Source organism: Balaenoptera physalus (assembly GCF_965194825.1).
Source record: "Balaenoptera physalus genome assembly, chromosome: 11".
In the NCBI taxonomy this organism is placed as follows: domain Eukaryota; kingdom Metazoa; phylum Chordata; class Mammalia; order Artiodactyla; family Balaenopteridae; genus Balaenoptera; species Balaenoptera physalus.
This window is the reverse complement of record NC_138896.1, coordinates 2,262,056-2,545,729: the sequence shown is the minus strand read 5'-3', so window position 1 is coordinate 2,545,729 and position 283,674 is coordinate 2,262,056. Positions and strand designations below refer to the sequence as shown.

At 52.3% G+C, this 283,674-nt stretch overlaps 3 protein-coding genes and 1 long non-coding RNA gene across 16 annotated transcripts; 2 read left to right on the top strand and 2 right to left on the bottom strand.

Moving 5' to 3' along the window:
• The first annotated feature begins 72,167 nt into the window (after positions 1-72,167).
• Positions 72,168-225,428, top strand: SLC22A23 (solute carrier family 22 member 23). 11 transcript variants are annotated; one of them, XM_082413174.1, is made up of 12 exons: positions 72,168-72,802; positions 106,818-106,921; positions 112,013-112,167; positions 181,196-181,364; positions 198,487-198,614; positions 203,590-203,692; positions 206,007-206,239; positions 207,784-207,816; positions 207,939-207,962; positions 208,957-209,080; positions 210,401-210,442; positions 221,527-225,428. In XM_082413174.1, exons 1-12 carry the CDS (start codon positions 72,170-72,172, stop codon positions 221,882-221,884), a joined length of 2,106 nt encoding a protein of 701 aa, XP_082269300.1. In that variant the 5' UTR covers positions 72,168-72,169; the 3' UTR covers positions 221,885-225,428. The 11 variants fall into 11 exon arrangements, with proteins under 11 accessions (XP_082269300.1, XP_082269305.1, XP_082269303.1 ...); XM_082413179.1 differs by lacking the exon at positions 210,401-210,442 and adding an exon at positions 220,634-220,686 and having other exon boundaries at positions 221,527-221,719; XM_082413177.1 differs by lacking the exon at positions 210,401-210,442.
• Positions 170,829-173,076, bottom strand: LOC309638604. The gene is made up of 2 exons (XR_014251215.1): positions 171,902-173,076; positions 170,829-171,301 (listed from the first exon to the last, which is right to left on the bottom strand). It is a non-coding gene; the product is annotated as an uncharacterized lncRNA (long non-coding RNA).
• On the bottom strand, positions 213,409-231,393 carry PSMG4 (proteasome assembly chaperone 4). 3 transcript variants are annotated; one of them, XM_082413232.1, is made up of 4 exons: positions 231,101-231,393; positions 230,237-230,336; positions 229,517-229,592; positions 213,409-213,664 (listed from the first exon to the last, which is right to left on the bottom strand). In XM_082413232.1, exons 1-4 carry the CDS (start codon positions 231,272-231,274, stop codon positions 213,598-213,600), a joined length of 417 nt encoding a protein of 138 aa, XP_082269358.1. In that variant the 5' UTR covers positions 231,275-231,393; the 3' UTR covers positions 213,409-213,597. The 3 variants fall into 3 exon arrangements, with proteins under 3 accessions (XP_082269358.1, XP_082269359.1, XP_082269360.1); XM_082413233.1 differs by lacking the exon at positions 213,409-213,664 and adding an exon at positions 226,465-226,664 and having other exon boundaries at positions 231,101-231,385; XM_082413234.1 differs by lacking the exons at positions 213,409-213,664; positions 230,237-230,336 and adding an exon at positions 226,465-226,664 and having other exon boundaries at positions 231,101-231,367.
• Positions 231,394-258,593: 27,200 nt separating this feature from the next.
• On the top strand, positions 258,594-261,663 carry LOC309638352 (tubulin beta-2B chain). Its single transcript, XM_082414187.1, has 4 exons — positions 258,594-258,782; positions 259,520-259,628; positions 259,886-259,996; positions 260,338-261,663. The coding sequence occupies exons 1-4, from the start codon at positions 258,726-258,728 to the stop codon at positions 261,396-261,398; spliced, it is 1,338 nt and encodes a 445-aa protein (XP_082270313.1). The 5' UTR covers positions 258,594-258,725; the 3' UTR covers positions 261,399-261,663.
• The last annotated feature ends 22,011 nt before the right edge of the window (positions 261,664-283,674 follow it).

Genomic DNA, 283,674 nt, shown 5'->3' with positions numbered 1-283,674 from the left:
CCGTACTGCAGGCCACGGGAGGGAGCGCATCACCCGCGAGCCAGCCCCAGGTCACGCTAGAATATTGATAGGTGTCCCGCGGTGTCTGCCCAAAGCCACCACCCTTCTCCTCCGGCTGCAGCTACATCGCCCTGCCTGTGTCTGTGACACCTTGAGCAAGAATGCCCTCTGCAGTGGGGCTCCCACACTTCAGAAGGACAAGAGGCACCTGGTGAGATGTTTAAAGGCATCTTCCCTGGCCCCCCAGACACTGACTCAGAGGCAACAGAGACCAAGGATCGGAATTCTCAAGCTGCCTGGGACGTTCTGGTTTATTTGATTCTCAGACCACAGATTGAGAGAACGTTTCCGTGGTTGCTACAAAGGTTCTCCGCGTGAGAGAGGTGACATTGTGTTCCTTGATTCCGTTCTTTAATCGCTAAGCTACACCCTCTCTTTAAACTCCACTAATGACATGATGTGAGGATACATCTGAGTTTCAAAAGCCCATGTTCCAATAAAACTGCCCGTCACGGCTCTGGAAAATTAACTACTGGCTTCCGTCACCCCCTTTGTTCATCCTAGAAATTTCAGAGCTCTGCAAGATACACGATTATTTTATTTAAGACGACAGATAATTCTTGTTGCCAAAATGTTTTGAAAATCGCAAATTGCTATATGAGCTCTCAGTGGTGTTATTGTACTAGATTTCCCAACAATAAAAATAGGGCTTTTCATTTCATCACTTACAGTAAGTACAGCTAATATTAAGTATAATAAAAAGGGACTTTATTTTCTCAGAAAGAAAAATGTTACTTAAGACCTGCTCAGGGAGGATATTGAAAAATAAAAGAACAATGGTTTTCAACATGTGTTCAACATGTGTATTAATTGCATTTTTTAGCCTTTGACACATCGCTAATTGAAAGTTCATTTTATTTCCCGTGACTTATCTTCAGCAGTTTTTATCAATTATTTCTAATCAGCGTGACAAAACTGATTATTCATTTGTTTTGAATTATTCACTTTATTTGAATGAAATGACATTATAATCACCTCGCTGCCTCATGTCAAATGCGTTATAAGAACACCACGTGCTTCAGAGGTACACCTCACTTGCACACAAGTCTTAATATCTGTGTGGACGTGTATACACACATACACAAACACGGAACAAGAGACTGCTATTTAGTGGAATGAATTTCACGCTGGATTTATTTCTTGTGCCTATGATCTTCTCAAGAGGTCATCTTGGGCAAATCACTAAAGCAATCTGAACCTCGGCTTTCATCAGAAATAAAATAAGGAGTGTGTATTTTCAAAGGTGAGAGGGCTCTAGGTAAAAACGGAGATCTTCCCAAGCGCTGCTTTGGGGTCCCTTTACCAGGGTACGTCTGGAGGAGAGAGTCAGTTCCCCAACCCCACCCAAGACTTCCCTGCGGTTTTGAGGGTGCAAGACACCGACAGTGAGGCTGTGAGGATCTGCAAGGGCTCGTGAAGGATTAAGAGAACAGGCTCAGGGAACCAGCAGCCAAACCCCAGCAAGAGGCCTTGCTGATGCCCACATGCGCCGGCCAAGTCCAGGGCGCCCGGCGGATCTGGGAGCTGCAGGAGCACATGTGAGATTCCATACCTGAGGGCAGGTGAGGAATAGTCAGTGCGTCCGATCATGGGACCACAAACGTTTTACACTTCCCTTGACTCTGCTCGGAGAAGAAGTAGAGTGTTCATATCTTTAAGTCTTAGAAGACAAAACGGAATTACAAGGCATTGAATGACTTACATAGAGGTATATGTATGTTGTAGTATAGATGATGATCCCAGAATTTGTGTTCTAAATTACATTTTAAACACATCCCTGTATGCAAGATAAAGCCAGTGCGTAGCTACTGCTACACACCTATTAGAATGGCTGGAAGTGAAAAGATTGATGAGGCCAGAGGTGGAAGAGGGTGTGAGGAAGTGGAACTCTCGTACGCAGCTGGTGGAATGCAAAATGGTGCCAAAACATTGGAAACCAGCTTGTCAGTTACTTTACTAATCCCACCTTACGACCAGCTGTCTACTCCCGGCACTTCCCCCAAAAGAATGAAGGACTTGTGCACAAACATTCAGAGAAGCTTTATTTGGAAGAGGCCCAAACTGTAAACAACCCTGGTACCCATCAACAACTGGACAGGTAAACACACCATGGCGCACATTCAACGTTGCTCAGTGATAAAATGTGTGCTGCTGTCCACAGCAAAGCGGAGAAATCCACAGTAATCATGCCGGGTGACAGAAGCCAGACCAAAAAAGAAGACATGCTGTGTGGTTCTAGTTACATAAAATTCTAGAAATGAGGAAACTTCGGGGTGTGATAGACATGTTCATTTCCTTGATTGTGGTGACAGTTTCACAGGTACATTCATGGGTCAAAACATCAAATTGCACAGGTGAAATATGTGTAGTTTATTGTATGTGAACCCTACCTCATTACAACTTCTAGGCAAGAATAAAAAGCCCTGGACAACAATGAACTCTCCTGTAATTTTGTCAGTATGATTTAGGAATGTTTGATCTCATGAAATACTTGTAAGATTTCCAGAGATTCCTGGGACCATTTTAACTCTTTCTTCCTGGGTTCACCATTGGATTAATTCTTGAGGCTTCTTACCTGACTCGTCACCTTAAAATATCAATGATGTGTGAGAGGGTCATGAGTGAAAATCCAGGCACATATTTAAATGCCCAGAGGAGCAGGGCCAACCTACCTCTTTGAAGGGACCAGGACAAATTCAGGGCCAGAGGGCAGTACAGAAAAAACTGGAACTAATAGAATTTAATTCTCTGTCGAGCAAGCTATTGAGACAAGCTTGGGATGTGAAATCATAATTCACAGGAACCTGTCCTGCGTCACCTTCAGGGCCGCATGGACCATCAGGCACTCAGGAGAAAGGCAAGAGGAAGTGCTGGTCACAGGAATCCAGGAGGGTCTGTGCAAGTTCACAGCACACGGCCAGGTTCAAGAGGCTGGTACGGGGAGCCCAGAGAACCCAGCCAACGCCTCCAGGCACCCTGATCCCAGTCAAATCAGCGGACACACAGGGCAAGTATTCAGTAAAATGTAAGAGCATTAATGAGCGATCCAAAATGATGAGGAGGTCAAACCACTTTTGCTGTAAATCATAACCACCAAGCATAGTCTCAGCTGGGGGCTTGTGTTCTTATACAATATTCTTTTTTTTTGGTGTCAGCATCAGAGACAACATTGAAACAGGTAGGGCAGAACCTGATCTTGTAGATCTTGTAGAACTTGTGTCTTCTGGAAAGATTGCCCAAGTGGGAGGTAGGAGACTGACATTAACTAGATGCACCATCTTAAAATGAGTCATGTATTCTTTCCAGGCCTTCGTTTCCTCGTCTTTTAAAAGGGAGTAACGAAACAAACAGTGTCTATCTCAGAAGATTTTATAGGTTAAAGGAGGATAAAAATAGAATGAAAACTAGTCTGAAAAAGTTTAAGGACCACATAAATGTAAGATATAGGTAGTCAAAATCTTTACATCCGATAATAAAGAACACTTCTTTACACAGAGCAATTTGCTGAGTTGAACTAATATCTATATGTCAATTGGAAACATGAAATTAGTAGACATCAGTGGTTTTATTCTGGCAGGTACCTTTCAAACTCCTTCATCCAATTAAGGAAGAATGAAATAGCTTAACATATACTCACTAACTTGAAATTTCCCTACTATTGTTTTGGGAGTTTATTTCTAAACAAAGTTCTGATTTCTTTTCAAGTAAGGGTATTTCTTTCACTTGCCACATCAAGAGAGTGAAAAATGCCTGCAGAACAAGTGCACCTTGTGATAAAGGGTTTGAGCAACGGGGACACTGAATCACGTGGTTTCAATCTGCGATGTCCATGACTCATCACAAGCCCTCCTCATGGTGTCAGAGCCCCTCTGGCTTTGGACTTATGGGCAAAGCAAGGGACTGGGCCTCTAGTCCTGGTTCTGCCACCACCCACTTGTGTGATCCTACGAAAACGACTCCCATTCTCTGATGCCTCACTGGTAGCAGGAGGTGTAAACAGGAGACCAGTCCTCATGTTTGTGAGCCTGTGATGTGACTGGGAAGAATCATGTTAGAGTTTCTCCCCTTTAGCACATTTGCTTTGAGTCTGAAGACATTATGCGGCTGCAGGATGTACAACCACCAGTGGATGGAAAGTGCAGACTCAGATTTCTGTTGAACACAAATCACTGTGCTTGGAAAATTAAGTCTGTTTGAGCATAGACTGGGGTAGGAGACGTCTGCTCCAGGTGGCTTTGCAAGCGGCCTCCTTGAGGGGTGCCCTAACCCCTAGGCTCCAAACACGCATCAGTGGCAGGCAAAGCAAAATCAGAAAAGTTGCCATGAGACAGCATTTCTCAAAATCAAGAACACCTTTCCCTGGACCAGAACCCAAACAGAGCCAGTCGTGCCGGGCTCTGATCCTCAGGCAGGTGACACAGACAGAAATGCTTCATCTGGGGAGCGGGGCCAAGCCGACCTGTGTGCTATGGGGAAGGGCAGCCTGGTCTGAGGGCTTCCCATGCTCACGGCCAACAAGCCACTGCACCCGGTCCACGGCCACGGAGCTGCCGCTTGGTGCCCGCACCTGGTCCAGGCCACTCGGTGGTTCCGTGACCGCATCCACCTCCAGTGTCACGTGCAGTGGGAGCTGGGGGAAGGGGATGCGGGGCGGAGGGGGAGCATGCCTCACAAAGCTGCTCACCCTCGTAAGAGGAGCGAGCACAGAGAGGAAGCAGGCAGACCAGACCTTCCCGCCACCCTCCCCAAGGATAAAGGCAGAGATAACTGCCTCCCGGTCTTCTAACTGGCCTTGCCTCCACCCTTGCCCAACTCAGCCTATTTTAAACAGATAGTCAGAGGGATGCTGGTAAAATGGGTGCATTTCTCTGCTAGAGTTTTCCATGGCTCCCGTTTCTTTCGGCAGAAAATCACAGCCTCTCCCGTGGACCGCACGCGCCTCCGGGGCCTGGCCCTACTCATCGCTGCTCCCGCCTCATCTCCTCCCCGACTCAGAGCGAGGCCAGACTCTCACCCCCTGCAACCTCCCCCCCACTACGTGCTGCGCTCACCTTCATACTCTGCATTAAAGGTGTGCTTCCAGGACGGGCACGTGAGCATTCCTGGGAGCTCTGAGGCCCCGCCCAGACCTACTGAACCTGAGTCTGCATTGAACAAGGCCCCCGGGGATCTGCAGGCACGCTGTGGTTTGAGAAGCAGGATTCCAGCAGACAACATAATTTACTTCTTTGTGATAGTTGTTGTTTACGGCCCTAACACCCTGTACTAGAATGTTGGTTCCACAGGTTAGAGATTTGGGTCTGTTTTATTCACGAAAACTCTCAGAGGCAAAAACAGGGCCTGGCACAAACGTGGGGTGAGTGAGGGTTTTCCTATAAATATTTGGAAACGCATTTCTTTCCACATTACCTGTAGGAGCCAGAGATCAGATTAGTAGTTTTAGATTTAAGTCTGGTGGAGAACAGTGTAAAGTTAAGAATTTATTTTTTTTTTATTTTTTTACTTCTGGGCATTCAAAAATATCAGCTCACCGAAGAATATGTTCAAAGAATAAAGCACGAGGAGGGGTTGGGAGGGAAAAAATGTGAAACCGTCTAAGACCGTAGAAATGTATGGAAGAAAAAGAAGCGGAGAAACACGGACAGCCTGTAGCGTCTGTCCTCAACATGTCTCCGTGTCTGCAGCTGCTGTCCCCTTGGTGGGGCAGCGGGAGGAACCCCTCGCCCTCACCTGTCTGCGCAGTGAGCCCAGCGGAGCCAGAGTCTCTGGGGCCCCCTTGTTCCGCATCCTGGGAATCCACCCTGCCGTCATCCTGTGAGACTCTCACGCTCATTTCTAGGAAAACAAGCGCCAGGCAGACACCACTTCTTTCCCTTTCCTGGTCTGTGGTCCTGATTCCTTCCTCGATCGACCCTAAATTTCAACTGCATGTGACAAAAGCTCATCTGTGTTAAACCCTGGACGTTTCCCCAAGGTGTTGTGGGTGCACGTACGTGTGCGCGTGTGCGTGCGTGTGTGTGCGCGTGTGCGTGCGTGTGTGCACATGCGTGCGTGCACACGTGTGCGTATGTGTGCTGACCCCACAGCAGGCACTGAGTCCTGGCCTCCCAGTGCCATGGCCGGGCACATCCCGCGCGCGCACACACACACAGACACACACACGTGACGGCCTGTGGTGTCCCTTTCCTGTGAACACACTCCAGCCTCAAGCGGGGCCAGGGATGGTGGCCTGACACCCGCGTGTCTTCCTCTTGGCCCCAGCCGCGGCCTTACTGTCCCTCCTTAGACTTTGGGTCCTCACTGGAAACTGCGTCAATGGGTGGGTTTAGCAGACAGAAGCCCCAGAGTTCCGGCCCTCCACTTGGGGGTGAGACCCAAACCGAGGAAGGCAGACGTACGGGGACCTACTAGGTGCTCACGCTGTGGGCCAGGCTGCCCAGAGGGCTCTGCTGCGCGACCCTAGCTTTGCGGGCTGTTCAGTGACGTTATTTGGAGAAAAGTTTTCAGATCTAACGAATTTGGGAAGCACCGAGTTAAATCAAGTTGTATGTGTTTGTTTTACGTAGTGCTTCTCAGAGTCTTATGCAAATGTGCCTAGGAATTTCCAAAGAAGACAATATAATGTCAGGCAGCTCCCGTACTTATTTGGCCATGCACCTCCTTTTTATAAAGAATTATATTTTGTGCAAATCCAAACTACGATAAGAGATGCCTGTCACACCAGTCAGAATGGCCATCATTAAAAAGCCTACATATAATAAATTCTGGAGAGGGTGTGGAGAAAAGGGAACCCTCCTGCACTGTTGGTGGGAATGTAAATTGGTGCAGTCACTATGGAGAACAGTATGGAGGTTCCTTAAAAAACTAAAAATAGAGAGCTACCATATATGATCCTGCAATCCACTCATGGGCATATATCCAGAGAAAACTCTAATTCAAAAAAATACATGCACCCCTATGTTCATAGCAGCACTATTTGCAATAGCCAAGACATGGAAGCAACCTAGGTGTCCACCGACAGATGAATTGATAAAGAAGATGTGGTACATATACACAATGGAGTATTACCCAGCCATAAAAAAGAATGAAATATTGCCATTTGCAGCAACATGGATGGACCTAGAGATGATCATACTAAGTGAAGTAAGTCAGAAGGAGACAAATGCCATATGATATCACTTATATGTGGCATCTAAAATATGACACAGATGAACTTATTTACAAAACAGAAGCAGTCTCACAGACATAGAAAAGAAACCTGTGTTTACCAAAGGAGAAAGAGGGAAGAGGTAAATCAGGAATTTAGGATTAGCAGATACAAACTACTAAATATAAAGTAGATAAACAACAAGGACCTACTGCATAGCAAAGGGAACTATATTCAGTATCCTGTAATAAACCATAATGGAAAAGAATATGAAAAAGAATATGTACATATGTATAATTGATTCATTTTGTTGTACACCAAAAACTAACACAACATTATAAATCAGCTATACTTCAATTAAAAAAAAAAAAAAGAATTGTATTTTGGAAAATACCTCACAAGTGCAAGATGCAAAATCACTGGCCACTTGGCCCAGCCCATCATTTCACAGAAGCGGACCTGGAGCCTGAGAGAGGTGAAGTCACCTGCTCCAGGGTCCCACAGCTGACACTACCTCAGCTGAAGTAAAAGGCAAATTATTTTTCAGGTATTTAGTTGACCGTTAATTCACCTTAACCAGTGATTTTCATAGAGAGACACAGACTTGAGGGCAAAAACAAGAACGTGAGAAAAGGGGCTTTCAGGTAACGAGCTTTCTAACAGCCAAATATATGCTATTATTCTAATCCCAGTGAAGAAATACATTAGAGAAAAAATCTTCACATATATTGTACTATCAAGTTTGAGGGTTATGCTTCTTATCAAGATAAATAAAATTGAGGAAACAGAAAAAAATAATAAACACAATTATTAATTGTAAATTTTCTCTAAGAGTTATGATTCAGTCTAAAGCATAATTATAATCTTTACCAACCTCCTAAGAGTTGATAAAATTTAGAGTAAATTGTATAATAATTTGGTTTATTATCCTGATATTTTTTAAAGTGAGATATAATATTTTGACCATCATACATGTGCTGACAGGACAGTTTTTAATCCCACCACTTTTACACTTAATGGTAAAAAATTAAAATGTTGAATCATCTCCTGGCTACTGTATAGCACAAAGAACTCTACTCAATAGTATGTAACAACCTAAATGGGAAAAGAATTTGCAAAAGAATAGATACATGTATATGTAGAAGTGAATCACTTTGCTGTACACCCGAAACTAACACAATTTTGTTAATCAACTGTACTCCAATATAAAATAAAAAGTTAAAAAAAAATTAAAAAATCATCTCCTGGCCATACTATCAGAAATTCAGAATTAGTGGAAATTGTACTCTATGTACACCTACTGTGGGAAGAGGGAGGCAACAATTTTTTTGTGCGGGGTCCCTACTATATAAACAATATGAGTCACTCAAAGCCAGCCTGCTGGCATCATTTGGCTGCCCGATTTCATGTGATGCCATGAAAGAAGTTGGGTACCAGCCGGTGAGAGATTGCCAGGAAGCCCTCCAGGATGACCCTGCTGTGCAAGACCCAGAGCTCTGGGCATCTGGTCAACTCTAGGCTGAGGACGAAGGGTAGTGGGCTGGAGAGACTGTCCCAAAGGGAGAAATGAGGTCTGGGACCCACACGGTCTCAGACCAGGCTCAGGGTACCCTGCCATCCCCAGCCTCCACAGGCGGGAGCCAGCTTGCCTGGATCAAAGGGTGGTACTGACTTTATACATCAAGGATGTAAAGGAAATGAATATATAAAAATTCAACATACTCACAACTTTCCAGGACTATCTCTCTGGGCAGTAATTAAACTTGGAATTGAAAATCAAAAGAGAAAGGACTTCCATTCCTGTCAAACCTTTGTTTTGAATCTCTTTGATGTGAACCACTTGCATTTCCTGTCTCATTCACCACTGTGATGTTTCCTAAGAACTCTCTGTGCTGCATTGCTGAAGACATGTTTCTAACGGAAGGTAAGGCACCAACTGGCCTTTTTCCGTCACCGCAGGAATTTTTTAAAGCATATCTTTCAAGTTAGGCACAGCAGCGAGCCAAGCTCTGAGGATTCATTTTTCCACCCCTGGTGACATTAAGGACCATGGTAATTGGAACTTGATGGAACAGCACCTGGTGTCTATGCTCGAGGGTAGGCGGGTACCCAGGCCACAGGCCTGTAAAGTCACCCTTCTCTTTCGTGCGACCACACCGGCGTCTGTGGGCCCTGCAGCGAGTTCTGAGTAATGCAGGACGTGGAAAGGGCTGCGCCCTCCGGCCACACAGCGAAGAGGGGGCATGATGAAACTCGGTGCCTGGCCCTAAAATTCCACCCCGCTGCCCTCACAGTGCCAAGCAGCTGTCCCCAAGGCTGATTTCCTGTGGGCAGAGCACCATCTGGCAGCCCGCCTGACCCGGCAGGCAGCAGGCTCAGCGCATCTGTGTGTGTTTCGATACCAAATGTACAGAGCGATCCTGCCCATAAAAACAAACATTGGCTGTTGGGTCACCCGTCTTCAGAACAGGATCAGACCCCAGGACCCCAGGCGCTGCCACACTAAGGTTCCAGGCCAGTGGGGTGGCCGGGGCGTCTTCTGTCAGGTGTGTTTGCTGCTTTTTCCTATTTCCTTGTGGTCCATCCTTTGTGTCTGTCTGCCTGGATCCCAGGGGCATTTCTGTTGGCCGTCCCTTCCCCCGTCCTGGTCCCTGGCCTTGCCGACTGTGAGGGTTTGCTGGGAAGGCTGCTCTGGCGGTAAAACCAGCAAGCCCGGCAGCAGCCTCGCCCGTGTCCCTCTCTGCCTTTGTGGAGACCAGCGTCACCCAAGTCACCCCGAGACAGCTCATCCACATCAGTCCCAGGGAGGCCGCAGGTCACCTTGAAAGGATGTGTTTCTAAATCCCATTCAATATGAGCAGCTGACTCATGTCAGCAAAGCCTACCAAGAAAATAGGAGAACTTCTAGATGTTTCCCTGAGTAAGAAGCCTCATCCCCATGCTGCTTCGAGAGAGCTAGTCCCTGTGAGTAGGAAGGAAAATCCCTGGAGAGAAAATCTGCTTCCCTCCCCACCTTACAGACCATAACCTGGTACCTCTTTCAAGCCTGCGCTCACCTCTCTCCCCTAGTGAGGCCTAGCCTGACCTCCCCTCCACTGCCCCCAGCACATGCACACTGGACCCCCCGCCCCAGCCCCTCCCCGCTCTGCTTCGTCCTTTCAGCATTGATCTCCTTAAAAATGTCCCTATTTACCAAGCCCATCGTTTGCTAAGTTGAGGGGGCGGAGTTTGCTTTGTCCCCTGATGTATCACCACAACCCACAACCCCATCTGCCCCTAAGAAGATGCTGGTGGATATTGGTGCCATGGCTCTCAGACGGAGAAAAAGTGAAATTAGATTGTGATGGGGTTTTTAACTAGTTAAGATGTCCTACGTCCAGATTTTTTTTAATAAAATACCCAAACAGAAGCACGGGATCATATCCTATTTTATCCTATTTTAATGAACAATTTACTTATTCAGACTCCATATCATGCAGACTCTATTCTGGATACAAGGAAATAGAGAGGAAATGGTGTGTGTGTGTGTGTGTGTGTGTGTGTGTGTAGGGGATGGAGATGAAACCAGAGGGCAGATCCAGAAGATGGGTCCCTTCATATCAACCATGAGCTAAGGCTGCTCTGCTGGAGCTAATCCTAATCCTTCAGAGCCGAGCTCTCGTCCCCTGCTACTGATGATGTGAAAACCTCCCATGGGGTCTGGAATTGCCCCAGAGCTGGAATCACCATGTATCACGCATTATTTGGTCCATAAAAATGAATCTCTGGGGGCAGGACATTTCACAAAACTTATTGAAGGTGACAGCTGCCTTGGGCAAGGGTCCTGGGGCCACTTCCTCAGGCGTGACATGGCCACTGGGGTTAAGGTTTTGTACATCAAAGCCCGTCATCAAGAGAGACACCCTCAGCCTTCCCTAAATGACAGTTAGTCTCCTAAAAGAGGAAACCAACACCAGCTTCCATTTGCTTAAAACAACCATAGCAGAACCAGAAAGTTATTTAGAGCTCAAATGCGTTCACCCCTTTCCTCCTGGTTTAGCTGTTCCACGTGAAGGGTGAGGAGGAACCTATGATACAGTGAGACGAGTCCAGATTTTAGAAGCAGGGGTCTGTCCTATAACTCTACCACCACACCAGCAGTTACCTGGAGCGAGTCACTTAATGTCTCTGGTTCTCTCATCTCTGAAATGAGGCTGCCTGGAGCTAAGCCAGGAGTTCTGCTTCTCCTACAGCGAGTCCCTCAACCTCAGTCTCCTCATCTGTAAAATGGGCACAGTGCCTTCTTCACACAGCACGATGCTGGCCTGGAGAAGGCACACAGTTGTCTGTTTCCCTTTCGCACTTCCCGTCCCTGCTTTTCCCAGTGTGACGGTGCTCCTGACGCTGGTGTCCATTCCCTCCCTCCCCTTCCTGCCTGTCGGAAGCCTCCTAATGGAAACTCTGCAGGGGGTAGAAAAATACTGAGGAAAGCTACATCCAAGGCTCCCCCCACCCTGCATTCCCAGAGGCTGGGATTCAGGAGAAAAGTCCCTGGGGACCTATTCATAGAGACCCCCCCCCCACCCCGCAGTGAGCTCCTTCCGCAGCCCCCGGCTGCATCATCGAAGTCCCATGACAGCCTCATACTCCAGACAGATGCTTTTCCCCCCTCCTGTGGGTTCAGGGAGGCTGCACAAGCCTTCAGTTACCGGGGCCGGATTCTGACCCAGGCGTGCTTGACTCCAAAGCCCACGTTCTTTCTTTGGCTCCCCAGCTACACAGCAAAGGTGGCTCTGCCTTTAAGCCAGGCTGCCAAATAAAAGAGCCCCCTCTGCCACTGAGCCGGCTGCTGGAAGGTGCCCTCTGACCCTGTGCGGGTCCCGTGGGGATGGCCAGCCTCCCCCCCCACCCCCCGGCGGCCTCACTGTCTCCCAAACACCCGGCAGGGGCAGCAGCGTCACTTGGGAACCGGTTGGAAATGCAGATTCTCAGCCCCATCCCAGACCTGCCGAATCAGAACCTCTGGGGTAGGCCCCAATCTGTCTTCACAACCCCTCAGGGGGCTCTGAGGGGCTCAGGTCTGAGAACCACGGGTGCATGACACCAGGCCCTGTGTAACTTAGCGCCAGGCTGTCGGAACAGGGACTTGAGCTCAGAAGCCTGTCATTCTGAAACACCTCGGACCACCCACCTTGGTGGGGAGCCCTGACCATCGGCCTACAGTATGCACGGGGTTAGGGGGGCACAGGGGCCTGAGGACAAGCTTCTGTTCCCAGCAAGAAAAGACGTTTCCTCCCCCAGAATCAGTGCCCAGCCAGAGGGACCAGCCAAGCAAGTCCCGGTCCCTGGGGGAGGGTCAAACATGGGGAGCTCGTGGGCAAACACCAAATGCAGAGGACCAGAGAGGGTCAAGGTGAGAGCCACGGGCCATGAGAGCAGAGTGGAGGTGTCTAGAGGGGCCACGAGCACAGCTGGAGAGAGACCCCGGCCACCTGCTGCTTAGGAGGTAGATGCAGGGTACACGGGGTGTCCGGAGCTGAGGTGGACCCCAGCTAGGCAGGCAGGACGCTTGCCAAGCTGGCTCAAGGCAAGAATGAGTGGCCAGGTGTCTCCTTGATTATTCTCCTGTCCAGCCCTTCCCTGGTCCAAGGTCAGCACACAGGTGGGGATGGGTAGCGCTGGGCGGGTGTGGAGGTGGAGGTGAGAGATGAGTCCCTTTGCCAGAATTCCTCAAACCGGGATGATAATCAGAAATGTCACTTTCAGTGGGCATAGCTGCTGGGATAATGAAACGCATGATATTTGCCGTGAGATGTAACGTTCAGATCAAACAATAAAACACACACGAGCATTTTTATTTCTCAACATAACGCAGTGAAAGAAACCGTATTTTCAGCCGATGCTCATCATAAACCAGAGGTCAACCAACCCCTTTCTATGCTTTTCTGGAATCACGTGATTCAGTCCACATCTCAGGCCAAGACAGGGGAGGGAGTGGTGACAGCCCTGGGATTAGGAGAGGAGGACGGTGCCAAAACCAATTGGAAAGCTTTTATCTGGGACTACCAATTCTTTGTCATTTCCCCCTTACAAAATGTGTCACCATGCAACGTGAGATTAGAGCAAAATTACAGATTACAATGAGAACATGGTCCAGGCAAGGAGTTTCTCACTGGCAATACTCTTCTTTTTCATATTATGAAAAATAAAAATTTTTCATTTTATGAAAAAAAAGCCCTATATTAATAAATTAAATTATTTTAATATTTGGTACCTCATTGCTATGTTAAATATCATTTATTAAAACGCTTTTAACTCAGGAAATGTTAAAATGAAACGTGAGCCCCCGTGCAAATCAAATTTAGATCATTAATTCTGACGTTAGTGGAGAAGCATTGCCAGGGAGACGGCGCTGTGGAATGTTTTTATCACAATAAGCGCAGCATCTGCGGGTGGAGGCAAGGAGGCCAAGAGAAGAGGCAGAAGACGGTCGGTAGAGGGGACACAAGGGGGCAGCCTCCGGGCACAGGGAAAGCGGGAGGGCTGACTGGAGTGAGGGAGCCGGTGGTGGAAGGTCTGAAGCCCCTTAGCGTCCCGAGTGACTCAAGGATGGTCCTGGGTGCCTAGAATGTTCCTGTGGGGGGTGGCGGGGGACACTGCAGGGGACGAGGCTGGACGAGCAGAGAGCTGGAGGCCGAGCTGGTCTCCTCCTTCCTCCAAAGTGCTGCCCCGCAAACCACTCTCCACCCTCAGCCAGACCATCCTTCATCCCTACGTCCCTCCTCATGTCACGTCGAGGGTGACATCCTTCACAAGGCTGAACGGCCACTGACCTGGTCCAGACCTCCCTCCAGCCCCGTCTCCACCCACCCACTCCTCGGCTGCAGCCTCCCCGACTTCTCGAAGGACCACAGACCGTCCGCAGGCCTCCTGCCCCCGGAGCACCTGGCCTGCGGCCTCCCTCCTCCCCTGCCCCTGTGCACTCTTCGTCCTCCGCAGCGGTCCGCTCAGACGCCCCTCCTCAAGAAAGCAGCTCCTCAGCGCGGGTCACACGCCCCCTGCCCTGTGCCCCGCTCCTCACGATTAGGCGTGAAGTCCGTGTCTGTGGACCAAGGGCAGGAACCCGCCCCCGCCTTGCGCCCCCTCACCCCCCAGGGTCCCAGCAGGTGCTCCGTCTGTGGTGAAGGAAGCGGGGGAGGAACAGCGGAAGCCCCTTTGGTCCAGTCCCGGGCTCTCCATCCTTCCACCTGCAAACCGGCCCATTACCACAGCCTCTCCTTCTGAGGCAGGTGCCGCCTCCATGACGAGCTCTGCTTCTGGGGTCAGAAACCTGAGATTCAGACCTTCTGTCCCCATCTGCTACCAGGTGGCCTTGGGCTGGTAAATGAGTTCCTTCCAAACTCATCTCGCCATCTGTAAAATGGGCTCGCAACCCCTCCTCACTCACCCAGCTGTGGGGATTCCGTGAAGTGCACTCAACCACGTGGACAGAAAATACTGACATTTACTGAGAATTTGCTATTTGCCAGGAACTATTGTGAATTTTCTGCATGTATCGTCCCATTTAATTCCCACGGCAGCCTAACTTCCCCGGTGGGGAAACTGAGGCTCACAGTCACGGCAGCACGCGGGGGACAAGCACGACCCCAGGGCCACTCTGCCCTCGGAGTCCTGAGCCCACGCGCTGTTTACAGAGTCAGGGAACTTCTTAGAATAACCACAAAATATGAAGATCAGCAACACCCAGAGCAGTTTCCCGCTTCACTTCTCACGTCAAGGCGCCAGCTCCCTGGACACAAGAATGACTGTGGACACAGCTCCCGGGGCCCCGAGAACAAGCGCTCCCCCTAAGAGGTGAGGACACGGCCATGACCTCCTCACGCTCTAACCAGCCTCGGGGAACTGGTGTGCTCCTCAGAAAAGGCCAAGGAGGAACTCGGCCAGGCCAGCAGGAATGCCTTCCAAGGGAGGCTGTCCTAGTGCTTTTCTGGGACCTGCCTCTTCCCAGCAAGAGGGCCCAGACTTCATCCCACCATATCCCTGCTGAGTGTCCGTGTGGGTGGCTGGGAGTGAGAGGCTCTGGAGGGACAAAGTAATTGGAGTACAGAAATCTATTCTTCAGCAATACTTGCTGGAGAATGAAAGAAAGAACAGTCAGTCGGTTGAGAGCTGATCAGGGGACCATTTTTAACACGATGGAAGCAATGAGATCGGATGCCTGTCCCGCTGCTGCATTTGGACGAGGCTCACAAGCACGTGAGTCTTTTCCATTTTCCTTTGTCTTTCTTTCTCCAAAGTTTCTTTTCAATACATCTAGACCGACCTAAATGTCACCTGTAAGCCAAATTCTAGTGACAATTTTTCTTATTGGCTTTATAGTTTATTATGATATTTCAACCCAACATCATCAAGTGTATCAAGAGGAGAGCAGGCTTTTATTAAATAAGAATCTGTGTTGCCTATGGACACTTAGGTTACTTCCATGTCTTGACTACTGTAAACAGTGCTGCAATGAACATTGGGGTGCATGTATCTTTTCAAATTAGAGCTTCCATCCTTTCCAGAGTATGCCCAGGAGTGGGATTGCTGGGTCATATGGTAACTCTATTTTTAGTTTTTAAAGGAACCTCCATACTGTTCTCCACAGTGGCTGCACCAGTTTACATTCCCACCCACAGTGTATCGACAGATGAGTGGATAAAGAAGATGTGGTACATATACACAATGGAATATTACTCAGCCATAAAAAAGAATGAAATAATGCCATTTGCAGCAACATGGATGGACCTAGAGATGATCATACTAAGTAAGTCAGACAAAGACAAATATCATATGATATCGCTTATATGTGGAATCTAAAAGAAATGATACAAATGAACTTATTTACAAAACAGAAATAGAGTCACAGATGTAGAAAACAAACTTATGGTTACCAGGGGGGAAGGGAGGGAGGGATAAACTGGGAGATTGGGACTGACTTATACACACTACTACATATAAAATAGGTAACTAATAAGGAGCTGCTATGTAGCACAGGGAACTCTACTCAGTATTCTGTAATGACCTATATGGGAAAAGAATCTAAAAAAGGGTGGATATAGGTATGCGTATTACTGATTCACTTTGCTATACAGCAGAAACTAGCACAACATTGTAAATCAACTATACTCCAAAAAAATTTTTTTTAAATATGATACAAATGAACTTATTCACAAAACAGAAACAGACTCACAGACATAGAAAAAAAATTTATGGCTACCGAAGGGGAAAGGGGGGAATAAATTGGGAGTTTGGGATTAAAATATACACACTATTACTATTATATACAAAATAGGTAAACAACAAGGACCGACTGTATAGCACAGGGAACTATACTCAGTATTTTGTACTAACCTATAATGGAAGAGAATGTAAAAAGAATATATATATTTATATACATATCTATAACTGAATCACTTTGCTGTACATCTGAAACTAACACAACATTGTAAATCAACTATATTTCAATAAAATTTTTTTAAAAGGAATTTGTATTGCTCAGACTTGTCTTTTAAGCCTATTCTGGGAGGTAAATCATGAATCAAGTAGAAGAAAGGCCAGTGTATTGTCATCTCTTCTAAAACATTAAATACTGAGACCTCATTTACCAAAAGTTATCCTTGCATATATAACTCCCAGTCATTTCTCATATAAAGTTTTATTAAATTCTATAATTCAGTGCCATTTTCTCTTGAAGGAAGATTTATATTTTTGTAGACTGTGATGGATAAGGTAGTAGTTAAGAGACCCCGACATCGCACGGTGCATTTATGACCTCGGGCAAATTACTTTACTCCCTTAGTCTTGGGTCTCCATCACCATGAAATAAGGAAGAAAAATAATGAGTCCACCTCACAGCACAGTGTAGGGCATATTAGAAGCACACAATAAATGGTAGCTGTCATTAGTTTTACTTCAGCTTTATTTTTCTGTAAATTGGAAAACAGTGCGAAAAATGATGGGGAAGTTTTTATACCAAAATTTTTTTATACCTAAAAATACTTTTTTCTTCTGGTCTTGGGAATTAAGAACTCATGGAGAACAAATAAGTTAGGAGGGGAGACAACTTCTTCCTTCAAGTCTATAAATAAACAAATCCTTAGTTAACGGCTGTTGAATTTAGATTTTTCATTCTTCCCAAGGAGTCCAACTTCAGTTTTCTGAGAATACAAAAGGCAAGGACTCACTATAAATCCATGTGGAATGACATGAGATGTAAGTGTGAGGGTTATTCTCTGATGATGCCTTATCTTTCTGATGGTTTTTGAACAGAATCAGTGTCTATTATGGTTGTTAGGGGGGAAATAATCAGCTAGAGCCCATCTAGATCTTCCCCCAGACATTTAATTGTGTTCTATTTAGGCTCAAGCCTCACCTCATTAATATAAATGAAAACCATTGAAAAAATCAGAAAAATATTCTGCAGGATTTATTATGCTCATTAGGAAATGTTTCTGATCATGCCTCATCCTCAGGAGTATTTTAATTCCAGCTTCTGTTGAGCGTCCAGCATCTGTCATCCACAGACCTCTCTGGGTACCTCCTACCTGAACAGACCTGTGCCACATACTGGGCATGAAAGGACGAGTATGAATCAGCCCCTCAGAGCAGGGTCATGGCAGTCAGGCTCCGAGGTGACCCTCCATGAAGCTGCCTCCTGGCATTCACATCCTTGTGTGTTCCTTCCCACACTCTGGCAGGGTTGGTCTGTGTGACCAAAAGTACAGAAGTGACGGTGAGTCCCCCAGAGTCCAGGGTATTAAAGTCATTGGCTCTGCCTTGCTCTCGTGGACCCCTCACTCACGGAAGGGGCTGCACGTTGTGCTGTGGAGACCCCCCACTCCGTCAGGAACGGGGAGGATCTGAGGCCGCGGCATCTCCCGACACAGCCCAGGGACTGAGCTTGGAAGCAGCTTCTCCAGCCTCAGTCATGCCTTCAGATGAGACAGTCTTGCTGACGGCTTGACTGCAACCTCGTGAGAGACCCTGGGCCAGACTCTCTTTGGAAAGAGAGAGAACTTTAAGTACTGATAACTTTCCTTCCCCAGAGCAGATCCCATGGGTTTCTTTTTGCAAATACATTTTAAGGCGTCCTTTTCTGGCCCTGCCTCCACGGCATATAGAATTAGACCGTGATTATAAACCCAAGAAACAAAAACTGTTTAAAAATGAGTGCTTAAAAACAAAACAAAACAACATCTGTCCCTCTGCCTGTCCCCCGTGGGGAAGGAGGGTGGATACAGGGTCACAATAGCACAGTTATGAAAATTTTGCTTTTTTACTGAAGGAAAGTTTGACCATGGAAAACAAATTACAAATTTCATCCCAAATCATTAAAACTATTAACTCTGAGCAATTAAAAACATTTTTTTAATTAAAAAGAAAAACACCTGCCCAAGGAGGACCACGTTGAGTTGCCTTCTCAAGAACTCCAATCCGAGGCCTAATCCTGATGCTCTCCGAGGTCCCTCTAAACAGCAGAGAACAGTAGGTTCTCATGAGCTGCCCGCAGCTCGGGTTGAGAAGGATGCCGAGACCACTTGTGGTTCATGGTCTCTGCGGTGGCAGAATAGCTCCTCCACCGAGAGGCAGAGGCTGCCGTCAGGACACCTGCTTGGGCTGCTCTGGCAGCATCACCCCTGCCCCATGTGACCTACAGCTTCTAACCTGCCATGGGAAACGGAATGACCATGTTTTCAACTAAAATGAGGGCGGGCAGGCTCTGGGTGAGGCCCTCCCATGGGTGAAATTCTTCGGTGCTTCCACGTCTGTACTCTCTGGCCCCCAGAAATCCAGACGGGGTTCCCACTTGTGCCGGAGCAGCCTTGACAGTGACCTTCACCCAGGCGGGGCCGTTTGTACACACAGCAGCCGGTCCCTGAGACCTCAGACAGTCTTCTCTGCACTGGTGACCAATCCTTCCCCCCACCTGCCTGCCCACCTGCTGTTCAATACATGGGAAGGTGATGCCAGGACCTCAGCCACGGAAGTCTACGACATCCTGGCATTAGCAGTGAGATCTGGTAAGATCTAGGCCTGCCTCGGCATCACATTGTACTAAGTTATTTAATAAAAAGGCAGGGCTTACCTGGTGGTGCAGTGGTTGAGAATCTGCCTGCTAATGCAGGGAACACGGGTTCGGGCCCTGGTCTGGGAGGATCCCACATGCCGCGGAGCAACTGGGCCCGTGAGCCACAACTACTGAGCCTGCGCTTCTGGAGCCTGTGCTCCGCAATGGGAGAGGCCGCGACAGTGAGAGGCCCGCGCACCGCGATGAAGAGTGGCCCCCGCTCGCCGCAACTGGAGAGAGCCCTCGCACAGAAACAAAGACCCAACACAGCCAAAAATAAATATAAATAAATAAATAAATTTATAAAAGATAAATAAATAAATAAAAAGGCAAAATTTCACATTCATTCATTTGACAAATATCTGGTGACCACCTACTGTGTACAAATGCTTGAAGAGTAAGGGACAAAATGAACCTGGAGCCCTTCCCAGAAAAACGACAAGATCAGCGTGAACTCCGACATTAGAACTGAAAAAATAAACAACGAGATAAAAGCAGATGAGACTCTGTTCCTTACACAGCCACGCTCCGCCTGTCCTGGTCTTCGGTCGCTAACACAGACGTTGTGTCTTTGTGTCCTGGGGGCCTTAGTCTCCTCCAAACCCACCTGCAGGAACGAGGGGAGAGGCACCGGCCCCCGCTGTCAGGAGCCGGGAGTGCTCACTTGCTTCTTTTTAGACTTCAGGGTTTGTTTTATGAAACACACACGTACATACACACACTCACCACTTCTCTGAATAACAGCTAAATCTATAGCCTGCGCCATTTGGGAAAAACAAGAAAATGCCAGGTTCGCTGGAGTTTGCAGATTACAGAGCAGGGCTAAAATAGCTGCTTTCACCACTAGAGCAAAAATCGATGGGCCACCTGTGCTGTTCCCACAATGGAAGCCTTTAGCTTTCCAACAGCATGTGAAGCCCAGCGCCTGCAAGCTTAAAGTGTGTTGCCAGCAGCTGCAAGCTACCTTCAAGGCTGGGAAATATCTCTAAATACGGTTACCTGTGCTCTGCTGAGCAGGGAACGGTCACAGACAGAGGGACTGTGGAATTCAACATCAACATGTTTTTAATGATGAGGATAAAGCAGACCACATTACAGGGAACAGGAGACGCCTGCAAATTTCAGTACTGTGGAAATTAGATACCACAAAAATATAGGATTAATAGCTAGAGCATAATGAGAGGAGATGGGCTTTCTCAAAACATAGCAAGAGGAGATGGGCTTTGAAATTTGCATGTCACCTTCCCTCCCCCGATTAATATTGATGGAGGAGTTTGTGAGGGAGAACCACGGGTCTAGATGGTACCAGTTGCAAGGGAGGTGCAGATTCTAGAGCTGTGTGGACAGCGTGGGAATCCTGACGCCGCTACTTACTAACTGGGTGACATTTAAAAATGACATACGTTCTCCATGACTCACGGTCCCCTGTAAAATGGGCATACTCGTCGTGTTATACTATTAGAGCGTTGGGAGAAGTAAATAATGCAGCTTCCGGCAAGCACAGTACTGTTTTGTCTCCTATGGTAGAATCAGAATCCTCCCCATTCTCCCAGGTCCTTCCCCTCACCTGGAAAGACCCTGCAGAAGATTGTGTTTCCAAAGACAGCTACACCATGTCTCCCCTTCCAAATGCTCTTTTGCACTGCGACCACATTACTAATTATTCCAGACAACCAAATCGCTCTTTCTAAACATTGTTTTGCAAAGCTACTATCATTCCAACTTGGGATGCCAGGAATACACTCACCCTGATGCAGCCTCGGCAATAAATCCAGGACTCCCGCTGCCCGCCCGGGAACCCAGAGTGGGGGGAGGTTAGGGGTAGAGGGGTGACCAGGTGTCCTAGGAGTTGCAAGAGGGGAGGGGATTTGCATGGCTTGGGCAGCTGTTCCCAGGTGGCAGGAATTTGTTCCGAGTGCCTCTAGAGGATTTGTGGAAGTCGATATGAAGTAAGTATTGTAACCAAATGTAGGGTAGAAAAACCATAGCAGGAAAAATTAAGATGTGTATACTTTCGAGATGGTGTCTGACAATGCATCAGGACTGTGTACCTAGTCACGTGGCTTATCTCTACCAGTAGCCTCAGTGTATCCCAATAAGTGATGGCTGCAGGTCCGTGCCGAGGAAGGCGAAATCATCTTACTCCGTATTAGTAATGCCATCCTTGCCGTGGGTGTTCCCTAGACAAGCCCGTGCCTTGACTAGATCACCCACCCTGCCCCGGCACGACTCCACCTTGAGTGTCCCAGCCTCCACCTGAGACGCAGGGAACTGCTGAGCTGGCCCTGCTTGGAATGATTGTTCCTGTTGCGTAATTGGAAATACATTTACATACAAGTTAGCTTCTGAAGGCCATGTGTTACCTGGGGGAATCTGCACCACGATTGTCAGTGGCCATTTCGAACTGAACTCGAGAGCCATTGACTGGAAGAGCTTTGTGATGAAATTCCAGCAACCAGGCGAAGCTGGGAGGGGCGCTGGCAGCAGCATCCCGGACGTGGCCGGGGAGGGGACGGTGTCGTCACTCAGCTCATGTAGGGAGTAGTGAGCTGGCTGCCATTACTTTCCAATGGCTCTGTTTGGACCGGCCAGCAACTTAATTTAAATGGCCGTTGTGCCTTTAAATTTAAATATCTTACTTGTGATGAATTATTAAGCAGGAATTCTTTCCAGTTACTGGTTTTCCTGGTCCTCCTCCCCCTGCTCTTCCTCCTTCTCCTCCTTTTCCTCTTCTTCTTCTTTCAGTACTTTATTTTCACATTCGTGTGCGTAGTTCCACATCTGGCTATGGATCTCTGCTGAATGAAGGAACGAGTCATCTCGGTGGGATGCAAGGGGTTTGAATAATCTACCTTCGTTTAACAGATAAGAAAATTGAAACCGATTTCATGATCTCATGATTTCAGTCATTAAAAGGTATTTAAATATACAGAAAGGTACATTTAGTCTGTTAAAAATTTTGGGGAGACTTCTGAGAATGATAATGATATTGCCTGTGATTTCAAAAAAAGAAAAGAAAAGAACCTCCCCAAAGGAATCTTAAGAGTTATAACTACACTGGAACTGAGGAAATCTTCTGTGTCATTTCTCCCAACTTGAAGAACTATCAGCAGGATTGAACACAGTTTGGGTTGAATTAAATGCCATCCTTATTCACTGAAAGACAACGATGTAATACGTTGAATGAATCTGCTGGGGGATGGGCTGGGGAGGGGGCCGGGAGCCACTGGGACCCCTCAATGTCTCTCAAGCAAAGCAGCTGGTTGCCCTCCTCGATTCCAGAACATTCTCCGGCTAGCACCTTCCCTGGGTGGGAGCAGAAGTACAGATGAGCATGCTCTACTTTGGGATCGGGAATTACACACTAACCCATCCTAGATGCTGAGGGTGCCCTAACAGCCCCGACTGCAACTTATAAATACGATCACACAAAGGCAATTCACTAGACTCTGGAGGAAGATGAGGAATAGCACAAATGGCTCCCAATTAAAAAGATGCAGGAAACAGAAGAGAATCTTTTATAGATTCTGATTCGTGTTCACAGTGACGTCCAAGAGGATAAAACCACCACCAAAGGCTCCCGTGGGAAAGAACCCCCTAGAGACATGGAAAATAGTCGTAGAAAGAAAACAATAATTAAAGAAGTACAATATTTAATCCAGGAACCAAGCCGCAGAAAGAACACTGTTGAAAATACAATTCTGGAGTTGATCGAGGAACTGAAGAAGGTGCCCCCCAGGATAAAGAGGCAAAGGGGTAGAAACTGTGAGGGGAGACAGGAAAAGAGCTCCGAGGATACGTCTCACAGAGTCGGCAGCCATCTCTTTGAAAGCAGCTGCAGAAACAAAAAATATACGCAACGAGCAAAGCCAGTATTCAGAAATACTGAACGATCGACAGTAAAAACTTTTATTTCCTTTGAGATGGCCCTACCCAACCCCAAACTTTATGTTCCATGCTCACGGGCCAGTGAAGACAATCCGAATTACCCACAGGGCTTTCTCCCGAACACCTGGGCATTCCACCCTAAAGAAACGTGTTGCGACAGCTCTGCTCCAAAACAGTTAGCTCTGTGTGCCAGGCCCAGTCACTCCTTCCATGTGACACGGAGAGGAAATCAGCGTCGCCCAAAACCCAAGCCATAGACCAACCGCGCCCTGAGCAAGCAGCCTGTAGGAAGAAGTCCGCATCCCCCGAGAACAAGCACTGGTCTCACCACGGGTCAGCCTTTATCCAGATTCACAAAAATTCACTATACTGAGCAAGACCCTTGACATCAGTCCGAAGCAGCTGCACTTGGGTTACTTTCCCCAAGTAGATGAGTAGATGCTTTTCTTACATGACAAAAGTGTTCACCGAAACGTACTTTCAAATAAAGAGCGGTGCACCCTCCCAAATCCTTTTCTTCTCCTTCCTAAAACATTGAAACTGCGGCAACTGCCAGTCTTCACCTTTACATGTAATGTTCACAATTAATGAGTTTGAAACTATTTTTGGATCTGTCTCTTTTTCAAATTTCTTTGGAAGTATAGTTGATTTACAATGTTGTGAGTTTTAAAGTATTTTTAAAGGAAAGAATGGGAGAGGGAGAAATATGAAGAAAATTCCAGATTACTTAACAAAAACCAGGCGATAAGAGAGGGAAAAAGGAAGTAAATGCATGTTCAAAATCTTGACTATGTGAAGGCTGGTGGTTATGAATTAGCGACCCCAGGTGGTGTCACTTGGACCCACCCTCCCCTTGTAGATTTTCACTCCCCGACTCTGCTGAGCCCTATCACCCCTCCTTGTCCCCTACCTCTCCATGTGAAGCGCCATCCCCTCTGTCCACCTCTGTACAAAGTTGTGTTCATGCTGGACCCTTCTCCCTATGGCAATACTTATTCCTGATTAAAGGCCGTCCTTCCCACTTGAACTCGAGCCCGACTCTGTGTATCTTTGACAATCACTGTGGCATCTCAGTTCAGCCTCCCCTGAACTGCCAGCCTCCCCGCTCTTGCCTGAGTACGTAATCATCAGCACCCTTCCATCACGGTCACCACCCCATCTCTCCACCCGGAATTCTCCAGGGCCCCTTTGACCCTAAATCCAAGTTTAGCTCCTGGCCAACTCTTGTCACCTCCCCGGCCTCAAACCCACATATTCCTCATCTAAGAAATAGCTGATCATCCATGTAGACTCCCTAGCGTCCACTATTTCAGCTCCTAAGTAACTCAAGTGCAGGTGCCTATCCCCACCTGCTCTGCAACACTGCTCTGGTTGAGCTGCCATCCTCTCCGCCTGCCCCACGTCCTCCCTGGTGCTTTCTCTGCAGCGTTAGTGGACAGAGTCTTCTTTACATGCAAATCTGATGATGTCACTTCTCCCTGTAGCCCTGGGGACAAAGTTCAGCCTCGGTTCCCTGGCTCCCGAGACCCTGTGTGGTTCACCCCCCACTCCTCTCCCTCTCACCCCTCACTCCTGGCCCCAGAATCTGATGCTTCAGGAATCAATGCTTCTTTTCTGTTGCTCAGATTCACACCGTTTCCTCTTCACTGGGATGGTCCCTTTCCTCCTCTGCAGCTCTCCTCCCTGGACAGCCTGGCCAATGTGTGCTCTTCCTTCCAGCCACAGCTCTGAGGCCACTTCCTCCAGGAAGTCTTCCCTGATCTCTCAAGTCTGGGTGGAGAGTCCTCTGCTCTTGTCACCCCTTAGATGACCCCACTCAGGGCTTTTCATACCGGGTGTCCTGGCCTGTTCATTTCCCTGTATCCTCCACTAGACATGCCTGTAAACTACATGAAGAGAGGATTTGACTTTGATTCACTATGATACATCCATGAAAACCTCAGTAATAGGCACTCAACAAAAATCTGCCAAATGAATCTGCCCACTGGGAGGACTCAATCAAGTAATTCAAAAAGAGAGTGTGTCTGAAAGAACCTGCCCCCACTTAAGACCCTGCAGGCCAAATCCGGCCCACGGCTTGTGTTTGTAAATAAAGTTTTATTGGCACATGGCCATACGCATAGGTTTACTATTGTCTGTGGCTGCTTTCCTGCTACAACGGCAGAGTTGAGCTGTTGTGACAGAGGCCATCTGGCCCATGAAGACTAAAATATTTACTATCTAGCCCTTCATGGAAAAAACTTGCCTCTCCCTGGTCTAGATCTCAGCATAAATAAGCCTGATTCCAAAATGAGAAAAAATGTTTATTAGCCAGGGCTCTGCGTGGGGATCGAAGCACAATCCAGTTAATTCACCACCCTAGCAAGGGCTTCCTTTATCTGTATTATCCAGATAATCTTATCAACCACCCCCTTCCTAAGATCCTTGGCAATAGATCTCTCCCCTATGAAGAGTTAATTAACTCTTTCAGGCTCTGCAATGGCATCGAGAAGCCCCTTGTCTGGGGTCTAATTGCTCTCTGGGGGCCATAAAAGGTTTAATTCACCCTTAAAAAGTAGAAAATTTTGAACTATTTCATTGTCAGCAGGTTCTGAATCACCAGGCCAGCTGTGTGGACTCACAGATTCAAAGCTAGTTCCTTAACTAGTAGCCCCTGGAGGCCTCTGGAACCTGTGGTGAACTCACAGCTGAGGGCGGGTTAAGAGCAGTTAACCTCATACCTGGGGCCCCAGGACCAGGTGGCCCAGGTGCGTCCTGTTTCTAGATTGACACTCACCCCTGCCATAGAACCACAAGGAGGGCGCATGTTCCCAGCCAGAGCCCTGGGTAGGTGTCCAAGTTTCCCTCCCGAGAAGTCCTGCCCTCGGGAAGTTTTGCTTTGTAATGTGAGCAAGTCCTCTTCAGCTGGGCAGTGACCTCTGAGTCCAGAAGGATTGCTTAGCAAATAGCCTCTGAAGTGAGGTCAGTAAATGTCACAGGCAAAGAGGAGCAAACGACGGTCCCCCATCGAGGCTTTGAGGAGCACGCATCCCGTTGATGCAAAGATAAAGGAGACCCCATGTGACCCCTGTGAGAAAAAGGACACACACCGAGGTGCAATTTCACTGTTACTGACACTCGGGAAGACAGGGTTTCCCAAGCCTGAGGGACGAGCATCACCCCTCACAGCAGAGCAGGTTACGTCCGGGTTCTGGGTAGGGAGGGAGAATTAACGTCCAAGTGCCAGCTCATTCCTGTAAGGATGCTTTTTGTTTGTTTGTTTTACTATTTGTCTGTTTCGTATTTCCCAAGACTATTCTTATTTTTTTGCAGTTGGTGTTTTTTCCCATGGATGGGTTCAGATAATCAAAATAGTGACTAAGGTACTATTTCTGGCAATAACAAAATGTTAGGTGGCAGGAAAGCATATGTGGTCCCTTTAGCAAGTAGACAGCGTCCTGTCAGTCAAATGGAAAGAAATGCTCGGTTAGGGCCCCCGCTGTGCGAAATGCGTTATAGGTGTCACCTCCTGGGGTCCTGTGAGCTGCCTGATGGTGACACACATACCCATAATACAGATGAGAAAACCAAGGCCCGGGTAAGTGAGGTGCACAAGGTAACTTCCTTAGGCTGGGCTCCCTCCCAAGCAGAGCCTGAGACAGACCTGGGTGCAAGTAGGTGACTTGGGCATCGGAGCCCAGGAATTCGGGCAGGGGACTGGGTAGGGAAGGAGGAAGTGAACGGAAGCTCATGTTGTGAACTGTTGAAATGCAGGCAGGATGCCTCCCAGAACCGAGCGGGGGAAGTGTGGCCTCTCCAGGGCAGAGAGCAAGCAGGCCTGCAGGACACACCCAAGGCAAAACTTAGATGGTCCTGAGCTGTGATCCAGGGGCTAAGGGTGGGATTTGAGACCACAGGTGCCTGTTCTCGTAGCAAGCCAGGAAGAACCCACGTCCGGCGACTCTGTCTGGAGATCACACCCCACACCATCTTCCCACGCCGCAGGCCCTGGTCAGCGGAGTATCACCTGGGCTGTCAGGAGGACAGGGGCCTTGCCTGGCGTGGGCTGGCTGGCCGCCTACCTCCTTGGTACCTCACTTCCCTGTGTCGTGAGGAAAGAGGCACACGGCCCTGCTGGCCTGCTGAAGGCATCCCGCCTGGATGAAGCCAGACACACAGCAGCCCGGAGCCACGTGGGGTCCTGCGGGCTGAGCCCTGCAAGGCCCTGGAGAGCACGATTCCCGTGCGGCCTGAGTGCCTGTGCCCCCGCTGGCGTGCAGAGGGCACCGGGTAATTGCGCACAGCGGCCTGCACCCAGCACTTCCAGTGTCACCTGCTGTCAGGTGCTCTCCAATGGGCCCGTTAGCCAGCTGACCACACACTTGCACCTTTGAGATCCTCAGCGCGTCCTTGCATCTCGTTGGCCCCGCTCCCCTTAGAGGCCGGTGCCCCCGTTCACCTCCCATGTGCTGAGGAGACCTGGTCACTTCTGAATGAAGGCCAAGTGACCACCTAACGCAGAGAGGGACCCTCCGCTGAGGACCGTGAGGGTTTCCAGGCCCGGCAGGGATGAGTCAGCTTCTCATGGGGAGGAGCCGCTGCCCCCTCCTCACAGCCAGCATTGGAAATGGGCTCCATTGTCGCAAAGCAGGGAGGGGGCGGGGAGGAGTCAGGGGACAGAGCCCTGCTCTCCAGCGGCTGCACTTTCCTGCAACCCTGGTCTGAGACCACAGACCATCTGCCTTCTTCTCTCAGAAACACGATCAAGATGGTCCAGGACCCGTCCAGGGTTTCATAGGAACCTGAAAATTGCACCCGGAATGCCAAGTTTTGTACTTTGAGTAAAAGACGTTCCTAAGAGATTTTTCTGAAAGAGAAAATTAAAAGCTCCTGCTAAAAACACTTCTGTGCTTTTTCTTTTTTCCTGAAAAATTGCAACTGAGCAATCTATGTGAGCTCGCTGGTAGGGAACAAATGTGCACTTCATGGAAGCCTAGAATTTGTGGGACTCGACTCTGCAGTCCATCCAAACCTTCTCCTGGACACTCATGCCTCACAGATTAGCTGATCATCCTAAAAATATTCAGAGAAACTGTGGATATTCATTTTCATGTAAAAGGATATTCACTCGCCATTCCTCGAAGGCCTGGCACTGCCCTGATGCAAAGGTGAAGAGACCGAAACCCTACCCTTAGGGGCTCACACCTGAGGGGCAGGGGGACAGGGGGCAAACAGTATATAATAGTTACAACACAGTGGGGCAAGTACTATAACTGAAGAGAGTTTTGTTTTAAGTGAAGCACAGAGGAAGGGCCGTGCTAATCTCACCTGGGAAAATCAGGAAAAGAATGAGTTACAGAGGGGACATTTCAGTTGGGTCTTGAAGGATGAGTATGAGTTTTCCAACAGGTGGGGTGGAAGGGGGCATGCCAAGCAGAGCAGGAAGTAGAGGCAAAAGTTTAGAGGTTTAAAGCATTGTGGTATATTTGGAGGGCTTAAATAGTTTTCTGTGACTGGAGTATGGGGTACAGGAGGCAAGGGATGAGAAATCAGGCTGCTGCATGAGCTGAGGCTGGAAAAGTCAGCTGGGACCCCACTGCGATGATAGCTTTGGGATGCTTCTCCCAGGGACACTGCCGACTGTGTTAATTATTATATGGAGACCAGGATTAAACTAAAGGAAGTGCTTAGATTAATCAAAAATGCAGCCTCTACCTCACCTCCCTAACAATAAAAGGAGGCAGAGATTTAAAAAGCAAGGGACTCTTCGCCCCAAATATCTTCTCTACCAACCTGACCCAAGACCGGAAATGTCACCATCTGAGGCCAACCCTTTGGGTCAGAAAGCTTTTTGGTCTTTGATATCCTTAATAAAAATGCAAGTATCCTGGAGGAGAAAGTACCTGAATCTTTGTGGTTTATTCTGTGTTTCCCTGATCACTGGTCTGGGAGCATCTTGTTCTGTTATTGGCCATTCATGGTTCCACTTCTGTGAAATGCCTCTTCAGCGCACTTCCCAATTTTTCTGTTGGGTTGTTTCTCATTGATCTCTGGTCATTCTTTGTGTCCTCTGGTTGCTAATCCTTATCAGTTACACGAGTGGCCAATATCTTCCCCCGGACCGGTGGCTCATCTTTCATGAACACCTGTATCTCTCCATTAACACCTCACCTGGGATCATGGACTTTTGTGCCTGACCGATGCTCAAGAGCTAGCTTAGGGCTCAAGACAAGAGCCCCTGGCCTGGAGGGAAAGGCAGGCCTGGCAGAGAGAGGATAAAGCCCGGGAGCCTGATGCAGCCCTGCTCGCCACTTCGGGGCCTGGCATCTGCTCGCTCTCTGCCAGGCTCGGCCCCTGCGCCCGGAGGCTCAAGCCTCGGGAGCCTTTTCTGATCTCTGAATGCACCGCCCTCTCACTGCCCCAGGGTTTCCCATGCTGTTCCCTTGCCAGAGCCCCTGTCCGACTCCGCCCCCAGCCCACTCTGCCGGAAGGTCCCGCTGGTCCATCACTCCTCCCCCCGAGTCTCACCCCAACCCGGTTAGGGTCCCTCCCGTGGGCCCCTGGAGGAAACTGACTCACCCCTGCAGAGACTCTCACTTTTATTCCCTGCACGTTGATCTCCCCACATGGATTCTTCACTTCCGTGGGCAACGCCTTCTACCTCTTCTGCATCCCACACCATCTAGCACAGGACTCCGCAGGTGATAACTAGTTAATACATTTCTTTAAAGAACAGAATGACTCGATAAAGGTAATTTGGAATGTAATGATACTTTTTCATTAGGCTTCTCTGATCACTGGTTTAAATCAACATTGCATTGTAAGTCTAGCATTTTTTATAAAGACCCAAGATAGTTTCAGTGGAAGTTGGAACTTTCATCATCCCTGTTTGACCCTGGAGGTGGCCTTCCGTCAGGGATGACCTGGGTGGTGCAGTGACAGAAGCAGCCCAGACCGAGTCGCCATTGGAGGAGAGCTACCCTGGACCCACACTGGACTTGGATGTGATTGCAAGACGAACCACTGTGGTGTTAAGCCTTTACGGCAGCCAGGGCTCACTTAATTTCCCTGGCCAAAGAAAATCTCGTTTTGGAATTGCCTTTGAAATTTACTTGGAATATTGTCACTGCTATCAAATCATCATCCTTTGAATATGAATGAATTCATTGATACAAGTCAGTTCAGCAAGTGTGTACTGAGCACCTCATGTGTTTGGGAGAGAATGACGGGGCCAGAAAGACACCTCTGCAGCAGCTACACCTGGAAGGCCAGTGGAGGGCGTGGCCAGAAAGACATGGAGGAGAGGGCTGGAGTTTTAAGCCCTAAAGCTGTTTCCTTGGAAAACACCGTATGGAAATGAGAGCCATTCAAATCACAATGTCGAATAGCCTTATTCCCTGCTCGAGGGGTCCTGCTCCCCTGGCTTTGGGTGGGCGCCCACCCGACAGGCCGTGCAGCCTGCAAGGGAACTTGATGGCTTGAGACCCTTCCCATCCCAGGAGGGACATCTGCAGGTTGAGTTGTTCAGACGTGCCATTGTTGGGTGGCCACTGACCACTGTTGTGCCTCTGTTTCCCCACGGATGACCCAAAGAAGAGGATAGACCGCCTTCTGCTGTATCATCGGGCCACGTGAGGATAAGGAGGGAATGTCAGACGAGGGCTCTGGGCTCGGAAGGCTTGTTGTGATGAATAAATCATGGCAGGTATCGACGCGTGACTGATGAGGGCTGCGCTCTCAGCCCTCCCCAGACTGCTTTTTCAAAAACTTCCTCCCCCAAAGGTCGTATTTAGTAAGAGCGAAAAGATAAAATTCATGGAGAAATGGGGGAATACGAAGACTGCTTCGTTGGGGTAAATAAAACAGTTTACACAAATAGAATAACCCAACGATGAGTGACCTGAGATCCTCAGATCCTGGCAGCACGGCCGGCCCTGACAACTAGAGTCACTTGAGGAGGCCAAGCGGACTGGCCCAGCTCTCTGTCTCACAAAGTACCCTGCATGGTGGTGAGATCTATAACTCTGCTATAACAGACCTCATAATTCCATTCTGGACACACGCACAAATGCTATTACCCTACCCTCTCCTTGGAGGCGGGTAGGCTGAGCTTTTCTGGGATCCAGTTTCATTGTTCCATCTAATATATAAGAAAGGATCCGACTGACTCTGAGATACCTTCCAGCTCAAGCCTTCTAAAATTCCAGTCATAAAACTCATAACTTTCACATATTATCTCCTTTCCACCTCACAACTAGCCCTGGTGCTAGTTCTTTACATTCCCATCTTACAGATGAGGAAACTATGGCACACAGAGGTTAAGTAAGCTAAGAGAAGGCCACACAGCATGTGAATAGCAGAGCCAAAAATTCAAACCTGTGTCTTTCTGACCCCGGGATCTAAATTCTTAGCTGTTATGCTGAATACTGGCTGTCATGGTTCATCTGATGCGTCAACTTGACTGGGTTACAAGTCGCCCAGGTACCTGGTTAAATGTTATTCTGGGTATTTCTGTGAGGGTGTTTCCAGAAGAGGTTGGCATTTGAATCCATAAACTGAGTAAAGCAGATTGTCCTCCTCGGTGTGGGTGGGCCACATCCAATCCACTGAAGGCCTGAAGAGAAAAAATGGGGGGAAGGGGGCATTCTCTCTCTCTCTCTCTGCCTGACTGTTGAGCTGGGACATGGATCTTCTCCTGTCCTGGGCCTCAGAATGGGACTCACACCATTGATTTCTCTGGTTCTTGGGCCTTTGAGTTTATGGGACTTCTCGGCCTCCATCATCAGATGAGCTAATTTCTCATAATAAACCTCTCTGTAGGTGATAGAAAGAAGGAAGGAAGGAGGGAGGGAGGGAAGGAAGGAAGGGAGGGAGGGAGGGAGGAAGGAAAGAGAGAGAGAGAAAGAAAAAGAGACAAGGAAAGAAAGAAAGGAAGGAAGGAAGGAGGAAAAAGGTATAGAGAAAAATAGACAAATAGATATAGGTATAGATATGGATAAAGATATAGATATAGAGATATAGATATATAAACATAGATCCTATTGGTTCTGTTTCTCTGGAGAGCCCTAATATACTGCCTCTCAAACAAAAATCATCCCTGGTGGTCCTTTTCCTCTTCGCCAAGTCCCTAGGATAAGGATGATGGGATTAGAAGTGTGAGTAACAATACCTTCATCCATCTACCCAGTCAGCATTAGTTGCTGTTATTATTATATTAGCTGCTATTATGTCAAACATCAGTTCAACGTAAGTTCACTATTAAAAATGAGATGGCTTTACAGAATTTCCCGTCCCAATTTTCAATAAAAATAAGAAAAAAAAAATTTAAGCTGGCAAAAAAAAAAAAAAAAAGAGAGAGAATTTCCCAACAGCACCAAGGAGGAAAAGAGTATAACCCAAAAAAGTACATTTAAAAAACTGGAAGCCAAGGAAGGGCGGCTTCCGGAGTGGAGCACAGGGCATTGACCCAGCGGGGCCATCTTCACAGCCCCCGTCCTGGAAGCCACACTGGAGGGTCCACCAAGCTGAGAGGAGGGCTGTCTCTCTCCCCTGAGCGGGTGGAATCAGTTGTGAGAGAGAAACGGGTAAAATAGGGAGGAGGGTGAACGAGGGCTGCAGTCAGGCTGCAGGAGAGCACGCTGCCCGAGGGAAATGCCCCCAATTCCGGGGTGTTTCCCCACGGGAACAGGGTACACTCTGCTGTGAGGTAGAGCAGGTGCTGGTTCATGAAGGAAAGTCCAGATAGTCCAACAAATATACCCGATCATGTCAATCCAAGCCCTTCCCTCCACCCATGCAATTCTCCAAGGCAACAGGAAGAGAAACAGACTTCAAACTGCTTGTAGAGAAAAACAACCTAGTCTCAGAGAAGGAAGGAGTCATGTCAAGTCACTGCTTTAATTCGGGGCAAACAGAATGTCTGGAGGGAACTCCTCAAGCAGGTGTCAGATGAAAAGGACCCGCTGAGCAGCTATGCCAGCATCCGGCACAGAGGGAGGGAGGGAAGGGGGAGAGGGAGGGGGAGGATGGAAGGGGAGAGGGAGGACAGGGAGGGGGGAGGAAGGGAGGAGGGGAGGGAGGGGGAAGGAATTCACCAAGAGCCCAAAGATGAGGAGATAACTGCGGAGAGAAAAGGGAGAGCGCGCAGCTAAAGGCACAGGTGGTGAACAGTGAATCTGTTTAAAGATAAAGCGTATGTCACACACCATAAGAACTATCGTCACCAAACAGACTGTGATTAATGTAAACCTGGACAATGTAAAAATGACTGTATTAGTCTCCCGGGGCTGCCATAGCAAAGTACCACGAACTGGGTACAACAGAAATTTCTTGTGTCACAGTCCTGGGTGCTAGAAGTCCAAGATCAAGGTGATGGCAGGGTTTGCTCCTTCTGGGGGCTCCGAGGGGGATCTGTCCCAGGCCCCTCTCCCCGCTTCTGGTGGCTTCCCGCAGCCCCTGGCGTTCCAAGGCTTGTAAACGTCCCGCTGCGACCTCAGCCTCTGTCCCCACGCAGCTTTCTTTCCTCTGTGTGTCTGTGTCAAAATGTCCCTCTCGTTGTAAGGACACCAATCACTGGATTGGGGCCCACTACTTACAATCCAATATGACCTCATTTTAACGTGATTACATCTGCAAATACCCTATTTCCAAGGGAAGTCACATTCACAGGTACCGGGGTTAGGACTCAGACATGTCTTTTGGGGGAACTCAGTTCAACCAACAATAATAATATAACAATAAAATGAAGAGGAAGAAGAGAGAAAATGGAAGCAGCATTTGGAAGGAGACGATCGATACTTCCTAAAGTCGAGACATACAGTATAGACCACTATAGATGTGTGAGCGTGTGCGCTCAGTTTTCTGTAATCTCTTATACTAAGAGGAATAATCTCTTTTGTGGTAAAGAAACATTTAAGTCTCAACAATTTTAATTTATTTTTGTCCTTTTATAAAATAAATAAATTTTAAATATAATGATTCGTATTCTTTTAAAGACCCCAGTGACTGCGTAAGAGGTTGTTCCATTAAGCAATTCTAATACTAAGTTCCTCCCTGACAACCATCAAAACCATCAGAAAGTGTATCAATAAGTCAGAGCCCTAGTTATATTTGAAGCCCTGGCAGCTAGCAGCATGCCCGGTACATAGCTGCTGCTTAATGTTTGCTAAATTGGATTATTTTTTTGCTAATTATGCAGCCGTGTTGTACCAGATAACATACAACAAAGCCAGTGCCCATATGCCCTCTGGAATCTTGCACCCTTGGAGGTACATGGTGTCCAGTTTCCAAGGACTACATTGTTTCATTTCTCTTTTGCACCTAAGAGTCTGACTCTGGGAGGTTAATTCCAGACAGAGCTGAGGGGGAGAGGGCACATCTGTCCACAGTTGGGCTGAACCCTGTGCAGAAAAGGAAAATGAATCCCTTCTTCTTCTCTGGAGTGTATTTCATGTCCCCTGATTTAAAGTCATATTCTCTGGCAACATAGTGATTTCATCCTTGGACCAGAGAATCTGCTTGTAAAAAGCCAGGGGTGATACCCGCCAGCTCCTGGGGCTCAGCCGCTTCCATGCAAATGCATCCTTGCTCTGTTGAGTGCAGCCTGGCTCAGAAGTAAGCAGATGCTGCTGCTGACAGAGGCCGCCAGGCGCGCTGGACATCCACAGACTGTGACCCGCCGTGATGTCCACTGTCCTCCCTCCCCTGCCACGCCAGCTCACCTCCAACCTACTTGGAAGGCACCACAGGGGACTCATGTTTAGCACGGAGCTGGCCTTAGCTATTACTAACAGGCCCTTGGGAAGGAACGCCGGGGTTGCATGCCTCATGTCTTTTGATCTGCAACCATCGGGTGTGAATGGCTCTCTCCCTCCCTCCCTACCCCAGTGCAGTCGATATTCTGCTCAATTACAGATCCGGGGCCTGACAGGCTGTGTCTGCCGTCCCTGTGCTGACTCATCCACCAAGCCCATCAGGACCCAAGTGCTCCCTTCTGCCTGAAAAGCCACTCGCTGGGACGTCCAGCTCTGGCCCATCTTTGCTCCGATCCCCGCAATGTCATGTCTGTCATCCCCCAGAGAGGTGTTAACGCAGCAGGCACGGAGGTTGCAGAACTCTGGTGGAAGGTGGGCAGGAAGCAGCTGTGTCCCTCGTGAGTATCAGGATCATTTGCTCAGGAGAGGGAAGCACAGACCCTGGTGATCAAGGTCGAGGGCTGGAGCCAATACACGCTCTACAAATAGCTTGATCCCGGGGTGGGATTTTGTGTCCAGGTTTGGTTTGATTTCCTAATTTTCTAACCTAACTAAGAAGAACTGCGGGGCGGGTGGAGAAAAATACATACTCATTTAAACTCTTCCCTAGTTGTCAAGTGACAGGCTTCGAGCTGGCTGGACCTCGGAGATCACTGTGCCCAGCGCTCTCTCCACGGAGGAGAAGACAGAGGGATGCCCAGATGGGCCATGGCTTCCCCAAGGAAGGTCCCACGGGGCGACAGCATCCTGCCCCAGTCCAGGGCTATTTTTTGCCTCCTTGGAGAGTGGTCCTTGCGCATAACCATCCGAATTCGTGATGCTGTCAAGCGCTTTACTTTGCAATGTCTAAGGTGTGAACCGTCAGCTGATAGTGAGGCCAGCGGAGCCCTGTTTGGGAAGGGAAGGCTCACTTCCTTCCACACGTTGGCTGTGGGTGGTCACACTGCAGCCAGGGCGCCTCGGGTAGGGCCGGGGACGGCGCAGGAGCGTCATCGTGGAGGACTCCCTGGGGATTACGGGAGCGGAGGCTCTCATCTCACTCCCGGTTATGGTTCGGGGGCAGAGGACAGACAAACCGGCCCCAGTGTAGATTTTGAACGAAGGAAAGGAGCAATTTGGCATCCTGCACCTTGAGGTCACAGAGCACCATGATCTCTTCTGAAAAGTTCTCTGTCTGGTCTGTGGAACTCTCTGCAGAAAGGCGGTGCTTGGCTCCTATTAGTTCTGTTCCCTCGGTTTGCAGTGAAGTTGGGGGGAAGGGGGCGATGGGGAGTAAGGGGAGATACAGGGTAGTCTGTGGGGAGGTAATGGGAGGGAGGTGATGGGGACAGAGGGGGATGGGGAGGGAGGGGAATGGGGAGGGAGGAGGAGGGGGAGGGAGGGGAGGGAGGGGAGGGAGGGGAGATGATGGGGAGTGGGGAACTTCCCTCAGCAGGCCTGGCTGTTGCGCTGTGACCCTGAAGAAACAACAGGTTTAATCAAGCTGAAGTTTGGGGTTTCAGGGGACACTGGCTCACAAACTAAGGGGAGAAGGTGGGTGTCAGGGGCTCACAAAGCCAAACTGCTCCTTCAGGGTGAGTCAGCCCAGGTTCTCTCAAAGGAGAATGCAGATAGGCTCTTTGGTGGATCCGTGGGCAGGAAGTAATAACGTGAGGGAGGAAATGGAAGACCTCCCAGGTACTGCCTTTAAGGTGTGCAATCGCAGGACCATGGACCTCAGAGCTGAGAGCCACCTGCCTTAGAGGCCATCCGCCCACCCGAGCACCCCGGGTAAGACTCTGCTCCACGCTCCCCCTTTCAACAGTTCCGAGAGAGCTGCTCTCCTTGCGGCTGGACCCCCGTTTCATCTGGGGGAGCTCTGATTGTTAGGGCATCATCGTCATACGGAGCGGGACGGGCTGCCCCACGTCTTCTAGCCTTTACTCTCATCCTTGCATGCGGTTCTCAGAAGTCAGATTATTACTCTCTTGTGACACAGTTTGGAGACTCGTGTGTGTGTGTGTGTGTGTGTGTGTGTGTGCGCGCGTGCACGTGCGCACACGGGGAGGGGGAACTCCCACATCGTTTAGACGTATAATCTTGGCAACCCCGGAGAAGTAGCAAGCAAGCCAGTGATTTATTCAGTTAGAGGCTATCAATGACTAATTCTAAATTGTTTTATAGTCTATTTGAACTTACAAATCCTGAATTTCACACCAGGGAAACAAGCTCTTCCAACGTTTCAATGCTAACATTGGAAATATTAAAATCAACCTCAGAAGAGCGATTCACACCTGTGTGGATTGTCCTCTGCTCAGACACGAGCTCGGCTACATCATAGTGTGTTTGCTGAACTCTTTAGTTGAACGTCATTTATCCTGTTAATTCGCTCTTGATACAGAAGTCCCACCAGGCCTTCCCTGGTGGCGCAGTGGTTAGGAATCCGCCTGCCAATGCAGGGGACACGGGTTCGAGCCCCGGTCCGGGAAGATCTCACATGCCGCGGAGCAACTAGGCCCGTGAGCCACAAATACTGAGCCTGCGCGTCTGGAGCCTGTGCTCCGCAACAAGAGAGGCCGCGATAGTGAGAGGCCCGCGCACCGCGATGAAGAGTGGCCCCCGCTTGCTGCAACTAGAGAAAGCCCTCGCACAGTAAACGAAGACCCAACACAGCCAAAAATTAATTAATTAATTAATTAATTAAATTTAAAAAAAAAAGAAGTCCCACCAGAGCTCAGACTTAAGATGCAGGGAGGACGGCGCTGACGTGGGAGGGCCCGGCTCCCGTGTCAACCTTGTAAAGAACATTCTGGTGCTTCTCAGACCTACAGAGCCCAGGCCATTGCCAGGACGGCGCCAGAGGCCCAGCTGTGACTCGTCCCACATGGTCGCGGAGCACCACCGTCACGTCCGGCTCCGCCGTCTGACGCTCAGGACGCGAGGACGGGGACCAGCACCTCCGGCAGCCACGCCCCTCTCCGTCCTGGCGGCCACGCCCCTCTCCGTCCTGGCGGCCACGCCCCTCTCCGTCCTGGCGGCCACGCCCCTCTCCGTCCTGGCGGCCTCTGCCCTTCCTGGCTGCTCTTCAGAGGGCGCAGCAGAAAGCTCTCCTCTGCCTCACCGGGAAGCAGGGTCAGCTGGAGGCTCCTGTGGGCCCCGAGAGAGCTGACATTTCAGTGAAATTGAATGTGATTCCCCGTCTATTCCGAGGCAGAGCCGAGTGCCGCTTCCAGCCCCCCCCCCCCCGCCCCTCCAGGCGAAGCTCGAACTCGACACCAGCTCTTCCGGAACTGCTGAAAGGAGGCTGGTAGAGCAGAGTCTTACCCAGGATGCTCAGCTGGGCACGGACCTCTGCAAGGTGACTCCCAGAAGGCGTTGTCTGTGATTCTAAAACACGTGGAAACCGCCGAGTGGCCGGATCCGAGGACCTGGCTAAGTAAACCGATGACTTTCCCAACCCGGTGGAATCGCCTGTCCCTGTGAGAAGGAATGAGGAAGCTCCCTGAGAGCTAAAATCATAATATTTCCCGGACACATCGCTGAGTAATGACAGAATAAGTGCAAAGTATGGTATAATTTGGTGTGCCGACTTTGGGGTAAGAAAGTAGGAAACAAGAACACGCATTTCTAAGTTCCTGTTTTTGCAAAGAGAAAGGAACCCAAAGGCACCAGGAAGCAGGGTTGAGGAGCGTGGTGCCAGGCGGGTAGGAGGGAGACATCTCAACGCCGGCCCTCCCTTCTGCTTCCCTTTATGACTGCGGTGCTTGTTCCAAAGGATGGAGAATAAAAGATACGAGGATGAAGGGGAGGCGGAGAAATGGACCATGGTGCTGAGCCCGAGGGCACAGGGAGCCCTCCTCCGTACGGGTGTCCGGGTCACAGCCTCGGTGGCCAGGGGCAAAGAGCCCGGGGTTCGCCATAAAGCAGACCTCAGACTGAACCTTGGTGTTTCTGCCTTCCCGCTGGACAATGACGTGACCTCTCTGAGCCTCAGGGGGCATGCCAGGGGAACGGGGGTCTTCTCAGCACTGATGTCACCGTGTTATGAGGATGGATTAGGTCACTGCCATCCTTAGAAAGTGCTGGCTCATAGGAAAGACAAGACATTGCTGTTCGCATAGCTTTCAGGCAGGTACGTTGAAAGGTAAGAATTTAATGGCCCACGTCAACTCTTTGTACCGAAAATTCTCCCTGGAAAATGAAATTACTGTCTTTGAAATAAATGCCGAGACTTCTGTTTTGAGATGCGGGCTCTTTGCTCAGCTGTGGCTCCATCATTTAACAAGCACGTCCAGGAAGCGGGAGGGGGGCACACGCCATGCTGGTCTCCCCCCCCCCCCTGCCCCGGGGTCCCCTCCTCACTCACCCTCTCCTCGTCTCTCGTGTCCCTTCCCCCCCATCGGCCTCCCTTCCCCTTGGCCTCGGCAGTCACAAACGACCCGAAAGCTAAAACCAGGGGTGACCTCAGGAGACCATCCGTTGAATCCACTCAGGTCGCAGACGCACAAACCAAGGTCCAGCAAGTCGGGGTCTGCCCCCGGCCACCGCCGCCGGGGTTGCAGACCAGAACCGGAACCAGCTTCCCATAACGGGCCCTCTGCGCTCGGCTCCCGGACGCCAGCTGACCCCAGAGACCCCAGGCCCTATATGGGAGGGAAGCGTCATCTCTTCACTCCTCATCCGCGTTCAGAAAGCAACCGGGTCAGGAATCACGTCGTCACTTGGGGTTTAAGCGAGATCAGTGCCCCACGCCTGCGACTCAGTGGCCGCCTGACTGTCAGCGGCGGAGACGGAGCCCATCACAGAGAGGCCCCGGGGTCCTGCCCGCACGTGGGAGGGTGTGCGTGGCGGGGGCCCCGCGGGACTCCCCGGCGTGTGGCCCAGCCAACCGAAGTCTTCCTCCACGTACCGTCTCCCCTCCGGAGAGGCCTGGCAGCCGCGGACCAAGAACCGAGCTCTAGAGCGGATGGAGCGAAGCCCAGGCAGGGCGGCCACCCCTCCACCCGGGGGGGACGGAGACCCCCTGCCAGCTGCTGTGCGGGGGCGAGGGGTCCACAAACAGACAGAACTGTGGCAGCACACGGAGCTCAGGTGCGCAGGAGGGGCCGCACTGTCCTCTTCCTCAGTCTCGTCTCTCCCTCGAGTCTCCGCTCTGCTTGGAGGCCGAAACCTCCGCTCCCAGGACCTCATTCCACAGGAAACACAGTCCGCGCTGGGGGGCCCGCGGCCTCCTCCGCAAGCGGGCCTCTCGGGCGCTGGCGGGCTGGGGGTCTGCCTGAGGCCACACTGCCCGCTCCCAAGTGCACCGCCTCTCCCTGCGGGCCCTGGGCGTCGGGCTCAACCCCAGCGGCCCCTCCCTCTCAATCCGAGGGCCCTGCGCCCCCTCCCCGGCTCGGCCACACACTCTGTTTCCCTTCCCCAGCGCTGAGGCCCCTGGGGCTTCAGTAACTCTCTCGGGCTTCTTTCCTCTTGGGGCTCATGAAGAGATGGCACTCCCCATCCCCTGGACGCTGGGGGACCCTGGGGCATGTCGATGAAATGTGAGCAGACCTGCCGTCCGTCACTTCCAGGTGGAGACTTAGAAGAGCCCGGGAGCCGGTCACCCCCTCGCTGTACCTCGGTTGTCAGAAATGCTTCACGCGGCGGCCTTTCCATCCCTCCGGGTCTTGGGGTGACGACCAGGTGAAGCAGACACACCCCCTCTCAGGAGGGACGTGCAGCCTGAGCAAGAAATGAAACTTCATCACTTTAAGCCATTGGGATGCGGGGAGTTACCATCACACACCTAGCCGTCCTGACTAACACAGGGGGAATGGAGGTTCAGGGCCAGGAGGTAAGGGGGGTGCTTGGGGGTCCCGTGCAGCCAGCACGCTTGGCTGTCACCTGCCCTCTGCTGCTGCCACAGTCCACACCGCAATGGGCTGGGGTCTTCTCTACAAGGCTTGCTGTGACCCCAGATTTCTCCTGGGAGTGGGGCACGAGGCCCTCCTACTCTCAAATTCCCAAACTTTTTGGAGGCGTCTATTGTCATTTCCCACCAGAGGTCTGGCCCACAGAGTGGAAAGTCGAGCATAGTGCTGCCTCTAGCGAGCCCGCCCTCCCCGGGCCCTGCCCTGGACGCTGGTCTAGTTCCGAGGCCAGGGCGCTGCTGGCCATCCGCCCCTCCGAGGCACTGTTCGCGGCCTTCGCTTCACGCCTGGATGCTTCAGCGCCTAAACTTTTCAGTTCTGCGGCACACGCTCTTGCAGACCAAAAGCTCTTTTCTCAACAAGACCATCGCCTCTGAGTTTCCTTTTTCTTTTTAAAAATTATCAAAGTGATACATCTACACAATTAAAATCAAACAGAACCACAAGTCTCGTGATGAAACACGGCACCTCTAACGTTTCTATTCCACTGTTTACGGCAGTAATTCTAACTGTTATCATTAGACCATTACTTTCTGATTTATTGATCTTAGACATTATCCACTGACTTCCTGTCATGAAAAATGCGGGGTTTGTCCCCGCCATCACCTGGCCTGCAGTGCCTCCCATCATGGGACAGATCACCTTATGAAAACCAGGAACACGTGATTTAATTCATTCCTTACACATCTTTTTAACTCTTGCCCCTGGATCTAATAATAGTTGTCATTTTGGGGTTAATCATTTTTGTTTGCTTTGTTAATTCCGCCTCCAACAGCATCATGAAAGTCCTCTGAATACTGTTGTTTGCCCACGTGGCCAAACACAGCAGACATCTAACTGACCAGCTCCAGTTTTCCTAGGATCCGTTCCTCCTAAACCCTCCCTCCCGGTCCTCCACCGCAATCCACACGAGATCGCGCTCGGCCTCTGCGGCCCTGCCAGCCTCAGCCTGGACGCTCTCTGCGTCTGTCTGGTTTTAGATGCTTTGTTCTCTGGAGCCCATGCCTTCCTCATTCTCTGTTTTGGTAGCACAACCTCTAATAACTCACAAGAAAGGGTGTGTGAGATGTCAATATTTTTAGACCATGAATATCTGATAAATGCCTTTATTCTACCCTCCCTTTGGATGGATGCTTGGGTACGTTGAGAATCATGTCTCCCTGGTCCTCTGGCTTCCATTACAGCTTTTGAGAAACCCTCCTAAAATTTGCATACTCTTGTCTTTGTATGTGACCTTTTTTTTTTTCCCCTCTCTGGAAGATTTTAGGGTCTTCTCTTCCTCCCGGTGTTTTAATATCTCAGCAAGGTGCCTTAATAAGGGTGTCTTTCCATTCATTGTGTGGCTTTTTGGACCTTTCAGTTTAGAAATGTGTGTATTTCATGGTTGAGCTGTACACTTACAATTTGTGTACTTTGTTACATCTTAATAAAAATTTTAAGAACAGGAAAAGAAGAGTCCCTTTTGGAGCTCAGAAGCTGAGACGGGAACTCTTCAGCATCTGTGTTCCCTCCCTGTGTCAATTCGTGCCTCTGGAGGCGAGGACCCAGGCCGTGAGGAATTACGTTCACCAAGGGGCATGTGTGTGGGAGAAACGGCCCCGTGTCCCAGAACTTGGTCTCGCCTCTCTGTCCTGGCTCATAGAGGCCTTACGGTTGCCCGCGAGGTAGGTGTGATTATCCCCATTTCACTGATGAGAACATTTAAGTAACTTCCCTGAGACCCCACGAACTCAGACTTGAACCTGATGTGGAGTCTTGCTGACCCCACCGCTCACCTTCTTAATCGTGATGCTCGAGGATCTCCCTGGGGAATTATCCAAGGGCAGGGAGGAAAGAAGGGAGAACAGACCACCAGCTGCTGCCAGGAAACGCCTGTGCACCTCCATCAAGCCTGGACTCCGGATCGTCTGCTTTTTATTTTCTCTCTTTCTCTCCCTTAGGGAGAGGGTGAGTGTCCCAGGTAGACTCAAATAAAAACCCAAGCTCCCTGAGGCCAGAGAACAGGATTTCCAGACGCTTTGTTTCCTCCGTAGAATCCAGCAAAGATGAGTGATGTGTAGAATGTATTCTGTGATACATTCTTAGGGGACTAAACAGTCTAATCATTCTCCTTCCCATGTGATTCTAAGGTTAGGGTTCATGGACTCTGAGCACATCCCCATAAACTCGGAGGCAGAGAATGCCCTGTTGGCCCCTTTCCTGTTTAAAAGTAGGTTTCTTTTTTTTTTTAATTGCAGTACAGTTGATTTACAACGTTGTGCCTATCTCTGCTGTACAGCAAAGTGACTCAGTTATACACATACGTACATTCTTTTTTTATATATTCTTTTCCATTATGGTTTATCACAGGATATCGAATATAGTTCCCTGTGCTCTATAGCAGGTCCTTGTAGTTCATCCATTGTAAATGTTAGTTTGCATCTACCAACCCCAAACTCCGAGTCCCTCCCTCTCCCTCCCCTGCTTCCCCTTGGCAACCACAGATCTGTTCTCTATGTCTGTGAGTCTGTTTCAAAAACAGATTTCTTTTGAGGGTGACCTGGGCTTCCTTCATAGAAACATGAAGTGTAAGAAACAAACAACTGGGTCCCTGTGGGTTTTCCCCATCAGACTGGGAATCTTTCTAGCTGATCCCAGCTAATCTGCCCATTTCTTCTCCAGTTCAGTGTTGCAAAGGTAAATGAAGCACTTTGGTTTCTCTGGTGACACAAAGTCTCAATGAAGAGGACCACTCACTGCTGGAATAGAAATCTGCAGAGAAAGGAGGTAAATATTTCCCTGATAAATGAAATCTTCAACTGGATTTTCTTTCTGCAGTTATATTTGCTAGCTTTGCAACATAGTGATTAAGACATTAAACCAATAAACTCTGGGTAACTATTCTCATTTGCTTGCATATGTTTTTTAGAAGCGCACACACAGAATTAGTCTGAACCAAAGGTGTAATTTATTTGTCTGCCATCTGAGTCACCAAGTTCCCTCAGGGTATCTTTGAACTTGTTCTTTCTAAATCTCTTTGGAAACACAACAATGTAAAGCAATTATACTCCAATAAAGATGTTTAAAAAAAAATCTCTGTGGAGTATTTTTTTTTCAAAACATGTGATTTATTCAGACATAGAAAACAAACTTATGGTTACCAAAGCTGAAAGGGAGGGGGGGATAAATTAGGAGTTTGGGATTAACAGATACAAACTACTATATATAAAATAGATAAACAGCAAGGACCTACTGTATAGCACAGGGAACTATATTCAATATCCTGTAATAAACCATAATGGAAAAGAATCTGAAAAAATACATATATATGCACATATATATGTATAACTGAATCACTTTTGCTGTATACCTAAACACTGTAAATTAAATGTACTTTAATAAAATAAATGATTAAAAGACAAAATACCCATGTGGTTTTCTAGAAACAGGCTGCCCAACCCAGAACCCAACCTGTTCCATATTCTCTATTTCAGAATTTGCTCACGTGACTTAAGAAACGTTCAGACCATGTGCTCTGTGCCTTTACGGCTCCGAGTCGGTGTGCAGAGGTGACTTGTTAGCATGGCTGCTTTATCACAGAAATCCGAAACGGCCACCCTCCCTAGAAGTGCCTGTCAATACTGGACGGTTGAAGCCAGGAGACTGGATAGACTGTTTCCACACACCTTTCAAAGCTCTTGAATTCTATGGCTTTTACAGCAATGGGCAATATTTTACCTACAGTTCAAAAGAAGTTTTCTTCTTCAACGTTTATGCAGCTTTCAGCCTCGAGCCGAAAGAGCATCAGAGACGGACACAATTATTAGAACCCAGGTACGAGACCACAGTTTTCTTCCACACCAACAACGCTTCTAGAATATTCGTGAAGCTCTATGTTGTGTGGCCAAGAAGACAGCAGAGCTGAAGCTGCAGGTGGGCTAGCACTGAGCACATGACGGGGGGTGAGTTACCCCACCTGGGCCTCAGCTTCTGCAGGTGTGAGACGGGGAAACACCTGTTTGGCCCTCAGGAAGCTGTGTTTGGTTTCGAGTGATGGCATGCCTGGTGGAAGCCTTTGTAGGGTGTGAGGCTGTCCGGACACAGAACGCTGTCACGAGACCTTTTATTACTGCTCTTGCCTGGTCTGCACAGAGAGGTCTGCGAAGGGACCCATCGTGGTGCAGGAAGAGAATGTCAGCGCACCTGGAATGCTTTACTCCCAAGCTTTACATTTCATTTCTTCTTTGGGCGCATTTGTGGAGCGGGGCGCTGTGCGTCTGAGAGGACCCTCTCTGGCTCTGTTCCAACCTCCTGGCTTGACTTCCTTACCTGCCGAGGCTGGAAAGCTCCAAATCCACACCTCCCGGGCCCCTGTGCTGCCAGTAGCAATGTCTGTGCATCAGCCGCGTTTCAAGCCGCTGTCAACTGGACGCTGTCACGTCTGTCCTACACACGTGTCCCAGACAGGCACCCGGTGACGGGCCTGAGTCACCCGGCCCGGGCCTCCTGCCTTCCTTGTCACCCTTGCCCCGCCCCCCCCTACCCCAGAGTGCACACCCCAGCCCTCCTCTGTGGGCTCTCACAGTCCGGCCACTGGGAAAGTCACCAGAGGGAGGGCTCCACCCACCAGCGCTGGGGAAGGTTCCCTCGGGCAGCCAGGCCGTCGGTGGAGGGGCAACGGCCCTGGGTCCAGGGAGAGAAGGCCCTTCATCTTGCAAAGGGCATCACTCTGGTCCAATCAGGAGGGAGAACCACGCAGCAATTTGAAACAGGCGAACTTTCATAAAAAGAACTATTAACTGTACCAGGGGAAGGGAGTAATGAGGGATTGGCTAGGAAGAAGTAAAGGGAGCTCCAGAAAGTACAGGAAAAGCAGATGCAAAGAGCAGCGATGACCCCCAGGGCTGACAGGGGGCCAGGAAGCAGCTCATACCCCACCCCAGGCTGAGACCTGCTCCGCGCTGGCCAGGTCCCGGCCGTGGCTCGGCCAGTGGCCGAGAAGGGGCTGGGGTGCTTCACCGGTGGAACTTGCTGGTAGTCTGTCCTCGAAGGTGCCCCAGAAGGCTGATCATGGGGGCTGTCTCACTGGAGTTACTCCATGTGAAACCTCCAGGAGCGGTGCTGGGGACTTGGCTGACCTTCGGTGCTGCTGGCTGCAGGACCAGCCCAAGCTCCCGGTCACAGAGCAGCTCCAAGGAGGGAGGCTTTGGTGCAACAATTCGGTCTCGGTAACAGTCCACCCCTTTGGCCCTTTGGCTTCCGTATTCCCTCTCACACACACTTGAACTTGTGTAGAACTCTGTTTCCACCTAGTGAGACACGGCTGTCCTTCATGCGAGTGAGGAAGCCCTCACTCCCCCCAGCAAACGAGGAGGTACACGGCCCCGGGAGCCATTGTACCCACGGCCAGACAAGCTCATTACTACTCAAGTCACAATCCCGCTGACCATTCTGTCACCTGAAGCCTAAACAGTAAAGTTAATCTGTATATGAAATAATAATAAGGGAAAGAGGGGAAGAAAATGGTTGTGTAAAGGCACACACATCCAAGCAAGGAGAAAGTAGGCAAGGCTCTCAGTCCTCCTGTAACTGGCCAGGGTGGGGATTGAGCCAAGAGACCCAGTGGGAGCTTCCTGACCCCATGACCTCTTGTCTGCGGTGGGGCCGAAAGCTCCTTCGCCCGGCCGTCCTGCGGTGTTTTTCTAGAAGTCATCTCTCGGACTCTGTAGCTTGTTCTTCCAGACCTTTGTGAGCATCTAATTTCTCGTATTAAATCCCTTCTGTTGAACTTTCTCTCATCTGCAACTAAACCCTGTGCATCACGTTTTGTAATTAACATATTTGTACAATAGTGTAAATATAAATATATTTGAGGCACCTGCTTAGTTTCTTTCAACTGATGGATATATATGATTTAAGAGTTGTTCGAGACTTGTGCTAGAGAGCGTGCAATGGTTCCTGGTTGGCATAACAAGTTTTGTGGAACTCCTGGAGCATGGTAATGGTCATCACAAAATGACCCAAGCTCAAATTTGCTGTAGGCTGATGAAGCGTGTATCACAGCCCTCTGCCACGGCCGTGAGTGATGGGTCAGATCCATAGGTGTGACCAGGTGTTTGAAGAAGTTGCCCTCATAGGGAAAAATACCTTGAAGTGGCTTTTTTTCTTTCAATTCACCCCCGGATCAAATCTCTCTTTCCCATGCCGAGATTATACATCTCAGACATGTCTTAACCTTTTTGATTTCAGTGAATGGTCTTCTGGTACAAAAAGTCTGGTGGGATCTAAATCAAGTCTTTTGTGTCAATGTCAGTCTTTTGCAGGAGGAAGGAAGGAAGGAGGAAAGGAAAGGGAAAAGGAAAAGAGAGAGAGAGAGAAAAAGAAAAGAGACACAAGGCACCTGGCACTTGAGCAGGCCAGCTTCCTAGAGTTTCACCACCTCACCACCCAGAGCCCTTTTTTCTCTCCCACAAACATGGCCTCCATCCAGGAAGCCTTTCCCAGCAGAGATCTATTGCTTTCAGGCTAGCTTTGTGTGGAAAACAAATAACTTAAGGGCACCATAATAGCTTATTGATTATCAATGGTCCACTCTGTGGTAGGTACTTAGACAAGAGGAAAAATGAAAAATAAAAATAAGCCCCAAGTTTACTTCTGCAGAAAGAAATGGACCAAATACCAATACGGCAACTCCCCAGCCCCGACCTTTTCTTGCGCTCATTAAAATTCAAAAGCAGTGACCCAAGTGTGTCCTGGAGGGGACATCCCAACCTCCCCTGACCTCTCTAGCCTCCTCTCGACCTCCAGCAAGAGGCCTCCAGGGGAAGAAGGGAAAGGAAGGCAGTGGTTCCAAGCTTGAGCATCAGAACTCACTGGAGGGCTTGCAGGGTCCACCCCAGAAGATCTGGACCAGCATCAATGCCCCGCGTCTGGAACCAGCTCCCAGGTGATGCTGAGTTGCTGGTCCAGGGACCACTCTTTGAGAACCAGTGGTTTTGAGGCAGTAAAGCAGAGCGGTGAAGAACACAGACTGAAAGTCAGACTGCCTCGGTCCAAATTCTCGCTCCACCCTCACTGTGGGACCCGGGACAATTACTTACTGAGCCTTGGTTTCCCCACCTCTAGAACAGGCATCATGGCAGTATGTGCTTCACAAGGTCATCAGGAGAACTGAGTTAATAGAGACAAAGCACTTAGCACGGCACCTGACCCGGGCACAAGTAGGAGCTCATACAGACTTTTAATTTAGACGATCACTGTTTGTCCTATGACCCCAGTCTGGCCCCGAGGGTCCTGTGTGTGAGCCCTCATCCTCCTCAGCCCCGCCAGTGTCTGGGCCCCAGTTTCCTCTCCCATAAAATGGGGGGGTGGGTTAGTTGACTTTCAAGGTTCCTTTTCATAGAAAGACAAAGCAACTTCTGAAGCTTACAGGAAGCCCTCTGAATGTTCCCACACTCTGACCACGCCGGCCATACCTTCTTGTTTAATTTTCATACGTAACAAGCACGTGAGCCCCGCTCAGCTTAGTGTGACAGAGCTGATTGTGTGTGAACTTGCCCTTGTGTGTTTCTTCTCTTTCTCGGGGTGTCACCGGCCTCCCTGCTCGGTCACGGCCGAGGGGAAGGGAGGGAGCTGAGCCGGGGGCTGCACCCCTGCTCGTGTGTTCCTTGGGGCCGGCCTGCAAGGTGGTGGCCTTGTCCCATTTTCCAGATGAGGAAACCAAGCTCAGGAAGGCGATGAAACCTGCCCAAGGCGACCCAGCTGGCGGGAGACGACGCTGGGACCTGAGCCCCACTCAGGGGCGGGTGTGAGGCGCTGGGGCTGGAGAGGTGGGAGTGCAGACACACACAGACCAATAAACCAGAGCCCCAGGGGGTCCAAGGAATCAGAGTGGGCCTCTCGGCGCAGCTGCCCAACCGGGTCCCAGGTCTACCTGACACGGCCCCAGCATCACCCGTTCTGGGTGGGGTAACGGCACCCTCATCTCTGCCCCAAAGCTGCACGGGAGGGCAGGGCAGGGGTGACCAGCTGCCCCTCCCTGCTCTTCCCTCCGCCCAGCTACTCCCCCACTCGAGGCTGGGAAGCTCTTCCGCCTCTCCCACCCGCCCCTCTGCCCGCAGGTGAGATTCCTCACCTCTGAAGGCCTGGCCATCACCTCTGCGGGGCCCCTGAGACCTGCACCCACCCCGCAGTGACCACCATCCCAGCGCCCACAGGTTTCTACCTTGGCCCCCGGGACTTAAAGCACCGTTTCCCTCCACTACCTGAGCCCCTATTGTGGGCTGAAGTGTGTCCCCCTGCCCCCAGATTCACATGTTGAAGCCCTAACCCCAGGAGGTAATTAAGGTTAGATGAGGTCATATGGGTGGGCCCTAGTCTACCACGATAGGTGTCTTTATAAGAAGAAGAGATGAAGACACAGACCCAGGGAGACGGCATCTACCAGCCAAAGAGAGAGCCCTCAGGAGAAACCACTCTGTGACACCTTGATCTTGCACTTCCAGCCTCCAGACTGTGAGGGAATGAACTGTCATTTAAGCCCCCAGCCAGTGGTCTTCATTACAGCAGCCCTAGCAGACAAGGTACCTCGGCTTCCCAGCCCTGCAACCCCACCCCCCAACAAAGGCAATGAACACTTTGGCCTCTTGAGGATTGGTTGCTGGTCATCCCAGAACTCCTCACACCCGGGGAGGCCCCAGTTCTTAGGAGGCCTTGGTGGACAGGCGTGCCCTGAATCAATGGATGAGTGTCAGATACGAGCTGCCTGATACCTCGTCCTAAAGCCCCTCTGCCTGCCCCTCACCCGATACACGAGATGCCCTGCCCAGAGCTGTGCCTAAAAAACAACAGGCAAAGGGACTGGCTGGAAACCCACAGGTGTGTCTTGCGCTGAAAGACGCTTTACCGAGCTGACCCTGCCACCAGTGGCTGGCCTGGCTGTACTGTTCTATTGGATACCAATCCCTGATGTCACGGTAAAATGAAACGAAGCAAGGCCACTTCGTAATTTCACCTAAGCACAGACAAAAACAAGGTCACTGTGACACCCACAGAAACCCTTTGTCGGCTAAACCGAGTAACTGCTACTTTGCCAATTACAGTGTTATCTTCAGTCTCCCCTCCTTAGGAAGGCTGGTTGAGATGCCTGGACAAAGAAACGCTCCCACTCTTGCGACAGCATCTAACCTCCAGTCTAGACCAGTGGCAGCCTCCTAGACGCCCCCAATCACCACCTCCTGCAGCGGGTCCCTTCCAGCCCCCTCCCCAAGATACCCGCCGTTCCCGTGGTGACGTTCCCCCTCGGGGCAGCTGGTCACGACCCCGCCTGTCCGAGCACAGATGTGCCCAGGGGTCTCGGCCTGCAGCTCCTGGACAGTGCCGTCCCCTGGCTGTAGTTCGATGGGATAGAATATGCTAACTGCCAGATCTGGGGGAAGGGGTGTTGAGAGGAAGGTACGGTGCGGAGCTAAAGACTGAGAAGAGGTTTGGCAGTTTCCAGAGGGGAGAGGAGTCTGCAGACTCTGGTCGGCTGCCGCTCTGCGGGCATCACTAGCCTCTCCTCCACCTCCCAAGAAAAGCTTCGGGAACGTCCATGTTGTTTGTCGAGCTCTTCAAGTTGGGTTTGGGTTCAGGGCCGAGCGGGGCTGGTCTCTCAGTAACTGGCTGGAGAGACTGGGCTGTGAGGGACCCTCAGGAGAGGCAGGGCGACCCCAAGGGGAATTGCTGACCATCTTCCGTGGTTCCTTGAGTCCCGGGAACGCAAGGCAGCGGTTCTCAACCCTCCCAGCACCTTAGAATCACCCAGGGAGCTCAAGAAAGGTCCTCACGGCGCCACCTCTGGGCCCAGGTGAGCTGGCCTAGGCTGGGCTTCCCAGGTGTTTCCACCCTCACCTTCAGGAATCCTTTCCGCGGGTCCTGGAGCCACATTTCAACAGATGCGCTTGTTTAAAAAGCGGCCTTAATTGTGAGGATTTCAACCACCAGTTTCAACGGTGGGAAAATATTTGTGGACAGACGTGTGTCTTTTGTTCTCTAAATAACAACAGAATGAGGTCATTTTGGGGCTTTGTAAGATCTTACCAGAAAGTACGGGGGTGGAGCCGTGGGCCGCGGTGTCTGTTCCCTTATTTAGGACAGAGAAATGCATCGAGTTGTGTTCCAGGTGAGACCCGGCTCCCACCCCGTGCACGACCTGTAGCACCCTCAGGGGGCAGCAGAGAGGCATTCTGGCGTCGCTGGCGCTTTAGCAGAGCAAGGGGGCCCGGAGGGGGGCCTTCCACCCCCGGTCCTTTGGGCGCAAGACCCGCTAGGACATTCCCAAGGCCCGGTGCTTGAAAATCCTCAGCTACATCCACTCGAGCACCAGCCTCTGACGGCCTCCCGTGCTGGCAGTGAGGGCAAGAAGCCTGGGATCTGGTAAATGGGAGAATGGCATTGCCACGATTCTGTGAAGAGTGTTTTTTTAATCAGATAGGATTTGAAAAAACAAAGCAAAGATGAAACGTGCCCCCATTAAACAGTTTTACTTTCGTCTCTGTCGAGGTGTGACAGGTGAGCACAGGGCCCGAGCGCCTTGCTGCTGGGAACGCGCGTCACACGCCGCGTTGGACCTGCTTGCCGGCTGCGATCCCCTCCCTCCACCGTGAGCCCTTCGTGTCCATCAGAGCGTCTCAGGGTCTAGCACCAGGCCTGGCACACGGCAGCATCTCGGCTGTGAGACGAGGTATAAGCCCCCGGGAGGGCCGGGGGTCTGGTCTGTAGGGTTCGCTCTCTCCCAGCACCTGGCACAGAGGAGCTAAGCCACAGGTGACGGAGGAACACCAGGGCATTGAGGACGCCAAAGTCAGGTTCTCACCACCGAGAGGCGCGCCCGTGATTTTTCATTTACCCAGATTGATGCAGCTTTAGCAGGAGGGGGGATGGGGAGGAACGGGGAATGTGGGAGGATGGCAGTGGGGAGAGAATGAGGGAGGATGGGAAGGGCAAGTGGTGGTGGCCATGGGAGACTGGGCAGCTTCGACCTGGACCTTCACTCTCCCTTGGAGACAGACCGGCCCCGGCAGCCCCTGCACCACTGAGGTCTGAGAGTCGCAATCCGAGCTGCCCTCCTGCGGAGGCTGCTTCTCCAGGGATGACTGACGCGTCCTCTTGGCAGCTTCTATGTCTCACGCATTTCGGCTCCTTCCCACGCAGTCCCCTGATGCTCCCAGCCTTGCCCTCAGGTGACCTGAGAGCCGCCTTCTCCCTAACCAGGAGCCCCAGCTCATTGTTGCCACTGGCAGACACCCCGGGCCAGGACTGCACATCCTAAATAGCTTTAAAATAGCGGAGCTGATATTCTGGAAACTGATTAATAACCTGCTGTTTGCTCAGCTCAGCTGCCTAAGTTGAAATCTACTCCTCTCAATCGACTGGTGCCTGTGGAACACCTGCTGGGAGTTTGGGGCAAAAGAAGCACAAAGTGGTCCACGTTGGGAAGCAGCTTCCTCCCTACCTGGGGAGGCTCCAGGGACGCTGAGGACGGCAGCTAGGGCTTCAAGGTGTGACGTGGATGCTGAAGGTGACAGCAGTGGAGGGGTGGGGGGATGACTGGGGGCAGGCATCAGGTGGGGGAAGGTAGGTGGAGCACAGAAAGGGGGGCACAGGGGCGGGGGTGACTGTGGGAGCAGAAGATGGAGGGCAAAGGGTCTGGACAGGGGCGTGTGCTGGGACTACTGGTGGACAGGGTAACCAGCTGCCAGTGGACGTGGAGAGGCAGGTGATTCAGAGAAATCAACCTGCTCAGCAGGCAGAATAGAGTCCAGACCAGAGGCTGCAGGAACACTGAGCAGAGGGGAGCAGGGCAGGCACGAGGCGGTGCAGGCTGGGCGGGGCAGCAGGACGGGGACGGGAGAGAAGGACAACTCGCAGGGAAGACAACAGGACGTGGTAACAGGCTGCATGCAGAGGGTGAAGAAATGAGAGCCTTTCAGGCCCCAGGAGGCGAGCGATGTAAACGGGTCAGGGCACATTTTAGTGGTATGAGAATTCGCTGGACAGTTTTCTTCTTTCTTTGTTTTAAAAACATTTTTATTAGTTTTAAAAACTGTGAAACATACGTAACACAAAATTTACCATTTTAACCATTTATGTGTCCAGGGCAGCACATCACATTCACAAGCACATTCGCAGTGATGTATAACCGTCACGGCCATCCATCTCCCACAATGCTGCTCTGTCCCCATTAAACACTGACTCCCCATTCCCGCCCTCTCAGCCCCTGGCGCCCCGCATTCCGCGTTCTGTCTTTGTGAATCTGACGACTGCTGGAACCTCATATAAGTGGAATCATCCAGTATTTGCCCTTCTGTATCTGGCTTATTTCACTGGACATGATGTCCGCAAGGTCCGTCCATACTGTGGCCTGGGTCAGGATGTCCTTCCTTCTTTCGGCTGGATCATATGCCATTGTGTGGATGGACCACATTGTTTATCCGTCATCCATCCATGGACACCTGGGTTGCTTCCACCTCTGGGCTATCGTGAAGGAGGCTGGTATGAACACGGGTATGCAAATATCTGTTCCAGCCCCTGCTTTTAATTTCTCTCTCTCCTCTCAAATTTTACTCTAAGCGAACCAAGCCACCCCTTCACTCGGCTTAGAAATCTCCTCAGCTAAACATCCAAGTTCATCACTCGCAAGTTCCACCTTCCACTCAACCCTAGAACACAGGCCAGCCAAGCTCCTTGTCACTGTTTAACCAGTTACCAATACCACACTCCTCGTTTCCACGTGAGCCTCCTAAGAATGGCCTTTAACATCCGCGTTTCTACCAATATTCTGAACAAATGAAGTGTGTTCCCCGGTTCCATCCAGGCAGCGTGTCCCACAGCCCTCGCTGTGGGTGGCTGTGACTTCCTGGAATGAGCGCCTGACTCAGTCCGGCCACCACTGCTCCCATCCTGGCCCTGCCTGCTCGGGAAGCCGTTTAACCACGATGGGTCTCAGTGCTGCCGTGGTGGGGCGTGGGGATGGCGGGACGTAACCTTTTCCCAGGCTTGTTGCAAGGGTGAAACCAGCCACGAGTGTGGAGGCATTTCAGTGCCTGCACACCTAAGGGGTTCCTAGTCACGCTTCCGGGGCCTACGTGGCCGGACAGTCAAACCACCAAAGCCCACGTCTGTGCTCAGCCATACTGGCCTCTTGCCTGATACTAAGTGAGGGAGGAGTGGCATTCTTTTTCGGGGCGGGGGGATCTTTTTTAGAACAGAGACCAAGGATGGCAAATACTGGGTTCCAAAGGAGTCTCGGCTGTGTCCAGTCTCCGCCTGAGAGGGTGATGGTGTCCACCAAGGGCATCGGGGGGAAGAGGCCAGACTTAGCCCAGACCCCCCGGGGCTCCGCTGGCCAGTCACCGGGCTCTTGTTTTTCAATTTTCTAGACTCTCAGAGACCCCACCACCACCCTCCAGTGTGGGGATTTGTCGTCCAAAGGTACAGAATCATGATGGCACAAGGTGGTAACTACCGCTTAATGATTAAACCAAAGCCGACCGACGTGTCCGTCCTCAGTATCCGCAGAAACGAGCAGAGGGCCTCACGTCAAGCGAGTGTTTGATGAGTGAATTCCCGCTAACAGGCGCGAAGCACCGCCAGCCTTCACACCACCAGCATCCGTGCCCTGAGTTACAAAGCAAAGAGCACAGGAGACCGCCACACCTCAGCCAAGACAAAGGCCAAGACCGTTAAACCCATAACCAGTTACAAGCAGACTTCCCTGTGTTCCTCACTGCTCTCTGCTCTAACGGCCCTTCTTCACCCGTGCTGAGCACTCCCCACGTAGCACGGTAATGACATAGTTCTGCTTTGTCCCTCTCCCTAGACAGGGAAGCCCTTGTGGCCCAGGAGCCCTTATTAGTCTGCGTTGCCAAAGCCTGGCGCACCCTCTCCAGACCTTAGAGGAACAAGGAGGGTGTTGTCAAACTTCCAGAGCGGGAGATGCCAGCGACATCTTCCTCTTCTCATTCCTTCCCCCCGAGTCTCATCACCTAAGGGTACCAAAGCTGCCCTGCTTGATTTATTTTGGTCTTTGTGTCTGCAAATGCATACATCAGCTGGCTTTTGAAAAAGAGGTGGCTATTCCAGAGGCTGGAATTAGATGTTGCTTTAGATGTTTGCAGAGCGAATTGTGGGATTAGAAAAATGCCTTTATCCGGAACAGGAATTGTGATGCTTCCTATTTTTTAATGTAAAACATGAAGTAAACATAATTCACAGTCATTTTTAATGTCCTGGTGCCTTTCAGAGCCCCATTTAAGATAAATGATTTTCAAATGCCTGATGAGTCTGGTTTGAAAGCCTCTGTGGAATTGATGTACTATAATGTACTCAGATCATTTTAAATCCAGGCCCTGCTTTGATATTTGCCTCTCGTTGCCATCATGGATGGAAAACGTAGACACCAGGACCAGAAGAGGGTTCTGCTGAGGAGGGGTGTGGGTGGGATGAGGGAGAAGCGGGAAGGGAGAGCGTATCTTTACAAAGCCACGAGGCACATACGTCAACATTTGTAAAATCACGGTGGTACAGGCTTATATAATTCCCTGTACTTTTCTGAATGTTTGAAACATTTCAGAGAGAGAGAGAGAGAGACTCTTCCAGGGGTCTGGAGCAAGGCCACCCTGAGCCCCTCTCTGAGCCCCAGACAGCCGGAGCTACTCACAGTGGGGTCGGCCAGCAGCTTCGCAGAAGCGCAGATTCTCAGGTCCCGCCCAGCCCCAAAGATTCAGAGTCTGCATTTTAACCAGCCCCAGATGATTCCTAGACACGTGAAAGTGCTCCTGCTGCCTCTTCTCTCCTGCCCTGCCCATCACCTCCCAAATTCCTAAAGCTCGGAAGTAGTTCAAGGATATTTTAAGATTTCCTTGAACCCCTGCCTAGGTCAGGAGTTCTGTGATGCCCTACACCTGCTTTTCTCAAAACATCTGGCACTATCACCAGCTGCTACCCGGACCGTGAACTCCCCAGCGGTCCCTTCAGCCTTTGGGCAGTTGTCCTGTCACAGCATATGGCACGTGGCGTTCGGTTCAACGAGTGCTTTATGAATGAACAAGAATACACGGTTTTAGATATACCCGTCAGGCCATCAACCAAACTGCAAACGGTTCATCCAGGGAAGGGAAGTGCCTGGTTCTAGAGCACATTAATGCATGGAATTAATTTCTTACCATCTTTTTTGGTGCTAAATCTAAAATAAATTAACTCACTTTAAAATTATCCACATTTTTTTAAAAGTGCACGGTTAAAATTTTGTAGCAAAGTGCGATTTGTTTCATGGCACATCTCAGTAAACTGACATTCAAAAGACCTCCACTTTGCGAACTCAATCTTTCGAGATGTCTTGGCCCCATTTGAAAGCCTGAGGAAAGATGGGAACTTCTCCCCAGATAAATGCACACAACTGGCATATAATTCCGGGTCCACCGACCCCAAGTAAAGAGCTCTTGCTCTAAGTCGACAAGGCCAGGTCCGCCGCCCTCACCTGGCGCCGTCCTGGAGTTTCCCACTGTCATTGGAACAAGACGTGTCCGTAGACATCCCCCCACGTGACACTCTGGGAAGACACCTCGTTTCTCTGGCTGGGAAAATAACACGGGCAACACACTGCAAATCATGACCACCTTAAAAGCTCTTCCCATCGCTGGCTGATAAAGGGATGCTTTGAAGGGTTTTACGTTTGGTTTAATCCCACAGTTTCCCCCTGTAGGTCTAGGAAACAGGAAGTTGCCATGGGAATCAACATTTACTGGACAGAGGCCACCACGGGGACCAGACAGTATTTTATCAAGTGGCTTTTTTTCTTTAGAGACATCAAAAGGGGCTTGGAAGCCGTCAGCAAGGCAGTGGAAATATTTGATTCTATTCACAAGCACCATCTAACCAGCACGTGGTTTATGCGTAATAAACAAGTAACACCCAAAGGAATAGAGAGATGGGAGGAGCCATCGCTGAGACTCTGATGATGTAAGGAGCCCAGATCCTAAGGTCTCACCACTCCAAGCTGTGCTCATTTGCAGCAAAGAAAAGTCCAATGCCTCCCCGCTTAGCAAGAAACCGCCAGTTCCTTCAGAAAGTCATTTCCTCTGACATTCAGTCATTGCACCTGTACTTTAGTAGAATAAGAATAACATTGAACAATTGAATGATAATTCAGTAATAATTGCCTAGTATTGAATAAGAATAATAACATCGCATGGAGAAACCTGAACGAACTTTTTGGCCAACCCAACAATATCATGGGTACTTGCACCGCATTTAACTTTGCAAAGCTCTTTCACTTTGTGTCGGTCCAGCAATTTAATTATGTTGCCAGAAAGAAAGAGGAACTTCTTCTTCCCCTCAGGCCCACAGCCCCTGACATGTCCACACAGCCCCCGACAAGCGCCCACAGAAACCAAGACCCGCGCGGCGTGAGCTGGTGTTGAGCCTCAGAGCCTGTTTATTGCCTTATCAGCGTCTCCGATGTTTGTGACAGAAGTCAGCTCTCCCAGGGCTCTGAGTGCTGAGGTCAGAGGTTGATTGAAAAAGACTCAGAAGCTTTGAAAAGGTTTAGAAATCTCAAGCAGGGCAGAGTTCATAAGAGAGGCTGGCCTTTCCAGAAGAATTGCCTTTCTTTGGGGGCTTTGTATAATTAAGCTCAGGAGATAAAGTGAAATGTTGGGTGAGTAGCATTTTTATTTTGGATTTTAATTTAAGTATTGCACTGATGTTTTTAAAAGAAGCCAACTTCCTCAAAATAACAGGGGGAAAGGTTGTGGCAGTTACTTAATGGCTGGTTAACCAAACTCATTGGCATTACCAGGAGAGCCGAGGGGATCCTGGTTGGGACAGCTGATTTGCCTGGTTTTATTCATCCCTTCATTCCCCATTTACTGAGCCCCTACTAGGTTCAACCGATGAAGGCTACACCGTCGAATCTTCAGAGAGCTTCAAGTTTCAGGGAGCAACTCAGAGAGAACTTATTTTAATACATTCAAGCTATCTGTTTCCAGAGAAATGAGGTTGGAGGGAGATCAGGGAAAGTGCCCTATTGATTGTGCGTCAATCGTTTTACAATTGACCCCGGTCGTCCTACATAAACTCAGTTTCTAAGGAGCAGCGCCCAGGATGTGTTCACTGGGAATCAGACCTGAGCCCTAGTCCCGGGTTGGCCTCCGATGGAATCTTCGGTTTGGTCAAAGGAGTTGATTTCCCTGGGCTTCAGTTTCCTCTCCCAGAAATAGAGAGCCTTAGAGTCAGAAGGCTGGAGGGTCCGCTTAGCTTCCTCGTGTGTTATCATCCAAAACTATATCCCTCGCCCGGGATGGGGAGAAGGTATTGATTTTTTTGTTTTCTTGGAAGAAAACCAGCCACGATGCACGGGCAAACACATTAACCAGCTCGCCCCTGAAAGAGCTGCTTCTTCCTTCTTCCCTCTTCCGTTTGCTGGGGGCAGGGGCATGGGCGGCTATTTGCAAAGCTTCTGAGAGGCCTTAATTGGTGAGCTCACACTTGGGTTTAATGCAAAAGAGCCTCTCTTGGCAACAGAGAGCTTCAAACGGTGAGGCCCAGCGCCAGTGTAGATGCTGCTGGGGTCAGCATTGAGCCCAGAACCCACGGGGCTTGGGTGGTGAGAAGTGGGCTGGAAACACCTGAGTCACCCTCCCGCCTGGCCTGAACGGCGACCAGCAGGTGAACCTGAAGCTACTGAAGATCCCTAGCAGACTCTCTCGATGAAGGTGCTTTGTGCGGAAACTTGCCAGGCAGGATCGGCAGGACCTCACACCCTGAGATCTCATTAGATGGGGACATGGACGGTGCCCAGCACATGTGTTCTCCTTTGAAAGGGAAAAAACTGAAAATCGGAGAAGAGAGACCCCAGAGGAATCCTTTCATCTGCCCAGTTGGAAAGCTGGGCTGAGTGAGAGCAACTAAGAAACTGCCTTTTTGTGGAGGACACAAAACCGCCTTTTTGTGCTCGAGGGATGATTTAAATTCTTCTCCACTTCCTCCCGGGGTTTGGACATGGTGTCACCCTCATTAAATGAAAACGTGAGGGATAAACGCTCAGTAAAGATCAAAAGGGAGTGTGGTGCTTTCGAGTGAGGACGGAGCAGACGGGAAGGCCTTCAGTGGCACGGCCAAGCCTGTCACCGTCACCATCACCGTCGCTGGGGAAAGGCCTCCCCTCCCTGACAGCCTCCTGGGCCTCAGAAGAAATTCACGACCCTCAGAGCCACGTAGGACCACACAGGAAACTCCCTCCTTACTTCATGGTCAAAGTCATTTCAAGCTCCACAGGATGCTTCTCAGGTTAATCACTCTACTTGGTTTCAATGGACTTTCAGCCACTTAAAATCAAGAGTGTAAAAAATTTTTTCACAGTTGAGAAAATTCAAAGAATGTGCTGCTCCAAATGCAATTTCAGGAAATGAGGCGGAAAGTTTCGAACAATAGCAGCACCTTCCTCACAGGTCCATTGTTCTCTGGGAAGAGGAACGACTCGTGTGCTCATGTTCTGATCATTTAAAAACATGTTTCTAAATGGGACCTAATTAAACTCAAAAGCTTTTGCACAGCAAAGGAAACCATAAACAAAACGAAAAGACAACCCACAGAATGGGAGAAAATACGATGTGACCTACAAGGGATTAATCTCCAAAATTTACAAACAGCTTATGTGGCTCGATACCAAAATAACAAAAAACCCAATCAAAAAATGGGCAGAAAACCTAAACAGACATTTCTCAAAAGAAGACATACAGATGGCCAAGAGGCACATGAAAAGATGCTCAACATCACTAATTATTAGAGGCATGTAAATCAAAACTACAGTGAGATATCACCTCACACCAATCAGAATGGCCATTATCAAAAAGTCCACAAACAATAAATGCTGGAGAGGGTGTGGAGAAAAGGGAACCCTCCTACACTGTTGGTGGGAATGTAAATTGGTGCAGCCACTATGGAAAACAGATGGAAGTTCTTTAAAAAACTACAAATAGAGCTACCATATGACCCAGCAATCCTACTCCTGGGCATATATCCGGAGAAAAACTTGCTTCGAAAGGATACGGGCACCCCAGTGTTCATTGCAGCACTATTTACAATAGCCAAGTCATGGAAGCAACCTAAATGTCTACCGACAGAGGAATGGATAAAGAAGATGTGGCATACACACACACACACACACACACACACACACACACACACACACACACAATGGAATATTACTCAGCCATAAAAAAGAATGAAATAATGCCATTTGCAGCAACATGGGTGGACCTGGAGATTATCATACTAAATGAAGTGAGTCAGACAGAGAATAACAAATATCATATGATATCGCTTATATGTGGAATCAAAAAAAATGATACAAATGAACTTATTTACAAAACAGAAATAGACTCACAGACTTAGAGAATTAATTTATGGTTACTGGGGGGAAGGGTGTGGGGGGAGGGATAGACTGGGAGATTGGGATTGACATGTACACACTGCTATATTTAAAATAGATAACCAATAAGGACCTACTGTATAGCACAGGGAACTCTGCTCAGTACTCTGTAATAACCTAAATAGGAAAAGAATTTGAAAAAGAATAGATACATATATATGTTTAACCGAATCACTTTGCTGTACACCTGAAACTAACACATTATTAATCAACTATACTACAATATAAAATGAAAAATTTTTTAAATAAAATAAAAATATCTGTTTCTATATGTAAAAGTCTCATCTGATGCAAGGCATTAAGGTCATTTTTTAAAATGAACTAGGTGGGGAAAAAGGTAAAAACATAAAATAGAATTGTAGGCAATGGAGTTTAGATTCTCATTTTTTGGATCTTTTCTGCAGAAAGAGTCCTCCAGCATCTTGAGGGCAATACCCGGTTCCCTTGACCACTCAGCCCAGCTCAGGCTCCAGCCCAAGAGGGCAAATCCCTCCAGAACCTCCAGGGAAGGGTGAGGGATTGAAGGAGTTCACCTGTGCTTCTGTTTAGTTCCGTGTCCAACAGCGGGATTTTCTGAGCATCTCACACACAGAAGACAGAGGGGAAGACACAAAATTTTGTACTCCAGAGCCTTTTCAGTGGGAGAATGTTTCTGAACCCAAAACAAGGGGGAATCAGGCACGTTTCTGAGAAGCTTTCACCCTCTAGGGCTCTATTTTGTTCACTGACTAAGGGTTGATGCTGAAATGACTAGATAAATGATTCCTGAGAAATTAAGGGCTCAGAGACATCCCCCAGGGAGGGCGGTGGGTGACAGTGCTGGCCTGAGGAGCTATACTTACTACAGGGCATTTTCCTGTAGGGGAGCAATTTGGGGTTTCCCAAGGTCACCAGTACTGGGGCAGAGAGGAAGCCGGCTCCAGGAACAAAGGCAGGGGTCAAGGAGGCCCCTGGCATGACTTTCTGTTGAGAGGACAGGAGCGGAGCAGGGCAGGTGCTGAGCGCAGCGGGCTGGCATCCTGAGTCTGGCAGGAGAACAGTCTGAGCTTTGGAGTCCTGGTTTGCGTACCACGTGACCTCGAGCAAGTTACTCAACACCCTTGAAGCCTGCTGCGCTCACCTCCACAGTGGCCTTCACAGGGGTGCAGGTGCTTCAAGTGAGGCAGCACACGGGGAAGGGTGGCAGTGACTGGGGTGGCTCTTGAGTTTGTTAGGAGCATCTCTGGTTCTGTCAAAGATGCAGAGCGACAGGGCAGGCAGGGTGCAGCGGGGCCAGGATCAGGCTTTAGCTCCACCAGGGGATAAAATCGGGACCAGGGAAGCCTGGCCGGGGCTGCTCCTGGGCGGGGTGGGGAGGTGGACGCGACCCTAGACGACGGGGTGTGGCGGTCCTCCACACTTGGTGATGTGGATTTAGCCCCATCGACAAGATAGAGGATCGGGTGGCCTGCCCCTGGGCAAAGAGGCCACCGGAGATTTGGGACTTTACCCAGAGGTCAGGCCCAGAGTCATCCGCTACCAGGAAGTCTGACCACAGGCAGCAAACTCCAGCTCTGTGTCTCTCAGGCTCGGCTGCAGAATTATTTAGCAGAGCAAATGGAATGAACTGTCCTGGGGATTCCAACCTCTTTTCTCTGTTTGATTGATGTTGGATCCGACCCCAGTTTGTGGGGATGCACAATCAGATAACTTCCTTCTGGACCTCTCGAGGGGCTGGGGTCAAGATGACCACTTCTGACAGCACCTAAATAATCATGGATATTGTACAATTGTTCACTCGTCCAAGTTCCCCGCTCATATGATCTCATGTGTCCCTCGCAACAGCCCCATGTGACAGGTGATTGGTAGGTAAGGCAGGTGTTATGATTATTCCCACTTTACTGATGAGGAAAGTAAGGCTCACACAGGTGATGAGACCAGTTCAAGGTCACACAGCCGGAAGGTGTGAGGTCCAGAGAAAACGTCAGGAGGTCTGACTTCAGATGCTCTGCTTTCTCCATGACGGGATCCTGCCAAGCGTTTGGGGGGGCTTGAAACTTTTATGCTCCTTGACTTAGGCTTTGACGCCTGGAAGCAGACCCTGGAATGAGGACGCAGGCAAGGGGGCGGGGGCCTCACTGCCCCCCACTCACCTGTCCCAGGTTAAGGGGAACTGAATTCCCAGGGCTTCCTGCTGACTTGGTCCATGGGTTCCAGGCGCCCAAGAGCAACGCTTTGAGGAAAAGTCTCCACTGGGGTTATGGGGATATATGTATATGTATAGCTGATTCACTTTGTTATAAAGCAGAAACTAACACACCATTGTAAAGCAATTATAGTCCAATAAAGATGTTAAAAAAAAAGAAAAATCTCCACTGGGGGCTGATGGGATGAACATCCCTTAAAGCCGGCCTCCTTTCCCCAACCCCAAGCCCTCCCAACAAAACTAGTTACAAGGGTCCTGTGGGGTCTGGGCAAAGCATCCCTCTAGCCAGGAGGCCTTGGAAGGTCCTGCATCCCAATCACGTGATGCCGGCCACGTGAGTAGCACTCCCCCACATGCTTTAGGGGAAAGTGGAGTTTAGTACCTGGGCGTCACTGGTGCTCTGTGGGTGGTAGTTCCCTCTAATTTATTTGATGAGTTATCCCGAAAAGTGGAGGATTCTCTCCTGACAACTTGTAACTAATGTCTCATCCATTTTCTTTCTCAGATTAAGGAGCCTGAGTGACATCAATATATTTAAAAATCTAGAGTTTGCACAACGTTTCTAACAAGCACAGAAATGGCCATCATTGTTTCTGCTTCTGGTAACTGCGCCTGGGAATCCTGCTACTCCCCGCTCAGGCCTGCGGTTCAGACCAGGCTAAGGCCACCTCCACGCATGTGACCAAGCCTGGCCAGAGCATCACAGCCTGGGTGCCATGGTGATGGGCTCAGAAAGAGCACGGGACCCGCCAGCAACAGTCAGAGCTGACAAGACCGGCTGGGATGTTGTTGGGATGTTTTAGAGAAGAGCTGCCTCTTTCTGTGGGAGCTGCCAGGGTGAGTGCGCAGGGGACACGCCACGTGGAGCCTGAGAATGAAGGTGACAGAGAAGAAAGCAACCTGGAGGTGGAGACAGAGCAGGATTCAGCCATGTCTAAAGCCATGTCACCCTTGGTCTTTTTGGTTACATAAGCTAGTAAAGTCTCTTTTTTTGCATAAGTCAGTTTGCCTTGGGTGTATAGTTTTCATATGAAAAAAATACTAATGCACTCGCAGTATTGGTCATTTCCTGCCGATGTCTTGCTATGTAAGCAAGTATGAGACCCTGATATGCTGCCTAAAATGAGTCCACTTCCAGATACCAACATGTAAAGTATTCACTTCAGCTCAGACGTACCAACCAGCATATTCAGTGCCATCTCCCCATTGTCACTTGTGTCCTCAAAGAATACGAGCATTATTCTAATCTAAGGACGTAAGCTGTTCCATGCCAGCTCGGATGATGCTCTATCCAGCCTGGGTTCTTTGTTCAAATAGTGGCTATAAGGACACTGTGAGTTAATGACCCAAAAGGTATCATTTTCAAAAGTAAGATATGACTTATCGTATAACCCACCAATGCTGCTCCTAGATACTTACCCAAGAGAAATGAAAACATGTGTCTACACAAAGAACTGTATCTGAGGGTTCAGAGCAGCTTTATTCCACGTGGCCCCAACTGGACACAACCCAAACGCCCATGAACAGAGCAATGGATAACAAGTCCTGGGGTATTCATACAATGGAACACCACTCAGCAGTAAATACAAAGGAATAAAGTACCGATACGGGCGACATGGGTGAGTCTCCTAAGTGTTATGCTGAGTGAAAAGAAGCCAGACACAGGACAGCCTGTGCCTGGTTCGAAGCTGAGAATAGGAAAGACTCACCTGCAGTGAGAGAAGCGGGCCAGTCACTGTCTAGGGAGGTGAGGGGGCCGGGGATTGTCTGCAAAGAGGCTCAGCAGAACTTTTCTGGGTGACGTCTGTATCTTGATGGGGGTGAGGGCTTCGCAGGTGTATACATCCCTGGACTGTACATTTAAAATGTGTGTATGTAAAGTATACCTCAATAAAGCCATTTTCTAAAGTGAGGTATTTCCCTAGGATTTTCTTAATGTCCTTTCAAAACTCCTAATGTTGATATTTAAAAGTCTTTTTTTTTTTTAATAAAATTTTATTTATTTATTTTTGGCTGCGTTGGGTCTTCATTGCTGCGTGCGGGCTTTCTCTAGTTGCAGCGAGCGGGCGCTACTCTTCCTTGTGGTGCGCGGGCTTCTCATTGCGGTGGCTTCTCTTGTTGTGGAGTGCAGGCTCTAGGCACGCGGGCTCAGTAGTTGTGGCTCGTGGGCTTAGTTGCTCCGCGGTATGTGGGATCTTCCCCGACCAGGGCTCAAACCCGTGACCCCTGCATTGGCAGATGGATTCTTAACCACTGCGCCACCAGGGAAGCCCCTAAAATAGTCTTTTGGAAAGTGCAGTTTTTTCCTCCCCACGCCCTTCCCTACTGTGTCTTTCTCGCCTGTGAGTCTCCTCTGCTGCTCACGGAAAACACTTCACCTCCGGTCACCACATGTGGGAGGTTTTCTCCCACATCAAGCAAGTCTCTGCGACACCAGCTGGGGGTCCTACACTTTAATTCAATTCAGACACTACTGACCCAGAGTTATCTTCGGATCCCACCAGTTAGGGCTCCGTCCCACAAGACGGCACCCCTCCCCACACTGCAGATGCCAGCTATCAGCCCAGGCCGCCCGTCACCTGTGCTTCTGACCCACCAGCTACAGCAGGGGCCCCCAACCCCGGGCCACGGGCTGGTTGTTAGGAACCGGGCCGCACAGCAGGAGGTGAGTGGAGGGGGAGCAAGCGAAGCTTCATCTGCCTCTCCCCGTCGCTCCCCATTGCTCTCATTACCGCCTGAACCATCTCCCCATCGCGGCCCCAGTCCGTGGAAAAACTGTCTTCCACGAAACCAGTCCCTGGTGCCATAAAGGGTGGGGACCGCTGAGCTACAGAGCGGAGTTGCAATGACCTCCTTCTTGAGTTTGATTAACTTGCTAGAGGGGCTCACAGATGTGAAATGCTTACTTACCTTTACCAGTTTATTTAAGGATATAGTAAAGGATACTGATGAACAGCCAGATGAAGAGATGCACAGGGCGAGGTCTGGGAGGGTCCGAGGGCAGGAGCCTCTGTCCCCCTGGAGTTGGGGTGCGTCACCCTCCCCGTGTGGCTCTGCTCACCCACCTGGGAGCTCTCTGAGCCCCACACTAGCGGGATTTTACCCACAGAGTCTTCTGCACGTGGGCATGATGGGTCATTAACTCCACTTCCGGCCCCTTTTCCCTCTAGAGAAACGCGGAGGGCGGCTGGGCATTCCAAGCTTCTCGTTCTGGCTCGGTCTTTCTGGGGACCAGCCGCTTCCAGGAGCCCACCCAGTCACCTCATCAGAACAAGAAATGCTCCCAGGGTTCTCGTCACTTAGGAAATTACAAGGGTTTTAGGAGTCCTGTGCCGGGAACCAGGGGCAGAGACCCATAGATATATTTCTTATTATTTCACAAAGAGTATCATCAAATTTTATTCTATAAATGCCATAATTAAATCATAAGATGGAAATGCCATGAGGTCCCTACACCTTCACAAACGTGTAATTCTCCCTGTACCTCGGTGCCTTCCTTCCTGCTGTTCCTTCGGCTGTTCCCTCTTCTCTTTCTGGCAAAATCCCATCTATCACCCCACTCTTCATCCATTCCAAAAATATTTACTGAGTGCCAGGCGCTGTGACAGGCATGGGGGCTCCTGAGGCATATACATCAGGGCTCTGTCCTTTAGGGACAAACACTAGAAAATGCAGTTTTACTTGAATGCCCTTAGATTTATATTCCCAGCATTTTCTGGTTGATGGAAACACTCTTGTCAAAGACCATTAACCTGGAGGCTACGGCCGCTCTATTCTGTTCGCTAAAAGCGGCTGCTTATTCCACACCCATGAATTTTGCAGCCTCCCTGAAGGCTCTATGTTAACTTTAAAGAAACGGAATCTTTGAGGTTAACAAGACAGCAGGAAAAAATACTGAAAAATTAAAGGAAAACTTGGATATAAGTGCATTTCTGGGTCAATGATCAAAACTTGATAAAAGATGGAAATGTAAACTAGAATGAAAACAGGAGAATTTGAGCAGTTAGTCGTCATGACCCTCAGACTGGGCTCAAGGCTCATTCTCTACGCCGCCGGCCTTGCAGACAGACCAGAGACTGGACCACAGCAGGCACGTTTAGCGCTGTTGGTGTCTTTTTAACATTTTGGAGTCATTTAAAAAATCACTTACTGAAACAAGCTTTTTATTAAAATTTCTTTTTCTTTTTTTTTTTTTTTTTGTTCTGCTCCCCCATCGACTTTGAGTTCCGAACCATGAAATCTTTACTTGATTAAAAATATCATCACAAATTGTAAATCAACTATATGTCAGTAAAATTTTTAAAAATGTATTATCGCAAAGATAGAACCTATTCAGAGGGAAATTACTGATTTAGAGCTTAAAATGAAATCGTGTTTGGAAAGAGTATTAAATCATCATTTTTAAAACACTAAAATTTTTATTTTAGAATATTTTTAGGCTTATAGAAAAAGATTACAAGGATAGTACAGAGAGGGTCCATATACCCTAGGCCTAATGTCCCCGTTATTAACATCTTACATTAGTCTGGTATATTGGTCACAACGAATGAGCCAATACTGAGACATTTTTATTCATTAAAGTCTATAGTTCACTCGGATTTTCTTAGTGTTGACAGAATGTCCTTTTTCTCTTCCAGGATCCCATCCCACATGATCTTCACGTCTCCTTGGGCTCCTCTGGGCTGCGACGGTTTCTCACACTTGCCTTGTTTTTGATGAGCTGGGCAGTTTTCAGTTCTGGTCAGGTATTTTGTAGAACCTCTCAGCTGGGATTCGCCTGGTGTTTTCCTCCTGCTTAGAGTGGGGTTATGGGTTTGGGGGAGGAAGACCCCAGAGGTAAAGGCCCTTCTCATCACACCAGGTCAAGGCTACACGCTCTCAAGATGACTTGTCCCTGCCGATGTTGTCCTCTTTGGACGGAAACACTGTGGGCAGCCCACACTTCATGAGTGTTGAGTCAATGCTCCACCTTCTCGAGGGTCATGTGCGTACACACAGTATCTACAGTTCTTCCACGGGGGAGATTTATCTCTTCTTCCCCATTTCTTTCGTTCTTTATTCAATCATTTGTTTATGTCAGCATGGATCTGGGGATAGTTCTTTTATACTTTGGGTTATTAACCAACACGACTTTATTTATTTTGTTGCTCAAATCAGGAGCTTATCCCTTTGACACAGCCCCATGGTTGTTGTGTTAATTTCTCCTGTACAGCGAAGTGACTCTTACACACACACACACGCACACACACATTCTTTTTCATATTCTTTTCCATTATGGTTATCACAGGATATTGAATATAGTTCCCTGTGCTCTACAGTAGGACCTTGTTGTTTATTCATCCTATGTATACTAGTTTGCCTCTGCTACTCCCAAACTCCCATTCCTTCCCTCCCCATCCCCTCCCCCTTGGCAACCACAAGTCTGTTTTTGCTTCATAGATATGTTGATTTGTATCATATTTCAGATTTTACATATAAGTGATATCACAATGAACATTCTTAACCACGATAAGGCAAACGTGACATCTGTGATTTTTAGCAAACAAAAGCCAGCCTCCAATTCTAGATCAATTTGTTATACTAATTGTTTTTAAACTCAATAAAAGCATTCAAAATTAAATTTTAACCAAGCTTTTAATTTGGCCCTATCAATCACATTTACAATTGAATAGCTTTTTGCATAAAAGTCTTATCTTCACTTTGTTAATTCTTTTCACTTGGTCTTTCGATCAGGAAGAATGAATTGGCTTGTACTCCACGAGTAAGTAGGTTTTCTCAAGATATTACCTGTAGTTCTTTTTTTTGGGGGGGGGTAGATTTTGTGACATTTTTATTACTTCTTCGACAAAACAAAAATAGCTTTTGCATTTTCATTTATGATAGGTTTTGTAAATGTCAAATTCCTTGTTAGTCAAAGTTAACATTCCAAAAGTCAAAGAATGATGTAAATAATGTTCAAGTGTACACGAGTTTGAAGTAATTTCATATCACTTTCTCCCATCCTCCAAAAATCAAGATAACCTACTTTTCAAATAGCTATTTGAAAGAAATCAAACTGCAGTAAAAAAAAGAAAAAGGACATGATATTTTTAAATATATCTATCCATATTTCAAGTATAAAGAAAAAACATGAGCGTACAGGTAAAAAAAACCAATGTGAAATCCATTTGCTTTGATTGCTTTGTACATTTTAAGTTAATTAACCCTGACACCAATTCCTTGAAACTAACTCTTACAGAATTATGGAGGATTTAAAATTAGATTTCTGTCAACTTTAGAAGTAAGCTACATATTTTTTTTCCTCCTGCTATCTCCAAGGAAATAAAATTGTTCAAGTGCATCGGTGATTTGGTTGTATCTTTTATTTCTTCTTGTTACTTTCTCAATTTTAAGAAAATTACAAACAGACAGATTATTTAACATGCTTTCAAAGGGAGAGAAATGGAGATCAGTGAGTTCGGGATACTAACATAAATTTAGGGTCACAGTCTCAGACGTTCTCCGGGGCCAGACAAATGACGTGTACTCACATCCCTGTGTGCCCAGCAGAAACAAGGCGAGCTGGAGAACTCCTGTCCTTCCATTGCCTTCCAAGAAAACACGGCATGACAAGGGCCAGGACTTCTGCGATGTACTTAAAAAATGTTCAATCTCCCGATTTTCAAATGTTGGCAGTTATTTTTCTGGAAGCATCGTGTGTAGTCTGTGAGCTGCTTTTGGCCTACAAACCGTCCATCTGCAGACTGATAACTGCCCACAAGAACTTCACATTGGGAGCTAATCCACCAACCACAATAACTTCCACTAAGACATAGAATTGTCAAGATCATGTGAATTCTCCTGCTGGCTGATCTGAGCACTATATTTGAGAGACTAAACAAACATGAAAAGGTTGCTTGGTGACTTAAGAAGCAAAGTAAACAGAGATGGAGGATCCCAACAGATAATGTCACTCGGTGATAGTAACTGGATATACTCATTTATTCAGCAAATACATATTGCCTTGCGTGTGCCAGGCCCCAGAAATACAGCTGAGTACAGGAACAGTCTAGAGGTAGGAGGCAGTAGATAAATAAGTAAACAAGAAAACTAGCACTTGGTGAAAACTACAGTGCAGGAAAGTAGACTAGGGTAATGTGATAGCAGGTGCCTGAGTGGCTGCCGTATAGGAGCCAGTGAACCTGGCGGCCATCAGAGTTTCCAGTTCTTTCTCTTTGCTCTTTTGGTTCTAGGTCCCTCCGTGAGGTCACTTTTTGTGGTATATCTTAATAAATTAAAGGCCAGTTTAACTGCTACCTTTTAATCTTCCTGACTAGATTTGGGGGGCATATTGATCCAAGAGGGATTTAGGGAAACCCCTAATCTAATCGGCAATTTAATTACAATGCCTGGGTCAGTGCTGCAGCTGTCTAATTCCAAACATCTTATGTGGCTTCCTTTTAGCTTGAGTTTTAAAGGGTACCATTTCGAGTGTGTCCCCGAATCTTAGGAATGTACCATTTGAGGATTTTTATCACCTTTTTGAGACAAGAACTAATAACAGCTTGGCAATGAAACTCCCCCCCAGGGCTAGGGCTTCTCCCACCTAAAAATGCATATTGACAAATGTCTTTTAAAACTCTTTCCTATGATTTTTTCGCTGTTTTTTTGCTTGCTTTGTTGAGGTTTTGTTGTTGTTGTTGTTTACCCTGCCTTTTGAAACGGAGAAATCCTGGAGTGTAAAGTCAGAAGATCTGGTTCCAAGCCAGAAGTTTGGCTCTGCTGTGGGCAACGCCCTAACCCTACAGCTTCATCTTGAAGACCCACCTCTTGGGGGTCCCATGAGGACTGAGTGAGCGCTGTGTATTAGAAAGCCAACCCTGCAAAGTTCAATCTTTACCGAAATACTGAACGCTAACAAGTGCTTACTGTTAAAATACGTGCAGGTTTTGAGACCCATCTCTCGGAGGTTTGGTGTTTCCTGCGCCCCTGCCCCTGCGTATCTAATCTCCCCTTCTCAGCCACACCCGAGTCCACGACCTCCCCCGCCCCCAAGGCCCGGGGCGCTGGAAGGCTTTTAAAGAATTCTCTCTTTGGTGTGCAAGTATTTTAAATTGTAAGTACGTGTTGCCCGTAACAAAAAAGAACTGCAGGTTAAAAATGTAAGCAAATAATGGAAATGCAAGAGTACGTTCAGTATATGCAGCTTAGAGTGTATTCTTTTGGAAAGCAAAAGCATTTCTCCCACTTCCCCCCTCCCCCCCACCCCGCCCCAAACAAGGCTGGAAATGGATTGCTCTATCTGAGACACCCATTAATAAACTTCTCAGAACGTCAAGGGTCCTATCACTGGGCACGCCTGGTGAAGGGGCCCGCCGGCCCGGGCGCAGGAGGAAACCTGCGAACGCGGCCGGTTGCCGCAGGTCGGTGTTGTTTACACGGCGCTGCCCAGCGCGGTCTGCGCGGGAGTGCGGGCGAGGAGGCGAGTCCGGCCGCCGCGTGTGCGCCTGTGCGCCCCGCCGGAGACCGGAATGCATCTTGGGGAGGGGGTGGGGAACACCAGCACCGTTCACGGTCATGTACATATAACTCGGTGTTGGCAATATATCCTTCCGGCCTCGTGCTTACATAGCATTCCTCTGGGAGTGGGGCGAGAAATGGCGATTTGGAAGTGGGTGCTGCGGTCGGTCGCGGGTGACCCGACGCTGCGGGTCACCCACGACCTGAAATTGGCAAATGCGCCCCCTCGACTCGAAAATCAACCGTGTCGGCGCCTCGAAACAGCGCAAGAGGGTTGCTCCCGAACGCTGGCGACCCTTGGCCTCGGGACCTGGCGTGGGGTGCGGGCAGCTGGTGGCGGGCACTTGGGAAGAGAACAGAGGTCACCGAGAGCCGGCGCCGCGGTAGCCGAGCCTGAGGACCACCCGGTCACCCGCTCAGCGCGCGCCGCCCACTCCGGGCCCCCAGTCTCACAAGCCCGCGGTCGTGGCGCCTCCTCCTCTCCCTGCCGGGGGCGGAGCGGGGCCTGGCGGGGATCCTCGCGCCCCGCGGCCGGGCATCCCGTGTCCCCGCCCCTCCCCGGCTGCTGCTGCTGCGGCGGCGGCGGCGGCGGCGGCGGCGGCGCGGCGGGCCGGAGGGGGCGCTCGCGCGCAGGAGCCGGCGCAGCAGGTGCCGCGTTACCTCCACCGCGCGGGGGGGAGAGGGGGCGGGCCGGGGCGCGGGAGGCGGAGGGAGGCCGGGGAGCCGAGCCGGGGAGTGCGGCCGGCGCGGCAGGCTGGCATCGAGCTCGCGGCTTCCGGGAGGCGCCGGGGTCGGATAAATACATCCCGGGCGCGCGGGGAGCGCGGAGCCGCCCGCGCCACGCTCCGCAGGGCTCCCGCTGGCACAGGCACAGGCACAGGCACAGGCGCGGCGCCGCTCCTCCTCCTCCTCCTCCTCGCGCGCCGGGCGCGGAGCCGCGGAGAGCGGCGGGCTCGGCCGCCGGCGCCCGGGCCTCTGAGCCGATGAGCGGCGGCGGCTGAGGGCCGCGGCCTCTGCCCGCCCTCCGCCCGGCGCCCGCCGGGGCCGCAGCCGGGGCGCGGGTGGCCGGCCATGGGGGCGCAGTGACGCGCGCGGCGGCCGAGCGTTCCTGCGAGCGGCGGGCCCTCCTCGGCGGCGGCTGCGGCGCCGGGCCCGCGCGCTCTGCCCGGGGCCCCGCGGGAGCCTCCGCCGCGCTCTATGCGCCTCTGCGGGCGCCGCGGACCCGGGCCATGGCAATAGACCGGCGGCGCGAGGCGGCGGGCGGCGTCCCTGGGCGGCTGCCGCCCGCGGCCGAGGAGAACGGCGCCCTGCCGCCCGGGGACGCGGCGGCCTCGGCGCCCCTCGGGGGGCGCGCGGGCCCGGGCGGCGGCGGCGACATCCAGCCGCTGCCCGCCTCGCACGCCGCCGGCGGCCCGCACCCGAGCCTCCTGTTGCTAGACTATGACGGGTCGGTGCTGCCCTTCCTCGGGGGCCTGGGCGGCGGCTACCAGAAGACCCTTGTGCTGCTCACCTGGATCCCGGCGCTCTTCATCGGCTTCAGCCAGTTCTCGGACTCCTTCCTCTTGGACCAGCCCAACTTCTGGTGCCGCGGGGACAGCAAGGGCGCCGAGCCGGCGGGGGTCACGGCCACGGGCCGGTGGGGCGGCGGCGACCTGGCCAACTGGACCAGCCCCCCGACCACCCCCTTCTCCACCGCCGCCTGGGGGACGGCGGGCCCCCTAGGCAACGGCAGCAGCGCGGAAGGGGGCGACGCGCCGCCCCTGCCGTCCCCTCCGGACAAGGGGGACAACGCCTCCAACTGTGATTGCCACGCGTGGAACTACGGCATCCGCACAGGCCTGGTCCAAAACGTGGTCAGCAAGGTAAGAGCCGCGACCGCCCCGGCCCCGCGTCCCTCTCCCGAGCGCTGTGCCCTCCGCGGTCCTCGCGCCCTTCCCCGCGCCCTCGTGCAGGCCCGGGTCCCCGCAGTGGTGCGAGCCCGCGTGTCCTCGCACCTCACGTGGGCTTGCTCTCCTTCCATCCCCCAAACAGATGTGTTTGCCCGGGTGTGAAGCTGGGCTCCGGCAGCCCTCTGCGGTGGCCCTGCCTACCTACGCCAAGGGGCACCTTAGCCTTCCGAGTTGGCACCCAAACTCCTGTCCCAAAGCACACACGAAAGGGGCGCCTCTCTCTCTGCAAAGGCTGGAGCTTCCCTCCCCCACCCTCGAGCTGTCACTTCATTCAGGCAGGGGTGGCCCGCAGAGGGCAAGGCCTGATGTGTCACCAGCTGGCCCTGGAGGATGCCCCTCTCAAGGTCTGCCCGCTGGAGCCTGGCCCCGGGCTCTGCCCTTTGCCGGGCCAGCTGTCCCCAAGTCTCCCACAAAGAAATAGCCTCTGCCAGAATAGTCCCTATTCCCAGGTGTTCTTCCGGGCACACCTCAGCCATCCAGTGCTGGCTTTGGAAACAGACTAAAGCTGACTAAAGAGCTCAAATTGTAGCCAGAGAAGCAAACAGCTTTTGAAGATTCCCTTTCGGTTTCCCCAAGCTCAGTCCTCCCCAGAGGTCGGCATATTTCACGTTGGACTTCGCCACCCCAGTGTTCCCTCAGGTGTCTTCTCGGGACTGTAGCAAACACCATTGGAGTATAGGAAGGATGCTAAGAATTTGTGGTGTTTCGGGACCACCCCTGCTGTCACACAGCAGCCCTTTTGTCCAGGCGTTGAGGTCAGATCCTGGCCAGCTTTACCTGGACATCTGACTTGCTCCAGCCCAGGGGGGCCCTCTAGCAGAGGTGCTGCATCCTGGGAAATGGAGTAGGAGTGTTTGCGAGAGATATGTGGCCATCATAAAGGTGGAGAAGGGGCAGTGCTAGAAAATCAATGCCTAAGACATCTACAGTTTTCTGGATTTCTTAACATACAAGAGAGATTGTATACCAGTGTGTCAAACAACTTGTGTTATTGTGCCCCTTCTGTGTTTTAAATAACTAATTTGCCTTTCAAAGTAAATGTAGACCTTTCTCCCACTTCTGGGCAGTTCTGGGCAGAGTTTGAAATGCTTTGTTTAAATGCCAGACTGAAATTTGACAGTTTATGATAATCTATGTGCATGTATCTCCCCCCAGCCCCAAACGTGTGTTAGTAAACAGCTGTGCCTCATGGATATGTAAGATGAAACTCTTACATCATCATGACCCTTGTCTTCAGCTTGTACCAGCCTGGCGAGAAATGAGCTGGCCTCCGGGAACTCTCTGGATTAGCTGTTAATGGGGAGATGCTTCTAGCTTGGTTCACCTTGATCCCGTCAGTCAGCCTGTCCTCTGCCAAGGCGTTTCTGTGACTGTTTCCCATCGATGGAGGTCAATGTCTGGCTGTTGTTTACCACACGGAAAACTTAAGAACAGTGACTATCTTAATACTGTTTGTATGTCTGTGAAAGTCAGGATTTGCAACGTGTCAAATACTTTGAGCCTCTTTCTAAAGTACAGGAGGAACGATGTAGATCGAAGCAGATGTGTGTAGAGGGTACTCTGTTCTGGGGTCACAGGGGAGGCCAACGTGGAAGTTAGGAGTGGGTCAGAGCATCATTCTCCCAGTGGTGGGGACCCTGCCGTGGATGGTGGGAGGAGAGAGCTAGAACAGTTCTTGAAAGCAGGCTATGGAGGCGCGTTGGAGAGCTGGACAGGTGTTCCAAGTAAGCACTCGAGGGGGTCAAAAATGGCACGAGGGTGTGCAGCATGGTTTGGGGTGCGTCAGTTATGTACAGCTGACAAGGCAGTCCGGGAGGTGAACACTTGGGGGCAATAGGTAGAGACGCATTTTCCTGTAAGATAAAGACTAAAAAGGACATATTGATTTTCACGCACAAATAAGATCTAAATAAAGGACTGTTCTGTTCCATAACCAATGCTTTCAAAAGCTTTTTAAGCACATGTTGGCAGGTACTGAGGCCAGCTTTCTCCTCTGATGGCGGTGCCCGCTGGATCCTGTATCAGATGTACAGACGTGGAATGCACATTGTGATGGGTGCTGATTCCAGAGGTCAGGTGCCTGTCAGCTTGGCTTGCAAGTGGAAGCAGAAGTGGCAGGCTTCTCCTTCTGTCCGTGGATGAAAGTTCAGGGTCTGAGAAGTTGCCTTTTGTACCTTCTTCCCCCACTGAGCGCCGCGATCTTCCCACTCACAAAGAAGCCCCGTGCAATATCTTTATCATCAGACTTCCTCCAGCAGGTGTGTGCCTCCCTGCGATAGAGGGCCTGTTCTCTTCCTGGATACAGAAGAACCACCAGGCACATATTACATTATATTAAATATATGTTCTAGATATATATCATTAATATCTATATCATATATTGTATAGTCTAGTATACAGGCTATAATAGCACTTACACACATGAAACTGCCAAGGCAGATAGAGTCCCAGGTCGTTATAGTTAAAAGGGGTCTTGGAACTGACAGAGTCTCTCCCCTCCTGGGTGGCATCCCTGGCGTGGCTGTGCCTTGCACGGAACCCCATTAGCTGGTTAGTCTTCCTTGCAGAGAGTCGTGCTTTTTGGTGGACATAACTCGGGTCATCTCATGCCTGTTTGTGCAGCTCTCTCCTCCGAATGATTCTTTTTCCTTCATATAATACATGCTCAGATATCTGAGGATACCCAAGTACTGGTTTCTTCCGTGGCTAAGAAATCGCCAGCTCCTTCAGTCCTTCCATATGGGACAGAATTCGCCATTCTGATGGTTCCACGTGGCATATGTATCTCTTAAGCATGGCACCCAGAACACAATAGGCATGGCCTGTGTGTTCTGATCAGAAGAGAAGACATTGGACACTTCACTAATGAAGCTTACAGTCGATCATTAAGGCTTTCCGTAGACATGTCATCTGTCTACCTCGGGGCCTCGATGGGATCCCATTATGTCAGGGCTTTCTCAGCCTGTGCTCGTGTGACGTGGGGCACCATGTAGGTTTCATCTTGCTAGTTTTGGGTTATTAGATCTCTCCTGTTTGATCTTTTTTATTTCTATTTTTTGCCTTGGTCCCTGGTATTTGTTAATCAGAATTTGCAATGCCTTCGAAATAGTAATAATGATGATGACGCCACCTTTCTTTTGTGCTGCCCTATAAAGTTTTCAAAACATTTTCACCTGTTATTTCCTTTGATTAAGAATGTTGAGCCGTCCAAGGCAGTCTTAACACTGAGTGTTGTCTTGATTTGAAGTCCGTTCACCAGCCTTGAGTGGACCAGAAAGTTGGTCCTCAACTTCCAAATGCCGTTCATTGCTCTGCGTTTTATCCCCAGCCGCATAGAAAGATCGTCAGTGCTTAACATAACTCTGCTGACTTTAAAATATTCCTCCCAGTAATATGCATGGTTTATCCTGCATTGTTCAGAGTGAACCCTTGTTGGTTTCTAATGCTCTCCACTTCCTTGAATAACCCTTAGAATTTTGCCTACCATCAATGTTAGCAACACTCTCTTTCTGTACGTGAAATTTAAGATGTTTGTTTATCTCCAGTCTTCTAATATTTTTTCTGTTCTCCAAGAATTCTCACAGATTGCTGGCCTTTATCCTGTAAGTAACCTGAGAGTTGTTTAAATACCCCAGGAAGTAATTTGAATTCTTTTTCTGGGGCTCAAGATTAGAAGTTATTTACAGTGACTCAGTACAATTTAATTAGGGTGAAAAATAATTACAATGTCATCGCAATAGGAATATCTTTAGAAAGAACTCACCCGGTAGGTCATCCTAGTGTGGTTTTATTTGGTGTGTCTACTATATACAACACAACAGTGAACATCTTTGTGCAGTGACTGTGTTTAGAAACTGACTGAAATAGACAATGCATCACATGGGACCAAAAGCAAACAGTAAAAGTAACATTTCTCGCCATCTCTGCCTCCAGTTTCCCTCTTTGGAAGCAGCCATGGTTACCAGTTCCTTATGTATCCTTCCAGAAATATTCCAAGTATATTTTCATTTATATATTTTTCTCTCACAAGCTGTTCATATACACTGTTTCAGGCCTTTTGTTCACCTGTGTTGGGGATGGGTGCGTATCAGTACAGGGAGCCCCTCACTCTTTTCTGTGTAATAATTTAACAAGTCACCCTCCAAGCGGGCATTTCGGTTGTTTCCAGTCTTTGTTATTACATGATATACAATGAAACTCCCGCACACATGAAACTTTTAGAAGTGGAGGGTCAAACTGGGCTGCATTTTAATTCTGACAGATGTCAAAGTGCTCTCCATAGAGATCTTATTGCCCTTACGTCCATCCATAATGTGTGAGGCCCCACTCCCACACCCTCCCTGACCCAGGGGGTTGTCATATTTTTAAATGTCTCCTGGTTTGACATGTGAGAAATTGTATTTGGTCGTTGTTGTCATTTGCATTCTCTTGTTAGGAGGGAGGTTAAATATCTCTGAAATTTTTTGAGCCACTTGTGTTTCTTTTTCTTTGAACTATCTCTTCACATCCTTTGCCTTCTTGTGTGTATATTTGGGGGGGGCATTATTTTCTTACTGATTTATAGGAGTACTTTATGCATAAAGTAAATTAAGCATTTTGGATGTTTTGTAAATGTTTTCCCCTGGTTTGTTGTTTGTCTTTTGATTTTGTTTATGGTATTTTTGTCACGCAGAGACTTTTGGTTTGGATAGGGTCAAGTGAATCTTTTATGGTTTCTGGGTTTTGTGGTAGATTTAGGGCTTCTATAATCCTGGAATATTAGGGAAAAAACACATTTTCTTTGAATATTTTTAGGATCTCAGTACCTTTTTGATTTGGTGTTGTAGGTGTCAGATTTGCTTCTATTGAGGTATTAGGATGAATTGCTAGGAAGGGAAATAAATGTTAGGTCAGTGGGCATAACAGCATTTCTCACAGGCTTTGACTTGCTCATGACGAGCTCCTAAGCATAGAATCTGGTGTGGTCCTCACTGATGGAGACACCGGAAGTTGCACAGTTGCTAAGCAGCTCTTCCATCTTTTGGGGGACAGTGTTCGTCCCCAGGTCTCACTTTCGCTTCATCTTCTTGCTCTGGACCAGCTGCAAAACCTCTTGTCTTTAGCATTGTTTTGCAAGTCTCAGTTCATTCTGGCCTTCAGTCCCAGGCAGGATCGAGTCAAAAGTTGATGTCACTTAAAAACACGTTGGGCACCAAATGTCAGTCCTGGTGCGGGAGCCGGCTGGGCCGCACATTCAGGATGCAGGGCTGGCGGCTGGGAGCCGGCCAAGGTGAGAGCATTTACACCATGGAAATCTGCAAACACCGCACACCTGGGTCTGTTTTTCTTCCGAGAAACAGTTGTTAGGCAATCATCACGCCACTGAGTGTGACCCTGGGCCACTCCTCTGTTTTTTCCTAACCTCTCCTCCCCTCCCTCCTCCCTTTCTCAGAGGTGAGCGCGGATTCTGGGCCAGGCTTTGTGCTTCGTGCTGGGAATGCAGCGCTAGGCGGAGACAGCACAGCACCCACCGAGCTGATGGACTAACAAGCCAGGCGCACCTTAACTAATCTTCCTCACTTTTTAATTACAAACTGAGTTAAGTGAGTGGAAAGAATGGGAAATGAGCGAGAACAGAGAGCCTGGCCCAGACGGACTGGCCTCAGTGATGAGACTGAGGCCTGAGCAGGAGAGAGGCAGAGGAGAGGGTGGGGGGGGGGTGTCTTTCCCTCCGAGAGGGAGTGGCATCTGCAGGGCCTTGTGGCCTGCGGGAGCCTGGGGTTGAAGCGTGCAGGGTGGCTGGGAGCACGGGGATGGGGTGACTCATAGCCATGAGACGATGAACTCAGCCAGCCGAGGGATGGGTAGGGAACGGGGGCGCCCAGGAAGAGCCTGTGGGGTGAGGACGGGGCTGGCGCTGACCCTGCTTGGGGCCCCACGGACGGGCAGGGGGGAAGCCGGGCCTGCTTCTGCCGGAAGGAGGCCGCTGGCCCGAGGTGGGGGGGGCCTGAGGAGGAGCCGTGGAGAAGCCCACTAGCCGGCAGGTTCGGACCAGGCCTTGGGCAAGTGGGTCTGACCCTGTTCCCGGGCTGTTGATTGGAGAAGCACCGGCCCTGGAGGGTTCTAGCATCTTCTCTTGCCCTCTGGCTCAAACGGGGAGAGTGCTAATTAAATTTCTATGGGGCCAGAGGACCCTGAAATGGGAAGCCATCGGCTAGAACTGACTTCATTCAACCAGCTTCACCTGTGCCCAGCACCCAGTGTAGGTAAAAGTGTGCCCTGGGCACAGCGAGCTGCGGTGTTATCTTCGAGTCCAAAGTTCAGTTCAGGGAGGAGAACGAGGCTGGGGGTCACTGACGTGTCCAGAGCCGTAGCCATAGGGTTAGAATTGCTCACCTGCTCACCCTGCAGGGTGTTCTTGCCTCCGCCCCAGGGGCCCCGCCCGGGGGAGGGGGGATGGGGGGGACCTGCCCTTTCTCTTCATCTTTACTGGCCGATCAGAGATGGTCCTGCTCCTGCCTGAGGATGGGCGTGGCCGTGTGCTGTTACCTGCGGCTTCCGTGGTGGGCTGTGCAGACCTCTCGGGCAGTTTCCCTAATCTTTGCGCCTTCTGCCTTCTGAGCCCACTTCCTGGCACCCTTTTCTCCTTCCTTCTACTTGCTGGTCCCTGTTCATCGTTCAGGTCCGCACGCAGTGCCCCCAGCACTGGCTGTGTGTCTGTCCCTCTCCCCACTGGCTGTGTGTCTGTCCCTCTCCCCACTGGCTGTGTGTCTGTCCCTCTCCCCACTGGCTGTGTGTCTGTCCCTCTCCCCACTGGCTGTGTGTCTGTCCCTCTCCCCACTGGCTGTGTGTCTGTCCCTCTCCCCACTGGCTGTGTGTCTGTCCCTCTCCCCACTGGCTGTGTGTCTGTCCCTCTCCCCACTGGCTGTGTGTCTGTCCCTCTCCCCAGCGGAGGCGTGCCCTTTACCCACCAAGTCCTCACCAGAAGCGTCTGAGCTCACCTGCGTTGATGTCATGAGAAGAGCGGAGCTCTTTAGCTCGGCAGGTGTGGGTTATGACCCGTTCACCTGCAGGCACCTCGCGGGTAAAGTGGGCTCAGGGCTCCCCTCCCCTCCCCTCCAGGGCGGCTGTGGGGCGGAATGGGAGCGCGCACCCCCCTCCAGGAGACACCTGGAAATCTCAGCTTCCTTTCTTCCTCTTCTGTGGGGTAAGGACTGGCTGAACGAGTCAGGTCAGAAATGCTTAGATGGGGAGGACCTGATAGGCCACACCTGGAAGGGTGGTTAATTCCATGGCCGTTCCGAGGTGTCTCTCGCCTTCGCCCAGAAACTGATGACCTGGGAATCCAGGTGTGCCCTTCAGATGGGACGCTGCAATGCAGGCGGCCTGAGGGGTCCCGCCAGGGTTGGCCTCCAGGGGTTTGTCTGAAAGACCCTTGAAGGGGTTGTCTGGTTTTCAGAGTTCTCCTGTGAAAACAGAGCAGGTCTCTGGCCACAGGGCTCAGGGATCTGGAAAGGAAAGGGGCTTCCTGGCCGGCGGGGCCCAGGATGAGGTGGGGTACTCTGTCAGTTGCTCCTCCACCTCCACCGAGGTCGTGGGCCAGACATCTGCGTTCGTGCCCTTCGATGGAGGACCGTCTACCGAGTTAGAAGTCTGGGTTAGCTGTGCTGGGGGGAAGCGGATCGGAGAGAAAGTGGAATTGTAAAGGGGGGCAGAGGGTAACCCGAGCCTTGACCGCAGGCATCAGGGAGCTGCCTTCAGGGCAGGTACAAACGGGGGAAGGGCCAGGCTCTGTAGAGAGGCCTCTGCCCACCTGGAGTGTTGTCCCTGCTGGGTCTGTAGGAGGCATTGACCCTGACCTCCGTGGTCCACAGACTTGGCTCTGTGGTCTCTGCTTCTCTCAACGTTTACCCAGCGCTGGCCATTATATACGGACTGACCACCCCTGAGACAAGTGGCCTAGAGATTCACAAGCCTGCATTTCTGGGAAAGGGGGCAGGGTTATGGGCTGATTTAAGTGGATTTCCCCTACAACAAGTCGTTGTGAAATAGAACACCGCCAGCGGGCTTTCAGGTCATCACTTGCACTGTATGACATGCTGTCAAACCCTCTCTTCTCAGGACTCGTTTGGTTGCAAGTAATGAAAACAAATTCCAAATTACATTAATTAACAAAAATAGAAAAGAAATTGACTGGAAAGATGCAGGGATGGCTCAGGAAACCTAGGCTGAGACCAGAAAGCGGGACAGGGGTTCTTTCAGAGCCCTTTTGGAAGCTGCATCAGTTTCTCCTGAGATCAGCTTCCCTACCCGCCTCCAGACTGGCTTTTGCTCACCTGGTCCCTGGTCAGGCAGAGGCCAGCACCCCTCTGTCCAACACCAGATTCCTGGGCGCAATTCCAATGTCCAGCTGGGGCAGGGCAGGCAGGTTTCAGAGCACAGGGTGCAGTTACCCAGGGCGGGGGGACCCCTGCAGACCATGGGGTGGGGGGCAGCAGTAGCTGTTTTTCATTGGGGGGTGTAAGAGACTAGAGATGGATCTTTTTGGCAGTTGATGGAGGATAAATGAATACTGATGATTTAACCCTTAAATGCTTTAGACAAAGTACTCTTTTTCTTCTCAAAGACTCAGGGTGGAGCTTACCCGGCTCCTTAAGCTTAGTGTGGAATTGGCAGGAACACCCCTCCTGAGGCTTCTTTTCTGGAAATAGGTATAGATACCCTCAGCTATTAGCTCCAGATCAGAGGGGGCTTGGAGCGAGCCCTTGGGCAGACGCTGAAACACGCAGCAAAGCGTTGCCCCACCCCCTGCCCCACTCAGGGCGGGTCTCCTGGTCTCTCCAAACCTTTCTTCTAGTCAGGACCAGCCACGAAACTTGTGGGGCCCCAGTGCAAGATGAAAAAGCAGGGCCCCTTGTTCGTAAACGATCCCCAAGATCGAGACGGCAGCCGCAGAGCGTTAAGCCCCATGCGGCCCTTCTGAGCTGGGCTCTGCTCCTGGGGACCGCCCCCCACCGCCTGTCACCGTTCACAGAGCCGGTGTCACCACCGCAAAGCTCAGCAAGTGTTCCCCGCGCCTTTCTGCGTCTTCTTCCCAATTTCACGTCCTTCTGCTTCTCCACTCCTTTGCTGTGTCTTTTTCTCGGTTCCTTGCAGTGAAAGTATAACTCACTTTTGCAGGGCCTGTTTTGCAGAGGCACAGCCCTAACCGGTTTAGTTCTGGGTGTATAGTTAGATTAGGGCCTGCAGTGGCACCAAGGAGCCAGGAGGCTTCTTACATTGGAAACCCTGCTCTAGAAATGAGACAGTTTTCTTATCTGAGCAGTGAACCCATAGCTGAGTCACAGGAGCCTGTGGGAAGGAATGTCAAGTCATAAGAATGCTGGTTAAGTGTTTATCAGCCTTTTTTTTTTTTTTTTAAGTGGGGAAGAGGGTCAGTCTTTGTATAACTTAATCCTGCTAGCGTGATAGTCACACTTTATTTCTTAGCATAATTTAAAGAATAAGTGTAGGGCTTCCCTGGTGGCACAGTGGTTGGGAATCCGCCTGCCAATGCAGGGGACACGGGTTCGAGCCCTGGTCTGGGAAGATCCCACGTGCCACAGAGCAACTAAGCCCGTGCGCCACAACTACTGAGCCTGTGCTCTAGAGCCCGCGAGCCACAACTACTGAGCCTGTGTGCCACAACTACTGAGCCTGTGCTCTAGAGCCTGTGAGCCACAGGCAGAGCATTAAGCCACATGCCGCCCTTCTGAGCTGGGCCTTGCTCTTGGGGACCACCCCCCACTGCCTGTCACTACTCCTTCAGTAGTTGTGAGCCCACGTGCCACAACTACTGAAGCCCAGGCACCTAGAGCCCGTGCTCCGCAACAAGAGAAGCCACCGCAATGAGAAGCCCACGCACCGCAACGAAGAGTAGCCCCCGCTCGCCGCAACTAGAGAAAGCCCGCGTGCAGCAATGAAGACCCAATGCAGCCAAAACTAAAAATTAAAAAAAATAAAGACTAAGCGCAAAGGAGACAGTGTGCTGTAAACCAGCCACACGCCTCCCAGGGGTCATATTAAGTTGTGGATGCTTAGGCACTCAGCCCCATAATTTGCACTACAGACTGTTTCCTCCCGGATTAGATTAAAAGCTGCTTTTCCTGTGTGTTTAAAAGATGCTTTACGAATTGGGCACCCTTGATTGCTTCATCCTGAGGAACTCCATCCCAAATGGATATAGATGAGCATTTGCAGCAAACACAAAGTTTTTGTCCAACTTAAAAAAATGTTTGTGTAACTGTGGTAAAGTATACATAACATGAAACTGACCATTTTAAGCATTTGTAAGTGCACAGCTCAGCAGGATTAAGTACATTCTCAGCGTTGTGCAACCATCACCTCCATCCTTTCGAGAACTTTTCCACCTTCCCAAACTGAACCTCTGTCCCCATTAAACACTAACTCCCCTTCTCCCCCACCCCGGCCCCCAGCCCGCACCATCTAGTTTCCGTCTCTGTGAGTTTGGCTACTTTCAACCCCTCCTGTAAGTGAAACCACTTTTTGTCCTTTTGTGACCGGCTTAGTTCACTGAGCCTCCTGCGGTTCGTCACGCTGTAGCCCGTGTCCGGATTTCCTTCCTTTTTACGACTGAACAGTAATATTCCATTGTGTTTATACCACTTTTGTTTGTCCGTCATCCGTCAGTGGACACTTGGGTGGCTCCCTCCTTGAGGTTCTTGTGACAGTGCTGCTTTGAGGACAGTGACACACGGCCCCTCCCCATCGGGCAGCCCCGCACCGCCTGTGTTGAGCCTGCCCTGCTTCCGCTCTCAGGACATCTGCTCCGTGGCAGGCCTTGCTCCGGCCCGGGTAGTGACCCAGGTGGACGGAAGCTCGTCTGTGCCCAGGGAAGGAGCTCCTGGTACAGCCGAGACCAGTGTCAGATGGAGGGCTCCGGGCGTGCTGTGGGGCGGGAGCTGAGGCATGGGGCACAGCGGTGAACACACCTGGGGAGGCCTGTGCTCACCGTGCGGGGGGCCGGGGAGCAGTGCCGCCCAGCTATCCACGCCGCGTCCTCGGGGTCCCCCAGCCCTCCCATCCATCCTCCGCCCTCGAAAACCATGGCCGTGGCCCTTCCCAGGGCTTCTGACCAAGGGCCTGTCCCTCTCGACGTGTCTGCCCTCAGGAGGTGCCAGCTCTGCCTGGTCCCCGCCTCACCCGGGCCTCGGGGTCTCGGTGCCACAGCCGAGTCAGGCTGGTGATACCAGATCCGCAGACGGCTTCAGGGACGTCAGGCGACCTGTCTGTGGCCTTAGCGGTGACCATTCAGTCCTCAGCTGTATCAGGACAGGTGCGCTGCCTGGACTTCCCATCTGTCTCCTAGCGGCTCTCCTCCTGGTCTCCTGCGAGAATCCTTTTCATCACTCACCCGTTAAGGTCGTTCCCCGGTGTCTTAGCTCCTTATGGGCCGAGAAACAAGCCCCACAGACGGGGCGGCTAAAGCAACACACATTTATCCCCACAGTCTGGGGGCTGGACGTCCAAGATCAAGGCGGCAGCGGGGCTGGTTCCTCCGAGGCCCCTTTCCTGGGCTTGTAGACACCACCTCTTCCCTGTGTCCTCACACGGTCGTCTCTCTGCGTCTGTGTCCTCATCCGCTCCTTACAAGGACAGCCCAGCTCAATCAGGCTCCACCTCAGTGACCTCATTTTGAGTGAATTACCCCTGGAAGGGCCCATCTCCAAATAGTCACATCTGAGGTGCTGGGGGTCAGAACTTCAACACAGGGGAGTCTCTTGGGGGGTGAGGGGACACAGTTCAGCCCGTTAACAGCTGAGTTCCAGCACACAGCCTGAGGAGGGCGGCCCCAGAGCTCTGCCTGTTCCTGGATATCTCCCCAAGGCCCCAGGCCTGCATGTTCCATCACCAGCAAGACTGGCCATGTCCTCTGGTCTCTGATCTCCTGCACCCGCCTTGCCTCAAACCCCAGCGCTTTTGTCCTAAGTCATAGCTGACTGGCTCTTTCGACCCCCCTGCTCAGTCTTCGCTGCGCTCCCTGGCCTTTAGGGCGGAGTTGGGCCTGGTTGGCGGGTTTTCGCGCCCGCCGCCTGCCTCTCCGGCCACTGTCCCCACCGCCCAGCACCGGGACCCTGCGCTCTGGCCCCGACCCTTCCTCAGGCAGCCTCAGCCTTTGCACACGGTGTTCTCCATCCCGGAGTCTGCCTCCTCGTCACCCCGCCCCTTCTCCAGGCCTTTCCCTGTGCCTGGGTACCAGGCCCTGGTAGGTGCTCGCCGCGGCAAAGGTGGCCGGGGGCTGTGGCCCTGCCAGTGTGGGGTGTTAGCCGATTTAATTCTAGGACGGCAAGAATAGAAAGAGGACAGAATCACAGGCCAACTCAGGCCTGAAGTCCAGGTTCAGGGAGCTGCTGAGGACCATGAAGGGTGGTGTGATGTATCTCAAGCAGCAGCTCTTCAAACTGGAATTCATCCTGGGCTCTGGAGCACATTATGTCTTTAAGCCAGTGTTTTTCAGAACTTTTAGTCACAGAGTCTTTCCTTCTAATGAAAGCTGCGTATCGACAGAATTGGTCTTTCTGGATCTAGGACTGGGGGCGGGGGTGGTGTCTGGAAAACCTAGACTCGCTTGGGGAACTTGGGGAAATACCTGTAGGACCCAGGCACCAGCTGTTTAAAAAAGTTCTAGGATATACCCACGTGGTGCGGTTCTTCCCCAGCGGACACGTGGCCGTGTCTGGAAACATTGTGGTTGTCACGCGGAGGAAGGGGTGCTGCTGACGTCTGGTGAGCAGGGACCAGGGATGCTGCCGTACGTGGTACGACATGGGACCGCCACCCCCCGCGGCAAAGGGTGATCCAGCCCCAAACATCCGGAGCGCCAGGTCTGAGACGTCCTGGTCTAAGCTAGTGTAGACGTTCGTTGTGTTTCCTGACCCCACCCAACAGATGGCCAGGGCTCAGCCCGTCTGAGACCGAGGCTCCCCTGTAAGCCGGGCAGGGGCTGCAGAGTTGCCAGGAATGACCACTCAGCTGGGCGCTCTGCCCCGTGGAAGAAGGGTCTGCGGAGCGCATGAGTGCCGTCAGCCGAGCCTCAGCCCGCCCGCGGCCAGGCTTCCCGGGCAGGCACATCATGAAGCACCAATCCGTGCGGTCTACCTGCGAATGGATGTTGCTGATGACCCCGTCACTTGTTAAATAGGCCCTTTGAACCTCTGCTTAGAATAATGGTTCATTACTTGAAAGGGAAACATTTATTTGCAAGTAAAAGGTATTTATTTTCTAAATGGCTCTAATTCGGACTGGCCTTTTCCATAATTCCCATTAAGGTGGTTTGATAGTGTTTTCAGGGGCAGGCAAAGAGAGCTGCCCTGTGGGACACAGACGCCGAGCGCTCGGGGCCGGAACGGAGCGCGAGTGCTGTTTACGGTATCAGAGTAACTGATCAGGGCGACCCCCCTCGGTGCAGATGGTGAACCTGCAGTGGTCCTAGTGTGACATCCCCCATGACACGTGTGCCTCCGAAAGTCAGCCTGTTGGGGGGCGGTCACTGCAACTGCTGGCCTGGGGCTTGTCCACTCACCGGAGCCGACCCCAGGCCCCATCTGCCTGTCTTCCCCAACCAGCGAGATCTTTCCCTTCTTAGATGCTCACAGCGCCGTCTGTCTGTCTGTCCCACTCGCTGTCCTCCTTCTCAGGGGTCTGTGCTCGGCGTCCTTGGTGTCCCTAGGAAAGAACCATCCAAGGCTGCGAGCGGGGAGACCTCGCCGAGTGTCCTGGGGCTGCGGAGTGTCTTAGCTGGCTCTCAGAAGTAACGTTCAGATGGGAAATAAAGATGCCTCAACCAGCGGTCACCCAGTGAGAGGCAGAGAAAAGTGAGAAGGTGACGCATCTTGTTGGGGCCTGTGCACAGCTTGGAAGCTTCTGGAGCTGTCGCATGGTGGGCCAGTTGTCAAATCTTCTAGGTTCCAGGGTAGGGTTTTGTATTATTTCATTATAAAAGAAGATTTATTTTTAATCTTTTTTTCTGGGAAGTCCCAGAAGAAGCTGCTTTTCAAAAATGGATATCATCAAGGTTATGAGAGTATTTTGAGGTTTTTTTTGGTTTTTGTGTGTCTGCTGATAACAGGTTTGAATTGAATTGTGGTTTAAGTATAAGCAGTGGTTTCTCTCCTTAGTTTCTCACCTGCCATCTTGTTTTTCCCCATTTGTAACTCTAGTCCTCTTTTGACTAGAGTTTTGACTAGGGTCTCAGACAAGTGATTAAAGGGAGGGTGGCGAAAAAAGAAAAACTAGAGCCTTGGTTGTGGGTCTCGCTCCAGCAGCAGTTTGGGGGAAACTGAAATGACCTGAGCAGGCAGAGGGTGACCAGAATTTAAAGGCTCAGTTTATGATACCAAGAGTAGGTTTTTCAGTCTCCAAAAGGCAATTTCTCCTGTCGAGGGGGAGGCCGCGATCCACAGTCTGATGGAATCTGTGCGTAGAGCAGAGGTGGTGGCCTAATCTCATCTGGTTCCCGTTCACGTGGGGAGGAGACCACAGGAGCAAAGTCCAGAGGGTATGTCGTTCACATGTTTGCTGGGCAGCTCTGTTTGCAGAGTGCCGTGTTGAGAGCCTCTGAGTCGCGCCCTGAGGATCGGGTGGTCCCGGGAGACCGAGGAGAAGGAGAGCAACGTGGGCAGGGGGGGAGCCTGAGCAGGGGGTGGCAGTGGGGAGGGGTGGAGTGTGTGTGTCGGGGGTCAGTCCTGGGTGGCAGGAAGTGGGAAGGAGCTCTTGTTTAAACCAGGAGGAGATAAGGCGCAGAGCTGTGAAGGTTTGAAACCTTGGGCATCAGTAGGCATGCTGTCCACTGCAAACAGCAGAAAACCTCAGATCACACTGAGTTCTGAAATATGCAGGAAAACTTAAGACATTTCCAGAAGTCAGGGATGGGCCAGGCCCCAGTCCACAGTCTTTTCTGCATCTCTTCCTGGCCTTCGTCAGTGCTGGTTCATCCTAACACTGTGCAGTGAGAGGCTAATACTACTTGGGCTGCCATGACAGAGCACCACAGACTGGGGCTGAAACAGCAGGATTTGTTCCATCACAGTCTGGGGGCTGGAGGGCCAAGATCAAGGTGTTGGCAGGGTGGTTTCTCCTGAGGCCTCTCTCGGCTTGTAGATGCCGCCTCCTGCCTGTGTCCTCACAGGGTCATCTCTCGGTGTGTCTGTGTCCTGATCTCCTCTTCTTCTAAAGACACCGGTCGTATTGGGTTGTGTCCCACCCTAACGACCCGTTTTAACTTAATCACCTCTTGAAAGCCTTGTGTCCAAATTCAGCCACATCTGAGGTGCTGGAGGTCAGGGCTTCAACAGATGGCTTTTGAGGGGACACGATCCAGCCCGTGGCCAAGGGCCGAGGTCCTCGTGTTGGCAAGGTGACGCCCCCTGACGGTGGCTGTCTGAGGCCCCAGCCCCCTCCTGGCCTGGGAAAGAGGGAATGACAGCGTCTCCTTGCAGCCTGGAGCGTGGGTCCTCCTCTCTTACCTGCACCCCCTCAGGTCGCATACCTGCCCTGGACCAACAGCACTCACCAGGGGTGCCCTGTGCGCGCCGGGGACGCCCCTTCCCCGAGTCACGTGGGGCGGGCACCTGCACAAAACTGGGTTCAAGAGGAGTGGGATCGGGGAGAAGAGGGGCTGTGTGCAGAGGACCCCAGACCGTCTCTGGCAGGTGAGCAGAGGGTGGAAGGTTTCTGAGCCAGGTCGTGGCAACATGTCCCGGCCGTGGGCTGGCCACTCACTTCTCCCTCCTGTTATCAGCGTCTGATAGGTGAGGGACCCCAGGCTTAGAGGCCAAGGGGCTTGGCCAGGGACGTGGCGTTCCTAATCCACGAAGCCGGCATCCCAGACACGTCAGTCCCGCTCCGCCACCTGTGCTCCCTCCACAACACCAGCACCCCCCACCCCCCGCCCCCTGTTTCCAGAAGACAGACCGTGTGCCGGCGGAGAGGAGGGCCGGGGCCACCAGCGTCTGTGCTGTGGGTGATGGCGCCCGGCCACACGGGGTGGGCAAGGGGCAGACCAGGCTCACTCGCGTATCAGGTGACGGGAGGGGGCCGGCCCGGAGCCTCAGAAGGTCCGACGGAAAGTCCGGGGCGTCAGCAGGCTTGGCTCCCCCCGGGGGCTCTGAGGGAGGGTCCGTCCAGGCCTCTGGAGCGACCTCGGTCCCTGGCGTCCCGGGCGGGGATGCACCAGTCCAGTCCTCCATCTCCACCTGGTCTCCCCGTGTGTCTTCGCGTCATCGTTCCTCTACCTGTGTCTCTGCGTGCACGTTTCCGCGTTTTCCAAGGGCACCGGCCGGGCTGGATGAGGGCCCACGCTGATGACGTCATTTAGCTTCATCTTCTCTGTGAGGACCCTCCCTCCCACACTCACGTCCTGAGCCGCCGGGGTGAGGAGTCACTTCGCCAGCTCTTGCTGGGGGACGCAGCTCAGCCCACGATGGAGTCCTTGCAGGAAGACAGAGCTTCTTATCGCTGCAACACGGGTGGTTCTGTCCTTCACGTCAGTTTTGCAAGAAGAGTGCTTTCCGGCCCATTGGGTCTGTTGTCGAGTGATGGATCTGCAAGCAGGTGGCTGCAGTGGCTGGCATCCAGGTGGTGACAGAGGGGGCAGGTAACAGGTGGCCGCAGATGGTGGCGGGAGTGCCTGTGGGCGCTGTTCACGGTGAGGGAGAAGGGGGAGGGGCCCTGGAATAAACAGCACCTGTGCGAGTCGCTCACTCCGCCCTGAGCGCTTGGCCTGGAGATCGTCTCCTTGAGCAGAAGGTAAAGCACAAACAAACGCCTTCGCTCCGGGAGGGTCAGCCAGCCCTCTGGGCTCCGTCACAGCCCCTGCATCTCCTTCCCCTTCGCCGCCCGTCACCAGAGAGCCGCCGGAGGGGGGAGGAGACGGAAGCCCCGTCAGCTCTGGGTGCTGCTTCCTCATCTTTGGGGACCCGTTTAAAACAGTTTCCCAGATATTTTAAAATGGAGATACAATTAACATACAGTAAAATGGGCAGATTTTAAGTGTATAGTTCAGTGGGTTTGGACCCATTTATCTGCCCCTTAACCACCACCTAAATTAAGCGGCAGCGCGTACCCCCGCCACGGAGAACTTGACCCTGCGCGCCTCACATCGCCTCCCCCCAAGCGGCCTGCGTGCTACTTTCCCCCGGCACAGCCGGTGCCGCCTGGTGCAGAACGTGGCAGACACGGACCCGTGCAGGACGGGGCCTGGGCGTCTGCCGCTCGCACCCGGCGTCACCTGTGAGGTTTGTCCACGTTCCCGCCTGCGTCAGTAGTCGCTCCTCCTCGTGCGGCTGGTCCGCCCTCCATCGCTCGTGTGCCCCGCGTTCGGGTTCTCCCCTCACCTGTCGGTGGACTTCGGGGCGTTTCCTGTTTGGGGCCGTTACGCGTAGATTGCCATGACAGTGAAATTCAGTACTTCGTAAGCCCATCCTACTCCTCGTTACCTTTCAGTTCTAAGACGTCCAAGTGGACAGAATCGGAGCAGCTAGTGGGAGGCCTTGACTTACTTGTAATCTGGGTAGGTTTCCCTCTTTCCCTTTTCTTCCTGGGGGTCGGAAGCAGGAGCGACGGGGTGCCTGTGGGGGAGGAGCTGTGGCCTCCGAGACGAAGGAATCCAGATGCAGTTTCCAGGGCCGGAGAGTGATGAGGAGGCCGGAGGAGTGGGGCCGGGGGCGGGGACGCACGTGGGCGGGATTGCACGTGGGCGGGAGGAGCCACACCTGGACCGCGGCGGCCAGGACCCCAGGGCGGGTACCAGGAGTGCTGTGGTTTTTCACCCCGTCCCCGGGGGGCTTGGAGCAGCAGGGCCTCCCGCCGCATGTGGGAACCGAGCTGGGAGCCCCGCACCCCTCCTGGCTCAGGAAGACCTGGGTAAGCCTGGTGAGGGCCGACGGCTCCGGGGTTAAAGAAGCTTGGGAGCAAGAGGCCAAACAACACAGCCGGTGTGTCCGCCATCTCCCGGCCACGGCTGAACACAGAGCGGCGGCCCCGTGTGTAGGGACACTCGTAGGGAAGGGCAAGGGGAGTTCTCTTCCGATGGACCTGCCCGGCAGGATCCTGCTTCAGGGGAAGGAGGGGGCTAGGGGAGTGTAGGGCAGTGTTTCCCAGCAGGGCTGGGAATCATCCCTCCCAATCTACCCCCTCCGCCTACAGACCTTAAAGGAAGCAACGAAGTGCAGGCAGACGGTTCCCACCATTTTTGAACCTCGAAAAACGTGGCGTTTTCCCCAGGGTTTTCACGCTTGTCCGTGCCTGCGCGTCGCCCAAGGTGATCTGCACTCGTGTTGAAGCAGGTGAAGGCACCACTGATGCACTTGTGTTGAGGCAGCAGTTTAGGGACTGGAGGCCCCGCCGTGTTCAGCAGAGAGACTGCGTTTATCCCGATGGCTGTGGAAATTACTGAGCCGAAGGGGAAAGCGAGAGGCGGCTTTCCTGGGCTTGGGTAGGTGGTGTTCTGAACGGCACTTGTGCACAGTAGCCAGGAAGCTCGGTTCCTTTAGGTTTTGTAAACGCAGCCCCATGATTTGAAAAAAAAACAAAAGACCTTGTGAAAAACGATTTTACACTTGGCTTTTTCACAGTCTCGACTTGACCACAAGCACCGCGTGGTTGTGAGAACCGGGGCTGGTCCAGCAGTGACACGGTCCCGTGCTCGGGGGCTGTGCTGAGTGCAGCAGGGCGGGGGGAAGGCCCTAGGCTCGGGCAGGAGACCTGGGTCTCCGTCCTGGGCTCTTCACCACGTTTCCACTCAGACCTCCAGCTCCGGGAGTTACTTGGCCTCCTGGACCCCAATTTCCGAGGTGGAGATGCCGCTCATTGCGTAGGCTTTGCAGGAATGAAAGGAAACGACCCACGTGCAGCCTCCATCTCCACAGGGTGTGAGCTCTGAGACCCGTGCTTCCTCCAAGCCCTTTTCTCGAGGAGCCCCCATTGGGGCTGGGGGGGCAGCTGCTCTGACGCATCGTACGAAGCGCTGCAGTTTCCCAGCCGTTAACTCAACACGTTTAAAACAAGACGTCTGGAAGGTCTCAGAACAAAATTACGATCAGCCCTGGCAAATGAGCCTTCATGGCACGTGGCAGCCACCTGAGCCGCGGCCGCGCGTGGGGACCCTGCCTTCTCACCTTAAGAAAACATCTGGGCAGCTGGTCTCGGCTAAGAGGTAAAGCAGCTCACACCAAGGTACATGTGATGATAGAGCTCATCCTTCTCCTCGGGGCTCATCCGTATCCTGCAGCCTGTTCATCAGTGGCGGATGTGTGGCCTGCACCCTCGTGCCCACCCATCGGTGCGTCTGTAGACAGGCTGGAGCCTGCTTGGTCTGCGCCCCACCCCCTGGTCACTCTCTCCCTTTCTGTCCTCCCCCGTCCCCTGAACAGCGGGCTCGGGGATTTGGTCCCCTTCCTGTGAAAGGCTGCCAGGCTGGATCAGGGTGTTTCTAACAAGAGCAGCATCAAGCAAGAGCCAACATGAGGTTTGATTTCAGTTGACATTTGAAGTCCATTTAAAGGTTGGTTTTGATGCGTTTCCCCTCTGTAACGTGGGGTTCAGGGCCTCCGGGTCTGCCCCTGCCCCGCCTTCTCCCCTCACCTCCTGACCCCCTGCCCGGCCAAGAGGGAGAGTCGTAACTAAACAGAGCCCCAGGCCCTCTGATGTGCTCGCACAGCGCCTTAAGTTCAGCTGTATTTCATTTCTTACTCACGGCCTGTTTTCCACCCTTAGACCCTCGACAGCAAGGACAGCACTTTGCACTGTTATTTCCTGGGGTCTGGCACACAATAGTGACCAGTAAACAGCCATTAAATATGGAAGCTGTGCCGCCCTCTGAATACGCAGACGAGTCCCCGATGGGCCTGGACCGGGGTGCTGGCCGCGGGCGGGGACGCAAAGGGAGGAACCTGATTGCGTGAGGACAGAGCCTAAGCGCCGGGAGCCTGGCTTGAGCATCGTGGGAAGTGAAGCCCAGGGGAGGGAGCAGGCGAGTGTGAGGGCGGGAGGACTGTCGCGCTTCCTTTGCTCACGTCTCCCTGCAGGGAATGGTCTGGGCCTTGGAGAAGGCTGTCCTGAGACTCTAATGCGTAGGACTGAGGATCTGCAAGCAGGAAGCGGCTGTCCCGGTGCTTCCTGCTCTGCGAGGGGGCGTCCTCCGTGTGCAAGCCAGACAGAACCCTGACTAGGCGCACCTTGGGTTTGTCATTGTTAGAACAGGAACGCAATTTTATCTCCCTTTTTTTTTTTTGTTGGTGAGATATGTATAAAATAAAACTTAGCATTTTAACCATTTTTAAGTATATAGTTCACTAGCATTAGGTACCTTCACAGTATGGTGCAACCATCACCACCATCCATTTCCAGAACTTTTTCATCGTCCCAAACTGAAACTCTGTCCCCATTAAACACTAACTGCCCCTCCCCCTTCCCTCTGCCCCAGCATCCACACTTCTACTTTCTGTCTCTGTGAATCTGACGGCTCCAGTGATCTCATATAAGTGGAATCAGACAGTACTTTGTCCTTTTGTGACTGGCTCATTTCTTTGAGTGTAATGTCCTCAAGCTCATCCATGGTGTAGCCTGTGTCAGGATTTCCTTCCTTTTTAGGGCTGAATAGTATTCCATTCTGTGTATACACCACATTTTGTGTATCCATTCATGTGTCTATGGACCCTTGGGTTGCTTCAACACTTTGGCTATTGTGAATAACGCTGCTTTGCACATGGACGTACAAATATCTGTTTGTGTCCCTGCTTTCACTTCTGTTGGGTACGTAGACTACGTCTTAAAGGGTCCGTAAGCACCACTGGACTTGGGCTGACTGAGCGTCCTCCTGCAAGAGAGGCGGCAGCGTCCAGTGCTGGTACATGTCCTTTCGAGGAGGGTGAATGGTACACAGTGAGTGCTTTTTGCTGTCATTGACCTACATATCGTTTCCTAAGAGTAGTGAATGTTTGTCCATCTGTTACCAATTAGCCTTTATAATCTCTTGCAAAGACAGAGAAACATAGTTATCGTTTTTATTTTCTCTGATCAAAGGTAGAAAACAAATTCCTCTGCTCACTTCGAATATCCTTTGACACATATGAGTAGCAGCCCTCCTCCCCTCGTGTAGATGCAGGCGTAACCAAAGTGTCTTACCCCAGGCTCAAAATCCCAGAATTGTCATATGATAATTGGCGTTGTGATCGTCTGTTAGGTCGTAGGGCAAACAAAATATGCATGGCAACATCTCTTATTCTGCAGTTCTAAAACATGCCCTTCTAAGTGTGTGTGTGGGGTGTCCAAGGCCGCCTGAGTTTGGGAAGCGCAGCCGCAGAGCCCCCTGTGCAGGACCCATGGCGCGCAGTAATGGTGAAGGCTCTGAGAAGTCCTGCAGGGGAGGCTCCATCTTCCCTCTGACTGTTACTGCAGATGAACACCTGTTGGTGCCCTTTCAAGCACCTTCAGAAAACGCCTCAGCTGCTGACTTAGAAGTGAATGCGTCTTAAAGATGCAGCCCCACAGGGGAGCACAGCCCAGTTGAAGGTTTCGTTTATGGACCGTTCCCTCCTCTTCTGCTTCCCTTGTGCCTTAGAGAGAGGGGAAGGAGTGGAGAGTGCCCAGTGGGTGGCCTTGATGGCCCTGCGACAAGCTTTGTAAAATCCGCTCTTGAATCAGTGGTTGATGGAGGGTTTTCACTTGGCAGTCTGTGAAGGGCACCTTTCCAGAGCATGCCTTAGGCTGGGATGGAATTCAGCTGCCCTGGCTTAATCAGCAAGGCCACGCCCACCAAGCCCTGAACACGATGCAGTTAATACTGTTGCAAGAGCCTGGTTTCCAAAGGTTCACGGAAGGGGCTGCCGCACAAGTGTCTGCGTGCTGTACTTCCAAATGCATCCATAGCAGAAGACACCGTCCCAGGTCCGTCCCCAGTATGAAAGCCCATGTGGTTCTGATCGGGCTGGCGGGTGAGGAGGGTGAGAACATCCACACAGCCGTGGGGGGCCTGTGAGGGAGGCCACCTGAGGCCCAGTCTGGCCACTCGCAGCCGCTTCGGCCCAAGGGGTCTCTGCCCCCTCCTTCCCCTTCCAGCTGAGTCTGTCATCCACTTCCCTCTCCCACCCGGCCGAGCCCGATGTGGGTCCCTGGGGCCTGGGGTCTGTCCTCAGGAGAACTGGCTCACGGCAGTGCGTGGTACCCCTCGAGGAGCTGATTCTGGCTTGGGCTTAAGGATGCTTTGAGTTTTATTCGAGGAAAATCTTGGAGAACTGTCTGTCCTCTGTTAACTTGTCCCTCGGGATGTCGGAGGACCCTGGAGTGGGTGGCAGGGGTCCTTCCTCGGGCCTGTATCTGCACATCCGTGTCCCGCTGAGCCCCGGGCAGCCGGAAACAAACTGCACTGTCACCTTTGGCTGTCACATTGCCAATTCTGCTCAATGTTCTGGGGAGATTAATAGTTGGCTCAAGGGAAAAAAACGTAAACACCCTTTTGGGTGTAATAGTGTCTCTAGCTGTTGAGAACCAACCTCCTTTTTCTCCTTTGGGTCAGAGAAACAGTATATTTAATGACTGTTTGTAGGACATCTGGGACTTGGGGCTGATGTTGTCCCGTCTGCAGCTGATGAGATCGAAGCGAAGGGCGTCGCATCCGAGCTCTGGGGAAGGACGTGAACGGCGTGTAGACCCCGTGTGGAAGGGTGCCGGCTCCCCGTCCAGTCCCTCCCCACTGTGGACACAGCTGTGCCCTGGGGGCATCTTCTGTGCTTGCCTCTCCCACTTTCTGTTCTGGTGCCAGCTCTGCAGACAAGATGTACAGCTAGAAAATACCCCTTCATTTGGATCAGTTAGGGTCAGCCTCGGTGAATAACGCAGACTCTCAATATCAAAACCCTTTTTGAAAGTAGTTTTATTAGCTCTCCTTCAAGTGTTACCAGCAGACATAAGCCCCGAAGGAGCTGCTTAAATGACAGACAGAATTAATGAGTAATAATCACCAGGCACATGCTTTATATTAATTTTGACTCATAAAAAACCTATATTGCAAGTTTTATGACTCCTGTATCATAGACGTTGCAACTGAGGCCCCAAGGGGTGAGGTAACTCACCCGGGTCACGTGACTAGAATCGAAACTCGGGTCCATCAGCTGGAAATCTGTGCTCTCACCTCGGTGCCCGGCTGCTCTCGGCTGCTCCTGGCCCAGCCCCCGTGGTGGTCTCTGAATTCCAGGCCTCCTGCAGGCTCTTGTTTATCTGATGATGCGCTTCTGCGGAGACCCTGGTAAACTACAGCCCGGCCCAAGAACAACGGAGGAAAAGGCCAAATTGGTAAAAATTCCCCAACTAGTGTTCTACTAGACCTTTCGTGAGTTCAGCAGCTAAGGGTTCTGTGTACCTTGTTTTAGCAGGTTGGTGTCAGCTGTCTGTGGAAAAGGTGACCATTTAGATTCCCATTTGTACTGGCTTTTTAAAAAATTTATTTATTTATTTAATTAATTAATTAATTAATTAATTTATTTATGGCTGTGTTGGGTCTTCGTTTCTGTGCGAGGGCTTTCTGTAGTTGCGGCGAGCGGGGGCCACTCTTCATCGCGGTGCGCGGGCCTCTCACTGTCGCGGCCTCTCTTGTTGCGGAGCACAGGCTCCAGACGCGCAGGCTCAGTAATTGTGGCTCACGGGCCTAGTTGCTCCGTGGCATGTGGGATTTTCCCAGACCAGGGCTCGAACCCGTGTCCCCTGCATTGGCAGGCAGATTCTCAACCACTGCACCACCAGGGAAGCCCCTGTACTGGCTTTTAATTTGAGTCAGACACAGCAAACAACATCCTTGTTTGAAGAAGCCGTTTCGCCTAATATTATTCACGCCCTTTCAAGATGGTGAGACCGATGTTGAAACAGGGAGAAAACTGGTTTAGCTTCTCAAAAACTGCTCTGATTTATTATTTAAAAAAAAAAAAAAGTGTTGGACAAGAAGCCCAAGAGTTGGTCTCAATTAGAATGTTGAGATAATTTTTTAAAATCCTTTATGTTGTAAGGGCTTTGGACCAGAGTGAACGTGGTGCCGACAGATGACCATGAGGTTGGGAGCTGGACCACACACCTCTGTCCTGCTCGGCAGTGATGGACTTGGGCGGTTTGCATCAGGGCCACCTGTGAGGAAGTGAGATCTTCCACAGCAGCCTGGACTGGGGTCCAGCAGCCCCAGGCTTTTTTTTTTTTGCCGCGCCGCACGGCATGCAAGATCCTAGGTCCCAGACCAGGGATCGAACCCGTGCCCTCTGCAGTGGAAGCAAGGAGTGCTCTGGACCGCCAGGGAAGTCCCCAAGATTTTTTTATTTTGAGCAAGTTACATCATTTCTCTGGGCTTCAGGCTTTTCATTTCTAAAATTAGGAGGTTGACCTTGACTTTTCCCAGTATTTTGATACTAAAATTCTATGAAAAATAAGATACTAGGATATTATTTTTAATAGATGCCTTTGAGTACATACCTGCTATTCACAGGGACTTTACCAGCTATTTTTGTTTAGTCATTGTAACAATGAAGTAACAGCAAAGGTTGTCCTGCTTCCACAGTAATGCTTTGCTTCCTTGTACCTGAGGTCTTCTGAATACCGGGCAAGACAAATGCTGCAACCGATAACAATTTAATATAAACCACAGAATTGTTTATATTTGCATGAACAAGGGCTGTTTCTTTGAGTTTATTGGGGTGGGGGAAGAACATGAGTTTTAATCAGACATGGATTGATAATCTTCTACTGAAAAACCATTTGACTTTGGACTAGTTGATTCCCCTCTGCCTCAATTTCCTCATCTGTAAAATGGACTCACTGGTCATAAGCTCGTGTTGTAGGGCTGTTTCGATGCCTGAATAAGATGCTTAGTCAAAGCAGCCAGCAGAGCCCCAAGACCATGGCAGGTGCTTAACAAATGTTGAGACGATATTTAATTTATATAACAGATTTATTCTATTAAGAGAGAATTATTCATTGTTTTAAATAAATTTCTCATACCCTGTATTCTGTGGGCTTTTATAATAAAACTAGAATTCTCTTTCCCTTGCGGAAAATTACTAATGGTGAAAAGTATGGCAGAAACACTTAAAACTATATTGCCTGTATAAATGTTGTATAATACGTAATTCTGTATTAATTATTTAAATCCTGTTTGAAGAAATAATCACGGAGAGAAAGAGGGTTGACAAGATGCACGGCACAGTGAACACAGGCAGACACAGAGCATGTCCACTTCCAGAGTGGCAGCTCCACGTGCTGTCCTGCCCCGTCCCAGACATCAGCTTAGAGACTGAGGACGTGGTCCCTTTCTTCAGGGACTCACGGTCGAGTGCCGGGGTCGGCAGACTTGCCCTGTGAAGGGCTGAATAGTAGACGTTTTCTGCTTTGCAGGCCGTGTGTTCTGTGTTGTCACCCCTGTGCTCGGCACACGCACTTGTGCACCAGCAGAGACGGGCCCCCATCAAACTCGACGTGCAGAACAGGGGGCAGGGTCACATGGGCCTGCGGGGTGTAGTTTGCCAACCCCTGAGCTGGTGAAAGAAAGATTTGTAGGCAGCAGGCAATTATGATATGTTCTGATAAGTAGTCAGGGTGTTTATCCTGAGTACAGGTTGTCATAGGGGTACAGAACAGGGGCACTAGGAAGAGGAGAGCTTCTCAATTGACTTGATTAAATATGTGGAAATGTATTCTTTGTATCTTTATAATTTTCTACCCCTTGTAATTAATTGTTTGCTTACAAAGCTACTATATGCCCATTGAAAGGAATAATGCCAGGAGTACAGAAAGGCTGCCATTCTCCAACCCGCAGGTGATCTACAATGTTAAATAATTTTGGTTGAAATGAGTTTTATCCATTGAGCCAGGAAAATTGGGGTGTGCATGGATATTGTAGGAAGGCAAAGGGCCCTGCGGCTTTTGGGGAGCTGGGGGTTCCCTGGCGTGGCTGGACCCTGGCAGGGCAGGGAGGTGAGAAATGGCTTGGCCCAGAGGCACTTCACGGGGCTGAGAGAAGTCAGGGTCACAGCTGCCAGGCAGTGGGGAGGGACGAGGCATTTGTTTCCGCAGGTAAAAGATAATTTTCCTTCTGCCTCTGAGTTCTTCCCGATTGATCACCTGGTCATCACATTCTTCTCATTCCAAGGATTCCCTGACCCTGCTGTCCAAAGGTCTCCACACTTTGCTCCTTTCCAGAATTAGTGCGGCTCTTTTAAATGTTCGAGTCCAGTTTTGTTCCTGCGCAATACTAAAAGATCTCTTCTAGTAACACATGCAGCAACTGTGTAATTTCTCGCTAAGAATCTTTCAGTTACTTAATATCAATTACATGGGAGAAGCCGGTGTGTTGAATTCACTTAAGGCGTGAATAGTTCCCTGGGGTTGAATGTTTAGGGTGGTGGAGTTTTTTGTTTTTTTTTCTTTCTTTCTGGTTTTGCAATAGTCCTCTTTAGTGTATAGGGTTTACTATCAATTTCCCTTCTTAGAGGTAGTAAAATAGGCATTGCAGGATTTGGAAAGACTCTCCAAGGTTTTGGTTGATAGAAGGTCGTTGCTTATTTACCATCTCTGCTGCCTGTGGAATATAGATTCAGCACCCCCCAGTGCCATAGTGGGCATGTGGCACATTCATAAGGACGTTTACTAACGTAAACCTCTGCTCAGAACTGTACAGTGTTCCTTGTTTCCTTTAAGAAAAAGTAAAGGAAAATTGAGTGCCTCGTGTTACCTCACAGAGATGGTCCTACATCCGCTACTCAGGGCCTGTTTAGGTGGTTAATTTTCTGTTTCCTTTTTAAGTTAGCTTTTAAAATTTTTATTTATTTATTTTTAAGATTGAAGTGTAGTTGATTTACAATGTTGTGTTAGTTTCAGGTGTACAGCATAGTGATTCAGTTATACATATGTATATATCATTATATTCTTTCATTCTTCTCCATTATAGTTTTTTACAAGATATTGAATATAGTTCCCTGTGCTATAAGTAAGAGGTTTTATACTTCCAGCCCTTTAAAAATGGTCAAATTCAGTAAGAACTGGGAAAGCCCCCGAAGGCGACAGTTTGAAGCAGTTGTCATGTCTCTCTTCCTCCACACCAAGGTGGTACTACAGCCAAAGGGCAGCAGGTGTAAGAGTCGTCACTGCAAGAAAAACAGAACAAGACCGATCACTGAGTAAGGGTTAGGGTGAGTCTAAAATTACTACACGAGTCCAGAACGGGGCTACGTGAGGTTGAAGAAGTTCACCAGCTTTGACACTGTGGTTTTGGACCGGTTTCCTTTGCACGAGGAGAGAGCGGGTTTGCTGGTCTCTTCCATGGAGCACCAACAGGCTTGCAGTAGATTTTTGGTTCAACTGTTTCCCTCAGCGTGCCGTGTTTGGGTTTTTGGCACCAAGTTGGTTGGGGAAAAAGAAAGTGGAGGAGCCATTTGAGCAGCAGTTAATGAAAAACAGGGAAACAAAACTAAAAAGAAACCCAGAAACCTCCCAGAGTATCTGGCAGGGTCGTTCATTATGTCATTTAAGGAAGCTCGAGAGAGTGCCAGCCCTAATTGGCAGTTATGTTGGCTGCTGTGAATCTCCTAAAATTGGAGGATGAACTTAGAGGCAAAAAGCAGAGAATAATTTGGGGTTTTCAAAATATGCAGTATTTCTTGAATTTTGATAACGTCTTTAGCAAAAAAAATCCAAATACTACTAGATTAAAAAAAACAAAAACAGGGCTTCCCTGGTGGTACAGTGGTTAAGAATCCGCCTGCCAATGCAGGGGACACGCGTTCGAGCCCTGGTCCGGGAAGATCCCACATGCCGCGGAGTAACTAAGCCCGTGCGCCACAACTACTGAGCCTGCGCTCCAGAGCCTGCGAGCCACAACTCCTGAAGCACAGGCGCCTAGATCCTGTGCTCCGCAACAAGAGAAGCCACCGCAATGAGAAGCCCCCGCACCGCAATGAAGAGTATCCCCCGCTCGCCGCAACCAGAGAAAGCCCGTGCGCAGCTACGAAGACCCAACGCAGCCAAAAATAAATCAATTAAATAAATCCATTAAAAAAAAAAAAAGAACCGCTGAATAACACAGACCCGCATAGGCTGCCTCAGTGTTGAGCAGCTGATTGTAGCTAATGTGCTTCATGGGTCCAGCTTATGTGGCCAGCCTTCCAGGGTGTGTGTGTGTGTGTGTGTGTGTGTCGGGGGGGTATTCTTGCCACTTCTGTTGTCTCCAGTTAAGAACACAGAGCAGGGCAAATCCTCGGTGTATCAAACAGTGGTTCATGAGGGTCTGCTGAAATACCACTTTAGGGGGAAAAAAAGGTTGCAGAAGAATGCTGACCCTGCATTTCTGTAAATTCCTCCACCTCAGTCAGGAATTTTGTTTTATTTAAGCTTTTGAAGTTTTAAGCAGTGTTATCCCCTTTGCAGTCTGAGCAGAAACTTTTCCGTTTATCTCTACTGACTCCTCAGGGTTAGAACAGATGTGCATTGTGACTGGTAAAACCCTCATGGCTTCTAATGGAACAGACTCAGATGGGGATCTCCGGCACAAAAGATGAAACTTGGGGGAAATTTTTCACTTAGTTTGCTAAAAAATGTTTTTGGCTTTAGTCAATGAATATTAACATCATCAGTACTCGTCAGGCTCCAAAGATGTAGTTTGTTTTTAGTCATTTTCCCAACAGGCTTCCGCTAGGCCTGAGTGTTTAGATTGTGTTAAAATGCATATTCCTGAAAAGGTGAAAAGGTTTGTTTTTTTTTTAATGATTTGGTCTCACCCTAACTACGATCACTTCCACCTACCACTGTGGGTGGGAGTCTACATTACTTTTACCTCTACTTTTTTTCTTTCATTATAAGGCTTACAGATTAACTGTAGAAAGTTTGGAAAAGTCAAGAAAAGTATAAAATCGAAAATAAAACTCAACTCTCCAGAGATAGTCACTTTAAATATTTTGGAATATCTTCTTCTAATTTCCCCTGTGTACACAAATATCTCCTCTATTCATGGTTTTTTATTCTGAGCCTTTCTCATACCGTTATATCATGAGCATTTTTCTCAATCATTTGCTTTCAAAAACAAACATTTTCATGCTGTATAGTCTTGCTGGATGTCAGGCAGGTTAATTTGCCTGGTGCTTTACCCATTTCTAGTAGGAGTATCAGTCTATATTGTTATGGAAATACTTACTAAGGATAGTAACCCTTTGGCTGTTGTAGGAGAGGAGAAAACCTTTTTCCTCTCCCCTCCTAGGTTCTGTGGCTGGGGCCCTGGGAACTAGACTGAAGGCAGCTGAACAGGAGGGAACCAGGGTTCATTGCCAAGTGCAGCCGGGCACACAGGAGCGCTTGGTGACCAGTAACTCAAAGGGGTGGTCGGAACTTGGGCTCACGTCTTAACAGAAGGACAGTCCGTTTGTACAGAAGTGAGGAGACAGAGGAAAAGGGGTTGAGGCTTTTAGGGGTGGCAAACTTGGGAAGGAAATATATGGGGGGAACTAACGGAAGATGAGGGTTGTTTCAGTGAGGTGGTTTTTAATTTTTATCTTATATTGGAGTACAGTTGATTTACAATGTTGTGTTAGTTTCAGGTGTACAGCAAAGTGATTCAGTTATACATATTTTTCAAATTCTTTTCCCATTTAGGTTATTACAGAATATTGAGTAGAGTTCCCTGTGCTTTATAGTAGGTCCTTGTTGATGATCTATTTTATATATAGTAGTGTGTACATGTTAATCCCAAACTCCTAATTTGTCAGTGAGGCTGTTTGCAGACGCATCTTGGTGCCGACTTTGTCTTCACGGCCATAGGACTCCCCCGGGAGAGGGGGTTTATGGCCTTCTTCATTTCTCAGAAGTCTCTGCTTTTAGGCAGACAGGCACGCCCTGAGAAGGCTTCTTTCTGAATCTGCTGATTCTCATTTGCTCCAGCTCAAAATCATCCTCAGGCCAAAGTGGCATTTTTGGGGGGTGACACATTCTGATCCCCCTTCCAATATATTTTACAAATTTATCTCTTTATAATTTTGTTTATGGTATTTTTGATGCATGGAGGTTTCAAATAATAAGTAAAATGAATAATAATTAAGGAGTAACAGATAAACTGTTATAAAATCCATCATCTTTTCCTTAGGTAGTTTTATTTCTCTTAGTTTTTATCCTTAGGGAGTCTCTCTCCACTTCAAAATTGGATAAGTAATCTGTTTTCTTCCAGTTTTTTTATGTTCTTGTTTTGCATTTTACTTTATCATAGTATTCATTATTGCTGAAAATAAGATTATCTTCCTCATCTCCCATTTATCTTCCATCTCCTTTAGAAACTTCATTAGTTTCCTTGATGAATATTTCTCCCCTCTGGCAAGTCAAGCAATTAGATTATTCCTTTGAAAATAGTATAAATTTTATTTCTTTTAGCTTATCTTTAAAATATATGGGTAGGAAAACAGTCTACCAATTTTCTGTAACCACGGCCTTTTTTAAAAAGACAGAACGTGTGCAGCTGAGATTGAGACCACATTCTAGGGTCAGTTCCCTCACCGTGCATCATCACAGTGGACCATCCCCGGTCCTGGAACAACGGCAAGGGAGGCAGGCGTCAGACTATGAAATGGGGCCATGACTTCTCCGCTTTTGCCATCTTGTTAAACCTGCTGACGAAGTGCTTGACTAGAGGGCTGTTCTCACTGTTGTGAAGGGAATGGGTTTGAGGGGTTAATGCATGGAGACCCCTGTGTTAGTTCAGTGGGGAGGCCCCCTCTCCTCTTGCCCTGCACACTCCTTCCCAGGGAGATCTGGTCATAAAATCAGCGCTCGCCCGATTGCAGGAGCGGCTGAGGGCTGAGCCCCCTGAAGGGTGCCTGGAGCAGCTCCCGAGAACTGGCCGCTCCCGGGACTGGGTCACAGTTAGGAGGCAGGGGACGCAGGAGGTCACTATCCAACCCAGGCTCTGGGATCACACCTGGGCCACCTGCAGACCAAGCCCTGCCTGATGTGACCACCAAATGGATGTCCCACCTATTCCCGGCTTAAGGCTCTTCCTAATTCAAGTCACCCTGGAAATTAGATCGAGGCTGTGCGCTGCAAGTTAAGTGCAGACGACGCGCAGAACCTCAGCCACATGTGAGAGCTTAGCAGTAAGGGAGCCCGGAAGTGGTGTTTTCCAGCCCACATTGGAGGAACCCACGCCAAAAGGGTGATGAGTGGACCCCTACGCGTCCCCATAAATCAGGCTGTCCGTGGCAGAGGTGGAGTGGGGGATGGGTGCCGGGTACGCTAGGAAGGTACCCTCTGGCGTCGGTGGTTGATGGGTGTGAGAAGAGGGAGGTGACAGGTGATGATGTCAGAGACAGAACCTGTGCCGCTGAGTCCTGGCTGTGCACAGGTTAGGTTTCTTAACGTCCCTTCGCCTTTGCTTAGTGAAATGACCGATTGCCGTGTCTTATCGATAGTGGGACAGATTTCGAAAGCGAGGTGATCTCAAAGCTTCCTCATACTTCTGAAATTCTTCTGGAGGTTGTACGACATCTGAGCATATTTTATTTTCATCAGAAATGGGGCGATCGGACAAGGGCTGCTGTCCCCGTGGATTCCCAGCCCTACCTCACCTTGTTTATGGAGTGGACCTCGGGGGGCCTCCAGGCTTTAGGGGCGTCCAGCAGGCCCCGAGCAGGGGGAACTTTATCTTGGGGAGCCTGCTGGGGTCTGGAGTGGGTTTCTTGTTGACTCAGAGATGCTGTCTGCTCCGGCGCCTGATTGAAGGGTTAAGGCGCCAGGTAGCTGCCTTGTCCTGGGTCCTCCCCCCACCCCGCCCCCCAGGCTGGGACCGCGGGGCCAGCAGGCGCTGCTCACCAGGCTGCCTTTCCCTCCTGGCCGTGGGAGCGGTTCTGTCTCCCTCAGCTGTTGCAGTTTTCCACTGCCGCCTTGTTAATTGATAGAGGTTGCCCTGAACATCTGACTAGGTAGCAGCTGAATTGGGTCATGGCTGCCCAAGGCCAGGGCGAGTTATCGTTCAGGGGCCTGAACTCACAGCAGTGTGGGCAAGCCGCTCCCCCCCAGATGCCTTTATGAAAATCTCTTCTGTCTCCCGGCCATCTCGTATAAGCAGAATGTGCTCCTTGGCCTCACTTAACCAACCTCAAATAAGCTCATCAGTGAGAAGTCTGGGTGGAGACAGGAGTGACTGATTCTTGGGCCACAGAGCCAGCCGCTGGTCCCCCTTCCTCCCCTCTCCCTTCCCCCTCCCCCTGGCAGCAACCTGGGACCGGGCGTGTCCTTCTCCTGCCGGGAACGTGCCAGGCTGAGGTGCAGGAAGGTGTGATGTGATTGGGATTGTAACGATTATAGGTGTTGTAAAGCACCTCCTCGCCCGGAGGAGCCAGATAGGCTGGTAGATGTGGCTCTTAGCCTTGGAATCAATTACTTTGTGGGCAGAGTCCTGTGCTAGGCAGAGTGGAGAGAAAACAATTCAGGAACAGCCTCAGAATGTACAAACCAGGCTGGGGAGACAGAATATGCTCACACTGGTACTTCCGTGAGTGCTGGTTTTCCAGGCTGGCCTCCAAAAGGCCCCTTAGCTCACACTCTAGTTTCTGAGCCGGCATTTGCCGCACGAAGCACTGACCAGCCCTGCTGTGCATGTTTCGTGCGGCCTTTGGCCTCACCCTGCTCTTGGGGGTTGACTGTTTGAGCCCTGGCCCAGGCCTGGGAAGCTCATTCACTGTATTCAAAATAGCAGAGAAATGGCAGGCCAGGGCAGCGGTGTTGTCACCTGGACAGCTTGTTAAACCGCTTGCTGTGCTTCCTCCAGAACTTCCCGTTCGGGGTCTGCCATGGGCCCGAGAATGTGCATTTCTGACGCCTTCCCAGGTGATGCTGGTGCCGCCGGTCCCTGGGCAGACATAGGGGGGTGCCACCCCTGTAAAGAACTCCTGTATCTGAATTGTTAATGATGAGGTTACGTGCAGCCAGCAGTGCCGGCCCTGGATGTGTCCCAGGGAGTCCAGGGAATGCTGTGGCGGGCAGCTGCCTTCCTGCTCTGTCCAGGCCGGCCCCTCTGTCCGCAGTGGCTGGTGCAGAAGCTCGGCTTGTCCCAAAGCCCGTGGAAGCCGAGACCCCATTTGTTTGCCCCTCGGGCCCAGACGTCAGTTGCTTGCGGATTGAGGGCCGTGTCTTCACGTGTGCTCCACTTGGACACACGTCACTTCGAGGGAACAGACGTGCATTTCTCTCTCACTTCTGCAAAAGGAGGAAGGAAAAATTGGAGGGTTATTTTTATTTGTTTTTCTAAATAATAAAGCTTAATTGTAAAAATAGTCTAAATGTTGTATTCACCGATTGATTGGCTTTCTCTCCAAGTGGAGCAGGTAGCTTTAGGATGTAATGTGGGAAAACACAAGGGACATTGATGAGGAAAAAAAGTAAGAATGCTTAGTTAAAGTTGATATTTCAGTATTTACTGCTAACCCTCTTATTTTAAGATGACTTATAAAGTTTGGGGAGTTTTTTGGGTTGGAAACACAGAGGTTGCTTTTAATTTCCTCGTGTTACTGTGATACCCCGTGCAAAAAGCTGGCAGGGGCTTTCCACCTGCAGGGCCGCGTGACAGCTGTGCCAGTGATGGGGGATGCCCGGCCTGTGGTGGCAGGATGGAGGAAAGACTCATCCGTAGATGTCATGGGGGGTGTGAGACCCTGCAGACTTTTATCCTCTGTCCCGGGCTAAAACATTACACCGCCTTCTGTGGGCAGATTATATTTCTCATTGTTGGATTTTCAAAAACATTGAAGAGACTCTTAGCGGTATGTGTGACACAGCCTATAAAGGGTATCATGACCCTGAGTGCAGTTATGTGTTGCCCTTATGATTGACAAGTGGCCTCTGTGTGTGTTTCTCTCTGATCTGTTTTCTATTTGCCCCTCTCTAGTGGGATCTTGTGTGTGATAATGCCTGGAAGGTCCATGTCGCTAAGTTCTCCTTACTGGTTGGATTAATCTTTGGCTACCTGATAACTGGATGCATTGCTGACTGGTAAGTACCCACACGCCTGCCGCACAAACCCGGGAGCCACAGCGAGCCTCTGCTGCCTCACGGGGCACGGTCGGTGTGAGCTCACCGTGACCGAGGCTCTCCTCTGCCCTGGTGCTGGTGCCACAGCAGAAGCCTGTAGCTGCCACCTGCAGAATTCAGAATGAAAAGAATTGGCCGGTGCACAGAGCAGACCCTTTTGAAGTGAGAATTTAAATTCATTGCAATTTCCCGGCTGCTAGAATCTAGCAAAACCAGCTCGCAGCCTGCAAGCCCATCTCCTCCTGACCGTCAGAGTGCTGTTAGGAAGAGCCTGGGGACGTGGCTTCGAGGCTTTATGGGCTGGGCCCTGAGCGGGTGGGTATACAAGAGGCGTCAAAAGATGGGGAGAGGACATGCCGGACTCTCTTCACCCCTGAGAACTGGACGGTGGGGCTGTGCCCGTGAGCGCCCTGAATGCCGCACAGATCTTAGAGAGGGACAGTCCTTGTAGTTGGCTTGGCCAGCAGATGCCTGTGTGGGTCCACGGGGAGCTGGACCTTGAAAAGTGGGCAGCATGTGGGTAATGGCTGGGCGGTGCAGGCAGAGGGGCAGTGACCAGAGGTGAGAATGAATACGCTTTACTTGGGTGGGTCAGGGGCCAGGTGTGTGGTTCAGGGTGAAGTGACAGGTTGGTCGGAGGGCGATGGGGGGTAGTCATGGTAATAATAACAGCGACAGTGGTAGCACCCCTCACTTACTGACTGCCTGCCGTTGCCGGGCACTGTGCTGAGTGTCTCCGTGGATTAGGACATCCCATCCTCACAGCACCCCGTTAGGAAGGTACTGTTATTACCCCTGTCTCATGGTGGAGAAACGGAAGCACGGACGTTTAAGTAAAATCCCCAGGTTCACTCGGCTTTTAGGTCGGAGAGCCAGGGATTTGAGACGAAGCTGGTGGTGGCCCCAGAGCCTGGCTCCACGGGTGTAGACAGCTGGCTGGTGCTCCAGAGAGCGCCTGCGGGGACAGAGCGGCGGGGGAGCCCAGGGAGGCCCCTTTCAGGTTCTAGAACTTTCTTCCCCAAAGCTAGCGCCTATTTGGGAGTTCCTTGCATTAACATGAAGTGTGATTTCCTGAGTGTTCAGAATTTGCTTAATCATCGTTTGGAAGTGCTTCTTAAGGACATACTCCCTGGAGATGGTAACAGAGACGCTGTCAGTGATCTCCGGAAACCCACAGCCCGCCCTCGCATGGGGTTTGGTGGTGGCTTTTCTTGGGGGGTGGAGGCGGGGAAAGGGCGAGGGTTTGGGGTTTGTTTTTTTTTAAACCAAATACTTGAGCTTAAAGGTCTTCAGAGTGAGCTATACTGACCTAAAAGATACTCTAATCCCAGTGTTTTAACCACAAGGACTTTTGTTTCCTAGAAACCTGCATTGAAATAGGTGGGGAAAGCTATAGTAATATAACCATGTCACTTCTTTCTAAAAACACGGACTTGACGGAGGTTTTAGTGTCCTGATTCCTGAGAGATTTAATAGGGGAAGTAAATACGGACTTCGACCAACAGATCTGTGATGGTTTAAATTGTTTAGACGTGGTTTTGTGGTTTCTTACTTCTTGCCCATCCATGCCGTTTGGCCTCCCTGACCGCACGCCAGCCCTGGGGAAAGAAGACAGGAGAGTTTGGGGTCTTCCTTGGCGAGCAGCCAGAGTCTGATGCTGTGGCCGCTTCACCAAGGTCACGGTGGGTGGGCAAGGGGCACCGGGGAGTCAGGGCAGGGAGCTTGTGCTGGGGCTTTCTGCACGTGTTGAGTGGGCCTCAGTTCCAGTTTGAAAGTTTGGTGTTTTCCACCCTTGCCTGATTTATTTTTGGCATTTTACTCCCTGCTAGAGCCTTGCTTCAAAGGAGATAAACACATGTAGAGGGAAGTCCAGATTTCACAGCCCTTGGCACCATTTCACGGCTGTGTAGGGAAGTTGATCAAGTTGTAGGTTAAGCTAAGACCGCAGTCAGCGTCTAAGAAAACTTTATAAAGTGACTGTTTTCCGCACACGTTCTATCTGGGACTGGACAGTATGTACTGTAACGTCACGCGATAGTTTAGATGGAAGAGGGGGACCGGCCCGGTCAGCGGCTCTCGCCCGATGACCTCGTCCCCGCTCCTTACTGGGTCTTTTGCTGGACATCCTGCATTTCTCGTCCAGCCGGTCCCGGGAGGCTGCCTTTATGGGCTGCACTGCAGGCCCTCTTGCCCTCTGGCTCCCGGCTGAGCCTGGCCAGCGGGGCGGAGGGCGGGGGGGGAGCACCGGCTGGAGATCTGAGGGAGGGGACAGCGAGGGGGCGGCATTTCCCTCCCCTGCTTGGTCCCTGTAGAGTTACCATCAGTCAGGGGCCCCCTGCACCCCGTCTCTGAGCTCCGGACTGTCCTTCCCCCCTCTCCCTGCTGTCAGGAGCCCCAGCTGTCTCTCCCAGCTTGCCCACCCTTTTGTGAATAATCCCTCCATTAAAATCTCCTTGGAGTCCTCCGTTTGAGCGGGACACCTGTGTCCCGTTGAGACCCCGTCGTATTTCTCTGGGGCTGCTGTCACAGTTACCAGGCACTTGGTGGCTTGGCTGAGCTAACTTACGGTCCTGTAGTTGGCGCCAGGCTGAACTCAGGGTGCCCGCAGGGCTGCAGTACCCCTCTGGGGGTGCTGGGAGAGAATTCACTTCCTTGCTTTCTCCACCTTCTCGCGTTCCTTGGCTCCCGGCCCACTTCTAGTTTCCGAGCCCGAGGTGGCTGGTCAGGTCCTTTTCACAAGGTCATCTCTCTGGCTCCCTGCAAGGACAGGCTCTCCGGGTCCTTAGATTAGACCCACCTGGACAGTCACCTCACCTCAGGCCCTTCACCTTCGTCACGTCTGTGCAGCCCCTTTTGCCGTGAGAGGTGACACAGTCACAGGGTCTGAGGATTAGGACCGGGGCACCCCCGAGGCCGTTATTCTGCGCATCACAGATCCTGACTGCAAAGGCTCTGCATCACAGATTTGGGGGTGCGATTTTACCGGTCATCTGGTGGGGGAGGGCCCCAGCTCTGGGGCAGCCGGTGCGCACTTGAACTCCAGTGCTTTCTAAATCACTTGCACATGTCTGTACCCGACAGCCCTTCCTGAAGAAAGCACAAGGCTCGTTTGACGGAGCCTGGTCTTCCTCAAGATTCCATCCTTCCTCAGGGAGCCTGGATTCGGGGCCGGGGGCTCTGGCTCTGAGGACCATGTTTGTCCCACAGTTCCTAATCCTAATTAATTCGCTTAATGATTTTAGCAACCATTTGGGAGGGAAAGATTTAGAATCATTTCTACAAGTTAAAAAAAAAAAATCCAGGATCTTTCCTAAAGTGTCAGGACAGGGCAGACCATGTCTGGTGGGCGACAGGGACGTAGGACGCGGGAAGGGGACCCACGAGCTGCTTGGTGCCCTGTCTGTCATCTCTGTTAGTGATCCCAACACACTGTGATGCAGGACGGTTAGCCCCATGTTACAGAGAAGGGAAGTCGAGGTAAACAAGAACGGGTAAGTTAGACTTTGTTTTCCTTCATTTCAGGAGACCCAACTAAGCCATGCTTAAATTTATTTCTGTAAACGGGTTGGGTTTGGACCAAACTACCTATAGAGTCTTTGCTGATAAGGGCTTAGTGACCCCAGCACAAGTCAAGGGAGGTAATGGCTAAAATCTCGATAAGAAGGTTGACTTACGTTGCGTTGAGCTTGCAGCCTTGGCCCCTTTCTCTAAACCAAAGTGACTGATGCGGATGCCCAGAAGCCTAAGGGATTCTGAATGAAATTGTGTCCTGTAGTTCCCGCCCCCAGAGTTTCTAGAAATTACATCCATCTCCTGCACAGGGCAAGGCCGTGCACTGCTGAGTATTGCTTTTTTCAAAAGCAGCTTTATTGAGAGATAATTTACATACCATAAAGCTCCCCCATTTTAAGTCCCCAATTCAGTGAGTTTTAGTATATTTACAGGGTTATGCAGTCACACCACATGCTGAGTCTACAACATTTCCATCTCCTGCCCATTTGTCGTCACCGCCATTCTCACCCCAGCCCTAGACAACCACGAATCTACTCTCCATTTCTCTCCATTTGCCCTTTCTGGGCATTTTGCTCCTAGGTAGGTGCCTTGTCCTAAGTCTAGGTGTTTGGGGTACCAGGCGTGGACTTTGTTCCCTTGGCAGATGGAGTCCAGTTGCTCTGTGAGCTTTCCTTCCAGTTCACTCTGGCTGTGTCACATTCATCTGTGTGGTGGAGGGTTCTGCTTTATTTGGGACACGTGGCAGGTTAGCTTGGGAGGGATGGAGAACAAGGGCCTCCCCATCCCAATGGGCCACCGCTCCCCGCTCCCCCCCGGGCCACGCCTAGAAACACATCGCCCCTAGTGGTCACCGAGCTCTCACCGGCTGGCGCTGCGGCCCACCAGCCCAGGGGGCGCGCTGCCCTTTCCCGAGATGCAGAGGATGGGCCCCTGGGGGCTTCACTTTCAGGTCCGCACCCCTTGTGTACAGGTCAGGCTACCTTAGTTTAGCCTGTGATCCCTTAAATTTTCTTCTCATCATATAGTTGAAACCAGTCGGCAGCCGGCTTGGCCCTTGGCTCCACCAGGCCACGGGTAAGGTCGGGCCAGGCTAGTTAACAGCCCAGAGAAACGGCTTGAAGCCGCTTGCCCGGGGTCTGTGTTGACCGTGGAGCCACTTCCAAAGGTCAGCAGCTTCTCAAGACATTGAATGTTGGGCGTGTCAAGGTTGGTGTTTGGGGAAGGTATTATTGATTGTGTTGAATTATCTCCCATGTACTTGGGAACAGACTCGACAACAGGACGTGGTTCCCGTCTCTCGTCTGTTGTTGTGCGGTACTCTTGACCTGTGTTCCCTAATCGACAAGTTGAGCGGGTGCGTGCCTATCCCCCGGGGACCTTCTACCCCTGGGCCTCCCCGGGTGGGTCCAGGAGGGATACAGACTCGGTGCGGTGCTCATCCAGCACCCAGCGAGCGCCGGCGGTCCCAGGGATGCCGTGGCGTCCGCCCCGCGGCCCCACCCGGCGGTGACGGCTAACCGTGTCCCTGTCCACGTGCAGGTTCGGCCGGCGGCCCGTGCTGCTCTTCTCCGTCATCTTCATCCTCGTCTTTGGACTGACCGTGGCGCTGTCTGTGAACGTGACCATGTTCAGCACACTCAGGTTCTTTGAAGGATTCTGCCTGGCTGGAGTGATTCTCACCCTGTACGCACTACGTAAGTAGGAGCCTTCACGGCGGGTCTTGAAGAAATGAGGGGACGTGTGGCCGCTGCGTGCTGCGATGCGGGGAGGCGGGGGGGGCGGGCTGTGGAGGCAGCAGCTTCTGGAGGTGCGGACCACAGGCCTCATCTGCTGTGAAAACACTTGTTCCCACGTTGCGTCTCTAACCCTCCCTTCAGCCCGAGCTCCAGCTCAGGCTCAGGGCCCGTCAGAGGACGTGGGGGGCTGCATCGTGGCCCGGAGAAGTGGGGATCGGCCCGCAGTGGGCGTGGACGGGCTTCTGCTTTCCCCTGGGATGTTCTGTGCTCACGTTCCGTGCACTGCCAAACCTGGACGTATCCGGGCATCTCTGCGCTTGGTTCCAGAAGAGCATACCAAGTGCTTGCTCCAGTTTGGTCCGGGCTCAGTGTTCTGAGGGACTCCTCAAGAGTGTTTCTTGTCTTTTTTTCTTTAAGACTGCGCCAGGTCCAGGCTTCCCACCTCCACATGTGGCTTAAGTGGTCTGGACCTGAACCCTAAACACTGGTGCTGGGAGAGCAAACGGCAGTCTCTTCAGGGTGAAGAAAATTTCCATCGTGTTTGTGGCCCTTTTAACTCTCCTGTCAAGGATGGTTGTCTCACTTCTTTGTAGTTGGTGGTTCCTAGCACAGGGCCACAAGCCCACAAGAAGAAGGAAGGTTTTAGGCGTTTACTTATTTTCTAGTTTTATACCTTTTAATCACAGTGTGGAAAGAACTGTTAGGACTAATGTAAGATGATTTATGACATGTTTTCTTTTTCTTTCTTTTTGACAACATAGGCAGGATAGACTAAGTAGCAGTTTCCAGTGGGGTCAATAAGGATAGCTCTGATTACCTTAAAGTACGGCTCTCTTAGTTTAGTCTATGATCCCTTTAAATAACACTTTTAGATAGCCTGGATTTTGTTCCCTTACTGTAGAGAACAGAAGTATAGTCGATTATAACGTAGCTTTATAACCACAGAGAATAAAAGGGCTACAGACGTGTTCTCCTAAAGTCACTGTTGACAGTTCTGTTATCTTCTTCTGACACTGAATTGAATTGTGGTTTCTTAGAAATCACCGTTTCCAGGTTATTTGCATTTATTTTGGAACCCTTGCTCTTGGGGGTTCTTAAGGAATGTACGTGTTCCAGGGCAGTGGGTCGAGGTGATGTCTGTTCGGAGGGTGTGTTTCTCTGAACAGACATCATGCGCGGGGTGGGCCTGAGCGCTTCCACTCAAGGTGCCTGGGCCGTTCTCCATTCCTGCCCACCCGTCCGTCTGTGCAGAGCAGCGGCTCTCGCGCTCGTTCTGGAGGAGGGTCTGGGCCCTGCTCTCAGGCCCCCTGGACCCGTGTTGGTTCAGGCGCGTGGGCGTCTGCTCTCCAGGCCGCCATCCCCGCGGGGCTCCGGTTCCCCCAGGAGGACATCCATCCTTTGCTTCCTCGAGGACGCTGTTCCCGGGGACGGCTCTGCACGCTGGCAGAATGGAACAGCCGCGCTTCAGACACTTAGCAGAGAAATAACCTCCATCTCACCACCCCGGTGCTTAACCACATTCCGTGGAGAGAATGTTCGTGGAAAAGAGCCTTAAAGCAAAGCTGACATATCGGTTTTATCTTGCATGCCAACTGCTGGCAGAGACCTCAGAGGACCTGGGGGGACCCTTGGGGCCCAGCGGGAGAGGAGCCTGACCTGTTAGCCCTGCCGGCCTGTGATAAGGAAGGAGGGCAGGGGGTGGCCGGCCCTGGCCATCTCTGCAGACTACCCTGAACTCAGCCGGACCTGGAGAGACTTTCCCCCAAACGGCATCATTTCAGCCTCACGTAGAATCGCCATTGTCCCTGTGAAATCTGTTGCTGTATGTACTGTGAAAAATGAAGCTAAGGCTGTTTTTTCATGAGTTTACACAGTGAGCTCTTTATAGTAGAACGTTCTCTGACATACTTCAGAACCATACGAAGAGTGTGCTTATCCCGGGAGACGGCTTTGCTGTTATCTTACCGGCACAGATCATGTAACCCAGGCATCTGCAAACTTTTTTCTGTAAAGGGACAGGTAGTAAATATTTTATTCTGTTGCAGCTACTCAGATCTGCCGTCGTATCCTGAAAGCAGCCATAAATAATATGTAAATGATTAGATGTGGCCGTGTTCCAGTAGGACTTTGTTTAGAGGCAGATGGTGGCCAGATTTGACCAGTGGGCCGTCATATTTTAGCCACTGATAAGTGATTCTCTCTCTTTCCACTGACGCTGGGAAGCTTGGAAAGCTTAGAATCTGATCTAGCATGTGTGTGGGCTTGACAAGTTGAGCTTTAAATGCTGGCCCCTCTCCTAGTTTTATTTGAAATTTTCTGTTTTCATTTCTCCTTTGTCCCATTTTCCTATCTCCATAATTTAAGTATTATTTTATTATATGGATTTCTGCACACAGTCTTAAGTTTTCTTGGAAATGAAGCAAGGCGTAAATAAATAGTTATGTTTTCTTAGATTGGGATTATGAGTCAAACGTCATGACAAATACCATTGCAATGAAAATTTCCAAATATCCACCAGTGGCCCGTTGTCCGAGTTAATACGATATCTGATATAGTAAAATTAAAATAAAGCAAAACGATATAAATGATTACTTGGAGTTCATTGAGATAATATTTAAACAGCGTAAATCAGGAAAGCTAAGTTTGGGAAAGGAGACTCAAAAAAGGAAATAGAGTTGTAACGGGCAGACAGCATTGGGGTGGGTGTGCTGCGTGCTGGGCTGGGGTAGCCCCTCTCTCTGGCAATCTTGGGAGAAGACAGGCTGGTGACAAGAATTTAAGAGACCAGCTCTCAGTCCGTAGGGCAGGTGACTCTGAATTTCCTGATTAGTGTGCTTGCTAACATGTTATACACTAGTATATATGCTTAGTGAATGCTTGGGAATTTGTTTTGCTTAAAGGAAATGCTTCATAACCCTGGTCACAGGGTCGAAGTATTTCTTGACTCTAAAGAAAAGTTTTTACGTTGGGGAGGTTGATTATTTGGAAGATACATTTTTTACGGTCCTGACATTTTCTCCCCCTTCAACTGGCAGGTTTTTAGCTTACTTAATGCATCTGCTGGAAAGGTCTGAATTTTCTCAGAAGAGACCTGGATATCGTTCTTTTTTCAGCCTTGCAGGTTCTTGGCATTGTAAGAAGGGAGAGTCATGATTTTTGCCGACTTCGTTTCTTGCGGAGCTTGCCATGAAGGTGGACTCTTCATTTTGAGACATGATACTGACATGTGAAGGTTTTGTGCTTTTACGTGCAAGGCTGCTTAAGGTTTTTCCTGTTTTGGAATTTGTCTAAGGTACATTCCAGTTAAAGACTCTCTCCTTGAAACTTTAGTTTCCTTCGGCTCACCAGAAGGAGATGTGGTTGTGTAATTAGGACGTAAACTAGAGACGGTTGGCATCTTCCCAGGAGTCTGTACCTGTAAGCATGTTGGCAGGAGCCAGAGACAGCGAGCCATGCCGGATGGTTAGTGGCAGCTACAGCCGAGCTTCCTGCCGCCTCTGAGGCCTCACGAGACACTGAAATAATTAAACACACTTGGGCCACCCTGGTGGCTTCATTGTAGCCCTTTAGCTCTGGACCCGGAAAAAAAAAAAAAAAAAAAAGGTATAAAGTCTTGACTTAGCTGGGCCAGCAGCAGGGAACCACAGACAGAGAAAAGAAGCGAGCATCACATTTCCTTATTCGTTTATGAAAAATAAAGTCTTGTCAGAGACTAAAGAAATAGACTCTTTTCAACACGGGCAGCTGTGATTTGTTGTGGTGTGAATTCTCTTTCCAACAAGGATTCGTAACCTCACAGACACGGTGATGCAGCTTTTGTAAAGATGTGTCCTTGTTTAAAAGAAGCCCCGAGAGGTTATAGCTTTTTGAGTTGACTTGATATCAGATGTAAAAAGTCCTGGGGGAGAGGAATGATTTTAGCATACTCTTTTGAGTTTCTCTCCTCGTTTGATCTCTGTCTTCCCCGCCCCACTTTTAGCAACCTCCCCCGACCCTGAGCGCAAGTAATGAGCCCTGCTTTTTGCCAGCAGAGACCATGCCTTACTGACGGTGGGTGAATAAACATTACTTTTTTGTTTTTGTTTTTTGGCCTAACAACAGTTAGGCCAAAAAACAAAACAATTGTTTTGTTTTGTTTGAACAATTTCCTTGAAAAATTAAAAGCTTCATGTTCTCATTATAATAACCCTCCTCAAACCCAGACAGCATACATAATTGGACGAATTTTACACATCATCAAGGAGTGACCAGAAATTTTACAGGTGACTAAGTTACTGATTACTTTGCAAAATGAGGAGCCAAGTCTTAACTGGTAAGTAATCTCTGAGAACCTTGAGTTTGCTCTGGGTGGGGTGATGCTCTGTCCTCACGAGCTCGTGAGGCAGGTGATGGACCTGGGCTCAGGCTGCGTAATTTCCATCGTGCTGCGTGACTTTCTTCCTCGCGATTGCCTGTGTTCCTATAATTTGATGTTCTTCGGAACTAATACTCCTTGGGACGTATTTCAGTCGACAGGGTTTCTGAGCATCAGAGCTGTGCTGTACGTAAAGAAGACAGTCCACTGAACCGTGGCACCAGGGAGTGAGTCACTGAGCTGTGTGGTCAAGTATAGGCGACCCCAGCTGGCTGATGAGCAAATATTGGCACTGAGTTTGGGTGAAGGGGCAGTTTCAGTATAAGTGACCCCAGCTGGCTGATGAGCAAATATTGGCACTGCCTTGGGGTGAAGGGACAGTTTCAGTGGAAGTGACCCCAGCTGGCTGATGAGCAAATATTGGCACTGCCTTGGGGTGAAGGGACATTTTCAGTGTAAGTGACCCCAGCTGGCTGATAAGCTAATATTTGCACTGCATTGGGGTGAAGGGACAGTTTCAGTGTAAGTGACCCCAGCTGGCTGATGAGCAAATATTGGCACTGCGTTGGGGTGAAGGGACAGTTTCAGTATAAGTGACCCCAGCTGGCTGATGAGCAAATATTGGCCCTGAGTTTGGGTGAAGGGACAGTTTCAGTGTAAGTGACCCCAGCTGGCTGATGAGCAAATATTGGCACTGCGTTTGGGTGAAGGGACAGTTTCAGTATAAGTGACCCCAGCTGGCTGATGAGCAAATATTGGCACTGTGTTGGGGTGAAGGGACAGTTTCAGTGTAAATGACCCCAGCTGGCTGATGAGCAAATATTTGCACTGCGTTGGGGTGAAGGGACAGTTTCAGTATAACTGACCCCAGCTGGCTGATGAGCAAATATTTGCACTGAGTTTGGGTGAAGGGACAGTTTCAGTGTAAGTGACCCCAGCTGGCTGATGAGCAAATATTTGCACTGCGTTTGGGTGAAGGGACAGTTTCAGTATAAGTGACCTCAGCTGGCTGATGAGCTAATATTTGCACTGCGTTGGGGTGAAGGGACATTTTCAGTGTAAGTGACCCCAGCTGGCTGATGAGCTAATATTTGCACTGCATTGGGGTGAAGGGACATTTTCAGTGTAAGTGACCCCAGCTGGCTGATGAGCAAATATTTGCACTGAGTTTGGGTGAAGGGACAGTTTCAGTGTAAGTGACCCCAGCTGGCTGATGAGCAAATATTGGCACTGCGTTGGGGTGAAGGGACAGTATCAGTATAAGTGACCCCAGCTGGCTGATGAGCAAATATTGGCACTGCGTTGGGGTGAAGGGACAATATCAGTATAAGTGACCCCAGCTGGCTGATGAGCAAATATTTGCACTGCGTTTGGGTGAAGGGACAGTTTCAGTATAAGTGACCTCAGCTGGCTGATGAGCTAATATTTGCACTGCGTTTGGGTGAAGGGACAGTTTCAGTGTAAGTGACCCCAGCTGGCTGATGAGCTAATATTTGCACTGAGTTTGGGTGAAGGGACAGTTTCAGTATAAGTGACCTCAGCTGTATGATGAGCTAATATTTGCACTGCGTTTGGGTGAAGGGACAGTTTCAGTGTAAGTGACCCCAGCTGGCTGATGAGCTAATATTTGCACTGTGTTGGGGTGAAGGGACATTTTCAGTGTAAGTGACCCCAGCTGGCTGATGAGCTAATATTTGCACTGCATTGGGGTGAAGGGACAGTTTCAGTGTAAGTGACCCCAGCTGGCTGAGGAGCAAATATTTGCACTGCGTTGGGGTGAAGGGACAGTTTCAGTATAAGTGACCCCAGCTGGCTGATGAGCTAATATTGGCACTGCGTTGGGGTGAAGGGACAGTTTCTCGTGACTGTGTGCTTGGCCATCATCATCTGTTGCCTCTTTCTTCCCCCACCTGCCCCGTCTTCGGATGCCTGGGTCTTCCCTGCCGCCACCCTGGGAGCCAGCGCCCCGTTTTGGTGGGACCAGCTCTACCTACAGGGCTTTGTCCACCAAGGAAGTGAGTCAGAGTTTACCCAGCACCTTTGACAAACATTTATTTTTAAACTTCAGAAGAGTTTTGGTTCAATCCAGGTTCAAAACGGCATGGTTGGGAAATCAGAACGGACTTAGGTTTCCCCATCTGTCTTTTTCTTCACGGGAAACACTTTACTAACCCACAGGCAGACTGTGACGAGGGAGGGAGCAGATGTATGAGAGAAAGGTAACGAGGCCTTGGTCCCCTCGCCTGCCTTCCCCGTCACGCCTCCCAGGAGCCCCAGCGCTCTCGGGATGCTGCTGTAGGGCGGGGGTTCCGGCAGGTTGGTCCCATCCTCCCGAGGGGTTGAGGTGGCACAGCTTGGGGCCCTGTGGCTGGTCTGAGACTGGAGGGCCGAGTCGTCCAGCAGGGAACCAGGAAGCGCCGCCGAGGACGGTGTTTCTCGGAGTAGTGGCAGTTCTGCAAATAAAAATGATGAAACCTCTCTCCCCCTTCTCACGTACTAGCCGCTACTTGCATTTATATGGAGACTTTTCTCTGAAGAAAGTGCAAATGTCTGTGTGTCTCTAGGGCGTGTGAGGATATGTTGTGTCACCTGCACGTCAAAGGTGGAAATACGAGGGCAGAGGAAGGGTATGCGGTTGGTGGCATCACTGAGGCCCGGATACCCAGTCTTCTGCTGAAAGTTGGGACAGAGGTTCGTGTGAGTGGGCGTCAAGTGCATATTCCTTTGGGTGTTTTGAATTTGGTGAAGAGAGTCCTGTCTCAAAATCAGCGGAAAAAATAGAAAATATTTAGATATCTGGCGTTCTAAAATGAGAGTATTTGGATGCCTTTTCCCCCCTGCAGTGGAGGATGTTATTAATGCTGTGTCCATCCCTGAGGACTGGGTGTTTCCCAGACTGGGATTCTAGTGGTGCGTGAGGGCTTCGTTTGAAACAAGCTGCTCACACACTAAAAGGGGAAGGAGAGAGATGTGGAGATCAGGAGATCCAGGTGTAGCGTGAGCTCCATGGTGGACCGACCGTGTGCCTGCAACAAACTGCTTTATCTCTAAGCTTCTGTCTCCCTCTCTCTCAAGTCAGGGCACAGGTTTCAAAGTGTGTCCCGTGGAACCATTTGTGGAGAAAATGGGTAGAAAGCAAAAACAAATGGATTCTAGGTGTTAACATTGACTACCGCTGTCAAGATAACGGCAACGACAAAACCAAGTGGAAACCACCGCTGCCCCCGTGCTTTCCTGCTTAAGCATTCCATGGCTTTTCATTCTAAGCTCAGCCAGGAGCCCCTCCCGGTGCTGAGGGTTTCATAGCCCTCAACAGGGGCCACGAAGGACAGGAACCCGGGGATGCTAGGCCCTGAATGGTGTCCTTCTCCGGCCCGCGCTGGCAGCCTGAGTCGCTGCTCTCTGGAGGCTGCAGCGCTGAGGGGCTGAGGCCAGAGGTGACGTGGGAGGTGAGTGGGGGGCAGGCTTAGCAGTTGACCGTTTCCCCGTCCCTGTGGTTCTCGGGCCTGCCTTCTAGGCCGCAGCTCCACCACCCGCCCCCCCACCCCCGCCACTTCTGGGAAAGCCTTTCTTGCCCACTGCACCCTCCTTTCTCGCCACACGTTTGCCAGGTGGGCTCACAGGTCTGTTCCAGGGATCCCGTTAGACGCCACAGGGTTTTATTCTCTCGTCTGGAAAGACAGGAAGGGACACAGTGCTGGAAGCTGTGCCGACTGGAAGAGGGGGTTGAGGAGAAGTAAGAGAGCGGTGTTAGACGGACTTTGTTTTGTTTTTCACTCTTGAAACAAAAGAGAGGAAATGAACGTCACCTGGAAAGCAAGTGAAAAAGACCAGGCTTCTTTAAAAACATCCAAACGGATCTGTGGGAGATGAAATCATGACTGGTTTGCCCAGACTCCTGTTGGCAAAAAAAACCATAATCTTGGCTGAGAGAATGGAGAGAAACGCAACTCCCGTGACGCAGAGCCCTGAAGGTTTGCTGTCAGCGACCGTGTGCCTCTGTGTCACGCCGGAGCAACTCGGCTTCAGAGAGTCTCGGTTTTGTTTTGGTGGCTCTCGTGAAAACAGGACTGCTTTCTCCTTCACTCATGCACTCGGCAAGCATTCGGGGGCTTACTAGGTGCCAGGGGACCGTGATTAACTTGAGCACTTACCGGGTACCTAAGTCAGGGGCTGAGCACGCAAAGGCAGGCACACCTTCCTGCCCACCGGGACTCAGAGTTTAGTGAGGGAGCTGCAGGGCCAGGCCCCGGCTGCACTGAGAGTGTCGGAAAGCAAGCCCGAGCTGTGAATTTGCTAGGGTCAGGGGGAGTAGGTGTTAGCTATTTGCAGTGGATACTCAGAGGGCAGAGGAGCCTAGAGCATTCTGGGTACTGTGGGTGATCAGGGACCAGCTGGAGCCTAGTGCATTCTGGGTACTGTGGGTGATCAGGGACCAGCTGGAGCCTAGTGCATCCTGGCAAATGTAAGTGATTAGGGGCCTGGTGGAGCCTAGAGCATCCTGGGTAATGTGAATGGTTAGGGACCAGCTGGAGCCTAGAGCATCCTGGGTAATGTCAATGGTTAGGGACCAGCTGGAGCCTAGAGCATCCTGGGTGATGTCAATGGTTAGGGACCAGCTGGAGCCTAGAGCATCCTGGGTGATGTGAATGGTTAGGGACCAGCTGGAGCCTAGAGCATCCTGGGTGATGTGAATGGTTAGGGACCAGCTGGAGCCTAGAGCATCCTGGGTGATGTGAATGGTTAGGGACCAGCTGGAGCCTAGAGCATCCTGGGTGATGTGAATGGTTAGGGACCAGCTGGAGCCTAGAGCATCCTGGGTGATGTGAATGGTTAGGGACCAGCTGGAGCCTAGAGCATCCTGGGTGATGTGAATGGTTAGGGACCAGCTGGAGCCTAGAGCATCCTGGGTGATGTGAATGGTTAGGGACCAGCTGGAGCCTAGAGCATCCTGGATGATGTGGGTCATTAGGGGCTGGGTGTAGCCCAGAGGCTGAATCATGAATAGTGAAGCCTGGGAAGGAGGCTGGGACAATGCACAAAAAGACTGTCCTCCGTGACCTTGGGACAGTGCCAGGCTACTGCAGGGTCTCAAGCAGAAAGGTACCGTTTTAGATGCACGTTTTGGGGGGATTGCTCAGACTGGGGCGGTGGAGAGGAGACCAAGGAAGCAGGCCAAGCTGAAAGCTGCAGGCGGTTGCAGCATCAGGGTGAGGAAGGAGAGCCTGGATGAAGGCTGTGGCCAGGGGGAAGGAGGGACTTTGAGGAGGTGGGACCTGAGCTTAGGTGATTGGAGAAGGGAGCGCAGAGGACCTGGTGACCAGCTTGGGCACCTGGATAGGTTTTCCTCCAAATGGTGGGGTGAGGAATAAAACCCAGGCTTTCAGATTCCTAATCCTATAGATTTCGAAGCCACCGGCCCCTCCCCTCTTCTGGCAGGTTTGCCGGGGGAAGATGACAGCTTCAGTTTCAGATATGACGAGTCGGGGGTGCCTTAGGGGCACCTGGGGTGATTGATTTAGCAGGTGACTGGCTGTTCGGAAGTTCAGGAGCAAGGTCCGCATGTCCTCGGCATCAAGGTAGCAGTTACAGGCCCCGGCATAGCTGAGTTTGCCCAGAGCCTGTGTAACATGAGAAGTAAATGGGTGGAGGAAGAGGAACCAGTGAGGGAGGTGGGAAGGAGTCGCCTGCGTGGTCAGTGGAAAGTCAGAATAGCCGGATAACCAGGGCGCTAAGGAGGGGCCAGTGAGAGTGTCCAGTGATGCAAGAAGAGGATTGAGAAACAGCCCTGGGATGGAGCAATGGTCGCCCAGTAGGTCAGAGGTAACCGGGGCAAAAGCAACTTCCATTTAGTGATTAATGTAATCTAAATCATTTCAAGCATAGGTTTTAATTTCTGTCTTCCCCAGAGGGATACATCTTGTCCTCATGTCAAGTATTTTAGAAAGAAAGTAACTTTTTTTTGGTGAAATGTATGTTACATAAAATTTACCACCGCAACTGTTTTTAAGCGTACAAGTCAGTGGCTTAAGTGCATCCACATTGCTGTGCAAGAAAATAACAAGTAATTGTTGATTATAATTGGGTAGAAAAAATGGAGTTTAGAAGGCAAATCAGTAATGAGTCTTTTCTTGAAGTCACCTGAAACAGTGCATTCTCTTGGCTCAATAGCTGGGAATTCAGAACTGCAGTTGAACTAGAGATGCAGTTTTGTCTTCCAAGGGATGTCATGTTGCTCATGCCGGAAGCAGGGTCTGCACACTCGCTGTGCGCCCACCCGCCTTCTCGTCCACACGCACGCATGTGTGTGTCACACGTCAGCAGCTGGGAAGATGCTGGGAAGGGTTTGGTGTTGGATGTAAGCCAAGCCCCACCGCTCGCCCAGTGTGATCTTGGGCGAGGTGCTTAAAGACTCTAAATCCGTTTCTTACCATGAAGGGTGGTGCAGAGAGTTGAGAGGATGAACGTAATCGCCGTCAGTAAACCACGAAGATCCAGAGAAGTGTGGGTGGGCGTGTGTGTTCGTGCATGTGCTTCTGTGCGTGTGACGGCCACCGCTCTGCTGAAAGCAGGAATCCTGTGCTGGGATCATCAAGCGTTTCCTCTTCCAAAGGGCCTCATCCGAGGGCTTCCCTGAGCTCACAGCAGACTCGGAGCACTTAGCTGGAGGGGAACATTGGACTGGGGCTGGCTACTCGCTGGGGGTCACGGAGGAGAGTCACTGTGGTGGGGACAGGCGGGGTAAAGATCCGCTTCATAACCGTTTCTCCAGCAGCTGGCTTAATAAACCACCTCTCCTGCGACATCCATCCAGAGCCCCACAGGCTGCATTTTTAAACTCCGAACCACTTCAGGGGCAGGAGAAGATAATAAACTAAAGGAAAGGTTCTCCTGGACAAATCATACGAGGGGCCCTCGGCTCTTCTGTTGGACCCCAGTACCTGGGTACCCGTCACACCCAGAACACTCCATTCCTCGCTGAGAAAGACACAAGGAAATGGAACACTGGCAGCTGTTTTCAAGATCTCACACACATATTTTTAAAATTTCATACTAACTGTATAAGGTAGCTCCTACTAAGACCCCCATTTTACAGATAAGGAAACTGAGACCTCTAATCCCCGGGCAAGTGGGGCCTTTCAGGAGGAGCTAGCATTGAGTGGACTTTACAGTGTGCCTTGATGCTGTGCTGAGTGCAGAATCAATAGTTCAGTTACTCCACCCCTTAACCCTATGATTTGGGCACCACTGTTATCCCCACTTTACAAATGGGGACCTGAGGTGTAGGTGAGGTAACTGGCCCAGGACCACAAACCCAGAGTTGGAGGAGCCAGGACTGGAGCCCAGGTCTCGGTGGCCCCAGTGCCCATGTTGGTAACTGCCATGTCGTTCCTAACAGCCCTAATATCATTTTAAATGTGTACAAATATCCCATAAGGAGTTTGCATTAGTTCTTACAACTTCTAAATGACTATAACACCAAAGTGTTAACGACCTCCAATTCCAAAACCAATACGATCCAAATTAATGGCACTTGAATATGATGGGTGAGGGTCTTTTCCTGAAACAGAATCGCCCGTTCAGCCTTGTTGGGTTAAGCAGCAGAAAGACATGGCTTCAGATCCAGTCTCACATTTAATCTATTTTGGCATTTGGACTTGAAAAATCCCAGCGTCCGGGATGCCTGTTCACGTAACTTTGCTGTCTGAGATGGTGTTAACAGCTTTGGGGCTTTGCCCGCATGGAACACTCATCCTTCATACCCACCACGCCTCGGCCCCTCGACGGCCCTGCTGACTTGTCTGCTTCTCTTGACCATAAAGTGAGATTTGTGGCATTATTAAAATATTAGCTAAACAGGCGCTTACTCCAGTGCTGACCGGGGCTGAGCCGGGAAGCCATCACTACGTCCCGTGTCCTGGCGCTCCTGTGCTGATGAGCATGGCCTTTCCAGGGACGGCCTCAGCCTGGTCACGTCCTGGGGTGCTGGACACCGTGGTGGCTCCCGTCTCCTGCTGCTTTGTTCAAACCACGCTTAAGCCTGCCTCTGTGCAGCCAGCCATGGTGACCTTCGGCCTTTGGACTGTAGATCTAGACACGAACGTGGTCTGAAATCTCAGGTCCCTGCTGGGTTCCGGGCTGCTCAGCCAGACAATCAAGGTGATGCTTGTGTGAATATATATGGATTTCCATTGACATGAGAACACAAAATTTAAAGGTTCCTGCAGATCGCCAAGAACGTGTCCTCAGGTGGCCAGAGACGGGCCTCCCCCAACTCAGGAACCCGCGTTCTAGAGTCTAGAGTCCAGCCCCAGCTGGTGACCCTCTCCCTGTCCTCGTTCCTGCCGCCCTCAGCTCCTCCCACCCCCATCACCGGGGGGATGGCTTGGCTCCGGCCTGCCCCCCCGCTCCCCGTCCCTTTCCCCGGTCAGCTGCCTCTCTGGCCTCATCCTGCATCCTGAGGACCAGGCACCTTCCCAAGAGATACCTCTGTCCTCTCACCCAGGAGCCTGGCCGGCGAGTGTGACCTCTCCACAGGGAGTCACCGTGGGGGGCTGGGAAGGTTTTCCCCAAGGGCTGGGGCCTCCGAGGGACGTGGGCGCCGGGTGCGGTGTCCCGGCGTCACTCTGTAGGCGGAGCACAGCCATCGCCGGCTTTTTGCGAAAGTGTTTGCTCCGTTCCGTGCTTCGGGGAGAGAGCTCTGGGGGCCTTGCCCTCTCATCCCATCGTGGCTGGCAGGTAGCAAGAGTTTGTGCCGTTCTAGTTCTCGCTAGTTCTAACCAGTTTGAACCAGAATGTCCTCTTTGTCACGGAAGGCGTCCCTGCAGAAAGTTCAGTGGAGAGCCCATCGTTGAGATCTCTCTTTCCCATGAATGAAATTTACCAAGGCCATTCCTCTTCTTGGCGCTTTTGTCACAGAAAAGGTGGTCTCCTCCGGAATCATCCTTCAGCATCCGTCCTCGTGTTTCACCCTGCTCCCGGCGGCGCGGGCTCCCAGCCACGGCCGGGGATTGCTGTTGCATCTTTGATGTGAGCCTGGAGTCCTCGGGCTGTCGGCTTGCTCTGGGGTACTCGGATCTCTCTCTTTAAGAGGGTGTAATTGAATCACAGAACACACCACCCCGGGGGGTTAAGGCTGACATCCCGGGAGGGGATCGTGGTGCCCAAACCTTGTTTTTCCTTTGTGATCGTCACCCAAAAACCTGGTGCTGGTCTCTGACCCGTTCGTTTATTTTCCGTTTCCCTTGTGGGGTCACTGTAGGGTCTTATTTCACGTTCTCTCCAGGGGATAATTGTTCTTTTGCTGTTTTTCCAGGCTCTTCTTTTTGGCATTTTCCCCATCCACCTTGTGACAGGAGAAGCAAGTGTTTGCACAGTTGGCTTTTCTGTCTCATCACCGCTGCTTTGGCATCTCTGTGGGGCTGGGGGGCCAGCAGGGCGGGAGGGGTTGCTGTCTGCTTTCAGCGCACGAGAGAGCATCGCTTAAGGCTCTCATCCTTCTTCAGGGCTGATAAGGCAGCTGAGAATAAAAGAAGAGTTGAAACCTCAGGATAGTTACCTTCTGAAAAGTTACACAGACCTCTGATCTCTTCAAATATTGGGAATTATTGTGAACAGTTTATAAACATGAACCTGAAGGATTTGGGTGAAGGAGTGTGGTGGTTACACGTCTAAGTTATAGAAGAAGAAATAAAATGGGAAAACACACGCCTTTATTTTCTCTCCCATTCTCTCTCACACGTCAGGCTGTGAGACAGAGCAAATCCATCATCATAAACTCTCTCTAAAGAGGTTTAGACCAGAGCTTTCCAAGAGACCTTGCAGCAGGGCTGGGAGTTTGCTCTGTCTACGTTGCCCGGTGCTCTGACCCCACCACATGTGGCAGCTGAGCAGTGACATGTGGCCGGGGACTGGGGCACTGAATCTGTAAATTTAGTTACTTTTCATTAATTAACTATAAGTAACCGCATGTGGCTAGCAGCTGCTGCTTTGGTCAGCGCTGCTGGAAGCTTGGCGTTGAATCATCTCGGGATGGTTTATTTCGCCAGCCCTGACCTCCCTACCAGGTTCCACAGCCCTCCACGCAGCTGCCTGGTGGGAGTCCCGCTTGGCCCTTGAAAGCGTCTCGGGGTTAGTGTGGCTGACACAGAGCCCTCGTCCACCCTCAGTCTCACAGCCACGGCCGCCGCGTCTTCCCAACCTCAGTCCAGACCCTCAGCCTCACGGCCACGGCCCCCGCGTCTTCCCAACCTCAGTCCAGACCCTCAGCCTCACGGCCACGGCCCCCGCGTCTTCCCAACCTCAGTCCAGACCCTCAGCCTCACGGCCACGGCCCCCCCGTCTTCCCAACCTCGGTCCAGACCCTCAGCCTCACGGCCACGGCCCCCGCGTCTTCCCAACCTCAGTCCAGACCCTCAGCCTCACAGCCACGGCCGCCCCGTCTTCCCAACCTCAGTCCAGACCCTCAGCCTCACAGCCACAGCCCCTGTGTCTTCCCAACCTCAGTCCAGACCACCGACCGCGCGGCGGCTCCGGCCGAGGGTCTGAGTCGCTTTCTCCCCTCTCCCCCTTGATCAGCAAGTCCCTCTGATCACCTGCTGAGGACCTCGATTCCCTCCACCCCACCACAGCCCCCGAGGCAAAGCCTTGCCATTTCTTGCCCTCAGTAGCTTCCAGAGCCGTCTTCCTGCTTCCTGCTCATGCCGTGCAGCTAATTCTTCACTTACAACCAGGGTGATACCTATGCATCCGGAACCAGGCCTCGTGCGCATCTACTTCAAACCCTCTGGGTTAGTTAGCCGTGGCTTCACTGCGGAAGCCTGAAAACCAGAATGACAGGGGTTTAAACAAAGTAGCTGTTTATTTCTACCGTCACCGTAGTCATCCAGGCGGGCATGGACGGTCTCCTGAGCCTGGGGCCCGGACCCTCCCTGTCTGCTAATCCTGCCTTCACGTCCACATTCCAGCCAGCACGGGGGTGGAAAAGAGGAGGCGGGAACGCCCTTCCCATTAAGGTCACTGCTCGGAGGTCGTGGGTACCACGTCTTACATCCCCATAGTAACCTGCCCACACCCAGCTGCAAGGGGTCTGGGAAATACTGTCTCATCTTGGACAGCCGCAAGCCTGCAGGAGACGGGGTGGGGTGCTGGGGGGTGACCCGTGGTCCTTGCCACACCCTCCAGTGGCTTTCACCGTGCAGCCCAAGGTCCTCACTGCAGCCTGTGAGGTCCCGTGACCTCACTCCGTATTCCAGCCAACCTGACCTCCTTTCCATCCTCTACGTGCCAGGCTCTCACTGCTTCCTCGGGTCACTCTTAGAAGCCTCTCCCTCTGCCTGAGATGCTCCATCCCAGACCTCTGCAGACCTGGCCATGTTCTGTCGCCGTGATTCTGCTCATGTGACGTCTGCAAAACTTCCTCAGACCCTCCATCTAACCATCAGCCAAATTATTCCTTTAGGACCACCTGCCTTTTTTTTAAGCATCTACCACCCCCTGGAAAGATATTTATTTATCTGAATCTCCATGAATACCCACCCCCCGCCCCCAGCTCTGGAGTAGAGTCCGCAGAGCACGACCTTCCCATTCTTCTCCCCTGTATCTCCGGCACCTGGGGCTGTACCCGGCACAGAAAGGGTGTCTAAACGTGATTTGGGTGAATGAATGAATTCATGGAACGTGATGAAAATCTGTGCAGCTCTGTCACAGAGTAGAAGTATGTGTGTGGCTGTAAAATATTAAAGCTGGAAAGGCTGGCGTTCTCTTGGTCCCATTCCCGCCTATTAAAATGAGGGAAAAGGACGCGTGCTGTCCCGTAGGTGGTTATGAAGAGGAAAGGTAATAGCTGGGGTTTCTCAGGAAGCCTCGTGAGCTAGACGGCTGTGGGCTGGATGCCAGAAGAGTTGGCTGGGCTCAGAACCGATGGCTCAGCCCTGCACTTCCACGGCTGATTGATACGGGCTGCTAGCAGAACAAGGTCTCAGTGACCCTGTGTGCAGACGACGTCTGACAGCACAAAACGCGGGGCTGGCCAGCAGGAGCGAGGACACAGGTCCCCGTCCTCCTTGTCTTCACCACGATTGGTTGACTGCCCGCGAGTCACTGCTGTCGCCTTCACCGTAGCTCCGTGGCGGGGAGGGGGGATCGCAGCCCATCCTGTACCCTCTGCCCGTGGTAGGTACTCAGGAAGAGCTAAGAGATGGGAAGAGATCTCATGGGGGGTTTTGGTGAGTCTGTAAAGAGTCAGGGTGTCGCTTCTCCATCCACACAGCTCACGAGATGCACTTAAAGAGCGGACCCAGCATCCGCAGTAAACGGTCTGCTTCCCTCGCGTTGGGCGAGCGGGGCCCTTAGGCCGGACTCCAGCGTCGGTGTCAGGGTCCTTGGCTCCGCTGCTGTCCGGCCGTGGTTTCACAGGTAGCCAGCGTTTTATTTAAGCTCTCAGGACCTGAAACTAAGGTTTACGAAATAAAGCAGAGCTGCCTAGACTCTGTACCTTCCCTTAGGGTCTAGCAATGCACACCAGGCTCGGGAGTGCCAAGGGTCCTATGCGGGATGCAGGCCGGCCCCCAGTTTCCACCCCGTCCTTCATAGATGAGACAGACGGATAGTAAAATGGGGCCAGGGTGGCCGCAGAGGATACGCTTAGCCCAGGTCCCTCCTAGGAGGTCGTAAACCTGCAGGGAACACTGAGTGTGCCCAGAGCTCTGGGCCCCTCGGAGCATTAGGTTTACTTCCGGCTCCCAGCTCCTCCCGTGGGAGAGCCTGCCGGGGAGGTCATTGCACACGTGGGTAGAATTCTTGGCCCGCATGTGAAGGGTTTGCACTAGGACTCGACTAGGCTCTGGGCAGGAGGAGGAGGGGGCAGGTAGGGGACCCAGGGTGTGCCTGGATCGCTCTGCATTCTTACGTTGTGGGTGAATCGTTAAAACTCGGATCAGTGCGCTCTGTGATTTGAGGCCAGTTACTTGAGAGGCTGAATGTATGTAAAATGTCCAGGTGTTCATGCCTTTTTCTTCTTCGGGATCATTGGATGAGAGGTTTAGCTTAGGCCAGGAGGCGTGAAAAGAGCCCCATTCCCTTATGCCTGATGTGACTCCCAGCTGGCGGCTGTTCCAGATGACGCAGCAGACAGATGGTGGCAGCTGGCCTGGTGACACCGTGCCAGGAGGGGGGGGGGCTCTTCATTTCATCCAAAACGGGGCCTTTTTTGAAACACAGCATTGTGATGTCCCTTTGATCTATGGCCCACCAAAGCTGGCTGAATATTATTTTTTTTAGGACAAATGACATCAGGGTTGCAAGTTAGTAAAAAAAGGCACATGCTGAGGGCAAATCTTTAAAACTGGCTCCAGCAAGGCAGCCCCCTGCCAGCAGGCGTGGGGTGGGTTTCGAGCAGCTGGTGACAACCTGAAATGCACGCGTCCGCACCGTCTCCCCTCGTGCCGGATCTGCGGGACTTGATTGCGATGCCTTCACAAGTCAGGAAGAACCACCTGGCCCTGGGTGTCTGCTGCACAGGCCCCCGGCCAGGTGACCGTGCAGGGGCTCCATCCCCCCGATGAGTTTAGACCTTTGTGAGCCTGGACGAGGCTGTGATTGCAGGAAAACAGCCTGAAAAGGGGGAGAAGGGGGCGGTCGGGGAGCGGCGGATGAAAGACGCCAGCCGGCTCTGTCTAGACATTTACCCTGCCCTCCACCTTCTGTCCCTCCTCAGAGACGCTTCCCTGACAGTTCACGCAGAATTCGCCAGCTTATTTCTCTTACCACACCCTGATTCTTGGCATTCACTTTTTTAAAAAAATTTATAATTGTGTTATAAAGCACATAATATAAAACTTACCATCTTAGCCATTTCTAAGTCACTGTGTTGTGTTAAGTACACTCACGTCGCTGTGCAGCGGTCACCACCATCCGTCTCCTGCTGGCACTCTGTCCCTATTAAGCACTGTCTCCCCCCCCCGCAAGTCCCCGCCACCCACTTTCTACTCTCTGTCTCCGTGCATCTGTCCCCTCTAGGGACCCCACATCAGTGGCATCACACAGTACTTGTCCTTTTGTGTCTGGCTTATTTCACTGAGCATCACGTCCTCAAGGTTTATCCGTGTTGTGATATGTGTCTGAATTTCCTTTGTAAGCCTGAGGAGTATTCCATCGTCTCTCTAGACTGCGTGCAGTTTATCCATCCATGGACACTTGGGTCGCTGGCACCTTCTGGCTTCTGTGAAGAGTGCTGCAGGGAACATGGGTGTGCAAATATCTCTTCGAGACCCTGCTTTCAGTTCTTTTGGGGGTGTGCCCAGAAGTGGGATCGCTGCATCATATGGACTCACTGTTTTCATCCGCAAGACCAAAGTGTTGGCCCTGGCCCGCTCTGAGCCCCGGGCTGTCTCCAGCACTGCGTGGCCTGGCCACCGAGGAGCAGACCCCGCGGGGTGGGTGTGACCAGCGGTGCCCGTCTCCTCTGGGCACGAAGAACAGGCTGTCTCGGAAGAACCACCAGCCTCTTGTGGCCGCTTTATTTGGAGCCCCTCCCCCGACTCTCCAAACAAGCAAATTTTTTAAGGGGGGACGGGGAAGAACGAGTCACAAATGCCCGCTTAACCAAGTTCGTAGCTGTGGGCTTTGTTTACGGTTTCCGTGGAACAAGTGGGTTTTTCTTCTTCCTTCTCTGTCTCTGGGGCTGAGGCTTGTCTGCCGTCCTGCAGGGCCTCCTTGGGGCCGCCACCCCACAGCATCCCTTCCTGCTTCCCTCTCATCTTCCCTCTGGTCCACTTCTGAATGAACGCCTGGGGAGCTCTCCGAGCCCTGGTGGCATCGGTGGTGTTTGTTGCTAATGTCGAGCCAGGTCATTTAATAAATCCATTTGCCAGGTAATTAAAGACCTAGGGGGAGTGTGGAAAGATGCTATTTTTTAAGCCTATTGAGATCTCCTCTTTGTGTCCAGCAGGAACTGATGTTTAATGGGGAGTTTGAGACCCGCGTCATTCAGAGTGCGATGCACTTAACGTGGCAGCCTCCTGCTTGAATTCAGAGCTGGGGCGCTTGTCGCGGTGTCTCGGTGGCCTAATGGATTATTCTGTGGATGTTCTTTGGAGAAGGTGAGCTGAAAATAATCGGTGACCAAGTCTGCCCTCATGACATCCCAGCTGTAATGCATCTCTCTGTCCTGGTAACAAAGGGTTCTCTGAGGAATACTTTGTTTTGAGGACAGGGGTTTTTGGTTGGGGGCCAGTAGCAGGCACGTGTGTTTGGTACCATAATGGGGAGGAAACAGGTGCCCTAGTCTCTGGTCAGCACTTGTACCCTCAGAGGTCATCCCTGAGGAACCCAGAGACTTTTAAGGGACCAAGATGATTAGGGCCACAGTGAGGGGCCGGTTGAGTCTGTAATATTAACTCAGCAGTTGTGCAGTTCAGTTAAGACGTCCACGTTTTGGAACTGTTTGTTTTACTGTGGTAAAATGTATGTAATGTAACATGTACCGTTTCAAACCTTTTTAAGTGTACAACTCAGTGGCATTAAGTATATTCCTATTACTGGCACCACCACCATCCATCTCGGAATAGTTTTCATCTTGCAGAACAGAAACTCTGTCCCCATTTAGCACGAACTCGCCATCCGCCTCCTCCCAGACCCTCACACCCACGTTCTGCCTCCTGCCTCTATGAATCTGACAACCGTAGGGGCGCATAGCAGTGGAATCATCTAGCTTTTGTCTTTGGGGGCTTACTTCACTGAGTGTCATGCTGTCAGGGTCTATCCACGGTGTGGATGCGGCACATTTTGTTTATCCATTCATCCGTCGATGGTCGCTTGGGTTGCTTCCACTTCTGGACTGTTGTGAATAACGCTGCTGTGAACGTGTGTGCACAAATGTCTCTTCAAATTCCTGCTTCCAGGTCTTTTAGTTATATACTCTGAAGTGGAGTTGCTGGATCATATCGTTTTGAGGACTTTTAAAGTCGCTATCTTCTTTGGAGACTATCTGGTCTAACTTCCTACGAGCATAATAAGAGTTTATGTTGACATTTTTTCCAAATAGAATTAACAGGAGGCAAAAAACACGGTCATTGTTTAGTAATTAAGTTACAAGTTTGAAGTAGGTGGTGGGGTGATGAAACCAGAGAGAGTGCTGTTTTTATGTTTTATTTTCTTTGTAGCATTTAATAATAATAATAATGATTATTATTATTATCATATATGCATGTTTCTTCTTGCCACTAGAGAAATGTGCTTTTGAACTGATTTTCCTACCGATATGATTTTAAAATATTTACAGCATTCATCGTTCCACTTATCTGTTCTCTTAAAGAATTAAGAAGCGTTTAGATAGAATGCTTGTTTAAAATGGGTCTCGTAGATTAAAATCTGTTTTCGTAAAGTTGACATGACATGTGTTAGGGGAGTCTTTGTTTTAGAGAAGGAGCACCTGCTTTGCAAAGCGTCGCCGCTGGAACGTCTTTATCGCTGTATTCTCTACTGGTGCACTGATACTTAATTCAGCGTGCAAAATATTGGTTTACACAGTGTGTTCCTGCTCGTAACGGTCCATAGTTGATACCCTTCAGCTGTGTTACGAAGGGCCTTGTGGTTTTGGCCTGACACCTTAGTTTTGTTTGTGTAGCTGGTGGTGCTGTCAGTGACAGGCAGGGACCAGCATTGCTCTCAACCCCGCAGAAACCCAAGGGGACGTCAGGACAGCAGAATAAACTGACGTTGCCACAGCAAGAAGAGTCTTTTTAGAAGACGGCTCTGACCGTGTCTTTTCACTCCATGGCTTCAGTCTTCCAAAGGCTCACGTTGCTTTGGGAACAAAGTGCCCGTTTTTCACGGCGGCCTGTGAGGCTTCTCAGCGTGGCCTGGGGACACCCCCAGCCCTGCTTCCCCGCTGCCCCCTCATCTGCTGCTTCAGTTCCTTGAAAACTTCGTCGTCTGTAGCACCTCTGGACTTCTGCACAGGTGCTCTTTGCTAGAACAGCCTTCTGCGACTTCTTCTCAGGGTGAAATTTGCTCAAGTCCTCAGGAGACAGATGCGCCATTTTTTCCAGAGATTTCTCCCGGCATCCCCCTCCCATCTGAGTTGGGGGCCTTCCTCACTCATCACAGTGAGTCTGCTTTCAAAAGTCAGTTTGATTAAATACCAAACAGACATAAAAATGCCGACAAGTCACATATGAAGGCTTCTGACACCAGGCACGTTGGAGGATTGTGACCATCGCTTTGAAATGTCCTGTGTGTCCCTTCCCAGCCACCCAGGTCACTCCTGCCCTCCCGGTCACCATGAGCCTGGCTTTTGTGTTTCTCCTTCCCTTGCTTTTCTTCATAATTTTGCCTCATCTGCTGGGATCCGCGAACAGTATATCATTTAGCTTTGCATGCTTTTCAACTTTTGGTAAGTGGAATCTTGCAGCATGTGTTCTTCTGGACGTTTTTGTTTTCACTCGGCCTTTTTTCCCAGGTGCGTGTGTGTGGCTCTTTGCAGCTGTAATGCGCTCATTTCACTGCTGTGTGAATAGCTCACCGCTGTGTGACCCCCTGATTGATTTTTCATGGATCTCTGTTCTTCTCTTTCCGTTATGCCCCGTCTTTATCCCAACACACAACTTTAAACTCCCACAGGGCAGAGATTGCGTTTATCTCGCTCACTGTTATGTCCCAGTATCCAGCACGTAAGAAAGTATTTAGTAAAGGAAAGCCACGCCCTTGGCCAGAGGGTCTGCCGGGGATGGTCACGGGCCACCATACCATCCTTGTGGGTCCAAAGCTCTTTCCTCCCTGCCCCTTCTCCTGCCGCAAACCCTAGACCAGGGCTCAGCACGCTTTCTGTAAAGGGCCAGATGGGAAATATTTTAGGCTCTCTGGGCCGTAGGGTTTCTCGCTAACTACTCTGCCGTCGTGGCACAAAGCAGCCACAGACGATGCGTAAACGGATGGGTGTTCCAATAAAACCTTATTTACAAAAATAGCCATTGGGCCGAATTGGCCCCCCAGCTATTTGCTGACCGCTGCTCTGGAGGACTTTCCTGGTTGGAGAGGAGGGCAGTGAGAGGAAGCCCCCCCCACCGATCACACCGTGCCGTCTGGGGGACCCTCGCCTCTGGTCCAGACGAGGACAAGCAGAGTGGGCGCGGCCAGAGGGTGAGGTGATGGGTTCCCGTCCGGGGGGAAAGACAGCAGTTTCCAGGCCGGGACCGTAGCGCACCTTCCAATCAGCCCGCTGTGTGTGCGTGTGGAGCCTTGAAGACAAAGGCTGCTGGGCCTCTGAGGTGCAGGAGGGGGGACAGGGTTTGGACGGCCACCTCCCCGTCCTTCCCGCGACCCTTGCTTTCCCGATTCACCGCCAGCATCTGCAGCGGGAGCCCGGCTGGCTGTGTGTGCAGACAGCGGGGGGTCAAGCGTGCAGAATGCATTCGGGGGGGAAGGCATCGCCTTATCGTTGTTGAATTGAGCAGAGCGGCGTCTTTGAAGCGTTCCAGGTACAAGTGGGCGATCGACCTTGACCAAGCTGTTTTCCTGACCCTGACCTGGCCCCTTGTGTTCACGACGTCAGGGCAAACCTGGGAGAACGTTGCAGGGAAAGAGGGCCGGCTCGGATAGACAGATTCTAATCCTGGGTCAGTCTTGGTCTTTTCCTTATTTAATGGGGGTGCTTACACCCACCTCCCAGGTTACGTTAGGAATGTGACTTGCTCTTTGTGGAACAAATTTGCTTGAAACTAATGTGGCCAAAGGGGGCTAGGTGATGAGGAGAAGAAAAAGAACAGTGGCACCAGTGCCTGTTGGACGTGCTCCTTCACCCCTCATTCCACAGCACAGCGACCGGGGTCGGGGTCGGGGTGGGGAAGGAGCCGTCACCCTCCCCGCTTGCGAGACGGTCGCTTGGCCAGAGAGGGAAGAACTGAGGCTGAGACGCAGTGAGTCTGGCTGGGGAGCCCGTGCCCTTCACCCCGACGCTGCCCCTCGTGGCATCGAGGTGACGCCGTGCGCTGGGCTGCTGTCGCGCTGCTGAGGTCCTGAAGCCGCCGCGGGGCAGCCCACCTGCTCTCCTGCCGTCCGTGGTGCCCAGCCTTTGGCAGAGTAGACAGAAGCCGCCCTAATGAGAGATACTGGGAAAGAGCGGGGTGTGAAACTGAAGGGGCTGAGCCCCTGCGGTGAACCCGGGGCTCAGGTTAGTGGCCGGGTCGGCACTGCAAAGCCACCTCCCGCGATGCAGTGGCAACCACGGCAGGGACTCGAGTCAGTCCCCGTCGTGGTCCTGGGGCTGTGACAAGGCGGGGCGAGGGGTCTAGACACATCTCAGGATGCAAAGCGCCCAGGAGGTCGGACCAGCCTCTTCACGTGTGATGTGTATTTGAAGCATTTTCGAACAATCAGCTCCACACAACAAGGCGTGGACGTCGTTGGTGCCTTTGGCCGATATTTCCCTTGAGGTTGGGCAGGTCCCCGTGTCTGGTTCTGGCCCGTGAGCGGTGAGCAGAAGTGACGTGTCCCTCCTGGGCCGGAGCATTTAATTACCTGCGAGAGACCTGGGGCCTCTAACTCATAACTGCGCCTTCCGCGTGACCCCCAGTGACCGTGACGACCCGAGCCCTCCGCCAGCCCTCGCTGGGCACGTAGTGTACGCGGGAAATGGCCTGCTGATCTTTTAAGCGTCTGAAATTGTTCAGAGTTTTTTGTTCCTGCAGCGTGATGTGGCCCATGACTAACACACCACCCACTGCGGGTTTCTCTCCGTGCAGACACCCTGCTTGTGCCACATTTTTTTTTGGTTTTTATTTTTTTTATGTCAGTGAGTTAGGACAAGCAGGAAAGAACGTTAGTGTTGAATTTGGGTAGAGTTTTGTAAAGAATAGATAAGACCTTCCAAAAATTGGGTCCAGTTCCACAGGACTTGACGTGTTGGTAAACCTACCAAAACGTCTCGTGTAGTGATGATGTCAGGACACGTTTGCTTCATCGGTCAGACTGTTGTCAGGGGCCCAGAGGTACAGAAATACTCTTCCCGGATGCATCCAGATCGGCCCCTGCCTTGCGTATTCTTCTTACCAATCCCCGTTACTGTGGTTGGAACTGGTTCCTCATAGGAAGACCCTCTCCTCACTTCTTGCCCAGCGACATCCCGCGTTCCAGGAGAGCAGGTGTGGGTGTCGTGCTGAAGAGTGTCGTCCCTGTGTCCCCGTCCACCTGAGACTCGTCTAAACATCTCCAAAACCTGCTTAACTTGCTGAGTGTGGACAACACGTTCGCCCTGTCGGCCTGTACGCTTTGTGCGTTCGCACGTCAGTTGCTGCTCCGGCCGGGATGTGTTTTCTGTTAAGTGTCTCCAACAGCCAGCGTTAGGGTTCTGTTCTCTTCACCCTCCCCTTCTCCCTCGTCGTGTGCTTCACGTTTTCTCTTGCTCACACATAGGTGTCCCCTCTGTCTCTGTCCCTCCACCAGCAACCCCCCCGCCCCCCGCCAAGCACTTAAACGGATCCTGTTCTAAGATCCCTGACCCTGGGGAGACACGTGTTTTTCATCATCCCTGGTGAACAGAACTGCGGGAACGCTTTGAAGCGCTCCAGCGGGGCACGGAGGGGGTCGGGGCCCTGAACCCACCCAGCCGCCGTCTTCAGTTTGAATCGCATAGTCTCTGCTTTCAGCTCCATGGGTGTCGGTTTTCAGCTTGTGTTCAGGCTGACATGGAGCAGGGGCAGAATTAGTGGGAGAAATTTAGTCCCGAGGGAAAGGAAAGATGGCGGCATTCCGGTCCCCACAGGTGTGTTTGCCTCTGTGTCACGTAAGCTGGAATTTCCAACGCCAGGTGGAAACGCGGTCCACCCTCCCCTCCCCTCCCGCCATCCCCAGGCCCTGCAGGTACAACACCTCGGACTTGCTGCGCGGTATTCTTCAGTTCACCAACAGCGTCCCACAGCATGAAAAATAAATTTCATCCTTGACGATGGGAAACGTGCCCTGAACTTTCTCAGGGAGCATTTGGTGATTTTTAACATTTATAGATTATCATTAGCAAGGTGGGCCTTTCTCTCCAGGAGCTTCCCATCTGGTCGGTTGTAAGACCTTTGCAAGAAGAAGGCGCGCATTTAGGGCACAGGGACTGCATCCCTGCGGCAGAGAAGAGGTGCATCTCGATTCCGGCTCTTGTCTGCTCTGCGCGCAGAGCACGGGGCTCGTGTCTGGACAGGCCGGGTGCAGGGAGGCTCTCCAGGGAGCTTGTGACGGAGACCCACATCCCGGAGAAAACGGGGCTGCCCCAGACCAGCCGGTCCTACGAAGACAGGCCTGCTTGAGCTGCATCTGAGCGCCCAGACCCCAGTCCAGCTCATCCAACGTATGAAAATCTACACTGTGAGAGGTTAAAACACCCAAGGCCAGGCAGGTGGTGTCTGAACCAGAGTCAGAACTCACACCTCGTGAGTCGCAGTCGAACCCCCTCAGACAGGGAGGGGCTTGTGGTTGTTGGGGAATACCCAGGAAAGACAGGAAAGGGCGGCTTTTCTTTTTTTTTAATATAAATTTATTTTATTTATTTATTTTGGCTGCGCGTGGGCTTTCTCTAGTCGCGGCATTGCGGTGCGTGGGCTTCTCATCGCCGTGGCTTCTCTTGCTGCGGAGCACGGGCTCTAGGCGCGCAGGCTTCAGTAGTTGTGGCACGTGGGCTCAGTAGCTGTGGCTCGCGGGCTCTAGAGCGCAGGCTCAGTAATTGTGGCTCACAGGCTTAGTTGCTCCGTGGCATGTGGGATCTTCCCAGACCAGGGCTCGAACCCGTGTCCCCTGCATTGGCAGGCGGATTCTTAACCACTGCGCCACCAGGGAAGCCCCTGGAAAGGGTGGGTTTTCAAGGGAAGTCGAGGCCTATGGCCTGAGTAGGAATAACAGCAGGGGTCACTGTGTATCAGCTTGGCAGGAGTTGTGCTGATACCCGGGCCAAGGTTTTCGTGTTCCCTCTGCCTTTACTTCCTGAGAAACCCCTCCAGGCCCTCACTGCCACGCTTGCCTGACTTTTGGCCCTGGAACTTCTGACCTCTGGCACCTGCCAAGCATGGACCCTGCTAGAGGCGCGAGCAGCAGAGCAGGAAGTGGGGCGTCTCTGGAGCCGTGGGCGTTCCTGATGCTGGGGGAGCCGGGCGCACACGGGGCTGGCACCACGTGTTGGCCGCGGGCCGTCGCGGTGCCGGGGGAGCAGACCCCCTCGCAGGTGCGTGTCTGGGCCGTGGTGGAGCCGCTCACAGGAGCCACCTGACAGCTCGTCCCCAGCCGGGCAGACTGTGGCTCTGTGGCTACGCGGGGGCCGCCAGGCCATGGGGACCGGGCATCGCCATCAGGAGCACCTGGAGAAGACAGGCCTCCCGCCCAGGGGCCACTTGCGCCTGCCCGAGGGTCTCGGCGGCCTCCTGCCCGGCGCCCCTCCCCAGGCGCCCCTCCCCAGGCGCCCCTCCCCAGGCGCCCCCCTCCCCAGGCGCCCCCCTCCCCAGGCGCCCCCCTCCCCAGGCGCCCCTCCCCAGGCGCCCCTCCCCAGGCGCCCCCCTCCCCAGGCGCCCCTCCCCAGGCGCCCCTCCCCAGGCGCCCCCCTCCCCAGGCGCCCCTCCCCAGGCGCCCCCCTCCCCAGGCGCCCCTCCCCAGGCGCCCCTCCCCAGGCGCCCCCCTCCCCAGGCGCCCCCCTCCCCAGGCGCCCCTCCCCAGGCGCCCCCCTCCCAAGGCGCCCCTCCCCAGGCGCCCCTCCCCAGGTGCCCCTCTCCGGGTGCTGCTCGCGCTGCCCACCAGGCATCTTTCCAGAGCACAGCTCGGATTCTGGCTGGCGTGGCTTCACCCATGGGTCACTGCGTGGTGCCCTAGAGGTGACCAGCCCAAAAGCCAGGGATGGGGCGGCCACCCTCTTGTTGCCCACAGACCTGAGAGGGAGACGCACCTCAGGGGCAGCTGCCCAGCCGAGAGGGTCCGAGGGGCGGGGCGAGGCAGGGGCGGGGCGGGGGGGGTCTCTCAGCATCATTCCCCTTGTCCCCTTCCCAGCCCCTCCTCCAGGCTCTGCACCCGGCCCTCTCTCAAGCCTCTGTCGCACCGTCCTTACGCCTGGAGTGCCCTCTTCCTCCTCCATTTGCATCTCCAGATTCCCCAGGGCCAATCAGAGGCCCTCCTTCCCGGCTCTGTTTTTACACGTGGAAGCCTTTGCAGATGTGCCCGTCATCCTCCCAGGGGCCGCACGGATCTTCTCTGTGTCGTTCAGTTAAAGGACACTTGCTGCCCGTGAACACGAAGGGCAGATCTTGCCGCCCCACCGCCCCCCCCAGGCTGGGCAGGGCCCGGCTGCCTCTTCTGAACTCGCTGCCCGACTCTGCCTTCGCCTCCTTACGGTCAGCGTCCTCTCTCTCTTGCTGGCCCACACGGCTCATGTGTGTCCCGTTGGCTTTTGTCTAAGTGACCCAACACAACATGCATACAGTGACCTGCACCTACATGCGCTGAACTGTATCTGACAGACACCGAGGTATTTGTGATGCAAGTGAATGAGTTAAGGATGGATGCAGGTGGCTGAAAGTCACCGGAAATTCAGGAGAAAGGAGAGCAGCGTGTGCATTGAGAGGCGGGGGATCTTCCTGTGGGAGGGGGGCCTGAGACAGAGTATTTAGTGCCAGGGAGACAAGAGGGCACGTTCTATAGCGAGAGGATGTGGAGTGACCGAATTGGGGCTGCGAGGGCCGAGGAGGGGTGGCAGAGAGTGGCGGGGCTGGGAGGGTCTCTAACCCGGCTGGAGAGGTGGGCTTCAGCGGAGAGCCATGGCAGGGTTCTCTTGGCACCGTGATGTGGTCTTGGCCTTGCCGTGGTTCAGTGACTTGCTCGAATCACACAGTGAAATGAAGAGGGGGAGGGGGAGGAGGAGGAGGCGCCGGGAGTCCAGTCTCTGGTCCGGCCTCTCACTAGCCTCTCGCTCTGAAATGACGGCACAATGAGCGTTTGTGTTCTGAAGCCCGCATTAGCATTTACTGCTGCGCTCTTACTGGCACAATTGTTTAATAAAATCTGCAGGATCTTTACTACCCCAAATGCAGTGTGTTCTCCAAAGAATTGTATACCGCTACAAAATATTCAGAGATGAAATATTCTAATGCCTGCTAGAAGGTGAACGGAAATACGCATGGCACCAAATGAATTTATTTCTACTATTAAAATTCCTAGTGTATCAGCCACTTTAAAGGCAAATCCAAGTAAACAGATGAGGCGTGTGTTTTCCTCTAAGGGGAATATTTTAATGAGAATAGGGACAGTTGATAGACATTTGCATCTGCATCTCTTCTTTCTGCCCCATTAAACCAGGAATTGGTCTTTGCCAGTAGTGACCCAATATATGTGTACAAGGCACGATGATTAACTGCAAGGGGCCAACTGCAGAATTGCCTACCCTGTCATATTTGCTACCAGCCTTGTATATTCAGTATACAACCGTATAATATACACATTAGAGGCTAAAGTCTCCCTCCCTGGATAGAGAGACTGTGCACAAAGCAGTAAATCACATCTGCAGAAAATAGGTTCTACAGTCGGACTGAGCAGCTTCTCCCCAGAACTTCTCTCTCTGCCCACGGTCGTGGCCTTGGCACTTGCCGTGGGCTCACGTTGGTCCCCGGGCACTAAAGCTCACTGTAGGGCACAGCCACCTGGCAGGTGAATGGTTTAGTTAGACGCACAACTGTGCTCAAAAATGGAAAAGCAATTAGCTCCCCGAGGGTCAGTGGCTGATACTCTATTTCAAAACACAGAACGTGCTCAGATACAGTCCTGAGACTTAATCAGCTTTGACCGCAGCTGTAGAAGCAGTATTTTGACGGGTGGTTTGTTTGAAGCTGGGCGTGCTGGAGGGTTAACTGGTGACCAGGGTGGATAAAGCAGCCGTCAGCAAGTCTGTCTTCTCTTGGGCTTGCTTCTCGTTCTTTCCGGCTTTTTTTTTCCTTGTAGCTTACTGTCATTTAGAGTCTCACCTCTAGTAGCTGCTAAGGTTATTTTTTCCTTTAAACATACTTTCCTGTGTGAAGTAAAGAATGTCTTTGATTTTCTCTCTTGACTTCCTTCCCCCCATCAGTATCACCGTCATTCACCCAGCTTTCTGCGCTCGCTCTCGGGCCATCATGAATAATACCCCACCGATGTTAGTCAGATACCAGAATCCATCAATCCTCTCCTTAGAAATGGTGCTTAAAACCCACAGCTACCACCAATTCCAGTCCAAGTCTATTAGGATCCTAAAGGTTCAAGTGGGAAAAGCTGAGACTCTCAACACCGCCCGTGAGCTTAGAGAAGTCGCACTGGCCGAGGTCTTGCACGTCTAAGCAGCACATCTGCTGTGGAACCCGCCCCCGGTCTTGGGCTCCGGCTGCATTTCTCGCATGTTCACATTGCGTTGAGATTCTTTCTGCAGCTTCTCGACTCCTCCGCCTCCCCAAAGCTCTGGCCCGTCCCTCCCTCTGCCCCCAGATAACTCTTACCAAATCTCACTGGCTGCCCTCTGCTGTTTAACCCGAGCTTTCCATTGAAGGGTCGTCACAGTTTGATTTCACCCAGTTTCACCTGGACGCATCCCTTATTCTGGCCAGTCGTCTCTCAGACCTCTCACCTTCTCATGGTCATTGCCGGGTCCACCTCTTTGCCTGCTTTGCTGCTGCCCCGTGAACACCCGCTTTCCCTTCTGACTGTTGGGAACTGACCATCTGAGATCCAAATGTCCGCGTGTTCCCCGAAACCTAGATCACAGTTCCAGTCTGCACTGACCCCCAGTCCTGAATGGTGACTCCCTCCCGTCTGTCTGCATCTGAATGTTTGCCGCGTGCAAGGCGTGGTGCCCTGGTGGCACCCAGAGTCACACCAGGCATGGACTGGCCACACGGCTCAGAGGGTAGCGCAGGCAGTAACACGTGCACACAGGTCATTCTGAGGCTTGGGTGGAATATAATAAATACTATATTTTTTAAAGGGGTAGGTGAAGTTGGGCCAGGTGATACCGGTTCAGATTTATGTCCACGTCCAGAGAGAGGCAGTTCTGTGTCGTGGTGAGAACCTGGATTCTGAAGCCAGAGGACGTGTTGCCGGTGACCAGTGTGCGACCCAGGGCGGCTCTCAGCAATTTTGTGGCCAGCTTCCTCACTGTAAAGATGGAGATAATAAAGGCGCCTGCCCCCTGGGGTTGCTGAGGATGGACTGAGTGTACATGGGAAGTGGTCATGGCAGGTCCCAGTAAGTGCAGGCTGTTGTCACCTCTCTCGTCACCGTTACCATCTCCTGGGCCATCTCCTACCCGAAGGACAGAAATCACGAGGTCACCTCTCCCAGAGAAGCGTGGAAGGGGTGCTTGATCAATGGAGCAGAACACGGATACTCTCTACCTGGCTTCTCACGACCTTTGCTTCAGGGCCGGCACAGGCAGCGGCCTCCGTCCAGCACCTGGTACGGCGCCGTTTCAGAAGGATGGGGTTTTGAAATGAAACAGCTGAGGGTGGCTGTGCCGGAAGCCCCAGCCCACCCCGGGGACTGAGGATTTACAGAACTCAGCATCTCGGCTTCTAGTTTGGCTGTGATTTTACTGCAGGAAAGGATACAGAGCAAAATCAGCACAGGGCAAAGTCCAGGAGAGGCCAGGCCCGAGCTCCAGCATCTGCTTCCAGTGGAGTCACGCAGCCGGTACTTCATTCCCCAGCTATGAGCTGTGACCATACGTGTGAGATGGCGTCACCAGGAGCTCATCAGAGACCCAGCGCCCAGGGATTTGATTGGAGCTGCTCACATCGGCCCCCTCTGCCTGGCACGGACCAGCCTCCAGGCTCTCAGAAGGAAGCAGGTGCTCAGCGTGAACCACCCTGAATGCAGTGTAGGTCCCAAGGGCCATGCTTGTCAGTCAGGAAACCAAGGGATGACTCCTGAAGTCCCAGGTCCCGGACATCATGTCACATCCTCTTAGCATTGCGCCCACCCTCCCCTGAACTGGGCAGGATTCCCAGTGCAGCCATCAGGAGGGTCCTGCAGCCGAGATGCTGGTGCCCCTTGCCATTTTTATTCTACATCTGAGGCTCCTGTTTCCTGTTACTTCCTGCTGCAGTCATGCCCTGCATTGAAGCACCAGAGGGACAGAATGGCTGGCCTATTGTCCTCTGACCGAGGACAAGGTGCATCTGTGCCCGACTCCCGGGCCTTGCTGTTTCCTACTCAAAGTTCCAGCTGTTTCAGCTTCTGCTGGGCATTCGTGCCCAAGAGGCAGAGCTCAGACTCTGGACTGGGCTGCCCGTGTTCAGGCCCAGCTGTGTGAGCACAGGCTAGGACCTCTCCTCAGTTTCCTCTTCTGTAAAATGGGGATAGGAGTACCTGCCTCCGAGGATGGCTGCGGGCTTAAAGGAGGTACCACATTTCATTGGTTCTAAAATGCAGTCGTCCCCCCCCAACACCACCGCTGCACACACGTTTTAGCATTTGTGAAATCAAGACGCATCTTACAGTCGATGCTGTGTCAGAGGTTAACTGGCAGCTTTTTCTGTCTTGGTGGTCCGTTCAGTAATGGTGCGTCTTAAAATCGATGGCCTCGTAGATTAGGTAAAATACTATAAAAAGCACGCAGCACTTAACACCATGCTGGCAGGAAGCTTAGCCGTTATTTCTGTGATCAACAAGGCCACCTCTCCAGGCAGGAGATCACCTGGCATTCGTCCAGTGCTTTGTATGTTTAGGTATCTAATTGTTAGAACCCACGAGACAAAGATTCTCATCCCCATTTGAAAGATGAGGAAAGCAAGGCTTGCGACATCCAGGCAACTCACCTTCCCTCACAGAGCAAGGAGTGGGCAGACCCAGGAGTCTAGCCCAGGAGTCTGCAAGCCACGGCCACTGGCCACGCTCGGCCAGCTGTCCATTTTATATGGTTGGTGAGCTGTGAGTGGTTTTTCTGTTTTTTAGAAGTCGTAAAACACTAGAATAAGATGCATATTGGGTGGCGTGTGAAAACTGTAAGAAATTGAAGTTTCTGTGTCCATCAGAAGAGTTCTGTTGGGCCCGGCCCTGCCCACACGGTTCTGTGCAGGCTGGTGGCTTTTGCACTGTGGTGCCAGCATTGGGTGGTCCTGACAGATACCATGTGGCCCGCAGCACCTAAAGCACTCGCCATTTGGCTTTTGACGGGAAAAGCTGCCGACGCCTGGTCTGGTTCTCGGCCCGCCGACCTGTGTCTGTTGGAGGAGAATCTTGTTCATCTTTGTCTTCCACGCTTGGCAGCCACTCAGCCGGCGGCGGCTAAATCGAATTTCTGTAATCGCTCCTGAGTCTTGAGCGTAGATCTTCAGTCGCGCTGGTAACCAGGGCACCAGATAAACCTCAGAATAAAATGCTCATCGGCTCAAGGAGAGAAAACCAGTTATGGAAACTCTCCAAGACACTTTTCCAAATAAGTTCATTTTTGTGTTGCAGCATCTCTTAGAGAGTAAATGAAATAAAGCGATTCCCTTCTAACAAGGCCACGTTCCCGGGAGCCGCGGAATGGGTAAAAAAGCCCCAGGGAGGACCTGTTTTCAGGAAATCGAACACTTGGTTCCGTGCTGTCAGCCCTTGAAAGGCCTGCCACGTGGCTGTAGGACTGAGTGCAGGTGGTGGGGTGTCAGTGGTCAGGAGACCCTTCGGCAGGTGGGCAGAGAAGTGAGTCCACGATGTCCTGCTTTGAAGGCCCTGCTGGTTTCAAGAGGTCGATGGAGTTATTGACACTCAAGCAGGATCGATGTTCCCTCCCCATTAAATGTGTACAAGGCAGGCAAGAGGAGGCACCATCAAGGTCATTGGGGAACTTACTCAACCTGGAGTTAGAGCCCGAGGTCGGGCAGGTGGGCCCACGGCCCGGTGAGGGAGGAGCTCCACGGCCTTGACCCCAGGAAGGAGCCTCCTGTGGTTGCAGGGGCCGCAGGTCTGGACCAGCACGGCTGGCTGACGCCCTGGGCGGCGTGCCCACCCTGATGCGGCTTTCTCTCAAGTCAGGGTCCCGTGGAGAGAGCCCACTCTTTATGCCGTGCAGAGAAAGCTTCATGAAATCAGAACCAAGAGCGGGGCCCCCTGCCCTCGGGCGTCCGCACCCACCCCCTCTGCCCCTTGTAAGACCCTGGGTTCCTCAAGGACCAACTCGGGATTCTTCAAAATGTGTTTAAGCATTTAAATTGTCTTACTAAATGATTTCCATTAAAGTCACTTCCCAAAAGAGCTTAATTTTAAAAAGACTTGTTGCATTCCTAGATGTGGTTAACAACCTTTAGTTTTGTAAAGAAAGTCAGTGGAGAAGTTTAGGGGAAATAATTCCCAAGCAAGGCATCCTTAAAAATGGAAGCATAGATCCCATAAAATGAAGTTCAGTGGAGTACACTAGTCCAAGCCCTAATCGTCATCCTATTCAAATTGGAGCTATTTTCTCATAATTTGCCTCTTCCTCCTGAAACAAAAGTGTGATGTTAACAAATATTAATTGTTCGTATTATTTGTATTAATATTAATATTAATTGTATACCATAGACTGAGTTTTTCTTTTTTTCTCTTGAATTTGGAGGTGTACCTGTATGTGATGGAAATTTTCACGAGAAAAAAAGTTATGTTTAAAATATAATATTTTAAAAACCATTTCTAATATCGAAGCAATAGTGTTTCAACACACAGATATTTTAAGTATGAAGCATTTCAACAGTCTTTGGGTTAAAATGCTTGTGTAGACTGGCCCAAGGCCCCTAAAAAATGTGGCCTCAAATTGAGAACCTAAACATATGTTTACACCATTATTTCTTTTTTTAAAATTTTTTTTTTATTGGGGTATAGTTGTTTTACAATGTTGTGGTAGTTTCTGCTGTACAGCAAAGTGAAGTAGAGTTCCCTGTGCTCTACAGCAGGTTCTTATTAGTTATCTATTTTATACATATTAGTGTATATATGTCAATCATTATTTCTTTTTTTAACTGAAGTACAGTTGATTTACAGTGTTGTGTTAATTTCTGCTATACAGCAAAGTGATTCAGTTATACACACACATATATTCTTTTTTATATTCTTTTCCATTATGGTTTGTCACAGGGTATTGAATATAGTTCCCTGTGCTATACAGTAGGACCTTATTGTTTATCCATTCTATATGTAATAGTTTGCATCTGCTAATCCCAAACTCCCCCTCCATCCCTCTCCCACCCTCCTCCCCCTGGGCAGCCACAAGTCTGTTCTCCATGTCTGTGAGTCTGTTTCTGTTTCATAGATACGTTCATTTGTTTACACCGTTATTCCTAATAAGCAAGTTACACATGAACTTTTGGGAAACATTCATGAGGTGGATCTATCACTTTGAAGACAGAGTTGCAGGAAAATTACAGGGAGTTGATAGTGATTTTCAAAGTGCTTGGGCTACAGTCCCTTTCATCTTTTTGTGTTGTGGTTCTTTTATTTTTAATTAGGGTCCCTGCAGGGTGCGAAGCAGGGATTCACATGTTTTTTCAGTTCTCTTCTGCCTGGAATGTCCCCATCTGTCTTCAGAAGAAATGCTTGAAGGAGACTGGAGGAATTGTCAGCTAGGCTAAATTATTCATGGGAATATTAAGAAGGAAAAGGTATTTTCCTACCAAAAAAAAAAAAATATGTAAACCTCCCACTTTAAGTGACAGTCAGATTTAGGTTAAAAATAGAGCATCTCTGGGAAAGACCACAGGATTTTAATTAGCTCATCTCTCTGAGCAGCTCTGACGTGTCAGCAGGTTGGTCCCAGGGGGAGGCCAGGACTTCTGTGCTGCACACGTGGTTTTCCAGTAGGTTTAAGTAAAAATAGGAACCGGTGTGCAGGCTAACAAGCCCGCTGCCTGTGGAGCCCACCTCGGGAACAGCGCACGGGGCGATGCAAGGGCCCCTCGTCCACTCCGCGTTTCCGACGGCTCTTGTTCTCCCTCCTGATGCACCCCTTCCACGACCAGTAAGCCCCCATTCTATTGCAGTCCTTTCGCATAACGTATTCCATTGGAGGATGTTTTAATTTCCCTGAAATCTTACAGATGAAATTGCCCATCCTTGCCTTTCTTCCACTTGTAATCGCTCTGACCCACTTTATGTTGAAATGTGGCCAATTTGACAGAAATGAAAGCTCCTTTTAAAAGCGGTGCTTCTGAGTCATCTGAATCTTTTTTGGGTCAGAGACCCCTTCGAGAATCTGATGAAAACTGTGGGTTCTTCCCCTGGAAAAATGCATATTTTACACCCACACACCCATACAATCTTACAAAACTACAGAACATTCACGGCTACCCCCAAACACATCTGTGCCTCCCAGGCTGAAGATTACACGGCTCTGGTTGGGCGTGAGGGGCAGGGGCCCTGGGGGGAGCCTGACTTGTGTCGCCAGCGCTGGGATTGTATGGCAGACGCATCACAGGAAGGGCCAGGGCAGAAAGCATATTCCCACAGCGTGGGTCTAGCAAGCACTTTGTCATAGAGAACCAAGGATTCAATTTTTGGTCAAAACCCCCTGTTTCCAGAAAATACGTTGTATCCAAATGGGAGGGGCGTTAAGTGGTTGCGACTTTTGACCCCAGGAGGCCTCCCGCCTCTGCCCTTCACCCTCAGTCACCTTGACCTTGCTGGAGCCCCGGGAGGGCTGTCCACCTGTTCTGGGTGATGGGCCTCTCGGGGTGTCCGTGACAACGCAGAGAACTAGAAGCGTCTGGATGAGGCCAAGACAGCATCATAGGACTTGGCGTCGGAACAGACGTGACCAGCCCAGGGAGAGAGGTGCAGGGGGCTGCCCCTTCCTTAGCAGGAGGAAAGCGGAAGGGGGTCGCTTGTTTGAGCCCCACTCGAGGTCACTGGGACATGGGGTGGGCGAGGGTTTCTGATCTCCTTCACGTCACATGGCTAATCTTTCACGGTTAACAAACAGGAGTCGCCCGACGCTAGCAGACGTCCGCCTGGACTCACTCTCAGCCCATCTGTCCCCGCAGCCTGTGACTTTGGGTGACCTGGTTTGCCTCCCGGGCCCCGGCCTCCTCTCCTGGGAGGTGCTGACGCGCGGGCTTCCTCTCGGAGCTGTTGTGAGCCCGGTGGTAAAGGCGTGCGGTGAGCGCCAGGCCCCTCTCTCCGCTCTCTGAGCCCTGGCCGGGGTGGCCGGAGGGTGCACTGCCTTCTGGGGGCCGTTGGGGTGAGATGGCCACGGAGCCGTCGGCAGGCGCTGCAGAGGCCTGGCCCCCCAGGCCCCGGAGGACAGCCCTGCAGGTGCCGTCGGGCCTGGCTCGCTGATGCCAGAGGTGACGGTAGGCAGAGACAGCCGCCTTCAGAGACCACCGGCGAGCCGCGCCTGCCTGACCCTCGCCTCTCATCTCAGGACAGTTTAGGACACTTCCTCCGAGCGCTGCGTGCGCTTTCTCTGAAGTGCCGCTCTCATCAGGAGTTCACGGGGTGGTTGAACGACGGCCACGCTCGCCTGTGCATGGGGTCCACACACCTGCTCCTGCCTGAGACTCGGGATCAGCCCCTGCCCCTGCCCCTTCCTTGCAGGGCGATGGCTGCATCATTGGAAAGTCTCGGCGAAGTTTTATTTTTGCGCAGAGGATGGGGTGGGAGACAGAGGCCGCTGGATTCTCCTAGATTTCCCCTGCCATCGCTAGGACCCCTCAGCCGGAGGTCCCCGGTGGCTTCTGCCGGGAGGAGCCCTGTAACTTAGTGATAAAACTGATGTTTGGGCCGGCTGTTTCGCTTGGGAAGGGTCGGAGTGAGTTCTGTGGACTTCAGCAGTTGTATAGATCCTGTGCAAGGATTCTTCCACGTGAGATATCCTGAGTACCAAACAGCTCAGGAAAAGTTACTCTTTATGTATTACTGGTGGTAGTAATAACAAAATAATAAGTTATTTGCTGAGGCAGGAACTGCACTAGACAGTTGACACACATTAACCCTTCCCCCCATGATACTGTGAGTTAAACATTTACCACCATTTAGCAGAAGTTCCCAGAACAACTGGGATGGAAGACCCAAACCCCAGAGTTCTGGCAATGGAACCAATGACAGGCAGGGTCACCACCCCCTCTCGGGACCTTGGCCTGTGTGACCTCAGCCGCTGACCTTCAGACGCCTGCATCACTGTGACACGCGGGTCCTCACCTGGCCATTAGGATGCTGGTTGGGGTGACCCAAGGGGTGTGAGCTTAGGAGAGAGGACAGGATTCGGGATGAAGTAGCCACTGGCACAGACTTGACTCGTCCAGCCTTTTAAAAAGATGAAAGATGACGTAGGAACCTTCAAGCTCCTTACAAAGGGAGAGCTTGGGGGCCCCACACCCCTCCCTCAGAGCACCGTCTGACACCTTGTTTTGGTAGAAGATGTGTTTGGTCAGAGGGTGTGTTTTGTGAGATGCAGTCACCAGGCTTCTTTGGGAGGAAGCCCTGATCTAGATCACAGCTGGTTCAGGCTGAAGTCGCTTGAGCAGTTTAACTTGGGGTAAGTGTAAGATGCATAGAAGTAGGAAGTCCATGAACTATGGAAATGTGGGACGTGGGATGCCGTCCGTGGGCTGGATGGAGGGCCCAGCCTCGTGCTCCTCTGCTGCCCACCTGCACTCCCTCTTACTGACCCGCTGCTTCTGCCCACACCTGGCTCGCGACGCCCCCTCCCTCCATCCCAGGGAAGCCTGTGGTCTCCGCTAGAGGATGCACCTCATAGGGGTCTCTGCACCTCTGTCCCGTGTCGCCATGGAGGGCTCAGCTCATTTCCTTAGGAACTGGGGTGGTGTCTGGGCTTAGGTGGCAGTGGACACAGGGATAAGTGGAAACATGGAGATGGGTGTGCGGAATTAGATGGTCAGGGTTGACCTGAGGAGGTGAAAAGGCCCTGAAGTGACCTCTGCCTGCTGCTGAGCAGGCGCCTGATGACATCTGGCCATCAGGATGCAGTTCTCTATTTTAAGCCACACGGGATCCTTGCCCTGAGGATGGTAACGCAACAAGTTCCCGGAGTCACTTCCGCCTCGTGGTGACGTAGTTTATCTGATCCCCCTGAAGGGAAAGGGGACAGCGGGGACCCTGGTGGGTGGGGCAGCTGGGCACAGACCGGGTCAGAGCTCCAAAGGCAAATATGCCTACTGTCCATTTTTTTTGTTTGTTTGGAAGGGGATTTTTTTATTGTGGTGAAAGACAGTAATGTAAAATTTACCATTTTAACTGTTTTTAAGTGTACAGTTCATTAGCAGTAAGTACGTTCATGTTGTTATACTACTGTCCACCTCCAGAAGCTTTTCATCTTGCAAAACTGAAACTCTGTCCCATTAAATACCAAATTCCCCATCCCCTTCCTTCCAGCCCCTGGCAGCTACCCCTCTACTTTCTGTCTCTGTGAATTTGATGACTCCAGGGACCTCATTTGAGTGGAATCAGGATTTGTCCTTTTGTGACTGGCATAATGTCCTCAAGTCTCCTCCATGTTGGAACATGTGTCAGAATCTCCTCTCTTCTTAAGATTGAATAATATTCCGTTGCACGTGTAGACCACATTTTGTTTATCCATTCATCCATCAGTGGGAATTTGGATCATTTCCACCTTCTGGCTATTGTGAATAATACTGCTGTGAACATGAGTAAACAGGTAGCTTTTTGAGTCTCAACTTTCAGTTATTTTGGGTGTACATCCAGACGTGGAGCTTCTGGGTCATATGGTAATTCTGTGTTTAACTTTTTGAGGAACCTCCCTACTGTTTTCCACAGCGGCTGCACCATTTTACGTTCCCACAAGCAGTGCACAGGGTTCCTGTTTCTCCACATTCTTGCCATCCTAGTGGGTGTGATGTGGTATCTCATGGTCGTCTGTATCAACGTTTCCCTAACGATTGGTGACGTTACGCATCTTTAACCTGCCTGTTGGCCACCTGTAGGTCGTCTCTGGTTTTCATTTTGTTTTAAACTTGCACTCAGGATCCTTATTCAGATGGATGTTTATGTGTGTGGCCTGAGAAGAACCATTTGGTGATGAGGGATGAAGGCGCCAGCACCAGCCGGCTGGCTCAGCAGTATCTGTGTCTGCCTGGTGGTGGCGGGTCCTCCGCAGGTGTGCCTTCCAGCTTGTCCCCAGGTCAGGTGGGTCTCAGTTGGCGCGTTCCTCACCTCCCGTTCTCGGCGCCCAGCCTTTTCTCAGTTGAGACAGTCAGTGATTCTGGAGGCAGCCTGTCCGGCCTCTGACCCGTCTCTGCGGCACTGAATGAGTAAGAGTTTCCCTCTTGGCAGTCGTGCAATTTGCACTCCCGGTCCTCCCGTGGGTGCACAGGGGTGGGCGTGGGGAGGAGGGGCAGCAAACCCACTGTGGAAACGGGACAGGTGGTAGAGACCTGGCCAGGGGGACGGAGAGCAGAGGCCACCCAGGATGCGTGGCCCAAGGGCAGCCAGGGCCTCCGGTGACTCAGCACCGTCCCCCAGACAGACGCCTGCCTGTCTCCCGGGGCTCCGCCCTGCAGCGCCTTCCCCGCAGAGCCGTGGCTCCTTCTGGTGGTGGTGGTGTTGATGAAACAGACCCTCCTGGGGACTTCGGATCCTGATGTCCAAGCTGGCCCTCGGCCTCTCCTGCACAAACCCTCTTTCCGGGAGTGAGCTGCCTCTGCCGGACCCTCCTGTCAGCCCCTCCTCCTCCCCGTCACCCACAAGGCGGGACAGTCCTGCTTACTTTCCGCTGTGTACCAAGGTCTCCCCAGAGCTCCCTCCCCCCCCCATACACCCAGCTGCCTGATCTCATAGTCTCGTGCCTCCCTCATCAGCCTGTCGGCCCCCTTAGGCCGACTTACCCATCCCGCATCTCCCCCGGCAGAGCGCTTCTGCGTGGTCTCTACTGAATAAGCAGACGGGGTGCGTTTATTGTGCGCTGCTAACCTTCTGTTTTCCGTGACCCACCATTATTCAGGGTTTTCTCCAGGTCAAGAGCTGGGCATGGGGCTTTGAATAAGACCACAGTCCCTAATCTCAAGGAGCTTTTAATGTGGTAACCAGAAAGGTTGATTCTGAATTTTTATTTATGATTCACGTTTTTTGATATCTAGAAAGAGGTAAACAGCACAGCGTATGGAGTTCAGTTTTTGAAGTAGTTAAGATCCGTGACTGATGCCGAGCCTATAGGGAGCCGGGAACACACACCCACTCTGGGGGGGGGTCACCTCCTCACGCTGCCTGATCAGGGGAGAGGTGCCCGTGCTGTCACCGGGCCGCCTGCCTGCTTGACCTAAGAAAGCCGTCTGGATAATCATTAGCCCAGACTTTCCGAGGAGGCCGAGGAGGGCCCTCCAGCTGGTTGTTTGCCCTGGGGGTTTTGCCGTGCTTTTGACCTTTGCCTAAGGTAAGGAGGGGTTTGTTTGGCAAAACCAATGATAAATATTCCCCTGGGCTTTAAATGCCACTGGACTTCTGAGACTCAGGGAATGTGGCGTGACTCTGCACGGGGTGTGAGCGTTTCGTGCGGTGCCTGCCTGGCTTCTCGTTTGTTGTCTCTTCCAGGCTGTACTGCTGGGTCCTCTGCAGGCTCTGTGTGGTCCAGGCTGCTGTAGCCTCCGGGCTGGCCCCGGGGGTGGGAATCTAGAAGTCTATACTTCTGGTCCATCCCTGTGTCGATGAACCAACCTTTGAAGATGCCATTTCCCATCTCAGAAATGGGTGGAATACCCAACATCCTTATTTATAGGGTGGACTGAGGGCTTAAGAGGTCGCTCCTCTCAGAATGCTCTGAAGGGCCCAGGTGTAACCGTGCACCTTCCTGTGGGTGGCTGTTGATATCACGGGCCCGATTTCAACACCCAGCGGTCCAAGCCAGCTGGTCCTCGCTGCTGAGCAGAGGAGGGTGGAGACGACACGGTTACAGCGCAGCTCCAGACCGGGGGAGAAGCGTCCTACGCGGACGGGGTCCCTGCCGGCGGGTTCGGTTCTCAGATAAACACTCTGCCTCTTGGCTGAAGTGTGCCCAGTGGAATGGAGACGCTGACGGAGGGCAGAGCGTGGCGGCTCCTGTTAGGATAGGCTGTATTTGCAGCAGCAGGTAAGGAAGTGAGAGGCTGCCAGGACCCCTCCTTCGAGGTTTCCCTTCCTGAGAAGGCTGCTGGTGTCTCCAGGATGGGGCCGTGACCCTTGACCTTCCTGCGGGTCGGCTAAAGCTCTGCCTTAGGACCCAGCTCCGTCGGCCGCTGCGTTGCTCACCATTGCCTTCTGAACATTCCAGGAGCCCGAGGTCCCGCTCCCGAGGGCTGGCATGTGTGGGAGAGGCACTCAGAGGAGGGTGTGTGCTTCGATTTCTTTTATCCGTGGTCACTGGGAAATATTCCTGACGTCACACAGGTACGCACCCCCTTCCCAGACTCAGCAACAAAGCACCATCGTGCAAACTAGTATGAATAGGATGGAGAGCAGCAGTGACCTACTGTAGAGCACAGGGCACTCTATGCAATGTCCTGGGATAAACCCTAGTGGAAACGAATATGAGAAAGAATGTATGTGTGTAACTGAGTCACTTCGCTGTACGGCAGAGATTAACACAACATTGTGAAGCAACTACACTTCAATTTGTAAAAATAAATAAATAAATTTTAAATATAGATGACCAACAAGGTCCTACTGTAGAGCACAGGGCACTCTATGCAATGTCCTGGGATAAACCCTAGTGGAAACGAAGATGAGAAAGAATGTATGTGTGTAACTGAGTCACTTTGCTGTACGGCAGAGATTAACACAACATTGTGAAGCAACTACACTTCAATTTGTAAAAATAAATAAATAAATTTTAAATATAGATGACCAACAAGGTCCTACTGTAGAGCACAGGGCACTCTGTGCAATGTCCTGGGGTAAACCCTAGTGGAAACGAACATGAGAAAGAATGTATGTGTGTAACTGAGTCACTTTGCTGTGCGGCAGAGGTGAACCCAGCACTGGGAACCAGCTCCACCTCCAGTACAGTTTTTCTGAGAAGAGTAGTCTAGCCCCCTCGCCCCGCGACTTCCTCCCCCCACTCGTCTGGAACCCCCGTCGCTCTGTCACCCCGTGAACTTCCTTTCATCTTAGCCCATCTATATGTGTCCCTAAGCTGTGTGGTACCGTTTTGCCTTTAAAAAGAACACTTTAAATAAGTGGTAGCCTATGTATTTGTTCTTCTGAACTTCCTTTTTTCCTCTTTTAAAACTCAGCACTGTGTTTGGGAGGTCCCCCGGCATTGACAGGGTGGAGGGAATGAACTGGAGCCACGTTGGCTTTGATGGTCGGGTCGCTGAGGATTGAACTTGGGCCTTGACTTAAGAAATAGCAATTGGGGCTTCCTTGGTGGCGCAGCGGTTAAGAATCTGCCTGCCAATGCAGGGGACATGGGTTCGAGCCTTGGTCCGGGAAGATCCCACATGCCGCGGAGCGACTAGGCCCGTGCGCCACAACTACTGAGCCTGCGCTCTAGAGCCCACGAGCCACAACTGCTGAAGCCCACGTGCCTGGAGTCTGTGCTCCGCAACAGGAGAGGCCACCGCAGTGAGAAGCCCGCGCACCGCAACGAGGAGTGGCCCCCGCTCGCCGCAACTAGGGAAAGCCTGCGCGCAGCAAAGAAGACCCAACTCAGCCAAAAATAAATAAATAAAAAGAAATAGCAATTGGATGCAGTGGAGGAGCCACAAAATCCTGTGCTTCTGTTTCTTACGCATTGAAATGAAATTCTGGAAGGCACGGCAAGGCTGGACGGGGCAGCTAGCGACCGAGTCTGCAGCCTGGGAGCGGGGCTGATGGCGGGAGTGGGGTTGCAAGGGCCCAGATCAGACCCCATCCATAATGTCACCGACGTGACCTCGCTCGGGCCTCTGCCTTCCCTCGGCCTGCGGCCCCTGCCCCCTTTCTTTCTGTTGTACAAATGGTGAGAAGGAAAGATGGTCATGTTGCCAAGAATAAGTCATGAAGCATCTATGAACAGGAAACTTGGCTTCCCCTTATTTTTTTTTTAAGTTCAAAGGCATCTTACCAGGCACAGTAAGTTCATCTCTTTCCTCTGAAACTCTTATTTCTGATTTTCAGTTTGAAGATGAGGAAATTGATGGTATTGGGGCCTCTATTCATCTTGTTTTATTTCCACGATGTAAGGTGAAGAGATGCGAGTCAGGATTTGTGGGGAGATCCCTTTTTTGATTGGTGAGGGTAGTAACTGTGCAGAGAGGGTGGAGGACGGGAACCACAGACAAGGATGTGGATGCTCCCATGTCCTACAGGTGGAGGCGCTATTTTTTTTCTTGTTTTAAACTCAGTAATAGAAGAAGCCTCAGTATTTTTCCTGTTCCCTATTTAAAGGAAAGGGTGCAGCACAAAGGCATCCGAATGCATCATGCTTTTAGGGACAGAATAAGTGCTGTGACCTGTGACCCTCAGCTCATTAGTGTTCTATGATCCCATCTTACCTGTGGACTGACACAGCTACCTTCTAAGTGACGTGGGAGGACATGACATTGAATTATGAGATTCAGCGACCACGGTGACTTGGCCCAGGGCGGCCCCTTCCCACTGTAGACGTGCACTAATGACTTGAGTGGTTGGTGGGATGTCAGCGACGGTGCAGGTGACGGAAAGCCGGGCAACGCCTCCCACTCCTCCTCTCGCCCCGACACTCGTAATGGGGCATCTGCTGAAAAACACAGACCGAGTTTCCGTTCCTCCACTAACGAATGGTCCATCCATCACTTATTGAGTGCTTGCTGGATGCGGGGCTCTAAAGATGAGAGGACAGTGTATGGCCGTCGAGGCTCAGGGTCTCGGGAATGACCGTGGCGTCTGGCCACACGCGGGACTCGCATGATGGAGACACAGAGCAAATGCACTGGGGGTGCAGGACAGGCAAACTCCCAGCCTCTCCGGAATTTTCTTCCCTCCCCCGACCCGCCCTCATGTGAAGGCAGGAGAAGGGGGTCTCTGAGGGCCTCACTTGCCAGCTTCCAGGCAAATGTGCGTCTATCATTGAATTTACCATGAAGGGTCTTGGGGGCAGTGTCTGCCATCTGGTGCCCTGACTGCCACTGGGGGAGGGTCCGGTCCGTGCGGCAGGCTGAGTGGTCTGTGTGTCTCTGGCCTGGAATTCTCCCTGAGCCTTTCATGCAGCTCGTCTTGGCCGTGCCGACTCTAAGGGAGAACTACCTGTGATCGTCATCGAAATCCCCACGAACCACCCAAGTGTGCCAGGGAGGTTTACCTTGGCACTGGAAGGTGGCTTTGCTCCCTGTCACCCCAGACAGCACAGCAGCGCATCCAGTGAGGCTGCCTCAGGAATGGTGTGTTCCCCAGTGTCTCCCTCAAAAGAGCAAAGCAGCCAACCTGCTGGAGATCGGGAAAAATCCATGGCTGGGGCTTGGAGCCTCTGTACGTGTCACGTTCAGGGGTGAGCTGGGGTCCCAGGAAACGTCCGCCAGTGGAGGAGAGGGTCTGCTCTGCTGAGCAGGGCCTGGGGCTCCCTGAGCCAGGGCCCTCGGGAACCTTCACGTTTGGGTGGCTGCAGCAGGGACAGAGAACCGTGTCAGAGCTTCAGTAAAGGGTAAAGAGGTACAGCCTTTCCCCCCGAACCCCGGGAAGGCAGCGCTTGACCAATTTGGTGATTTAGGGACAAAAATCCCAGCCGCTCTAGCCTTCTGTGTTCAGTTGAACCTTCTTCCTGATGTTTGACTCTACGTGATCTTCTTGAGGGTGGTAAACCCCTAATCAGAGGAGTGTGATGTTTTCAAGCCCAGCACAGAGGGTCTCTGTCCGGTGTGATCCAGGCCCTGAGGCCGGATGACGAGAGATCTCAGGAGACGCCGGAGGTGGTATAAACTGGTCCGCTCCGGGGGAGGGTGGAATTGGGAACTGGGAGAAGTGGAGGCAGAGACATCTCCTAGTCGGGGTTCTGGGTGCGGTAGGGGCGCTGGCAGACGGCGCTTCTCTTCCGCGTTCAGGCGCTGGAGGCCAGGTCAGGACCCCAGTTCTGTGCCTGCTGTAGCCTCTGCCGTCGAGTCTCCAGGAAGGTGAAAGCTTGTTCTTTCCAGCGGTAGCAGTTTCTCTGTGTAGATTAAGCAGAGCGGTGGCGAGACCTCACATCACCTGACGTCTTCTGGGACCAGTCCGTATTTGTACACTGATTATATTTACTTTCCGCCTTCATTTTTAAGTAAGACATTCTGGCCTGCTCCTCGGCCGCCGAGTTCCGTTGGAACAAAGCTACTCGCCAGTGCTGGTTCTGTTGGCAGGAAGGTGGGGCGTCTCCCCGACGTCTGCCGCCCTCAGCCTGTCACAGGCCGGGCCCGAGTGCCCCCAGACTGTCGGTCAAGCTCAGTCTCAGCCAGCCACCCCCTCAGAATTCTAGTTTTTGTAAGTACTTGTTAGCACACTAATCGTTCTCGGAGCATAAACTTGCTGCTTAGACCTCTGCAGTTTTCACACGATGTGGGAATATGATGGAAGCACCCAGGGGGTTCCCTTTTCCATGATGCAGGCGACTCCCCATAGAGGTTTCTTACGTAAAGGTGGAGAAATGAGAATGAGATGGAGGCAAAGACCAGACCCTCTGGAAGTTAAATCCTCAGAGCAGCTTTTCCTTCCCTTTTGTTGTCAACCATCGTTATAGCTGAAGCATGGCGCACTCTCACGCTGTGTGAGTGTGTGGTGTGTGTGGTGTGTGCGTGACTGTGCTGTGTATTTGTATTTTTGTGTGTGGCGTAAGTGTATGTGGTGTGTGTGTGTAGTATGTGACTGCATGTAGTGTGTGTGTGTGGTGTGTGTATGTATTTGTGTGAGTGTGGGCTGTGTGTGGTGTGTATGTGGTGTGTCACGTGTGTGAGTGTGGGCTGTGTGTGGTGTGTCTATGGTGTGTCGCGTGTGTGTGTGTGCTGTGTGTTTGTATCTGTGTGAATGTGGGCTGTGTGTGCTGTGTGGTGTGTCGCGTGTGTGAGTGTGTGCTGTGTGCCTGTATCTGTGTGAGTGTGGGCTGTGTGTGGTGTGTATGTGGTGTGTCGCGTGTGTGAGTGTGTGCTGTGTGCCTGTATCTGTGTGAGTGTGGGCTGTGTGTGCTGTGTATATGGCGTGTCACGTGTGTGTGTGCTGTGTGTCTGTATCTGTGTGAGCGTGGGCTGTGTGTGCTGTGTCCATGGTGTATCGCGTGTGTGAGTGTGTGCTGTGTGTATGGCGTGTTGCATGTGTGAGTGTGGGCTGTGTGTGCTGTGCATATGGTGTGTGTATATGTACGTGTGTGAGCTGTGTGCGAGTGAGGCTCCCACCCTCCCGTCCCCACCTGCCCTCTCCGTGGTCCCCCAGGCCCGGCCGTGCCCTCTGCTCCGGTCGCCCACCTGCCAGCAGCCCTGCCCGGCGCGGGGGAGGCCTGGGATGCCTTTGTTGTGACTCAGTTTCAGAGTCTGGCGCTGCCAGCCCAACCTGGGGCGCCACAGCCCTGAGCGCCCCTCCCTGCCCTCTCGCGGGCCACGGCCACAGGGAGCCGGGCAGCGCGGGGGCCCCGCCGTGCGCAGGTGCCCACCGGCCTTGGCACCTTGGACCCCGCCCGGGTGGCACGCATGGCTGATGAACAGCCCTTCGAGCCTGGGTCTCCGGCTCACTTTGCACGGAAGCACCGAGTCCCCTTGGCCACCAGTTTGGTTCCAAATGGCAGCAGCGTGGCCTCCCCAAGGCCAGGTGCTGTGGGCAGCGGCGGGGGGACGAGAGGGGCTGCCGAGCCTTCAAAGTGGCCAATGGCACGTTCCTAGGCCAAGGCCAGCAGGGGCACAGGGGAGAGGCTTCTGGAGCTTCTGGGGTGGGGGATGGGGGCAGCAGTAGGAGCCACAAAGGGACCCTTTGTTCAGCTGAAGTGACTCCCCTCCCACCTCTGTGCAGACATGGCTGAGTGCCCCTTGCGGCCACGTCCTCAGACAAAGCCCAGGGTCGTAGCTCAGCAGCCCCCCAAGCCCTCCCCGCCCCATGCCGTCAGCCAGGATCAGGCCCCTCTTCCTCTTACTTTTCCTTCTCCCTCCTTTGTGCACCCCAAGCGGCTAAATCCCCAGGCGTTTCCACGTCCTCGGATGATGCTGGACAAAGGCCCGCGGGCTGCAGGGCTGGCGGGAACTTTCTTTCCTCTCCAGTGTGGGCCTCACAAAAGCTGGGGCCTCCCCGCGCTCACTCTTTCCTGCGATTCTATACACATGGCGTCAGCCTTGGCCACGTCTTTGTTGGCAGCCGTTCCAAGGGAACTTTCTATCCACAGTGGTTTCTTTAATGTTAAGAGAAATTGGTTCTCATCAGCCTGTTGTATCCTCTTGTAGAGGAAATGCAGGCTCGTGATTTAAGTTCCAAAAGGGATGGTTTTTAAAACAATCCTTTTCTCCCACCACGAATTAAATACCTCAGTAAGAGAAGAGCATTAAAAATTAAAATGCCCTCGGATGACTAGCTCACTGCCCTCGGAGTACGTGGTGAAGGGCCCTCCTCTGACACCCAGAGAAACTCCACTGCTGCCTCTCTGAGGTGACAGTAGCTCAGCCTTCTTAAGGACTCTGTTCTCGTAATAAAAATCACTGTGCTGTTCAAGCGATATTACTGATCATCCTGTTACAAACGGAAGTAAAAGTAAAATATCCTGTGACCCTGGCAACACACTTGACAGATCGATCTGACGGTCTAGTCTGCACCTATCAAAGCTTCAGAGCACAGGCCGGCAAACTTTTTCTGTAAAGGGTCAGAGACTCAGTCTTCAGGGCCCTGCGGGCCAGCAGTCTGTGCACTAGCGCGAGAGCAGCCAGACAGGCTGGGGGTGAGCGCACGCGGCTGTGTTCCAGCCCAGCGCTGTCGGCACACTCTCAGATGCAAGTTTCACATACATTCCACACGAGACATATCCTGCTTCCTCTGGTTGTTTTGAACCCTTTGAAAATGTAAAAACCGATCGTAGTTCACAGGCTAAATACAAACAGGTGGCGGGTTGTACAAAGCCAGGCAGCGGGCCGGATGCGGCCCGGGGTCACAGTTCTCGGAGGCCCTTGTGCACTTGTTTCTAAAGCGATCTGAACCCTACCCTAAAGCAGCGTTTGGAAAACTGCAGTTCATAACGTATTAGGGGGGTTACCAAGTCCATTGGGCGGATCCTTCCCAGCATTTTAAAAGGAAAAGAGTAGAATTGAGTGCAACACACATAATAAGGGTTAAGTACTGCGTCGTGAACCTTTTGTCGTGTGTGTGTGTGTGTGTGTGTGTGTGTGTGTGTGTGTGTGTACGGGGTCACAATGCTGCCGAGTACTTGGACAGAATTTTATATCAACCTTGGCCCTCCCCACCCCCCAGACCTTTGCGTACCCCAAGGGACGCAAAGACTCGGAATCAGTGGAGTGCTGATGTCAGGGGGGACGGAGGGGAGTGTGGTCCCCCTCCTTCCTGTATCCCAGGAATCAGGATGCCCAGCATACGTCTCTCTCCTAGGTCTGTAGCCTGAGAGACAGAAGCAACGAGCAAATATCCACCCTTAACTTACTAGGTTGTTTGGGGCACTGACCGCTAAACATGAATTTCCTGCTTTCGTGTTTTGCTTATTTCAGTAATCCGTATTCCTCTCTCTGCTCTTCTGTCTCCCCAGACTGAGTGATATTCAAAGCATTGGTCGGGTATTCAGTATTCTTCGCCAAACAGAAACACAGTCCTGCGTGGGAAGAGGGGTGATACATTTTAATCTGATAAAAACAAGTCATGCCAACCATGGCTGTTTGCCAGGCCGTGAGGAGGTGGAGGTGGAGAAAGGAAAGAATATTGGGCGCTATAATAATTCAGGGCCCACAGGGGATGCCCTGTGGGTGATCCACAGCCTGGAGAAGGTTCCAGAAACTCCAGGGCCGCGGGGCTGCCCTGGGCCTTTGGCTTTGCCTGTTAGTGGTCAGTTGAGCTGAAAAGTCTTCGGGAGGTGTTGATAGTGATGGGGCCGGGGGAGAGACAGACCCTTAGGTTCCTGCCCTGGACCAGTTCGGGGTGGGGGGTGGGGAGGAGGGGAAGGTGGGGATGGAAAGACGCTGGGGTTCCCATGGAACAGCCCTGTGCTTCCCGGTGGTTGAAGGCCGGCTCCCTGGAGGGCCGGCGATCTCCCAGCTCTGAGGCCGTAGGGTGCCCCTGGCCCCGTGAGTGGGCTGCTCCCACGCTGAGCTGTCGGAAGAAAGGCTCACCGCCATGCTCCCTTGTTCTCCTGCTCACATGGTGCTTTGTGGCTTCCTTGTTTACCCAGAGGGAGAAGCGTTTACTCTCCTGAAGAGATCATGAAAGATTAGCTTCTATTTCCAAGGTGGTGATGAAGGCTGAGGTGATGGGGGAGGGAAGGGGACTCGGTCACTTCCTGCCTGGAACAGAGAGTCTGAATTTCGCAAGCATCCTCTGTCTGGCCTCAAGGGGCAGCTCCGGGAGGTCGGCTGGGGGTTGTCCCCTCATGGCTGTAAGGTCCAGTGAGTCTGTGCAGGTGGAAGGTCTGAACCGTTTTCTCCCTGGACAGTCTCCCAGTGGGTCTGAGGGAGTGACCATGGCCGTGCTGAGGGGCTGACCTCAGGTGTGGGGAGCAGGAGAGGGCACCACGCCCAGCTCGGTATCCGGAACGGGGTGGACGCCCAGTGGCGATGGCTGAGTTACTCTGGGCAGGACGGCAGGATGCGGCATGCCGTCACCAGGGCCTACGTCCCACGTGCGCACGCGGAGACGCACAGGCAGGACCAGGAACCGGGCAGTGGCCTCGCTAGATCAAGAACCTGGAGAGAGAGGAAGATGCGAATGTGCAGGCTGCAGTGGTCACTTCAAGCAGTGGCCACAGAGCAGCCGAAGCACATCCCTGCCTGTGGGAGAAGATGAAACGGCAGCTCCTGGGGAATAGAACCTCTGCCCCGGGGACGGTGGCAGGTGGGCTTTGGTTCGGGGTCAGGGCCCTGCAAGCTGGGGTCGTTGTACTAGGCAGTGGTCAGAAGCCAGCTCATGCCCTGCCTTGCCCACTTCCCTCCTCCCATGGCACAGAGAACCTGTCACGTGCAGGCCCTGAGGAGGGGACACGGTATTAAAGACAACAGAGGTATGGGCTCCTTCCCCCTGGAGCCTCCGGTCCAGGCACGTATCATACAGACGATCAGATTTGTGTGTCCCCACTTGAGACAGTGCTGTGAAGGGGGCATCAGGTGGCATGAAAGAGCCGGGAGCCTTGATGTACACGAGGGAGCAAGGAGAGCGCGGCCTGAGGACGCGTCACGTGTGCGGGACCGGGAGGCTTCGCCAGGGAAGGACGGGAGAGCGGCCAGGCAGAGGCCCCGGGCTGGGGAGGGCTGGCCTGTCAGGGGCGGACAGAAGGGCTGGTGGCCGCGGCCTGAGCGGGGCAGGACAGGCGCCGCAGGCCCTCCTGGGCCATCTCCTGGGTACAGCAGGAGCCCCAGGTGGAGATGAGAGGAATAACGAGGTCATCCCAGACTTGGTCCTAAAGAGGCGACTTTGGCTGAAGTGCAGCTGGGAAACTGGGAGGTGGGGGGGTCCCGGGGAGGCCCCTGTGGCTGCCCAGGCGGAGAGGGCGAAGGGACGGACTGGGGTAGGGGGCGGTGGAGAGATGGTGGCCCGGCTGGGAGAGTGAGGCTGGGGTCGAGAAGAATCACCAGGTTCCCATCCTGAGCCTGCGTGAGAGCAGATTGCGCCGGTGAGAAGGAGGTGCTGGGAGGGAAGCAGCTTGGGAGACGCAGAGGCCGGAGACCCGAGGAGCGTAGGGGTTCCTGCAGGGCTGGGTGCTGCCTCTGTGGGAGGGGAGCCCGGGGCAGCGCAGCCTTTAGGGGGACGGTACGCAGATCAGTCAGTCCAGCGGGGTCATCCGGGGCTGCTCTGGGTCGGGGACACGAGGAGTGTGAGAAGGGACCGGGCCCTCGAGACCATTCATGTCCCTTTGGGGGGGGCAGTGTAACTGCACAAAGTGGGAAGCAGCTAGAGAGTAGACAGGTACATGAATTAATGGGGTCAAGCCTCATGCAGCCTGAAAACCTCTCGTTTGGGGGACTGTTTAACAACTTGAGGAAATGTTTACAATGTCCTACAAAATAAGGAAAGCAAGCAGATAGCCAATTTTGTTTTTTAAATTAATTCTTTAAAAGATTGGGAGGAAATACATTGGAATCTGAACGCCGGGCATTTGGATTATCGGTGATTCACTTAATGTATACTTTTCTATGTTTTCAAAATTTCCCCCAGTGTCTGTGTCTTTAAGGTTGAAGGTTAAGATGTGCTAGTCCCCCCCAGGTCTCGGGACTCCAGGGTGGATCGTGGAAGGCTGGCTGTGTTCGTCCTGGGCATCAGCAAGGGCAGAATATTTCCAGTGGGAGGGTTGGGGGAAGCAGGGGATGTTCTTGTGAGCCGTGTGGTGGGAGATGGGAGAGGGTGATGGAGGGGACCCTGCCTGAGCTGGAGCAGGAGGGATGGAAGAGGGTAGGACAGGACAGTTGGATCTCAGAGGGTCTGCAGGAAGGAAGCTTCCCGGACCCACAGACTGAGTCCAGGTAGGGGGACCCTCAGCCGGGGGCGGGGGGTGGGGCGTCGAGGGATGCGTAATTAACAGATGTAAGAAGTCAGGGGCCCGGCTGACTTTGGGGTGGGGAGGCCCGTGGTGAGTTTAGCTCCAGATGAACCGTAGTGGGTTTTAGATGTGGCAGAAACTGGCCAGCAGGGAAACAGAGGTGGGACTTAGCTGGGAGGGCAGTGCTGGCGGGTCAGGTGGCATCCTTCACGCACAGGAGGGGAGCCGTGTCTTGTAACGCAGGGGAGCCCGTCTCTGACCCTGCGCACCTGGAGCAGGAGAAAGTTTCAGTGGTTCCAGGCTGAACAGCCCGTGAGTTGTAAGTGGAACAGTTTAAATGCTGAAGGAGAAGCCAGCTTCATTACCCAGCTCCTGGGGGCAGAACGGTTTGTACACAACAGTAGAAACGTACTCTGCGTTCAGCTGCTCTGACCTGGGAGCTCGCGCCTCACCCCTGGATACTCACAAGTGCCGCGTCTTGTCCTGCAAAAGGCACCGTGTTTGTAGAACGGTAGGCTACGTGTACTTTCCTTATAACTTAAAAGTGGGTCCTTCCCCTCTGAGAACTGTTTTCTTTGGCTGAATGAAGGTGGGCTGTACGAAAAAACACACGTCTTGGCATTCGAAACTCCCTAGCCACTGAACACCTCTGTGTGCTAATTCCCCAAGTGTCGGAGCCCGGAGTCCCCTGGACTCGAGGATATAACAGAAGTGACGCTAAGTGAAAGTGTGTACGGCATCCTGGTGCAGCCGGATGTCCTTCGCGCTGGGACACACGCGTGTATTTATTACAGGCTTAGCAGTGGACCTTTTGTCAAATACTGGCTGATAAACAGCTGTTTTCTTAGTATAAAGGAAGCTTGCTCGGTGTGGGTTTGCTCATTTCCTGATATTAAGGTTTATTGAATGATTTACCCAGGGCGGTGGCTATTTCTGCCTAGCTCCCGAACTGCCAAGGGCACAGCGTTTCTGTGGGTTTACGTCTCGGTTTCAAGGCCTCAGCAGGGGAGAGTTGTAAGAAGCTTGTCTCTGCAGTTACAAGCGCTGAAAGGGGATATTGAAGGGTTTCGTTGGAGGCATTTGTGCCTAAGGATCACGAATTTTAACATGCTTGAAGTTTGAAATTGGTTCTTTCGAGACATGCTCTCCACTTCTACCTCCAGGAAAAGGATCTTTATGCATCTGTCTGTACATTCAAATTAGTTTCCTTTAACCTGCAGCAGATCTGCAGACGTCCTGGAGTTGCCCTTAGCTGTCCCGGAAGCGTAGAACCCGTGACGTCTGGTCCAGAGCACAGGGTCCTCACCGCGTGGTTGCCGGACACCGTCGTGGGGCTCCTTTTTAACTTTCAGTAGAGCGTTCACTGGGCTCGTTGAAGGGGCCCACTGGGGCTTCCACTGTGTCTGTTGTGCTTTCTTATCGTCACTCAAAAAGAAGTGGAGAAATACAGTAAATGTAAAGATTTGACCAAGCCAAGTGTTTGGGCACACAAGTGTTTTCTAGTATTTCTTATACTTTCCCAGTATACTTGAAATATTTCACAATTTAAAAATAATCTTTTAAGTTCAGTTTCCCCCTCCTTCCTACTTACATATTCTTGAGAATGTTGGCAAAGTGTCTTTATTTCGACACTTGGACATCAGATTCTAGATGTGTGCTGTCCAGTAGAACACGTGAAATGTGGCTAGCCTAACTCAACAACCGAATTTTTTATTTTATTTAACTTTAATTAAGTTTAAATTTAAAAAGCCTTAGGTGGTTACCGTTTTGGTCAGGTACAATTCTGGAAGAAAAAGCTGTAGAAACCAGAATATTCCTCAAATGCTGTCAGAGACTGGGCTGAACACTCCAATTTGTGTTCCATTCCTTAGCAAAAATCTTCTTTAAAGTTAATGAATCCAGCATAAAATTTAGTGAAGGAAATAATATCCTGAATATTTATAGAATGTAGTTTTCTTCTTCTGCCATCTCGTACCCTCCACTTGTCCTTTTCCAAATAAATTGTTTTTCTTCCTTCTCGCGTGGGAGAGCTGCTGGCTGGTCGGCACGAGTGTTTGACAATGATGAGCTCTTTGCTGGGCCTGACTCCACGCTGGTCCCCAAGGTCATCCATCAGTGTCGTGATGTTTGGAAGCAGATGGACAATTCAGGAGCAAACTATGGGCCCTTAGACATTTGGCTGGTTGCTGAGTGTTTCATTATGTCTCAGCAAACACGGGAGTGGGCCCTCGTGGATAAGCTTAGCCGGTCTGGTTAGCGGTCATGGTGGTAAATTGAGCGAGTCTTATTGAAAAGAGATGACTAATAGGCAGACAGTGTCTAAATGGGACTTTGTGTGCGTGTTTGGAGGGCAGGGTTGTCTGCTTTGTTCTTAAAGGATACATGTGATGTTTAGAATCCAAAAGGTCTGGATTCAAGGTCTAGGTACTGTAAACCACATGACCCGAGACCTGTTTGGTCACTAGCCTCTTGGGGCCACCCTGTAAATTGGGAATAGGACAAGAACATGGTTAGGAATAAAGGCCGTGATGCAGGTGACTGTGCTTCCTAGGGAAAGGGTCCAGAATGTGCCACGGTGGCATAAGGAGTACTTTGGGCTGAAGACGTTTGAGAGTTGGCAGAAGCAGGAAGAGGCTTTCTCTGCACTCCCCTTACTGCCTAAAAGCAGATCTTCTGAAAGAATTCAACTCCCATAATCCCCCTTTATGGGAAGCTTCCTATCCCGGGGGCGGGTGGCGCGGGTAGTGACTCCTGTCACCAGAGATGAGAAATTGCATAAACAGACTTTACTAAAGCAAACCTTACTTTCCAATAGTTTCTTTCATCTACGTAGTTGGCATTCATTTCTCACTATTTATTGCCCCTTGAAATCCTAACTCCTTCCTCATGTTGAGATGGTGTATGAGCCCCAAATTCTAACTGCTTCTCTGAGCCACTTTCTTTGTGAGCCCCCGAGTCCATAGTCAGCAGTGAACTTTGTGTTTTCTCTTCCTAATCTGCCTTTTGTCAGTTTAATTCACAGGCCCCCAGGAAGCGCACCTAAAAGGGTAGGGAAGAGGTTTCCCCTCCCCTGCAACACTAACAGGTGAAGGTGTTATTTGTCTGATGGTAGTCTGAGACCGATGAAGAACCCCATCAGTTTTGCTGGAGCTTGATGACAGAGGTACATCAGCATCTCCTGGGCGCCCTGCTAAACTCTGGCTTCTACCGAGGAAATGTCTGATTCCGTAGGTTTGGGCAGGGGATCCCAGGGGGCGGGCTGATGCAGAGGGTTAAGGGAGCCATCCTCTGAGGAGCACTGCTTTGGGGGAACCTCCGTGTTTAGGAGGACCACAGGTGCGGGGGTGACCCCGCATGGCCTCGTTCATAGTTTCTGGGGCTCTACTTCATTCTGCATTTCAGTTTTAGTATTTGGTTGCCTAAATGAATTGAGGTGTTCTTTTCAGTTTTGCTTTATGTCAATGTATGAGCCATACAGTGACTTTCTGGAGGAGCTGAACGATGTTAAGGAGGTTCATGTCCTTAAAATATCACGCTGTAATGCGTTTAATTTGAAATTCAGGGTCCCATCTTAAAATGTTGATTGAACGTAAGTTTTCACACAGACATACCCAGCATTTAAACCCATATTATTTACCTAGAGGAATAAAATCCTAGGTTAGGTGTTACGAAACTTGGGTTACCTTCTTAACTCTCTTGGGCAGGTTGCTTCCTCTGTCCATGAATCGAAATACATTTAATTACTTGGACCCTAGAATTTGTTCAGGAAATGAGAGAAGTACTTGGAGATTTAAGTTATATGATTTTTTAAAATCTATTAACTTTTCTTTTAAGGAATTTACATTATTTATTCTGTGTAAAGCCCGTCACTCGAATTTTGATTTTTCCCAAACCAGATGGAGTCATTCCCCACTAGTAATTAATTCCAAGCACAGCCCCACCCTGGCAGGAGAGCTTTGGTCGTGATAGATGATAAGTGAATAGTTTGTTTGTCTTCTGCCCCTGTGCCTCTTTCTCTTCTGTCAACTTTGTCAAAGGTGGCCCAGCATGTCTCAGAGGTGCTGGCTGAACACGTACCCCAGACTCTGGGGTTGCTTTGTGTGACAGCATTTACATTTGATTGTCGCCTGATACCACAGCAGTGACCACCGGTGACTGCAGCATCACATCCGAAGTGGGGTGACTTCTGTGCTTTTATGTTCTGGACCAAAGAAGGGGGGAGAGAGGGAGAGAGCAAACAAAACAAACCCACCTTGGAAGTTTCCTGGACGTCTGACAGTCATTATACTAACAGTGAGCTTCAGGTGTGTCCTCAAAGCTTCGCCTTGAAACAGACTCTTACACCATATGAAAAGTAGGCTTTTGGAATCAAATTTTTTTTTTTAATAAGTTTATTTATTTATTTTTGGCTGTGTTGGGTCTTCGTTTCTGTGCGAGGGCTTTCTCCAGTTGTGGCGAGCGGGGGCCACTCTTCATCGCGGTGCGCTGGCCTCTCACTGTCGCGGCCTCTCCTGTTGCGGAGCTCAGGCTCCAGGCGCGCAGGATCAGTAGTTGTGGTTCACGGGCCTAGCCGCTCCGCGACATGCGGGATCTTCCCGGACCGGGGCACGAACCCGTGTCCCCTGCATTGGCAGGCGGATTCTTAACCACTGGCGCCACCAGGGAAGCCCGGAATCAAATCTTTTAAACAAAAAAAAAAAAATTATAATTCGGTGGCAGAACTTTTCCAAACTTTAAATCCCTTGCAGCTGACAAGCCGCCTCTCAACTTGAGAGGAGGGATGCTTTCTGGGAGACTTCCCACTGCAGCTCACAAGGGCACCCGGGGCAGGTCGGCCTCTAGAGAGCCTCACCGTGAGGGTCCTGCGCTTTATAAAGCGCTGTGTGTCCTGAACGTGCCTCCTTCAGAAGCAAGAACTAGAGCGAGCTGTACAATCCCTGACTTCAGGCCGTTTTGAACGGTATGAAACGGTCGGGTGTGTGTGTGTGATGTGAACGCCTGCATTCACGGGGGCCGTGAAAGATGCGGCTCCCGGCCGTTCACCGTTACCCTTCAAGAAGGAACGTAGTGTGAAGACACTGCTCTTCTAAATACAATTACTTAGAACCTATAGTGCCTCCAGGGCCGCTTTTCCAAATGCTAAGCGTGTCCCTTCCAAATGGAGCCCATCAAAACCCACAGACAAATGTCTTGGGACCTCTCCCATCCTCGCCTTCCGGGGCTGTCCTTTCCCCGTGGCCCATCCATTTCCACGCGACCTGTGCTCTGTTGCTTGCACATTTGCTGCGACAGTTGTCTTCTCCCTTTTCACGTGGGGCCTGGAAAATCCTTGCTCACCTTTACACAATGTATCACGTAGAAAGGCCCTTCCTCTGTATACTGTGGTTAGCATTCCCGGCACTTTGGAGGTTGCCATTCTCATGCAAAAAGTCCCCAACTTTCACAAGAGTTATAAACTTCTACAAAAGTTTGTTTGTTTCGTGGTTACCTGGAACTAAAGGGGCGTTTTGCGAGAGCCCCTGCGGTGGCCATGAGCGGCTCCCACAGCCCCAGGGCCGTTGGACCGAGTCCCTGAGCTGGTACTCGGGTGGGCTGTGTCAGGCGCTGGGGCAAACCAGCCCGGCAGCTCATCCCGTCACCGGTCCTTCCAGAGGGGACCTGTCACCCTCTCCCGTGACCGCATGAGCATGTTAAGTACTCAGCTCAAGACCACGAGGCTGGTACTTGGCAAGTGGAAAAGTCCAGCCCATTTCAGCGCGTCTGCTCTCCCCGTTGCCGCCTCCGGGCTACCTGTCTTGGATGATGCTGTTTCCGTGGGAAAGGAGCGGCCGGCAGGTGGACTCTTGCGGACACAGTCCTTTTTAATTTCGTACATCTGCAGAGGGAGGCTGGCCTCGGGGCAGATATTCCTCAAGGTGTCATGAGCTGGAAAGCCGAGACTTCGCCCCAGGAGGGACGGGGCCAGGGCTTGGGAACCCGGCTGCACCTGGCGAGTGATGGTCAGTGTCTGTCCCTATCAAAGCCCGTGAGCATGGTGCCAGGTTATCACACTGGGGGGGAGGCAGGGGGAGGGGAGGGCTGGGGAAGGAATGCCGGTTTCATTTTTATCGAAATTGGGGCAGTTTTAAAGGCTACGAACCCCAGTTGGCAGGAGGCTGACTTGCATTCTAGTCGTGGTGGGAATGAGAACCACACAGCTGTCTGTCACCTGAGGAGTGACTGACCAGTCTCTCCCCTGACCTCTCCGTCCCCTCTGCCAGCACGTCCTCTCCCACGTGGTCACCTGTCCCCTCCACCACATACATCAGGCTTCAGTCTGGGGGTTGCTTCCTCTGTCGAGCCCCCTGGACCCGCAAGCCCTCCTCCTGGAACCCCTTCCTGGGGTCTCTCGCCCCCTCCACTCCATGCAGTTACTCTCGATGGAATAGTGACTCTGGGCTAGAAAGGTCCGGCGTTCTCAGACAGAAGAAGAAAACCCAAAAGCCTACATACATCTCCCTGTGGGATTGAGCTCATCTTAATGCCTCCACTTTAAATTCTCTACAGACTTTTCCTTTTCTAACAGCATTGTTCTCTTTTGATAATTATGACAAAGATGATCACACACTTAGGAAATGTTACAATTTTGAGGATGCAACTGGAGGGGAGGAAAAAACTTTTTTCTCTGCCCTCTTAGGTATAGTGCCTGGGGCCCTGCAAATTAAACTGACAGAAGACAGATTCACAGGAGGAAAGGCATACGAATTTTGTTCGATGTTAATATTTTAATTTTTATGTGTACACAGTTCTCACAGAAAAGGAAGTGAAAACCCAAGGAATCAATTAGGCTTGAAAGCTTATACACAGTTTTAACAAAGGGTGTAGAAGTGACAGGACAAAGGGAAAGGGTGTGGGCTTCTAGGGGGAGGTGAATTGGGCAGAGGTACGTATACGGGGAACACTCGTGGAAGAGGAGGGCTCTCCCAGGGAGGCGTGTGAAGTGGGCTCAGATGGGCCCCGTCCCCAGTAATGAGTCGTCCAGTCTCCTCTTCCTGGTACAGGGGCAGGGGGGCCTGCACAGAGGAGGCTGTGCCCTGCCTCCCGGCGGGAGGGAGGAAAGCAGAGAGCTTTTGCTGCCTCTGCTGGTTTTCCGTTGCCTTCAGCTCAAAACCAACCTTCCGCCAAAGCGTCACGTTCTGATCCCCTGCACAGCTTTGTAATCTTCTCCAACGTTCCTTCTACAGAAGACAGAACTCAGTAGCAGAGGGAACACTGCGGGGCCGCTGGGGCAGAGCCGAGCCCGGGGCCTTGCTGGGCCCTCGCCGGCTGCTTACCCTCCCTGGAGCCTTTACCGCGTCCTGTCCCTTTCCCTCCTGTGACCTTCCCTCCAGGCTCCCCAGAATCAGCCTCCTCCCTGCCCAGCTGTGTGTACACGGAAGACTGTTAACACCCGCGAGGACGGGGTCCTGCGGATGAGGTTTGGGGGCGTGTGTAAGGCGCCTGGCCCGGTGATGTGAGAACCCAGGGCAGTTCTGAAGCTCCCCTGACCCGTCCATCCCATTCGAAAAAAAAGATAACTACCTGCCTCGTAGCTTCCTTCCAAGAGTAAAAAGAAAAGGAAAGGAAAAGAACAGATGCTACGCGCGTGCTGGCGGAGCAGGCCGGGCTCAGCGGTGACAGCTGCGCCCCCAGCACCCAGGCAGCAGCCCCTGAATGCGCTGCCACAGGTGCCGATTCCACTGGGAGCCGCGCGGGCAGGCGGGGGTGGCCCTGACCAGTAGGCTGCCAGCTCTTCTGTGGTCGGCAGCTCCGAGGGGCTCCTTGCATCTGAGACTCACCTGCCCGGGTGCAGAGGTGCTGTAGAAGCTGCAGTTCCTCACGTACCCAGCCCTTGGGCTCCCGGGGAAATGTGTGCCTCCCTTGCTTCTGTCGTTTTAGTGCGGCATTTTCTGAGCGTCTGCTGGGTGCTGGATGCAGTGCTGGACGTTGAAGAGACAGGGAGGCACAGGCTTGGTTGCTTGCAGCAGCCTCTGCGACCTTTCTTTCCCCGTGAGTGAAGCCAGCGGGCCGGCAGCACGTGGCGGACCCTGGCCCCCGCCGAGTTCCGTGCGACCCAGACAGAGGTTTTCTTCTAATTGAATTTGAAGGGCTTTACACAGAGCCAGCGAGCCATGATTCGCTGCAGGCTCACCCTTCATCCCAGGCCGGTTTGGCACGTTTCTTACCTGCCTGGCGTTGGACTCTGCCAGCCCCGGTGGGTGTTCTCTGAGTTTCCCTTCATCTGAATTAGGCTGAGAGTTGAACTTCTTTGCAACTCCAGGTCTTTTAAGCCTCTGCCTGCCTTGCCCTGGGGGCACTGGAAGAGCTATTTTCTTCAGTGGGAAAGAAAGTCACACATATGGTGATGGGGAAAAAAGCAAGCGTGTAGTGTCCCCAAGGCCTGCAGGCCAACAGGTGTTCGAAGCTGCAGTGTAGCCTTGAGCTGTGTTAGTTTTAATACGCTAATGCTGCAAAGGGGACATTGATATGGGATCTCAGGGCTAAGATGTGTAGAACTCTCCCTGCGGTGTTCACAGCGCTGGGTTTCAGAGTGTGGTCCCTGAACGCGCAGCACCTGCATCGCCTGGGAACTTGTTAGAAGCTCAGATTCCGGGACCCTGACCCAGAGCCCCGGAATCAGCATCTCGAGGCTGGGGCCCAGGAATCTGTGTTCTGTTATCTTTAAAATTTAATGATAAAACAATGCTACCTCCTAGGATTAGTAGAAGGATTGAATGATGCGATATTTGTCAGGTCCGCTGTAGGGCTTGTCAACACGGGTTGCCGGATGCAGCCCCAGGTACGGATTCAGCAGGTCTGGAGCAGGGCCCTAGAATTTGTGTTTCCAGCACGGTCCCAGGTGCCACTGCTGCTGGTTTGGGACCACACTTGAGAACCACTGTCCAGAGACACTGTCCCCTGTGTGGTGAGTCATCAGGAAGAACTTGGGGAGCTGAGACAGGGTAGGGATGGCTGTTTTGTGTGGGGTGGTCGGGCAGAGCTTCCCTGATCCGGTGACACGTGGGCGGAGGGAGCGTGGGACACTCTTGGGGGGGGCGGTGTTCCAGGCACAGGGACCGACAGCAGGTGCGGCAAGGAGGCCAGTGGGTGATGGGCAGGGGAAGTGGCAGATGAGGTCCGAGGGGGAAGGGGCTGGAGAACACGTCAGGCCTCTCAGGTCACTGTGAAGGCCTGCTTTTGCTCTGAGCACAGTGGGAGCTCTCAGAGGTGACGTGACCTGTGAAATTACCCATCGCCTGGTGTGACTGTGGTTCCGTAGTGCTGCCTCTTCTGAATGGCCCTCCCTGGTGAATAAAAGTTCTTCCGTACAAATATAACTCAAGGCAAAAAGCAACGCGCAATGAACGACGGAATTAGAAAATCTTGCACCCCTGATGAAATCACTGATGTGGGCCTTGCCCGTCAGGGGATGTTGAAGCCAGGAGGAAGGTGTTGGTGAGCGGCTCCGGATGGGAGGCTGAGACACCACCACGTGAGTCTGTTGGTCAAGCTCAGCATTTTCCAAAGTAGGTGCCCCTCCTGGGGGGCTGCAGCAGGAAGCACAGGCCCACCGCGAGCCGTTCTTACCGAAAATGTTGCACCTGAGTCCAGCTGGACCTTCAGGTCTAACTTACTGTTCAGAGATTAAAACAGCAAATGAAAGAACAAGTCAGCACCCCCCGGGAAGTAGGTATTCAGACAAAACCAGAGCCCATCTGGCCTCTTCAATAAGACGGCGCCTTGGGAAAGGGGATGGGGGGGAGTATTTTCTAGATTGAAGGAGACTTAGAGCCGAGCATATGAATTTCATTTGGACCTGGTGTTTTAAACATACACCCATAAAGAGATTTTGGGGGTAATTGAATAATTGGAGCGTAGACTGGAGAATAAATAACATTAAAGAATTATCATAGATTTTGTTAGATGTGATGATGGTATTGGTCTTTACGTAAGAAAATACCCTTTTTATAGAGAGACGTCTGTGGGCTTAGAAGTGAAATGACATGATTTCAAGAATTTGATTTAAAATGTTACAGGAAACAGTGAAAGGAAAGTGGCAGAAGAACCAAGAGAAGCAAAATATTGATCATTGCTGACCCCACACGTGGTCTTTGGGGATTCGTTACACGATTCTCTCTTCTTGGTGAATGTATGAACTTTCAAAAGTTTTTTAAAATGCAGACATAAGAGAAACGGGAAGGTACGAAGAAGAGGCAAGTGAGAAAAAAGGACCTTGTTTAGAAAGACTAATTGCTAAGAATTCCTCCCTGTTTAGGAAGAATATGCTAAAGAGTGAAGTACATTTACCATTACCAGGTGTTATACAGTAATGATACTGTGACCTCATGTTGAGATATATTCTGTTTACCATAAACCCAACCCCTGCTTTCCTGACTGCTTGTCAAGCTCATAAAACAACAACAATGTCGACAGTGCTGTTGAAGAGAAATAAGAGTTGGGTGATCCTGCCTGCCCTCCGACACCTGGGGAGCTGCGTGCCGCTGATGTGAGGCAGAGTTGGAAGTAACTTAGGACGGTTCTCTTGGGCCACCTTCCCCTGAGGGTTCACATCTGCCGTCTCTGAGGACACTGCTCGGATGTGTAATCTAATGATGCAAACGTGATTGGTCAGTAAGTGCGATTTTGACCCGTAGGATGGATGGTACCAAAGAAAATGAGGATTGTCACTTTGGAACTGGCAGCCGGAAACCTGTGTTCTGGACCCGAAAATCACCCACTCTCTGTAACTGCTCCTTCACTCAGCTTGAAGGTGCTCAGCAGACGCAAAATGCAAGGATTTCAGTGGCCTTGAGGCTGTTCTGATGTATCAAGTCCCTTCTCTCGCTGGATTTTTCCTCTCTCACTAAATGCTGCGAGACTGGAAGTGGTATTAATTTAAATTCTTAAGCGTGTACTGCTGAACATCAGTCACTGTTTTTAAACAGAAGAGATTGCTAAGCGGAAACATTAGTGAGCATTTAAATCCTTTTTCCTCATTTTGAGGAATTATAATGCTCGTTTAAAAGAAACATAAGGTGATAGAAAGAATTCGTTATCTGGAAAGGACACTGGGCTCCGCGGCTCGTACTGCGTCGCTGGGCTTTGTGGGCAGTGTTCCCCCCAATAGCGATCAGCGTGTGAATCTGTGAACCACGATGAGCTCCCGTGTAAGACCTGCTTCTGCAGATTTACTAACCTATCTCAGCTACCGTGACCCTAATTGATTCCATCATAGAAATCTAAGGAAAGAGGAGCACAGGTAAAGCCACTGAACTAGACGGGAAGAGTCCATCACGAGGTTCTTCAGGTGACAGATACCTGAGTCCCTGCTGTATGCCAAGCACCACCCCAGGCTCTGAGGAAGGGCAGTGAGCAAAGCCGAGGAGGCCTGACCTCCAGGACCTTAGATTCCGGTGGGCGCAGCAAAGAGGCCAGACCCACCACCAGGGACTCCTATTGGAGACCTGCCTGCAGCCAGGCCGGGGTGGGGGGGGCGGCACCAGGGGGCCGGGGGACCTAGCTTCAGTTCCTACTCGGTTCCCTCCTTAGCTGTGTGATCTTGGACAAGTCACTTAATCACTCTGAGCTTTAGGGTCCTCTTGTGTAAAACGAGCATTAAAAACAGTACCTACACCAGAGAGTTGTGCAGACTGAGTGAGTTTAACGGATGAAAAATGCCCACCGACGTGTTTAGCCACAGCGAGGGGGAGCTGTGCCTTAGCCCAGCGCTGCAGACCTGATGGGTAACCCAGCAGGTGGGTCATGTGGTTCTTCTGCATTTGAGCATTAAGTGTTTGAGTCTGTGTGTCTGGCAGGCACTGGAATGTGATTTGTAGGAGATATTTACGTTTCTGTATTGTTTTATCTTCGTTTCTCTAAATGGAGGGGGTTTTAACCGTTCCACTGGGTTGGCAGGTCCTAAATTGAGAGGAAGAGGAAGTTTTCCACGGGGAAGGGAAGACTTGGAGCTGTTGTGATAATAGCAGCCTTTTACAGTCACGCCCTCAGATGCTATTTGAGTCTCCATGACTGGCGATTTCAGGCGCTCCTGCTATAATAAGGAATTCCAAAATCACATGTCACAGGTCTATTTTCCGGGGTTCTGGGGGCCCCGTGTCCTCAGCCAGGGCAGTAATTAGAGAGTGGTGTGTCCCCTTCCGGGCCAGCTTGGTGAGGGCAGGAAGCAGGGAAGATGAGAGAGGCCAGCGGGTGTCAGGGCAGCGGCCAGTGAGCGCACCCCCCTTGCTGGGGAGGAGCCCGGGCCCGGGGGGGCATCAGCAGCCCGGAGGCTGGGCCGGGCCAGGCTGGAGGGAGCCGGTGCCCAAGATGGGGGGCCGCGATGCCGCCCCCTTCCATTTGGCGGGGCCCCCTTCCTCCTGCTTCGGGCGGTTTCTCCCCAGCGGCCCCTCAGCTACTCGGCTGATGACAGAGGTGGTTAGGAGGATGGGAAGGGGGCTCTGCGTAGAAGGATGTGAGTCTGGCCCAGTGGCCTCTGAGTGGCCTGTGCTGCTGCCACGGGGCTGCGAGGGGCCCGGCGGCCCTTGGTGGGCTTGCCCCTTCGTGGGGATGGCCGAGCCGCTCAGCGGTGCCCTGGGCTTTGATGGATTTCTCACTCCCCGGCGGATCCAGAAGCATGTTTAGTTCTGGTGCTTGAACACAGTTTGGGGGAGACTGTCCTTTCCTGAGCCCGTCTCCCTCCTCCAGTGAGCTGAGTCTCCCCAACCCCTGTCCCAGGTGGGGTGACGTCTGGGTCCAGCCACAGTGACCCGGGTGGCGCCCCAGGGAAACCGCAGGGGCTGGCGCTTCTCGAGACATCGTGGGGACAGAAGCAGGGCTTGAAATCCTGCTGGGCTGGCTGAGAGCGTGTGCTGGCGCCTGCGTGCAGGCTGGTCTCTTTCCAGTCCAGACTCCCTGTTTCTTTCCTGGGGACCTGGTGCAGGAGTTCGTGAGGGTGGGGGGAGGTGGGTGTGGGCCTCACAGCCAGAAGGGGAGGCAGAGGCAGCGAGAGAGGGACGGTCACCCAGAGGAGACAGTTCTCTCCACTCAGCCCCGTCAGCATCCCCTGGAGAGCAGAGGCTACTGACGTCCAGGAGTCCTGTCACAGGGGCTTGCACGCGTATCGTTTTGTCCGTTCCGAACGAGTTTTGCCTAAAACCCAGGATCGTTCAGGTCCCGCGTGGGAGCACTTACTTTACTGGCGTTAGTCCCTGGGGGACATGAGCCCACCCGGAGCCGGACCCAGACGGCCTGAGCCTGAGGTCTGTAGGGACGACAGCCTTGAATGGCGGTTGGATGTGCGTCACCTCGTGGCCGAGGAACGTTATCTACTTTGTAGGCCAGGAAGGAGCAGCACAGAGAGGCTGGGCGACTTCACCCGGACGGGAAGAGGCAGGGAAGGGGTCCCACACCTGCCGTGCGCCCACACTGGCGCCCCAGCCTCTCCCCTGCAGGGCCCACTTCCTCCTCGCTCTGTGCGGATGCCCTCAGCCAGCTGCATGTGTTCCCTCCTTACGGCCGACTGCCATCCAGAAAATCCCTGGAGACTCATTTCAGAGCAGCTGGGAGCACTTCGAGATCCCAAGAAAACGTAGACTCCCAGACCTGCAGCAACATACACAGCTTTTTAAAAATGCATTTAAGAAAGGATAGCACTTCCCTGGTGGTGCAGTGGTTGAGAATCTGCCTGCCAATGCAGGGGACATGGGTTCGAGCCCTGGTCTGGGAAGATCCCACATGCCGCGGAGCAACTGGGCCCGTGAGCGGCAACTACTGAGCCTGCGCGTCTGGAGCCTGTGCTCCGCAACAAGAGAGGCCGCGACAGTGAGAGGCCTGCGCACCGCGATGAAGAGTGGACCCCGCTCGCCGCAACTAGAGAAAGCCCTCGCACAGAAACGAAGACCCAACACAGCCAAAAATAAATAAAATAAATAAATAAATTAAAAAAAAAAAAAAAAGACAGGATAAGGGTTGCGTGCTCCCGTGCGCAGAGCCGGGATCAGACCTTCCTCGGGTAGAGCCATCTACCTGCGGTCCCCACCCCCTCCCAGATGCGGGGACTTAGGACGTTCACGTTCTGATGTATTCTTTCCTCTCCTCACTTCAGAAAAGCTGACTTCTCATCATCCAAAAGGAGCATGTGATTAACGGCAAACCCAAAGTGCCTGAGGTTCTTTGATAATTGCTTTTTCTTTTTTGAACATCTTTACAGCCACCTTTGGAACACAGTTGATTTCAGGCAGTTTGGAACGAATTCCTGGTGAGTCAAGGCAAAAGGGTCATTGTAAGTGTCATACCCGTGTCCTTACATCAAACGGCTGTGTTTTTCCATTGCCTCGGCAGGAATACTAAAATACTGTAGATCTGCTGGAATGCTCTACGTTTTTCTGCCTGATGAGATAAAGCAAAATCTCTGCTAGGATTCCTAGCAAAACAGAAGCCCTGGAGAGGTCGGGAAACGATTTTACTTATTCCGCTCTCATAGACGTGTGCCTGGGAGACAAAAGCATTTCTCCTGCTGTGGGTGATGCCCACGGTTAGGGAGAAGCCAAGTGAGCCAGTGCTTGTCAGGGAGGCGTCTGGGGCTCTCGTTAGAACGCGGGTGTGATGCTGGGGGCCTGGGCGGGGCCTGAGGCTCTGTGTGCCTAACAAGCTCCCAGGTGACGCTGATGCGTCCGTCCGGGTAGCTGGGAGTTAGAGGATCGCTCGGGCCACTTGCGGGCGAGGCAGGAGAGACCCTGTAGGAGGAGAGCCATCACAGGGTAATCATCGTCTGAGCAGTGGTAGCAGGGAGGGTAGAGGGAGGAGGGGCCAGACTGTGGAATCATCTGCCTGTCGCGGGGCGATGCTCCTTTGTCGCCCACAGACCTCGACCCGGGTTTGGGACGTTGCCTGTGATCCTCGGTGTGACAGCACGTGGTGTAGACTGATGTGTGGGATTAGACGTCCCAAAGGGGGCCTGGGGGAACAGAACGATAGCTGCAGATGTTTTCATACTTACCGCATTGCGAAATCAGAGAGCCAGGTGGGGAAGAGGAGAGCCGCCAGCCCCGCGCAGGGCCTGTTGAAACAGCGAACCCGAGGACGTGAAGCCATTATGCTGTCTTGACGTCACCTCTCGGAGTGGCCAAGTGCTGAATTTTCTCATCCGACCCTGACCTGTGCCAGGCCTCAGACCATCACACTCGCCCTGGCTGATGCCGAGTTCTGGTTTCCATAGCAGCACATCCACTGCTTGTGCTTATTTAATACGTGAAAACTGGAACCTGCAACTGTTAGTCTTCTCTAAAAGACCCTGATCTCTTTATTATTTTTAAGAGCAGAAATGCCAGATGGGCAGGGGGAAGGGATAGTTAGGGAGTTTGGGGTCGACTGTATTTAAAATGGATAACCAACAGGGACCTACTGTATAGCACAGGGAGCTCTGCTCAGTGTTATGTGGCAGCCTGGATGGGAGGGGAGTTTGGGGGAGAACGGATACATGTGTATGTGTGGCTGAGTCCCTTTGCTGTGCACCTGAAACTATCACAACGTTGTTAATCGGCTACACTCCAAAATAAAATAAAAAGTTAAAAAAAAAAAAAAAAGGAACGCCAGATGTGGGGTAAATACCTGAGCCCCGCTAGGAAGTAATCCTTTGTGTGAACCTGGCCTGGGCGCTGAAAGGAACAGCAGCACAGTAAATGGCCAGGAGAGAGCTGTTTGATCCTATTTTCTTAATTAAATAGCACAAGTTCTCTATCAGCAAGGCCAGGTGTCTCTCTCGCTCACAGACGGCTGTGATGCAGACCTGTCTGTCTGTGGCAGGGCAAGGATGGAGATTCTGGTGACCATTATTCCTTACTGATGAGCTGCTGTAGGTATTGGCTGGCGTAGTGCATGATCCTTGTTAACGCCGATTCCATCCTGTGGCCAAACGTAATTTGCCTGTTCCGCCCCCTCTCGTCCGCTTCCCTTCTTACTGCCTTTTGACCTCTGACCTCTGCTCTGGCCTCTGGACAACCAGCAGATGGGCTGTAGCCACTGATCTACGAACAGTCTCTGGATACAGAGGCGTGAGAAGTATTCTCTCCTGAGGGTCTGTCTTCTTCTTTTTTAAAAAATCATTTTAACTATGCTTTTTTTAAAAAAAATGAAAAAAAAGCAAGCTTTAGGGAATCCTGCAAATTGTTGAGGAAGAATAGCAAACAAATTACAGGCTCTATAGGGGGAAAATATATAAAACCCAGCTGCATTTTCTAGTACTGGGGACTTTTATTACAGGAATTCATGTAGCGGGTATGCACCGGTTGTCACTTGGGTGCTACAATGTCAGGTTTTGTGACCATCTTTTTTTACGCGAGGTCAAATTAAGAGCATAGATTCTTGCAAACGGGAGGGACCGTGCTGTCTTTGACATTTATTGAAGGCAGACACTGGTGTTTTTGGAGCTACGAAGGTGAATCAGACCTGCCCCTGCTGGCAGAGCCGTCATCTGAGGAGGGTGCGTGGGAAGCCCAGGTCACGGGGGGGGCAGCAGAATTCTGAGAGGGAGGGGGAGCTTGGGTGAGATCCGCCCTACGTGATCCAGTCTGCTTCATGGTTTGGCTTCTGTCTTGTTCAGATCGGTTGGGTGCGACTGACCTGTCTTGGTCTCACGTGTGAGTGGGTTGCCTGGAACTCGGAGTTCCCGGAGCACTGGGACGGAAGGAGGGGTGGTGAGGCGGGGGGAGCTGGGCTGGGCTTCCTGTGCCCCGTGCGGAGGTTGGGAGGGCCACGTGGTCCAGCAGCGGAGACGGAAGGAAGGGCGGCAGACGGGGCTCAGAGACGCCAAGAGAGCAGAGGTATGCGGGCCGCGTGTGACGCACATGCTCGGTCTCCCCACGAGGCAGCATCTCCTAGTTCCTGGGCCGGCCGCTCTCCATCACAGCGTTCTTCGGCCACGACTTGCTCTGTGGCCCTGAGCAACGCTCTCGCTCCCTTTGCAGGGGGAGCCTCAGCTCGTGCAGCTGTCAAAGCGAGCATCTCAGCCTTGACGTACCACCTTGCGGTCCTTGGCCAGATGGGAAGCGTGCTGGCCCGGCGCTCATGGCTCTCCTGTCCCTTCTGTGTTGCAGGCATAGAGCTCTGCCCCCCGGGAAGACGGTTCCTGATCACGATGGTGGCGAGCTTCGTGGCCACGGCGGGGCAGCTCCTCATGCCCGGGCTGGCCGCCCTGTGCCGAGACTGGCAGGTGCTGCAGGCCCTCATCATCTGCCCCTTCCTGCTCATGCTGCTCTACTGGTCGTGAGTACCCTCCCTGCCACCCCCGGGCTGCCTGCATCGCGCCCCAGGGCCGCGCCCCAGGCTTGGGCCCCGCGGTCCCCAGACGTCCCGCCAGTCTCAGCTTGTGGTTTTTTTAATGAGGGAATTTTCCTCTCTTTTTAAAAAATTTCCTCTTGTAAACGTTTCATCTTGGAAGACGTTCTAACATACACAGAAGTAGACGGAGGAGCGGAGCGAGGCCTAGGCGCCCCTGCCCGGCTCCAGCGACCTACCCTTCACGGTCTGGCTGAACACACGCTTGCTGGGTGTTCGACATGACTTTCATGACTGGGTTTGCAAAGGGCGGGGTCTCGTGTTGGGAGGGGAGATGTGTTTGGAGGTGTTCAGGAGAGATTTAGCTGAGCCGCTGTCCCCTATCTCCTCTGGGCTAGGGATGGGTAAACGCCGGCCCGCGGGCCAACTCTGGCCCGCTGTCTGTTTCTGTAAATAAAGTTTTATTGGAACACGGCTGTGCTCACGTGTTTCCACATGTGTCATCCGTGACCACTTTCACGCCACGATGGCAGAGCTGAGCAGGTACGACCAAGACGACGTGGCCCTACAAAGCCGAAAACATTTAGTCTCTGGTCTTTTGCAGAAGAAGTTTGTCCACCCCTGCTCTGGACGAGCCCACTAGGCCTTTTAGAACCGTGTGCAACTTTTAGTGTTTGGCTTGCTGACTTTAGGGAAAGAACAACTGAACACACTGGCTTGGCCTGGGGGTATGACCTGGGCAACTAGATGCTTTTAAACTCCTCAGGGGATTAATGTTTAGCCAAGGCTGAAAAACTCCGCTCTCAGATAGAGAGATGTTTACCCGAAAAATGAGCGTTGTACCCTTTCTGTAAAAACCTCTTTTCTTTCTTTCCTTCCCTCCCATCCCCATTCTGTGCCAAACTCTCCCGCCGGCCCGCACCGGGTACAAGGTACTGGAGAGGAGATTTTACCCGCTACACTGTGTTTCTATTATTTAGTCACTAATGAAAAGCCGATTTGTGGCCAGAAGTCAGTTGTGTCTTAGCTTTAAGTGCTCGCCGTAGCGGACACGGCGATTAATTGGGCTTCCTTTCCTGAGGTGTGGGGGAGGGGAAGAAAGCTCCACCTTGCAGCTTAACAGGCTGGCCCCGCCCTCACCCTGGCAGCAGACCCCCCAGCAGAGAAATCACATGAGCCAGACTCACGTGTCTTTTCCTCAAGAGCCGGGTTCTCACTCAGTGTCCTCAGAGCCTCGGCAGTGGTGGGGAGGCGACAAGGACAGATGAGAAAAAGGCCACCTGCCAGGAAAAGCGTCCCCCACCCGAGGCTGGACGGCAGCCGTCCCGCAGGAGCCCGCGTGTTTTGGGACATCCTGCTCTTTCCTGCAGGGTCTTAAGAGGCAAAGAACGAAGTCGTTCCCCAAAGCAGGATGGAGTGGGCAGCCCTTCCTTATATCCCGAAGGAGGCTCTTCCTGGTCCTCCCCTTGCTGCGTCCAGAGCTGGGCTTTGCTTGGTTTGGAATTTCAGGACATTTCCGTATTTAGCACTTGTTTGTATCATGCTTGTGCCAGGTGCAAATGGCAAGCACTGTATAAATAGCAGATCGTTCAGTCTGGGCATTTCATGGCCCCATTGTACAGATGACAAAGCTGAGGACACCCAGCTGACCCTGGAGCCCGGAGTTGTGCTGCCTCCCGCTCTGCAGTCGGGAATCCCCCCACCCCCCTCCTCTGGCGTCCTGGGCTCCACTGCGCCCAAGGGCAGTGGTGCTGTCTGCCGGCCCCTGGAGACCAGCCTCTTGGAGACTCACACAGTGTTTGGATAGGCAGCGTTCTCTCCATCGCCTCCAGGCTTTGAGGCTCAGCCCAGGCTCTGCTCCCAGCTGTCCCAGGTAGGAGGACACCTGACAGAGAGAAGGCAGAGAAGGGTTCCCTGGAGCAGGTCTGGGGGCCTGGCCCACGTGGGAAAGCATTAGGGGTTTTGTTTATCTTACTGTTTTATTTTAAATTTTAAAAATGTATCAAGGTTTAGTGTTAGGCAAGGTAAAAATGTTCATTTATTTATTAAATCCATTGTAAAACATAAAAAATAATTCTTTGACACACACAAATGTAAAAATATGACTTTATGGTGAAAGGGGCACCCAGGGTACTTTGATAAGTGAGATGTGTGTGTGGACAGACGGACGGACAGGGTCCGGAGGCACCAGGCACCCCAGTACGGGGTGGACCCGCTCCACCCACCCGTGTGCTTGTCCCTTGTGTTACTACGTAAGGCCCCTGACGCATGTCCCGCCTGCAGTAGCGCTTGCAGAGATCAGCTACTGCTCTTACTGTTACTATACCCCGCCTTCCCAGTGTGGAAGCCTGGGTGTATCCGGGGCCAGTCGAGGGAATCGCGGTGAGAGGTGTGTGCCACCTCTGCCCGCAGCCGTGAGCGGCTCCGGGGGCGTCACTGGCTTTTAAAGGCCGTTGAGGTGCCCCCTCTTTCTCACCCCCTAATGACCACCCTTCCTCCCCTCTGCTGCGGTAGAAGATTCGTCGCAGAAGGCTCTCTGGTTTGACAGGATGAACTGGCCTCTGGGGAGGGCAGTGAGCTGCAGCGGCCAGCACGACCGGCTATTGGTGACAGAATGTTGAAAGTCACTCTTTCCTTTAAGAGCAAGTATTTATCGCATGTGCCCTGGGTGCCCGGCAGCCTGCTTGGTGCTTTGGAGCAGCCCTAAGGAGCAGGTGTGTTAACGGGGCCATAACGCAGAGCACGTGACATAAAGTCCCCGGCGCGCAGGCTCAGGTCAGGAGCACAAAGGAAAGGGTGCAGGTGAGGGATCTTCTGGTCCAGGTGGAAGCTGGAAGCACCCAGGCACACCAGGTAAGAGGCGGCATTAACCAAATGCGGACACAACGCTGACCTCCAGCGCAGGAAAGGGGGTGCTGGGGCAAAGACCCAGGACAGCATTCAAGCTGGAGTGACACAGAGGCCACCGCAGGGCAGCTGAACCAGAAGGGGGCCCAGGGACCTGGGTTAACCCCTGCACGGGGCCCGGGGCTGAGATCTCAGGCCCCTTCTGCACTTAGAACTGAGCCCCCGGGACGAAGCCGGGCCCCAGAGCATCAGTGATGACAGATCTCTGCGCAGCACAGGGCCTCAGCTCCAAAGCTGGCCAACTGCCCCCGGCCGTGGGCGGGAAGGATTCACCCTCAAGACATCGGCGCCTTGGAGTCTGCACCACACGTGGCTGCATGTTCCGTTCCAAATTCCAGCTGCTCTCCAAGGCTGACAGAAGAACCAGGGGGGCTCGCTGGAACCTCAGGGTCAGAAATGAAACCTCCGTGGGGAATCGCTGGAGCCGAGACTCACGTGGAAGAGAATTGTCACCAAGGATGAGCTCACCGAGCCCAGGGGACCCATTACCGAGGCCAAAAACTATCCTTCAGGGAGTTTGCACCTCAGGAATTCTGCGAAACAGACCAGTCTGAAAGAGAAGTTAATTCGCCTCATTTATTATAAGTAGTTACCACTTACGCACACTGCGTGCCGTTCTAGACACGAGGGATCCTGGATACTGCCGTGCACGTCACCAAACCTCTGTTCACTGAGACGTACTTGATGGGGTGAGGGGGGGCCCACAGCCCATAAATCATAAGTCAGCCAATAACATGCTTTCCAATAACCAGCACTAGGAAGAAATGGAATAAAGCAGTGGGATGAAGAGGAACGAGTGGGGGTCAGGAGCAGCCTCTCTGAGGAAGTGACCTTTGGGCTGAGACTAAATGCCCGGCACATGGTGACAGCCAGGGCAAAAACTGGCTCCACCTGGCTTTTTGTGGAAGAGGAAGGCGGTGGTCAGTGTGGCCAGAGCCCGAGTGGCCAGTTGGGGCGGAAGATGACCTTGGACACAGAGGTGGGTCAGACGTGGGGGGCCTTGGGCGCTGAGGTTCCTCTGCCACCTGAAAACACGCCAGCGGTCGAAGCGGGGCAGGGCTGTGCCCTGAGAGCCTCGCTCTGTCTGCTGTGGGAGCGTCCACAGGGCAGGGCGGGTGCTGATGCTGTGCTGGCTGGGGGGGGACGGTGGTGCCTGTGCTCCAGTGGGCGTGGCAGTCACCTGACGGGGTCTGGTTCCAGGTCTGTTCTGCAGGAAGCCCTGGGAGGTCTCGTTTGTGGATCTGCTGGGGCACAGGTGGGTAAGAGGGCGAATGGCCCGGGCTTGGACCGGCTCCCGAAATGGGAGACTGGGGGCCCCTGAAACGTGGAGCCCCGCTGGGGAGCAGAGCATAAAGCCCCGAGGGAAGAGTCTGAAGGGCAACCGAAGTGAGAGCGGAGCCGAGGGAGGGCCTGGCAAGGGAGGGTTTTGATCTCGAGGGAGACAGGAGAGCTTAGCGACTTGGTTGAAGCCACGCCCAGGCTGAAATGTAGGCTGTATCGTTATCGAGGGGTGGGGAGAAGACAGCTCCCAAGAGCAGGGGGCTCCCCACGCCATGGAGGTGGGGGGCACACGGGGAAGCACCAGGGCCTCAGGAGGCCGAGGGAGAGAGAGGAGGTAGGCAGGAGCCGTCCTTGTGGTTTCTGGGGAGAAGGAGGGGTGAGGCAGGTGTGCAGGCTTGGGCTCTGCTAGTCTGAATCATTTCAGTGGAATCTGGGGCGTAGGGCTGTCTCAGTTTTCTGGTACCCGGCCCTGGCTGATGAGGGCAGGTGGGCGGTGGCCAGGGTGGCAGAGCCCACAGAGGAGGGGGCTCGGGATGCATCGGTTTTGCATCTGAAAGGTGCTGTCATTGGGCAAGTTGTTTGCTATCTCTAGGAACCAGCTAACCCTGGGAGGAGCAGCCCTCCCTCCCAGAAACATCAGAAAATACAGAAAACAAAAAGGCATGATTAATACACAGCCCTAGGGCGGCTACAGGGTTACAGAATGCTCTGGAATGAAGTGAGCCTAGGGCTGGAGAGGCAGCTGGGAGAGGTGGCAGCAGCAGAGGTACAGGTGCCTGGGGACTGGAGGGGCTTGGCAGGGGGTGTAGTGAGCGCAGGCGGGGTCTGGAGATGGGGGTGTGATGTGCAGATGACTTGTGCCCCGGCAAGTGGAGCTGCCCGGGAGGTGTGAGTTACTGTCGTCCTGTGGGCTTTAGGTGGAGGGATAGCTTCGGAAGTTGAGTGCTGCGATGCTGTGCTCCAGACGGCTTCTCAGAGTCAAGTTTAAGCGCCTTGTCGTGAAGCAGGAGCAGAAGAGGGGGAGCCCTGGGCGTATTTCCTGCCTGGACGTAAACCCCGTCCCAGCTCCTGGTGCTTCCACCACAGATGCCAGCGCCGGAAGTTAGACCCACACAGCCTGCGCACTCCAGAGCCCAGCACCGGACAGAAATGCTGGTTCCTGCTTGGGCATTTGCTGTCACTTGAGAAAGGGCAGCAGAGGTTCACTGCTAACCTGGAAGGAGGTCATACTGATCGATCTTTTTTCCGGAATAAATGTAGAATTCTTCCAGGGCCGCAGAATACAAGAATGATGGAGACTTCAGGAAAAGCTCTGCGTAGACACGCTGGGGGTAGCAGTAACGCCAGGATGGAGAGAGGCTGGCTGGCTGGGCTGCGGCTTCCCAGTGTGCAGGGCATACAACAGGAGTCCCTCGGGGGCCGGGCCTGCTCCAGGGCACGTGGTTGGAGCCAGAGGGCCTCCCTCAGCCCGGAGCCCCACGGGCACAGCCTGTATTCGGGCTGTGTTCGGGGTTCCAGGCGTGTGTGCAGTGAGAGCATCAGGGAAACTGCGGGGTGGGCGATCAGGAAGGTGTACACGGAAGACGTGACCTCGGCTTTCCTGGGTGGAACTCACTGTTGAGGAGTGAGACGGGGGAGGAGGTGGTGGAGGGGGCCGCCCACATGGCATCTGCCTGTGGCGTTTGGGAGGGCAGCCCGGGAAGAGGCGTTCCAGGACGTGGTGGAGATGCTCCGGCCGCTCTCCCAAAACGCCGGTGCGTGCCGTCACCACCTCAGAGCGTCGCTGTGGGTGCCGAGTACCTGTGACGCTCTGTGAGAACGAACACGTGCACGTCTGCTTTGGACCTGGCGTGTGCTGGGCACGGTCGTGACACCAAGGCAGCGAGGCCTCTCCTCAGGCAGCACCTGCCAGGTGTCGGAGCCACGCGCCCACGCCCCTGCCTGGTGGAGCAGCTCACGAAGGAGGGCAACCTCACGCGCCTCCTTCGAGGCAGGTGCACCGTCAGGTATGGCGACTTGAGCACATCTTAAAGTTTTCAGGACACGCTTTTCCCGAGATCAGCTGCAGGTTTCTACATGTGAGGCTGTATCAACCTGATATTTTCGGATTAGGTACAAGCTGGTGGTTGGTGGGATTATTCCTGTTTTTAGCTGGGGAAACCAAGACAACAGAAAGCTGCACCAAAGACACTCACACGTGTGGCGAGTCTTTAAAAACTGGTTTCTGAATGTCAGTGGTTCTCCGAGTGTGGCCACCGGGCCAGCGTCACCGCCACCACCTGGGAACTTGTTAGCAGCACCAGTGCGCAGACCCCGCCCCAGGCTGAGGGAGGCACAGTGTCTGCGGGTGGTTTGAGGAGCCCTGCAGGGGTGCGGGTGATGGCTGAAGTCCCAGAGGGCCGCGGTACACCAGGCTGCCCAGTGAGAAGGAAAAGCCAGGCGTCTGCTTACGGGGTAAGGGACCTGGTCCACTTCCAGTAAAGTGAAAGATGTTGTCAAGGAGTGAAAGGAGATGTGGGTTGGCTGGGGTAACACACCCTTCTTCTAAGAAGCGGTTCTTGGTTCTGCAAGGACGTGAAACAGTTGCCGTCCTTGAGGGTCTGTGAGATGCCACACAGGACCCAGCTGCCCAATCCAGCTCCACTGTGAGTCATCTCAGACGGCAGAAGTCATAGGCATTCCTAGAAGTGACAGACGAAGACAGAAAACCCTCAGTACTGAATCCAGTGATTTTTATCTGCACTGTGAGAACGTAAACCCACATGCCTGGGAGTCTTCAGCTGTGGCCCGTGATGGAAGTTGCTGGGAGGGAAAGGTCCCACCTTGCTTACCTGTCCTAGAGCCTGAGTGTCCCTCACCCCTGCAGGGAGCCTGGGTGCGGTTTCCCTTCACACTCCCCAGACTCCCAGCCAAGTCCCTGGGGAGGACAGGGTCTCACCTGAGACTCACCTGATGTGTGTGTTGCGTGAACTGCCTCGAAGTTTCGAGACGTGTGAAGATGCTGAATTATTAACCGAGTGCTGTTGGCAGTCAGCGTGATCGTGGGAAACGTTCGGGAGAATGAGAAGAAGAAAGTGAACGCTGTGGGATAACGAGGAAGTTAGAGAAAGATCAAGCTGCGCTGGTGACATTGGAGAATAAGCAATAGTATCCATTCCTCAAATGGAAGATAAACCTTGAAACCCAGGACGTTCAAGCGGGCTGACCTCGGGACTCACTGGTAGAGGAGAAACAATTACAACCCTCGGGAAAAAGGTATGTGCTAAAAGCGATCTTAATTTTTAAAAATTTCAAGAAACAAGCCATTGTATTGGGTTGGCCAAAAAGTCCGTTCGGTTTTTTTCCTGTTAGGATGTTATGGAAAAACCCAAACGAACTTTTTGGCCAAGCCAATGAAACATTTCAGGGGCCTCATGTTAGATAAATATCCAGAAAAAAAAAAAATTACTAACAATTCCAATAGATAAGCGCTCCTAAATATTACTTGGCTCTTTTAAATAGCATCGGAAACATTCTGGCCAAAATAAGACTCATTTTTAACGTTTCTTGAGGGTTTGCTCTGAGTCAGACCCTCTGAAGGAGGTTCCATGGCGCATGGAGAAATCAAGGCACAGAGACTGGTACCAGCACTGGTCCGAGGTCAGAGCCGGTAGGCCGCTCCAGAGCCAGCATGAGGGTCGGTATATACACGCATCCCAGCGGCTGCCAGCCTTTTTCTCTTGCCTGTACACTTGAGGGACAAAACACCTTCCTCCATCGAAAAGTTTTATTTCAATAGGGGGTCAAAATAACACTATGCAAGCAGGCAAAACAAGGGCCTCGGGGCGCCCCGCACACCAGCAGGGAGACTGGACTCAGTTACACCATCACCAAAGGTTAAGCCTCACGGGACGATGTTTTCCTTCCAGGAACGCGGAAGAAGTGAGTCATAAAAGGCATGTAGCCTCTGGGAGCTTGAATGAATCTGCAGTAATTATTTGTACAGGTTATCACATAGTTCATTTGGGGAGAGTTTCAGGAAACTTAGAGCAAACAAAATTTTTTTAGCCAAATCCTGTTTGTCTACAAATTATCTGGATGGGGGAAGACTAGGTAATACTGACAAAGGCAAACAGAGACATAAAAATGATAGCCCTGTATGTCAATCATAAGCATAGGATGAGCAATTAAAAGTGAGAACAAAATGTTCTCTAAATTGGTGTTTGGGGGATTTGCTGATGGTGTGGAATTTTCAGGAGCCCTCAGGCCAGAGGCAACCCCATTTTTGCCTTCTGAGTGGGCAGAGATTATGTAAAATACTAGGAACCCCTGTAGTCAACTGAAATGTTTCCAAGTAGATATGGAGAGAGGTGCTACCACAGGGTCTGGCCTCTGCTCTGAAGGCCAGCGTCACTGACCCCAGAGCCACACCGTGGTCCACGCGGACCCCGTGCCTGGCACGTGCTCCAATGTTCCATCCCGCTCCCCTGCTCACCCCTAGGAGGCTGGGGGTCGCTTAAGGCCAGCTTGAGGATCTCTGAGCCTCGAGACCAGGCAGGGTTCAGGCAGCGTGCGTGCCAGCCTGTGTGTTCAAATGCGCGCGCGCGTGTGCCTGTGCGTGTGTGTGTGGTGGGAGCAGTGAGGTCGAGCTGTTGGCCGCTGGCAGAAATTGAGGAAATGGCCCTCTGGTGACAGGTGTCTAGTGAGAGCTGCCAAGTGTTTGCCCGGCTGGCAGCTGGCAAAAGTCCACGTGGACGGATAAAGAGAGAGGGGCCAGGTTCCAGCCCCCGTCGGCGGGCCGCAGGGAATCTGGCAAAGCGCACGTCCAGCCCCACAAGGAGGGGGCGTCCTGGCCGGGAGTTGGGGTGGCCTGGCCTGTCCTCGTGACTGTTCCTTCGGAGTCGGGCGAGGTGAGTGTGGTAACGCAAGAGGCCACCTTCCAGAGCCGGGTCCGAGATCAGGGCAGAACCAGCAGGGGCCCCCCGATGGTGAGTGGCGTTTGTGGCCTCGGTTATCATCCTGTCGGGACGAGACTGCAGCCGCAGGTAGGGGGAGGCTGGGCCCCCGGGGAGGGTCTGTGGAGCCCCCTGTAACCGGTTGCTGATGCAGAGGTGCCGACAAAATTCCAGTTAGAAGCAGAACCACACAAAGCCTCGGTTCCTTCTCCACTTACCTCCTCGAATTGTTTTTCAACATCTCGTTTCATTTGTATCATTTGCAAAACTGCCAAATTAACTCCCCTACCGCCTTACGTTTTAAATGCCCCGTGTGCCCTGCGCTGTCTTCGGCCTGACCATCGTGCACGTGGGCAAGTTAGTGAAAGGAGCAGGAGGAAGAGAGTCGAAGGAGAGAGAAAGTGGAAAGAACCACCTCAGATGAATTCCAGGAATTCCCGTTGCTGGTGGGAACCGAGGAACATTTTAAATGTATAGCAGCCGTTATACACTGTTGTACATTCCGAGTGGCTTAGCCTTTAAAAGGCCAGCTCCGAAGGCGTTTTAGGAGCCAGCTCCATTCGTCCTGGCAACGCCTAAAGCAGCGTTAGGATATTTGTTCAAGTGCACTGTGTGAGCAGCATTTTTTAACTTTCAGAAGAGGTCACGGTTACCATCAGCCCCTTGAAATAAACTAGGGAGAGAATGTTGGAGCTGGCGGGAGGCCTTGGTGTCACTCCACACACCCCACGCCCACCCCATTCTACAGATGGGGAAACAGAGGCCCGGAGGTTTAGGTGACTTGCCCAAGGTCACGAAACTGGTCTGTAAACCGGCCTCCTGATATAGTCCCTCCACAGTTTTGCTGTAGTGGAAGAACTCTAGAGCTTAGGCGTGTATCATTTTGAAAAACAAGAGATACAGTGTTCCAAATTTATGTGACAGATAAGCTAGTGGGGTGGCCATTTAATTATGAAAGAATTCCTTGTTCTACAAAGATTTACAACAAGAGTTGATTTGCCTTAGGAAGACTTTAGGGTTTAACCATCCTAAGAGCCAAATTTTCTTTAATTTCATACTTGTCCCTTTTCCCTAATTTACTAAATTTAACTCAAGTCATGAACTTGACTTTTTTTAAAGAGCTAATTCATATCCATTTGCTCTACCCTGAACTGAACCTACTTACCTTTTTTTTTTTTTTTTCACACCAAACAGAACTAAAGTTTTAAAAAAAAATTCAACTGAAAGCTTATCTACCGGAACCAAGTGTATATTTTTGTAAGAGCTTTGAGTCAGAAACTTAGGATATTCCCCCCAACTGGTGTTTAACTCAATTCTAGTCTCTGAATTTTTTCATTTTGAAAATCTTTACAGAACGTCATAAGTTTGATACTTGGTAATACCCCAAAGCATTAACAGCTAGAATCACCTCTTTAAATCAAAGCACCCTTAGAACAACTGTCTAAGACTCTTTTCACACACAGGTTCAGGGAAACTTCATCTCTGCAAAGCCTTTCATGGCTGTGCTCCTCCAGCTTCACTTACGTGCTTCCCTCTATGTTTTCTAACCTGTTTGATAGAAGCCCCTCCCTGTGAGGCATTTATTAATTTACATGTTTTTCCCCCCATCAGGCTGATCATGTTCAGTACACATTTATCCCATGAGTGCAGTGATGTCACATCACCAGTACGAGAGCATACCTGTCGACAGGTGTGTCACCCAAAACTAACTACATCAGAAACACAGACAAAACAACTTGAGGGTAAAGTTAATTTCAAAGAGCGTTAGCAGTTAGCCTTACTTCCTGTCCATATTTTCTTTGTGAGTAAATGTTCCAGTTCGGTGATTTGAAGAGAGAGACACACTTTGACTGTAGAGCATTGGCAAGCGCAGGTGTCAAATGGGTTAGCTGGAAGGCAGCCTGCGTGGAATCGTCGTCTGTGTCAGGTCCTCCAGTGGGGTAGAAGGAATACTTGCTTTTATTGTTAAATGTTAAGGAAAAAATGTCAACTTCATAGTATTATGAAAGGATCACAGTATCGCATTTTAATTTCTGATTCTTCTGAGAGACCATACAATGCAAGTCAAACAGATCCAGGAATGCAGGTCAGACGCACTTGAGACAGAGCCAGATAACAGAAAAGGCAGGAAGGAAGACAAAGATGGGAAAGCAGATCAGAAGCAACATGTTACTATTAAATCACAAAGCGTCGAGGTCTGGAAAGCATGTGGTGCGTCAGAGGCCTGAAGAGGGGAAGCCGGCAGGGCCCTCCCGTTGGAATGGTTTCTGATGCTCTGCTTGGAGGAACAACCCAAGGGCATCGATCAGAAAACAGGGCAAGGGCTTCCCTGGTGGCGCAGTGGTTAGGAATCCGCCCGCCAGTGCAGGGGACACGGGTTCGAGCCCTGGTCCGGGAAGATCCCACATGCCGCGGAGCAACTAAGCCCGTGCGCCACAACTACTGAGCCTGTGCTCTAGAGCCCGCGAGCCACCACTACTGAGCCCGTGTGCCACAACTACTGAAGCCCACGCGCCTAGAGTCCGTGCTCCGCAACAAGAGAAGCCACCGCAATGAGAAGACCGTGCACTGCAACAAAGAATAGCCCCCGCTCGCTGCAACTAGAGAAAGACCGCACGCAGCAAAGAGCCAACGCAGCCAAAAATAAATTAATTATTTTAAAAAAAGGTTCTTCCTTTAAAGAGAAAAAAAGAAAGGAAACAGGGAAAGCTTTCTCTCTTGATACAGTAACATCATTTACATTGGTACCATTGGAAAAGTAGTTCCACATAAATAAATTTTCCATATAATTCTTTAAGAATCGATACTTTATTGTAGCTATTTAGGGTGGGCATCTTTCTAAAATATTTTTTCCTGCTTTTTAAGTAGTACTATAGGCCTGAAGTGGGAAAAGTGACGCTGCCCTAGGGATTCAAAGGCCAGGTCCCAGACCTTTGAATCAGTGCCACCGGGGAAAGGCTAAGTGCAAATCAGAGACCCTCTCGGGCTTCAAGTTCAGATGTGTGACTCTGCCTTCTTCTGTGAGTGATTCAAGGGTTTTCATCATGCCAACAGACACACGTGTGCTGCAGAAGTGTGATCCTGCAGCAGGGTCTGTGGTGTGGGGTGCAGTCCGGTGCCCCCGGGCACGGTCGGGAAGCCCGTGCCTCCCCACTTGGGGGTTCCCTGCTGCCCCCGCCCAGCCTCTCTGCCCCTCACCGCCTCCCCGACCCCCGTCGCCGCCTGGGGCTTCCTGACCCAGGACTCGGTTGTCTGAGTGAGGCTGGGGGTTCTCCTCTGAAGAAAGCCTGGGTTTGCAGTGCGTCCTCTGTAACCTCCCTGGCGTTCAGTCAAAGCCTCTTCCTTAAATTTCTGGTTCTTGGCTTTCGTGGAATAACTGAGGCCGCGGGGTTCATGGCCTGTAGATCCAGGCGGAGGTTGGATGTTCTTGGGATGCGCTGGGAAACGAGGTGGCTCAGGTAGGACTGACCTGCGTTGGTGTCCCCAGTGCACAGGTCGGAGGTGAGCGTGGCTTCTTCCCAGGATCTCGGGGTGGACACCACCGTACACACCCCTGGGGTGACAGTCTCCGGACCACCACGGGGGCGGCTGTGTGCCCATCTGGAAGGAAGGGCATTTCGGAGAGCGTAACTGGCATCTTCCACTGAAGGTGGGGGCAGCGTGACAGCGGAGGGAGCACCTCGAGATAAACGGGGCTCCAGTGGTTGGAAGGATGTGCACCCACGGGGCAGGGGTCAGCTCGGGGCGGGGAGGGCAGTGCAGGGGCACCAGGACTGGGGCAGGAGGTCGGCGGAGGGGGGCGGAGTTCGCTGGAATATTTTAGTTTTTAAGTAGAGAAGGGGTTTATCTGTGCTTTGCTTAATTAAAAATTAACTTAGTGGCTGAAGTCTTTAAGCACAGCTTCCTCACCTGTGACTCATGCCTGCTGCCGGGAAGACCTGGCAGGTGACGCGGGCAAGGCGGGGGGTGGGGGGGGCACCGTCCACCTGCAGCCCCGCCACCGCCTGTGGGGATGCTGACGTGTCCATCGGATGCTCACATTTCTGCAGGGAAGTGTCTGCATCTCAGGAGAGCGATGCCCGAGGCTGACGCGCATACCCAGTAGGTCCCGTTCTGCCTCAGGGAGTTCAGGTCTTTTCCCAAGTGAGTTAAATGAAGAGGTTTTAGATTTCAGAATCTTCTGGATTCCGGAATTGTGAATGAGGGATCCTGGACCTTCTAACCATCCTGAATGTATTTCAGAGGCCTCAGGACCACGTGCCTTGGGGCGAGAGGTCCATCAACCTGTGACCATCCTCAGGGAGGGGATGGGACTTCTGCCCAGGGCTCTGCGTTTGCCCTTCCTGTGCCCCTCGCTTCCCGCCAGGGGCTTAGGACTTGAACTGGACGAGAAGAGACTTTTAGTTTTGCCCACATCCTCCCGCAGAAACCCTGGAGCCATTGAAGCCCTGGCTTGGAGGGATCACAGCCTGAAAGTCTCCTGAGTTCAAATCCAGCTCTGCCCCTTGAACCTGCTCTGCCTCAGTTTTCCTATCTGTGGAAGAGGGGTGATAGTAGTTCTGCCACACAATGCGCTTGAGAGAACCAGATACTTCCAGCTTTCAAACACTCCTGTCTCTCCACCCACTCGGGGGACCACTGCCTGTCCCCGTAGCCATCGCCCCTTCTGGCAGCAACGGCAAAGCTCCCTCCTGGAGGTGCCACTGTGGCTTTTATGCACATTACTGTGTTTGCAGAGGTCATCCTCAAGGTGGCTTTTTCTTACTATCCACACGTGAGGGTCCACCAGCAGACGTGGGCTCCAGCTGCCTACCGTGCTCTTTTGTTTTTGTTGAAAATGTTGGGTATTTCTGAGGCTCAGCTACACTCCTGCCAGATCCTGGGCCACTGGCCAGTTTTTTAATTTTCATGGTGTTACTACATTATGTGCCTGTCAGCAGACATTTCATTAAATTCCCATAATGTGGCCACACTGCACATTATCCAAGCTAGAACCGCCATCTCTGGGCTTTCTTATAGGCTGACAATTCAGCGAGTTGTTTATGACTTTGCAGCGGATTTAAATACCCAGAGGGCACCGTGGCATCTGGAAGGGCTGAGGAGGTGGCGGGGGAACAGTATCTCCCAAACCCCAGTCATGGGAGCGACGTCTCCGCACGCGGGGTTGGTTTCTTTGCTGCATCCCCCGAGGTTAAGGATGTGGGGTCCTGGGTCAGACTCCCTGGCGTCAAATCCAGCTCTGCATTTCACTGCCCTGGAATCTGGAACACGTCCTTGAGTGCTTTGCCTGAGTTTCCCCATCTGTGAAGTGGGCATAATGTTACTACAGCATAATGAGCTGGAAAGACGTAAATTCATGGGAAACGTGTAGAAGGGTGAGTGTAGGCCAGGCAGGCGTGGAGGCGGCGGCTTGCAGTGCCATCTGCCACCAGAGACGGGGCGTGTGGCTGGCAGGGTCCTCCTGGTCCCTGTGCCCAGGCCTCCTGGGGGAGCCCTGTTTCTGTGCTCGGGTTCATTCCGGTCCGAGGGCTGCTGTTCCTCCATAACCTCGGGTCCTCCCCTCCCTGGGCCCTGCCTCTCTCCTCTCCTCCTCTTTCCTCCTCTTGGAGCCAGGATTCTGGTTGTACCAGTTTGCAGTAACACAGACTGTGTTTTCTCAAAATGATTGAATAAAATTAGAAGTCAGTGAAACAAGATTGCAACCCCGCCACTACCCCCTCTCAAAACCGGTATGTTTGGAAATGTTATGTATATATATGAGATATGTCTGTCTGTCTGTCTGTCTATCATAGGTAAGGAAAAATCCTGATAGAAATCACAAAATATTTATAATCAAATCACAGCAAGAACTACTTATCAAAACTTGTGAAATGTTGCTAAAGTGATACTTAGGTGAAGTTTTGAAGTCTGAAATGCATATATTAGAAAAGAAGAATTAAAGTTAATGATCTATGTGTCTATCTTAAGAAATGAGAAAGTGACACTAAACCCAAATAAATCAGAAAGATGGATGGAGATAACATAGGTGAGAGCTATAGGGGTAGGCATTTGTGTTAGGTTATCATTATAAAGAAAAGATCTGATAAAATATGGCAAGATGTTAATATCGATATAATATTGCTGTCTGTTATGTTATATTCTGAGTGTTTGCTTGTATTCAAAATTAATTTGTAAAAACTAGAGGCTAGTAAAGCAAACATTAACTTTTATTATTTAAAAAACAAAAAATCAGTGCTTACAGTTTGAAACCTGTGTTTTATCAGCTTTCCAATATGGGCTCCTGGGCGAAAAGACATGAGACTTTCTGAGCCCGTCTTAATGCTCCGGCCGCACCTCACCAGGGTGGGCCCCCAGCTCACCTGCACCTTTGTGCAGCCACGTGGGACGGTGGCTTTTTGACTCTTGGTGACAACCCAGGTCTCCCAGCGTAGATTAACACTCTGATCAGACCATCCCAGTGTACCACTGAAGTCAGCTGTTTCTGCAAAATACATCATGAACATTTAGAAACTTGATTTTTGTTCAAACAGGTAAGGGAGTGACAGCCGTTACATCATTAGTGATGTGACTCTGAAATAAAAATTTACCACTGATAGCTTTGGCAGCTTCTGGCTTACTTTGATTAGAGGCTCCCCAGAGCTGGTAGGACAGGTGTTGGGTAGTAGCAAAGATAACTTCTTATCAGCATCAGTCATGATTCCTTGACACTCTGTAACTGACATGAACCACAGGGACGCCTGGAGCGCTGGGCCCACAGAGGCTGTGCTGTCGTCCCCAACCTTGACTTCCAGCTTTTGCTTCTTCCACTTGGGTGCCACCTGCTTCAAATCAAGTCCTGTGGGAACACAGCCTCCATCCCTGGGCATGTGGCAGTGGCTGGTTTCTCAAGAGACCTCGTGACCTGCAAAGTCTAAAATATTCACTATTTGGACTTTTACAGAAAAAGCAAGCTGACCCCCTGCTCCAAACAGGCACATGGTTCTCCTTGACGGACTCGCAAATCTCGTTATAAACGTAAAATTACAAATCGCATTGATGAGACAGTAGTTTGGTTTGTTTGTTATTTTTCTGATGGGACTCCTCACCAGATTTCATCCTAAACACGAACAAACCGGCAAGGAGTCTAATTACACTTGAAACCATCACCCACCTCAGGGAGGCTTTCTGGGCAGTTGGCAGCAAGATGAAAATAATTCTACAATTGAGCCCTGGGAAAGCCTCCAAATGTTCAACACGGAAAGTGCCTGTCAGGTTGCTAGGATGGGGGGGCATTTTTTTTAAACTTAAAATCATTCTATGAACATTTGGTTTTGTTTTTTTTATAAATTTATTTTTATTTATTTATTTTTGCTGTGTTGGGTCTTCGTTTCTGTGCGAGGGCTTTCTCTAGTTGCGGCGAGCGGGGGCCACTCTTCATCGCGGTGCGCGGGCCTCTCACCGTCGCGGCCTCTCTTGTTGCGGAGCACAGGCTCCAGACGCGCAGGCTAAGTAGTCGTGGCTCACGGGCCCAGTTGCTCCGCGGCATGTGGGATCTTCCCAGACCAGGGCTCGAACCCGTGTCCCCTGCATTGGCAGGCAGATTCTCAACCACTGCGCCACCAGGGAAGCCCGGAACATTTGTTTTTTTGAGACAAAACATCACAAAAGCAGCCCTTCAATGAATTGCTGGAACGTGCTTTAGTAACCCAGCGCTCTGGTGAAAAGTATACACAGATTTCTTGACACAGCTGGGAGGATACTGCTCCTTTCTGCCTCATTTTAAAAACTGCAACTTTTACACTTTCTAAGAGAAAACCAGGAACATCCAGGGCCACGGTCTTCTCTCGTCTGCTTGGGCCAAGAGAGAGTCCTGAGCCCCCTCTGGCCTCCACCGCTCACAGATGGATACCCGGTCCCACCCAGCTGGACGCTCCCAGCCCCCCGACAGAGCTGCGCCTTCACGCCTCACCCGATGGGAAGACCCTCACCCGCTCCCTGTCTCTTTGCAGGATCTTCCCAGAGTCCCTGCGGTGGCTCGTGGCCACCCACCAGTTTGCGTCGGCAAAGAAGCTGATCCTGCGCTTCACACAGAAGAACCGCATGAACCCCGAGAGTGACATCAAAGGCGTGATGCCTGGTGAGCATGTGTTCCCTTCAAACCCGCAGCCCCGCCAGACTTGGGGGACCCGCCACCCATCCCGCCGGGACCGGGAGTCACCCCACATCACCCCTGGTGCCTTTGTTGCCCAGCCAGCTGTCCAGCTTCCTGTGACGGTCGGTCCTCAGATAGACCAGGAACATGGCCAAGTCCAAATCCAGAGGGAGGCATGACCTTGCGTGCCCCTGCTCCTCGGGGGAACCTTGAGGGCTGAACCGCGCCTGGCACACAGCCTTGCCTGCCTGCGGTTTGGTGCCGGCAGTCCTGGCCGGGGGGCGCTGGCCTTCGCTCCCTCTGTCTCCCAAGCAGGACCTTCAGAGAGCTGCTGTGTTGTCTGTATGTGTCAGGACCTATTGGTTGGGCCTCTGAGGAAGCGGAAAAGTTCATATCCATAGAATCCCTGTTTATCAGGAACATCAGCACGAGCTAGATCAGATCCATGAGAGCCCCTGGAGGGTGTTAAAATCCAGACTCCTGGGCCCCTCCCGGCACCCAGAGATTCTGATCCAGTAGATCTTGGAATGAACCCTGAACATTGTGTGTTTAATAAGCACTAGAAGTGATTTACTGTGACCTGCAAAGTCTAAAATATTGACTATTCGGACTTTTACAGAAAAAGCAAGCTTCTAATATCAATATTAGAAGTGTATTGATATTAACTTAAATCTTTTCACAGCAGTTCTGTGCAAGGTACTGTAATTATCCCCATTTGCAGACGAGGAAACTGAGGCGCAGAGAGGTTGAGTATCTTGCCAGAGGTCACACAGCTAGTGAGTAGTAGCGCTGGGACTTGAGCCCAGGAAGCCCAGCAGAAGCAGCTGCCCTGTGCTGCTTCCGAGAGAGGGAGATGGACGGAGATGGACGTGCTGGCGTGGCGGGCAGGGGGAGGGAGGGGTGAGTGGACCTCGCTCCTTTCAGGCCACGTGTGCTCCTTTTGGAGTGTCTGGCTCTTGTCCCCAAACTTGTCCAGGCCCATCCATTAGCAGGTCAGCGCTCTTAAGTCAAAGTGCCTTGTTTCTGGCATTTCCCTAATTAAATCACCACACTCCGCTTCTTTCAGGTTAAAATATTGTCTGGGAGAAGCTTGTTTTCTCCATCCTAATTATGCTGATTCATTCCCTCCTGTTTTGAGAAAGTGGTATCCTCGCTCAGGAGCTGGGCTGTGCTGGTCTCTGTGCTGGGGGGCAGGCAGCAGCACGCGTGACGCCCCCGGCTCGGGGCTGGGGTGGGATGCGCTCACGCCCCGGGGCACGCGGCTCTCACCCGCCTCTGGGTCTCTGCTCCCTCCCAGCTGTCAGGCGCACGGTGCCGGTGACGTGAGGGCACCAGGGCAAAGCTGGAGGAAGGCGGGGGTCTGTTTCCTCGAAAGTGGCCCCTTGCACCTCCCTAGGCTGGACCGGTTTGCCTGCTTGAATGCTCTGTCCCAGCATCTTATCTAGGCCACCGACCAGCATCCCGTCCCCAACCCAGGCTCTCACCCGCCCTGACTCTATCCTCCCTGTTGCCCCGCCCTCAGCCCTGCCTCGGGGGCTGAGACGCCATACAGGCGTTTGATCCTCATCAGAACCTTTCCGATGGATCAGATCGTCCCTGCTTTACATACGGGAAAGGGGCCCCAGGAGGCTGAGGGTTCGAGGCACGGCTTCCCCGCTCCCGGCATTCCCTCCACATGGAAGGAGCCCCCGAGAAAGAGTGAACCAGCTCCCCTTTTCCTCCTTGGACATGAGCCAGGTGCAGGGAGGGGGTCCCCGGCGTCAGGCCCTGTCCGGGCAGCCTGACCCGCAGGGAAGCAGCCGAGTTCGGCGTCACCAGGTCAGGCAGTGAGTCTGGGGGATACGAGGCCCCCCGATCAGGCCCGCAGGGGCTTTACCCGAGCCCTTCTCGGTAACCGAGCTGGGATCCTGCCCCACGTGCCTCACTCTGTCTTGTCCGTCTGTCCTGAACCCGAGGTGAGAAGCGGGTCCCTGTATCGGGCCACCTCACGGTCCCCAGCGTTAGGTGACTTGCACCAGTCACACCCCAGCAGGAGATGAAGCCAAGGCGGCCCCAGGCAGCCGAGCCCGGCGCCCTGCCTCGGAGGACCCTCCGCGCCTACTTCCTGCTCCCGCGCCAGCTCCTGCAAGAGGCCTCGGGCCGGCTGGAGCCTTGCGCATTGAGAGGGAATTTCTGGGGTCAGCAGGTGTCCCCGCAGGCCCAGGAAGGAGTCTCCGCAGCGGGTGGGGAGAGGCCAGGACGGTCTGGGTCGGCCGGAGCGCAGGGCCAGGAAGGCCTCACGGCTTCTTGCGTCCAGTCTTCATCACGTCCGTCCACTGACCAGAGGAGAAACTGAGGCACAGAGCAAGGAGCCTCAGCAAGGGGGTGAAAGCTGGGGTACCGCTCGCGGCCCCCCCAGCTCGGGAAAGCGGTCACTCACCCGGCCAGCCCCGGGCCCCTGGCTGCACATTACGGGAGCAGCTGAGATGCAGGGAGCAGGGCGCGGAGGGGGCGCGGGTGGAGCAGGAGAGGCCTGGCTTCGGAATCAAAGAGGCTCGCCTTGGCTTCTGTCTTGGACTCTCTCTTCTGGCTCCAAGTCGAGAGGTTGGGAAGAGGCCCAGAGAGAGGAGAAGCTTGTAGCTGTCATTCCTTGGTGCTCAGAGTCTGATCTGCTCTCAGTGCCCCCGCTCACCCCCATTATTCCCACACGTGAGGACCTTAGAAGGGCCTGAGATTTCTGGAGGGAGAGAACTGGAGAGACGGGAAGGGCTCTCGTGCTCACCCCAAGGGTCTCAGAAGTCACGTCGTGCTTCGTGTGCTCAGAGCTGGTGGGGCTTCCTCCCAGAGCAGACGCGGTGCTGGGGAAGTTCTGTGGTGGTGTCGAGAGGCTGGGGATGCATGTGACAGAGACAGCATGCCAACAGCCCCGGAGCGGTTAGTGTAATTCCGCTTAGAATAATGCAGTTACCTCTGTAGACTACAGTCAGCTTGGGCTCCAGGGTTTAATGCTTTAAAAAAAGAAAGAAAAAAGGTCGTAATGACAGGTACTACAGCTTCTTAACATCTATTTCATACACTAGAAAGTATCAGGAATTAAGTTTGAGCTGTATTACAAAAAAAAAAAAAAATTTAAACCTATATAGCCATGCGAATGGACATTTAGTTTTTCTTCCTGGAAGATTTCCATGGTGGGCGAGTGTGGCTGTGATAAATAGGTTCCTGACCAGTTTCACAACAGTGAAGATACTCAGATCATTGGATCAACGCTATGTGTTAACCATGTTTCCATGCTCTTTAAAAGTTTTCTAGTGTTTTGACCGTGGGGAAAGTATGTCTGTAAATCAAACGAGCCTGTTTTGCAGAGGAGATAATAAAGGTCAGGACGAACTCAGGAGCTGAGTGTCCATGGACGGATGGCCGAAAGGCCAGCCATTCTGGCTGGTGCACAGGCCTCCAGCTCTGTGCCTGAATATTGACATGGAAGAAAGATCTGGAAACTGAGGGAGCATGGTCTCCCTCGGACGTAGGACAGGCGTCCCCTTCTCCCTTCTGTGCCCCAGCTGGTGACACTGATCCAAACATTTTTTTAAATAAAAAACTCCTAAACCGTTATGGTTAAGCAACCTGTTTTTCCTTCCAGCTGTAACTAGTGAGGTTGGTGACCCTCTCACCATTGGATGGCAGGAAAGAGGTAGGACGTCCAGTGGTGAGAGTGCCCCTAAGAAGTACAGGGAGGGGGACACACCTCAGAGACCCCCCGAGGGGGCTGCAGCTCCTGGGCCCCTCTTGAGGCAACCCCACTTCCTCCGGGCCTTCCCACCCCACTGCGTGCTTTATTTTTAGTAAACTTGTTTTGGATTCATCTTAGGTTTATAGTAAAGTTACACAGAGAGCACAGAATTTTGAAAAACCCCCAGTCAGTCTCCCTGTTGTAACATCTCACATCCCCTGCACCTGTTACAACTGGGAAACTGCCATCGCCGCACTGCTGTCAGCCCAGCTGCAGCCTGGACCGGACGTCACCCCCAGTGACCCTGCCATAGGATCCCACCCAGGGCTGCCTGCTCCTCTCACCTCCCAGCCGCCTATGGTCGGTGCGCTGTCAGTCTTTCCTTGCTTCCCCTGACCTCGGCACTCTTGATTGGTTAAGTCTCCTTTTTCTTCTCTGGCCCCTGAGAAGGGGTCCCCTCCCCCGAGGGCACGCGCGGCCAGGGGAGCAGGGACAGACTCGGGGGCTGAATGTGCGGCATTTCTGCTCACAGATGCCGGGAGGTGGGGAGGCTGGGGCGTTTCCTCGTTGCATCTTCCCTGTTGAACCGTCAGCCCCAGGACGGCGGCAAACCCCTCGACCTCGCTGACGTGGGCCTGGCGTCTGCTCAGAGCTGATCTGAGCCCCCTGAGCAGCTGGGTCTCGTGACCAAGCTGTAGTTGGTCACGTCACCTGAGCGGAGACGCCGTCTGTCTGGCTCCAGCGCGCACATATGTGCATGGGCCACGCCTCTGTGCACGCGTACGCACACGTGTTCATCCAGTCACTCATTTCTCCTCCTAACATGCGGGCTGTGCAGGGGCAGGTGCAGAGGAAGCAGCCTCAGCCTGTTTGGCCCACAGGGTTGGTTTGGGGACCAGAGCAGTGCGTGCATCTCCTGCTCCCTGAGCGGAGGGATCAGACTCCGTAGGAAGAGGACCCCTGCCCAAGCCCAATCAGGGCCTCCGCGCCCGCCAGCGGCCTCCGCAGCCCTTACCGGCGGACGGAGCCCATGCAGGTGGCTGCTTTGTGTGTCCCGCCGCCTCCCTGCGGACCCCGTGGGCAGCTGCACCTGCCAAGTCAGTGTCTCTGTGGCGAGTTTTCTACCCTGAGAGCCAGGCCCTACCCCTGCCTTAAAGAAAAACACGTCTCCTTCTCCGTGCATCGGGCTGTCGGTGGGGCTGCCGGCCCGGGCCTGGCCGAGCGTGGCTCACGGGTCCCCTCTCCCTGCAGAGCTGGAGAAGGAGCTTTCCCGGAGGCCCAAGAAGGTCTGCATCGTGAAAGTGGTGGGAACCCGGAACCTGTGGAAGAACATCGTGGTGCTGTGCGTGAACTCGTGAGTCACGGGCGCGGGGCCGGGGAGACGCGGCGGGGCCGGGGGAGAGGCAGCGGGGCCGGGGGAGAGGCAGCGGGGCCGGGGGAGAGGCAGCGGGGCCGGGGGAGATGCGGCAGGGCCGGGGAGACGCGGCGGGGCCGGGGTGAGCCTGAGCAGCCCCGTCAGAGCTTTTGAACAGTTGTCTGAAGGGCTACGCGTGCCGGCAGACACGGACCCCCAGCCTCGGGGCAGCCCGGCATCTCCCCCTGCGTGCCACTCGGGCCGCACAGACGTGTCCTAGGGGGACGGGGCTGCCGGAGAGCAGGCTCACGTCCAGGGACGTCCTGGGAGCGGGGCTGTCTGGCCGTGCGCCTCCCGGGATGCACCCCCCCCCGAGGCACAGTGGCGGGGGGGGTTGGGGGGGACGGGACCCCCACGTGGGGGCCTCCAGGCACCGTCACGGGCGAGGGGACCAGGCTGCTGAATGTCCTTGCTCCCTGCGTGGAGCCAGCACCTGCAGAGGCCCCGACCCCAGGGCGCCGCGGGTGGTGATGGGCCGGCCCGGCCCTGGGTATGACCTCCACACCTGGCCAGAGGCCCTCCCGCCTTGCCGACCACATCCAGCCCGGTGCCCCAGGTTTGGACCTGCACCCCCATGGCTCACACCGTTTCCTGCCAGCCCGGTCCCGCGTTCAGTGTGCACCTGCAAGCCTGTGCTGCTGACTCACAGCTCAGGAACCCTGCCTTTCCCTGCTGCCCAGGTGGGGCCTCTTTCAGGGTCAGTGGTCATCTAGGCAGTAGCGGGTTAGAGGTCACTGGGGGAGGGGAGCTTGCACCCTTCCGTGCACAGTCTCAGGACTGCCGTCGTCGGTAGAGAGCAAGGCCCGGCGGCGGGCCTCTGGCCCTACGTCCCCCAGCTGCTCCTATCACAGCAGCTCCATTTAATCAGCTCTCAGGATTGGGGTTCTGGGTTAAATACTTTGGGGGAGGATATGAAACATGCCAGCACCAAAGCAGGGGCAGAGCCCGGATCTGACTGACACCTCGTCCTGCAGCCGAGCGGCCGAGGCCCAGGCCGGGGAAGGGGCAGCGGCGCCGCACGCCGGGTCGGGGCCGAGCCCTCAGGCCTGTCTCTGCACAGAGTTGGCTCCAGCCCGCCCTCCCGCTGCCCAGTCTCAGGCAGACGCCAGCTGGGCTAGTGGGACCGTGTACAGTGGGGTCACCTCTCCAACGTTTATTTTGGAAAAAACACACATGGTGACATAGACAAGATGGGGAGTTTCCACCTTAGTGATTCTTGTTTTGGGGGAGGGGGAGCCAGTCTCTCCGGCTTTGTTGTGGCCGGAGGACGTCCTTCCACCAGAACAACAAGGTGGGAGACCCGCCCTGAGACCAGGAGCCCCGCAGAACTCACACCTGTTAGGCTGTCCAACGTGGCCCGGGGGAGCCCGGTCTGCCTGTCCCCAAGGGGAAACGCATGGGTTTGGCGGAGGGCGGCTCCCTCCTGCAGGGCCGGGTCTGTAGTTGACCTTGGTGCGTCCTCCAGGTCTGCTGAAAGCAGGGAGGGAGGCTGGGAGAGAAGGGCGTTTCAGCTCAGGGACAGATGCAGGCGCTCGCAGCCCTGCTCCCACGGGGCGCGTCCACCGGGGCCTCAGAGCCCCGCTGCCCGTGCTCCCAGGGGACGCGACACATCTTTATTCCCGTTCCCAGAGTGGACATCCGTCTCGGCGGCTGGGACACACGTTTCCCTGCAGGTTTTTGTGACCCTGTGGGGCAGGAGGGGGCTGAACCCAGGCCCGGGGGTTGGGAACCGGTAAATTAAGCGTTGAACAGCCTCCAAGACCAGGTGTCCTCACCGGCCTGACCCCTCCTGCTCCTCCAGGCCACGTGAGCCGCGAGTAGCAGCGAGAGGGGCTTGAGGAGCCAGTTCTCGGGGCAGATCCCCGAGCTTCCAGAACCCCGGGAGAGGCAGAGGGGTAGACGGGCGGTGCGTCTTAGAGCTTGTGCTCACCCGCTGCGTCTGCCCGCCTGGAAAGTGGGTCTGATGGGCCCCCTCGGTGCCCACGCTGCGGGGTCAAACGCAGGGACCCTGGGGGTGTCTGCCTCACACCCGGATCCCGTGAGAGACGGCGTTTGAACAGAGGGTCTCCCTGCGTTTACGCCCACGCCCTCCGTACGGCCACGGCAGGCAGGTGACCACGCGCATCCCCCCCCTGAAGTCCTCTCTGACGTGCGTTCCCCGCCACCTTCCGAGTGGCTGCTCTGCGCCTGGACGCGACGCGGTGTGCCCCGCCCCCGCTGGGAGGTGGTGGCCTCAGGCGCTGTGTCCCCACAGGCTGACCGGCTTCGGGATCCACCACTGCTTCGCACGCAGCATGATGGGCCACGAGGTGAAGGTGCCGCTGCTCGAGAACTTCTACGCCGACTACTACACGGCGGCCGGCATCGCCCTGGCCTCCTGCCTGGCCGTGTGCCCGGCGGTGCGGGTCCTGGGGCGCCGCGGGGGCCTGCTGCTCTTCATGATCCTCACGGCCCTGGCCTCGCTCCTGCAGCTCGGGCTGCTCAACCGTGAGTGGGCCCGGCGCCCTGGGCGGGCGGGGGCAGGGCCTGGCGTGCCAGAGCGGCGCCCCAGAGCCCTGGGTGCGTGGGCAGCCCGAGGTGTCTTCCCGCTTCGGGAAGGACGAGCTTTCACTGGAACGCGTGCGTGGGGTCCCCCCTCCTCCCGCCCGACCCCAAGGCTTCCCGGGGCCCTCACAGTCCTGCTGGACGTGATGACCCCGCTGGGGGCCAGGCTCTCCCGCTGTGATCCGTCACATGAGAAGGAACGAAGGACTTTTTCCTCATGTGAAGTCAAGAGCGAGATAAATACATTTTGACACCCTTTCAGTGGGACGCTGCTCTTCAGCACGTGTTTCCAAGTTCCTCAGCTGCTCTTGGGGCCAGAGAGTTTCTCACTAAGCATTAGAAGTAATTTAAAGAAAAGCTAGCCAATCGTGTAGCCCACCCAACTCTACGAGGCAAGCTCAGTGCAGCTCCTGGTGAACGAAAGCCCTCGCCACGGGGACGAGCCGCAGGGCATCTGACCGCCTGGGGCGAGGCGGGAGTGAGCCGGGCGCTGAGCCTTCTCGCCCAGGACCGTGCCCCGCAGTGGACTCAGGCGCCACGGGGAACACGTGGCTCTGAGGGCTGCCCTCCCCCTTGAGCTGTCAGAGCTCGATCAGCACTGCTGAGAAAGTCAGAAGCCTGCAGTAGTGTTTCAGGTCTGCGTGATGTCCAGGTGGGGAGGGAGTATCCAGAACAGAAGGAAGAGAAAGAGAAAACCGAGGACTTTCTCTGCCTTGTGCAAACTGGATTCTAGAATAGCCAGTGTCAGACTCAGGAGCAGTTTTCTGACTTGGGCAAGTTCATGTGCATTCCACACCTTGCTGGGAGACTGGTCTCATTTTCAGCCGTGACGACATGGGGTGTGTCCCCTCGTGGGGCCGCCCAAGCTGCCCTTCAGGGAGTCTTCTGCAGCTCCCGCCGGTTGGGCAGACGTGCAGGGGCACGGCAGCCCCGGGGCTCACAGCCGCCCTCTTAGTCCCTGAGCCGGGATGCCCAGGAGACCGGGCACCGTGGGGACCAGGCTGGGAGGGCATAGCGATGCTGTCTGCCGGGTCTGCCCACAGCACTTGGTGCCCCGAGCACAGACCAGCAGTGACTTGAGTAACTTTGGACACGGCGAGATTCCCCCTTTGGCTTGAGGGCGGGCGCTGCGCGAGGGCCCCTGCTTTCAGGAGCTGGCGTCCTCCCCGGGTTACGAGGCCAGAGGGGCCCAGCCCTCCCTTCCGAACAGAAGGAGCTCCGTTTGGTCAAATGCCAGTCCTGATGCCCTGGACCCTCCCCCACGTCTGCGCCACGTCCCTCCTGCTCTCTGGCCCCTGGCGGTGTCAGCTGGGGTCACCGAGTGGGCCTGGCGGGCTGGCTGCAAGGCCACCCCCGCTGGTCCCGGAGGGGGCTTGCTTAGAAACGAGTCACGTGGAAGCACGCGGTGGTAACTTCCGTCCGACCTGCTCTCTTTCTCCCCTCCCTGCCCGCCTTCCTCCTCGTCTGCCGCCGTTTCTGCGGTCCAGTGATCGGAAAATACAGCCAACACCCAGACTCAGGTGAGCCGGAACGCACGCGCGGCACCGTTGTCGTTTTTATTGCACCTGCAGGGCGTTTTCACAAAGACTCACAGACCTGTGGTTTCCCTTTCCTCTCTCTCCCCTCCCCCTTTCACCCCAAGAGTTGCAGCTGAAGTTGGCCGTAGGTTGGACACTACACACATCCACTTGTCCTCTCTGCCCGTTGCGCCTCTAGAAAGTCGGGCCGCCCCCCCGCCCCCTTTGTGCCCGGCTTGCACGCTGCCCTCGCCCTTGCCCCTGGCACCAGTGGCCAGCACAGCCCAGCAGCCTCCACGGTGATGCAGGGCCTTGGGGACAGGCCTGGGCTGGGCCACACGGCCCTGGGGGTCTGGCTGACCACGCTGCCAGGGGAAGCAGCCGTCCCCGCCTGTGAGCGACGCAAGCCCGCTGCTCTCGGCCTCTGGGACGGCATAGCCGCTGCCCCGCACGTGACCCTGCTGCGCACACGTGCCTGGCCTGACCGAGCCCACGCCACCAGGGCTCCCAGTGCAGCCTCGTGGGGAACTGGGCTGTGCCCCAAATGTGGGACCCCAGCAGCTTGCTGTGCCCTCCTAGCGCCACCTGGGGGTGAGGTCAGACCCGGTGCCACTGGCAAGGTGCTCAAGTTGGTCCAGCTCGTTCCCTCCAGGCCCATAAGTTCTCCTCTTGGGGTTGAGTTCTCGTTCCCCTCAGTCAAGCCTGGGCTGCCCTGTCCCTTGTATTGGACTGGTCAGGCCTGAGGCCAGGATGGCCAGGCTCTCTGGAACCAGAGACCTTTCTCTGGAGCCAAGCCGGAAGGCTGGATAGGAGGGCGTTGCCGTAGCATCGGGGAGACCACCAGCCTCCCTCCCTGCCGGCCGCTCGAGGCTACGGCGTCCGGCAGAGTCAGCCTGAGCCCCACGTTTTAGACCCGCAGGGACTCCCGGGGGACCCGACAAGGGCTCCTGCCAGAAGGGCTCTGACCTCCCACCCCGGGACATGCTGCTGCATCCCCTGGGTCTGCACCTCAAACCGGGCAGAGGGGAGGAGGGAAGACCCTTCGTCGGCCCCAGGCCGCCCTCCGCCCCGCTCCCCTGCTCCCTCCGCCCCCAGCTGCCTCCCTCCCCTCCCCCCCCTCACCACCCCCTGGTTCTCCCCCAGGAATGAGCGACAGTGTCAAGGACAAGTTCTCCATCACCTTCTCCATCGTGGGCATGTTCGCCTCCCATGCAGTGGGGAACCTCAGCGTGTTCTTCTGTGCAGAGATCACTCCCACAGTAATAAGGTGCGTGGCGGGCCGCCGTGCAGGGGCGTGTTTCTTCTGAGGACACGGGGGGCGGGGCTTCCCGTCTGGCAGGGCTCCCGGCGAATGAACCACCAGCTCTGCTCTGGCCTCCCGACGAGCTGCGGCCCGTGCTGGGTGTCAGCTCCCAGACCGCTGTTCCGCCCTGACCCCCAGGGAACCCGGAGTCAGGTGAGGGCTGGACCCGGGGTCCCGTCCAGGCAGCTGGAGGGAGGGGGAGCGTTGAGCGTTGCACAAGCAGCACGGCAGGGCCTGGAAAAGGAGTGGAGTGGGAGGCCACTGGATTTACGCCTGTGCTCCAACCCAAACGCCGTCCACTCTCCTAGGAGGACTCAGGAAACTGTTTCACATACAAAGCAGAGTAGAAAGGGCCTTGGTTTTCTACTGGCCTGAGAGGCCAATGTCTCCAAAGAAAGGCCCCGCAGAGAAAGCCCAGCAAGTTACATCACTGATTTGTTTGACAAGTATTTGTTAAGAACCCCCCGTGTGTCCGGCAGAGGCCGAGTGTGCAGCCCGGCCCCCAGGAGTCCGTGATGGGTCCGGTGTCTGAAAGGCAGGGTGACCTGCACTCAGCTGCCTTTGCTCTCCTGGTGGGGGGGTGTCTGCTCTGTCCGGCGCCGTCCGGGCAGCAGTACGCGGGCGGGCACACCCTCTGGTGCTGTCGAGGTTACAGCGACACGGAAGGGTTTCCTTTTGTAAAGGGCATCGCCTCCCTGCCATCTCGCTGTCTTCGCGGTAGCAACTGTTGTGACTTTCGGTCGAGCTCCTGAGCTCGGTGTGGGAACGCCATGAGCTTGCCCAGTGCACACGCTCTATTAAAGTGTAATTGGGAGTATGGCAGTCAATCGGCTGTGGGCTACCGCCCAGAAGCCAGCACGACGGCACCGTTCCATCCTCCCTTTCCCACGTGGGCGACAAGCAGGGGCCATTCCCATCCAGGCAGGACGCCCAGGACTGACCACCCGGCCCCGGTGCCGGGCTCTGGGAGGAGGCCACGTCTGCAGGCGTCACGCTGACGCAGCATTTTCACTGGCCTCGCTCTGATTCATCCTCCTGGATTCTTACGTACGCACGCCACGCCTCAAGGCTGCCCCATACCCGGGGAATAAAATGCCAGGGAATTGTGCATTTAAGAAAAAGCAAGCCAGTGCAAGTAATTCACCCGGGTTCAACCTTCTGCTTAACCTGACATGGGAAGTGAGCCTGGAGCTCATTTCATGCGGGGACGTTGCAAAGCGCCCCAGGCGGACAGCAGCCCCTCGGTGTCTTTCTTTACCCGGTTAATGTCCTTCCTTTACCAAGGAGCCCAGCAAGGAGGACTCTTTCAGGAGACCAGAAGTCGAGGTCAGACCTTTGTGTGGTTGTATCTTTCTCTGGGGGTGGCCACCCTCCCCTCCAGCAGTGGGCAGACCTCATTAATCATCGTTAGATTTTGCTGAAAAAAGCTAAACAAGCTAAACTGAAGGAAATGCAGTATCCTTTTCCTCTCTGAGGCAAACCTGCAAAGATTAGTTTGGGGATAGAAAATGTTCTCGGGGTCAGCTTGCCAGGATGACAAGCTAGAAAACATGTTCACTTGACCCTAGGTGATGCGTTTCTAGTTGCAGAGGAAGGAGATGAGGTCCGGGGGGGTCTCCTGGTGGGGACAGAAGGCTGTCTGGTGTTGCCGGCGAGTCACTCCCTGTGGGACACCCCTCGTCCCGGCCCTTCCTTCCATGTCCGCCCAGGGACAGTCCCGCGGAGTCGCTGGGAGGAAGTGGACTTCCTGCCCTCCCCCGACTTCTCACGGGTGAGCCAGGAGGAGCTGGGAGGGCCGATCAGGTCTGCGAGCTTCACGTTGCCTAGTGCAAAACTAGCCTTTTCTACAACACGGTGTTAAAAACACACCCTCTGAACAAGGACAGTAGCGAAGGTTAGGGGTTGGCTAACGAGAAGCAAAGAGGAGGGTAAGAACTCCTTTGCACAGAGCCCGGGGGACGTCGGCTGTCCACGCATGACAGCGGTCCGGCGCACCCACCCAGATGCTGACGGCGCCCTCCCCGTGGCCTGCAGCTACAGCAGGTGCTTCTCGGTACCCTCCCCTTGGGCCTCGGCGGTAACGGGGGGCCCGGCTGGTGTAGGGGCAGCTGGTGGCTTTGGTGTGGCAGGCCCAGTGTCACCTGGAAGCTGCAGGCGGGTCCCTGAGGCCTCGCTGTCTCCGTGTGCCCTCACAAAGCGGGGGGGGGGGGGGGGGGCAGGCGCTGGTGGCAGGGACGCACCCCTCACCTCCCGACACCTCCTCAGGCTCCCTGAGCGCCAGGGCCTGGCTGCGGGGTATTTCTTCCTTTTTTACTGAGATATAGTTGACATACAATATTATATGTTTCAGGTGTACAACATAGTGATTCACAATTTTTGAAGGTTATTATATATTAATTTAAAGGTAAATTATAAAATACTGGCTATAGTCCCTGTGTTATACAATACATCCTCGTAGCTTGTTTCATACCTAATAGTTCGTACCTCTCACCCTCTACCCCTATATCGCCCCTCCCTGCTTCCCACTCCCCACTGGTAACCACTAACTAGTTTGTTCTCTGTATCTGTGAGTCTGTTTCCTTTTTGTTGTTCCCTAGTTTGTTGTATTTTTTAGATTCCAAATATAAGTGGTATCATACAGTATTTGTCTTTCCCTGACTTGTTTCACTTAGCATAATGCCCTCCAAGTCCATCCATGTTGCAAATGGCAAAATTTCATTCTTTTTGATGGCTAATATTCCACTACATATGTATACCACATCTTCTTTATTTGTCAATAGACCTTTAGGTTGCTTCCATGTCTTGGCTATTGTAAATAATACTGCTACGAACACAGGTGCATGTATCTTTTTGAATTAGTATCTTCAGTTTTTTTGGATGTATGCCCTAAAGTGGAATTACTGGATCATATGGTAGTTCTATTTTTAGTTTTTTGAGAAACCTCCATACTGGTTTCCATAGTGGCTGCACCATTCCACATTCCCACCAACGGTGTACGAGGGTTCTCTTTTCTCCATATCCTTGTCAACATGTGTCACCTGTGTTCTTTTTGATGACGGCCATTCTGACAGGTATGAGGTGATACCTCATTGTGGTTTTGATTTGCATCTCCCTGATGACTAGCAGTGTTGAACATCTTTTCCTGTGCCTATTGCCCGCCTGCATTTCTTCTTTGGAAAAATGCCTATTCAGTTCTTCTGCCGTTGTTTCAGTCGGGGTTTTGTTTGTTTTTGATGTTGAGTTGTATGAGCTGTTTATATATTTTGGATGTCAACCCCTTATTGGTCACATCATTTGCAGATAGGGTCTGCCATTCAGTAGGTTGTCTTTTCATTTTGCCGATGGTTTCCTTTACTGTGCAAGATCTTTAACTTTAAAAAGTTAATTAGGTCCCATTTGTTTATTTTTGCTTTTGTTTCCTTTGCCTGAGGAGACGAGCCACTTCACCTCCTGACCCCTCCTCACCCGCTCCCTGGCTGCGCACCCCCTTCTCCGGCTGAGCTCTTCCCTCCCCTCAGGTGCCCACCCCTTCCTCCAAGCATCTTCCTTCCGGAGACCTCCCTTCTGGCTCCTCCCTGTGCCCACCCCCAATGGACCCCACCCGCTGTCACTGCTCCAGACACGCCTCAGGAACGGGCACCAGGGACAAAGATGGCCTGTGTGGTCACGTGACATGAGGGGTCGTTTAGCTCGTTTTAAAATTTGCGTCATATATATATAAATGTTTATAACACGCGCTCGATGAGTGACCACAGGCCGAGGAGATGGACAGGTAGTCCTCACCGTCAAACAGCAGGAGGGGGACAGACAGGACAGGGGACAGCCAAAGCACACAGGACGCATCCCCCCACAGCCCCAGACTCGGGCCTTTAGCGGGCAGGGAACCTGCGTTCCTGCGTGGCCTTGGGCACGTCCTTCAGCTGGGCTCATCTCTGCCCCAAAACAAGACTAGTCATGACGGCCTTCTCGTGGGGGGACCGGTGGGGGACAGACTGTACACAGAGGGTCTGGCCACAGTTAAGTGACAACTGGTGGTGTTAATTATTCCTACCTGAATATTTTTGGCAGTGACATTTATTTCTGTAAAGATCGGCAGAAATATTTGTTCATCCTTGACTTCACAGAAAGGTAGTCAAGACAAATTAAGTAATACAGAGAAGGAAGTGGAAAACAGGAGGTTTGTTTTCTCTGTTCAAGACGCTGGTATTAACATGGTTAAAAGAATGATTTGAAGATTCTTTTTTTTGTTGTTTTTGTTTTTTTGTTGTTTATTTTTCTTTTTTTTTCCTTCATTCTTTTTATTTTTTTCTGAAGATTCCAGAATTCTTAAGTCAAGCTTGCTACTTCTAAGAAGTCTGCCTGTATACCTATCTTTCTATCCTCAAAGTAACTTAGGTATTATTACTAGTAAAATAAAGACAACCAGTAAAAGCCTTTGAGCTCCGAAAGCACGAGAAGGCAACCTTGCTCCAGGTTCTCCTTTATCTGCAAATCGAGGCGGCTGCTCTCCTGTTTAAACCTGAGCGTGTGCTGCCCTCTCGTGACAACCTGGAGAAAAGCAGAAAATGTACAGAGTCAGCATTTGCAGGGAGAAAGATGAAGTTAGCACCTTAGAACCAAGCACGTAATGATCCCATTCTCTAAACTGAGATTTCTAAAAGAAACACAGATCCAAAAATGGAATACCAGATTCTGCCATAGTTGTTCCTAATCTTATTAATTTCAAGGTCTCCTTGATAGAAAACCAACAGAAAATTGCTTTTGTGGAAAAAAATACATAAGGCTATATTGCATATTACATATGCATGTGTACATGTATTGCATGTTATATATATGCATCTGTAGATATGTCGGTACTTTTTAAAAACAAGTCATCGAACCCTACCATAAATCAAATACGTTCCATCTCTTTTGACGTGACTTGCTACCATGACATAGTTCACCTGGACTCTGAGGGGACGCCAGCTCCTTGCTCAGGAATTCCTTGTGGGCTGTGCACTCACGTCCCTGTGCACTAACCACGTGAGCACTTTACTGCTCCGAGCGGGGAAGCCTCTCTCATGCTCATCAGCACCACCCCACTCAAGTCACAGGAAGGTCAGGCAGACACGTGGGCAGTTTTGTTTTGGTTTTTTTTTTTAATAAATTTTATTTATTTATTTATTTATTTTTGGCTGTGTTGGGTCTTCGTTGCTGCGAGCGGGCTTTCTCTAGTTGCAGTGAGCGGGGGCTGCTCTTCGTTGCAGTGCGCGGGCTTCTCATTGTGGTGGCTTCTCTTGTTGCTGAGCTCGGGCTCTAGGCACACGGGCTTCAGTAGTTGTGGCACGAGGGCTCAGTAGTTGTGGCTCGCGGGCTCTAGAGCGCAGGCTCAGTAGCTGTGGCGCACGGGCTTAGTTGCTCCGCGGCATGTGGGATCTTCCCGGACCAGGGCTCGAACCTGTGTCCCCTGCATTGGCAGGCGGATTCTTAGCCACTGCGCCACCAGGGAAGTCCCATGTGGGCAGTTTTAGAGAAAATGATGTCTCACTGGTATCAAAGGCCCGTGAAACACGTCCTTTATTTCCGGTGCCCCACATAATTCCTTGCAGCCTCCTGTGGCTTCCTGGAGTGGCCAGACTCACAAGGACTGAAGAGCTATTTCAGGTGCTTGTTTATTCACCTTCCAGGTGGAGTCAGTCACACCGCTCTTTGTAAGGGTCATCATATTCACTCCGCCCCATTCACTGGGACAGTGGCCCTCTTGCCGAGGAACCAGGGTGATCTGATCTGCAGCATCCCAACATTTATGAAGCACAGTGTGTGCCATGGATGTTCCAAAAAAGAATCCTTGACTGTCTTTTCTCCATTGTACATTCTTGGCTCGTTTGTCATAGATTAATTGACCATAAGAGCGTGGGTTTATTTCTGGGCTCTGTATTCTGTTTCACTGATCTATGTGTCTGTTTTTGTGCCAGTACCATACTGTTTTGATTACTGTAGCCTTGTAGTATAGTCTGAAGTCAGGAGTGTGGTTCTTCCAGCTCTGTTCTTCTTTCTCAAGATTGCTTTGGCTATTTAGGGTCTCCTGTGTTTCCATTAAATTTTTTAAATTATTTGTTCTAGTTCTGTGAAAAATGTCATGGGTATTTTGATAGGCATTGCATTGAATCTGTAGATTGTCTTGGGTAGTATGGTCATTTTGACAATATTAATTCTCCCAATCCAAGAACACGATATATCTTTCCGTCTCTTTTTGTCGTTTTCAATTTCTTTCATCAGTGACTGACTTAGTTTTCTGAGTAGGTTTATTCCTAAGTATTTTATTCTCTTTGTTGCAATGGTATATGAGATTGTTTCCTTAATTTCTCTGATAGTTCATTGTTAATGTATAGAAATGCAACAGATTTCTGTATATTATATATCTTGCAACTTTACCAAATTCATTGATGAGCTCCATAGTTTTCTAGTGACATCTTTAGGATTTTCTATATATATTTATAGTATCATGTCATCCACAAACAGTGACAGTTTTGCTTCTTCCTTTCCAATTTGGATTCTTTTTATTTCTTTTTCTTCTCTGAGTTCTGTGGCTAGGATTTCCAAAACTATATTGAATAAAAGTGGCAAGACTGGGTATCTTTGTCTTGTTCCTGATCTTACAGGAAATGCTTTCAGCTTTTCATTGTTGTGTATGGTGTTAGCTGTGGATGTGTCATATATGGCCTTTACTATGTTGAGGTATGTTCCCTCTGTGCCCACTTTCTGGAGAGTTTTTATCATAAATCGGTGTTGAGTTTTGTCAAAAGCTTTTTCTGCATCTATGGAGATAATCATATGGTTTTTATTCTTCAGTTTGTCAGTGTGGTGTATCACACTGACTTGCAGATATTGAAAAACCCTTGCATCCCTGGGATAAATCCCACTTGATTGTGGCGTATGATCCTTTTAATGTATTGTTGGATTTGGTTTGTTAATGTTTTGTTGAGGATTTTTGCATCTATGTTAATCAGCGGCCTATAACTTTGTGATATTTTTGTCTGGGTTTGGTATCAGGGTGATGGTGGCCTCACAGAATGAATTTGGAAGTGTTCCTTCCTCTGCAATTTTTTTGGAATAGTTTGAGGAGGATGGGGGTTAGCTCTTCTCTAAATGTTTGGTAGAAATCACCTGTGAAGCCATCTAGTCCTGCACTTTTTTGTGTTTTGGGAGTTTTTAAATTACTGATTCAGTTTCATTACTGGTAATTGATCTGTTCATATTTTCTATTTCTTCCTGGTTCAGTCTTGGGAGATTGTACCTAAGAATTTGCCCATTTCTTCTAGGTTGACTATTATTATTGGCATATAGTCGTTCACAGCAGTCTCTTATGGTCCTTTGTATGTCTGTGGTGTTGGCTGAAACTTCTTTATCATTTATGATTTTATTGATTTGGGCCCTCTCCCTTTTTTTCTTGATGAGTCTAGCTAAAGGTTTATCAATTTTGTTTATCTTTCAAAGAAACAGCTTTTAGTTTCGTTGATCTTTTCTATTGTTTTTTTAGTCTATTTCATTTATTTCTGCTCTGATTTTTATGATTTCGTTCCTTCTACTAACTTTGGGTTTTGTTTGTTCTTTCTCTAATTCCTTTAGGAGTACAGTTAGGTTCATTTGAAATTTTTCTTATTTCCTGAGGTAAGCTTGTATCACTGTAAACTTACCTCTTAGAACTGCTTTTGCTGTGTCCCATAGGTTTTGAATTGTTCTGTTTTCATTTTTATTTGTGTCTAGGTATTTTGTTGTTTCCTCTTTAATTTCTTCAGCGATCCATTGGTTGTTTAGTTGCATATTGTTTAGCCTCCATGTGCTGGTGTTTTCTGCAGTTCTTTTCTTGTAGTTGATTTCTAGTATCATAGTTTTGTGGTCAGAAAAGCTGCCGGATATGATTTCAATTTTATTAAATTTCCTGAGGCTTGTTTTATGGCCTAGCATGTGATCTGTCCTGGACAGTGTTCCATATGCATTTGGAAAGAATGTGTGTTCTGCTGCTTTCAGATGGAATGCTCTCTTTATATATATCAATTAAGTGCATCTGGTCTTGTGTGTCATTCAGGGTCAGTGTTTTCTTATTGATTTTCTGTCTGGATGATCTGTCCATTGATGTGAGTGGGCTGTTGAAGTCCCCTATTGTGTTACTGTCAATTTCTTCCTTTATGTCTGTTAACATTTGCCTTATATATTGAGGTGCTCCTGTGTTGGGTGCATATATATTTACAATGGTTATATCTTCTTTTTGGATCATTTTATCCATAATGTGGTATTCTCCTTTGTCTCTTGTAATAGTCTTTATTTTAAAGTCTATTTTGTCTGATAAGAGTATTGCTACTCCAGCTTTCTTTTGATGTCCATTTTCATGGAATACCTTTTCAATCTCCTCACTTTCAGTCTGTGTGTGTCCCTAGGTCTGAAGTGGGTCTCTTGTAGACAGCATATATACGGGTCTTGTTTTTGTATCCATTCAGCGAGCCTGTGTCTTTTGGTTGGAGCACTTAGTCCATTTACACTCAAGGTAATTATCAATATGTATGTTCCGACTGCCATTTTGTTCATTGTTTTGGATTTGGTTTTGGAGGTCTTTATCCCCCTTTCTTCTTTTGTTTTCTTCTCTTGTGATTTGATGACTATCTTTAGTGTTATGTTTGGATTCCTTTTTCTTTTTTATGGGTGGTATCTAGTATAGATTTTTGACTCGTGGTTGCCATGAGGTTTTTATATAGCAGTCTATATATACATGTGACCGTTTCAAGGTGTTGATCTCTTAATTTCAAGTGTACTTTTAAAACTCTGGGGCTTCCCTGGTGGCGCAGTGGTTGAGAATCTGCCTGCCAATGCAGGAGACACGGGTTCGAGCCCTGGTCTGGGAATATCCCACATGCCACGGAGCAACTAGGCCCGTGAGCCACAACTACTGAGCCTGCACGTCTGGAGCCTGTGCTCCGCAACAAGAGAGGCTGCGATAGTGAGAGGCCCGCGCACTGCGATGAAGAGTGGACCCCACTTGCTGCAAGAAGAGAAAGCCCTCACACAGAAACGAAGACCCAACACAGCCAAAAATAAAATAAATAAATAAATAAATAAATTTAATTAAAAAAAAAAAAACTCTGCATTTGGGACTTCCCTGGTGGCACAGTGGTTGGGAATCCGCCTGCCAATGCAGGGGACACGGGTTTGAGCCCTGGTCCAGGAAGATCCCACATGCCGCGGAGCAACTTAGCCCTTGCGCCACAACTACTGAGCCCGCAAGCCTAGGGCCCGTGCTCCGCAACAAGAGAAGCCACCACAATGAGCCCATGCACTGCAAGGAAGAATAGCCCCCGCTCACTGCAACTAGAGAAAGCCCATGTGCAGCAATGAAGACCCAATGCAGCCAAAAATAAATAAAATAAATTTTTAAAAAACAAACAAAAACAAAACAAAGAAAACCCTGCATCTGTACTCTTCTCCCCTCATGATGACTGTTTTTGACATCATATTTTACATCTAATTGTTTTGTGCATCCCTTAACTGCTTATTGTGGATATAGATGATTTTACTACTTCTGTCTTTTAACCCCCCTACTAGCTTTGTTTGTGGATGACTTCCTACCTTTACTATATGTTTGCCCTTACCACGTAGTTTTTTCATTTCATAGTTTTGTTTCTAGTTGTAGCCGTTTATTTTTCATCTAGAGAAGTCCCTTTAACATATGTTGTAAAGCTGGTTTGGTGGTGCTGAACTCTTAGTTTTTGCTTGTCTGTAAAGCTTTGATCTCTCCATCAAATCTGAACAAGAGCCTTGCTGGGTAGAGTATTCTTGGTTGTAGGTTTTGTCCCTTCATCATTTAAAATATATCATGCCATTCCCTTCTGGCCTGCAGTTTCCACTGGAAAAACCAGCTGATAGCCTTATGGGAGTTCCCTTGTATGTTATTTGTTGCTTTTCTCTTGCTGCTTTTAATATTCTATTTTTATTTTTTGGTATTTCAATTGCAGTGTGTCTTGGTGTGGTCCTCTTTGGGTTGATCCTGTTTGGGACTCTCTGTGCTTCCTGGACCTTGACGTCTGTTTCCTTTCCCAGGTTAAATAAGTCTTAAGTGGTTATGTCTTCAAATATGTTCTGTGCCCCTTTCTCTCTCTCCTCCTTCTGGGACCCCTATAATGCAAATATTAAGTGCACTTGGTGTTGTCCCAGAGGTCTTACACTGCCCTCACTTCTTTTCATTCTTTCTTCTGTTCAGCAGTAGCAGTGACTCCCACTACCCTGTCCTCCAGCTCACTGATCCATTCCTCTGTATCACTTAGACTACTGTTGACTCCTTCATTTCAATTACTGTTGTCTTCATCTCTGTCTGGTTGTTCTTTATATTTTCTGACTCTTTGTTAAAAGCTTTTAACTCCTCGCTCTGTGCATCCATCCTTCTCCCGAGTTCTTTGATCATCTTTACGATCATTATTCTGGACTCTTTCTTGGGTAGACTATCTCCACTTCACTTAGTTGTTCTCCTGGGGTTTTATTTTGTTCCTTCATCTGCAGCATGTTCCTCTGCCACCTCATCTTGTCTGAGTTGCTATTTGTATATTACGTATGTGGTGGGTTACGTTTCTCGACCTCAGAGAAGTGGCCCTCTGTAGGAGACATCTTATGCATCCCAGCAGCATGCGCCCCCTCATCACCCAAGCTGTACGCTCTAGGGGTGCCCCCATGAGGGCTGCGTGGTTCCTTCTGTTTTGGAGGGCTGACTATGTGGGTGGTCTGGTGGGCTTAGTTGGCACCCGGTCTGGTTGACTGCCAAGCTCTGCCTTGTGTGGAGGCCACTGGTTGGTGGGGCCTGGTCAGGAGGCAGCTGACTGCAGAATCCCCGGGGGCCCTGGGGCTAGTGCCGGGTCACTGATGGGTGAAGTCAGGGTCCAGGCAACTCTGGAGCTGTTGACCCCCTACTGGTGGGTGAAGCCAGGTCCTGGGGTTAGTGCCAGACTGCTGGCAGGCAGAGCTGGGTCCTGGAGTCTGGCTGCAGGGCCCAGGGATCTCAGAGCTGGTGTAGGATCGCCGGTGGCTGGGGCCAGTTCCTAACACAGTTAGTTAGGTATGGGCTCTGAGGTGTCCAGAAGCTTGCATTGGCCTGCTGTGAGCAGCCGAGGTCTGCAAGCTACAGGATTGTGGTTTTGCTTCTGGTTTCTGCCCCGTGGTGGGTGAGACTGGTCTAGAGGCTCGTGCAGGCTTCCTAGCAGCAGAGGCCGGCGCCTGTCAGCTGGTGGGTGGAGCTGAATCTTGGCCCTCTGGTGGGCAGGGCCGTGTCCAGAGGTGGCTGTGTGCTTAGGAAGTCTCTAAGCAGCCTGTCCGCCGAGGGGTGGGGCCGTGTTCCCACCCTGCTGGTTGGCTCAAGGCGTCCCAGCACTGGCACCTACAAGCGGTTGGGTGGTACCAGGTCTTGGAGCTCATGAGCCAAGATGGTGGTCGCCAGCACCAGCATCCCCATGGTAGAAAGCTCCCAAGTATGTCTGCCACCAGCATCTATGTCCCCAGGGTGAGCTGCAGCTGCCCCCTTTCCTGTCCGAGAGACTCTCCAAGTCCAGCAGGTACGTCTGGCCCAGGCTCCTATCAAGTTACTGCTCTGCCCTTGGTCCCAGTGCACATGGGATTTTGTGTACTCCCTGTAACAGTGGAGTCTCTGTTTCCCCCAGGCCTCTGGGACCCCTGAAAGCCCCCCATCCCCGGCCTTCAAAGCCACACGCCCTGGGGGCCCGTTTTCCTGGTACAGGACCCGCAGGCTACGGAGCCCGACGTGCAGCTCAGAACTGTCTCCCATGGGAGAACCTCCGCGATGTAATCGCTCTCCAGTGTGTCGGTCGCCCACCCGGTGGGGGTCATGAGCCTTGATCATCTCGCACGTCTGCTCCTCCTACCCATCTCATTGTGGCTCCTGCTTTATGTCTTCAGTTATAGATCTTTTCTGGCACGCTCTGGTCCTTTTCGTCAATGGTTGCTCTGCACGCAACTGTGAGCCCGGCGTGCCCGTGGGAAGAGGCAAGCTGGGGGGGGTCTTTCAGCTCCACCACCTCGGCAGCTCTCCTGTCGACGTGTCCTTAATGCCTTCTTTAACCCCCGGCCGCCCTCCCCGCTTCTAAATGAAGAGTGAGCCTCGGAAAAACAGCGTAAATTGATACAGGGTTGAGAAACAAAATGTTATGTTATTCACGGCGAGTGAGGCCGGTTGTCCCCTTACGGTGGTATTTATTACAGTCACCTTTCAAACTAAATGAAGTAAGAAGTTTTGGGCTGGCGAGGAAAGCGTTCACTGAATAGCGGTGGCAGCAGATGCAGGAGGTGAAGGGGGTTGGGGGGAGCCGGCCGTGTGCTGGTGCTGGGGCCCCGCGCCTGTGGGTCCGACCCACTGCCGACCTGTGCGCTCCCCGCAGGTGCGGCGGCCTGGGGCTGGTGCTGGCCAGTGCGGGCTTCGGCATGCTGACGGCGCCCATCATCGAGCTGCACAACCAGAAGGGCTACTTCCTGCACCACATCATCTTCGCCTGCTGCACGCTCATCTGCATCATCTGCCTCCTGCTGCTTCCCGAGAGCCGGGACCAGAACCTGCCCGAGAGCATCCCCGACGGCGAGCACTACACGCGCCAGCCCCTGCTGCCGCCCAGGCGAGGGGAGCAGCCGCTCCTGCTCACCAACGCCGAGCTCAAGGACTACTCGGGGCTGCACGACGCGGCCGCCGCGGGCGATGGGCTGCCGGACGGCACCACGGCCAACGGCGGGCGGCCCATGTAGCAGGGCCCTGGGGGCGGACCGGGCTGAGCGTGGCCACGGGCGGGCCCACTCTGCTGAGGCCGGCGTGGGGACCCCCGAGGAGCCCATGTCTGAGGAAGCGGACTTTGCAAACGACCCTTCGAAGACTTTCCTCTCTGCCATTAAACGTTTGTATTTATTTTGGTCATTTTTACAAGAAGCACTTTATTCCCTTCCCTTCACGGATCTCGAAATGGAGCCACCTCCTCAGGAAGAGGGACACGGTGGCCGAGGACACGCTGTAAGGACCGCGCAGCCCGGGCTCCCCAGGAGGTCGGCTGCGCCCTCAGAGCCAGCTGTCCCCGAGGCTGCGCGCAGAGACCGACCAGCCACCGTCTGGAGCACTCCCACAGCTGCGCTTTATTCAGACTGAAGTGTCAATGGTTAGGGTTTTGCTAGAGTCTGTATGGTTTCTAAAGGTTTTTTCTGTAAGGTAAGAGCTTCTACTCCATGTGCTGGGGGAAAGCAGCTCACAGTATCATTAAAACCAGCTTAGTCTTTCCTGCAAGATCAGCCTTTTATACTTGATGCTGGAAGCTCTTTGGGGGAAAAGCTTAACCATTTCACCAGAAATCCTAATTAGTGGTGGCATTGCCCCGGTCTTCCAAGCAGGTCTGCCCAGCTCAGCTCCCGAGCAGCAGACGCAACAAGTCGGAGACAAGTTACTGTATCACCCCTCCTCCCGGTTCAGCTCCAGCAGAAAAGTCCCCTCTTGCAGTCAGCTTTTCTGCCAGCACGACTTGAACACACGGCTACTTCCTCAACTAAAACCAATAGGAAAATAACTAAACAGGCAACTAAGGCAGCCCCCCAGGAGGGAGGGGCGCTCCCGCAAATACGGCCCGTCAGCCGCGTCCCGAGCACACACCGCGCAGAAATCACCAGCTTGGAGGCCTCGGCTCCGCTGGCCGCCGGCGGAGACCCCAGAGCCTGCGGGGGATGGCCCCGTGCCCTGTGCTTCCATCAGCACGGAGCTGGGCCCGGGGCGAGGAGCGGGCCCCTCACCGGGGAGCCCGGCTGACCGCAGCCTCCGAGAGCACCAAGACCAACTGAGAGAAGCAATAACTCACCAAAGCTCGAGCCCCACCCCGTCCCCGGTGTCCGAGGGTTTTCGTCGTGTTTCTCACTTCGTCTCCCTGCCTTTCCAGGTCAGGCTCTCTGCACCTGTCTGGAGCCGTTTCACAGGAAACACGGGAGATGCTGAGAAACAGCCCTCGCCGGCCGGGCAGGCACTGCCTTGTGGCGGCGCCGGGACAGCCTGGGTTCTTCCTGGAAGGGTCCACCTCCCCACGGTGCCTCTGCCGTGGCCTCTTCTTCCAGGGAAGGCGTGGCCCCGGGTCCTTGGGAAGCAGCGAGGGGACTCCCAGCCCACGGCGGCTCGGACCCCGAGGCCCAGGCGTCCCCGCTCGCCTCCCGTCCCCTCCAGTCTGTCCTACCACCCCCCACGGCGCCCCTACAAGCTGGCGGCCACGGGGAGGCGCCGCCGGCTCGGTGAGAACGTCGTGAGGAGGCGAGCAGACCCGCAGGCCTGCGTGGCGCCAGCAACTGAACCGCACGGAGCCAGGAGCCCCAGCCCAGCTGCTCGGGGCCCTGCCTGGTGTCTTGAGTCACGTCTGTCCTGTTTCAGCGTCCGTCCGCATTCACCTTAATCTACAAGGCCTTTCTTCACACCTGTGCAGCTCGAGTGCCAAACCTGGGAAGTACCTCAGCCTCTCTCAGCGTGCCGGCCACAGGGCCCCCGGTCCAGGGCGGGACGTGCGGCGCAGGGCCAGTGGGGTCCCTGGGCCACACCTGCCAGGTGTGTCTGCACCCACCACCCCAGCGCCAGGGCACCGTGCAACCAGGCTGCTCGCCGGACCCCCAGCCGTGCGTGCCCTCCCGCTGGCCGTGTAGACGTTTAGGGGTCGTGCTCAAGCTGCAGGGGGCGGCCAGCACCTCCAGGAAGGTGGGCACAGCACTCCCAGACCCCCGTTCAGAGGTGCATCTTAAGTGACAACAGTAGACGCTGGTCCCACAGAGCCCAGCACCGTGTCCGCAGTGGTCAGGCCAGCTCGTGGACTAGGAGAGAAGCTGGCTGCGAGGGCGGGGCTCCCAGGACCAAAGTCCGGCAGGTGTGAGGGAGGGGAGGTTCCCGGCTCCCCCGCGCCCCCTCCCGCGGCCCCGGGTCAGGCTGGTCCCTGAGGGACAGCTGTGAGTGTGGCCAAAGCAGAAAAGCTTCCTGTGGGCTGAGCCCCGTGAGACCCCACACCACGTGGGCGAGGCAGCCCCAAGCCCAGCCGGGGCCGGTCCTGCCTTGCTCCGTGAGACCCCCATGGTCACGCGTGGACCCCTCGGCCCAGGTCCCTCCGTGCTGAGTAGAGAGACGCTTCTCAGGCGCCTGCCGCTGCACGTCCGCCGCCCGGCTCCCCCAGCCCGCCGCCCGGGAAGGTCCAGCTCGTCCTCCGGCATCACGCCGCACCCCCCGTCCCAGCCAGCCGGGAGCCGGGACCCCCTTCCAGCGAGTCAGGCACAAACATGACCCTCCTGCCTTCGGTTCCTGTCTGGAAGTCGGTAACAACGCATCCGATACCCTGCCTACTAGCTACCCAAGACACAGAGTAAACGTTTTAAATGTTGCGTTTTCTGAAAGACTGTATGACCACTTGCGACTAGGGGCAGGGGGCTGGCAAGCTGGTCTGGCCGCAGAACAGCAGGAGAAGGAAACCGCCCAGAGGAAGTACTTCCCGCAAACAGCACTTCCTGGCGCCGCACAAGGGCGGCCGAGGTGCTGCCAAAGGACAAGCCCCTGGGCCGCGGGGTGCTGGGGACGCGGTGCGGCCTGCGTGCCGCTGGGGGTGCCCTGGTGGCCCAGCAGCCCCGGGCCGGAGGTTTCAGCGTGAGAACCGTGTGGCCCGCGGACAGACGGGACGCCTGGAGGTGCCCGCTCCCGGCACAAACCCGCTCCTGGCACAAACCCGCTCCCAGTCCTGCCCTGCCCTCCCACGGTCCTGTCTGCATGACGTCACAGCTGTTGTACCCCGGGGGGAGATTTGTATGTAAACGTACAGAAATAAAAATGTTGCCCCATTAACAAACTTCCTCTGGAATGTTTTCCCTACCTCATCTGACGGTATCCAGTGAAGGGCATTTCATGACCACTGGCTACGAGTAATAAACTCTGTTGATTCAGGTCTTGCTATGTCCCTACTTCAGCGCCTGTGTAAACCCAGCCTCGGCTCTGCCCCCGGGGGACCGCGGGTGGCTTCTCTGCCTGCAGATTCCCCGTCGTAAAGGCGGGCAGAGGCAGAGGAAACATCCAACTGCCGTTCGTAGACCCCGAGAAATGGGGGGCAACAGCAGATTTCAGAGTTTTTTTCTCTTGTGTGTGGATGTCCTGCTAATCTAATCCGTGGCCTGAAGGTTCCTAGACAGGAAACAATTCTGACACTGTGATTCGGTCAGGAGAGACTGAGAACCCAGAGCTCTCTTTAATGTAGTATTTTTTAACAAGAAAGCAATATTTCTTTAATAAAGTATTTATACCAAACTCTCCTCTCCATAGCCCTGATTTTGCGTTACTTGCTCTTCCTAGAAAGGTGTCCGCTGTGCTTCCAAACCACGACCGGCCGGGGCCTTGCAGATTAGCGTCCTGAGCCCCAGACCTGGTCCCCGGAAGGGCCTTCCCGTCCCGGCCAAAGTGTCACCGCTCTGGCTGCCTGCACGGGCTCGACACGGGACTTGCCACCCATCGCGTGAACCGTGTCACAGGGCCCGAAACCGTCCGCCTCTCATGACAGAAGGGGTCCACGTGGACCCCAAAGCTCAGAGAGTCCTTTGCCTGTAGTCCTCGGCCTTGCCTGCACCGAGAAGCACGTGGGGGGCTTTCCAACCCCACAAAACCTGGGCCTCCGGCCGCCTGAGTCTGCGGAGGGGAACCTGTAAAAAGCTCTGCCAGCAATTCGACCGGAAGTCAAGTTAAGAGCCACTGACCTGAGAAACACCGGCTTCTGGAAAGGAGCACACGTTCCAGAAAGACTGGACTCCTCCACCTGAAGCGGCAGGAAAAGGCTAAGGATTAAGACGATGCAGCAGGGGCCTGGGACCTGGAGGAAAGAGGGGACGGAAGGACAGACAGGGTAGCAGGAAGCCCAGGGAGGGGCTGACACACTCGGATCCGTTCAACAAAGAGGGTAAAACCGTGACCCAGGTCCTAGGGGCCACAGCACCAGGGTTTGCGAAGCATTTCCAGCAATAACCCAGCCAGGTGAGACTGTCCCACTTCACAAGTGAGGAAATGGGGCCCAGAGAAGTGAGACTCGGGGAGCAGCGGGACGCGGGGACACACGACAGAAGGACCTCACAGACCTCGGGCCTCGGGCCTGACGGAGTCGTGACTGATTTCCCCTCCGGGGATGGAGAGCAGCCCCTCCGTCCCACAACGGCCCCGAACCCCTCCCCCCAGGACCGCGAGGAACCTTCCCTGCCCTTCGCCTGCCTCCTCCTGCAGGTGCAGCCCTGGGGCCCAACTCCAGTGACGGCGGGAAGACCGACCCTTTAGAAACAAACGTCACGCGTGACCCTGCTGACGGCTGGCGAGACCCCACGCGTTTATTCAGACGTCTGTCCGGGCGCGCGCGTCCGCGTCCTTGCTGCCGCCTCGGCTAGAACTTCTCGGGAAAGGCCTCCATTTCCTCCTTGATCCTGTTTTCTACCAGCAACGTGAAGCTGCTGTCGGTGTTTGGAAGGTTATAGCTGACAAACACCTGTTTGCTGGTCTTCCTGGCTGAAACGAGAGAAAGCACACGGACGCGTGCGACCCACTGCGGGGAAAGGCCTGGAAGAGGAAGGCGGGCTTCCAGGGAGAGAAGCGAGCTCTGACACCTGCAGCGTCACGGGCAGCTGCTGCAGACCAGACTACAGGCACCGAACAGCGGTTCTGAAGGCCCGGTCCCCATGGCCACGGCGCCGGGACCGCGTGAGAGATGCAGACCCTCGGCCCCGCCCAGACCCACCGAGTCGAGATTCTCGGACTCCACTGTCTGAGACCCACCGCTCTGCACACGGGGCTGGCTGGTTGTGCTGCTTTTTAAAAAGCGCAGATAATGTGCAAGTATTTAAAGCACTAAGGTCCTGGGACTTCCCTGGCGGTCCAGTGGTTAGGACTCCACGCCTCCACCGCCGAGGGCCTGGGCTCAATCCCCGGACGGGGAACTAAGATTCCGCGAGCAGCGGGGCACGGCCCAAAAAATCTGTCTATACTTCAGCACCGCCCCCTCCAGCAACTTCCCCCGCCCACAGAGGGGAGCCGGCGTTCCTACACATACGCACGTGCAGGCGCACACGTACGATTGCGCAACGCGATGCGAGAGACGCGTTTTAGTTCCTTTCTACGGCACCATTCACGGCTGACGTGAGCTGCTCCAACCGCCAAAAGCACGCGCGGTTGCACACCCATAACCTGAAGGCAGGACAGGTCCCGAGGACGAGCCAGGCGGTACCGGCACCAGTCCCCTCTTCCGGTGAAATAGCTCTTCCCTGGGCCCCATCCCACAGGGGGCGGGTGCAAGCCCCTCCTCCCCCCACCGAAGTCAAGGGCTACGTCAGTCCCATCGGCAAAGGCAAAGAGGTGGGGACGGGGGAGAGCGGGGCAGTCGAGCCCCAGCCGCTCAGCCTGCCCGCATTCAGCGGCAGGAAAGTCGCCAGCCCCGGGGGCCACTGATTCCAGCCCCTCCGCGAGCCAAGAACCATCCCGCCTGCATGGGCCACCCGGCAGCTCCCCCCGCCCCCCAGAGCCACACAGGGCAAGGGGTCCCCGTCCACACCGAAGCCCCCCGCGCCCCCAGGCCGTTCACCTCTTCCACACAAGACACTGTCTCGGGGCACCTGTCTCTTCTCAGCACCCTCCAGACAACCAACGGCGATTAATAACGCATTTTCAACTGCAGGTGACCTCCCTGCGGAACGGTCCCCTGTGGCCTCAGCACACGCGTCGCCTGTCCCCCTGGGGTGCTGGCATCTCACCACGTGTGCCCGTCCCTGCTGGGCGGTGGCCGAGGGCTGCAGGGTTTGCCGATACAGGCAGGTGGGAGCCTCCATTAACGTCTGACTTTAGTTAAGTTAGAAAGAATGTATTTTTTGGTCTGTGTTGTTTCAAATTATGCAGATTATAAATCGATGTAAGCCACGTGAAAGAATGTTAAAAACAGCCCCAACGTTTGCACAGAATGCCCCAAAAAAGAAAAAGAACCCTAGTTTTCGCACACAAGCCGCTTCCAGGCCTCATCTCAAGCACACCGGGAGCCCATCTCACTTCACTGGAATAACCAGCTGATTCGTGGTTCATCAAACGAGCTCCCGCCGCCCTCCTCTCCCGGACTCTCCACACTGGGGGGACCCACTGGTCCCAGCTCCACAAACCAGCAGCCTCCCTCCCTCCTCCACCAGGCCCGGCACACGGGGCCTGCCTGCTGGGGGTGCGTCACCCCGAAACGCTGGCAAATACGCAGTGAAGCAAAGGGGCATCAGGCCTTCCACCTGCTCTCACGTGGTTCACAAAAAACTAGCAGCTCGAACGTAGAGCAGGAATGATAGCGCCTGGGAGTCCGGGCGAAGGCTAGGCAGGAATCCTTTATATCTGTCCTGTGGCTTTTCTGTAAATTGTAAATTGCTTCCTCATAAACAGTTACCAAAATAACTTACTAGCCAGGCTGCTCTAGCTTCAGGCTAAAGAACAAGCGCGGTGGACGTCCCCGAGACGCAGCCGCCAGGTCTCTGCCGCGTCTCGTGCGACCTGTGGGCCACCTGTGACAGCCCCGCCCTTGACGCACTGGCAGTGCCTCCACCGCGTGGCCGCGCTGTCCGCACGCGTGCGTTCCGGAGCGACTGACACACACATCCCCACTCCCCCGAAATCAGGCTAACAGGGCTGTCAACACAACTACAAAATAAGCTCCTCAAAATCAGGGCCCGGGCCTCATCGCCACACCCCAGCCGGGACCCGGGGCTCCGCACGTGGCTGGGACACTGTGAACACGAAGGCCAGACAGGGGACAAGGCTGCCCTGCCGGTCAAGGTCCCCGGGCGCCTGGGACCATCCAGCGGTCATGGGTACGAGCTGGGGGCATCTTTACCTGAACCACCTGGGCATCTACAGGATGCGTGTTTGGGGTGCAGGGGGGCTGGAGCCCTCAACCTCGGGGCCCTGCTTGACGCCCTTTCACGCCACCCTCAGGCCAGGCCGAGGGTGAGCTCTAAGCAACATCACCTGCGGCGAAGGGCGGTCCCTCCTGCTCCGCGGGGCCCCACCGAACCCCCGGAGGCTACCTGGGGCCGCTGCCCACTAGGTACTGTGGGCATCACTCGCCCTCTCCTCCCACGAGGAGGAGCAAATCACCTGTCACCGGTCGGCCTGGACGGCAGCCAGGGCGACACGGGAGCCCGTGGGGAGCACAAGCCCCGAGCGGCGCTGGTACCAGGTCAGCTCCCGAGGAGCCCAGTGTACGAGGCCTTCCTTCCCACAGAGACCAGGGGTCCGCCTCCCAGGCAGAGCCTTCCTCCTCTGTGACTCGCCTCCCGGCTCCGCTGAACAACGAGGTCCCCCCCCAGGCACTCGGGCAGCTAAGCTGCAGGACCTACCTAAGCGCTGGGCGAGGCCGGTGGACGTCGTGTCGGACATGTCCCCAAGGAGGGCAGTGGACACTGGGATGGGGTCCTGCAAGGAAAACAAAGGGTAGTGCTGCCCCACCTGCAAGGCCCAACGCTCCTGGATCACCTGAGCACCCAGGGTCCCACGGCCCCCTTCCTGTCCCAGGCTGGCCTCCCCCTGCAGTGGGCCTGTGCCGTCCTAGTTCTGCAGCCTCTCCTGGCAGCAGGCAGGCCTGCCCGGTGAAGGGCTGGAGCAGCCCAGAGGGGCAGGGGCGCCCCAGCAGCTGACAGGGCCTGGAGGTCAGCGCAGGCTCTGGACTCTCGGAAGGTCTGAATGACGATACTGACTGCAGCCCGTGGAGGACTGGCCGTAAGGCAGCGCCGAGGGCTGAGCCACGACCTCCAAAAGGTACGTCCAGGTCCTAACCCCTGGCACCTGTGCAGGTGACTTTATTTGGAAATAGGGCCTTTGCAGGTGTAATTGAGATGTAACTTAAGGTGAGAAGGACCCTTCATCTAGTAGGACTGGTGTCCTCAGAAGAAGGGAAGAGACAGAGGCACACAGAGGAGAAGGCCTGTGACACTGGCGGCAGGACTGGGGGTGACCAGGCTGCCAGCAAGGAGCACCAAGGTGCCAGCAGCACCAGAAGCCCAGACACAGGGGACGACTTCTCCCCCAGAGCCTCCAGGAGGAACCAGCCCTGCTGACACCTTGATTCAGGCTTCTGGCCTCCAGATCTGGGAGGGAATCAGCCTCCGTTGTTTTCAGCCACCCAGTCTGTGGCACTTTGCAACAGCAGCTCTGAGAAACCTACAATGTGGCAAAGGGGGCCTCAGCCGCGGGGAGGGATGCAGGCTTGGCCCAGGCAGCAGGTGAGAAGAGGCTGGATTCTGCAGGGTCTGCTGACGGCAGTGCCTACTGCTTCACTGACACTGGGCGCGTGGAGCGTGGGAGGGGGGATCCAAAGATGACCCCAAGGTTGGGACGGAGCTGCTGTAACAGAGGGGCTGGCTGCCGGAGGAGCAGGGGCGGAGCCTGGAACGCCGAGTCAGAGATGCCTATTACATTCGCCAGCGAGACACGGGAGGGGAGGGGAAGGGCGGGAAAGAGGTCTGGGCCGGAAATGTAAATAAATGTGGTCAACACGGAGCCGGCAAGTAAAACAGGGGCAGATACCACCCCCCAGGGCGAGTGTGAGCGGACAGCAGAGGTCCCACGAGGGAGCCCTGACACTCCAACCAGAGATGGAGAAGGAGGACCAGCCGAGCGGCGGGACGCAGCTCTCCCCGGGTGGGTAGCGCAGCCCTCCCCGACCCCGGTCCCGGGGAGCCCCAAGCGCCCCTCCCCGGCCCGGGACAGCCCTGGGGGCCACCGAATCCGCGGTCTCCCCGGCGGGCCCCTGGTGGGCACGGGGCGCGCGCCTGAGGCCCTTGGTCACCGTCCGGCCCCCACCGGCCCGGCCTCCGGGACCCCATCCCTCCCCCGCATCCCTAGCCCCCTCGTCCCCCTCCCCGCCTGCCCCTTCCCTCCCCCCCGGCCCCTCTCCCCACCCACGGCCCTCCCGCCGCACTCACGTAGCGGGTGCACATGGCCACGGAGAGGTTGCGCAGGTGCGGCGTGGCCCCCACCCACAGGAAGAGCGAGTCCGTCAGCCGCATGACGTGGAAGTGGACGAGCTGCTCCCACAGCCTCGCGCTGAAGTTGTGCAGGGAGACGTTCCCCCGCGCAGCAGCCCCCGGCCCCTCCATGCCGCCCGGAGGCCCCGCCGCACGCGCCGGACCCGGTCTAGCCTCGCCGCCGCCGCCAGACCCGAGCAGGCGAGCGCCGAGAGGTCGAGCGCGCCTTCGTTTAAGACCCCAAGGGGGGGCGGGGCCTGGGGCGGGGGCTCGGGAGTGGGCGGGGCGGATCCCGGTGTGGGCGGGGCTTTCCGGGGAAGGACGGGGCCCAGGTGGGACGCCGGAGGGACGGGTCCCGGGAGTGGGCGGGTCCCGGAGTGGGCGGGGCGGGGCGGGTCCCGGGAGTGGGCGGGGGCGGGCCGGCGTCCTTGCTGACAGCAGTGTACACTTGTGGGAGCGTCTTACCTGGTGGAGACGCGCCGCCCAGCAGAGGGCAGCGCTGTTCAGTCGGTGCCGCAAGCACTCAAAGCAGCCTCCTCCGTCCCTCGTGCTCGGTTAGATTTTCCAAAATCCTCCTGCTCCCAGCAGCCCCGTAACAGCAGGAAGCCTTGAATGCAGCTAGCCGTGAGGATGGCAGCGATATGGGAAAAGCTCTAGAAAGGAAAATTGCATGGACTGAGTTAGGGGGGTGGGTTGGCACGCCTTCGGACCCAGACCCCCGAGCTGACGTCCTGTACAAGCGTGGGCCTTGGCTAACCGTTCAACCCCTGAGACTCAGTCTCCCCATCTGCAAAGTGGAAGTAAGAACGGGTGCCTCTCAGAGGCGTGGGAAGCAGGTGAAAGGGGGCCACTGTCATCCCTGCTGGGGACCTTGACTTGTAGTCACTCTGGGACACTCGGAGTTGACATAGGAAGGCTTCAGTGTGTTGAGAGAGAGTGTTTGTGGTAAACGCACACAGCGCCCATTTTTGTCAGATTCTGTTACAACTGACTGTTGGGTTTTATGTCAGAACTATCAGAGTTGTGCTTTTTAAATCTCTAATAGATCTAAGTTGACTAAATTGACATTTAAGAGTATTGTTAAAAGTTTGTTCCCTTCACTAATTATCAATGATTCAATTATGTACTTGATTTTCTGGTCAATAGTTTCTAACAGCTTTATTAAGGTATAATTAACCTACAATAACTGCACTATTTAAAGTATACGAATTGAAGTTGTGACACGTGTGTAACTCATGAAACCATCCCCACAATGAAGGGAATGTACATGCCCATCACCCCCAGAGGCTTCCTCAAGCCCTTTGTAACCCCTCCTGCCTCCCCCAAACACTGTGCTGTACTTGGTCACTAGTTTGCATTTTCTAGAGTTTTATGTAAATAGACTGTACACTAGGTATAATTTTTGGTCTGCCTTTTCACTCATCACAGTTATTTTGATATTCATCCAGGTCGTTGCATGTGTCAGTCGTTCCTTCCTTTGCGTTCTGCTGGGTGGACGCACCACTGCTTGTTTATCCCTCACGTGGTGATGCCTATTTGGGCTGTTTTCAGTTTGGGGATATTGCAGTCAAGCTGCCATGAACACATGTGTACAAGTCTCTGTGAACATATGCTTTCATTTCTTGTAGTTAAAGACCTAGGAGTAGAATGGTTGTACCATGTGTAACTTTTTAAGAACCTGACAAGCTGTTTCCACAGTGACTGTACCCTTGTATGTTCCCATCAGCAGAGTATGAGTTCTGGGTCCTCCACATCCTCATCAAACAGCCAGGACTGTATCAGCTGCTTGGTGTGGTCAGTCTTTTTCATTTTAGCCATTCTAAGGAGTATTTCAACGTGATTTTAATTTGCATTTCCTTAATTATTAATGAACCTCACTTTACACTTCACACCATACGCAAGGGTGAACTCAAAATGGTTCAGAGACCTAAACATGAAACCTAAAACTGTAAAACTTCCAGAAGAAAACGTAGGAGAAAACCTTTGTGACCTTTAATCAGACAAAGATTTCACAATAAAACACCAAAAGAATGATCCATAAAAGAATAAATCGATGAACTGGACTGACGGAGCAGGTGATGTCACCCACACATCAACTCTAATACCCTCTAATGCTTTGTCCCCTTAGAAGACAAACACCATTTTTAAAACAGAGAGTTTCTCTCTAAAGAGTCTTGAAGAGCTGTCTGGGGAAACTAAGGCAACAAGCTAACACCCTGTTGCCTCCTGTTCACCCCCCCACAAGCAGGAGCGTGCTCTGCCCCACCGGTGGGCTCAGGTAACCGCGGCGGAAGCCACATGACCCAGCGGGCAGGGCTCACAGCCTCCAGGCCCCCCATCATCAGCTGCCCCTCAACACACTCTCCTGTGGTCCCCAGATTGCACCCTCTCATTTACCTTGAGGACTTTTCTCCTCAAGTCCTAATGCTACCCAAGCCCATATTCAGCAGATGACCCAGCTTCTGAGTTTACAAAGAAAACAGAGGTCATCGGGCTCGATTTCCCCAACTCCTTGTCCCTCCTCTCAAACCCTTACCTTCATGTGACCCCATTCCTACCTCCTTCTCCCCCTCATTAAGCGGGAGATGCCCCTCCCCTCGTCCCAGGTTGGTCTCTACCACTGTGCTCTGACCCTGTCCTCCTCCATGCCCTCAGGAACCCACTCCATCAACCACACTGGCTTCTCCAAAGATTCTGAGATGTGCCACCCAGACCCCTTCCAGAAAGGACGGGTTGTCCCAGCTGCTGGCAACGCCATTAGCAGAGAGCCTCCCACTGGGGCCTCCTGCAGTGTCTGCACGCCCTCCCCAGGGCAGCCCACACCCAGTGACTGGCAGAGGCAGCTGTGTAAAGGCCAGGCCGTTTCGGCCCAATGCAGGACAGCTGTGATGGGCCCTCTTCGCTCCACGGTGCCCACGGAGTCAGCTAAGGGTATAAGGTGCGGGTGATACAAGGCTAGTGGTCACCCTACACCATCACAAAACATTGAGGGCGGATGATCAGCAGTCACCCTGATCTCGTGGTCCCTTGCTCCGTCTCTGGGAACCAAATAACTGAAGAGGTGACCAGGTCCCCTGCAACACACTGTGACCCCCAGCCCTTCCCCAAAGGGACCAGTGGCCATTTACTCAGGTAACGGTACACTCGGGAAAGAGGGAGACCCAGGCATTTCAAGGGTCAGAGCTGGCGCTGAGATCTGAGGACCAGAAGTGCCATCACTGCCCTCCTGCTAGTGCGGGGGCCTACAGGAACCAGACGATAAACAGAGTGCTGGCCAAGGGTCCACCGGGTCTGCAGACCCATCTGGGGCCATTCGCCTGGTCCCTGAACATGTAATTGGGGTGGACGCACTTGGAAGTTGGCACGCCCCCATACTGGGTCCTTGGCCTGGGGTAGGAGCTACCATAGTGGAGAACGCCATGGGGGAGCCTGTGATACGGCCCCTCCTCAGCCAAGCAGTACTGCATCCGGAGGAGGATGGAGCATTGTGGATCCAAAGGATGCAGTGGCGTTGGTCCTCCTCCCTCTCTACTTCACCAGCTGAGGCTGGAAGATGGCGATAGACCACCATAAACTCAACCAAGAAGCAGTCCCAATTGCAGCTGCCTCAGCAGCTGTGGTATCTTTGCCAGAGCAGAATAATAAGTCTTCAGGTACATGGTAGGTGGACCAGGATTTGGGAAATGCATTTTCTCTTCCGATCAGAGAAGAGGAGCAGAAACAGTTTGCATTGGCATGGATGGATGACAATATTCGTTTATATGAACAGTACTCATAGCCCAAGGCTGTGTTAGCTCTCCACCCCCTGACAAAATGTAGTCTGAAGAGCTCTACACTGTCTATAGACATTCCACATAATATCACACTGATGCATTACATCACTGTCACCTCTGTTTCACCAATGCCCTGTCGTCCTCAGCTCACATGTACGGCTGTATGCAGGATCCCATAAAAATAGCTGAAGAATGGGGAAAAAGCCTGAGCTTGGTTTTTGGATGGGTCAATGCAGGCTACAAATGGATGGCAGTTGCATTACAGATTCTCTCTGGCAGTGCACCTGGTCACCTACTGTGTGTCGACAGAGCAGTAGCCCAAGGTTAGAGTATGCACAGACTCATGGGCAACGGCCAGTGACCTGGCTGGGCTGGTCAAGGACGTGGAGGAAGAAAGACTGGAAGATGGAGGACAAGGAAGTCTGGGGAAGAGGCGTGTGGATGGACTGTCCCGGAAGTGTGGCGATCACTGCGTCACGTGCTATCACCCAGCAGAGAACGTGCACCACAGGCGACAAATTTATCAACTAAGTGACAAAATGACTCCATCACTTGATGTTGGTCGGCCCTGTCTGCCACCACCCAGGGCTGGCACAAAGGGCCAAGAACAAAATAGCCACGGTAGCAGAGATGGAGGTTCTGCAAGAGCCAGCAGCACGGAATGCCACTTCCCAAAGTCGATCCTGCAACTGCTGCCACCAGATGTCCTACTGGCCGGGAGACCCAGGCCCCACCCCTTCTCTGGCGCTGCTCCCCAAGGGTGGGACCAGGGTAGTGGTGACGGGCTCCTTCCACCCAGAGGCGCCAGCGATTTGTTCTGATGGGGGCCACATTCCAGGTACAGGTTTGCCCTCCTGTCCGCAGGGCCTCAGAGAGCGCCACCATCCAGCTGCTTACAGAGTGTGTCCTCTGCGTGGCATTCCACGTAACGTCACTGAGACAGTGAAAGAGATGGGAGAGTGGGCCCAGACCCACGGGAGCCGCTGGTCACATCACCCTCTGCCACCCACAAGCTGCCGCCCACCGAAGAAAGAGGTGCTCAGAGATGGTGAGGATGGGAGCCATCCCCCAGGACGCCCCACACAACTGGAACCGAAGTGCCTCCCATGGTGCCATGTCCCCAAGAGGAAGACCTCATGAGCCAAGGACGCCAGGGGTGGCAGCAGGAGCAACTGCACTCACCATCCTCCCAAAAACCCATCTAGGGGACGGTGCTCCCCAAACCGTCACTCACCGCAGGATCAGAGCCCCCAGGGGACATGGCAGGAGTCCATGAAGCTGTTGCTGTGTATGGCTGTCGCTAGCACTTTGGGCTCCTTGTGTCCAGAGCCCCGCAAGTCTCGAAGCAGAGGCGGCACTCCAGCAGGGAGGTGCACCCCGATGTCAAGAGGCGGTTAGGGCTGTTGTCACCCCCAGGGGTAGGGAGGAAAATGTCCTGCTCCTGGGTGACCTGCCTGCGAGTCATTTGGTATCCCCTGCCCAGTTGTGACAGTAAGTGGACCAAAAAGCACCTCTGGCCTAAGGGCAGATCCCCCTTCCAGGAAAGAACTGTCACTGGGCCCTGGGGTCTGGGACCTTCAAGTGTCACCCCTCTTGATTACCTCGGCTGCTGAGAGCCTCCTTGCCCAAAGGTCTTTCCCGGGGGCTCTACAGCCATTTTAGCTCCAGAGCCCCCCATGGGGTTGTTGCCAAGCTGGGTCCTTGGACTCTTTAATCTCTTAATCAATAGAAATTGATAAGAGGCCAGACGGGAAATTCAGGCAAGGCTTTATTGGACTCTTGCTACAGCGCAAGTTAAGGAAAACAAGAAACAGGTGCCCTTGCTCGCTCCCTAAGTGGGCGAGGGGGCGAGCCGGTCCCTTAAACGGGCTAAAGGGTGGAGGTGGATGAGTGGGTCTGGCCGGAGTGTCTTAGGTGGTGTGCCCACCCGCTTGGTGACGCCGTGTGCAGGGGGCACGCACAGGACCCTGCCCTCGCTCCCGGCACCGCAGAAATGGCAGCTGGTTTGTGGTCTCTTTGTATCTTGTTGTTCATAATTTGCCCCAGCTGCGTATGCGTGCAGTTACATTTAGTCCCTTATACTTTCTATTCTGTTGCTCAAGGAGACGTTTGTCCAGGTGCCAGCTCTGCAGCAAAGGGTCCCAGTTCCCAGGGTCAACCGAGGCTTTGGGGTCTGCACCTTCCTGCTCCCTTTGCCCAGTCCCATCCTCTCCCTCCTTCCATGGGTGTGGCTTCCCAGCGTCCTCTCTCATCAACATTCAGACTCAGCTCTCTGAATCTGCTTTCTGCAGAACCCAGCCCGGGAGAGCTCCTGCTGGGGCCTGCTCTCCTCTCACCTGGCACTTGCCCTGGGCAATTACATCCAGGGACCTGACCTTGCCCATCACCCACTCTCCAGAGTGTGACTCGGCAGGCAGCCTTGCTCTTCTTCGAGCTGCACACATGCCTCCCGGCCAGCACCTCCTAACCGTGCCCAAGCACCTGGACCCACCATCTCCACCCTCCGCCGCCCCCGCCCCCAGCCCTCTCCCTCCTGTCGTCCCTACGTTGGTGAATGCACACCTGTCCCCCGCTTTCCCCACACAAACTCAGGAATCCTCTCTATTTCTGCAAACAGTGCAGACGTCGCCCACGCCCCACCCCGGCCCTCCCCCTGCACGCCCCGCCCTCCGTCCTGGCACAGACCCTGCCCGTCTGTCGCCTGGGCTGCCGCTGTGGCATTCCGACTGGCTTCCCCACCGCCTGCTTCACCGGCTCCCAATTTGTCTTTCTCACCGAACGAACGAATGAATGGAGAGATGGACTGAGTGAATAAACCTGCCCACGTTACTTCCCCTAATTGTTCTTCAACGGTGTTCAGACCTAACACCTTTGCAGACATCAAGGCCCCTCACCTCCTGACTTGATGCCCTGCTGACAACAAGCTCCACGAGGTGGCCAGAACCCACCACCTCCGTTTGCCCTGTGCTCCCCTGCACGCCGTGCCCCTGCCCACCCCAGCTTTCCTGCAGGGGAAACCCCGGAGGTTTGCCCCGACTCTGCCCTTTAAGGAAGCCTTCCCCGCCTCGGGCAGACGGGCTGCAGCTTCTCCTGGCCTGCCTTTTTACCGCCCACAGAGCAGTCGTTTCATGCAGTGGCCTTTTTCATGCCCATCTTCCTTCTCAGGAAGCTCCTTAAGGGCAGCTAAGGGGTCTCTCATCTTCCGGGCGGTAGCCAGCAGGGGCCCTGCATGTCACAGGCAAAGCAAATATTGATTGAGTGGTTGACTGAGTGAGGAAATGCGGGAAGAATAAACAGAGAACTTCTCAAGGCTGCAGGCCCCAGGCCTGGCCCGCCGCTCATTAGCCCTGGGCCCCTCTGCTAGGTCTCCGTTACCTGAGCTGTAAATGGAGAAGATTGGCTTGGATTATCTCTAGGGTGCCTTCTAGGGCTAATACCCTGTGAAGATCAGATAAGAATGCAGAACCTTAACCAGATCCTTCCATTCCAACCCCAGCAAGAGGGTGTAATTCCGCAGGGGACCACAGGGTGGCAGGTGGGAAGGAGGCGGGCTCCATGCAGAGTGGCCTTGGCTTTGCAAAGCGATGGGGAGGGCCTGAGTTCCTACCCTCAACTCGGGGAACTCTGTCAGGTCCAGGCTTTTCTCTAAACTGTGCAATTTTAGAACACTCAGATCTCCGTCAGGGCCAGTCTTTTCTCTAAACTCTGCAATTTTAGAACACTCAGATGAAACAGCAGGTCCTGTTTCCCAGGTAGCCCACGGCCCACAGAGGCAAAGGCCCAGCAGGAGGCTGTGAAAGAGGCCAGCCTACCAGCTGTCTGCTTGAAGAGAGGACGGTGCCCCGGTGTTTCGACTCATCCCTCTCTTCTTTCTGCCACCGGTTTGGGTTGTGAGCTTTGGTGTGAATTTCATTCACCAAGAACCAAGAACCACAGGGTTTAGATGATGGCTAAGAGAACTGCCCACGGGAGGACACCTGTCAGCTCCCCCCCAAGTGAGGAAAGGCGAGTCCTGGGTTCGTGATGTGCCCACCTGGAGATGCCGCTGCCCCCGGGCACGTGCCCAGTGAGTCACAGGAACATCGAGGATGTTTACAGCATCACAGGATTCTCTCACGAGATCCTTGCGCCTTTAATCCAAAATCAAACCCAAACTCTGTTCTGTGCCATGGTTGGTAATGTGGTATCTGGGTGAGTAATAGATCAGGTTATGCTGTGGTAACATTTTAGCCCTGAAATGGCAGTGCCGTGATGTAACAAACTCTATCTTCAGCTCAGGATGTATTTCTAGCTTGGGATGCAGGCAAGGGGGTAACAGGTAGGGTGGGGTCTCTGCTCCATGTGGTCCTTCAAGGACCCAGACTGCTCCTTGGGTCACAGCTGTAGGGTTGGGTCCAGCCTTTCGATGCTCCAACTTAGAAGTGACACATCACACCCTCTCATAGCTCATTAGCCAGAAATAGTCACCTGTCACTGCCTACCTGCCGGGGGTAGAGGGGTTACAAGCTGTGGGGGGCAGATGGAGTGTTTGATGAGCACCAATGTCCCTGCCACAGTGAAAAAACAGATCATGACTTACTGAGAGCCTCTGCATCTGCCAACCAGCATTGTCCAGATTTTCCAGAGGCCTGAGGTCAGGAGGCGAGGCCCAAAGCTGCATCTACCACCCCAAGTGCTTGAACTATCTGAGTCATTGTCTAACCCGAAGAGTACATGATAACCCGCATCCTACTCCAGATCTGTTCCCCCACCAAAGCCGACGAACCTTCTCCAACTGAACTTAAGTCCACCTCCGTCCTGTGCCTGTGGATAAAGATTAGCCCTCCTCACACACTGGCCCTGCCTAACCTCCAGGGCACCACCCAGAGGTTTGTATCTCTGGGTGGTGCCCTGGAGGATTCCGCCCCCCTCCCCTGCTTCCAGACTATTCCCGCCAGGGTGTAGACACATCCTTCAAACCTATTTTTGTCTCCCCATTGACTCTGATCACCCCCACCCCTGCAATTCCTCACCCTTTCTTTCCTGAACTCACTCCCCTGGGCTGCCCTTCCCGTCACCGAGCTGCTGCCACTGAGGCCGCCAAAGAGCCCGGCGTGTCAGAGCCGGAGCCCAACACGGTCTCCTCCCAGCCTGGGCTACCGTGGCTTCCAGGCTGTTCCGGGCTGTCTCTCCCTCGTGCTGGGTCACAGTCCCAGCCTCCTCTGTTCTGGGGTCCACCCTCTCCCCTAGCTGCTCTCCCTCTCGCCCCCCAGCCCATAGCTTACGAACCTCCTACACACTGACTTCTCCCAAATTTGTGTCTCTGGAGCCAGCCTCCTTCCTGAGCCCCAACCCTATAAGGTCGGCTGCCCACCCAGCATCTCCATCTGAATGTGCCTAGAGACCTCTAACTTTACAAGGGTCCCCCAGGAAGCCTGCCCCCCACGCCCGCTGTCTCCCCCCTCGGAACGCGGCCCCTGATTCGTAGGTGTTCAGGCATCTTCCTCTCACACCTGCATCTCCCTCTCACACCTGCGTCTCCCCCTCACACCTGCGTCTCCCCCTCACACCTGCGTCTCCCCCTCACACCTGCGTCTCCCTCTCACACCTGCGTCTCCCTCTCACACCTGCATCTCCCTCATCAGCAAATCCTACTAGCTCTCTGCATCACCTCCGCCGTCGCCTGTCCTCTGGACTCAGGCGCTAACCTTCTAAATGGTCCCCCTGCCCCACCCTCATCCCCTTACCATCTACTCTCAACGTAACAGAGTGAGTCCTTTAAAGTGGCTTTCCTCTTACCTCATTTTTGAAATAGGAGGATTAGATTCTCCAACCAAAATTGCCTAATATGAGCAGTCTGTTTCCAGGGAAGTCTTCCAGAATGTTCCCCTTCCTGGGGGCTATCAGAACCATTCCTATTTCTTTTTTAATTTCCCCTGTCAGTCCTCGAATCCCCCAAAAGCTATATGCCCAGTGCGTCCACCTCTTCCCTGGCCTCCCCCGCCCAGTCTCCACAAGTGCAGACAAAATATTTGTGCTGGCAGCAGCTGTCCCAGAGCTTTCCTTAGCTCGCAAAAGAAACCCCTGCCCAAGTCCTGATGTCATCAGGCTCTGGCACCAAAGGAAAATTAGATAATCCTATCAGTTTGCTCCAGAGGGAAACAAACCTTAAAGTGGGCAGACACAAGTTGTCACTGTGATCACAGAATCATCCGCCCTGAGATTTTTCTGTAACTCTTTGAAAGATGTCAATACAGTTTCTTTATCAACTACGCTTCAGTACAGCCCCGCCTGCCCCCCCACCCCCCGCTCCCCGAGGTTAACCTGCTCAGCGCCGGCCGCAGACCGGCCTCCCACGCCCTCACTCCACGCCGGACTCGGCAGGAGCCCCAATTCCACCCTAGGACGGAGCAGGTCTGGTCCCTGCCTCTGGCTGACCCATGAGCGACGAATAAAAAGGTTCCCCCCAGTCCGGCTGGCCAGGGGAGCAGCCGCGTGGGTGCCCACAGTCCCCGGGAAGGACGACACGAGCCCAGGATTTAGGGGAGCAAAGCAGGAAAGGGGGTTCCAACAAGGGGCGTGGCCGTGTGTCCTCACGCCGCTGACCCCTGCTTCTCCCAGAAGCTTCTAGGGCGCATGGAGCTGGGGGAAGAGCATTTCATCTTGACCCCCAGGCAGACACCAGACGATAATTAACAATGGGGGGTGGGTGCAGGGCCGCACTGTGCGGGGAGCTGGGGGCCAGGTTAGTCCGGGCAGGGCGCCGGGCCTGATGGGGGACAATCAGGCGGACAGGGAGAAGCTTGTGAGCCAGGCCGGGGAGCGTGTGTCCTGCAGGCAGAGAAGCCCAGCCGGCGGGAGGGGGTCACGAGTGGGAGACCCTCACGACGATCCTGTGAGGTGGGTGTTGTGACTCGAGTTTTCAAACAAGGGAATGAAGCCCAGGATAGACAAGAGGCCCAGAAGGCACTTGGTCACTGCGGGCGGAGCACGGCCTCTATGGGCACCACCGGGGCCCCCTCCCCCGTCAGGGGGCGGGGCTGAACGCCGCGGGGAGCCAGGGTGGAGGGGGTGCACAGGCTGCGGGGTGTCGGGGTGTCGGGGTGTCGGGGGGGGGGGAGGGGGGGCTGCTCCACGCCGCCCTCCCACGGCAGCTCCCACAGCTGGACATCTGCTGTGGCCCTGAAGGTGGACAGCGACGCTGGGGCCGTGTCACCAACGTCAGTGGGACCTGCTGTCTCTCCTCCCGGACCTCAGAATTCCCCACAATCCCGGTGTTTGATATTTCAGTGAAGTAAGTGTTGGTCTCAATGTGATTTTACTTTGTGACTCAGCACTTTTCAGATAAGCAAAGTCACACACCTGGAGGGGGACCCTTTTCACGGATGGCGTGTACCCCCTGGGGCGGGGAAATGTGGTCGTCGTGCGTGTCACTGTGTTGGGGGGGGTGACCTGAAGGCTCCAGGGCGCAGGTGGGGTCGGTGGCACTATGAGACTCGCAAGGAAGCAGAGACACAGCTGCCGGCGGAAGGTGGAGCTTAATCCCTATGCCCAGCGCCGGGCCCGCCTCTGGGCGCAGCCCCTGAGGCTTTCGCAGACTCCTCGCCCACACTTCAGAGCTGAGCCCGCCATCAGCAGACACGGAGGACGGGGAACAAAAGCCTGCGTGTGTGTGCGTGTGTGTGCGTGCGTGTGTGCGCGTGTGTGCGCGCGCGCGCGTGTGCGTGTCTCCTGCTGAAAGGATCATGTGATGCAGGAATCCATCCGCAGAGGCCCTGCCGTGGGAGGGGCCGATGGGGCTGGCTGCTCGGCACGTTGCGGGGTGTCTCAAGAATGTCAAAGCCCCTCCCCCGCCTTGGTGCCCGGACGCTGCGTGAGTCACGGCCCGTGGGCCAGCCCCTCGGCCCCGAGCCCCCTCCTAGTGTGTAGACGGCTCTGCTCTTGGCACAAAGGAGACCTCCTTTGCCCGGAACATGGCTGCTGGGCGGGTCCGTTTCTGGTGTTTTCTTCCTGGCCCTGAAGACGAGCCCAGCGACCCAATAAAGGAAGACGCGGCCCATGAAAGCAGCTGTATTTCAAGGAGAGCGGGGAGCAAGCCAAGGGAAAAAATGAAAAGATCCAGAGACAAAACGCCCATTCACGGGTTCACTCGGCAAACATTTACTGAGGCCATCTGTGCTCCAGGCCCCGCGCTGAGTGCCGGGGGCACAAAGATGCCCTTGAGCGCGCGCCCCGCCCCCGGCTGCCCACCCCGCTCCCCGGGCCGCGAGCAGAGGGAGGGCGGCACCCCTCCATCCACGCACCGCGTCGCAGGGCCGGGAGCGCGGTGTGTGAACGCGCATCGCACCGGGATGAATGGACCTCACAGTGAGGGGCGCAGACGCATCCAGCGCCGCTGGATTCCTGGTGCCACGGGTCAGGACCGCGGTTACTGTCTGGGGCGAGGGACGGAGGCCACCAAGGGGCTCTGGAAGGTGTGCAGTGTCCGCTAGGACAGCCGTGGAGCCGTGCGCTGTGCTCTGAGCACTTTCTGAATCTATCCTTGAATAGCTTAAGACTCTGTGTGTCTCTACAGATGTTTGTGTACTGACTCAGAGAGCAGGAGGCCTCTAAAGGCAGCTGTTCTACATACTACCTTTGCGCAGAACCAGATCTAAACGGTACTGGTCCCTTCCATATTCACCCCAGACTTCATCACGTCTCCACCAAAAAGGTCTTTATCTCAGTCCATAAAATGCAGCAATTAAGCCCATTGATCCTAATGATGGCCCCTGGCTTGCACAGAGGTGAGTTCCCAAGCAGTTTTTCACTTATTCATGCATATGTTTATCCTACAAACAATTATTGAACGACTACTTTGTGCCAGGCACCAGGGGAACAAAAAAAAAAAAAAATGAGGAAGACAAAGCTGTTTCTAGAGAAAGAAATGGAAAAGCAAATACCTACAATGCAGCTCAGTAAGGGCTGGGCTAAAAGTAAGCAGAGTGACTTGGGCGGTTCACCCAGCGCAGACTGAGCCCTTAGGAGGGCTTCCTGGAAGAGGTGGAGTGGAGTGGGAGGATGCAGAGGAGTCAGATGGACCAGGTGGGAGGCCTGGGCTGGGCACAGGCACCAAGGGGGGGAAAGTGCAGGGCGCTCAGAAGGTGGGGTCAGCACTGAGGACACAGCTGGGGGCACAAGACAGAGCGGGCTCAGAGCCTGTTAAATGGATAGGGAGAGAGATGAGCTGAGAAAGGGCAGCGAGACAGAGGAAAAGGGAGGATTAAATTCAGCCAGATCCCCCCAGTGAAAAGCCTCATCTGAGCATCCGGACACCCACTTAGAGTGGTGACCTTGCCTTAAAAAGGGAGGACATTCCGACACAGGCTACAACACGGAGGAACCTTGAGGACATGGTGCTCCAGTGAATAAGCCAGACACAAAAGGACAAATACTTGATGGTTCCACTTCTGTGAGGTCCCTAGAGGGGTCAGACTGAGAGAGACAGAAAGCAGATGGTGGGGCAGGGCCCCATGAGCGAGAGGAATGGGGAGTTAGGGTTTAATGGGGACAGAGTCTCGGTTTTGCAAGATGAAAAGAGTCCTGTGGATGGACAGTGGTGATGGTTGCACAACAGTGTTAATGCACTTGATACCACAGACCTGTGTGCTTCAAAATGGTTAAGACGGTAAATTTTACGTTATGTGTGTTTTACCAATATTAAAAATTTTTTTAAAAAAAGAAGGGTGACCCTAGCTCAGAAGGTCAAATACATTCACACGATGTATTTAACCAAGTCTCATCGCCCTAAGAAGCCTCCACACACTCTGCTGCCCAAACTATACCAGGTCCTCTTGACACAGCCTGGGACCTGGGACCCTTTGCTGCAGTGCTTGCACCTGAACAAACACCTCCTAGAGCACCAAAATACAAAGACACTATAAGGGATGAAAAATGCCCAGCATGCCCAGCTGGGGCAAATTATGAACAACAAGGCCAAAACCCAGCTGCCACTTCTGAGGTGCCGGGAGCAAAAGCAGGGTCCTGCGCATGCCCCCTTCACACGGTGCCACCAGAGGGGTGAGCAGTCCACCTAAGCCACACCTCTGATCCGCCCCATCCGCAGCCCATCTAAGGGACCAGCCTGCCCTCCTCAGGGAGCAAGCAAGGGCACCTGCTACTTGTTTTCGCTCCCTCGTGCTGCAGAGTCCTAATAAAACCCTGCCTGGAGTTCTCCTCTGGCCTCTTCCCAATTTCTATTGATTAAAGAGTCCAGGGCATGCCTGGTGGCACAGTGGTTAAGAATCCGCCTGCTAATGCAGGGGACACGGGTTCGAGCCCTGGTCCGGGAAGATCCCACATGCTGCGCAGCAACTAAGCCCGTGCGCCACAACTACTGAAGCCCGCGTGCCTAGAGCCCGTGCTCCACCACAAGAGAAGCCACCGCAATGAGAAGCCCGCGCACCACAACAAAGAGTAGCCCCTCTCTCAGCAACTAGAGAAAACCTGCGTGCAGCAGCGAAGACCCAATGCAGCCAAAAATTAAATAAATGAATTAAAAAAAAAAAAAAAGAGTCCAAGGACTCAGGTTGGTAACACTCCGAGAATCCAGAGCAAATCACAAATTGTTACTAACGTTGCAGTTCTCCTGTAAACTTCTGCATCAACTTCACTTCCAAGGGCCCCACTGGGTCAGTCGCCCCCTTTCTGGGCACTGCTCTCTGGAAGCTGCTGCTAAGAGCCCCCCCCTCCCCAGCAAGGCTTCCCAGCCCAGAAGTACCGCTGTTCAGCCATCGCCCTCCACTTGCCCAGGCCTGCCCTCCCGCCATCACCAGCCCCACAGCGAGCCCACCTGAAGCCTCAGCACCAGGCTGCGGAGGCCAATGCTGAAGAGCCACCTCCTTGCCCACAGGATTCCAGGCGTGAAGTCTGTGCTTTGCCCACTTCCACCTCGCAACTCCTTGTACTTTCCTTCCAGTTGCAGCACGGCGGTGCGATTCTGGGTCCCAGTTCTGACGCTGGGTTCTTCCCAACCATTTTGGCACAAGGTCCTATGCCCTCCCATCCCCTCATCTACCGGTGACAGTTGTTCCCAGGCGGGCACCTACCTACTTGGCGCTGGGGGCCGCTGCCTGAGCCTCACGTCCACACGTCAGCGACCTGGGGGAGCGTCCGTATTCCCTAGTTTCTCCGTTTAGGTCGCAGTTTGAGCCCAAACTGGACGTTCTTCCCACTCTGCTCTCCCGCTTCGTCTGTGCGACCTGGGCTCCCCTTGGTAGCGTCTTTAAGGCTTCGCTCCAGGTTCAAGAGGACGTCACCACACGTCTAACTGCGTCACCGGCTCCCTGACCCGCGCTTCTCCTGTATCCCGGCCCTGGCCTCCGCACGGCCCAGTCCAGCGACAAGAGCGACAGCAACGCAACCCCTGTGCTCCACGGGCCCGCACCCGCCTGCGGCCCTCCAGGGACCTGCAGGATGGCCGCTGAGGCTGCGGGGCGAGCGCCCCGCCCTCCGAGCCCATCACTCCTGCGCAGACGCCGCGGACACCCTGCAGCCCATGGAGGAAGGAGCCCGGGGGGGGAGCCGCAGGCCTGCAGCTGCCCCTCTCACCGCTCAGACCCGCGTGGGGCTCGAGGCAAGGAGAACCAGGCTTACCTGCCGGCTTCACAGAGCCCCGTGGGCTCTGGAGACTCTCACAGCTGCTACAGGCCTCAGCTAAGGGGCCGCAGACAGCGGGGGTCTTCAGCGAATCGCCGTCTCGCAGCTAAAATGAAAACCCTCCACGGGGGTCACGGAGCTCCCCACGCCCAGCCTCCCACCCCCCTGCACCCCGCCCCGTCTGCCGCTCACACACACTTTCCCAGACAAGGCCCCTCCCTGGCACCCTGGCCGATACCGCGGTGGGCTCCTGGCGTGCTCGCCCAGCAGACGCGGAGCCTGGGGCCACGTGGAGTCCCTCTCCCAGGAGTTTGATTGGGGCCCTAGGGAGATTCAGTCTCCCCCTCTCTCTCTCTCCCCCCCTCTCTCCCCCCCCCCCTCCCCCTGTGGCTGGTCTGTAGCAAAAAGGCTTCAAGGTGACAACGGAAAGTAGGTTCACCTTTGCCTTCGGCCTAGCAGTCACCTTCGTGATGACCATGTAATGACTAAAGATGCCAATTTTTAGGCAGAGAGTTTGCTTCCTTGTTTTTTATTTTTTTTTTCAACAAAATCCCAGACTCAATCGCTTGTTTTCTCACACCAGGATCTATAATCATTCAGAGAGAAACAGAACAGGGGTAGCGGGGTGGGAGGAGATTGGAGGATGGGTTAGTGTCGTTACCGCGAGTGTCAGCGTGACGCACCTGACCGCACCTCGTCTCACAAGCCATCCCAGACTCACTGTCACCAGGTGTCTGCAACCTTTAATTACCCGTCTGACCACACACTTGATTTAACAGAGAAAAGAAAGGCTTGGAGAAGCATAAAAACAGGATGAACAAAACCAATGAGGGCAAGGAAATAAGGAAGAAAAAACATCAAAAACCAGGAACCATACTTTTCTAACTTGACAACTTCGGCTGCAGCTTAGCTCCAGGAGGGCAGGGGTTTCTGCCCGATTCATTCACTGCTGTCTTTCTGGGCCTAGAACAGAGCCTGACACACGGCAAATATTTGTTGGATGAATTCGGTGGCCTCTAAGTCCACTTTAAAGGATCAAGCTGGGTGTGCCAGCTGCAAGACAGCACCTCCAGAGGCCGAGACTCTGGCCCTGACCCCACCATGGGGGTCCCAGCTCACCCTCTGGAGGAGGCCAGAGCCGTCCCGCTCTCCCCTCCCCAGGAAAGGCCCACCAGGCCCTTTCCTCTGCCCACCTGGGGAAAACGTCAGAACCGGAGTGGCTTTGGGAAGCAAGCTCTGTTTCCTCACCCTCACCCTCCACTGTGACGTAACCCACTCTCCCGTGTCCTTCTGATCATGAAAAAAGCTGGGCCTGAGAAGTCTGTGCACCTTTCAAGTGGCAGAGTGCTAACCCGCTCGGGAACACACCTAATTTCAATCGGTTTCCAGGATGAAGGCAGCGACTAGGACAAAGGAACAGGCCCCTGTGGTCATTCCAGATCATCTGATTCCCAAGTGAGGAAATTGTTACGATGCAAAGGTGGGCACCTCGCTACACTTCAAATTACAATGAGGTTTTTTCTTTCTCCCTCTTAAGGTACCTTGACAACAATTCTGAACTTTAAAAATATTTGTTAAAGGTATTTCATTTTCATCATATTTTCATAATGTTTAAAGTAATTTGCCAACTACTCGAATTATGGTAACCAAAATAAAACAGGTACTGCTGTAGGCGGCTGCATCTGCAGAGTCTTCTTCATTTGTGGCTCAGAGGGCACAACTTCAGGTCAGCCTGGGAAAATAAAGAATTCGATACAAAAGAGAACAATAGAAATGGGTTTGAAGCACAGGGATGTTTCCAGCAGCCCGTTCATCGTCACGATGAGGGTCTGGGAGAGGCCTGAGGGTCGTCCTGTGAGCAGCCACGAGACAAGGGTCACCTCTGGAGCCTGAAGACATTCCTGAATCTTGCAAAAGGTGGAGGCAGGCAGTGCAGGGCTCTGGGAAGGGAGGAGGGCGGGGGGTGCTGCCTGATGTCAGAGCAGAGCTCTGAGGGCCTGGGATTCTAGAGCGGGGCTCTGCAGGGCCTCGCCCCATGTGAGAGCCTGCTCCGAGGGGGCAGTGTTCCCTAGGCCTGGAGGGGGAGCCCGGCGGGAGCAAGGGGTGGGAGACGGCGCAGAGGCCGGAAGCCACCCACGGTGAGGAGGTGTCCAAGCGGACCCCGTGGGCACCCTCCGTCCTCCAGTTGAAAGCCGGGGTTCTCTGAGGCCAGCCTCACCTGTGACATCATCACTGTCAAAGGGAAGAGGTTTCTGGGTTTACTGATGATGGCTCCTGGAGCCCGTGGCAGAGGCAAATTTGCTCCAGAAACTGCATATGATCCCCTCGGCCCATCCGCAGATCATTTGGGGCGTATCTCTTCCCTAAGTAAGAGAAGAGAAATCCAGAGCTGTGGGTACCGCGTCCTCGTGGGTGTGAGCAGAGCAGCGGGGAGAAGGGGATTTCTCTCCGGAAGTCACAGGTTTGACTACCTCAGTTTCTGTCCTCGGTTGGCATATTTCCCCTCCATTCCAGCGAGAACAGCGGACCAGCTGTCACGTGCTTCCCCCACGAGGGTCAGCCTGGGGTTTTGTGAGATCTCTCTGCTGCCATTCTGCGTTCAGTGTGTCTTCCTCCTCTGCTTGTCAGGTTTCACTTCCTCTGCAGCTGGCGGCTTCTGCGTTTCTTTTCCCATTTATACCAGTCGTGAAGCAGCTGCGTTTTCAGAACCCTGTATGGTATTTCTTTTGAGAGAGGTCATTACAGATCTCTGCTTTGTGCTGCAAGGTTTTTTCTTTCATTTTCCAGCAGAATTTCGGCCAAATGTCAGTCCAACTGACCTCTCAGCAGTCAGCTTATGTTGGAAACAAAGGATTTAGCAAAGATTTGTCTGTGAGCTCTTCATCTTCCTCCTTCTCTGGTTTCTTTAAAAATAATGTCACTCCAGTGATTGGCCTGTGCTTCCACTGCAAAATGCAATGATTTAAAACTTCAATTTCCTTTTCTCTGCAAGCGAGCCTCCTCACACATCTTTCTAAGAGTTTCCACGTAATTTTATTAGTTCACTGAGCTCAGAGCATTTCTCATTCCTCCATCGCTGCTCCGCGCTGCTCTTAAATTTAGTCATTTTCTTCGTAAGCCTGGTGGACCGTAGACTTCATCTTTACTAATTTAGCTTCATTACAGCATTTGGGGGGGGGGGGCCCTCTGTGAGTTCTACTGAATTCCTTATAAAAACTGTGTTATTTCCATAGAATTTTGACTTCCCAATAGCTTGTCCTGTTTCTTTCCATGGCATTTATCCTTAGTCATCAAAATAAGAAGCGGATTTTCTGCTGCAATCTGGTTCCTTTCTTCAAGGCCCCAGCGTGTCTCTAAGCCCACTCACCTCCTCAGACAGACTCTTATTTTGCATCCTGAGTTCTTCAAGAGATACCTTTGTTGCTTTGATCTTCTCTCTAAAATCTTACAATTTGTTGAGAATTTTATATTTTCATGGGACATTTTTTAATGTCTGGGCATCTGTTGTTCCATCACTTGAAATCTTCTACTCTTTGTAGCAGAGAAGCTTCCAGAATAAACTGGCAAACAACCAATTCCCTGTAAAGAGGTAATAATTCCAATTTACAGGGAACTTGATGATGACCGGGCAGCCTCAGGTCCTTGGCCAGGGTCACTGCCAGCATCTTGGAAGAGCATTTTCACAGAACTCCTCAACTGAAGGGCTTCTGTATCTGTTTCTGGGCTATATTCAGAGATACCATTATCTCTTAGGTCACGTGCTTTCAAACAGCCAACCTTTCTAACATTTATTTCTATTTCTACATTCTCTGGATCCTTTTTTTTTTTTCTTTCCAAAATGACTCACAGAAACTACATTTCCTCAGTTCTTCTACGTTCAAAAATATTTATTTGTTACCTTTAAAATTAAAAGGCAATGTAACTGGATATACAAATATTTGGGCACACTTTCCTTGAAAATTTTATAGGAATTGTTCTATCATCTTCTAGTATTGAATATTGTTTTAGAAAAGTCTGGACAACTGTGATTTTTTTTTTTCCACCTGTATAAATGGCTTGGTCTCTTTTCTGTCTCTAACCTGCTTCTGTGTGGGTTGGAAACAGCTGGGTTCTCTGGTTGCCATAAATTCGGGGTATTTTCTTTACTGGAGGAATATTTACTGTTTGCCTGCACTTAGTTTCAGACAATGGGGGCGATATAAAGGCTAATAAGGCATGGCTCCTGCCATCAACAGAGGCCTCGATGGGACGAACTCTAATCTCACGCAGAGGTCTTGAGATGGGACAGGCAGCCTTTGCAGCATGGGAGGAAACTGTGAGAACTCCTCTCTATACTTATTTCCCATAAAAATAAAGAAATGATACTTTAGTTAATGTTCCCAATGATACTGGCGCCTCGCAGAACCCTGCATCCTGTGGTTACGTGTTGTGAATCATTCCCTGGAAAGGAGGAAACAACGATGGGTTTACCAACATGTTATCTAGATTTTGTTCCCCTGACCCTCACAACTGGGCAAGGGAGGGGCTCAAAACACTACAACAAAGAAATTGCAAAGTGAAGATGATATTAGTGATGCAAACATATAAACAAATAAGATGGCAGAGCTGACACTCTGCTCCTTCCATGGGCTCTTAGTCAAGCCCATTGCCAGGTAAGAAAACCATGAGGAGCTCAAGTCTGGCGAGATGTTCGCCAGAATAAAATTAAAAGTTATACAAAAGTGTATTTGAGAGGTTGATTAACTTCTGATATCATTCACGGTACAACTCATACTAAGTATATGGTACCTTGAGATACTGGCTCATAAAAATAAGTATAGGGTTGGGGCTTCCCTGGTGGCGCAGTGGTTGAGAGTCTGCCTGCCAATGCAGGGGACACGGGTTCGGGCCCTGGTCTGGGAGGATCCCACATGCCGCGGAGCGACAGGGCCCGTGAGCCACGAACTGCTGAGCCTGCACGTCTGGAGCCTGTGCTCCGCAACAAGAGAGGCCATGATAGTGAGAGGCCCGCGCACCGCGATGAAGAGTGGCCCCCGCTTGCCACAACTGGAGAAAGCCCTCGCGCAGAAACGAAGACCCAACACAGCCAAAAATAAAAATAAATGGATAAATTAATTAATTAACAACAAAAAAAAAGTGGTCGCCCCAAATTACTTGGGCAAAATGAGTTCCTAAAAAAAAAATAACAATAATAAGTATAGGGTACTTCCCTGGTGGCGCAGTGGTTGAGAATCCGCCTGCCAATGCAGGGGACACGGGTTTGAGCCCTGGTCCGGGAAGATCACATGCCGTGGAGCAGCTAAGTCCATGTGCCACAAGTACTGAGCCCACACGCCTAGAGCCCATGCTCTGCAACAAGAGTAGCCCCTGCTCGCTGCAACTAGAGAAAAGCCTGCGTGCAGCAACAAAGACCCAATGCAGCCAAAAATAAATAAATGTTTACAATAAATAAATACATACAATTTATGGATAAATAAATATACATATACAGTATTGGGCAATATGCATCCTCAACTCTTTTTTTAATGGGTGGAGGTGTGCAATGAAAAAGCCCAGTGATCACTGCTTTAATGCAACAAATGCAAAACTGGCATTAACCACGTGAAGAAGCCTCTGGCGGAGCAGAGCATCTTCAGTTCGTTGATCCTGGCAACAGGGGGACGAATCACAGAGAGCTGAGCTGCAGCATGAAGAACAACTGAAATGTCACCGGCTGAAGAAGAGGAGAGGGTAACTCCAGGTCGATGGCACAGCATGAGCAGAGACTCAGAGGCTGAGAGAACACGTCCTGAAAGGAGATGGGCGGGCAGGTCCAAGCCTCTTGGGATGTACTGTAGAGGCAGAGGGTGCAGGTGACCCTGGGATGGCAGATCACCTGGGCTGGAGCAGCCTGAACTCTGCGCTAAGACTGTGGACCACAGGGAGTCCGTGGAGATGAATGAACAGGAGCCAACAGTGCTGAGATGCCTCTGACACCACTTTTAGGGCAGAAGGAGGAGCAATAAATGATGAAATTGATACTGGTTTTTAAAATATCTATTGTCTATCTATGTATCTATCATCTATGTATCTATCTATGTATCTGTCTATCAATCATTGAGAAACTTGGGGCACCATATTAGCATCAAGACAAAAAAGGTGCTACTAGAGGGGCTTCCCTAGTGGCACAGTGGTTGAGAATCTGCCTGCCAATGCAGGGGACACAGGTTCGAGCCCTGGTCTGGGAAGATCCCACAAGCCGCGGAGCAAATGGGCCCGTGAGCCACAACTACTGAGCCTGCACATCTGGAGCCTGTGCTCCGCAACAAGAGGCCGCGACAGTGAGAGGCCTGCGCACCGCGATGAAGAGTGGCCCCCGCTTGCCACAACTAGAGAAAGCCCTCGCACAGAAATGAAGACCCAACACACCCAAAAATAAATTAATTAATTAATTAATTTTTAAAAAAAAAGGTGCCACTAGATATTTCATAGATAGTGAGGAGCTAATTCTTTATTTTTAATTGTGGTAAAATGCACATAAACATAAAATTTTCCATCTCAACCATTTTTTTTTTTTAATTTTATTTATTTATTTATTTATGATTGTGTTGGGTCTCCGTTTCTGTGCGAGGGCTTTCTCTAGTTGCGACAAGTGGGGGCCACTCTTCATCGCGGTGCGCGGGCCTCTCTCTATCGCGGCCTCTCTTGTTGCGGAGCACAGGCTCCAGACGTGCAGGCTCAGTAATTGTGGCTCACGGGCCCAGTCGCTCCGCGGCATGTGGGATCCTCCCAGACCAGGGCTCGAACCCGTGTCCCCTGCATCGGCAGGCAGACTCTCAACCACTGCGCCACCAGGGAAGCCCTCATCTCAACCATTTTTACACACACAGTTCAGTGGCGTTAAGTCCATTCACATTGTCGTGCAATCATCACCACCATCCTCTCCGGAACACTTTTCGTCTTGCAAAACTGAAACTCTGTCCCCATTACTTACTCCCCATCCTCTCCCCCAGCCCCTGGCCCCCACCCTCCTGCTCTCTGTCTCTATGAATCTGACTACTCTAGGTACCTTGTATACATGAAATTATACAGTATTTGTCTTTTCATAACTAGCTTATTTCACTGAGCATAATATCTTCAGGGTTCATGCATGTTGTACCACGTGTCAGAATTTCCTTCCTTTTTAAGGCTGAAGAGTATTCCATGTATGTGTAGACCACATTTGGTTTTTTTGTACATTCATCTATTGCTGAACACTTAGGGTTACTTCCACCGTGGGCTATTGTGAATAACGCTGCTGTGGACAGGGGTGTACAAATATCTCTTCGAAATTCTGCTTTCAATTCTTCAGGAGATATGTGATAAACCAAATCTTTTGATACGTTTCCTCTCCAGTGGTTATTTTGAAAGAGGTAGAGGGTTCTCCCAGAGGTACTCTTAATGCATTATTTTCTTGAAAATGTACCATGAATATGTGGTGGCCACTAAAAAGGAGGCTGGACACGTCAAGCCAAGAGTTCCTGCTCAGAAGGTGACCTGTTTCTGCAGTGAAGACATCATTAATGGTGACCAGACATCTAAATCCAAGAGGCCAAGGGTGTTAACTCTATGTATTTGTGTGCATCTATCTATCTGAATACATGTTTTAATTCTATTTAAGTGGCAAGCAAAGGTCTGGGGAAAATGGTGAGCTGCCTGGATCCCCATGAGCACCAGTGGCTGGTGGACCGGTTTCTACTGGGGGGTCGGGGAGTGGCAGCCCCCGCAGTCACATCAATACTACAGCGATCTGGGCTGAAATTTAAAATGGCTCCCTTCATACCTTCTGTGTCTAGCATTCATTTCATAAGGAGTTTGTTTCTACGTTTGTTGATTTCATGGGCTGCACCTGTCAATCTTAGTATGCTATAATGTTCCCATTCAAGGGTGGTTTCTACTCTGCTTCTATTTTCCGCCCAGTCTGACTCTGTGTCATGAGATGCCGTTCACCTAGGATTCACAGAGCCTGCATCCTCTGGCCTGCCCTCCCCCAGCCCAAGAATCTTACAAATCCCTGATAGTGTAGGGGAGGGGAGGCCGCTTATAAAAGGGAAGCTGTGCCCGGGAAAGCCGGGGTCCGACTCCCTCTGCCGATCTGTAGGACAAAGAAGGCAAAGCTCTTCGGTGAAAGCTCAGCGCTCTCAGTCTGGACTGAGGCCATTTTAACCCAGTTTCAGTCACCGGCCATGGGAAAACAGCCAGCCTCACGGCGGAACAAAAGTAAATGTCGCCCCGCACCCTGCATTCACGGCCTCGGAATTTTCTCTGCTCATCTTCGTCTTTTGTTACCTGGGCCTTCTGGTCCCCATAGAGCCCCACGACTGCGGAAGGACAAGGGCTTGAGGCTCCCACCCAGGCAGCCCTTTGATTAAAGAGCCCCTGGGGCAGCTCTGTCGGGAGCTGCTGGCTTCTCATGGGGGGAGGGAAGGCCCGGGAGGAAACGGGGGACAGTGGGACATCAACAGGGGGAGTGACAAAGCTGAGAAAGCACATGTCTCGGCGAGTCCCGTGAACCCCCCTCCACCACCCCCTCCCCGCAGTCACAAGACAGGGCTGGACCCCTTCCTAGGCCCAATTCTCTGGGCATTTGACTCCTTTGCATAAATGTTAGGGTTGGTAGCTTTCCAATATTTCTAGCTGGAGAGCATTGAGACGAGTAAAAAAGGAAATAATGATGGATTTGCAGTCTCTTTCTTTCGATTCCTCTTCATTCATTGGCTAAGTGTCGGTTGCCTAGGAAACCGCGTGCATCTCGGCTGCAGAGTCGGCTGGCAGGCTACCGGGCCTGTGAGCTGTGTATTAAGTGGTGAATGCAAGCAGGCAGTGGGAAAATCCGAAAGCTACAAGTCTTGCAATTTCAGTGTGTGTAAAAACATATATCTTGCTTTAAGAAAACAACGCTTTAAAAATTTACTACCAAATCAGCTATGTAATGTCCCCTTTCTATCAGACTTCAATTAATTAACACAAGTCTGTGGCCACTTAAGAGATAAATGCAAAATCACTTGAGAATGTGCCCTTGAAAATACTCTGAAAAGTGTGAGAGCAACTAGGATTTTAATAGCTTAGGGGGAATCTTACTCACCTCAGCCACACAATGCTATTCATAAAATAAAGGTTGGATTTTATTTTACATGTGTAGTTTCTACAATGGTCTCAGGAAGGGAAAATTTAGAAATGTTAGTGCATCATTAAAGTTAATAGCATGTAAGTGATGATGAAATATACTGTTCTGACGCCTTCATGTCTGATGTACAACGACCGAGATGGAGAGGAATTGTGTGTAATACACAGACAAAAAGAAATGCTTGGATGCTGGAGGACCCAACTGAGAGCGATTTGTTTTTTTCTTTGAAAGCCCTTCACCGGCCTCTTCTCTGAGAGCTACGCAGAATAAGGGTGATAAGGGTTGGCAGGTAAACTGAAAACTTCGGGGAAAGATTTGGCTGTCATCAACACATCCTTCCGACGCAAAACCAGCTCCCTGCGAAAATTAAAATGCGCAGTATCATACATCCAAGTTGGGGAGGGGCCGTGGAACGGTTAACGAGAATGCCCGCTCGGTAGAGGCGGGGATGCGGGACAGTACCGGCAAATGGTCGGAAATGAAGGCAGGCCTTGAGCCAAAAGTGCTGAGTCCTCAAGGGCATTCAGGCTTTCGGAAGGATGAGTTCCAGCCTCGCCTTATCCTAAGCCCCTTCCCAAAAAGAAACCCTGGAGGAAAGGGTCCTTTTATCCACATAATCTTGAACACGCGTTTCCACGCCGGGCACTCCGCGGAAATCTGGCGGTGAAACGGGAGCTGAGAAATAAACCGTTAGGTGCGGGAGCTGGTGGGGCTCAAGGTGCCGGGCGAGGAGCTCATCCCCGGGAGCGCTGCGCTCGGCGCCCGGGCGGGGCTCTAGCCGCTTGGCGCGCGTCCACACCCGCAGCGCGTGTGCGGCCCTCGCTTGGGTCCTTCCCGCGCGGCTCGGTCCCACCCGAGCCGCCACCCCGCAGGTCCGGTGCTGACAGCAGGCACAGCGCTCTCTGCCTGGACGCGGTCCCCTTGCCCAGGGCTGGGAGCCGGGAAGCGGGGTTCCGGCCTGAGTCTTGTCTTTAACTTGCTGCGTGACCTCGGGCATCAGTCGCCCTGGACGCTTCTGCATCCGTGGGAGCTGGATTAGTGACTCGGGGCCAGGCCCCAGGTCCTTGGAGCCCCGCAAGCGGGCATGTGGACCGACCTTCCGCCCCTCTGCCCCCCGCGCCACCCCTCCCAACCCTGGCTCCGGCCGCCGCGTCTGGGGACCTCTGCCCCGAGCTGCAGTCGGGCACAAGGGGTGTTTGGGGGCGGCTGGGCTTTTGTTCTCTCTGTCTCTCTTTGTGCGCAGGGATTGGGTTGAAAGCCCCCCTTCCACCCCCAGCGGGAAGGGAGGCGATGACAGCTTGCTGATACTTCTGGGAGGCTCTCACTCAACAGCTGCGGGCTCCGCTCCGCCGCGGGAACCCGGGTCATTCGGGCCCTCGCGCCTGAGGATGAAAAGGGGTCACGTCACCTCGCAGAAGACCCGTCAAGGGTCAGGGTGGAGGAGGGGAAGCTTCACCCCCGGAATTGCGGGAGCCAGGTTCCAGCGCTCGCTCTCTCTCTCTCTCTCTCTCTCTCTCTCACACACACATACACACACACCCACACACACACACGAAAACTAACAAAGAGATCAGCTCCTTCTTGGCCTCTGTAGAAATTGTGGGTTTGAAGGAGTGTCTGGGCTGCGCGTCTGCGCACGCGCGCGGAAAGCGCCTCGGGGTCTCGGGTGACCTCTACCTCGCGGTGCCGCAGTTTTCAGGCGTGTCCCTCACCCGCAGCAGCAGCAAGAAGGCTGGGGACCTCGGGGCCGCCTCGGGGTCCGGCGCCTGATGGATGACGAGAATGTTAGCGGTGGGGCGGGCGATGACCTCCCTTGGAACCCATCCCCTTTCTGGACAATAGATGGACTGAACCCAGTGCTTTTTAAATGCTCAGCTCTGGGAGGGCAGCCCACGCATTTTCCAGCTCTTTGTTCTGCCGCAGCCCCGCCCCCGAACCGCACCCTCTTCTGACCGCTGGACAGTCCAGCCCGCGCGGCCGGCCACACCCACCCCATCCACTCCCGAGGAACAAAAGCCGACCCGCGGGGTGGGGGGCGTCCTGGGTACCAGCCGGGGAGCTGTGGACTCTTGGAGAGGGTCGCGCAGGGCGGAGGAGGCGCGGAGGTCGCCCCACCCCTGGATGCTGCCGCCACAGAGAAGGGGCCCTTGGCAGAGACAAAAGAGAGGATGCGCGGATGCTGGGGGGCGGGGCGGAGGGCACCCTGGGGCTCTTGGGTCTTAGGTGTCCAAGGTCACCGCCTTCAGACCCCAACAAACTGATCACACAGGACTTTCTCCTGGGGCAGCCTGTCCTCTCCCAAGACTCTGTGCGACCGAGGTTCGGCCGCAGGACAGCCGTTGGCCTCTAAGGGCTGGGGAAAGGGGCAGTGGTCTCACCAGGGAGGGTGGCTTAGGGGTCTCCGGCCCTGGGCGGAGGAGGGCCGCAATCCTCGCTGGTAGCGAAACCTGCGCCACCCCGCCACCCCTGACACCTGCCAGCACCCGGGGCACAGCGCTCTCCTTTCCGGCGCACCTGACAGCCTCTCCACGGGCTCCAGTCCCCTGGCTCCCACCCGTTCAGTGCCAGCTCTCCCCCCAGACACCCGGCCTGCCACCCTGGTCGCCCTCGCGTCGCCGCCCTCCGCCCTCGGTTCCTCCACCCACCCCGCAGTCGCAGTGCCCAGCTTTTCCACATCCCCCCCCCCATCCTAGACAATGCGCACGCCCCCATCCTACCCCCCGCAGCCCCCATGCCTCGCCCGGTCCGCAAGCCTGTGCTGATTGGCCGCGGGCCCGTGGTCCAGCCCCTTGGACGGTCCCTGGGGCCCGGAGCATTACGTCAGCGGGGCCTGGAGAGCGCCAGCCCGAAGGGGACTGGGGTGCTCGGGCTGGGGGCGCGGCCTGCGCGGGGCGCCCCACCCTCCTCGCATAAAAGGCCGAGCCCGCTGGGCGGACGCTCTCAGCCGGCTGGTTCCCGAGCGCGTTCCCGGTGACCCCGCAGTGGGTGTGTAGGCGGACGGACAGACTGACCAGACGCCGACCGGGGCCAGAAGAAGCGAGCCGGCACCATGCGTGAGATCGTGCACATCCAGGCGGGCCAGTGCGGCAACCAGATCGGCGCCAAGGTGGGCGCGGCGCCCGGGTGGGGACGGGGACGCCGGCCGAGCGCCCCTCGGGGCTGCGGGCGCGAGCGTGGTCCTGAGCAGGCCCGCGGCTCGCCAAGCGCAGTTCTTCCCGGCTGCTTTGGGCCGCAGAGCGGGACGTGGGCCCGAGGCGACTTTCGGGGGGGATGGGGAGGAACCTCTCAACTTTCTGCTGTAACTCGTTTGGAATCCCGGTCCCTCGGCCCCCCTTTCCTCCCAGCTCTTCTCCTAGCCCGGCACGCGGGCCTGGAGAGCGCGGCGGTGTGTCCGCCGGGCTGAGTGCGCGGCTTTGCGGGCGGGGCCCCGACGCCAGGAGAATCGATTTGACGCGCTCGAACCCGAGTCGAGCTGCGGGGGGAGGGGCGGAGAGCGAGCTTCCCGAGGTCTCTGGACGTGCTTTGAACCTAAAACCCCCCTCCTTCAGCCCCCTCCGGGCCCTGTTCCCTGGCCCGCCCCCTCGGCGCCGCTGGGGTCCCTGCGCGCCCGCCCCTCCCCGCCAGACCCCAGCCTCCTGCCGCGAGCAGCTGTTCGCCCGGGAAACGCCCAGTTTCAGCTCCGTGACATTGCAAAATGCAAAAGCCCTGCGGCTGTGCAGGTCCCGCTGCCCTAAAGCTCCTGAGAGGTTGGGTTATCGGAACTGAGTCGGGGCTTTTCCCTGTGAGTCACGGCCTCTCTGAGGGGTGGGGCGAGGCTAAATGCAAGGTTTTTCTGTGTCTCAGTTTTGGGAGGTCATCAGCGATGAGCATGGGATCGACCCCACCGGCAGTTACCATGGAGACAGTGACCTGCAACTGGAGAGAATCAACGTGTACTACAATGAAGCCACTGGTGATTGCCTTTACCCCTCCCCCTCTCCCCCGGGGACTTACCCCGGGAATGCGGCCCCAGGGGAGGGTAGACCAGCGGATTTAGGATTCCCATCTTTCCCTGAGGTTTTCCCGCGGGCGCCCCTTTGAGAATCCTGTCATCCTATGTCCTTCTTTGTTTGGGGGAAACAAGCAGCGCCTGCAGAAAGGAAGCTGGTACCAGGCCCTCCTCTCCCGAGCTCCCTGCCCGCAGGTCTGACTCCTGCTCTGTCCCCGCAGGTAACAAATATGTGCCTCGGGCCATCCTGGTGGATCTGGAGCCGGGCACCATGGACTCGGTCAGGTCTGGACCCTTCGGCCAGATCTTCAGGCCCGACAACTTCGTGTTTGGTGAGTGACTGCCATGGCTGATGGCCTGGGAGGCTCATTTTACGCTGGGCAGCTCAGGGTGGAGGGGCGTGACCGCCTTAGAGAACGTATAGGGTTGTGTGTTGATTTTGTCTCAATATAACCTAAAACAAAATGCCGTTCAACCTCTAATAGCCAGGTCCCTAACCCTCCTTATTTATAATTATGTCCATGACCCAATATTTTAATGTCTGGCCATTTTAACGACAACCTGAAATAATCTTCTCGGAACACTGACTCCCTGAACTCTATTAAAGGGTTTAGGGGAAAAAGGAATTGAAGGCAGTCATCAGGGTCTTATGAAGACTCTTTCCCTCCGGCAGGCCAGAGCGGGGCCGGCAACAACTGGGCCAAGGGCCACTACACGGAGGGCGCGGAGCTGGTGGACTCGGTCCTGGACGTGGTCCGGAAGGAGTCGGAGAGCTGTGACTGCCTGCAGGGCTTCCAGCTGACCCACTCGCTGGGGGGCGGCACCGGCTCCGGGATGGGCACGCTGCTCATCAGCAAGATCCGCGAGGAGTACCCCGACCGCATCATGAACACCTTCAGCGTGATGCCCTCGCCCAAGGTGTCGGACACGGTGGTGGAGCCCTACAACGCCACCCTCTCCGTCCACCAGCTGGTGGAGAACACGGACGAGACCTACTGCATCGACAACGAGGCGCTGTACGACATCTGCTTCCGCACCCTCAAGCTGACCACGCCCACCTACGGGGACCTCAACCACCTGGTGTCGGCCACCATGAGCGGGGTCACCACGTGCCTGCGCTTCCCGGGCCAGCTCAACGCCGACCTGCGCAAGCTGGCCGTGAACATGGTGCCCTTCCCGCGCCTGCACTTCTTCATGCCCGGCTTCGCGCCGCTGACCAGCCGGGGCAGCCAGCAGTACCGCGCGCTGACGGTGCCCGAGCTCACGCAGCAGATGTTCGACTCCAAGAACATGATGGCCGCCTGCGACCCGCGCCACGGCCGCTACCTGACCGTGGCCGCCATCTTCCGGGGCCGCATGTCCATGAAGGAGGTGGACGAGCAGATGCTCAACGTCCAGAACAAGAACAGCAGCTACTTCGTGGAGTGGATCCCCAACAACGTGAAGACGGCCGTGTGCGACATCCCGCCGCGCGGCCTCAAGATGTCGGCCACCTTCATCGGCAACAGCACGGCCATCCAGGAGCTGTTCAAGCGCATCTCGGAGCAGTTCACGGCCATGTTCCGCCGCAAGGCCTTCCTGCACTGGTACACGGGCGAGGGCATGGACGAGATGGAGTTCACCGAGGCCGAGAGCAACATGAACGACCTGGTGTCCGAGTACCAGCAGTACCAGGACGCCACGGCCGACGAGCAGGGGGAGTTTGAGGAGGAGGAGGGCGAGGACGAGGCCTGAGCCCCGAGCGCGGCTGGACGTGGCCTGAGGCCGCGTGGCTGGAGGCCGGGAGGAGAGCGAGGGGGAGGGGGGCTCGCGGAAGGAGAGAAGCATGGGCTGGCGTCACTGCGGCTGGGCGCTGGTTCTCTTCATTGTTGCCCGTCCGTTTTTTTTGTTTTTTGTTTTTCCTCTTTGTAATATTGATGACATCCATGTAACATCTGAGATCTTTCTGAACTACTGTTGTAATGGCTAAAATCACATAAACGTTTGTGTCCTGATGGTGTCCTCTTTTCTGTCTCCTTCTCTTTATTAGCAATTTAAATGGCACTTTCAGAACACATTATATTGAATCCTTCCTTCAGAAAAGCGAAGGGATGGGTAAAATCTCACATGAATTTACTGTTCAGTGTGGTAAAACTGAACCAACCACAATCATACCCAATTTAAGAGGGGAGAGCAATCCGAATTTGAAGGTGCCTTCAAGTAAATATGTTACGAGTTGAGAGATGCTTGAAAGCACACTGACTATTCTCATGGAGAAACCCTACTATACCTTTATTTCCTCTACAAAAAAAAAATTTGGGGGGATAGTTACGACATGCGCACAGCGCAGAATTCTAAAGCATAGAGAGTGGAAAGAAAGCCTCTCTTCCTCCTGTGTCTCTTGATGCATTTTCTTCCCCGGATGGCAAGCATTCTTATATTGTTATCTTTCTTGCGTCCTTGCAGAAATATTCCATGAGTCTTGAAACCTATTTAGATTATTCCCTTTTTCTTTCTTCACACGTTATGATACCAATACTGTTCTGCTGCCTTTTTTCACTAAACAGTGTATCTTTAAAATACAGAGCGGCCGCCTCCTTTAAATGGATACATAGTATCCATTATGTAGCTGTGCCGTATTTTATTTAACCAGTTCCCTACCAATGGACATGTAGGTTGCTTATACTTTTATCTTATAGTGCCACAGTGAATAAGTTTGTGCATATACCATTGTATGAAGTTCTCTAAGTGGAATATTCCGTCAAAGGGTATATGATACTGTGACATTTTAAGTTAATGAAATCCCCTGTACTTAGGAATCACCATAGATTTATAAATTGTTAATAGACTAAAATTCTCAAGCAAACTTTCTCCCAGCAATTATGTTTATACTACATTACAAACTATTTGCACATTAACTACCTTTGAATTTATATGAAATTATAAATTCTGGATTATTGGAGAATTTTACTTTTAATAGGTAAGCCACTATAATTTTCAGTTTATTGTGTTCTTACCATGCAGCTTTGGAATTTGGGATTTGAACCCAGCCCTGCCTCTAGACTTGAACTCAATCACCAAAGAAGCTGTGGGATTTTAACAAGTGACTTTCAGTAAAGATTATATGCTTCTGTGGGATCAGTTATACTTTGTCAAAATGTGCCAATGTTCTGCCTTAATCCGGGCTAGTCAGTTTCTCATTTTGGGAAGAGAAGAGTGGAGTGTAGGTAATAAACAAATGTGCAAAACATATTTACGCACCCCTCTAGGAAGAAAAACACACCAAGGAAACTGTAGGCTTATGGTTTTTCTCTAATTTTTAGACAAATTCAAAATTAGAGAAAATATTACTTTAAATCTGACCCTGTGTTTATTTCATTCTACTTGGTTCTATTCCTACGTAAGTGTTTTTTATTTTTTTAAAGAAGAAAAAGAAGGAGGAGGAGGAGGAGGAAGATGAGAAGGAGAAAGATGAGGGGTGAAGAGGCTGGAGTATGAAAACAGTTTCAAAGAAAAAGCGTGAGCAGTGTCATTCTAAATAGTGTGAAAATAAGCTCATTCTACCAAATGCCCCCCAAATGGAAATGAGCAGCAGTTCATCTTCTGAATATTATACATCATAAAAACTAGACCCAGTGATGGGGAGGGTCAAACGGGTCAGGAACCAGTGGATTCTGCTTTAATTTTCTACATTTAACAATGAACAGGCAGGTGCATTTCCTGCTGAGCTAGTGTAAAGCTTCCAACAACCTCGCTGAAGGGGAACATGGGTTTGAAGAGCTCTGATCACTTGGGGCAGCTGCCAGGGCCCCCTGGATCCGCCCTTGGCCATGCCTTCCCACGACCTGTCAGACACATGATGGGTAACTTTGGAGATGAGAGGGAATCCTGCCAGGTGCCTCTTGGCATCCTGTAAGTGTCCTGCTTCTCTTTCCACCTTGTGAGAAAAGAGCGGACAGGAGGCACCCAGCAGGCCAGCCTGCCAGCCCGTCGGCACACCCACACACACACGCTGCCAGGGCTCGCTTCTGCATGACTGGAACAGGGGTGCCAGACCAACCCGTCAAGCAGACGCTCCAGGGCGAAGCTTTAAAAGCCAAGTTGTATAAAGTGATTTGAAATGCACACTTAGGAAAACACTGCAACAGTAGGAAAATGCACAGAACAACAGCTGAATTACGAGATACTTTTTGAAACTGTTACTTTCGTTTGTCACGTTAGCATCGTGTGCCGGGATTTAGTAGTGGGGGTGACGGTGACGGTGTGTGTTTTCGACACCATTTCTACAAAGGAATTCTTCCAGCCCTCCCTGAGGTGCCACCAGGAGGACATTCACTTCTGCTCAGGCATGGTACCCAAATTACAAGACCCACTGGGATGTGATGCAGGATTCTGAGGCTGGGGTTAGGGAGGGTGAGCTGGAGTCACCCCACGCGTCTGAGAAGGAACGGGAACCCCAACGTGCTCCAGATTTGCCTGCACCTCTGCCTCAGCCCTAAGCTGATGACCTAAGCTGAGCTCCCATTTCATCACTAACAGTGTGTTAGATTAATAGAAATTTGAGCTAAAAGTAACCTGAAGAGGTCATCTAGTTGGACTTCCTTATTTTGTAAGTAAGGAGATGGAGGGTCAGAGAATTTTGTCTCAGTTCACAGAACTTTCTGTACAAATCAGATTCTGGACTCTGTTCTTTTCTCTGTAGCCACACCTCCCAGGTCCTGTTGTTTACAAGGCCACACGAGGATTGTGAAGGAGGGAAAGAGAAATGTCCTGGCTTCAAGGAAAAACCCAAAGGTGTCCCTGGGTCCACACATCCTTCCCACATGGGCTGGCCACAGGGTCGAGCGTTTTGTCTCTGACGGGGTCAGTGTCAGGCAACGCTGAATCTCCTGATTCTGAAACACCACACATATGTCCTACTGCAATTATGGTTGCAAGAAGAATACTCCATCGGGGGTACTTATTGTGAAAATGAGTGAGAAGTTCATGACTATTCCTTGGAGTACCGCCTTTTACACACCCCCATTTTAGTTGTGACTTGCGTACTACACAACACTACTTGACAACTATTATAATGCTGATTTATTTCCAGTGTGTAAGAGAAATTCTCTTGCAAGGTCATGCTTTTCTAAATGGCTCAAAGTTGAGCCATTTACTTGAAAAGACTCATTCATACCTGTGTTTCTTAAAGGTTTTTTCCCCTACCTCCCTGACCCTTCGTGCTTTTCTTAAGGCATGCTTGCCGACACGTACCCAGAGAAGCTTAGTTTGGTGCAGTCTATTTCACTCAAAATGCTGCATAGTCATTTTTTATTTTTCTATTAACTGAGATATGATTCACATGACACGAAATTCACCATTTAAAAGAGTACAAGTCAGTGGGTTTTAGCATATCCACAGAGTTGTGCAAGTATCACCACTGTGCAATTCCGGAACATTTTCATCACCCATCACCCACGTGCCGTCCCTCCCTGTTCCCCTCTCCCTCCAACCCCTGGCAGCCACGAATCTGTCTCTACAAACTTGTCTTTTCTGGACATTTCATATACACGGAGTCATACAACATGTGGTCTTTTGTGTCTGGCTTTTTAAATTTAGCATAATGTTGTCAAGGTCATCCCTGTTGTAGCAGGTGTCAGTACTTCATGACATTTCACGGATGAATAATATTCCACTCTGTGCATATGCCACCTTCTGTTTATCCATCCATCAATTGATGGACATTTAGGTTGCTTCCACTTTTTAGCTATTAAGAATAATACTGGGGCTTCCCTGGTGACGCAGTGGTTGAGAATCCGCCTGCCAATGCAGGGGACACAGGTTCGAGCCCTGGTCTGGGAAGATCCCACATGCCGCGGAGCAACTAGGCCCGTGAGCCACAACTACTGAGTCTGCGCGTCTGGAGCCTGTGCTCCGCAACAAGAGAGGCCGCGACAGTGAGAGGCCCGCGCACCGCGATGAAGAGTGGCCCCCGCTTGCCGCAACTAGAGAAAGCCCTCGCACAGAAACGAAGACCCAACACAGCCAAAAATAAATAAATAAATAAATAAAGTAAACAATGCGTTTAAAAAAAATTTTTTTTTAAAAAAGAATAATACTGCTATGAACATTCATGCACACTTTTTTTGTGTATGTGTGTTTTCATTTCTCCTGGGTATATACCCAGGAGTGGAATTGCTGGGTCACGTGGTATAAATTTATAGTCCTTGTGACTCCACCTAGGGATGTAGATGCCTTCAAATTTGCCCAGGCGGCCAAGGTGGAACAGAGATCCAATGAGCCTTAGGGTTTTCATACTTGTGCATCTGTATAGAGTCTTAGAAACAGAGGGAACTGTAGAGATGGCACATGACTCCAGCAGCTCATAAATTAGGAAACTAAGGCTCCAAGTAAGCAATGTCCTCAGGTCACTCTGTCCAGTTGAGGCTGACGTTCAGCTCCTAGCAACAGTGGCTTAGAGTTATTTTTTTTCCCTAACTTAAAACAGTCTAGAGACACCCAGTCCAGGCCCTTAGCGCTACAATATCCTCTTTATTCTCTACCCGTTGCTGCCACTGGCTTTCAACCTCGAGTTCTCCTTGGGCTGCAGGATGGCTGCGGCAGCTCTGGTCATGGTGTCTGGGTTCTTGGCAAGAAGGCGGAAGGAGGAGGGTGAAGAGGCACCTTCTGGCTGAGTAAGCCACTTGAAAGACTTGTGTCAGGAGCCCCCTCCACGGCCTCTGCCTGCATTTCACTGGCCACGTTCTTTTTGCGGGGGGTGCAGAGAGAAGTAGCCTTTTAGATGCGCACACATTATCCCCCTGCCCCCGCCACCAGCTCAGAGGTTCTTTTGGGAAGGAAGAAGTGGAGAATGGACACTGGATGGGAAACCAGAAGTTTCTCCCATAATCAGAGGGGGGCTAAGGAGTGGCATTAACCCCGATCTCTTAGCTCCTGCTGCAGGGCTCTCTGCAGACATGAGTTTGCAAAGTGTTTCATGCCAAGAGTTCCCATTTTCTAAAACAGGGAGCTGAAGACTGAATCAAAGAAGATTCTTGATTCAAATTCCTGGATCGAAATGTTTACTCCTCTTACTTCCGGACCTTCCTAACTTTTAGTCAACTGATGACAGCACCTACCCACGGCTTCTATAGGAAAATTCCTTCCAATGATCCGTAGTGCAGTGGTCACGTCAGCTTGCACCGATTGTGAACATTTGTTTGGCCAAAGCAATGGGATTTTTTTTCATGAATGTGTTCAAAGTGACCTGCACACCTGGTCACTGAGGAGAACGAACCAAGGCGACTTTGGTGAATTGGGTGGGAGGAGAGGGTACAGGGCATGCACAGGGCATGAGCGGCTGGGGGCCACCTGGGTCACGGCGACAGCCTGCCCAGGAGGACACTGGTAGATGCCAGGGAACAATGCAAGTCAGTGTGCTGGAGGGCCAGCCGGGGCGGGGAATCTGTGGGACAGCCACTTCCAGACGCAGCGGAGACCCCGGGGGGACAGCTGAGAGGGACGAGCCTTCAGAGGCTAAGACGGGAAGATTCAAGCCTTGAGAAGGTCAGATCCTTCAAAGATAATACTCTGAAGAGCAAACTATAACCACAATGAGCCAGAATCAAGACAAGCAGCTGTTCAGCTTCTACTTTCTTTTAGATCTCTGGGCAGACAGGCATGATTTTAGGGTCTCGTTTACAGGAAAGGGGCAGGGATTCAACATTTACCAAGTGCCGACCGCGTGCCAGGAATGTTACTGTGGAGACCACAGTGTAGAGGGGACACAGCTCTCAGTCACGTCATTTATTAACTCCGGGATCTTAATGAGTCACTTCACCTCTGTAAATTCCTTTATAAAACAGAGTTCTTACCTTACTTGTACGGAGGGTTAAAGGGCATTAAGCTATGTGTAGTGATAAGAAAGTGATAACATGCAGGGTTTATTGAACATGTAGGTTACATGTTTGTCTCATTTCATCCTCTCAGAGATACTGTACAGTTTAGGTGCTTTTCATTGTGTCCAAAATCAATTCAAAATTTACTTACAAAAGGGGTAAGGTTGGGAGATTGTTGGCTCACATAACTTAAAAGTCCAGGGGCAGATCTTTCTGGCTGTCTCATGGCTGCATCTGGAGCCTCTAAATAAGTTCTCAGAACGTCGTCCTTCTCTGTTGCTCTCCTGGCTCCGCAGTTTTCTGTTGGGCTTCAGGCTGAGGCAGGGTCTCCCCACCTGGTGGCTACGTTAGGTTCATTCCACCCTATTCCTAGAGACTCAGAGAAAAGAAGAACCCAGACTGGCCAGACAGATGTTGTGCGCCCATCCCTGGATCGGTCATGTGGTCAGAGAAAAGCAATGCTGGTTGACTAGCCTGGACTTCCTGTCCTCCTGTGAGGTGGGCGAGGACGGGCCACGTGCCCGGCAGTCTCATCCTTCCTTAGGGAACTTAGCGTACCTGATAGAACTCGGGTTAAGTGACTCGCCCCCAAATCATTCAGCTCTAAGTGGAGGACCCGAGTATAAATCCCAGGGTTTTCTGACTCCAAAGTGCACGATGTTATATATAGTTTTAAGAGATTAAAAACTAAGAAAAACAGATTTATCCACAATATTTACCGATTCAGGTCACTTCATCTTTGTGGGTGGATCACATCTCCTTCTGCCTGAAAAACTTCCTTTACGTTTCTTGTAGTGCAGACCTGCTGGCCATGAATCTCTCGGCTTTTGTTTGGCTGAGAAAGGTATTTTGCCTCATTTTTCAAAGATATTTTCACTGGATATAGAATTCTAGGTGGACAACTTGTTTTCTGTCCGCACTTTAAAGACATAATTCTATGGTCTCCTAACTTGTGCTGTATAAGATGAGACATCACCAATAATTATCAACCTTGTTTCCCTGTATGTAATGTTTTATTTTTCTGTCTAGCTGCTTTTAAGATGCTCTCAAGATAATCACTATTTTCCAGTAGTTTTAAGGTGATGTGCCTTGGGGTGCTTTCCTCTTTATTCTACTTGGGGTTTCTTGAGCTTCCTGAATCTGTGAGCTTGTAGTTTCATCAAATTCATAAAATTTTCTACCATAATTTCTTCAAATATTTTTCCATCCCCCTACTTTATTCTGAGATTCCAATTGCATGCATTTTAGACTTCTTTTTTTTTAAATTTATTTATTTTATTTTATTTTTGGCTGTGTTGGGTCTTCATTGCTGCACGCGGGCTTTCTCTAATTGCGGCGAGCGGGGGCTACTCTTTGTTACATTGTGTGGGCTTCTCATTGCGGTGGCTTCTCTTGTTGTGGAGCATGGGCTCCAGGTGCACGGGCTTCAGTAGTTGTGGTGCACGGGCTCCGTAGTTGTGGCTCATGGGCTCTAGAGTGCAGGCTCAGTAGTTGTGGCGCACAGGCTTAGTTGCTCCACGGCATGTGGGATCTTCCCGGACCAGGGCTCGAACCCATGTCCCCTGCATTGGCAGGTGGATTCTTAACCACTGCGCCACCAGGGAAGCCCCATTTTAGACTTCTTGACATAGTCTCACACTTTACTGATAATCTGCTCATTTTTTGTTCAGTCTTTTCTCTGTGCTTCAAGTTTTGACTGCTGTACCTTCAATTCACTGTTCTCTGCTGTTAATCTCATACAAGTATTTTTCATCTCAGATATTATATATTTAGTTTCTAGAAGTTCTATCTGTGTCTTCTACAAATTTTCCATTTCTCTCCTCTTCACACTCACGTTTTCCTCTACTTTCTTGAGTGTATGGAGCATACAATGCCCTAACTGCTTTATGGTCCTTGTGTGGCATTTCATCATCTTTGTCATTTCCAGATCTATTGCTATAATTGATCCTTCTCGCGGTCATGGGCCATATTTTCCCGCTTCTTTGTATCTTTTGATTGGATGCCAGACATTGTGAGTTTCATGTTGTTGACTGCTGGATTTTGTTATGGTCCTTTAAATGTTATGGGACTCTGTTCTGGCACACAGTTCCGTGACTTGGAATCAAATGGGTCCTTTGGAAACATGCTTCTAAGCTTTACTAGGGTAAATCCAAAGTGGTCTTTGGTCCAGGGATAATTTAACCCCACTATTACAGCAACGCCCAAGCATGATGAGGTGCTTCCAATCCAGCTAACAGGAACACAAATCATGCCCAGCCCCGCGTGAGCTCTAGGAACTGTTTGGTCTACTGCTTTCCAGCAGTTTTTCCCCTGTTCCTGAGCAGTAGTCTCCGACCTTGCACGTGCACGTTTGTTCTCAGCCAAAGACACGAGAGGCCCTCTCTGCAGACCCCCAGAGCTCTCTCTGTGACGCTCCTTCCTCTTCTGTTTTCTGCCTTGTGCCCCTGCCTGACTTGGGCCCTCTGAATTCTGATGTCTCGGTCCTCAACTCACTGAGACCACCGAACCCTGTTTGGGTTCCACCTCCCCCCATCCCCACTGCAGCCTAGAAGCTGCCTCCAAACCGTCAGCTGGGGCAATCACATGCTAACTTCATCTCCCTTTCCTCAGCGGCCAGTCATTGATTGCCTGGTGTCCAACATCTTGAGAACCATTGTTTCATATATTTTGCCCAGGTTTTTAGTTGTTTCAGTCAGGAGAGTAATCCAATTCCTATTGCCCCATCTTGGCTTGAAAGTAGAATTCCTCTCTTCATTTCCTTTTGATTAAAATGGTGTTGGGTTTTTTTTCCCCTTCCAACTACTAATTCTCTTACGGCAGTATCTGTCCTGTGTATTTACTCTTGTATTCCTTTTAGTTTGGACTTCATTTATGATTTTTCTTTCTTTTTACTTTTTTTCTCACTTCTTTCCCCTATTTAGAAATACTTTTTTTTCCCAAGAATCTCATTTCAGAGTTTTTGTAACTTTAATGCATTTTTCTTTCATATCTGTTATCCTTTGCTTTTTTTTTTTTTTTTTTAGATAATTTGAAATTTTAGGTTACAGCTTTCATCCATTTGACTCTGTTGTGTTTTCGGCATACTTTCATTATCTGTAGAGACATTATTCTGCTTATAATTCTTCTTGCTTTTATTAATAATTTTGAATGGGATTTGAGCACGATTTTTTTCTGTTGCCCTTTTTAAAGCGAAATGGGTTTTCCTGTAGTTTTAGGCGTAAAAGAAAGGCCAGGATAGTTTTAAGAGCTGCATGGCTCTATTGCTCCCCCTTGTGTTGTTTTCAGAAAGTGATTTTTTTTTTTTTTTTTAACCAGCTTACTTTCTGAGATCTGCTTCAATCAGTCTCCCTCCCTCATTTTTACCAGGATCTTTTCTTCCCTTTGATGCTGTTAATCCCATCTTCCATATTAATGGACTCTGCTTCCAGCAGCTTTTCTTACTTATAAGGCTAGTTCTGAAAGGGAGATTTGATTTTTTAGTTTGATTAGCGTCAGTTTCTTGGCCTGTTTTTGATGGGGGTGGTGAGGGAAGATGGTCGAGGGAGACTCAAAGCTGTGACCCTGCCGCCGTCTCCCAAGGACCCTGGGATCCAGTCATTTCTGAAGTCTCGCTTTCGATCGTCACGCTTCTATTTCATCAACCATTTACTTCGACAAATAATCTTTGGGCACCTGCCGCGTGCGTGACACTGTGCTAAGGATACAGATAGGAATAAGCACACTCCAGCCTTCAAGGAGTTTCCACGCCGCTGGGGAGACAAACAGAAGCACAATTAAGTGCAACCAGGCCGCGGTAGCTGCTGTAAAGATGCCATGGAAACACGGAGAAGGCATTAGTGCACCCTCATTGGCTTGAAATCAGGCCAATTTCCATAGAAAAGCAACATTTACATCCCCCCAAACTGGAAGGTCTAATGTGACTCACATATTAATGAGAATCAGGGCTCTTGCAGGAGACAACAGGCTGGTTTAAACGATAGCTCTTGAAACAGCCAAGCTGTTATTATAGAAAATGTGGCTGTATAATTAGTGGTTTCCTGCACAGAGCTGCGTGCTTCTCCCCATCACCATGAGCCTGGCCTCCCTCGTCTTTGATTTGTTTTCCTCTTCCCCCAGCAATCCTGACAGGTGTCTGGGAAGAAGCAGGGTGGCCGTGCTTGGTGTAGATGCTATCTCCTGCTCTTGGTGGCAGACACCCCAGACTGTAGCTTTCCGTCCTTCTGCGGAAAGGAGTCCGGCACTGAGTCCACCTGCATTCCTGACCCGTGACGAGCCTCCCCAGCCCAGCCCCTCCCATCACCCCGGGGAGGCCTGCAGGCTGGCTCCTTGGCTGGCATTTCACACAATCGTACCCCTTTGTTTGGATATTTCTCAGAAAAAGCCAGTGGGTGGATGTGAGTGCTGGCACAGGATGAGGGCAGGCTGCCATCTGCCCAGCTTCCGCCCAGAGCAGTCTTTGTGGGCAGATCTTCATTACACGGCACCAATGTGCGTGTCTTGCTTCTATCCATAAGAGTGAATTTTTTTGGTTGTTTTTGGTTTTTTTAGTGTTGAATCTGGTATTCAATTATGCAAAGGTTGAGTGAGAGATTTTAAGGAGACGTAGAGGATGTGGTTATGCTTGGGAACCAGCAGCACCTCCATGTGCAATGTCTTCCTAGAGACCCAGGAGCTCAGAAGCAAGCGCTGCGGCCAGGAGGCGGGAGAAAGATGGTGTCAGCAAGGCCTTCCCCTGTGTCAGCCTCAGCAACAGCACCCAGGAGGGGAGCCCGCTGAGGGCAAGCACCGCCCAAAGCTTTCGACCAAAAGAGGAGGAGGACCGGAGTCTGGGAGAGAAGGGGTCGGCGGCCCCCCGGCCGCCCCTCCGCCAGCTGCCTTAGCTCAGGGCCAGGCCTTGAGGAGGTCACTGCAGGGCCAGGCTGCTCCTGGCCTCTAGGGGTTCAGCGACACCCCGACTCCTCGTCCAGGTGAGGCGTTCCCTTTGCCAGATAAAGTCCCTAAGATGAGGTTACAGACTTCCTGGAGGAAATTAGAAATTCTAGGGCTTGGAAGCAAAGGACTTCCAAGCTCCAGGAGTCTCGTCCTGACTCAGCCGTCTCCCACATGGGCTCCCCTCCCACCTCCCCTTCCTGACTTTGACGCTGTCTGAGATGGTCGCCAACCGGACAGACTCGGTCATTCGGGTCGCCGTGGACCTGGGACGGAGCTCCTCTCTCTCTCTCACCCCGGCCCCGGCGGTTCTGTTCTGTCCCCTCAGTTACCCCTAGACCACTGAGGTGAAGGCACCTCCACTTGGGGGCTTCTTGGACAAAGCCTTCAGGGGCCTCTCTCCTGGAGGTCTCAGGCCCCAGCCTGGCACTCCTCCCCCACCCCTGCCCACGTCTCCCGTCCTGTCCAGCCGTCCTCGCTCACAGCTGATTGTCTGTGATGGTTGTGTGCTTCAGTGAGGTCTATGTGTCCCAGGGACACAGGCCAGACTTGGGCCAGATCACACTGCAGACTGTGGGACTCAGGGGGGCCCCTCGGTTCCTGGGAACATGTCTGCCCACAGTGGCGTGGATGACCAGCTTCCTTTCACGTCCTCGCTTTCTTCACCCACTTTTAGACCGTTCACTACGTCTCCGGCTCCTCTGAGTCTTTAGCGTGTATGCCCAGCAGGGAGTGACAAGAAATCTTGTGCTGTCAGAGCATCAGGCAGCTCTGCCACCAGGGCCCAGATGCAAGCAGGTGTCATTCCACATACAAGCTGCGGGAACTGGGCAAGTACTTAATGCCTCCGGGCTTTCGTTTCTGCGCCTACGAAATAGGAACGGTTGTTATGCCTGCCCTGCGGGTCAGATACAGACGCAGCCCCTAGAACAGCGCTTGGTACACGGCAGCACTTGATATCACTATCAGTGGTCATTGTTGTTGCTGACAACATTCAAGGTGGTGAGGAGAACTGTCACCTCCTGAACATGGCGCCCTTCTGGAAGCCCTGGCCATCTCTCAGGAGGCACGGCTGGCACCCAGGTCAGCGAGCAGAAGCTGGTGACACCGCGCACTGAGCCAGGAGGGGAGCGTGGAAACACTCTGGACGCTCCCCAAGTGTGACGCTGAACCATACGAAATCGCTGGGGTCCGGGGAGAAAACCCCAGATTTCTGTTAATGTGACCCCACGTGTGTCTCGAGCAGCGGGGTCTCCCAGGCTCCCCTGACGACTTGTCACAGGGGCAAGAGTGTCTGCGTCCCCAGGGGCTCCTCAAACTTTAACCTGCCGGCTCTTCCCTGGGGATCTCGTTAAAATGCAGATTCTGACTCAGTCCGTCTGGGGCGGGGCCCGAAACCCTACATTTCTAACCTGCGCCCAGGGACGCACTGTCGCCCCACCAGCCAGGGAGGGGCAGGGCCCCTGGATGATGTCGGTGGGTGTTGAGTTCTAGCTGCAGAGATCCCAGAATAAATGTTTTCCTTGCAGCATTAGCATATTAAAAACAAGATAAGACAAGGGGGTAGCAGAGTCTCTAACACCCGTGTCACACTTCCACACCTCACCTGCTTGAAGGGGTCACAGTCTACCCATTTTGTTGCCAGCCCACGAAGCCTATTCAAAAGGATGCTTTTCTTCCCTTTCCTCACTGACCATTCACTGCACAGACATTTACTGAGTGCCTCCACGTGACAGAGGCTGGGCTACCGAGCGTGGGAAAATGTCTCAGTCATTCGGCATCCACACCTTTTTGCTGAACCGCATCTTGGTGTAAGTGCTCCGCCACCTGGCAGGGACTCCTGCCTGTGGAGATGCCTGTGGATGTGACCTGCTTCCAGGCCCTTCGCCCTGGTTGCCCTGCCCAGGCTAGAGACTGCTGAGGACTGGAAATGCTCCAGGGGCCTGTGCGTCATCCAGGGAGGTGACCTTTCACAGCCCAGATGTTGGGACAGCATCCATAAACCTGTCCTGACCGACACCAAGCAGGCAGAGGTGGGGACAGGACCGACAGCCCATCACATGTACAGAAAGAGAGCTGGCCAGGGCCTTAGCTCTGCTTCCCCCTGGAAACCCCTCAGATTTGGATATAATGAGATGAAAAGGGAATTCAGATGCTCCACAGCTTCTAAAACTAGTTCTGTCTTGCTTCACCGAATGTTTGGAGCAGCTAATCTTTCCTGATTTTGGCAGCTTTGTAACCATTTCACTTTTATGCCCCTGAATTGCTAAAAATCACTTCTTTCTTTTTATGAGAAAAGGGTTTTGGAAAATATTTTATTTGCTTGCTCTTCTCTTGAGACCCTCCATTCACAACCTCCACACCCATTCAAAAACCACACACGGAAACACAAAAGACCCCAAAGAGCCAAAACAATCTTGAGAAAGAATGAAGCTGGAAGAAACATGCTCCCTGACTTCAGACTACACTACAAAGCTACAGTAATCAAAACAGTATGGTACTGGCACAAAAACAGACACATAGATCAATGCAACAGGATAGAGAGCCCAAAAGTAAACCCACACACTTATGGTCAATTAATCTACAAAAAAGGAGGCAAGAATATACAACGGAGAAAAGACAGCCTCTTCAATAAGTGGTGCTGGGAAAACTGGACAGCTATATGTAAAAGAATGAATTTAGAACATTCTCTAACACCACAGACAAAAATAAACTCAAAATGGATTAAAGACCTAAATATAAGATCAGAAATCATAAAACTCCTAGTAGAAAACATAGGCAGAACACTCTGATATAAATAACAGCAATATTTTTTTGGATCTGTCTCCTAAAGGGAAGAAAATAAAAGCAAAAATAAACAAATGGGACCTAATTAAATTTAAAAGCTTTTGCACATGAAAGGAAACCACAGACAAAATGAAAAGACAACCTACTGAATGGGAGAAAACATTTGCAAATGATATGACTAATGAAGGGTTAATATCCAACATATATAAACAGCTCATACAACTTAACATCAAAAAAATCAAACAACTCAATTAAAAAATGGGCAGAAGACCAGAACAGACATTTTTCCAAAAAGGACATTCAGATGGCCAACAGACCATGAAAAGATGCTCAACATCATTAATCATCAGGGAAATGCAAATCAAAACCACAATGAGATATCACCTCCCACTGATGATGTCTCATGATGTCAGAATGGCTATCATCAAAAAGAACACAAATAACAAGTGTTGGCAAGGATGTGGGGAAAAGGGAACACTTGTACATTGTTGGTGGGAATGTAAATTGGTGCAGTCACTGTGGAAACAGTATGAGGTTTCTCAAAAAACTAAAAATAGAACAACCATTTGACCGAGCAATTCCACTCCTGGGCACAGATCTGAAAAACAAAAACTCTAATTTGAAAAGATACATGCACCCCAATGTTCACAGCAGCATTATCTACAAATACCAAGAAATGGAAGCAACCTAAGTATCCATCAATAGATGAATGGATAACAAAAAAAAAAAATAGATGAATGGATAAAGAAGATGTGGTGTACACACACGCACGTGCATGCACACACACACACACACACACACACACACACACACAATGGAATACTACTCAGCCATGAAAAAGAATGAAACTTTGCCATTTGCATTACCCTCTGCCAAAAGCATCAAGAAACATAAACAAATAAGTGTGGCTGTGTGCCAATAAAACTTAACTTATAGCACCTTTTTTGTAATAAACGTTCTGTAAATGACTGCTGACTTCTGCTCTGTTACATTAAAATCCATTGGTCTATCTTGCACTTGGAATGGATGATTTTGACCACGCAGATGCCCTGAAAGGGTTTTAGGGACCCCCAGGGGGTCACTAGATCACACTTTGAGAACTACTGCTCTAATATTCTTGTTACACAGGGTAATAAGTTTCTTAAGATGAAAGCTACTTTCAGTTGGACCTTCTGTTTCTTGCAGCCAAAAGCATCTTCGCTGATAAACTCCAACTACCTGTAACCAACTACCTGGGCACCCCATGGTCCAGTCACGTTGACACATACAATTAACTGTCACAACGGGACCAGGAGGATAAGTCAGCACGAACTCTCTCCTGGGGGACGATAGGGGATGTGTGTACGCGAAAGGTGTGAGCGTGGGTAGATGACAGTGAAGGGGGAGAGCAAGACCCCCTCTCTGGGATGCTCTGGCATCACATACACCAGCTCTAACGCGGAACCAGCCTCAGGGAGGAGAGGGGAGGGTGAAACCCCCAGTTGACAGAGGGTCTTCTGAATTGACAAAGATTAACCTACATCGACTAAGTTGAGGTTGTCTTTTCTGCCAGAGTCGGGGGCTCTTGAGATAGAAACTAAGGTTGATTTTAGAAAATTTAGGAAACTTTAAAAATTTTTAATAAACATATTTTTAGTTTATGTGCTAAAAATTCATCTTCTCTAACAATGGACATCATCAAATTCAAAATTTTTGCCAACCTGATGAAAAATGATCTCACTCTCATTTTATTTATATTTCCTAATTATCAGCGAGGATAAGCACCATTCGTATGTCACTGGAGGCATTATTTTTTTTTTTTAATTTATTTTAATTTATTTATTTTTGGCTGTGTTGGGTCTTCGTTTCTGTGCGAGGGCTTTCTCTAGTTGCGGCAAGCGGGGGCCACTCTTCGTCGCGGTGCGTGGGCCTCTCACTGTCACGGCCTCTCGTTGCGGAGCACAGGCTCCAGACGCGCAGGCTCAGTAATTGTGGCTCACGGGCCTAGCCGCTCCGTGGCATGTGGGATCTTCCCAGACCAGGGCTCGAACCCGTGTCCCCTGCATTGGCAGGCAGATTCTCAACCACTGCGCCACCAGGGAAGCCCGGAGGCATTGTTTTTGAATCCACTACAGTGCTTTTGAATTCTGTGCAATTAATGTTCACAAAATAGGATACTCGAGGATCTGAAGATGAACCCATGGGCACAGAAATGGGTGCTGCTATTTTTACCTTTAAATTGAGTAGATTCACAGTTTGTCCAACATTAAGTAGACTGCTTACGGGATGAACTCTTCTAGTTCAAGCTGACCTCTGTCTTTGCGTGTGTGCCTGCTCACCATGGACATTGAACTTTGTTCCAACACGCACCCCTCCCCGCCCACCTTCCCGCTCCCTCCGTCAGCACCTGCTGGAGCCAAGGCCACGGCATCAGGCTGTGTTCAGGATTCTGCTACTTCCAAAGCCTCTCTTCTCTTCCCCAACATTCTAATAAGAGCAACATGCACTTCTCTAAATCTAGATTCCACGTGGACTGAGGCAAATCATTCTCCACGCTGTGCTATTTCTTCTCTATATCAAACAGCTTCCATTTGCTTGCCTGCGGGGGTCATACTCATTTATAAGTTACTTTTATTAAAAACAAAATGCTACACGGGATAAAGAAGGCTGCCTCAAGTCTCACCACTCTAACGCCAAGAGTTTCTTTTTTTTTTTTTTTTTTTAATTTTAGCGTCTAATCCTTTCTCAACAACAGACTTTTACATGTTGATAATGTTGTATCATTACCTAAGTATTTCCCTTGTAAGCACTGGACATCCATCTGCTATGTTTAGTCTACAAACATGATAAATCATAAAAACAATGGTATTACAAATTTGCATAATCCTTGGCTGTTTGTAGAATTCAAATATTGTCACATCTCTTTATTTTCCTTTTTTCATTTATTTATTTTTCATTTACTTATGTATTCATGTGTTTATTCAACAAATTATTTATGGTGCTGGGCAATGGGGGTTAAGACAGACACTGTCCCTGCCCTTAAGAACCTCACAGTCTGGGAGGGGAGACAGACACCATCGTGTGATTTCCATGCATTTACCCATTTGAGCCAGGCATTCATGTTATATTTGCACAAGCATCAAAATAGAGAATATCTGTTTTTTAAATGATTTGCTGTTCACATACAAGTGGCCAGAGGAGTGGCTCTCCTGTGTGTGTTTCAGCTGATGGAGTTATTTCCTCAAGGTTATAATAAAAGCAGAACCACGAAAGGGACCTGAAGACTCGCCATCACTCTTGGGGTTTAATCTCCAGACACCACTCCACCCCTCTTACTGCAGCAGGACGGCCAGTCAGATAAAAATGCTCTTTTCAATGAGAAAGACAATTAAGCACTGAATATGTGAGAACAAGAAAAAGCGAGATAAAAATAGAACACACCAGCCGGCGTTGTGAGACATATTTCTAACGGGTGGATTTGAATGTAGCTTTCTCACCCGAGTCCATCCTTTCTGGACTCTTCCACATTAATAAGGAGGAAGTCGGCAAGACAGTTAAGAAACTACCACTTATTCTAGAGTTTAACTCTAGGCCCGTTATGAGGAAAACTGTTTCACGTCTCAGGCCTAGAACTAATCATTAACCTTTGAAAAAAACTTATTTAAAAAATAAAACTTAAAACCTACAAGCTGAAAGAAGAGCAGCCAACCCTAACCCTAGTAAGCCTTTCTCTAATTTCAACCGTTATTAATGTTTTGCCTACTTTGTGGCCCTGGCTTGTATGTATATTTTTTGCTGAATTACTTGAACACAGATTACAGACATCACAACACTCCCCCTAAAGTGTCAGAGCACACGTCCTGAGGACAAAGACACCCTCTCCCACGACCGCCGTGCTGTCACCACACCCAGGAAGCGTGTCACTAGCTCACAGGCCCACCTAATACCCAGCTGCACTGCCCAGGCATCGTGTGCCGGCTGGAACTGGCTGCCGGCCCTGCCGCCTGGGCACTGAGCCCTGTCTCCACCCTGCCCACTGCCTTGCAGAACCAAAAGCCCGACTTGGGCATGAGACTGTCCAGAGACGTGCCAGGCACCTTCGCCCAGCAGCTCAGACCCCGATGCGGACGCCTCCCCACGCCCGCATCACCGAGGCCACGTCCCGACCCTGGGGGCCACCCGTGGCCGAGCGGATGGGCCACCCTGACGCGGCCCGCACTGCAGCTGTGCAGGCGTATTTCAAGTGGCAAGTGAAGATGTTAATCGTGCATCACAGGACCGGACACAGACGTTCCGACCGGTGCCTGCGCAAAACGCTGCCGAGAAAAACGGCTCTCAGCAGCAGCGCCCGGGGGCTCACATTTCACTAATATTTATGTCAGAAGAGAGGCGCTCGTAACAGCAAATGCGTTTCAGCTTCGTAGAAAAGGGAAAGGAAATGCTCTGGATGGAGGATGATCAAACCGCTGAAGGCGGGAGGGAGGGGCTGCCCCATTCTCCTGTTCCTCGCCTATCTCCTCCCTCCCCAAGCCTGTCCCGGTATCAGGGCAGGGGGTCAAATTCCTGAGGTCCCAGTGGCCACCTGCAGGGACCATCACAGGGCAAGCACGATGACAAAGACTCAGCGCCAGGATGACCGGCCCCGGGGCACAGACACCTGCTGGCCCTGGTCCCTGTCCTGTCACTTGCAGGTCAGGGCAGGATGAGGGCCTTGCAGAGCCGCTGCCCGCTGCCCGAGGGGAAGAGGTCCTGGGGCCAAGGGCACAGGCTCTCTGGAGTAAGGAGTTCTCACGGCTGTGGCGCCAGCAAAGGGAGCCTGCTGTGAAGACAGAAAGCCTGAGGGGAAGGGAAAGGCAGGGAGCGAATAAAAATAGAAACAGGCTCACTGCTCCGACAGGCGAGACGCTCAATGAATGTGGTCCTTCAGTGAGCAGAAGTATCTTGCTGGAAATTTAATCCCACCGGCAAGCTTTGGGCTTTCTGTTTTTGCCCACAGTAACGCCCTAACAAAGGGCTGCAGCGCCGCTGATGCAGGAAGAGAGGGAAAGAGTGGACACTGGATGGACCACCCCCCTTCCTTTCATGCAGACGGTCCTGCGGGCTGTGCGGTGGTTACCTAGGAAACAGCGTGGATGTGAAACTCCAGGAAATGCGTGGTCAGGCGGCAGGAGATGCAATTGATTTTTTTTTTTTTTTTTTTGCTGGCATCGCGTGATGCCAGGCCATTTTCTTAACCCCTCTGCACCAGTTTCCTCATGTCCGAGGAGGAGATCAGATCTACCTTGTGTGTGTGCGAGTGTGCATGAGCACGTGCGTGTGTAAAGCGCCTCGGCCGGCTGGTGGACACAGAAGGAGCTCAGTGTGGATTTTTTCCTTTCTATGCCCACTCGCCAGGCACCACTGAATAACTGGGATGCAGATCTGATAGAGAAACAGCTTAGGTGATACACGTGAAGAGAGGCACTGTGGACTGGGGCTTGCCCTCTGCACCGCTGGGGACCTTTTGCCACCATACGAAGGAGCGTGACTAACCTGACGGGTGACAGGCTGCTGGTCCAGCTGACATCACGCTGACAGCCAGACAAGACAGCGAGTCACTGGACCAACGAGCTGCCGACCACCAGCCCTAGTGAGGTGGCCCAGGACACGGAGCCCCAGAGGGACTGGCCCTGGACAAAACACACTCAGCCAACCCTCAAACCTGTGCTTAACAATAAGTGCTTTGTCTTAACCCATCAAATTTGAGGGCGGTTAGTTACAGAGCAAAAGATAGCAGAGAAAATCACCATTATTAGGGCTTTCTTCCCGAGATGACCATATTCCCCAGAATACCCTCGCCAACACCCAGCTCCCTACGCCTGGCTGCCAGCATACTGAGAGCCAAGGAGAAGCCCGGGGGGTTCAGAATTCAGCAGTAAATACTCACCACATCCCCTGAATAAATGAGGGTCAACTACAAAGTCGGGGGGGGGCACGGTGTCCACACAGAAGACTGCTCTCACTTCTGACAGGTACAAGTTTGAGGGGTTCCCCAAACCACCCTCAGTCTCAATAATCTGCCAGAAGGACTCAGCACTCACTGAAAGCTGTTCTACTCCTGCTTACGGTTTATTACAGGGAAAGCACATGGGTTAAAATCAGCCGAGGGAGGAGAAACATGGGAGGTATCCAGGAGTGTCCAACAGAGGGCCAAGGGCCCAGTGGTCCTCTCCCCGTGGGGACACGGACACATGAAGCCCCTGCCATCGCCCATGAGGTCGATGACCTGAGCCTGTGAGCCTGGAGTTCCTACTGGGGCTGGATCACCTCCCGGCCTACCCAGCAGCCTCTTGCCCCAGCTCTTCCTGGACGCTGAGGCCTTTGGTCTCTAGTTCCTGGGATGTCTCACCTGGTACCGTGTGGCCCAGGGCCCCAACTGCAAGTCACTCCTTAGACGGTCAGTGGCCAAAGCCCCCCAAGCAAACAGCGCACTCCTATCAGGCAGGACATTCCAGGGGCCTGGAAATCACCTCCCAGCAGCCGAGGGAAGGGACCAGACCTCTCTTGGGTAAGATTAATTCTTCACCACACAGGCCACCCCTGGCTTTTGGCCAAGGCTCTCTTACAGCAAAGCAGTCATCTTTGAGCATCTAGACTTGATATAGTATTTATCAGACTGAGCAATAGGAAACAACTCACCGATTTATCCTACAAGGCCAGTACATATATTTCCATCTTTTTGTACTAAGTTAGATTGCTCTTTTCCCCTCGTGATAAACCTGTACAGAACTATGCGGCATAAAAATTAGCTGATGGTTGGGTCAACCCAGTTCTTCCCCAAGCCAGTCATTTTAGTCCGTCCTGAATAGGCTTTAACTCCATTTCTCATTATATTTGATCGCCAACATCAGTATTATCATCAGACTTGTTTACATAAGGTGGTTGAGTCTCACCAACAAGGCCAGCGTCACCCCCGTATCACAGCGTGGCGGCCTGACAAACGAGAGTCAAAAGATCACACTTCATCCGAGTCCCACTGAGTCATCAACGACGGGCTCGGGGCATCGTCACACCCTAAGGTGCTCCCTGGGTGATGCCACTCAGTCCTGCAGGCTTCCGCTCGACCATTCAGGTTCCAGAAGCAAGCGTGGTGTCAGCAACAGACAGCCCCACCCTCTCAGGCAGCCGGGGTACCCGGGCTAAGCGACCCCACCATCTCGTGTTCCGAGTCTCTCTCAAGGCACCAACATAGACGCTGCATTTCCTTCACTGCACAAACCATTTACTTACTCATTCCTTTATCCTCAGCTCCCGTTCCTCCTTCTCCACATTTATCATTTTATTTTTAACAGACTTGTCCACCTCTGTTTGGAAAGGGTGCTAGGATCAGCCTCCGTGTTGGGTTGGCAGCAGCAACGGTAGTCTGGCAAGCCCCCCCCCTTCAGTCCCCCCGTCCTTTCTCCTAGGGGAGGGTTACGAGGTCCAGAAGGAGTGGGCTTTCTTGACCGCCGGGCAATACAGCTGCATTCACTGTTAACCCCGGTTTTGCCAGATGAGATCAAGGCACAGCCCACTCCCTCTGGCCCTTAGGAACTCTGACATAAAGATGGGAGGGTACAGTGAGAGTCTCTTGCTTTGCTGCCCTGGTCCCAGGACCACTGCATGCAGAAAAAGGAAGTTGAGGTGATGTGGGCAAGGGTTGTGCAGTGATATCAGCACCCCTCCCACCTGTACCCCAGATGCCACAGAAAAGTGGAGGAACCTCCCCGGTGGACCCTCCACGGCCCCCTTCACGTTGAGTGTGAGCACACATTCACAGAGGTGTGTAAGCCGGCCCTCCTTGCCTGAATCATTGCCTGTTCCAGTGATCTACCCAACTATTTCTCAGGATGAGAGTGGGGTCCTCGATCTAAAGAAATGGGGCTCCATGGCCCGAATTGGTACAATACCTTCTATTCCAGTCCTTTTACAGTATTTTGTACAATTGCCTCTTCCACCAGGCATGCAAAACCTAACTCAGAGTGTCTACTACCATGGGGGGGGGGGGGCGGCAGCAGCCCCACCTGATGGCTGTGGGCATTACCCTCCCCTGGAGCAGCCTCTGTCCCGCGTGCACAGACTGCACAGCTGGCATTTTGTGCCTCAGAAGAGTATGTCTAGATTCAGCCCATCTCCGCATGGCTGTGGCACCCACACGTCCACTGAGCTCATGGGCCCACGGGGCCACCTCAAGGATGGCCACCTGCCCGTCCCAACCTCTCCCGATCCCCGACGGGGGATCTTCTCATGCGCAGCGAGCATGCCCTACACTGATGCACCCCTCAAACTCCCAGAGTGACTTCCACAGGGCTGTGCCCCCTGCGGGCGGCCCTTTAACAGGCCAGGCTCCGCTGCCTGTCCGCCTGACCCTAGGGCCAGGCCATTGGCCACAACCCCTGAGTCATTAAAAGCCCAAACACAGAGGCAAACAGCTCGCATTC

Bases quoted from the DNA above. Each gene is read 5' to 3' on its own strand.
- SLC22A23 (XM_082413174.1), top strand. From the start codon at position 72,170: ATGGCAATAGACCGGCGGCGCGAGGCGGCGGGCGGCGTCCCTGGGCGG. The intron at 198,615-203,589 runs GTGAGCATGTGT...CTCTCCCTGCAG, and splicing joins CATCAAAGGCGTGATGCCTG to AGCTGGAGAAGGAGCTTTCC. The intron at 207,963-208,956 runs GTTGGACACTAC...GTTCTCCCCCAG, and splicing joins GCAGCTGAAGTTGGCCGTAG to GAATGAGCGACAGTGTCAAG.
- PSMG4 (XM_082413232.1), bottom strand. From the start codon at position 231,274: ATGGAGGGGCCGGGGGCTGCTGCGCGGGGGAACGTCTCCCTGCACAAC. The intron at 230,337-231,100 runs GTGAGTGCGGCG...GCCACATTGTAG, and splicing joins TGGCCATGTGCACCCGCTAC to GTTTCTCAGAGCTGCTGTTG. The intron at 229,593-230,236 runs GTGTCAGCAGGG...TTTTCCTTGCAG, and splicing joins GGCCAGAAGCCTGAATCAAG to GACCCCATCCCAGTGTCCAC.
- LOC309638352 (XM_082414187.1), top strand. From the start codon at position 258,726: ATGCGTGAGATCGTGCACATCCAGGCGGGCCAGTGCGGCAACCAGATC. The intron at 259,629-259,885 runs GTGATTGCCTTT...CTGTCCCCGCAG, and splicing joins GTACTACAATGAAGCCACTG to GTAACAAATATGTGCCTCGG. The intron at 259,997-260,337 runs GTGAGTGACTGC...TCCCTCCGGCAG, and splicing joins GCCCGACAACTTCGTGTTTG to GCCAGAGCGGGGCCGGCAAC.